Genomic DNA, 288358 nt, shown 5'->3' on the forward strand with positions numbered 1-288358 from the left:
TTCAAACCGGCACTAGGAAACACACTGAGAATCCAGAGAAAAAGTTTCTCCTGCAAACCATTCCCCTTCTGCTAGATGAACGAACGTCTCTCCACATGCTCAGTTCTGAGAGATAAGTGTGTGTGAAAGCCGTCCTTCACCTAGCTTTTTGGGAACACAAAGTTTCTTTTCAGTTGCAAACTACATTCCATACATATATATGGGGAGGCACAAGCTCGAACTCGGTTTTACAGTGTAAACTGCAGGAACTTCAAACCGGCACTAGGAAACACACTGAGAAACCAGAGAAAAAGTTTCTCCTGCAACCCATTCCCTTTGTGCTAGATGAACGAACGTCTCTCCACATGCTCAGTTCTGAGAGATAAGTGTGTGTGAAAGCCGTCCTTCACCTAGCTTGTTGGGAACACAAAGTTTCTTTTCAGTTGCAAACTACACTCCATACATATATATGGGGAGGCACAAGCTCCAACACGTTTTTACAGTGAAAACTGCAGGAAATTCAAACAGGCACTAGGAAACACACTGAGAAACCAGAGTAAATGTTTCCCCTGCAACCCGTTAACTTTGTGCTAGATGAACGAACGTCTCTCCACATGCTCGGTTCTGAGAGATAAGTGTGTGTGAAAGCCGTCCTTCACCTAGCTTGTTGGGAACACAAAGTTTCTTTTCAGTTGCAAACTACACTCCATACATATATATGTGGAGGCACAAGCTCGAACTCTGTTTTACAGTGAAAACTGAAGGGCCTTCAAACCGGCACTAGGAAACACACTGAGAAACCAGAGAAAAAGTTTCTCCTGCAACCCATTCCCTTTGTGCTAGATGAACGAACGTCTCTCCACATGCTCAGTTCTGAGAGATAAGTGTGTGTGAAACCCGTACTTCACCTAGCTTGTTGGGAACACAAAGTTTCTTTTCAGTTGCAAACTACACTCCATACATATATATGGGGAGGCACAAGCTCGAACTCGGTTTTACAGTGAAAACTGCAGGAACTTCAAACCGGCACTAGGAAACACACTGAGAAACCAGAGTAAATGTTTCTCCTGCAACCCATTCTCTTTGTGCTAGATGAACGGACGTCTCTCCACATGCTCAGTTCTGAGAGATAAGTGTGTGTGAAAGCCGTCCTTCACCTAGCTTGTTGGGAACACAAAATTTCTTTTCAGTTGCAAACTACACTCCATACATATATATGGGGAGGCACAAGCTCCAACTCGGGTTTACAGTGAAAACTGCAGGAACTTCAAACTGGTACTAGGAAACACACTGAGAAACCAGAGAAAAAGTTTTTCCTGCAACTCATTCCCTTTGTGCTAGATGAACGAACGTCTCTCCACATGCTCAGTTCTGAGAGATAAGTGTGTGTGAAAGCCGTCCTTCACCTAGCTTGTTGGGAACACAAAGTTTCTTTTCAGTTGCAAACTACACTCCATACATATATATGGGGAGGCACAAGCTCCAACTCGGTTTTACAGTGAAAACTGCAGGAAATTCAAACAGGCACTAGGAAACACACTGAGAAACCAGAGAAAAAGTTTCTCCTGCAACCCATTCCCTTTGTGCTAGATGAACGGACGTCTCTCCACATGCTCAGTTCTGAGAGATAAGTGTGTGTGAAAGCCGTCCTTCACCTAGCTTGTTGGGAACACAAAGTTTCTTTTCAGTTGCAAACTACACTCCATACATATATATGGGGAGGCACAATCTCCAACTCTGTTTTACAGTGAAAACTGCACGAACTTCAAACAGGCACTAGGAAACACACTGAGAAACCAGAGTAAATGTTTCTCCTGCAACCCGTTAACTTTGTGCTAGATGAACGAACGTCTCTCCACATGCTCAGTTCTGAGAGATAAGTGTGTGTGAAAGCCGTCCTTCACCTAGCTTGTTGGGAACACAAAGTTTCTTTTCAGTTGCAAACTACACTCCATACATATATATGGGGAGGCACATCTCGAACTCGGTTTTACAGTGAAAACTGCAGGAACTTCAAACCGGCACTAGGAAACACACTGAGAAACCAGAGAAAAAGTTTCTCCTGCAACCCATTCCCTTTGTGCTAGATGAACGAACGTCTCTCCACATGCTCAGTTCTGAGAGATAAGTGTGTGTGAAAGCCGTCCTTCACCTAGCTTGTTGGGAACACAAAGTTTCTTTTCAGTTGCAAACTACACTCCATACATATATATGGGGAGGCACAAGCTCCAACACGTTTTTACAGTGAAAACTGCAGGAAATTCAAACAGGCTCTAGGAAACACACTGAGAAACCAGAGTAAATGTTTCCCCTGCAACCCGTTAACTTTGTGCTAGATGAACGAACGTCTCTCCACATGCTCGGTTCTGAGAGATAAGTGTGTGTGAAAGCCGTCCTTCACCTAGCTTGTTGGGAACACAAAGTTTCTTTTCAGTTGCAAACTACACTCAATACATATATATGTGGAGGCACAAGCTCGAACTCTGTTTTACAGTGAAAACTGAAGGGCCTTCAAACCGGCACTAGGAAACACACTGAGAAACCAGAGAAAAAGTTTCTCCTGCAACCCATTCCCTTTGTGCTAGATGAACGAACGTCTCTCCACATGCTCAGTTCTGAGAGATAAGTGTGTGTGAAACCCGTCCTTCACCTAGCTTGTTGGGAACACAAAGTTTCTTTTCAGTTGCAAAATACACTCCATACATATATATGGGGAGGCACAAGCTCGAACTCGGTTTTACAGTGAAAACTGCAGGAACTTCAAACCGGCACTAGGAAACACACTGAGAAACCAGAGAAAATGTTTCTCCTGCAACCCATTCTCTTTGTGCTAGATGAACGGACGTCTCTCCACATGCTCAGTTCTGAGAGATAAGTGTGTGTGAAAGCCGTCCTTCACCTAGCTTGTTGGGAACACAAAATTTCTTTTCAGTTGCAAACTACACTCCATACATATATATGGGGAGGCACAAGCTCCAACTCGGGTTTACAGTGAAAACTGCAGGAACTTCAAACTGGTACTAGGAAACACACTGAGAAACCAGAGAAAAAGTTTTTCCTGCAACTCATTCCCTTTGTGCTAGATGAACGAACGTCTCTCCACATGCTCAGTTCTGAGAGATAAGTGTGTGTGAAAGCCGTCCTTCACCTAGCTTGTTGGGAACACAAAGTTTCTTTTCAGTTGCAAACTACACTCCATACATATATATGGGGAGGCACAAGCTCCAACTCGGTTTTACAGTGAAAACTGCAGGAAATTCAAACACGCACTAGGAAACACACTGAGAAACCAGAGTAAATGTTTCCCCTGCAACCCGTTAACTTTGTGCTAGATGAACGAACGTCTCTCCACATGCTCGGTTCTGAGAGATAAGTGTGTGTGAAAGCCGTCCTTCACCTAGCTTGTTGGGAACACAAAGTTTCTTTTCAGTTGCAAACTACACTCCATACATATAAATGTGGAGGCACAAGCTCGAACTCTGTTTTACAGTGAAAACTGAAGGGCCTTCAAACCGGCACTAGGAAACACACTGAGAAACCAGAGAAAAAGTTTCTCCTGCAACCCATTCCCTTTGTGCTAGATGAACGAACGTCTCTCCACATGCTCAGTTCTGAGAGATAAGTGTGTGTGAAAGCCGTCCTTCACCTAGCTTGTTGGGAACACAAAGTTTCTTTTCAGTTGCAAACTACACTCCATACATATATATGGGGAGGCACAAGCTCCAACTCGGTTTTACAGTGAAAACTGCAGGAACTTCAAACCGGCACTAGGAAACACACTGAGAAACCAGAGAAAAAGTTTCTCCTGCAACCCATTCCCTTTGTGCTAGATGAACGGACGTCTCTCCACATGCTCAGTTCTGAGAGATTAGTGTCTGTGAAAGCCGTCCTTCACCTAGCTTGTTGGGAAAACAAAGTTTCTTTTCAGTTGCAAACTACACTCCATACATATATATGTGGAGGCACAAGCTCGAACTCGGTTTTACAGTGAAAATTGCAGGAACTTCAAATCGGCACTAGGAAACACACTGAGAATCCAGAGAAAAAGTTTCTCCTGCAAACCATTCCCCTTCTGCTAGATGAACGAACGTCTCTCCACATGCTCAGTTCTGAGAGATAAGTGTGTGTGAAAGCCGTCCTTCACCTAGCTTGTTGGGAACACAAAGTTTCTTTTCAGTTGCAAGCTACATTCCATACATATATATGGGGAGGCACAAGCTCGAACTCGGTTTTACAGTGTAAACTGCAGGAACTTCAAACCGGCACTAGGAAACACACTGAGAAACCAGAGTAAATGTTTCTCCTGCAACCCGTTAACTTGGTGCTAGATGAACGAACGTCTCTCCACATGCTCGGTTCTGAGAGATAAGTGTGTGTGAAAGCCGCCTTCACCTAGCTTGTTGGGAACACAAAGTTTCTTTTCAGTTGCAAACTACACTCCATACATATATATGGGGAGGCACAAGCTCCAACTCGTTTTTACAGTGAAAACTGCAGGTAATTCATACAGGCACTAGGAAACACACTGAGAAACCAGAGTAAATGTTTCCCCTGCAACCCGTTAACTTTGTGCTAGATGAACGAACGTCTCTCCACATGCTCGGTTCAGAGATATAAGTGTGTGTGAAAGCCGTCCTTCACCTAGCTTGTTGGGAACACAAAGTTTCTTTTCAGTTGCAAACTACACTCCATACATATATATGGGGAGGCACAAGCTCGAACTCTGTTTTACAGTGAAAACTGCAGGAACTTCAAACCGGCACTAGGAAACACACTGAGAAACCAGAGAAAAAGTTTCTCCTGCAACCCATTCTCTTTGTGCTAGATGAATGGACGTCTCTCCACATGCTCAGTTCTGAGAGATAATTGTGTGTGAAAGCCGTCCTTCACCTAGCTTGTTGGGAACACAAAATTTCTTTTCAGTTGCAAACTACACTCCATACATATATATGGGGAGGCACAAGCTCCAACTCGGGTTTACAGTGAAAACTGCAGGAATTTCAAACTGGTACTAGGAAACACACTGAGAAACCAGAGAAAAAGTTTTTCCTGCAACTCATTCCCTTTGTGCTAGATGAACGAACGTCTCTCCACATGCTCAGTTCTGAGAGATAAGTGTGTGTGAAAGCCGTCCTTCACCTAGCTTGTTTTGAACACAGAGTTTCTTTTCAGTTGCAAACTACACTCCATACATATATATGGGGAGGCACAAGCTCGAACTCGGTTTTACAGTGAAAACTGCAGGAACTTCAAACCGGCACTAGGAAACACACTGAGAAACCAGAGTAAATGTTTCTCCTGCAACCCGTTATCTTTGTGCTAGATGAACGAACGTCTCTCCACATGCTCGGTTCTGAGAGATAAGTGTGTGTGAAAGCCGTCCTTCACCTAGCTTGTTGGGAACACAAAGTTTCTTTTCAGTTGCAAACTACACTCCATACATATATATATGTAGGCACAAGCTCGAACTCTGTTTTACAGTGAAAACTGAAGGGCCTTCAAACCGGCACTAGGAAACACACTGAGAAACCAGGGAAAAAGTTTCTCCTGCAACACATTCTCTTTGTGCTAGATGAACGGACGTCTCTCTACATGCTCAGTTCTGAGAGATAAGTGTGTGTGAAAGCCGTCCTTCACCTAGCTTGTTGGGAACACAAAATTTCTTTTCAGTTGCAAACTACACTCCATACATATATATGGGGAGGCACAAGCTCCAACTCGGGTTTACAGTGAAAACTGCAGGAACTTCAAACTGGTATTAGGAAACACACTGAGAAACCAGAGAAAAAGTTTTTCCTGCAACTCATTCCCTTTGTGCTAGATGAACGAACGTCTCTCCACATGCTCGGTTCTGAGAGATAAATGTGTGTGAAAGCCGTCCTTCACCTAGCTTGTTGGGAACACAAAGTTTCTTTTCAGTTGCAAACTACACTCCATACATATATATGGGGAGGCACAAGCTCCAACTCGGTTTTACAGTGAAAACTGCAGGAATTTCAAACAGGCACTAGGAAACACACTGAGAAACCAGAGTAAATGTTTCCCCTGCAACCCGTTAAATTTGTGCTAGATGAACGAACGTCTCTCCACATGCTCGGTTCTGAGAGATAAGTGTGTGTGAAAGCCGTCCTTCACCTAGCTTGTTGGGAACACAAAGTTTCTTTTCAGTTGCAAACTACACTCCATACATATATATGGGGAGGCACAAGCTCCAACTCGGTTTTACAGTGAAAACTGCAGGAACTTCAAACAGGCACTAGGAAACACACTGAGAAACAAGAGTAAATGTTTCTCCTGCAACCCGTTATCTTTGTGCTAGATGAACGAACGTCTCTCCACATGCTCAGTTCTGAGAGATAAGTGTGTGTGAAAGCCGTCCTTCACCTAGCTTGTTGGGAACACAAAGTTTCTTTTCAGTTGCAAACTACACTCCATACATATATATGGGGAGGCACAAGCTCCAACTCGGTTGTACAGTGAAAACTGCAGGAACTTCAAACAGGCACTAGGAAACACTCTGAGAAACCAGAGAAAAAGTTTCTCCTGCAACCCATTCCCTTTGTGCTAAATGAACGGACGTCTCACCACATGCTCAGTTCTGAGAGATTAGTGTGTGTGAAAGCCGTCCTTCACCTAGCTTGTTGGGAACACAAAGTTTCTTTTCAGTTGCAGACTACACTCCATACATATATATGTGGAGGCACAAGCTCGAACTCGGTTTTACAGTGAAAACTGCAGGACCTTCAAACCGGCACCAGGAAACACACTGAGAATCCAGAGAAAAAGTTTCTCCTGCAACCCATTCCCCTTGTGCTAGATGAACGAACGTCTCTCCACATGCTCAGTTCTGAGAGATAAGTGTGTGTGAAAGCCGTCCTTCACCTAGCTTGTTGGGAACACAAAGTTTCTTTTCAGTTGCAAACTACATTCCATACATATATATGGGGAGGCACAAGCTCGAACTCGATTTTACAGTGAAATCTGCAGGAACTTCAAACCGGCACTAGGAAACACACTGAGAAACCAGAGTAAAAGTATCTCCTGCAACCCATTCCCTTTGTGCTAGATGAACGAACGTCTCTCCACATGCTCAGTTCTGAGAGATAAGTGTGTGTGAAAGCCGTCCTTCACCTAGCTTGTTAGGAACACAAAGTTTCTTTTCAGGTGCAAACTACACTCCATACATATATATGGGGAGGCACAAGCTCCAACTCGGTTTTACAGTGAAAACTGCAGGAACTTCAAACCGGCACTAGGAAACACACTGAGAATCCATAGAAAAAGTTTCTCCTGCAACCCATACCCCTTGTGCTAGATGAACGAACGTCTCTCCACATGCTCAGTTCTGAGACATAAGTGTGTGTGAAAGCCGTCCTTCACCTAGCTTGTTGGGAACACAGAGTATCTTTTCAGTTGCAAACTACACTCCATACATATATATGGGGAGGCACAAGCTCGAACTCGGTTTTACAGTGAAAACTGCAGGAACTTCAAACCGGCACTAGGAAACACAGTGAGAAACCAGAGTAAATGTTTCTCCTGCAAACCGTTATCTTGGTGCTAGATGAACGAACGTCTCTCCACATGCTCGGTTCTGAGAGATAAGTGTGTGTGAAAGCCGCCTTCACCTAGCTTGTTGGGAACACAAAGTTTCTTTTCAGTTGCAAACTGCACTCCATACATATATATGGGGAGGCACAAGCTCCAACTCGGTTTTACAGTGAAAACGGCAGGAAATTCAAACAGGCACTAGGAAACACACTGAGAAACCAGAGTAAATGTTTCCCCTGCAACCCGTTAACTTTGTGCTAGATGAACGAACGTCTCTCCAAATGCTCGGTTCTGAGAGATAAGTGTGTGTGAAAGCCGTCCTTCACCTAGCTTGTTGGGAACACAAAGTTTCTTTTCAGTTGCAAACTACACTCCATACATATATATGTGGAGGCACAAGCTCGAACTCTGTTTTACACTGAAAACTGAAGGGTCTTCAAACCGGCACTAGGAAACACACTGAGAAACCAGAGAAAAAGTTTCTCCTGCAACCCATTCCCTTTGTGCTAGATGAACGAACGTCTCTCCACATGCTGAGTTCTGAGAGATAAGTGTGTGTGAAAGCCGTCCTTCACCTAGCTTGTTGGGAACACAAAGTTTCTTTTCAGTTGCAAACTACACTCCATACATATATATGGGGAGGCACAAGCTCGAACTCGGTTTTACAGTGAAAACTGCAGGAAATTCAAACAGGCACTAGGAAACACACTGAGAAACCAGAGTAAATGTTTCCCCTGCAACCCGTTAACTTTGTGCTAGATGAACGAACGTCTCTCCACATGCTCGGTTCTGAGAGATAAGTGTGTGTGAAAGCCGTCCTTCACCTAGATTGTTGGGAACTCAAAGTTTCTTTTCAGTTGCAAACTACACTCCATACATATATATGTGGAGGCACAAGCTCGAACTCTGTTTTACAGTGAAAACTGAAGGGCCTTCAAACCGGCACTAGGAAACACACTGAGAAACCAGAGAAAAAGTTTCTCCTGCAACCCATTCCCTTTGTGCTAGATGAACGAACGTCTCTCCACATGCTCAGTTCTGAGAGATAAGTGTGTGTGAAAGCCGTCCTTCACCTAGCTTGTTGGGAACACAAAATTTCTTTTCAGTTGCAAACTACACTCCATACATATATATGGGGAGGCACAAGCTCCAACTCGGGTTTACAGTGAAAACTGCAGGAACTTCAAACTGGTACTAGGAAACACACTGAGAAACCAGAGAAAAAGTTTTTCCTGCAACTCATTCCCTTTGTGCTAGATGAACGAACGTCTCTCCACATGCTCAGTTCTGAGAGATAAGTGTGTGTGAAAGCCGTCCTTCACCTAGCTTGTTGGAAACACAGAGTTTCTTTTCAGTGGCAAACTACACTCCATACATATATATGTGGAGGCACAAGCTCGAACTCGGTTTTACAGTGAAAACTGCAGGAACTTCAAACCGGCACTAGGAAACACACTGAGAAACCAGAGTAAATGTTTCTCCTGCAACCCGTTATCTTTGTACTAGATGAACGAACGTCTCTCCACATGCTCGGTTCTGAGAGATAAGTGTGTGTGAAAGCCGTCCTTCACCTAGCTTGTTGGGAACACAGAGTTTCTTTTCAGTTGCAAACTACACTCCATACATATATATGGGGAGGCAGAAGCTCGAACTCGGTTTTACAGTGAAAACTGCAGGAACTTCAAACCGGCACTAGGAAACACACTGAGAAACCAGAGTAAATGTTTCTCCTGCAACCCGTTATCTTTGTGCTAGATGAACGAACGTCTCTCCACATGCTCGGTTCTGAGAGATAAGTGTGTGTGAAAGCCGTCCTTCACCTAGCTTGTTGGGAACACAAAGTTTCTTTTCAGTTGCAAACTACACTCCATACATATATATGTGTAGGCACAAGCTCGAACTCTGTTTTACAGTGAAAACTGAAGGGCCTTCAAACCGGCACTAGGAAACACACTGAGAAACCAGGGAAAAAGTTTCTCCTGCAACACATTCTCTTTGTGCTAGATGAACGGACGTCTCTCTACATGCTCAGTTCTGAGAGATAAGTGTGTGTGAAAGCCGTCCTTCACCTAGCTTGTTGGGAACACAAAATTTCTTTTCAGTTGCAAACTACACTCCATACATATATATGGGGAGGCACAAGCTCCAACTCGGGTTTACAGTGAAAACTGCAGGAACTTCAAACTGGTATTAGGAAACACACTGAGAAACCAGAGAAAAAGTTTTTCCTGCAACTCATTCCCTTTGTGCTAGATGAACGAACGTCTCTCCACATGCTCAGTTCTGAGAGATAAGTGTGTGTGAAAGCCGTCCTTCACCTAGCTTGTTGGGAACACAGAGTTTCTTTTCAGTTGCAAACTACACTCCATACATATATATGGGGAGGCACAAGCTCGAACTCGGTTTTACAGTGAAAACTGCAGGAACTTCAAACCGGCACTAGGAAACACACTGAGAAACCAGAGTAAATGTTTCTCCTGCAACCCGTTATCTTTGTGCTAGATGAACGAACGTCTCTCCACATGCTCGGTTCTGAGAGATAAGTGTGTGTGAAAGCCGCCTTCACCTAGCTTGTTGGGAACACAAAGTTTCTTTTCAGTTGCAAACTACACTCCATACATATATATGGGGAGGCACAAGCTCGAACTCGATTTTACAGTGAAATCTGCAGGAACTTCAAACCGGCACTAGGAAACACACTGACAAACCAGAGTAAAAGTATCTCCTGCAACCCATTCCCTTTGTGCTAGATGAACGAACGTCTCTCCACATGCTCAGTTCTGAGAGATAAGTGTGTGTGAAAGCCGTCCTTCACCTAGCTTGTTAGGAACACAAAGTTTCTTTTCAGGTGCTAACTACACTCCATACATATATATGGGGAGGCACAAGCTCCAACTCGGTTTTACAGTGAAAACTGCAGGAACTTCAAACCGGCACTAGGAAACACACTGAGAATCCATAGAAAAAGTTTCTCCTGCAACCCATACCCCTTGTGCTAGATGAACGAACGTCTCTCCACATGCTCAGTTCTGAGACATAAGTGTGTGTGAAAGCCGTCCTTCACCTAGCTTGTTGGGAACACAGAGTATCTTTTCAGTTGCAAACTACACTCCATACATATATATGGGGAGGCACAAGCTCGAACTCGGTTTTACAGTGAAAACTGCAGGAACTTCAAACCGGCACTAGGAAACACAGTGAGAAACCAGAGTAAATGTTTCTCCTGCAACCCGTTATCTTGGTGCTAGATGAACGAACGTCTCTCCACATGCTCGGTTCTGAGAGATAAGTGTGTGTGAAAGCCGCCTTCACCTAGCTTGTTGGGAACACAAAGTTTCTTTTCAGTTGCAAACTGCACTCCATACATATATATGGGGAGGCAAAAGCTCCAACTCGGTTTTACAGTGAAAACTGCAGGAAATTCAAACAGGCACTAGGAAACACACTGAGAAACCAGAGTAAATGTTTCCCCTGCAACCCGTTAACTTTGTGCTAGATGAACGAACGTCTCTCCACATGCTCGGTTCTGAGAGATAAGTGTGTGTGAAAGCCGTCCTTCACCTAGCTTGTTGGGAACACAAAGTTTCTTTTCAGTTGCAAACTACACTCCATAAATATATATGTGGAGGCACAAGCTCGAACTCTGTTTTACACTGAAAACTGCAGGAACTTCAAACCGGCACTAGGAAACACACTGAGAAACAAGAGTAAATGTTTCTCCTGCAACCCGTTATCTTTGTGCTAGATGAACGAACGTCTCTCCACATGCTCAGTTCTGAGAGATAAGTGTGTGTGAAAGCCGTCCTTCACCTAGCTTGTTGGGAACACAAAGTTTCTTTTCAGTTGCAAACTACACTCCATACATATATATGGGGAGGCACAAGCTCCAACTCGGTTGTACAGTGAAAACTGCAGGAACTTCAAACAGGCACTAGGAAACACTCTGAGAAACCAGAGAAAAAGTTTCTCCTGCAACCCATTCCCTTTGTGCTAAATGAACGGACGTCTCACCACATGCTCAGTTCTGAGGGATTAGTGTGTGTGAAAGCCGTCCTTCACCTAGCTTGTTGGGAACACAAAGTTTCTTTTCAGTTGCAGACTACACTCCATACATATATATGTGGAGGCACAAGCTCGAACTCGGTTTTACAGTGAAAACTGCAGGACCTTCAAACCGGCACCAGGAAACACACTGAGAATCCAGAGAAAAAGTTTCTCCTGCAACCCATTCCCCTTGTGCTAGATGAACGAACGTCTCTCCACATGCTCAGTTCTGAGAGATAAGTGTGTGTGAAAGCCGTCCTTCACCTAGCTTGTTGGGAACACAAAGTTTCTTTTCAGTTGCAAACTACATTCCATACATATATATGGGGAGGCACAAGCTCGAACTCGATTTTACAGTGAAATCTGCAGGAACTTCAAACCGGCACTAGGAAACACACTGAGAAACCAGAGTAAAAGTATCTCCTGCAACCCATTCCCTTTGTGCTAGATGAACGAACGTCTCTCCACATGCTCAGTTCTGAGAGATAAGTGTGTGTGAAAGCCGTCCTTCACCTAGCTTGTTAGGAACACAAAGTTTCTTTTCAGGTGCAAACTACACTCCATACATATATATGGGGAGGCACAAGCTCCAACTCGGTTTTACAGTGAAAACTGCAGGAACTTCAAACCGGCACTAGGAAACACACTGAGAATCCATAGAAAAAGTTTCTCCTGCAACCCATACCCCTTGTGCTAGATGAACGAACGTCTCTCCACATGCTCAGTTCTGAGACATAAGTGTGTGTGAAAGCCGTCCTTCACCTAGCTTGTTGGGAACACAGAGTATCTTTTCAGTTGCAAACTACACTCCATACATATATATGGGGAGGCACAAGCTCGAACTCGGTTTTACAGTGAAAACTGCAGGAACTTCAAACCGGCACTAGGAAACACAGTGAGAAACCAGAGTAAATGTTTCTCCTGCAAACCGTTATCTTGGTGCTAGATGAACGAACGTCTCTCCACATGCTCGGTTCTGAGAGATAAGTGTGTGTGAAAGCCGCCTTCACCTAGCTTGTTGGGAACACAAAGTTTCTTTTCAGTTGCAAACTGCACTCCATACATATATATGGGGAGGCACAAGCTCCAACTCGGTTTTACAGTGAAAACGGCAGGAAATTCAAACAGGCACTAGGAAACACACTGAGAAACCAGAGTAAATGTTTCCCCTGCAACCCGTTAACTTTGTGCTAGATGAACGAACGTCTCTCCACATGCTCGGTTCTGAGAGATAAGTGTGTGTGAAAGCCGTCCTTCACCTAGCTTGTTGGGAACACAAAGTTTCTTTTCAGTTGCAAACTACACTCCATACATATATATGGGGAGGCACAAGCTCGAACTCTGTTTTACACTGAAAACTGAAGGGTCTTCAAACCGGCACTAGGAAACACACTGAGAAACCAGAGAAAAAGTTTCTCCTGCAACCCATTCCCTTTGTGCTAGATGAACGAACGTCTCTCCACATGCTGAGTTCTGAGAGATAAGTGTGTGTGAAAGCCGTCCTTCACCTAGCTTGTTGGGAACACAAAGTTTCTTTTCAGTTGCAAACTACACTCCATACATATATATGGGGAGGCACAAGCTCGAACTCGGTTTTACAGTGAAAACTGCAGGAAATTCAAACAGGCACTAGGAAACACACTGAGAAACCAGAGTAAATGTTTCCCCTGCAACCCGTTAACTTTGTGCTAGATGAACGAACGTCTCTCCACATGCTCGGTTCTGAGAGATAAGTGTGTGTGAAAGCCGTCCTTCACCTAGATTGTTGGGAACTCAAAGTTTCTTTTCAGTTGCAAACTACACTCCATACATATATATGTGGAGGCACAAGCTCGAACTCTGTTTTACAGTGAAAACTGAAGGGCCTTCAAACCGGCACTAGGAAACACACTGAGAAACCAGAGAAAAAGTTTCTCCTGCAACCCATTCCCTTTGTGCTAGATGAACGAACGTCTCTCCACATGCTCAGTTCTGAGAGATAAGTGTGTGTGAAAGCCGTCCTTCACCTAGCTTGTTGGGAACACAAAATTTCTTTTCAGTTGCAAACTACACTCCATACATATATATGGGGAGGCACAAGCTCCAACTCGGGTTTACAGTGAAAACTGCAGGAACTTCAAACTGGTACTAGGAAACACACTGAGAAACCAGAGAAAAAGTTTTTCCTGCAACTCATTCCCTTTGTGCTAGATGAACGAACGTCTCTCCACATGCTCAGTTCTGAGAGATAAGTGTGTGTGAAAGCCGTCCTTCACCTAGCTTGTTGGAAACACAGAGTTTCTTTTCAGTGGCAAACTACACTCCATACATATATATGTGGAGGCACAAGCTCGAACTCGGTTTTACAGTGAAAACTGCAGGAACTTCAAACCGGCACTAGGAAACACACTGAGAAACCAGAGTAAATGTTTCTCCTGCAACCCGTTATCTTTGTACTAGATGAACGAACGTCTCTCCACATGCTCGGTTCTGAGAGATAAGTGTGTGTGAAAGCCGTCCTTCACCTAGCTTGTTGGGAACACAGAGTTTCTTTTCAGTTGCAAACTACACTCCATACATATATATGGGGAGGCACAAGCTCGAACTCGGTTTTACAGTGAAAACTGCAGGAACTTCAAACCGGCACTAGGAAACACACTGAGAAACCAGAGTAAATGTTTCTCCTGCAACCCGTTATCTTTGTGCTAGATGAACGAACGTCTCTCCACATGCTCGGTTCTGAGAGATAAGTGTGTGTGAAAGCCGTCCTTCACCTAGCTTGTTGGGAACACAAAGTTTCTTTTCAGTTGCAAACTACACTCCATACATATATATGTGTAGGCACAAGCTCGAACTCTGTTTTACAGTGAAAACTGAAGGGCCTTCAAACCGGCACTAGGAAACACACTGAGAAACCAGGGAAAAAGTTTCTCCTGCAACACATTCTCTTTGTGCTAGATGAACGGACGTCTCTCTACATGCTCAGTTCTGAGAGATAAGTGTGTGTGAAAGCCGTCCTTCACCTAGCTTGTTGGGAACACAAAATTTCTTTTCAGTTGCAAACTACACTCCATACATATATATGGGGAGGCACAAGCTCCAACTCGGTTTTACAGTGAAAACGGCAGGAAATTCAAACAGGCACTAGGAAACACACTGAGAAACCAGAGTAAATGTTTCCCCTGCAACCCGTTAACTTTGTGCTAGATGAACGAACGTCTCTCCACATGCTCGGTTCTGAGAGATAAGTGTGTGTGAAAGCCGTCCTTCACCTAGCTTGTTGGGAACACAAAGTTTCTTTTCAGTTGCAAACTACACTCCATACATATATATGGGGAGGCACAAGCTCGAACTCTGTTTTACACTGAAAACTGAAGGGTCTTCAAACCGGCACTAGGAAACACACTGAGAAACCAGAGAAAAAGTTTCTCCTGCAACCCATTCCCTTTGTGCTAGATGAACGAACGTCTCTCCACATGCTGAGTTCTGAGAGATAAGTGTGTGTGAAAGCCGTCCTTCACCTAGCTTGTTGGGAACACAAAGTTTCTTTTCAGTTGCAAACTACACTCCATACATATATATGGGGAGGCACAAGCTCGAACTCGGTTTTACAGTGAAAACTGCAGGAAATTCAAACAGGCACTAGGAAACACACTGAGAAACCAGAGTAAATGTTTCCCCTGCAACCCGTTAACTTTGTGCTAGATGAACGAACGTCTCTCCACATGCTCGGTTCTGAGAGATAAGTGTGTGTGAAAGCCGTCCTTCACCTAGATTGTTGGGAACTCAAAGTTTCTTTTCAGTTGCAAACTACACTCCATACATATATATGTGGAGGCACAAGCTCGAACTCTGTTTTACAGTGAAAACTGAAGGGCCTTCAAACCGGCACTAGGAAACACACTGAGAAACCAGAGAAAAAGTTTCTCCTGCAACCCATTCCCTTTGTGCTAGATGAACGAACGTCTCTCCACATGCTCAGTTCTGAGAGATAAGTGTGTGTGAAAGCCGTCCTTCACCTAGCTTGTTGGGAACACAAAATTTCTTTTCAGTTGCAAACTACACTCCATACATATATATGGGGAGGCACAAGCTCCAACTCGGGTTTACAGTGAAAACTGCAGGAACTTCAAACTGGTACTAGGAAACACACTGAGAAACCAGAGAAAAAGTTTTTCCTGCAACTCATTCCCTTTGTGCTAGATGAACGAACGTCTCTCCACATGCTCAGTTCTGAGAGATAAGTGTGTGTGAAAGCCGTCCTTCACCTAGCTTGTTGGAAACACAGAGTTTCTTTTCAGTGGCAAACTACACTCCATACATATATATGTGGAGGCACAAGCTCGAACTCGGTTTTACAGTGAAAACTGCAGGAACTTCAAACCGGCACTAGGAAACACACTGAGAAACCAGAGTAAATGTTTCTCCTGCAACCCGTTATCTTTGTACTAGATGAACGAACGTCTCTCCACATGCTCGGTTCTGAGAGATAAGTGTGTGTGAAAGCCGTCCTTCACCTAGCTTGTTGGGAACACAGAGTTTCTTTTCAGTTGCAAACTACACTCCATACATATATATGGGGAGGCACAAGCTCGAACTCGGTTTTACAGTGAAAACTGCAGGAACTTCAAACCGGCACTAGGAAACACACTGAGAAACCAGAGTAAATGTTTCTCCTGCAACCCGTTATCTTTGTGCTAGATGAACGAACGTCTCTCCACATGCTCGGTTCTGAGAGATAAGTGTGTGTGAAAGCCGTCCTTCACCTAGCTTGTTGGGAACACAAAGTTTCTTTTCAGTTGCAAACTACACTCCATACATATATATGTGTAGGCACAAGCTCGAACTCTGTTTTACAGTGAAAACTGAAGGGCCTTCAAACCGGCACTAGGAAACACACTGAGAAACCAGGGAAAAAGTTTCTCCTGCAACACATTCTCTTTGTGCTAGATGAACGGACGTCTCTCTACATGCTCAGTTCTGAGAGATAAGTGTGTGTGAAAGCCGTCCTTCACCTAGCTTGTTGGGAACACAAAATTTCTTTTCAGTTGCAAACTACACTCCATACATATATATGGGGAGGCACAAGCTCCAACTCGGGTTTACAGTGAAAACTGCAGGAACTTCAAACTGGTATTAGGAAACACACTGAGAAACCAGAGAAAAAGTTTTTCCTGCAACTCATTCCCTTTGTGCTAGATGAACGAACGTCTCTCCACATGCTCAGTTCTGAGAGATAAGTGTGTGTGAAAGCCGTCCTTCACCTAGCTTGTTGGGAACACAGAGTTTCTTTTCAGTTGCAAACTACACTCCATACATATATATGGGGAGGCACAAGCTCGAACTCGGTTTTACAGTGAAAACTGCAGGAACTTCAAACCGGCACTAGGAAACACACTGAGAAACCAGAGTAAATGTTTCTCCTGCAACCCGTTATCTTTGTGCTAGATGAACGAACGTCTCTCCACATGCTCGGTTCTGAGAGATAAGTGTGTGTGAAAGCCGCCTTCACCTAGCTTGTTGGGAACACAAAGTTTCTTTTCAGTTGCAAACTACACTCCATACATATATATGGGGAGGCACAAGCTCGAACTCGATTTTACAGTGAAATCTGCAGGAACTTCAAACCGGCACTAGGAAACACACTGACAAACCAGAGTAAAAGTATCTCCTGCAACCCATTCCCTTTGTGCTAGATGAACGAACGTCTCTCCACATGCTCAGTTCTGAGAGATAAGTGTGTGTGAAAGCCGTCCTTCACCTAGCTTGTTAGGAACACAAAGTTTCTTTTCAGGTGCTAACTACACTCCATACATATATATGGGGAGGCACAAGCTCCAACTCGGTTTTACAGTGAAAACTGCAGGAACTTCAAACCGGCACTAGGAAACACACTGAGAATCCATAGAAAAAGTTTCTCCTGCAACCCATACCCCTTGTGCTAGATGAACGAACGTCTCTCCACATGCTCAGTTCTGAGACATAAGTGTGTGTGAAAGCCGTCCTTCACCTAGCTTGTTGGGAACACAGAGTATCTTTTCAGTTGCAAACTACACTCCATACATATATATGGGGAGGCACAAGCTCGAACTCGGTTTTACAGTGAAAACTGCAGGAACTTCAAACCGGCACTAGGAAACACAGTGAGAAACCAGAGTAAATGTTTCCCCTGCAACCCGTTAACTTTGTGCTAGATGAACGAACGTCTCTCCACATGCTCGGTTCTGAGAGATAAGTGTGTGTGAAAGCCGTCCTTCACCTAGCTTGTTGGGAACACAAAGTTTCTTTTCAGTTGCAAACTACACTCCATAAATATATATGTGGAGGCACAAGCTCGAACTCTGTTTTACACTGAAAACTGCAGGAACTTCAAACCGGCACTAGGAAACACACTGAGAAACCAGAGAAAAAGTTTCTCCTGCAACCCATTCCCTTTGTGCTAGATGAACGAACGTCTCTCCACATGCTGAGTTCTGAGAGATAAGTGTGTGTGAAAGCCGTCCTTCACCTAGCTTGTTGGGAACACAAAGTTTCTTTTCAGTTGCAAACTACACTCCATACATATATATGTGGAGGCACAAGCTCGAACTCTGTTTTACAGTGAAAACTGAAGGGCCTTCAAACCGGCACTAGGAAACACACTGAGAAACCAGAGAAAAAGTTTCTCCTGCAACCCATTCCCTTTGTGCTAGATGAACGAACGTCTCTCCACATGCTCAGTTCTGAGAGATAAGTGTGTGTGAAAGCCGTCCTTCACCTAGCTTGTTGGAAACACAGAGTTTCTTTTCAGTGGCAAACTACACTCCATACATATATATGTGGAGGCACAAGCTCGAACTCGGTTTTACAGTGAAAACTGCAGGAACTTCAAACCGGCACTAGGAAACACACTGAGAAACCAGAGTAAATGTTTCTCCTGCAACCCGTTATCTTTGTACTAGATGAACGAACGTCTCTCCACATGCTCGGTTCTGAGAGATAAGTGTGTGTGAAAGCCGTACTTCACCTAGCTTGTTGGGAACACAGAGTTTCTTTTCAGTTGCAAACTACACTCCATACATATATATGGGGAGGCACAAGCTCGAACTCGGTTTTACAGTGAAAACTGCAGGAACTTCAAACCGGCACTAGGAAACACACTGAGAAACCAGAGTAAATGTTTCTCCTGCAACCCGTTATCTTTGTGCTAGATGAACGAACGTCTCTCCACATGCTCGGTTCTGAGAGATAAGTGTGTGTGAAAGCCGTCCTTCACCTAGCTTGTTGGGAACACAAAGTTTCTTTTCAGTTGCAAACTACACTCCATACATATATATGTGTAGGCACAAGCTCGAACTCTGTTTTACAGTGAAAACTGAAGGGCCTTCAAACCGGCACTAGGAAACACACTGAGAAACCAGGGAAAAAGTTTCTCCTGCAACACATTCTCTTTGTGCTAGATGAACGGACGTCTCTCTACATGCTCAGTTCTGAGAGATAAGTGTGTGTGAAAGCCGTCCTTCACCTAGCTTGTTGGGAACACAAAATTTCTTTTCAGTTGCAAACTACACTCCATACATATATATGGGGAGGCACAAGCTCCAACTCGGGTTTACAGTGAAAACTGCAGGAACTTCAAACTGGTATTAGGAAACACACTGAGAAACCAGAGAAAAAGTTTTTCCTGCAACTCATTCCCTTTGTGCTAGATGAACGAACGTCTCTCCACATGCTCAGTTCTGAGAGATAAGTGTGTGTGAAAGCCGTCCTTCACCTAGCTTGTTGGGAACACAGAGTTTCTTTTCAGTTGCAAACTACACTCCATACATATATATGGGGAGGCACAAGCTCGAACTCGGTTTTACAGTGAAAACTGCAGGAACTTCAAACCGGCACTAGGAAACACACTGAGAAACCAGAGTAAATGTTTCTCCTGCAACCCGTTATCTTTGTGCTAGATGAACGAACGTCTCTCCACATGCTCGGTTCTGAGAGATAAGTGTGTGTGAAAGCCGCCTTCACCTAGCTTGTTGGGAACACAAAGTTTCTTTTCAGTTGCAAACTACACTCCATACATATATATGGGGAGGCACAAGCTCCAACTCGGTTTTACAGTGAAAACTGCTGGAAATTCAAACAGGCACTAGGAAACACACTGAGAAACCAGAGTAAATATTTCCCCTGCAACCCGTTAACTTTGTGCTAGATGAACGAACGTCTCTCCACATGCTCGGTTCTGAGAGATAAGTGTGTGTGAAAGCCGTCCTTCACCTAGCTTGTTGGGAACACAAAGTTTCTTTTCAGTTGCAAACTACACTCCATACATATATATGGGGAGGCACAAGCTCCAACTCGGTTTTACAGTGAAAACTGCAGGAACTTCAAACAGGCACTAGGAAACACTCTGAGAAACCAGAGAAAAAGTTTCTCCTGCAACCCATTCCCTTTGTGCTAAATGAACGGACGTCTCACCACATGCTCAGTTCTGAGAGATTAGTGTGTGTGAAAGCCGTCCTTCACCTAGCTTGTTGGGAACACAAAGTTTCTTTTCAGTTGCAAACTACACTCCATACATATATATGTGGAGGCACAAGCTCGAACTCGGTTTTACAGTGAAAACTGCAGGACCTTCAAACCGGCACCAGGAAACACACTGAGAATCCAGAGAAAAACTTTCTCCTGCAACCCATTCCCCTTGTGCTAGATGAACGAACGTCTCTCCACATGCTCAGTTCTGAGAGATAAGTGTGTGTGAAAGCCGTCCTTCACCTAGCTTGTTGGGAACACAAAGTTTCTTTTCAGTTGCAAACTACATTCCATACATATATATGGGGAGGCACAAGCTCGAACTCGATTTTACAGTGAAATCTGCAGGAACTTCAAACCGGCACTAGGAAACACACTGAGAAACCAGAGTAAAAGTATCTCCTGCAACCCATTCCCTTTGTGCTAGATGAACGAACGTCTCTCCACATGCTCAGTTCTGAGAGATAAGTGTGTGTGAAAGCCGTCCTTCACCTAGCTTGTTAGGAACACAAAGTTTCTTTTCAGGTGCTAACTACACTCCATACATATATATGGGGAGGCACAAGCTCCAACTCGGTTTTACAGTGAAAACTGCAGGAACTTCAAACCGGCACTAGGAAACACACTGAGAATCCATAGAAAAAGTTTCTCCTGCAACCCATACCCCTTGTGCTAGATGAACGAACGTCTCTCCACATGCTCAGTTCTGAGACATAAGTGTGTGTGAAAGCCGTCCTTCACCTAGCTTGTTGGGAACACAGAGTATCTTTTCAGTTGCAAACTACACTCCATACATATATATGGGGAGGCACAAGCTCGAACTCGGTTTTACAGTGAAAACTGCAGGAACTTCAAACCGGCACTAGGAAACACAGTGAGAAACCAGAGTAAATGTTTCTCCTGCAACCCGTTATCTTGGTGCTAGATGAACGAACGTCTCTCCACATGCTCGGTTCTGAGAGATAAGTGTGTGTGAAAGCCGCCTTCACCTAGCTTGTTGGGAACACAAAGTTTCTTTTCAGTTGCAAACTGCACTCCATACATATATATGGGGAGGCACAAGCTCCAACTCGGTTTTACAGTGAAAACTGCAGGAAATTCAAACAGGCACTAGGAAACACACTGAGAAACCAGAGTAAATGTTTCCCCTGCAACCCGTTAACTTTGTGCTAGATGAACGAACGTCTCTCCACATGCTCGGTTCTGAGAGATAAGTGTGTGTGAAAGCCGTCCTTCACCTAGCTTGTTGGGAACACAAAGTTTCTTTTCAGTTGCAAACTACACTCCATAAATATATATGTGGAGGCACAAGCTCGAACTCTGTTTTACACTGAAAACTGCAGGAACTTCAAACCGGCACTAGGAAACACACTGAGAAACCAGAGAAAAAGTTTCTCCTGCAACCCATTCCCTTTGTGCTAGATGAACGAACGTCTCTCCACATGCTGAGTTCTGAGAGATAAGTGTGTGTGAAAGCCGTCCTTCACCTAGCTTGTTGGGAACACAAAGTTTCTTTTCAGTTGCAAACTACACTCCATACATATATATGGGGAGGCACAAGCTCCAACTCGGTTTTACAGTGAAAACTGCAGGAAATTCAAACAGGCACTAGGAAACACACTGAGAAACCAGAGTAAATGTTTCCCCTGCAACCTGTTAACTTTGTGCTAGATGAACGAACGTCTCTCCACATGCTCGGTTCTGAGAGATAAGTGTGTGTGAAAGCCGTCCTTCACCTAGCTTGTTGGGAACTCAAAGTTTCTTTTCAGTTGCAAACTACACTCCATACATATATATGTGGAGGCACAAGCTCGAACTCTGTTTTACAGTGAAAACTGAAGGGCCTTCAAACCGGCACTAGGAAACACACTGAGAAACCAGAGAAAAAGTTTCTCCTGCAACCCATTCCCTTTGTGCTAGATGAACGAACGTCTCTCCACATGCTCAGTTCTGAGAGATAAGTGTGTGTGAAAGCCGTCCTTCACCTAGCTTGTTGGGAACACAAAATTTCTTTTCAGTTGCAAACTACACTCCATACATATATATGGGGAGGCACAAGCTCCAACTCGGGTTTACAGTGAAAACTGCAGGAACTTCAAACTGGTACTAGGAAACACACTGAGAAACCAGAGAAAAAGTTTTTCCTGCAACTCATTCCCTTTGTGCTAGATGAACGAACGTCTCTCCACATGCTCAGTTCTGAGAGATAAGTGTGTGTGAAAGCCGTCCTTCACCTAGCTTGTTGGAAACACAGAGTTTCTTTTCAGTGGCAAACTACACTCCATACATATATATGGGGAGGCACAAGCTCGAACTCGGTTTTACAGTGAAAACTGCAGGAACTTCAAACCGGCACTAGGAAACACACTGAGAAACCAGAGTAAATGTTTCTCCTGCAACCCGTTATCTTTGTGCTAGATGAACGAACGTCTCTCCACATGCTCGGTTCTGAGAGATAAGTGTGTGTGAAAGCCGCCTTCACCTAGCTTGTTGGGAACACAAAGTTTCTTTTCAGTTGCAAACTACACTCCATACATATATATGGGGAGGCACAAGCTCCAACTCGGTTTTACAGTGAAAACTGCTGGAAATTCAAACAGGCACTAGGAAACACACTGAGAAACCAGAGTAAATATTTCCCCTGCAACCCGTTAACTTTGTGCTAGATGAACGAACGTCTCTCCACATGCTCGGTTCTGAGAGATAAGTGTGTGTGAAAGCCGTCCTTCACCTAGCTTGTTGGGAACACAAAGTTTCTTTTCAGTTGCAAACTACACTCCATACATATATATGGGGAGGCACAAGCTCCAACTCGGTTTTACAGTGAAAACTGCAGGAACTTCAAACAGGCACTAGGAAACACACTGAGAAACAAGAGTAAATGTTTCTCCTGCAACCCGTTATCTTTGTGCTAGATGAACGAACGTCTCTCCACATGCTGAGTTCTGAGAGATACGTGTGTGTGAAAGCCGTCCTTCACCTAGCTTGTTGGGAACACAAAGTTTCTTTTCAGTTGCAAACTACACTCCATACATATATATGGGGAGGCACAAGCTCCAACTCGGTTTTACAGTGAAAACTGCAGGAACTTCAAACAGGCACTAGGAAACACTCTGAGAAACCAGAGAAAAAGTTTCTCCTGCAACCCATTCCCTTTGTGCTAAATGAACGGACGTCTCACCACATGCTCAGTTCTGAGAGATTTGTGTGTGTGAAAGCCGTCCTTCACCTAGCTTGTTGGGAACACAAAGTTTCTTTTCAGTTGCAAACTACATTCCATACATATATATGGGGAGGCACAAGCTCGAACTCGATTTTACAGTGAAATCTGCAGGAACTTCAAACCGGCACTAGGAAACACACTGAGAAACCAGAGTAAAAGTATCTCCTGCAACCCATTCCCTTTGTGCTAGATGAACGAACGTCTCTCCACATGCTCAGTTCTGAGAGATAAGTGTGTGTGAAAGCCGTCCTTCACCTAGCTTGTTAGGAACACAAAGTTTCTTTTCAGGTGCTAACTACACTCCATACATATATATGGGGAGGCACAAGCTCCAACTCGGTTTTACAGTGAAAACTGCAGGAACTTCAAACCGGCACTAGGAAACACACTGAGAATCCATAGAAAAAGTTTCTCCTGCAACCCATACCCCTTGTGCTAGATGAACGAACGTCTCTCCACATGCTCAGTTCTGAGACATAAGTGTGTGTGAAAGCCGTCCTTCACCTAGCTTGTTGGGAACACAGAGTATCTTTTCAGTTGCAAACTACACTCCATACATATATATGGGGAGGCACAAGCTCGAACTCGGTTTTACAGTGAAAACTGCAGGAACTTCAAACCGGCACTAGGAAACACAGTGAGAAACCAGAGTAAATGTTTCTCCTGCAACCCGTTATCTTGGTGCTAGATGAACGAACGTCTCTCCACATGCTCGGTTCTGAGAGATAAGTGTGTGTGAAAGCCGCCTTCACCTAGCTTGTTGGGAACACAAAGTTTCTTTTCAGTTGCAAACTGCACTCCATACATATATATGGGGAGGCACAAGCTCCAACTCGGTTTTACAGTGAAAACTGCAGGAAATTCAAACAGGCACTAGGAAACACACTGAGAAACCAGAGTAAATGTTTCCCCTGCAACCCGTTAACTTTGTGCTAGATGAACGAACGTCTCTCCACATGCTCGGTTCTGAGAGATAAGTGTGTGTGAAAGCCGTCCTTCACCTAGCTTGTTGGGAACACAAAGTTTCTTTTCAGTTGCAAACTACACTCCATACATATATATGTGGAGGCACAAGCTCGAACTCTGTTTTACAGTGAAAACTGAAGGGCCTTCAAACCGGCACTAGGAAACACACTGAGAAACCAGAGAAAAAGTTTCTCCTGCAACCCATTCCCTTTGTGCTAGATGAACGAACGTCTCTCCACATGCTCAGTTCTGAGAGATAAGTGTGTGTGAAAGCCGTCCTTCACCTAGCTTGTTGGAAACACAGAGTTTCTTTTCAGTGGCAAACTACACTCCATACATATATATGTGGAGGCACAAGCTCGAACTCGGTTTTACAGTGAAAACTGCAGGAACTTCAAACCGGCACTAGGAAACACACTGAGAAACCAGAGTAAATGTTTCTCCTACAACCCGTTATCTTTGTGCTAGATGAACGAACGTCTCTCCACATGCTCGGTTCTGAGAGATAAGTGTGTGTGAAAGCCGCCTTCACCTAGCTTGTTGGGAACACAAAGTTTCTTTTCAGTTGCAAACTACACTCCATATATATATATGGGGAGGCACAAGCTCCAACTCGGTTTTACTGTGAAAACTGCAGGAAATTCAAACAGGCACTAGGAAACACACTGAGAAACCAGAGTAAATGTTTCCCCTGCAACCCATTAACTTTGTGCTAGATGAACGAACGTCTCTCCACATGCTCAGTTCTGAGAGATAAGTGTGTGTGAAAGCCGTCCTTCACCTAGCTTGTTGGGAACACAAAGTTTCTTTTCAGTTGCAAACTACACTCCATACATATATATGGGGAGGCACAAGCTCCAACTCGGTTTTACAGTGAAAACTGCAGGAACTTCAAACAGGCACTAGGAAACACACTGAGAAACCAGAGAAAAAGTTTCTCCTGCAACCCATTCCTTTTGTGCTAGATGAACGGACGTCTCACCACATGCTCAGTTCTGAGAGATTAGTGTGTGTGAAAGCCGTCCTTCACCTAGCTTGTTGGGAACACAAAGTTTCTTTTCAGTTGCAAACTACACTCCATACATATATATGGGGAGGCACAAGCTCGAACTCGGTTTTACAGTGAAAACTGCAGGAACTTCAAACCGGCACTAGGAAACACAGTGAGAAACCAGAGTAAATGTTTCTCCTGCAACCCGTTATCTTGGTGCTAGATGAAGGAACGTCTCTCCACATGCTCGGTTCTGAGAGATAAGTGTGTGTGAAAGCCGCCTTCACCTAGCTTGTTGGGAACACAAAGTTTCTTTTCAGTTGCAAACTGCACTCCATACATATATATGGGGAGGCACAAGCTCCAACTCGGTTTTACAGTGAAAACTGCAGGAAATTCAAACAGGCACTAGGAAACACACTGAGAAACCAGAGTAAATGTTTCCCCTGCAACCCGTTAACTTTGTGCTAGATGAACGAACGTCTCTCCACATGCTCGGTTCTGAGAGATAAGTGTGTGTGAAAGCCGTCCTTCACCTAGCTTGTTGGGAACACAAAGTTTCTTTTCAGTTGCAAACTACACTCCATAAATATATATGTGGAGGCACAAGCTCGAACTCTGTTTTACACTGAAAACTGCAGGAACTTCAAACCGGCACTAGGAAACACACTGAGAAACCAGAGAAAAAGTTTCTCCTGCAACCCATTCCCTTTGTGCTAGATGAACGAACGTCTCTCCACATGCTGAGTTCTGAGAGATAAGTGTGTGTGAAAGCCGTCCTTCACCTAGCTTGTTGGGAACACAAAGTTTCTTTTCAGTTGCAAACTACACTCCATACATATATATGGGGAGGCACAAGCTCCAACTCGGTTTTACAGTGAAAACTGCAGGAAATTCAAACAGGCACTAGGAAACACACTGAGAAACCAGAGTAAATGTTTCCCCTGCAACCTGTTAACTTTGTGCTAGATGAACGAACGTCTCTCCACATGCTCGGTTCTGAGAGATAAGTGTGTGTGAAAGCCGTCCTTCACCTAGCTTGTTGGGAACTCAAAGTTTCTTTTCAGTTGCAAACTACACTCCATACATATATATGTGGAGGCACAAGCTCGAACTCTGTTTTACAGTGAAAACTGAAGGGCCTTCAAACCGGCACTAGGAAACACACTGAGAAACCAGAGAAAAAGTTTCTCCTGCAACCCATTCCCTTTGTGCTAGATGAACGAACGTCTCTCCACATGCTCAGTTCTGAGAGATAAGTGTGTGTGAAAGCCGTCCTTCACCTAGCTTGTTGGGAACACAAAATTTCTTTTCAGTTGCAAACTACACTCCATACATATATATGGGGAGGCACAAGCTCCAACTCGGGTTTACAGTGAAAACTGCAGGAACTTCAAACTGGTACTAGGAAACACACTGAGAAACCAGAGAAAAAGTTTTTCCTGCAACTCATTCCCTTTGTGCTAGATGAACGAACGTCTCTCCACATGCTCAGTTCTGAGAGATAAGTGTGTGTGAAAGCCGTCCTTCACCTAGCTTGTTGGAAACACAGAGTTTCTTTTCAGTGGCAAACTACACTCCATACATATATATGTGGAGGCACAAGCTCGAACTCGGTTTTACAGTGAAAACTGCAGGAACTTCAAACCGGCACTAGGAAACACACTGAGAAACCAGAGTAAATGTTTCTCCTGCAACCCGTTATCTTTGTGCTAGATGAACGAACGTCTCTCCACATGCTCGGTTCTGAGATATAAGTGTGTGTGAAAGCCGCCTTCACCTAGCTTGTTGGGAACACAAAGTTTCTTTTCAGTTGCAAACTACACTCCATATATATATATGGGGAGGCACAAGCTCCAACTAGGTTTTACTGTGAAAACTGCAGGAAATTCAAACAGGCACTAGGAAACACACTGAGAAACCAGAGTAAATGTTTCCCCTGCAACCCATTAACTTTGTGCTAGATGAACGAACGTCTCTCCACATGCTCAGTTCTGAGAGATAAGTGTGTGTGAAAGCCGTCCTTCACCTAGCTTGTTGGGAACACAAAGTTTCTTTTCAGTTGCAAACTACACTCCATACATATATATGGGGAGGCACAAGCTCCAACTCGGTTTTACAGTGAAAACTGCAGGAACTTCAAACAGGCACTAGGAAACACACTGAGAAACCAGAGAAAAAGTTTCTCCTGCAACCCATTCCTTTTGTGCTAGATGAACGGACGTCTCACCACATGCTCAGTTCTGAGAGATTAGTGTGTGTGAAAGCCGTCCTTCACCTAGCTTGTTGGGAACACAAAGTTTCTTTTCAGTTGCAAACTACACTCCATACATATATATGTGGAGGCACAAGCTCGAACTCGGTTTTACAGTGAAAACTGCAGGATCTTCAAACCGGCACTAGGAAACACACTGAGAATCCAGAGAAAAAGTTTCTCCTGCAACCCATTCCCCTTGTGCTAGATGAACGAACGTCTCTCCACATGCTCAGTTCTGAGAGATAAGTGTGTGTGAAAGCCGTCCTTCACCTAGCTTGTTGGGAACACAAAGTTTCTTTTCAGTTGCAAACTACATTCCATACATATATATGGGGAGGCACAAGCTCGAACTCGGTTTTACAGTGAAAACTGCAGGAACTTCAAACCGGCACTAGGAAACACACTGAGAAACCAGAGAAAAAGTTTCTCCTGCAACCCATTCCCTTTGTGCTAGATGAACGAAAGTCTCTCCACATGATCAGTTCTGAGAGATAAGTGTGTGTGAAAGCCGTCCTTCACCTAGCTTGTTGGGAACACAAAGTTTCTTTTCAGGTGCAAACTACACTCCATACATATATATGGGGAGGCACAAGCTCCAACTCGGGTTTACAGTGAAAACTGCAGGAACTTCAAACCGGCACTAGGAAACACACTGAGAATCCATAGAAAAAGTTTCTCCTGCAACCCATACCCCTTGTGCTAGATGAACGAACGTCTCTCCACATGCTCGGTTCTGAGAGATAAGTGTGTGTCAAAGCCGCCTTCAACTAGCTTGTTGGGAACACAAAGTTTCTTTTCAGTTGCAAACTACACTCCATACATATATATGTGGAGGCACAAGCTCGAACTCGGTTTTACAGTGAAAACTGCTGGAACTTCAAACCGGCACTAGGAAACACACTGAGAAACCAGAGTAAATGTTTCTCCTGCAACCCGTTATCTTTGTGCTAGATGAACGAACGTCTCTCCACATGCTCGGTTCTGAGAGATAAGTGTGTGTGAAAGCCGCCTTCACCTAGCTTGTTGGGAACACAAAGTTTCTTTTCAGTTGCAAACTACACTCCATATATATATATGGGGAGGCACAAGCTCCAACTCGGTTTTACTGTGAAAACTGCAGGAAATTCAAAGAGGCACTAGGAAACACACTGAGAAACCAGAGTAAATGTTTCCCCTGCAACCCATTAACTTTGTGCTAGATGAACGAACGTCTCTCCACATGCTCAGTTCTGAGAGATAAGTGTGTGTGAAAGCCGTCCTTCACCTAGCTTGTTGGGAACACAAAGTTTCTTTTCAGTTGCAAACTACACTCCATACATATATATGGGGAGGCACAAGCTCCAACTCGGTTTTACAGTGAAAACTGCAGGAACTTCAAACAGGCACTAGGAAACACACTGAGAAACCAGAGAAAAAGTTTCTCCTGCAACCCATTCCTTTTGTGCTAGATGAACGGACGTCTCACCACATGCTCAGTTCTGAGAGATTAGTGTGTGTGAAAGCCGTCCTTCACCTAGCTTGTTGGGAACACAAAGTTTCTTTTCAGTTGCAAACTACACTCCATACATATATATGTGGAGGCACAAGCTCGAACTCGGTTTTACAGTGAAAACTGCAGGTTCTTCAAACCGGCACTAGGAAACACACTGAGAATCCAGAGAAAAAGTTTCTCCTGCAACCCATTCCCCTTGTGCTAGATGAACGAACGTCTCTCCACATGCTCAGTTCTGAGAGATAAGTGTGTGTGAAAGCCGTCCTTCACCTAGCTTGTTGGGAACACAAAGTTTCTTTTCAGTTGCAAACTACATTCCATACATATATATGGGGAGGCACAAGCTCGAACTCGGTTTTACAGTGAAAACTGCAGGAACTTCAAACCGGCACTAGGAAACACACTGAGAAACGAGAGAAAAAGTTTCTCCTGCAACCCATTCCCTTTGTGCTAGATGAACGAAAGTCTCTCCACATGATCAGTTCTGAGAGATAAGTGTGTGTGAAAGCCGTCCTTCACCTAGCTTGTTGGGAACACAAAGTTTCTTTTCAGGTGCAAACTACACTCCATACATATATATGGGGAGGCACAAGCTCCAACTCGGGTTTACAGTGAAAACTGCAGGAACTTCAAACCGGCACTAGGAAACACACTGAGAATCCATAGAAAAAGTTTCTCCTGCAACCCATACCCCTTGTGCTAGATGAACGAACGTCTCTCCACATGCTCGGTTCTGAGAGATAAGTGTGTGTCAAAGCCGCCTTCACCTAGCTTGTTGGGAACACAAAGTTTCTTTTCAGTTGCAAACTACACTCCATACATATATATGGGGAGGCACAAGCTCCAACTCGGTTTTACAGTGACAACTGCAGGAACTTCAAACAGGCACTAGGAAACACACTGAGAAACAAGAGTAAATGTTTCTCCTGCAACCCGTTATCTTTGTGCTAGATGAACGAACGTCTCTCCACATGCTCAGTTCTGAGAGATAAGTGTGTGTGAAAGCCGTCCTTCACCTAGCTTGTTGGGAACACAAAGTTTCTTTTCAGTTGCAAACTACACTCCGTACATATATATGGGGAGGCACAAGCTAAACTCGGTTTTACAGTGAAAACTGCAGGAACTTCAAACAGGCACTAGGAAACACACTGAGAAACCAGAGAAAATGTTTCTCCTGCAACCCATTCCCTTTGTGCTAGATGAACGAACGTCTCTCCACATGCTCAGTTCTGAGAGATAAGTGTGTGTGAAAGCCGTCCTTCACCTATCTTGTTGGGAACACAAAGTTTCTTTTCAGGTGCAAACAACACTCCATACATATATATGGGGAGGCACAAGCTCCAACTCGGTTTTACAGTGAAAACTGCAGGAACTTCAAACCGGCACTAGGAAACACACTGAGAATCCATAGAAAAAGTTTCTCCTGCAACCCATACCCCTTGTGCTTGATGAACGAACGTCTCTCCACATGCTCAGTTCTGAGAGATAAGTGTGTGTGAAAGCCGTCCTTCACCTAGCTTGTTGGGAACACAGAGTTTCTTTTCAGTTGCAAACTACACTCCATACATATATATGGGGAGGCACAAGCTCGAACTCGGTTTTACAGTGAAAACTGCAGGAACTTCAAACCGGCACTAGGAAACACACTGAGAAACCAGAGTAAATGTTTCTCCTGCAACCCGTTATCTTTGTGCTAGATGAACGAACGTCTCTCCACATGCTCGGTTCTGAGAGATAAGTGTGTGTGAAAGCCGCCTTCACCTAGCTTGTTGGGAACACAAAGTTTCTTTTCAGTTGAAAACTACACTCCATACATATATATGGGGAGGCACAAGCTCCAACTCGGTTTTACAGTGAAAACTGCAGGAAATTCAAACAGGCACTAGGAAACACACTGAGAAACCAGAGTAAATGTTTCCCCTGCAACCCGTTAACTTTGTGCTAGATGAACGAACGTCTCTCCACATGCTCGGTTCTGAGAGATAAGTGTGTGTGAAAGCCGTCCTTCACCTAGCTTCTTGGGAACACAAAGTTTCTTTTCAGTTGCAAACTACACTCCATAAATATATATGTGGAGGCACAAGCTCGAACTCTGTTTTACACTGAAAACTGCAGGAACTTCAAACCGGCACTAGGAAACACACTGAGAAACCAGAGAAAAAGTTTCTCCTGCAACCCATTCCCTTTGTGCTAGATGAACGAACGTCTCTCCACATGCTGAGTTCTGAGAGATAAGTGTGTGTGAAAGCCGTCCTTCACCTAGCTTGTTGGGAACACAAAGTTTCTTTTCAGTTGCAAACTACACTCCATACATATATATGGGGAGGCACAAGCTCCAACTCGGTTTTACAGTGAAAACTGCAAGAAATTCAAACAGGCACTAGGAAACACACTGAGAAACCAGAGTAAATGTTTCCCCTGCAACCTGTTAACTTTGTGCTAGATGAACGAACGTCTCTCCACATGCTCGGTTCTGAGAGATAAGTGTGTGTGAAAGCCGTCCTTCACCTAGCTTGTTGGGAACTCAAAGTTTCTTTTCAGTTGCAAACTACACTCCATACATATATATGTGGAGGCACAAGCTCGAACTCTGTTTTACAGTGAAAACTGAAGGGCCTTCAAACCGGCACTAGGAAACACACTGAGAAACCAGAGAAAAAGTTTCTCCTGCAACCCATTCCCTTTGTGCTAGATGAACGAACGTCTCTCCACATGCTGAGTTCTGAGAGATAAGTGTGTGTGAAAGCCGTCCTTCACCTAGCTTGTTGGGAACACAAAGTTTCTTTTCAGGTGCAAACTACACTCCATACATATATATGGGGAGGCACAAGCTCCAACTCGGGTTTACAGTGAAAACTGCAGGAACTTCAAACCGGCACTAGGAAACACACTGAGAATCCATAGAAAAAGTTTCTCCTGCAACCCATACCCCTTGTGCTAGATGAACGAACGTCTCTCCACATGCTCGGTTCTGAGAGATAAGTGTGTGTCAAAGCCGCCTTCACCTAGCTTGTTGGGAACACAAAGTTTCTTTTCAGTTGCAAACTACACTCCATACATATATATGGGGAGGCACAAGCTCCAACTCGGTTTTACAGTGACAACTGCAGGAACTTCAAACAGGCACTAGGAAACACACTGAGAAACAAGAGTAAATGTTTCTCCTGCAACCCGTTATCTTTGTGCTAGATGAACGAACGTCTCTCCACATGCTCAGTTCTGAGAGATAAGTGTGTGTGAAAGCCGTCCTTCACCTAGCTTGTTGGGAACACAAAGTTTCTTTTCAGTTGCAAACTACACTCCATACATATATATGGGGAGGCACAAGCTAAACTCGGTTTTACAGTGAAAACTGCAGGAACTTCAAACAGGCACTAGGAAACACACTGAGAAACCAGAGAAAATGTTTCTCCTGCAACCCATTCCCTTTGTGCTAGATGAACGAACGTCTCTCCACATGCTCAGTTCTGAGAGATAAGTGTGTGTGAAAGCCGTCCTTCACCTATCTTGTTGGGAACACAAAGTTTCTTTTCAGGTGCAAACAACACTCCATACATATATATGGGGAGGCAAAAGCTCCAACTCGGTTTTACAGTGAAAACTGCAGGAACTTCAAACCGGCACTAGGAAACACACTGAGAATCCATAGAAAAAGTTTCTCCTGCAACCCATACCCCTTGTGCTTGATGAACGAACGTCTCTCCACATGCTCAGTTCTGAGAGATAAGTGTGTGTGAAAGCCGTCCTTCACCTAGCTTGTTGGGAACACAGAGTTTCTTTTCAGTTGCAAACTACACTCCATACATATATATGGGGAGGCACAAGCTCGAACTCGGTTTTACAGTGAAAAGTGCAGGAACTTCAAACCGGCACTAGGAAACACACTGAGAAACCAGAGTAAATGTTTCTCCTGCAACCCGTTATCTTTGTGCTAGATGAACGAACGTCTCTCCACATGCTCGGTTCTGAGAGATAAGTGTGTGTGAAAGCCGCCTTCACCTAGCTTGTTGGGAACACAAAGTTTCTTTTCAGTTGAAAACTACACTCCATACATATATATGGGGAGGCACAAGCTCCAACTCGGTTTTACAGTGAAAACTGCAGGAAATTCAAACAGGCACTAGGAAACACACTGAGAAACCAGAGTAAATGTTTCCCCTGCAACCCGTTAACTTTGTGCTAGATGAACGAACGTCTCTCCACATGCTCGGTTCTGAGAGATAAGTGTGTGTGAAAGCCGTCCTTCACCTAGCTTGTTGGGAACACAAAGTTTCTTTTCAGTTGCAAACTACACTCCATAAATATATATGTGGAGGCACAAGCTCGAACTCTGTTTTACACTGAAAACTGCAGGAACTTCAAACCGGCACTAGGAAACACACTGAGAAACCAGAGAAAAAGTTTCTCCTGCAACCCATTCCCTTTGTGCTAGATGAACGAACGTCTCTCCACATGCTGAGTTCTGAGAGATAAGTGTGTGTGAAAGCCGTCCTTCACCTAGCTTGTTGGGAACACAAAGTTTCTTTTCAGTTGCAAACTACACTCCATACATATATATGGGGAGGCACAAGCTCCAACTCGGTTTTACAGTGAAAACTGCAGGAAATTCAAACAGGCACTAGGAAACACACTGAGAAACCAGAGTAAATGTTTCCCCTGCAACCTGTTAACTTTGTGCTAGATGAACGAACGTCTCTCCACATGCTCGGTTCTGAGAGATAAGTGTGTGTGAAAGCCGTCCTTCACCTAGCTTGTTGGGAACTCAAAGTTTCTTTTCAGTTGCAAACTACACTCCATACATATATATGTGGAGGCACAAGCTCGAACTCTGTTTTACAGTGAAAACTGAAGGGCCTTCAAACCGGCACTAGGAAACACACTGAGAAACCAGAGAAAAAGTTTCTCCTGCAACCCATTCCCTTTGTGCTAGATGAACGAACGTCTCTCCACATGCTCAGTTCTGAGAGATAAGTGTGTGTGAAAGCCGTCCTTCACCTAGCTTGTTGGGAACACAAAATTTCTTTTCAGTTGCAAACTACACTCCATACATATATATGGGGAGGCACAAGCTCCAACTCGGGTTTACAGTGAAAACTGCAGGAACTTCAAACTGGTACTAGGAAACACACTGAGAAACCAGAGAAAAAGTTTTTCCTGCAACTCATTCCCTTTGTGCTAGATGAACGAACGTCTCTCCACATGCTCAGTTCTGAGAGATAAGTGTGTGTGAAAGCCGTCCTTCACCTAGCTTGTTGGAAACACAGAGTTTCTTTTCAGTGGCAAACTACACTCCATACATATATATGTGGAGGCACAAGCTCGAACTCGGTTTTACAGTGAAAACTGCAGGAACTTCAAACCGGCACTAGGAAACACACTGAGAAACCAGAGTAAATGTTTCTCCTGCAACCCGTTATCTTTGTGCCAGATGAACGAACGTCTCTCCACATGCTCGGTTCTGAGAGATAAGTGTGTGTGAAAGCCGCCTTCACCTAGCTTGTTGGGAACACAAAGTTTCTTTTCAGTTGCAAACTACACTCCATATATATATATGGGGAGGCACAAGCTCCAACTCGGTTTTACTGTGAAAACTGCAGGAAATTCAAACAGGCACTAGGAAACACACTGAGAAACCAGAGTAAATGTTTCCCCTGCAACCCATTAACTTTGTGCTAGATGAACGAACGTCTCTCCACATGCTCAGTTCTGAGAGATAAGTGTGTGTGAAAGCCGTCCTTCACCTAGCTTGTTGGGAACACAAAGTTTCTTTTCAGTTGCAAACTACACTCCATACATATATATGGGGAGGCACAAGCTCCAACTCGGTTTTACAGTGAAAACTGCAGGAACTTCAAACAGGCACTAGGAAACACACTGAGAAACCAGAGAAAAAGTTTCTCCTGCAACCCATTCCTTTTGTGCTAGATGAACGGACGTCTCACCACATGCTCAGTTCTGAGAGATTAGTGTGTGTGAAAGCCGTCCTTCACCTAGCTTGTTGGGAACACAAAGTTTCTTTTCAGTTGCAAACTACACTCCATACATATATATGTGGAGGCACAAGCTCGAACTCGGTTTTACAGTGAAAACTGCAGGATCTTCAAACCGGCACTAGGAAACACACTGAGAATCCATAGAAAAAGTTTCTCCTGCAACCCATTCCCCTTGTGCTAGATGAACGAACGTCTCTCCACATGCTCAGTTCTGAGAGATAAGTGTGTGTGAAAGCCGTCCTTCACCTAGCTTGTTGGGAACACAAAGTTTCTTTTCAGTTGCAAACTACATTCCATACATATATATGGGGAGGCACAAGCTCGAACTCGGTTTTACAGTGAAAACTGCAGGAACTTCAAACCGGCACTAGGAAACACACTGAGAAACCAGAGAAAAAGTTTCTCCTGCAACCCATTCCCTTTGTGCTAGATGAACGAAAGTCTCTCCACATGATCAGTTCTGAGAGATAAGTGTGTGTGAAAGCCGTCCTTCACCTAGCTTGTTGGGAACACAAAGTTTCTTTTCAGGTGCAAACTACACTCCATACATATATATGGGGAGGCACAAGCTCCAACTCGGGTTTACAGTGAAAACTGCAGGAACTTCAAACCGGCACTAGGAAACACACTGAGAATCCATAGAAAAAGTTTCTCCTGCAACCCGTAAACTTTGTGCTAGATGAACGAACGTCTCTCCACATGCTCGGTTCTGAGAGATAAGTGTGTGTCAAAGCCGCCTTCACCTAGCTTGTTGGGAACACAAAGTTTCTTTTCAGTTGCAAACTACACTCCATACATATATATGGGGAGGCACAAGCTCCAACTCGGTTTTACAGTGACAACTGCAGGAACTTCAAACAGGCACTAGGAAACACACTGAGAAACAAGAGTAAATGTTTCTCCTGCAACCCGTTATCTTTGTGCTAGATGAACGAACGTCTCTCCACATGCTCAGTTCTGAGAGATAAGTGTGTGTGAAAGCCGTCCTTCACCTAGCTTGTTGGGAACACAAAGTTTCTTTTCAGTTGCAAACTACACTCCATACATATATATGGGGAGGCACAAGCTAAACTCGGTTTTACAGTGAAAACTGCAGGAACTTCAAACAGGCACTAGGAAACACACTGAGAAACCAGAGAAAATGTTTCTCCTGCAACCCATTCCCTTTGTGCTAGATGAACGAACGTCTCTCCACATGCTCAGTTCTGAGAGATAAGTGTGTGTGAAAGCCGTCCTTCACCTAGCTTGTTGGGAACACAAAGTTTCTTTTCAGGTGCAAACAACACTCCATACATATATATGGGGAGGCACAAGCTCCAACTCGGTTTTACAGTGAAAACTGCAGGAACTTCAAACAGGCACTAGGAAACACACTGAGAAACCAGAGAAAATGTTTCTCCTGCAACCCATTCCCTTTGTGCTAGATGAACGAACGTCTCTCCACATGCTCAGTTCTGAGAGATAAGTGTGTGTGAAAGCCGTCCTTCACCTAGCTTGTTGGGAACACAAAGTTTCTTTTCAGGTGCAAACAACACTCCATACATATATATGGGGAGGCACAAGCTCCAACTCGGTTTTACAGTGAAAACTGCAGGAACTTCAAACCGGCACTAGGAAACACACTGAGAATCCATAGAAAAAGTTTCTCCTGCAACCCATACCCCTTGTGCTTGATGAACGAACGTCTCTCCACATGCTCGGTTCTGAGAGATAAGTGTGTGTGAAAGCCGCCTTCACCTAGCTTGTTGGGAACACAAAGTTTCTTTTCAGTTGAAAACTACACTCCATACATATATATGGGGAGGCACAAGCTCCAACTCGGTTTTACAGTGAAAACTGCAGGAAATTCAAACAGGCACTAGGAAACACACTGAGAAACCAGAGTAAATGTTTCTCCTGCAACCCATTCCCTTTGTGCTAGATGAACGGACGTCTCTCTACATGCTCAGTTCTGAGAGATAAGTGTGTGTGAAAGCCGTCCTTCACCTAGCTTGTTGGGAACACAAAATTTCTTTTCAGTTGCAAACTACACTCCATACATATATATGGGGAGGCACAAGCTCCAACTCGGGTTTACAGTGAAAACTGCAGGAACTTCAAACTGGTATTAGGAAACACACTGAGAAACGAGAGAAAAAGTTTTTCCTGCAACTCATTCCCTTTGTGCTAGATGAACGAACGTCTCTCCACATGCTCAGTTCTGACAGATAAGTGTGTGTTAAAGCCGTCCTTCACCTAGCTTGTTGGGAATACAGAGTTTCTTTTCAGTAGCAAACTACACTCCATACATATATATGTGGAGGCACAAGCTCGAACTCGGTTTTACAGTGAAAACTGCAGGAACTTCAAACAGGCACTAGGAAACACACTGAGAAACAAGAGTAAATGTTTCTCCTGCAACCCGTTATCTTTGTGCTAGATGAACGAACGTCTCTCCACATGCTCCGTTCTGAGAGATAAGTGTGTGTGAAAGCCGTCCTTCACCTAGCTTTTTGGGAACACAAAGTTTCTTTTCAGTTGCAAACTACACTCCATACATATATATGGGGAGGCCCAAGCTCCAACTCGGTTTTACAGTGAAAACTGCAGGAACTTCAAACAGGCACTAGGAAACACACTGAGAAACCAGAGAAAAAGTTTCTCCTGCAACCCATTCCCTTTGTGCTAGATGAACGGACGTCTCACCACATGCTCAGTTCTGAGAGATTAGTGTGTGTGAAAGCCGTCCTTCACCTAGCTTGTTGGGAACACAAAGTTTCTTTTCAGTTGCAAACTACACTCCATACATATATATGTGGAGGCACAAGCTCGAACTCGGTTTTACAGTGAAAACTGCAGGAACTTCAAACCGGCACTAGGAAACACACTGAGAATCCAGAGAAAAAGTTTCTCCTGCAACCCATTCCCCTTGTGCTAGATAAACGAACGTCTCTCCACATGCTCAGTTCTGAGAGATAAGTGTGTGTGAAAGCCGTCCTTCACCAAGCTTGTTGGGAACACAAAGTTTCTTTTCAGTTGCAAACTACATTCCATACATATATATGGGGAGGCACAAGCTCGAACTCGGTTTTACAGTGAAAACTGCAGGAACTTCAAACCGGCACTAGGAAACACACTGAGAAACCAGAGAAAAAGTTTCTCCTGCAACCCATACCCCTTGTGCTAGATGAACGAACGTCTCTCCACATGCTCAGTTCTGAGAGATAAGTGTGTGTGAAAGCCGTCCTTCACCTAGCTTGTTGGGAACACAAAGTTTCTTTTCAGTTGCAAACTACATTCCATACATATATATGGGGAGGCACAAGCTCGAACTCGGTTTTACAGTGAAAACTGCAGGAACTTCAAACCGGCACTAGGAAACACACTGAGAAACCAGAGAAAAAGTTTCTCCTGCAACCCATTCCCATTGTGCTAGATGGACGAACGTCTCTCCACATGCTCGGTTCTGAGAGATAAGTGTGTGTGAAAGCCGCCTTCACCTAGCTTGTTGGGAACACAAAGTTTCTTTTCAGTTGCAAACTACACTCCATACATATATATGGGGAGGCACAAGCTCCAACTCGGTTTTACAGTGAAAACTGCAGGAACTTCAATCAGGCACTAGGAAACACACTGAGAAACAAGAGTAAATGTTTCTCCTGCAACCCGTTATCTTTGTGCTAGATGAACGAACGTCTCTCCACATGCTCAGTTCTGAGAGATAAGTGTGTGTGAAAGCCGTCCTTCACCTAGCTTGTTGGGAACACAAAGTTTCTTTTCAGTTGCAAACTACACTCCATACATATATATGGGGAGGCCCAAGCTCCAACTCGGTTTTACAGTGAAAACTGCAGGAACTTAAAACCGGCACTAGGAAACATACTGAGAAACCAGAGAAAAAGTTTCTCCTGCAACCCATTCTCTTTGTGCTAGATGAACGGACGTCTCTCTACATGCTCAGTTCTGAGAGATAAGTGTGTGTGAAAGCCGTCCTTCACCTACCTTTTTGGGAACACAAAATTTCTTTTCAGTTGCAAACTACACTCCATACATATATATGTGGAGGCACAAGCTCGAACTCGGTTTTACAGTGAAAACTGCAGGAACTTCAAACAGGCACTAGGAAACACACTGAGAAACAAGAATAAATGTTTCTCCTGCAACCCGTTATCTTTGTGCTAGATGAACGAACGTCTCTCCACATGCTCAGTTCTGAGAGATAAGTGTGTGTGAAAGCCGTCCTTCACCTAGCTTGTTGGGAACACAAAGTTTCTTTTCAGTTGCAAACTACACTCCATACATATATATGGGGAGGCCCAAGCTCCAAATCGGTTTTACAGTGAAAACTGCAGGAACTTCAAACAGGCACTACGAAACACACTGAGAAACCAGAGAAAAAGTTTCTCCTGCAACCCATTCCCTTTGTGCTAGATGAACGGACGTCTCACCACATGCTCAGTTCTGAGAGATAAGTGTGTGTGAAAGCCGTCCTTCACCTAGCTTGTTGGGAACACAAAGTTTCTTTTCAGTTGCAAACTACACTCCATACATATATATGTGGAGGCACAAGCTCGAACTCGGTTTTACAGTGAAAACTGCAGGAACTTCAAACCGGCACTAGGAAACACACTGAGAATCCAGAGAAAAAGTTTCTCCTGCAACCCATTCCCCTTGTGCTAGATAAACGAACGTCTCTCCACATGCTCAGTTCTGAGAGATAAGTGTGTGTGAAAGCCGTCCTTCACCTAGCTTGTTGGGAACACAAAGTTTCTTTTCAGTTGCAAACTACATTCCATACATATATATGGGGAGGCACAAGCTCGAACTCGGTTTTACAGTGAAAACTGCAGGAACTTCAAACCGGCACTAGGAAACACACTGAGAAACCAGAGAAAAAGTTTCTCCTGCAACCCATACCCCTTGTGCTAGATGAACGAACGTCTCTCCACATGCTCAGTTCTGAGAGATAAGTGTGTGTGAAAGCCGTCCTTCACCTAGCTTGTTGGGAACACAAAGTTTCTTTTCAGTTGCAAACTACACTCCATACATATATATGGGGAGGCACAAGCTCCAACTCGGTTTTACAGTGAAAACTGCAGGAACTTCAAACCGGCACTAGGAAACACACTGAGAATCCATAGAAAAAGTTTCTCCTGCAACCCATACCCCTTGTGCTAGATGAACGAACGTCTCTCCACATGCTCAGTTCTGAGAGATAAGTGTGTGTGAAAGCCGTCCTTCACCTAACTTGTTGAGAACACAGAGTTTCTTTTCAGTTGCAAACTACACTCCATACATATATATGGGGAGGCACAAGCTCGAACTCGGTTTTGCAGTGAAAACTGCAGGAACTTCAAACCGGCACTAGGAAACACACTGAGAAACCAGAGTAAATGTTTCTCCTGCAACCCGTTATATTTGTGCTAGATGAACGAACGTCTCTCCACATGCTCGGTTCTGAGAGATAAGTGTGTGTGAAAGCCGCCTTCACCTAGCTTGTTGGGAACACAAAGTTTCTTTTCAGTTGCAAACTACACTCCATACATATATATGGGGAGGCACAAGCTCCAACTCGGTTTTACAGTGAAAACTGCAGGAACTTCAAACAGGCACTAGGAAACACACTGAGAAACAAGAGTAAATGTTTCTCCTGCAACCCGTTATCTTTGTGCTAGATGAACGAACGTCTCTCCACATGCTCAGTTCTGAGAGATAAGTGTGTGTGAAAGCCGTCCTTCACCTAGCTTGTTGGGAACACAAAGTTTCTTTTCAGTTGCAAACTACACTCCATACATATATATGGGGAGGCCCAAGCTCCAACTCGGTTTTACAGTGAAAACTGCAGGAACTTCAAACAGGCACTAGGAAACACACTGAGAAACCAGAGAAAAAGTTTCTCCTGCAACCCATTCCCTTTGTGCTAGATGAACGGACGTCTCACCACATGCTCAGTTCTGAGAGATTAGTGTGTGTGAAAGCCGTCCTTCACCTAGCTTGTTGGGAACACAAAGTTTCTTTTCAGTTGCAAACTACACTCCATACATATATATGTGGAGGCACAAGCTCGAACTCGGTTTTACAGTGAAAACTGCAGGAACTTCAAACCGGCACTAGGAAACACACTGAGAATCCAGAGAAAAAGTTTCTCCTGCAACCCATTCCCCTTGTGCTAGATAAACGAACGTCTCTCCACATGCTCAGTTCTGAGAGATAAGTGTGTGTGAAAGCCGTCCTTCACCAAGCTTGTTGGGAACACAAAGTTTCTTTTCAGTTGCAAACTACATTCCATACATATATATGGGGAGGCAACAGCTCCAACTCGGTTTTACAGTGAAAACTGCAGGAACTTCAAACCGGCACTAGGAAACACACTGAGAAACCAGAGAAAAAGTTTCTCCTGCAACCCATACCCCTTGTGCTAGATGAACGAACGTCTCTCCACATGCTCAGTTCTGAGAGATAAGTGTGTGTGAAAGCCGTGCTTCACCTAGCTTGTTGGGAACACAAAGTTTCTTTTCAGTTGCAAACTACATTCCATACATATATATGGGGAGGCACAAGCTCGAACTCGGTTTTACAGTGAAAACTGCAGGAACTTCAAACCGGCACTAGGAAACACACTGAGAAACCAGAGAAAAAGTTTCTCCTGCAACCCATTCCCATTGTGCTAGATGAACGAACGTCTCTCCACATGCTCGGTTCTGAGAGATAAGTGTGTGTGAAAGCCGCCTTCACCTAGCTTGTTGGGAACACAAAGTTTCTTTTCAGTTGCAAACTACACTCCATACATATATATGGGGAGGCACAAGCTCCAACTCGGTTTTACAGTGAAAACTGCAGGAACTTCAAACAGGCACTAGGAAACACACTGAGAAACAAGAGTAAATGTTTCTCCTGCAACCCGTTATCTTTGTGCTAGATGAACGAACGTCTCTCCACATGCTCAGTTCTGAGAGATAAGTGTGTGTGAAAGCCGTCCTTCACCTAGCTTGTTGGGAACACAAAGTTTCTTTTCACTTGCAAACTACACTCCATACATATATATGGGGAGGCCCAAGCTCCAACTCGGTTTTACAGTGAAAACTGCAGGAACTTCAAACCGGCACTAGGAAACATACTGAGAAACCAGAGAAAAAGTTTCTCCTGCAACCCATTCTCTTTGTGCTAGATGAACGGACGTCTCTCTACATGCTCAGTTCTGAGAGATAAGTGTGTGTGAAAGCCGTCCTTCACCTAGCTTGTTGGGAACACAAAATTTCTTTTCAGTTGCAAACTACACTCCATACATATATATGTGGAGGCACAAGCTCGAACTCGGTTTTACAGTGAAAACTGCAGGAACTTCAAACAGGCACTAGGAACCACACTGAGAAACAAGAGTAAATGTTTCTCCTGCAACCCGTTATCTTTGTGCTAGATGAACGAACGTCTCTCCACATGCTCAGTTCTGAGAGATAAGTGTGTGTGAAAGCCGTCCTTCACCTAGCTTGTTGGGAACACAAAGTTTCTTTTCAGTTGCAAACTACACTCCATACATATATATGGGGAGGCCCAAGCTCCAAATCGGTTTTACAGTGAAAACTGCAGGAACTTCAAACAGGCACTAGGAAACACACTGAGAAACCAGAGAAAAAGTTTCTCCTGCAACCCATTCCCTTTGTGCTAGATGAACGGACGTCTCACCACATGCTCAGTTCTGAGAGATAAGTGTGTGTGAAAGCCGTCCTTCACCTAGCTTGTTGGGAACACAAAGTTTCTTTTCAGTTGCAAACTACACTCCATACATATATATGGGGAGGCACAAGCTCGAACTCGGTTTTACAGTGAAAACTGCAGGAACTTCAAACCGGCACTAGGAAACACACTGAGAATCCAGAGAAAAAGTTTCTCCTGCAACCCATTCCCCTTGTGCTAGATAAACGAACGTCTCTCCACATGCTCAGTTCTGAGAGATAAGTGTGTGTGAAAGCCGTCCTTCACCTAGCTTGTTGGGAACACAAAGTTTCTTTTCAGTTGCAAACTACATTCCATACATATATATGGGGAGGCACAAGCTCGAACTCGGTTTTACAGTGAAAACTGCAGGAACTTCAAACCGGCACTAGGAAACACACTGAGAAACCAGAGAAAAAGTTTCTCCTGCAACCCATACCCCTTGTGCTAGATGAACGAACGTCTCTCCACATGCTCAGTTCTGAGAGATAAGTGTGTGTGAAAGCCGTCCTTCACCTAGCTTGTTGGGAACACAAAGTTTCTTTTCAGTTGCAAACTACACTCCATACATATATATGGGGAGGCACAAGCTCCAACTCGGTTTTACAGTGAAAACTGCAGGAACTTCAAACCGGCACTAGGAAACACACTGAGAATCCATAGAAAAAGTTTCTCCTGCAACCCATACCCCTTGTGCTAGATGAACGAACGTCTCTCCACATGCTCAGTTCTGAGAGATAAGTGTGTGTGAAAGCCGTCCTTCACCTAGCTTGTTGAGAACACAGAGTTTCTTTTCAGTTGCAAACTACACTCCATACATATATATGGGGAGGCACAAGCTCGAACTCGGTTTTGCAGTGAAAACTGCAGGAACTTCAAACCGGCACTAGGAAACACACTGAGAAACCAGAGTAAATGTTTCTCCTGCAACCCGTTATCTTTGTGCTAGATGAACGAACGTCTCTCCACATGCTCGGTTCTGAGAGATAAGTGTGTGTGAAAGCCGCCTTCACCTAGATTGTTGGGAACACAAAGTTTCTTTTCAGTTGCAAACTACACTCCATACATATATATGGGGAGGCACAAGCTCCAACTCGGTTTTACAGTGAAAACTGCAGGAACTTCAAACAGGCACTAGGAAACACACTGAGAAACAAGAGTAAATGTTTCTCCTGCAACCCGTTATCTTTGTGCTAGATGAACGAACGTCTCTCCACATGCTCAGTTCTGAGAGATAAGTGTGTGTGAAAGCCGTCCTTCACCTAGCTTGTTGGGAACACAAAGTTTCTTTTCAGTTGCAAACTACACTCCATACATATATATGGGGAGGCCCAAGCTCCAACTCGGTTTTACAGTGAAAACTGCAGGAACTTCAAACCGGCACTAGGAAACACACTGAGAAACCAGAGAAAAAGTTTCTCCTGCAACCCATTCTCTTTGTGCTAGATGAACGGACGTCTCTCTACATGCTCAGTTCTGAGAGATAAGTGTGTGTGAAAGCCGTCCTTCACCTAGCTTGTTGGGAACACAAAGTTTCTTTTCAGTTGCAAACTACACTCCATACATATATATGGGGAGGCACAAGCTCCAACTCGGGTTTACAGTGAAAACTGCAGGAACTTCAAACTGGTATTAGGAAACACACTGAGAAACCAGGGAAAAAGTTTTTCCTGCAACTCATTCCCTTTGTGCTAGATGAACGAACGTCTCTCCACATGCTCAGTTCTGACAGATAAGTGTGTGTGAAAGCCGTCCTTCACCTAGCTTGTTGGGAACACAGAGTTTCTTTTCAGTTGCAAACTACACTCCATACATATATATGTGGAGGCACAAGCTCGAACTCGGTTTTACAGTGAAAACTGCAGGAACTTCAAACCGGCACTAGGAAACACACTGAGAATCCAGAGAAAAAGTTTCTCCTGCAACCCATTCCCCTTGTGCTAGATAAACGAACGTCTCTCCACATGCTCAGTTCTGAGAGATAAGTGTGTGTGAAAGCCGTCCTTCACCTAGCTTGTTGGGAACACAAAGTTTCTTTTCAGTTGCAAACTACATTCCATACATATATATGGGGAGGCACAAGCTCGAACTCGGTTTTACAGTGAAAACTGCAGGAACTTCAAACCGGCACTAGGAAACACACTGAGAAACCAGAGAAAAAGTTTCTCCTGCAACCCATACCCCTTGTGCTAGATGAACGAACGTCTCTCCACATGCTCAGTTCTGAGAGATAAGTGTGTGTGAAAGCCGTCCTTCACCTAGCTTGTTGGGAACACAAAGTTTCTTTTCAGTTGCAAACTACACTCCATACATATATATGGGGAGGCACAAGCTCCAACTCGGTTTTACAGTGAAAACTGCAGGAACTTCAAACCGGCACTAGGAAACACACTGAGAATCCATAGAAAAAGTTTCTCCTGCAACCCATACCCCTTGTGCTAGATGAACGAACGTCTCTCCACATGCTCAGTTCTGAGAGATAAGTGTGTGTGAAAGCCGTCCTTCACCTAGCTTGTTGAGAACACAGAGTTTCTTTTCAGTTGCAAACTACACTCCATACATATATATGGGGAGGCACAAGCTCGAACTCGGTTTTGCAGTGAAAACTGCAGGAACTTCAAACCGGCACTAGGAAACACACTGAGAAACCAGAGTAAATGTTTCTCCTGCAACCCGTTATCTTTGTGCTAGATGAACGAACGTCTCTCCACATGCTCGGTTCTGAGAGATAAGTGTGTGTGAAAGCCGCCTTCACCTAGCTTGTTGGGAACACAAAGTTTCTTTTCAGTTGCAAACTACACTCCATACATATATATGGGGAGGCACAAGCTCCAACTCGGTTTTACAGTGAAAACTGCAGGAACTTCAAACAGGCACTAGGAAACACACTGAGAAACAAGAGTAAATGTTTCTCCTGCAACCCGTTATCTTTGTGCTAGATGAACGAACGTCTCTCCACATGCTCAGTTCTGAGAGATAAGTGTGTGTGAAAGCCGTCCTTCACCTAGCTTGTTGGGAACACAAAGTTTCTTTTCAGTTGCAAACTACACTCCATACATATATATGGGGAGGCCCAAGCTCCAACTCGGTTTTACAGTGAAAACTGCAGGAACTTCAAACCGGCACTAGGAAACACACTGAGAAACCAGAGAAAAAGTTTCTCCTGCAACCCATTCTCTTTGTGCTAGATGAACGGACGTCTCTCTACATGCTCAGTTCTGAGAGATAAGTGTGTGTGAAAGCCGTCCTTCACCTAGCTTGTTGGGAACACATAGTTTCTTTTCAGTTGCAAACTACACTCCATACATATATATGGGGAGGCACAAGCTCCAACTCGGGTTTACAGTGAAAACTGCAGGAACTTCAAACTGGTATTAGGAAACACACTGAGAAACCAGGGAAAAAGTTTTTCCTGCAACTCATTCCCTTTGTGCTAGATGAACGAACGTCTCTCCACATGCTCAGTTCTGACAGATAAGTGTGTGTGAAAGCCGTCCTTCACCTAGCTTGTTGGGAACACAGAGTTTCTTTTCAGTTGCAAACTACACTCCATACATATATATGTGGAGGCACAAGCTCGAACTCGGTTTTACAGTGAAAACTGCAGGAACTTCAAACAGGCACTAGGAAACACACTGAGAAACAAGAGTAAATGTTTCTCCTGCAACCCGTTATCTTTGTGCTAGATGAACGAACGTCTCTCCACATGCTCCGTTCTGAGAGATAAGTGTGTGTGAAAGCCGTCCTTCACCTAGCTTTTTGGGAACACCAAGTTTCTTTTCAGTTGCAAACTACACTCCATACATATATATGGGGAGGCCCAAGCTCCAACTCGGTTTTACAGTGAAAACTGCAGGAACTTCAAACAGGCACTAGGAAACACACTGAGAAACCAGAGAAAAAGTTTCTCCTGCAACCCATTCCCTTTGTGCTAGATGAACGGACGTCTCACCACATGCTCAGTTCTGAGAGATTAGTGTGTGTGAAAGCCGTCCTTCACCAAGCTTGTTGGGATCTCAAAGTTTCTTTTCAGTTGCAAACTACATTCCATAAATATATATGTGGAGGCACAAGCTCGAACTCGGTTTTACAGTGAAAACTGCAGGAACTTCAAACCGGCACTAGGAAACACACTGAGAAACCAGAGAAAAAGTTTCTCCTGCAACCCATACCCCTTGTGCTAGATGAACGAACGTCTCTCCACATGCTCAGTTCTGAGAGATAAGTGTGTGTGAAAGCCGTGCTTCACCTAGCTTGTTGGGAACACAGAGTTTCTTTTCAGTTGCAAACTACACTCCATACATATATATGTGGAGGCACAAGCTCGAACTCGGTTTTACAGTGAAAACTGCAGGAACTTCAAACAGGCACTAGGAAACACACTGAGAAACAAGAGTAAATGTTTCTCCTGCAACCCGTTATCTTTGTGCTAGATGAACGAACGTCTCTCCACATGCTCCGTTCTGAGAGATAAGTGTGTGTGAAAGCCGTCCTTCACCTAGCTTTTTGGGAACACCAAGTTTCTTTTCAGTTGCAAACTACACTCCATACATATATATGGGGAGGCCCAAGCTCCAACTCGGTTTTACAGTGAAAACTGCAGGAACTTCAAACAGGCACTAGGAAACACACTGAGAAACCAGAGAAAAAGTTTCTCCTGCAACCCATTCCCTTTGTGCTAGATGAACGGACGTCTCACCACATGCTCAGTTCTGAGAGATTAGTGTGTGTGAAAGCCGTCCTTCACCAAGCTTGTTGGGAACTCAAAGTTTCTTTTCAGTTGCAAACTACATTCCATACATATATATGGGGAGGCACAAGCTCGAACTCGGTTTTACAGTGAAAACTGCAGGAACTTCAAACCGGCACTAGGAAACACACTGAGAAACCAGAGAAAAAGTTTCTCCTGCAACCCATACCCCTTGTGCTAGATGAACGAACGTCTCTCCACATGCTCAGTTCTGAGAGATAAGTGTGTGTGAAAGCCGTGCTTCACCTAGCTTGTTGGGAACACAAAGTTTCTTTTCAGTTGCAAACTACATTCCATACATATATATGGGGAGGCACAAGCTCGAACTCGGTTTTACAGTGAAAACTGCAGGAACTTCAAACCGGCACTAGGAAACACACTGAGAAACCAGAGAAAAAGTTTCTCCTGCAACCCATTCCCATTGTGCTAGATGAACGAACGTCTCTCCACATGCTCGGTTCTGAGAGATATGTGTGTGTGAAAGCCGCCTTCACCTAGCTTGTTGGGAACACAAAGTTTCTTTTCAGTTGCAAACTACACTCCATACATATATATGGGGAGGCACAAGCTCCAACTCGGTTTTACAGTGAAAACTGCAGGAACTTCAAACAGGCACTAGGAAACACACTGAGAAACAAGAGTAAATGTTTCTCCTGCAACCCGTTATCTTTGTGCTAGATGAACGAACGTCTCTCCACATGCTCAGTTCTGAGAGATAAGTGTGTGTGAAAGCCGTCCTTCACCTAGCTTGTTGGGAACACAAAGTTTCTTTTCAGTTGCAAACTACACTCCATACATATATATGGGGAGGCCCAAGCTCCAAATCGGTTTTACAGTGAAAACTGCAGGAACTTCAAACAGGCACTAGGAAACACACTGAGAAACCAGAGAAAAAGTTTCTCCTGCAACCCATTCCCTTTGTGCTAGATGAACGGACGTCTCACCACATGCTCAGTTCTGAGAGATAAGTGTGTGTGAAAGCCGTCCTTCACCTAGCTTGTTGGGAACACAAAGTTTCTTTTCAGTTGCAAACTACACTCCATACATATATATGTGGAGGCACAAGCTCGAACTCGGTTTTACAGTGAAAACTGCAGGAACTTCAAACCGGCACTAGGAAACAAACTGAGAATCCAGAGAAAAAGTTTCTCCTGCAACCCATTCCCCTTGTGCTAGATAAACGAACGTCTCTCCACATGCTCAGTTCTGAGAGATAAGTGTGTGTGAAAGCCGTCCTTCACCTAGCTTGTTGGGAACACAAAGTTTCTTTTCAGTTGCAAACTACATTCCATACATATATATGGGGAGGCACAAGCTCGAACTCGGTTTTACAGTGAAAACTGCAGGAACTTCAAACCGGCACTAGGAAACACACTGAGAAACCAGAGAAAAAGTTTCTCCTGCAACCCATACCCCTTGTGCTAGATGAACGAACGTCTCTCCACATGCTCAGTTCTGAGAGATAAGTGTGTGTGAAAGCCGTCCTTCACCTAGCTTGTTGGGAACACAAAGTTTCTTTTCAGTTGCAAACTACACTCCATACATATATATGGGGAGGCACAAGCTCCAACTCGGTTTTACAGTGAAAACTGCAGGAACTTCAAACAGGCACTAGGAAACACACTGAGAAACCAGAGAAAAAGTTTCTCCTGCAACCCATTCCCTTTGTGCTAGATGAACGGACGTCTCACCACATGCTCAGTTCTGAGAGATTAGTGTGTGTGAAAGCCGTCCTTCACCTAGCTTGTTGGGAACACAAGGTTTCTTTTCAGTTGCAAACTACACTCCATACATATATATGTGGAGGCACAAGCTCGAACTCGGTTTTACAGTGAAAACTGCAGGAACTTCAAACCGGCACTAGGAAACACACTGAGAATCCAGAGAAAAAGTTTCTCCTGCAACCCATTCCCCTTGTGCTAGATAAACGAACGTCTCTCCACATGCTCAGTTCTGAGAGATAAGTGTGTGTGAAAGCCGTCCTTCACCTAGCTTGTTGGGAACACAAGGTTTCTTTTCAGTTGCAAACTACACTCCATACATATATATGGGGAGGCCCAAGCTCCAACTCGGTTTTACAGTGAAAACTGCAGGAACTTCAAACCGGCACTAGGAAACATACTGAGAAACCAGAGAAAAAGTTTCTCCTGCAACCCATTCTCTTTGTGCTAGATGAACGGACGTCTCTCTACATGCTCAGTTCTGAGAGATAAGTGTGTGTGAAAGCCGTCCTTCACCTAGCTTGTTGGGAACACAAAATTTCTTTTCAGTTGCAAACTACACTCCATACATATATATGTGGAGGCACAAGCTCGAACTCGGTTTTACAGTGAAAACTGCAGGAACTTCAAACCGGCACTAGGAAACACACTGAGAATCCAGAGAAAAAGTTTCTCCTGCAACCCATTCCCCTTGTGCTAGATAAACGAACGTCTCTCCACATGCTCAGTTCTGAGAGATAAGTGTGTGTGAAAGCCGTCCTTCACCTAGCTTTTTGGGAACACCAAGTTTCTTTTCAGTTGCAAACTACACTCCATACATATATATGGGGAGGCCCAAGCTCCAACTCGGTTTTACAGTGAAAACTGCAGGAACTTCAAACAGGCACTAGGAAACACACTGAGAAACCAGAGAAAAAGTTTCTCCTGCAACCCATTCCCTTTGTGCTAGATGAACGGACGTCTCACCACATGCTCAGTTCTGAGAGATTAGTGTGTGTGAAAGCCGTCCTTCACCAAGCTTGTTGGGAACTCAAAGTTTCTTTTCAGTTGCAAACTACATTCCATACATATATATAGGGAGGCACAAGCTCGAACTCGGTTTTACAGTGAAAACTGCAGGAACTTCAAACCGGCACTAGGAAACAAACTGAGAAACCAGAGAAAAAGTTTCTCCTGCAACCCATACCCCTTGTGCTAGATGAACGAACGTCTCTCCACATGCTCAGTTCTGAGAGATAAGTGTGTGTGAAAGCCGTGCTTCACCTAGCTTGTTGGGAACACAAAGTTTCTTTTCAGTTGCAAACTACATTCCATACATATATATGGGGAGGCACAAGCTCGAACTCGGTTTTACAGTGAAAACTGCAGGAACTTCAAACCGGCACTAGGAAACACACTGAGAAACCAGAGAAAAAGTTTCTCCTGCAACCCATTCCCATTGTGCTAGATGAACGAACGTCTCTCCACATGCTCGGTTCTGAGAGATATGTGTGTGTGAAAGCCGCCTTCACCTAGCTTGTTGGGAACACAAAGTTTCTTTTCAGTTGCAAACTACACTCCATACATATATATGGGGAGGCACAAGCTCCAACTCGGTTTTACAGTGAAAACTGCAGGAACTTCAAACAGGCACTAGGAAACACACTGAGAAACAAGAGTAAATGTTTCTCCTGCAACCCGTTATCTTTGTGCTAGATGAACGAACGTCTCTCCACATGCTCAGTTCTGAGAGATAAGTGTGTGTGAAAGCCGTCCTTCACCTAGCTTGTTGGGAACACAAAGTTTCTTTTCAGTTGCAAACTACACTCCATACATATATATGGGGAGGCCCAAGCTCCAAATCGGTTTTACAGTGAAAACTGCAGGAACTTCAAACAGGCACTAGGAAACACACTGAGAAACCAGAGAAAAAGTTTCTCCTGCAACCCATTCCCTTTGTGCTAGATGAACGGACGTCTCACCACATGCTCAGTTCTGAGAGATAAGTGTGTGTGAAAGCCGTCCTTCACCTAGCTTGTTGGGAACACAAAGTTTCTTTTCAGTTGCAAACTACACTCCATACATATATATGTGGAGGCACAAGCTCGAACTCGGTTTTACAGTGAAAACTGCAGGAACTTCAAACCGGCACTAGGAAACACACTGAGAATCCAGAGAAAAAGTTTCTCCTGCAACCCATTCCCCTTGTGCTAGATAAACGAACGTCTCTCCACATGCTCAGTTCTGAGAGATAAGTGTGTGTGAAAGCCGTCCTTCACCTAGCTTGTTGGGAACACAAAGTTTCTTTTCAGTTGCAAACTACACTCCATACATATATATGGGGAGGCCCAAGCTCCAACTCGGTTTTACAGTGAAAACTGCAGGAACTTCAAACCGGCACTAGGAAACATACTGAGAAACCAGAGAAAAAGTTTCTCCTGCAACCCATTCTCTTTGTGCTAGATGAACGGACGTCTCTCTACATGCTCAGTTCTGAGAGATAAGTGTGTGTGAAAGCCGTCCTTCACCTAGCTTGTTGGGAACACAAAATTTCTTTTCAGTTGCAAACTACACTCCATACATATATATGTGGAGGCACAAGCTCGAACTCGGTTTTACAGTGAAAACTGCAGGAACTTCAAACAGGCACTAGGAAACACACTGAGAAACAAGAGTAAATGTTTCTCCTGCAACCCGTTATCTTTGTGCTAGATGAACGAACGTCTCTCCACATGCTCAGTTCTGAGAGATAAGTGTGTGTGAAAGCCGTCCTTCACCTAGCTTGTTGGGAACACAAAGTTTCTTTTCAGTTGCAAACTACACTCCATACATATATATGGGGAGGCCCAAGCTCCAACTCGGTTTTACAGTGAAAACTGCAGGAACTTCAAACAGGCACTAGGAAACACACTGAGAAACCAGAGAAAAAGTTTCTCCTGCAACCCATTCCCTTTGTGCTAGATGAACGGACGTCTCACCACATGCTCAGTTCTGAGAGATAAGTGTGTGTGAAAGCCGTCCTTCACCTAGCTTGTTGGGAACACAAAGTTTCTTTTCAGTTGCAAACTACACTCCATACATATATATGTGGAGGCACAAGCTCGAACTCGGTTTTACAGTGAAAACTGCAGGAACTTCAAACCGGCACTAGGAAACACACTGAGAATCCAGAGAAAAAGTTTCTCCTGCAACCCATTCCCCTTGTGCTAGATAAACGAACGTCTCTCCACATGCTCAGTTCTGAGAGATAAGTGTGTGTGAAAGCCGTCCTTCACCTAGCTTGTTGGGAACACAAAGTTTCTTTTCAGTTGCAAACTACATTCCATACATATATATGGGGAGGCACAAGCTCGAACTCGGTTTTACAGTGAAAACTGCAGGAACTTCAAACCGGCACTAGGAAACACACTGAGAAACCAGAGAAAAAGTTTCTCCTGCAACCCATACCCCTTGTGCTAGATGAACGAACGTCTCTCCACATGCTCAGTTCTGAGAGATAAGTGTGTGTGAAAGCCGTCCTTCACCTAGCTTGTTGGGAACACAAAGTTTCTTTCCAGTTGCAAACTACACTCCATACATATATATGGGGAGGCACAAGCTCCAACTCGGTTTTACAGTGAAAACTGCAGGAACTTCAAACCGGCACTAGGAAACACACTGAGAATCCATAGAAAAAGTTTCTCCTGCAACCCATACCCCTTGTGCTAGATGAACGAACGTCTCTCCACATGCTCAGTTCTGAGAGATAAGTGTGTGTGAAAGCCGTCCTTCACCTAGCTTGTTGAGAACACAGAGTTTCTTTTCAGTTGCAAACTACACTCCATACATATATATGGGGAGGCACAAGCTCAAACTCGGTTTTGCAGTGAAAACTGCAGGAACTTCAAACCGGCACTAGGAAACACACTGAGAAACCAGAGTAAATGTTTCTCCTGCAACCCGTTATCTTTGTGCTAGATGAACGAACGTCTCTCCACATGCTCGGTTCTGAGAGATAAGTGTGTGTGAAAGCCGCCTTCACCTAGCTTGTTGGGAACACAAAGTTTCTTTTCAGTTGCAAACTACACTCCATACATATATATGGGGAGGCACAAGCTCCAACTCGGTTTTACAGTGAAAACTGCAGGAACTTCAAACAGGCACTAGGAAACACACTGAGAAACAAGAGTAAATGTTTCTCCTGCAACCCGTTATCTTTGTGCTAGATGAACGAACGTCTCTCCACATGCTCAGTTCTGAGAGATAAGTGTGTGTGAAAGCCGTCCTTCACCTAGCTTGTTGGGAACACAAAGTTTCTTTTCAGTTGCAAACTACACTCCATACATATATATGGGGAGGCCCAAGCTCCAACTCGGTTTTACAGTGAAAACTGCAGGAACTTCAAACCGGCACTAGGAAACACACTGAGAAACCAGAGAAAAAGTTTCTCCTGCAACCCATTCTCTTTGTGCTAGATGAACGGACGTCTCTCTACATGCTCAGTTCTGAGAGATAAGTGTGTGTGAAAGCCGTCCTTCACCTAGCTTGTTGGGAACACAAAGTTTCTTTTCAGTTGCAAACTACACTCCATACATATATATGGGGAGGCACAAGCTCCAACTCGGGTTTACAGTGAAAACTGCAGGAACTTCAAACTGGTATTAGGAAACACACTGAGAAACCAGGGAAAAAGTTTTTCCTGCAACTCATTCCCTTTGTGCTAGATGAACGAACGTCTCTCCACATGCTCAGTTCTGACAGATAAGTGTGTGTGAAAGCCGTCCTTCACCTAGCTTGTTGGGAACACAGAGTTTCTTTTCAGTTGCAAACTACACTCCATACATATATATGTGGAGGCACAAGCTCGAACTCGGTTTTACAGTGAAAACTGCAGGAACTTCAAACAGGCACTAGGAAACACATGAGAAACAAGAGTAAATGTTTCTCCTGCAACCCGTTATCTTTGTGCTAGATGAACGAACGTCTCTCCACATGCTCCGTTCTGAGAGATAAGTGTGTGTGAAAGCCGTCCTTCACCTAGCTTTTTGGGAACACCAAGTTTCTTTTCAGTTGCAAACTACACTCCATACTTATATATGGGGAGGCCCAAGCTCCAACTCGGTTTTACAGTGAAAACTGCAGGAACTTCAAACAGGCACTAGGAAACACACTGAGAAACCAGAGAAAAAGTTTCTCCTGCAACCCATTCCCTTTGTGCTAGATGAACGGACGTCTCACCACATGCTCAGTTCTGAGAGATTAGTGTGTGTGAAAGCCGTCCTTCACCAAGCTTGTTGTGAACTCAAAGTTTCTTTTCAGTTGCAAACTACATTCCATACATATATATGGGGAGGCACAAGCTCGAACTCGGTTTTACAGTGAAAACTGCAGGAACTTCAAACCGGCACTAGGAAACACACTGAGAAACCAGAGAAAAAGTTTCTCCTGCAACCCATACCCCTTGTGCTAGATGAACGAACGTCTCTCCACATGCTCAGTTCTGAGAGATAAGTGTGTGTGAAAGCCGTGCTTCACCTAGCTTGTTGGGAACACAAAGTTTCTTTTCAGTTGCAAACTACATTCCATACATATATATGGGGAGGCACAAGCTCGAACTCGGTTTTACAGTGAAAACTGCAGGAACTTCAAACCGGCACTAGGAAACACACTGAGAAACCAGAGAAAAAGTTTCTCCTGCAACCCATTCCCATTGTGCTAGATGAACGAACGTCTCTCCACATGCTCGGTTCTGAGAGATAAGTGTGTGTGAAAGCCGCCTTCACCTAGCTTGTTGGGAACACAAAGTTTCTTTTCAGTTGCAAACTACACTCCATACATATATATGGGGAGGCACAAGCTCCAACTCGGTTTTACAGTGAAAACTGCAGGAACTTCAAACAGGCACTAGGAAACACACTGAGAAACAAGAGAAAATGTTTCTCCTGCAACCCGTTATCTTTGTGCTAGATGAACGAACGTCTCTCCACATGCTCAGTTCTGAGAGATAAGTGTGTGTGAAAGCCGTCCTTCACCTAGCTTGTTGGGAACACAAAGTTTCTTTTCAGTTGCAAACTACACTCCATACATATATATGGGGAGGCCCAAGCTCCAAATCGGTTTTACAGTGAAAACTGCAGGAACTTCAAACAGGCACTAGGAAACACACTGAGAAACCAGAGAAAAAGTTTCTCCTGCAACCCATTCCCTTTGTGCTAGATGAACGGACGTCTCACCACATGCTCAGTTCTGAGAGATAAGTGTGTGTGAAAGCCGTCCTTCACCTAGCTTGTTGGGAACACAAAGTTTCTTTTCAGTTGCAAACTACACTCCATACATATATATGTGGAGGCACAAGCTCGAACTCGGTTTTACAGTGAAAACTGCAGGAACTTCAAACCGGCACTAGGAAACACACTGAGAATCCAGAGAAAAAGTTTCTCCTGCAACCCATTCCCCTTGTGCTAGATAAACGAACGTCTCTCCACATGCTCAGTTCTGAGAGATAAGTGTGTGTGAAAGCCGTCATTCACCTAGCTTGTTGGGAACACAAAGTTTCTTTTCAGTTGCAAACTACATTCCATACATATATATGGGGAGGCACAAGCTCGAACTCGGTTTTACAGTGAAAACTGCAGGAACTTCAAACCGGCACTAGGAAACACACTGAGAAACCAGAGAAAAAGTTTCTCCTGCAACCCATACCCCTTGTGCTAGATGAACGAACGTCTCTCCACATGCTCAGTTCTGAGAGATAAGTGTGTGTGAAAGCCGTCCTTCACCTAGCTTGTTGGGAACACAAAGTTTCTTTTCAGTTGCAAACTACACTCCATACATATATATGGGGAGGCACAAGCTCCAACTCGGTTTTACAGTGAAAACTGCAGGAACTTCAAACCGGCACTAGGAAACACACTGAGAATCCATAGAAAAAGTTTCTCCTGCAACCCATACCCCTTGTGCTAGATGAACGAACGTCTCTCCACATGCTCAGTTCTGAGAGATAAGTGTGTGTGAAAGCCGTCCTTTACCTAGCTTGTTGAGAACACAGAGTTTCTTTTCAGTTGCAAACTACACTCCATACATATATATGGGGAGGCACAAGCTCGAACTCGGTTTTGCAGTGAAAACTGCAGGAACTTCAAACCGGCACTAGGAAACACACTGAGAAACCAGAGTAAATGTTTCTCCTGCAACCCGTTATCTTTGTGCTAGATGAACGAACGTCTCTCCACATGCTCGGTTCTGAGAGATAAGTGTGTGTGAAAGCCGCCTTCACCTAGCTTGTTGGGAACACAAAGTTTCTTTTCAGTTGCAAACTACACTCCATACATATATATGGGGAGGCACAAGCTCCAACTCGGTTTTACAGTGAAAACTGCAGGAACTTCAAACAGGCACTAGGAAACACACTGAGAAACAAGAGTAAATGTTTCTCCTGCAACCCGTTATCTTTGTGCTAGATGAACGAACGTCTCTCCACATGCTCAGTTCTGAGAGATAAGTGTGTGTGAAAGCCGTCCTTCACCTAGCTTGTTGGGAACACAAAGTTTCTTTTCAGGTGCAAACTACACTCCATACATATATATGGGGAGGCCCAAGCTCCAACTCGGTTTTACAGTGAAAACTGCAGGAACTTCAAACCGGCACTAGGAAACACACTGAGAAACCAGAGAAAAAGTTTCTCCTGCAACCCATTCTCTTTGTGCTAGATGAACGGACGTCTCTCTACATGCTCAGTTCTGAGAGATAAGTGTGTGTGAAAGCCGTCCTTCACCTAGCTTGTTGGGAACACAAAGTTTCTTTTCAGTTGCAAACTACACTCCATACATATATATGGGGAGGCAGAAGCTCCAACTCGGGTTTACAGTGAAAACTGCAGGAACTTCAAACTGGTATTAGGAAACACACTGAGAAACCAGGGAAAAAGTTTTTCCTGCAACTCATTCCCTTTGTGCTAGATGAACGAACGTCTCTCCACATGCTCAGTTCTGACAGATAAGTGTGTGTGAAAGCCGTCCTTCACCTAGCTTGTTGGGAACACAGAGTTTCTTTTCAGTTGCAAACTACACTCCATACATATATATGTGGAGGCACAAGCTCGAACTCGGTTTTACAGTGAAAACTGCAGGAACTTCAAACAGGCACTAGGAAACACACTGAGAAACAAGAGTAAATGTTTCTCCTGCAACCCGTTATCTTTGTTCTAGATGAACGAACGTCTCTCCACATGCTCCGTTCTGAGAGATAAGTGTGTGTGAAAGCCGTCCTTCACCTAGCTTTTTGGGAACACCAAGTTTCTTTTCAGTTGCAAACTACACTCCATACATATATATGGGGAGGCCCAAGCTCCAACTCGGTTTTACAGTGAAAACTGCAGGAACTTCAAACAGGCACTAGGAAACACACTGAGAAACCAGAGAAAAAGTTTCTCCTGCAACCCATTCCCTTTGTGCTAGATGAACGGACGTCTCACCACATGCTCAGTTCTGAGAGATTAGTGTGTGTGAAAGCCGTCCTTCACCAAGCTTGTTGGGAACTCAAAGTTTCTTTTCAGTTGCAAACTACATTCCATACATATATATGGGGAGGCACAAGCTCGAACTCTGTTTTACAGTGAAAACTGCAGGAACTTCAAACCGGCACTAGGAAACACACTGAGAAACCAGAGAAAAAGTTTCTCCTGCAACCCATACCCCTTGTGCTAGATGAACGAACGTCTCTCCACATGCTCAGTTCTGAGAGATAAGTGTGTGTGAAAGCCGTGCTTCACCTAGCTTGTTGGGAACACAAAGTTTCTTTTCAGTTGCAAACTACATTCCATACATATATATGGGGAGGCACAAGCTCGAACTCGGTTTTACAGTGAAAACTGCAGGAACTTCAAACCGGCACTAGGAAACACACTGAGAAACCAGAGAAAAAATTTCTCCTGCAACCCATTCCCATTGTGCTAGATGAACGAACGTCTCTCCACATGCTCGGTTCTGAGAGATAAGTGTGTGTGAAAGCCGTCCTTCACCTAGCTTGTTGGGAACACAAAGTTTCTTTTCAGTTGCAAACTACACTCCATACATATATATGGGGAGGCACAAGCTCCAACTCGGTTTTACAGTGAAAACTGCAGGAACTTCAAACAGGCACTAGGAAACACACTGAGAAACAAGAGTAAATGTTTCTCCTGCAACCCGTTATCTTTGTGCTAGATGAACGAACGTCTCTCCACATGCTCAGTTCTGAGAGATAAGTGTGTGTGAAAGCCGTCCTTCACCTAGCTTGTTGGGAACACAAAGTTTCTTTTCAGGTGCAAACTACACTCCATACATATATATGGGGAGGCCCAAGCTCCAACTCGGTTTTACAGTGAAAACTGCAGGAACTTCAAACCGGCACTAGGAAACACACTGAGAAACCAGAGAAAAAGTTTCTCCTGCAACCCATTCTCTTTGTGCTAGATGAACGGACGTCTCTCTACATGCTCAGTTCTGAGAGATAAGTGTGTGTGAAAGCCGTCCTTCACCTAGCTTGTTGGGAACACAAAGTTTCTTTTCAGTTGCAAACTACACTCCATACATATATATGGGGAGGCAGAAGCTCCAACTCGGGTTTACAGTGAAAACTGCAGGAACTTCAAACTGGTATTAGGAAACACACTGAGAAACCAGGGAAAAAGTTTTTCCTGCAACTCATTCCCTTTGTGCTAGATGAACGAACGTCTCTCCACATGCTCAGTTCTGACAGATAAGTGTGTGTGAAAGCCGTCCTTCACCTAGCTTGTTGGGAACACAGAGTTTCTTTTCAGTTGCAAACTACACTCCATACATATATATGTGGAGGCACAAGCTCGAACTCGGTTTTACAGTGAAAACTGCAGGAACTTCAAACAGGCACTAGGAAACACAATGAGAAACAAGAGTAAATGTTTCTCCTGCAACCCGTTATCTTTGTTCTAGATGAACGAACGTCTCTCCACATGCTCCGTTCTGAGAGATAAGTGTGTGTGAAAGCCGTCCTTCACCTAGCTTTTTGGGAACACCAAGTTTCTTTTCAGTTGCAAACTACACTCCATACATATATATGGGGAGGCCCAAGCTCCAACTCGGTTTTACAGTGAAAACTGCAGGAACTTCAAACAGGCACTAGGAAACACACTGAGAAACCAGAGAAAAAGTTTCTCCTGCAACCCATTCCCTTTGTGCTAGATGAACGGACGTCTCACCACATGCTCAGTTCTGAGAGATTAGTGTGTGTGAAAGCCGTCCTTCACCAAGCTTGTTGGGAACTCAAAGTTTCTTTTCAGTTGCAAACTACATTCCATACATATATATGGGGAGGCACAAGCTCGAACTCTGTTTTACAGTGAAAACTGCAGGAACTTCAAACCGGCACTAGGAAACACACTGAGAAACCAGAGAAAAAGTTTCTCCTGCAACCCATACCCCTTGTGCTAGATGAACGAACGTCTCTCCACATGCTCAGTTCTGAGAGATAAGTGTGTGTGAAAGCCGTGCTTCACCTAGCTTGTTGGGAACACAAAGTTTCTTTTCAGTTGCAAACTACATTCCATACATATATATGGGGAGGCACAAGCTCGAACTCGGTTTTACAGTGAAAACTGCAGGAACTTCAAACCGGCACTAGGAAACACACTGAGAAACCAGAGAAAAAATTTCTCCTGCAACCCATTCCCATTGTGCTAGATGAACGAACGTCTCTCCACATGCTCGGTTCTGAGAGATAAGTGTGTGTGAAAGCCGTCCTTCACCTAGCTTGTTGGGAACACAAAGTTTCTTTTCAGTTGCAAACTACACTCCATACATATATATGGGGAGGCACAAGCTCCAACTCGGTTTTACAGTGAAAACTGCAGGAACTTCAAACAGGCACTAGGAAACACACTGAGAAACAAGAGTAAATGTTTCTCCTGCAACCCGTTATCTTTGTGCTAGATGAACGAACGTCTCTCCACATGCTCAGTTCTGAGAGATAAGTGTGTGTGAAAGCCGTCCTTCACCTAGCTTGTTGGGAACACAAAGTTTCTTTTCAGTTGCAAACTACACTCCATACATATATATGGGGAGGCCCAAGCTCCAACTCGGTTTTACAGTGAAAACTGCAGGAACTTCAAACCGGCACTAGGAAACATACTGAGAAACCAGAGAAAAAGTTTCTCCTGCAACCCATTCTCTTTGTGCTAGATGAACGGACGTCTCTCTACATGCTCAGTTCTGAGAGATAAGTGTGTGTGAAAGCCGTCATTCACCTAGCTTGTTGGGAACACAAAATTTCTTTTCAGTTGCAAACTACACTCCATACATATATATGTGGAGGCACAAGCTCGAACTCGGTTTTACAGTGAAAACTGCAGGAACTTCAAACAGGCACTAGGAAACACACTGAGAAACAAGAGTAAATGTTTCTCCTGCAACCCGTTATCTTTGTGCTAGATGAACGAACGTCTCTCCACATGCTCAGTTCTGAGAGATAAGTGTGTGTGAAAGCCGTCCTTCACCTAGCTTGTTGGGAACACAAAGTTTCTTTTCAGTTGCAAACTACACTCCATACATATATATGGGGAGGCCCAAGCTCCAAATCGGTTTTACAGTGAAAACTGCAGGAACTTCAAACAGGCACTAGGAAACACACTGAGAAAACAGAGAAAAAGTTTCTCCTGCAACCCATTCCCTTTGTGCTAGATGAACGGACGTCTCACCACATGCTCAGTTCTGAGAGATAAGTGTGTGTGAAAGCCGTCCTTCACCTAGCTTGTTGGGAACACAAAGTTTCTTTTCAGTTGCAAACTACACTCCATACATATATATGTGGAGGCACAAGCTCGAACTCGGTTTTACAGTGAAAACTGCAGGAACTTCAAACCGGCACTAGGAAACACACTGAGAATCCAGAGAAAAAGTTTCTCCTGCAACCCATTCCCCTTGTGCTAGATAAACGAACGTCTCTCCACATGCTCAGTTCTGAGAGATAAGTGTGTGTGAAAGCCGTCCTTCACCTAGCTTGTTGGGAACACAAAGTTTCTTTTCAGTTGCAAACTACATTCCATACATATATATGGGGAGGCACAAGCTCGAACTCGGTTTTACAGTGAAAACTGCAGGAACTTCAAACCGGCACTAGGAAACACACTGAGAAACCAGAGAAAAAGTTTCTCCTGCAACCCATACCCCTTGTGCTAGATGAACGAACGTCTCTCCACATGCTCAGTTCTGAGAGATAAGTGTGTGTGAAAGCCGTCCTTCACCTAGCTTGTTGGGAACACAAAGTTTCTTTTCAGTTGCAAACTACACTCCATACATATATATGGGGAGGCACAAGCTCCAACTCGGTTTTACAGTGAAAACTGCAGGAACTTCAAACCGGCACTAGGAAACACACTGAGAATCCATAGAAAAAGTTTCTCCTGCAACCCATACCCCTTGTGCTAGATGAACGAACGTCTCTCCACATGCTCAGTTCTGAGAGATAAGTGTGTGTGAAAGCCGTACTTCACCTAGCTTGTTGAGAACACAGAGTTTCTTTTCAGTTGCAAACTACACTCCATACATATATATGGGGAGGCACAAGCTCGAACTCGGTTTTGCAGTGAAAACTGCAGGAACTTCAAACCGGCACTAGGAAACACACTGAGAAACCAGAGTAAATGTTTCTCCTGCAACCCGTTATCTTTGTGCTAGATGAACGAACGTCTCTCCACATGCTCGGTTCTGAGAGATAAGTGTGTGTGAAAGCCGCCTTCACCTAGCTTGTTGGGAACACAAAGTTTCTTTTCAGTTGCAAACTACACTCCATACATATATATGGGGAGGCCCAAGCTCCAACTCGGTTTTACAGTGAAAACTGCAGGAACTTCAAACAGGCACTAGGAAACACACTGAGAAACAAGAGTAAATGTTTCTCCTGCAACCCGTTATCTTTGTGCTAGATGAACGAACGTCTCTCCACATGCTCAGTTCTGAGAGATAAGTGTGTGTGAAAGCCGTCCTTCACCTAGCTTGTTGGGAACACAAAGTTTCTTTTCAGTTGCAAACTACACTCCATACATATATATGGGGAGGCCCAAGCTCCAACTCGGTTTTACAGTGAAAACTGCAGGAACTTCAAAACGGCACTAGGAAACACACTGAGAAACCAGAGAAAAAGTTTCTCCTGCAACCCATTCTCTTTGTGCTAGATGAACGGACGTCTCTCTACATGCTCAGTTCTGAGAGATAAGTGTGTGTGAAAGCCGTCCTTCACCTAGCTTGTTGGGAACACAAAGTTTCTTTTCAGTTGCAAACTACACTCCATACATATATATGGGGAGGCACAAGCTCCAACTCGGGTTTACAGTGAAAACTGCAGGAACTTCAAACTGGTATTAGGAAACACACTGAGAAACCAGGGAAAAAGTTTTTCCTGCAACTCATTCCCTTTGTGCTAGATGAACGAACGTCTCTCCACATGCTCAGTTCTGAGAGATTAGTGTGTGTGAAAGCCGTCCTTCACCTAGCTTGTTGGGAACACAAAGTTTCTTTTCAGTTGTAAACTACACTCCATACATATATATGTGGAGGCACAAGCTCGAACTCGGTTTTACAGTGAAAACTGCAGGAACTTCAAACCGGCACTAGGAAACACACTGAGAATCCAGAGAAAAAGTTTCTCCTGCAACCCATTCCCCTTGTGCTAGATAAACGAACGTCTCTCCACATGCTCAGTTCTGAGAGATAAGTGTGTGTGAAAGCCGTCCTTCACCTAGCTTGTTGGGAACACAAAGTTTCTTTTCAGTTGCAAACTACATTCCATACATATATATGGGGAGGCACAAGCTCGAACTCGGTTTTACAGTGAAAACTGCAGGAACTTCAAACCGGCACTAGGAAACACACTGAGAAACCAGAGAAAAAGTTTCTCCTGCAACCCATTCCCTTTGTGCTAGATGAACGGACGTCTCACCACATACTCAGTTGTGAGAGATTAGTGTGTGTGAAAGCCGTCCTTCACCTAGCTTGTTGGGAACACAAAGTTTCTTTTCAGTTGCAAACTACACTCCATACATATATATGTGGAGGCACAAGCTCGAACTCGGTTTTACAGTGAAAACTGCAGGACCTTCAAACCGGCACTAGGAAACACACTGAGAATCCAGAGAAAAAGTTTCTCCTGCAACCCATTCCCCTTGTGCTAGATGAACGAACGTCTCTCCACATGCTCAGTTCTGAGAGATAAGTGTGTGTGAAACCCGTCCTTCACCTAGCTTGTTGGGAACACAAAGTTTCTTTTCAGGTGCAAACTACACTCCATACATATATATGGGGAGGCACAAGCTCCAACTCGGTTTTACAGTGAAAACTGCAGGAACTTCAAACCGGCACTAGGAAACACACTGAGAATCCATAGAAAAAGATTCTCCTGCAACCCATACCCCTTGTGCTAGATGAACGAACGTCTCTCCACATGCTCAGTTCTGAGAGATAAGTGTGTGTGAAAGCCGTCCTTCACCTAGCTTGTTGGGAACACAAAGTTTCTTTTCAGTTGCAAACTACATTCAATACATATATATGGGGAGGCACAAGCTCCAACTCGGTTTTACAGTGAAAACTGCAGGAACTTCAAACCGGCACTAGGAAACACACTGAGAAACCAGAGAAAAAGTTTCTCCTGCAACCCATTCCCTTTGTGCTAGATGAACGGACGTCTCACCACATACTCAGTTGTGAGAGATTAGTGTGTGTGAAAGCCGTCCTTCACCTAGCTTGTTGGGAACACAAAGTTTCTTTTCAGTTGCAAACTACACTCCATACATATATATGTGGAGGCACAAGCTCGAACTCGGTTTTACAGTGAAAACTGCAGGACATTCAAACCGGCACTAGGAAAAACACTGAGAATCCAGAGAAAAAGTTTCTCCTGCAACCCATTCCCCTTGTGCTAGATGAACGAACGTCTCTCACATGCTCAGTTCTGAGAGATAAGTGTGTGTGAAAGCCGTCCTTCACCTAGCTTGTTGGGAAGACAAAGTTTCTTTTCAGTTGCAAACTACATTCCATACATATATATGGGGAGGCACAAGCTCGAACTCGGTTTTACAGTGAAAACTGCAGGAACTTCAAACCGGCACTAGGAAACACACTGAGAAACCAGAGAAAAAGTTTCTCCTGCAACCCATTCCCTTTGTGCTAGATGAACGAACGTCTCTCCACATGCTCAGTTCTGAGAGATAAGTGTGTGTGAAAGCCGTCCTTCACCTAGCTTGTTGGGAACACAAAGTTTCTTTTCAGGTGCAAACTACACTCCATACATATATATGGGGAGGCACAAGCTCCAACTCGGTTTTACAGTGAAAACTGCAGGAACTTCAAACCGGCACTAGGAAACACACTGAGAATCCATAGAAAAAGTTTCTCCTGCAACCCATACCCCTTGTGCTAGATGAACGAACGTCTCTCCACATGCTCAGTTCTGAGAGATAAGTGTGTGTGAAAGCCGTCCTTCACCTAGCTTGTTGGGAACACAAAGTTTCTTTTCAGTTGCAAACTACATTCAATACATATATATGGGGAGGCACAAGCTCGAACTCGGTTTTACAGTGAAAACTGCAGGAACTTCAAACCGGCACTAGGAAACACACTGAGAAACCAGAGAAAAAGTTTCTCCTGCAACCCATTCCCTTTGTGCTAGATGAACGAACGTCTCTCCACATGCTCAGTTCTGAAAGATAAGTGTGTGTGAAAGCCGTCCTTCACCTAGCTTGTTGGGAACACAAAGTTTCTTTTCAGTTGCAAACTACACTCCATACATATATATGTGGAGGCACAAGCTCGAACTCGTTTTTACAGTGAAAACTGCAGGACCTTCAAACCGGCACTAGGAAACACACTGAGAAACCAGAGAAAAAGTTTCTCCTGCAACCCATTCCCTTTGTGCTAGATGAACGAACGTCTCTCCACATGCTCAGTTCTGAGAGATAAGTGTGTGTGAAAGCCGTCCTTCACCTAGCTTGTTGGGAACACAAAGTTTCTTTTCAGGTGCAAACTACACTCCATACATATATATGGGGAGGCACAAGCTCCAACTCGGTTTTACAGTGAAAACTGCAGGAACTTCAAACCGGCACTAGGAAACACACTGAGAATCCATAGAAAAAGTTTCTCCTGCAACCCATACCCCTTGTGCTAGATGAACGAACGTCTCTCCACATGCTCAGTTCTGAGAGATAAGTGTGTGTGAAAGCCGTCCTTCACCTAGCTTGTTGGGAACACAAAGTTTCTTTTCAGTTGCAAACTACATTCAATACATATATATGGGGAGGCACAAGCTCCAACTCGGTTTTACAGTGAAAACTGCAGGAACTTCAAACCGGCACTAGGAAACACACTGAGAAACCAGAGAAAAAGTTTCTCCTGCAACCCATTCCCTTTGTGCTAGATGAACGAACGTCTCTCCACATGCTCAGTTCTGAGAGATAAGTGTGTGTGAAAGCCGTCCTTCACCTAGCTTGTTGGGAACACAAAGTTTCTTTTCAGGTACAAACTACACTCCCTACATATATATGGGGAGGCACAAGCTCCAACTCGGTTTTACAGTGAAAACTGCAGGAACTTCAAACAGGCACTAGGAAACACACTGAGAACAAGAGTAAATGTTTCTCCTGCAACCCGTTATCTTTGTGCTAGATGAACGAACGTCTCTCCACATGCTCAGTTCTGAGAGATAAGTGTGTGTGAAAGCCGTCCTTCACCTAGCTTGTTGGGAACACAAAGTTTCTTTTCAGTTGCAAACTACACTCCATACATATATATGGGGAGGTCCATACTCCAACTCGGTTTTACAGTGAAAACTGCAGGAACTTCAAACCGGCACTAGGAAACACACTGAGAATCCATAGAAAAAGTTTCTCCTGCAACCCATACCCCTTGTGCTAGATGAACGAACGTCTCTCCACATGCTCAGTTCTGAGTGATAAGTGTGTGTGAAAGCCGTCCTTCACCTAGCTTGTTGGGAACACAAAGTTTCTTTTCAGTTGCAAACTACATTCAATACATATATATGGGGAGGCACAAGCTCCAACTCGGTTTTACAGTGAAAACTGCAGGAACTTCAAACCGGCACTAGGAAACACACTGAGAAACCAGAGAAAAAGTTTCTCCTGCAACCCATTCCCTTTGTGCTAGATGAACGAACGTCTCTCCACATGCTCAGTTCTGAGAGATAAGTGTGTGTGAAAGCCGTCCTTCACCTAGCTTGTTGGGAACACAAAGTTTCTTTTCAGGTGCAAACTACACTCCATACATATATATGGGGAGGCACAAGCTCCAACTCGGTTTTACAGTGAAAACTGCAGGAACTTCAAACCGGCACTAGGAAACACACTGAGAATCCATAGAAAAAGTTTCTCCTGCAACCCATACCCCTTGTGCTAGATGAACGAACGTCTCTCCACATGCTCAGTTCTGAGTGATAAGTGTGTGTGAAAGCCGTCCTTCACCTAGCTTGTTGGGAACACAAAGTTTCTTTTCAGTTGCAAACTACATTCAATACATATATATGGGGAGGCACAAGCTCCAACTCGGTTTTACAGTGAAAACTGCAGGAACTTCAAACCGGCACTAGGAAACACACTGAGAAACCAGAGAAAAAGTTTCTCCTGCAACCCATTCCCTTTGTGCTAGATGAACGAACGTCTCTCCACATGCTCAGTTCTGAGAGATAAGTGTGTGTGAAAGCCGTCCTTCACCTAGCTTGTTGGGAACACAAAGTTTCTTTTCAGGTACAAACTACACTCCCTACATATATATGGGGAGGCACAAGCTCCAACTCGGTTTTACAGTGAAAACTGCAGGAACTTCAAACAGGCACTAGGAAACACACTGAGAACAAGAGTAAATGTTTCTCCTGCAACCCGTTATCTTTGTGCTAGATGAACGAACGTCTCTCCACATGCTCAGTTCTGAGAGATAAGTGTGTGTGAAAGCCGTCCTTCACCTAGCTTGTTGGGAACACAAAGTTTCTTTTCAGTTGCAAACTACACTCCATACATATATATGGGGAGGTCCATACTCCAACTCGGTTTTACAGTGAAAACTGCAGGAACTTCAAACCGGCACTAGGAAACACACTGAGAATCCATAGAAAAAGTTTCTCCTGCAACCCATACCCCTTGTGCTAGATGAACGAACGTCTCTCCACATGCTCAGTTCTGAGTGATAAGTGTGTGTGAAAGCCGTCCTTCACCTAGCTTGTTGGGAACACAAAGTTTCTTTTCAGTTGCAAACTACATTCAATACATATATATGGGGAGGCACAAGCTCCAACTCGGTTTTACAGTGAAAACTGCAGGAACTTCAAACCGGCACTAGGAAACACACTGAGAAACCAGAGAAAAAGTTTCTCCTGCAACCCATTCCCTTTGTGCTAGATGAACGAACGTCTCTCCACATGCTCAGTTCTGAGAGATAAGTGTGTGTGAAAGCCGTCCTTCACCTAGCTTGTTGGGAACACAAAGTTTCTTTTCAGGTGCAAACTACACTCCATACATATATATGGGGAGGCACAAGCTCCAACTCGGTTTTACAGTGAAAACTGCAGGAACTTCAAACCGGCACTAGGAAACACACTGAGAATCCATAGAAAAAGTTTCTCCTGCAACCCATACCCCTTGTGCTAGATGAACGAACGTCTCTCCACATGCTCAGTTCTGAGTGATAAGTGTGTGTGAAAGCCGTCCTTCACCTAGCTTGTTGGGAACACAAAGTTTCTTTTCAGTTGCAAACTACATTCAATACATATATATGGGGAGGCACAAGCTCCAACTCGGTTTTACAGTGAAAACTGCAGGAACTTCAAACCGGCACTAGGAAACACACTGAGAAACCAGAGAAAAAGTTTCTCCTGCAACCCATTCCCTTTGTGCTAGATGAACGAACGTCTCTCCACATGCTCAGTTCTGAGAGATAAGTGTGTGTGAAAGCCGTCCTTCACCTAGCTTGTTGGGAACACAAAGTTTCTTTTCAGGTGCAAACTACACTCCATACATATATATGTGGAGGCACAAGCTCGAACTCGTTTTTACAGTGAAAACTGCAGGACCTTCAAACCGACACTTGGAAACACACTGAGAAACCAGAGAAAAAGTTTCTCCTGCAACCCATTCCCTTTGTGCTAGATGAACGAACGTCTCTCCACATGCTCAGTTCTGAGAGATAAGTGTGTGTGAAAGCCGTCCTTCACCTAGCTTGTTGGGAACACAAAGTTTCTTTTCAGGTGCAAACTACACTCCATACATATATATGGGGAGGCACAAGCTCCAACTCGGTTTTACAGTGAAAACTGCAGGAACTTCAAACCGGCACTAGGAAACACACTGAGAATCCATAGAAAAAGTTTCTCCTGCAACCCATACCCCTTGTGCTAGATGAACGAACGTCTCTCCACATGCTCAGTTCTGAGAGATAAGTGTGTGTGAAAGCCGTCCTTCACCTAGCTTGTTGGGAACACAAAGTTTCTTTTCAGTTGCAAACTACATTCAATACATATATATGGGGAGGCACAAGCTCCAACTCGGTTTTACAGTGAAAACTGCAGGAACTTCAAACCGGCACTAGGAAACACACTGAGAAACCAGAGAAAAAGTTTCTCCTGCAACCCATTCCCTTTGTGCTAGATGAACGAACGTCTCTCCACATGCTCAGTTCTGAGAGATAAGTGTGTGTGAAAGCCGTCCTTCACCTAGCTTGTTGGGAACACAAAGTTTCTTTTCAGGTGCAAACTACACTCCATACATATATATGGGGAGGCACAAGCTCCAACTCGGTTTTACAGTGAAAACTGCAGGAACTTCAAACCGGCACTAGGAAACACACTGAGAATCCATAGAAAAAGTTTCTCCTGCAACCCATACCCCTTGTGCTAGATGAACGAACGTCTCTCCACATGCTCAGTTCTGAGTGATAAGTGTGTGTGAAAGCCGTCCTTCACCTAGCTTGTTGGGAACACAAAGTTTCTTTTCAGTTGCAAACTACATTCAATACATATATATGGGGAGGCACAAGCTCCAACTCGGTTTTACAGTGAAAACTGCAGGAACTTCAAACCGGCACTAGGAAACACACTGAGAAACCAGAGAAAAAGTTTCTCCTGCAACCCATTCCCTTTGTGCTAGATGAACGAACGTCTCTCCACATGCTCAGTTCTGAGAGATAAGTGTGTGTGAAAGCCGTCCTTCACCTAGCTTGTTGGGAACACAAAGTTTCTTTTCAGTTGCAAACTACACTCCATACATATATATGTGGAGGCACAAGCTCGAACTCGTTTTTACAGTGAAAACTGCAGGACCTTCAAACCGGCACTAGGAAACACACTGAGAAACCAGAGAAAAAGTTTCTCCTGCAACCCATTCCCTTTGTGCTAGATGAACGAACGTCTCTCCACATGCTCAGTTCTGAGTGATAAGTGTGTGTGAAAGCCGTCCTTCACCTAGCTTGTTGGGAACACAAAGTTTCTTTTCAGTTGCAAACTACATTCAATACATATATATGGGGAGGCACAAGCTCCAACTCGGTTTTACAGTGAAAACTGCAGGAACTTCAAACCGGCACTAGGAAACACACTGAGAAACCAGAGAAAAAGTTTCTCCTGCAACCCATTCCCTTTGTGCTAGATGAACGAACGTCTCTCCACATGCTCAGTTCTGAGAGATAAGTGTGTGTGAAAGCCGTCCTTCACCTAGCTTGTTGGGAACACAAAGTTTCTTTTCAGTTGCAAACTACACTCCATACATATATATGTGGAGGCACAAGCTCGAACTCGTTTTTACAGTGAAAACTGCAGGACCTTCAAACCGGCACTAGGAAACACACTGAGAAACCAGAGAAAAAGTTTCTCCTGCAACCCATTCCCTTTGTGCTAGATGAACGAACGTCTCTCCACATGCTCAGTTCTGAGAGATAAGTGTGTGTGAAAGCCGTCCTTCACCTAGCTTGTTGGGAACACAAAGTTTCTTTTCAGGTGCAAACTACACTCCATACATATATATGGGGAGGCACAAGCTCCAACTCGGTTTTACAGTGAAAACTGCAGGAACTTCAAACCGGCACTAGGAAACACACTGAGAATCCATAGAAAAAGTTTCTCCTGCAACCCATACCCCTTGTGCTAGATGAACGAACGTCTCTCCACATGCTCAGTTCTGAGAGATAAGTGTGTGTGAAAGCCGTCCTTCACCTAGCTTGTTGGGAACACAAAGTTTCTTTTCTGTTGCAAACTACATTCAATACATATATATGGGGAGGCACAAGCTCCAACTCGGTTTTACAGTGAAAACTGCAGGAAGTTCAAACCGGCACTAGGAAACACACTGAGAAACCAGAGAAAAAGTTTCTCCTGCAACCCATTCCCTTTGTGCTAGATGAACGAACGTCTCTCCACATGCTCAGTTCTGAGAGATAAGTGTGTGTGAAAGCCGTCCTTCACCTAGCTTGTTGGGATCACAAAGTTTCTTTTCAGGTACAAACTACACTCCATACATATATATGGGGAGGCACAAGCTCCAACTCGGTTTTACAGTGAAAACTGCAGGAACTTCAAACAGGCACTAGGAAACACACTGAGAAACAAGAGTAAATGTTTCTCCTGCAACCCGTTATCTTTGTGCTAGATGAACGAATGTCTCTCCACATGCTCAGTTCTGAGAGATAAGTGTGTGTGAAAGCCGTCCTTCACCTAGCTTGTTGGGAACACAAAGTTTCTTTTCAGTTGCAAACTACACTCCATACATATATATGGGGAGGTCCATACTCCAACTCGGTTTTACAGTGAAAACTGCAGGAACTTCAAACAGGCACTAGGAAACACACTGAGAAAGCAGAGAAAAAGTTTCTCCTGCAACCCATTCCCTTTGTGCTAGATGAACGGACGTCTCACCACATGCTCAGTTCTGAGAGATTAGTGTGTGTGAAAGCCGTCCTTCACCTAGCTTGTTGGGAACACAAAGTTTCTTTTCAGTTGCAAACTACACTCCATACATATATATGTGGAGGCACAAGCTCGAACTCGTTTTTACAGTGAAAACTGCAGGACCTTCAAACCGGCACTAGGAAACACACTGAGAAACCAGAGAAAAAGTTTCTCCTGCAACCCATTCCCTTTGTGCTAGATGAACGAACGTCTCTCCACATGCTCAGTTCTGAGAGATAAGTGTGTGTGAAAGCCGTCCTTCACCTAGCTTGTTGGGAACACAAAGTTTCTTTTCAGTTGCAAACTACATTCAATACATATATATGGGGAGGCACAAGCTCCAACTCGGTTTTACAGTGAAAACTGCAGGAAGTTCAAACCGGCACTAGGAAACACACTGAGAAACCAGAGAAAAAGTTTCTCCTGCAACCCATTCCCTTTGTGCTAGATGAACGAACGTCTCTCCACATGCTCAGTTCTGAGAGATAAGTGTGTGTGAAAGCCGTCCTTCACCTAGCTTGTTGGGATCACAAAGTTTCTTTTCAGGTACAAACTACACTCCATACATATATATGGGGAGGCACAAGCTCCAACTCGGTTTTACAGTGAAAACTGCAGGAACTTCAAACAGGCACTAGGAAACACACTGAGAAACAAGAGTAAATGTTTCTCCTGCAACCCGTTATCTTTGTGCTAGATGAACGAACGTCTCTCCACATGCTCAGTTCTGAGAGATAAGTGTGTGTGAAAGCCGTCCTTCACCTAGCTTGTTGGGAACACAAAGTTTCTTTTCAGTTGCAAACTACACTCCATACATATATATGGGGAGGTCCATACTCCAACTCGGTTTTACAGTGAAAACTGCAGGAACTTCAAACAGGCACTAGGAAACACACTGAGAAAGCAGAGAAAAAGTTTCTCCTGCAACCCATTCCCTTTGTGCTAGATGAACGGACGTCTCACCACATGCTCAGTTCTGAGAGATTAGTGTGTGTGAAAGCCGTCCTTCACCTAGCTTGTTGGGAACACAAAGTTTCTTTTCAGTTGCAAACTACACTCCATACATATATATGTGGAGGCACAAGCTCGAACTCGTTTTTACAGTGAAAACTGCAGGACCTTCAAACCGGCACTAGGAAACACACTGAGAAACCAGAGAAAAAGTTTCTCCTGCAACCCATTCCCTTTGTGCTAGATGAACGGACGTCTCTCCACATGCTCAGTTCTGAGAGATAAGTGTGTGTGAAAGCCGTCCTTCACCTAGCTTGTTGGGAACACAAAGTTTCTTTTCAGGTGCAAACTACACTCCATACATATATATGGGGAGGCACAAGCTCCAACTCGGTTTTACAGTGAAAACTGCAGGAACTTCAAACCGGCACTAGGAAACACACTGAGAATCCATAGAAAAAGTTTCTCCTGCAACCCATACCCCTTGTGCTAGATGAACGAACGTCTCTCCACATGCTCAGTTCTGAGAGATAAGTGTGTGTGAAAGCCGTCCTTCACCTAGCTTGTTGGGAACACAAAGTTTCTTTTCAGTTGCAAACTACATTCAATACATATATATGGGGAGGCACAAGCTCCAACTCGGTTTTACAGTGAAAACTGCAGGAAGTTCAAACCGGCACTAGGAAACACACTGAGAAACCAGAGAAAAAGTTTCTCCTGCAACCCATTCCCTTTGTGCTAGATGAACGAACGTCTCTCCACATGCTCAGTTCTGAGAGATAAGTGTGTGTGAAAGCCGTCCTTCACCTAGCTTGTTGGGATCACAAAGTTTCTTTTCAGGTACAAACTACACTCCATACATATATATGGGGAGGCACAAGCTCCAACTCGGTTTTACAGTGAAAACTGCAGGAACTTCAAACAGGCACTAGGAAACACAATGAGAAACAAGAGTAAATGTTTCTCCTGCAACCCGTTATCTTTGTGCTAGATGAACGAACGTCTCTCCACATGCTTAGTTCTGAGAGATAAGTTTGTGTGAAAGCCGTCCTTCACCTAGCTTGTTGGGAACACAAAGTTTCTTTTCAGTTGCAAACTACACTCCATACATATATATGGGGAGGTCCATACTCCAACTCGGTTTTACAGTGAAAACTGCAGGAACTTCAAACAGGCACTAGGAAACACACTGAGAAACCAGAGTAAATGTTTCCCCTGCAACCCATTAACTTTGTGCTAGATGAACGAACGTCTCTCCACATGCTCAGTTCTGAGAGATAAGTGTGTGTGAAAGCCGTCCTTCACCTAGATTGTTGGGAACACAAAGTTTCTTTTCAGTTGCAAACTACACTCCATACATATATATGGGGAGGCACAAGCTCCAACTCGGTTTTACAGTGAAAACTGCAGGAACTTCAAACAGGCACTAGGAAACACACTGAGAAACCAGAGAAAAAGTTTCTCCTGCAACCCATTCCTTTTGTGCTAGATGAACGGACGTCTCACCACATGCTCAGTTCTGAGAGATTAGTGTGTGTGAAAGCCGTCCTTCACCTAGCTTGTTGGGAACACAAAGTTTCTTTTCAGTTGCAAACTACACTCCATACATATATATGTGGAGGCACAAGCTCGAACTCGGTTTTACAGTGAAAACTGCAGGACCTTCAAACCGGCACTAGGAAACACACTGAGAATCCAGAGAAAAAGTTTCTCCTGCAACCCATTCCCCTTGTGCTAAATGAACGAACGTCTCTCCACATGCTCAGTTCTGAGAGATAAGTGTGTGTGAAAGCCGTCCTTCACCTAGCTTGTTGGGAACACAAAGTTTCTTTTCAGTTGCAAACTACATTCCATACATATATATGGGGAGGCACAAGCTCCAACTCGGTTTTACAGTGAAAACTGCAGGACCTTCAAACCGGCACTAGGAAACACACTGAGAAACCAGAGAAAAAGTTTCTCCTGCAACCCATTCCCTTTGTGCTAGATGAACGGACGTCTCTCCACATGCTCAGTTCTGAGAGATAAGTGTGTGTGAAAGCCGTCCTTCACCTAGCTTGTTGGGAACACAAAGTTTCTTTTCAGGTGCAAACTACACTCCATACATATATATGGGGAGGCACAAGCTCCAACTCGGTTTTACAGTGAAAACTGCAGGAACTTCAAACCGGCACTAGGAAACACACTGAGAATCCATAGAAAAAGTTTCTCCTGCAACCCATACCCCTTGTGCTAGATGAACGAACGTCTCTCCACATGCTCAGTTCTGAGAGATAAGTGTGTGTGAAAGCCGTCCTTCACCTAGCTTGTTGGGAACACAAAGTTTCTTTTCAGTTGCAAACTACATTCAATACATATATATGGGGAGGCACAAGCTCCAACTCGGTTTTACAGTGAAAACTGCAGGAAGTTCAAACCGGCACTAGGAAACACACTGAGAAACCAGAGAAAAAGTTTCTCCTGCAACCCATTCCCTTTGTGCTAGATGAACGAACGTCTCTCCACATGCTCAGTTCTGAGAGATAAGTGTGTGTGAAAGCCGTCCTTCACCTAGCTTGTTGGGATCACAAAGTTTCTTTTCAGGTACAAACTACACTCCATACATATATATGGGGAGGCACAAGCTCCAACTCGGTTTTACAGTGAAAACTGCAGGAACTTCAAACAGGCACTAGGAAACACAATGAGAAACAAGAGTAAATGTTTCTCCTGCAACCCGTTATCTTTGTGCTAGATGAACGAACGTCTCTCCACATGCTTAGTTCTGAGAGATAAGTTTGTGTGAAAGCCGTCCTTCACCTAGCTTGTTGGGAACACAAAGTTTCTTTTCAGTTGCAAACTACACTCCATACATATATATGGGGAGGTCCATACTCCAACTCGGTTTTACAGTGAAAACTGCAGGAACTTCAAACAGGCACTAGGAAACACACTGAGAAACCAGAGTAAATGTTTCCCCTGCAACCCATTAACTTTGTGCTAGATGAACGAACGTCTCTCCACATGCTCAGTTCTGAGAGATAAGTGTGTGTGAAAGCCGTCCTTCACCTAGATTGTTGGGAACACAAAGTTTCTTTTCAGTTGCAAACTACACTCCATACATATATATGGGGAGGCACAAGCTCCAACTCGGTTTTACAGTGAAAACTGCAGGAACTTCAAACAGGCACTAGGAAACACACTGAGAAACCAGAGAAAAAGTTTCTCCTGCAACCCATTCCTTTTGTGCTAGATGAACGGACGTCTCACCACATGCTCAGTTCTGAGAGATTAGTGTGTGTGAAAGCCGTCCTTCACCTAGCTTGTTGGGAACACAAAGTTTCTTTTCAGTTGCAAACTACACTCCATACATATATATGTGGAGGCACAAGCTCGAACTCGGTTTTACAGTGAAAACTGCAGGACCTTCAAACCGGCACTAGGAAACACACTGAGAATCCAGAGAAAAAGTTTCTCCTGCAACCCATTCCCCTTGTGCTAAATGAACGAACGTCTCTCCACATGCTCAGTTCTGAGAGATAAGTGTGTGTGAAAGCCGTCCTTCACCTAGCTTGTTGGGAACACAAAGTTTCTTTTCAGTTGCAAACTACATTCCATACATATATATGGGGAGGCACAAGCTCCAACTCGGTTTTACAGTGAAAACTGCAGGAACTTCAAACCGGCACTAGGAAACACACTGAGAAACCAGAGAAAAAGTTTCTCCTGCAACCCATTCCCTTTGTGCTAGATGAACGAACGTCTCTCCACATGCTCAGTTCTGAGAGATAAGTGTGTGTGAAAGCCGTCCTTCACCTAGCTTGTTGGGATCACAAAGTTTCTTTTCAGGTACAAACTACACTCCATACATATATATGGGGAGGCACAAGCTCCAACTCGGTTTTACAGTGAAAACTGCAGGAACTTCAAACAGGCACTAGGAAACACACTGAGAAACAAGAGTAAATGTTTCTCCTGCAACCCGTTATCTTTGTGCTAGATGAACGAACGTCTCTCCACATGCTCAGTTCTGAGAGATAAGTGTGTGTGAAAGCCGTCCTTCACCTAGCTTGTTGGGAACACAAAGTTTCTTTTCAGTTGCAAACTACACTCCATACATATATATGGGGAGGTCCATACTCCAACTCGGTTTTACAGTGAAAACTGCAGGAACTTCAAACCGGCACTAGGAAACACACTGAGAAAGCAGAGAAAAAGTTTCTCCTGCAACCCATTCCCTTTGTGCTAGATGAACGGACGTCTCACCACATGCTCAGTTCTGAGAGATTAGTGTGTGTGAAAGCCGTCCTTCACCTAGCTTGTTGGGAACACAAAGTTTCTTTTCAGTTGCAAACTACACTCCATACATATATATGTGGAGGCACAAGCTCGAACTCGTTTTTACAGTGAAAACTGCAGGACCTTCAAACCGGCACTAGGAAACACACTGAGAAACCAGAGAAAAAGTTTCTCCTGCAACCCATTCCCTTTGTGCTAGATGAACGGACGTCTCTCCACATGCTCAGTTCTGAGAGATAAGTGTGTGTGAAAGCCGTCCTTCACCTAGCTTGTTGGGAACACAAAGTTTCTTTTCAGGTGCAAACTACACTCCATACATATATATGGGGAGGCACAAGCTCCAACTCGGTTTTACAGTGAAAACTGCAGGAACTTCAAACCGGCACTAGGAAACACACTGAGAATCCATAGAAAAAGTTTCTCCTGCAACCCATACCCCTTGTGCTAGATGAACGAACGTCTCTCCACATGCTCAGTTCTGAGAGATAAGTGTGTGTGAAAGCCGTCCTTCACCTAGCTTGTTGGGAACACAAAGTTTCTTTTCAGTTGCAAACTACATTCAATACATATATATGGGGAGGCACAAGCTCCAACTCGGTTTTACAGTGAAAACTGCAGGAAGTTCAAACCGGCACTAGGAAACACACTGAGAAACCAGAGAAAAAGTTTCTCCTGCAACCCATTCCCTTTGTGCTAGATGAACGGACGTCTCACCACATGCTCAGTTCTGAGAGATTAGTGTGTGTGAAAGCCGTCCTTCACCTAGCTTGTTGGGAACACAAAGTTTCTTTTCAGTTGCAAACTACACTCCATACATATATATGTGGAGGCACAAGCTCGAACTCGGTTTTACAGTGAAAACTGCAGGAACTTCAAACCGGCACTAGGAAACACACTGAGAATCCAGAGAAAAAGTTTCTCCTGCAACCCATTCCCCTTGTGCTAAATAAACGAACGTCTCTCCACATGCTCAGTTCTGAGAGATAAGTGTGTGTGAAAGCCGTCCTTCACCTAGCTTGTTGGGAACACAAAGTTTCTTTTCAGTTGCAAACTACATTCCATACATATATATGGGGAGGCACAAGCTCGAACTCGGTTTTACAGTGAAAACTGCAGGAACTTCAAACCGGCACTAGGAAACACACTGAGAAACCAGAGAAAAAGTTTCTCCTGCAACCCATACCCCTTGTGCTAGATGAACGAACGTCTCTCCACATGCTCAGTTCTGAGAGATAAGTGTGTGTGAAAGCCGTCCTTCACCTAGCTTGTTGGGAACACAAAGTTTCTTTTCAGTTGCAAACTACACTCCATACATATATATGGGGAGGCACAAGCTCCAACTCGGTTTTACAGTGAAAACTGCAGGAACTTCAAACCGGCACTAGGAAACACACTGAGAATCCATAGAAAAAGTTTCTCCTGCAACCCATACCCCTTGTGCTAGATGAACGAACGTCTCTCCACATGCTCAGTTCTGAGAGATAAGTGTGTGTGAAAGCCATCCTTCACCTAGCTTGTTGGGAACACAAAGTTTCTTTTCAGTCGCAAACTACACTCCATACATATATATGGGGAGGCCCAAGCTCCAACTCGGTTTTACAGTGAAAACTGCAGGAACTTCAAACAGGCACTAGGAAACACACTGAGAAACCAGAGAAAAAGTTTCTCCTGCAACCCATTCCCTTTGTGCTAGATGAACGGACGTCTCACCACATGCTCAGTTCTGAGAGATTAGTGTGTGTGAAAGCCGTCCTTCACCTAGCTTGTTGGGAACACAAAGTTTCTTTTCAGTTGCAAACTACACTCCATACATATATATGTGGAGGCACAAGCTCGAACTCGGTTTTACAGTGAAAACTGCAGGACCTTCAAACCGGCACTAGGAAACACACTGAGAATCCAGAGAAAAAGTTTCTCCTGCAACCCATTCCCTTTGTGCTAGATGAACGGACGTCTCACCACATACTCAGTTGTGAGAGATTAGTGTGTGTGAAAGCCGTCCTTCACCTAGCTTGTTGGGAACACAAAGTTTCTTTTCAGTTGCAAACTACACTCCATACATATATATGTGGAGGCACAAGCTCGAACTCGGTTTTACAGTGAAAACTGCAGGACCTTCAAACCGGCACTAGGAAACACACTGAGAATCCAGAGAAAAAGTTTCTCCTGCAACCCATTCCCCTTGTGCTAGATGAACGAACGTCTCTCCACATGCTCAGTTCTGAGAGATAAGTGTGTGTGAAAGCCGTCCTTCACCTAGCTTGTTGGGAACACAAAGTTTCTTTTCAGTTGCAAACTACATTCCATACATATATATGGGGAGGCACAAGCTCGAACTCGGTTTTACAGTGAAAACTGCAGGAACTTCAAACCGGCACTAGGAAACACACTGAGAAACCAGAGAAAAAGTTTCTCCTGCAACCCATTCCCTTTGTGCTAGATGAACGAACGTCTCTCCACATGCTCAGTTCTGAGAGATAAGTGTGTGTGAAAGCCGTCCTTCACCTAGCTTGTTGGGAACACAAAGTTTCTTTTCAGGTGCAAACTACACTCCATACATATATATGGGGAGGCACAAGCTCCAACTCGGTTTTACAGTGAAAACTGCAGGAACTTCAAACCGGCACTAGGAAACACACTGAGAATCCATAGAAAAAGTTTCTCCTGCAACCCATACCCCTTGTGCTAGATGAACGAACGTCTCTCCACATGCTCAGTTCTGAGAGATAAGTGTGTGTGAAAGCCGTCCTTCACCTAGCTTGTTGGGAACACAAAGTTTCTTTTCAGTTGCAAACTACATTCAATACATATATATGGGGAGGCACAAGCTCCAACTCGGTTTTACAGTGAAAACTGCAGGAACTTCAAACCGGCACTAGGAAACACACTGAGAAACCAGAGAAAAAGTTTCTCCTGCAACCCATTCCCTTTGTGCTAGATGAACGAACGTCTCTCCACATGCTCAGTTCTGAGAGATAAGTGTGTGTGAAAGCCGTCCTTCACCTAGCTTGTTGGGAACACAAAGTTTCTTTTCAGGTACAAACTACACTCCATACATATATATGGGGAGGCACAAGCTCCAACTCGGTTTTACAGTGAAAACTGCAGGAACTTCAAACAGGCACTAGGAAACACACTGAGAAACAAGAGTAAATGTTTCTCCTGCAACCCGTTATCTTTGTGCTAGATGAACGAACGTCTCTCCACATGCTCAGTTCTGAGAGATAAGTGTGTGTGAAAGCCGTCCTTCACCTAGCTTGTTGGGAACACAAAGTTTCTTTTCAGTTGCAAACTACACTCCATACATATATATGTTGAGGTCCATACTCCAACTCGGTTTTACAGTGAAAACTGCAGGAACTTCAAACAGGCACTAGGAAACACACTGAGAAAGCAGAGAAAAAGTTTCTCCTGCAACCCATTCCCTTTGTGCTAGATGAACGGACGTCTCACCACATGCTCAGTTCTGAGAGATTAGTGTGTGTGAAAGCCGTCCTTCACCTAGCTTGTTGGGAACACAAAGTTTCTTTTCAGTTGCAAACTACACTCCATACATATATATGTGAAGGCACAAGCTCGAAATCGTTTTTACAGTGAAAACTGCAGGACCTTCAAACCGGCACTAGGAAACACACTGAGAAACCAGAGAAAAAGTTTCTCCTGCAACCCATTCCCTTTGTGCTAGATGAACGGACGTCTCTCCACATGCTCAGTTCTGAGAGATAAGTGTGTGTGAAAGCCGTCCTTCACCTAGCTTGTTGGGAACACAAAGTTTCTTTTCAGGTGCAAACTACACTCCATACATATATATGGGGAGGCACAAGCTCCAACTCGGTTTTACAGTGAAAACTGCAGGAACTTCAAACCGGCACTAGGAAACACACTGAGAATCCATAGAAAAAGTTTCTCCTGCAACCCATACCCCTTGTGCTAGATGAACGAACGTCTCTCCACATGCTCAGTTCTGAGAGATAAGTGTGTGTGAAAGCCGTCCTTCACCTAGCTTGTTGGGAACACAAAGTTTCTTTTCAGTTGCAAACTACATTCAATACATATATATGGGGAGGCACAAGCTCCAACTCGGTTTTACAGTGAAAACTGCAGGAACTTCAAACCGGCACTAGGAAACACACTGAGAAACCAGAGAAAAAGTTTCTCCTGCAACCCATTCCCTTTGTGCTAGATGAACGAACGTCTCTCCACATGCTCAGTTCTGAGAGATAAGTGTGTGTGAAAGCCGTCCTTCACCTAGCTTGTTGGGAACACAAAGTTTCTTTTCAGGTACAAACTACACTCCATACATATATATGGGGAGGCACAAGCTCCAACTCGGTTTTACAGTGAAAACTGCAGGAACTTCAAACAGGCACTAGGAAACACACTGAGAAACAAGAGTAAATGTTTCTCCTGCAACCCGTTATCTTTGTGCTAGATGAACGAACGTCTCTCCACATGCTCAGTTCTGAGAGATAAGTGTGTGTGAAAGCCGTCCTTCACCTAGCTTGTTGGGAACACAAAGTTTCTTTTCAGTTGCAAACTACACTCCATACATATATATGGGGAGGTCCATACTCCAACTCGGTTTTACAGTGAAAACTGCAGGAACTTCAAACAGGCACTAGGAAACACACTGAGAAAGCAGAGAAAAAGTTTCTCCTGCAACCCATTCCCTTTGTGCTAGATGAACGGACGTCTCACCACATGCTCAGTTCTGAGAGATTAGTGTGTGTGAAAGCCGTCCTTCACCTAGCTTGTTGGGAACACAAAGTTTCTTTTCAGTTGCAAACTACACTCCATACATATATATGTGAAGGCACAAGCTCGAAATCGTTTTTACAGTGAAAACTGCAGGACCTTCAAACCGGCACTAGGAAACACACTGAGAAACCAGAGAAAAAGTTTCTCCTGCAACCCATTCCCTTTGTGCTAGATGAACGGACGTCTCTCCACATGCTCAGTTCTGAGAGATAAGTGTGTGTGAAAGCCGTCCTTCACCTAGCTTGTTGGGAACACAAAGTTTCTTTTCAGGTGCAAACTACACTCCATACATATATATGGGGAGGCACAAGCTCCAACTCGGTTTTACAGTGAAAACTGCAGGAACTTCAAACCGGCACTAGGAAACACACTGAGAATCCATAGAAAAAGTTTCTCCTGCAACCCATACCCCTTGTGCTAGATGAACGAACGTCTCTCCACATGCTCAGTTCTGAGAGATAAGTGTGTGTGAAAGCCGTCCTTCACCTAGCTTGTTGGGAACACAGAGTTTCTTTTCAGCTGCAAACTACACTCCATACATATATATGGGGAGGCACAAGCTCGAACTCGGTTTTACAGTGAAAACTGCAGGAACTTCAAACCGGCACTAGGAAACACACTGAGAAACCAGAGTAAATGTTTCTCCTGCAACCCGTTATCTTGGTGCTAGATGAACGAACGTCTCTCCACATGCTCGGTTCTGAGAGATAAGTGTGTGTGAAAGCCGCCTTCACCTAGCTTGTTGGGAACACAAGTTTCTTTTCAGTTGCAAACTACACTCCATACATATATATGGGGAGGAACAAGCTCCAACTCGGTTTTACAGTGAAAACTGCAGGAACTTCAAACAGGCACTAGGAAACACACTGAGAAACAAGAGTAAATGTTTCTCCTGCAACCCGTTATCTTTGTGCTAGATGAACGAACGTCTCTCCACATGCTCAGTTCTGAGAGATAAGTGTGTGTGAAAGCCGTCCTTCACCTAGCTTGTTGGGAACACAAAGTTTCTTTTCAGTTGCAAACTACACTCCATACATATATATGGGGAGGCCCAAGCTCCAACTCGGTTTTACAGTGAAAACTGCAGGAACTTCAAACAGGCACTAGGAAACACACTGAGAAACCAGAGAAAAAGTTTCTCCTGCAACCCATTCCCTTTGTGCTAGATGAACGGACGTCTCACCACATGCTCAGTTCTGAGAGATTAGTGTGTGTGAAAGCCGTCCTTAACCTAGCTTGTTGGGAACACAAAGTTTCTTTTCAGTTGCAAACTACACTCCATACATATATATGTGGAGGCACAAGCTCGAACTCGGTTTTACAGTGAAAACTGCAGGACCTTCAAACCGGCACTAGGAAACACACTGAGAATCCAGAGAAAAAGTTTCTCCTGCAACCCATTCCCCTTGTGCTAGATGAACGAACGTCTCTCCACATGCTCAGTTCTGAGAGATAAGTGTGTGGGAAAGCCGTCCTTCACCTAGCTTGTTGGGAACACAAAGTTTCTTTTCAGGTGCAAACTACACTCCATACATATATATGGGGAGGCACAAGCTCCAACTCGGTTTTACAGTGAAAACTGCAGGAACTTCAAACCGGCACTAGGAAACACACTGAGAAACCAGAGAAAAAGTTTCTCCTGCAACCCATTCCCTTTGTGCTAGATGAACGAAAGTCTCTCCACATGCTCAGTTCTGAGAGATAAGTGTGTGTGAAAGCCGTCCTTCACCTAGCTTGTTGGGAACACAAAGTTTCTTTTCAGGTGCAAACTACACTCCATACATATATATGGGGAGGCACAAGCTCCAACTCGGTTTTACAGTGAAAACTGCAGGAACTTCAAACCGGCACTAGGAAACACACTGAGAATCCATAGAAAAAGTTTCTCCTGCAACCCATACCCCTTGTGCTAGATGAACGAACGTCTCTCCACATGCTCGGTTCTGAGAGGTAAGTGTGTGTGAAAGCCGCCTTCACCTAGCTTGTTGGGAACACAAAGTTTCTTTTCAGTTGCAAACTACACTCCATACATATATATGGGGAGGCACAAGCTCCAACTCGGTTTTACAGTGAAAACTGCAGGAAATTCAAACAGGCACTAGGAAACACACTGAGAAACCAGAGTAAATGTTTCCCCTGCAACCCGTTAACTTTGTGCTAGATGAACGAACGTCTCTCCACATGCTCGGTTCTGAGAGATAAGTGTGTGTGAAAGCCGTCCTTCACCTAGCTTGTTGGGAACACAAAGTTTCTTTTCAGTTGCAAACTACACTCCATACATATATATGTGGAGGCACACGCTCGAATTCTGTTTTACAGTGAAAACTGAAGGGCCTTCAAACCGGCACTAGGAAACACACTGAGAAACCAGAGAAAAAGTTTCTCCTGCAACCCATTCCCTTTGTGCTAGATGAACGGACGTCTCTCCACATGCTCAGTTCTGAGAGATAAGTGTGTGTGAAAGCCGTCTTTCACCTAGCTTGTTGGGAACACAAAATTTCTTTTCAGTTGCAAACTACACTCCATTCATATATATGGGGAGGCACAAGCTCCAACTCGGGTTTACAGTGAAAACTGCAAGAACTTCAAACTGGTACTAGGAAACACACTGAGAAACCAGAGAAAAAGTTTTTCCTGCAACTCATTCCCTTTGTGCTAGATGAACGAACGTCTCTCCACATGCTCAGTTCTGAGAGATAAGTGTGTGTGAAAGCCGTCCTTCACCTAGCTTGTTGGGAACACAAAGTTTCTTTTCAGTTGCAAACTACATTCCATACATATATATGGGGAGGCACAAGCTCGAACTCGGTTTTACAGTGAAAACTGCAGGAACTTCAAACCGGCACTAGGAAACACACTGAGAAACCAGAGAAAAAGTTTCTCCTGCAACCCATTCCCTTTGTGCTAGATGAACGAACGTCTCTCCACATGCTCAGTTCTGAGAGATAAGTGTGTGTGAAAGCCGTCCTTCACCTAGCTTGTTGGGAACACAAAGTTTCTTTTCAGGTGCAAACTACACTCCATACATATATATGGGGAGGCACAAGCTCCAACTCGGTTTTACAGTGAAAACTGCAGGAACTTCAAACCGGCACTAGGAAACACACTGAGAATCCATAGAAAAAGTTTCTCCTGCAACCCATACCCCTTGTGCTAGATGAACGAACGTCTCTCCACATGCTCAGTTCTGAGAGATAAGTGTGTGTGAAAGCCGTCCTTCACCTAGCTTGTTGGGAACACAAAGTTTCTTTTCAGTTGCAAACTACATTCAATACATATATATGGGGAGGCACAAGCTCCAACTCGGTTTTACAGTGAAAACTGCAGGAACTTCAAACCGGCACTAGGAAACACACTGAGAAACCAGAGAAAAAGTTTCTCCTGCAACCCATTCCCTTTGTGCTAGATGAACGAACGTCTCTCCACATGCTCAGTTCTGAGAGATAAGTGTGTGTGAAAGCCGTCCTTCACCTAGCTTGTTGGGAACACAAAGTTTCTTTTCAGGTACAAACTACACTCCATACATATATATGGGGAGGCACAAGCTCCAACTCGGTTTTACAGTGAAAACTGCAGGAACTTCAAACAGGCACTAGGAAACACACTGAGAAACAAGAGTAAATGTTTCTCCTGCAACCCGTTATCTTTGTGCTAGATGAACGAACGTCTCTCCACATGCTCAGTTCTGAGAGATAAGTGTGTGTGAAAGCCGTCCTTCACCTAGCTTGTTGGGAACACAAAGTTTCTTTTCAGTTGCAAACTACACTCCATACATATATATGGGGAGGTCCATACTCCAACTCGGTTTTACAGTGAAAACTGCAGGAACTTCAAACAGGCACTAGGAAACACACTGAGAAAGCAGAGAAAAAGTTTCTCCTGCAACCCATTCCCTTTGTGCTAGATGAACGGACGTCTCACCACATGCTCAGTTCTGAGAGATTAGTGTGTGTGAAAGCCGTCCTTCACCTAGCTTGTTGGGAACACAAAGTTTCTTTTCAGTTGCAAACTACACTCCATACATATATATGTGAAGGCACAAGCTCGAATTCGTTTTTACAGTGAAAACTGCAGGACCTTCAAACCGGCACTAGGAAACACACTGAGAAACCAGAGAAAAAGTTTCTCCTGCAACCCATTCCCTTTGTGCTAGATGAACGGACGTCTCTCCACATGCTCAGTTCTGAGAGATAAGTGTGTGTGAAAGCCGTCCTTCACCTAGCTTGTTGGGAACACAAAGTTTCTTTTCAGGTGCAAACTACACTCCATACATATATATGGGGAGGCACAAGCTCCAACTCGGTTTTACAGTGAAAACTGCAGGAACTTCAAACCGGCACTAGGAAACACACTGAGAATCCATAGAAAAAGTTTCTCCTGCAACCCATACCCCTTGTGCTAGATGAACGAACGTCTCTCCACATGCTCAGTTCTGAGAGATAAGTGTGTGTGAAAGCCGTCCTTCACCTAGCTTGTTGGGAACACAGAGTTTCTTTTCAGCTGCAAACTACACTCCATACATATATATGGGGAGGCACAAGCTCGAACTCGGTTTTACAGTGAAAACTGCAGGAACTTCAAACCGGCACTAGGAAACACACTGAGAAACCAGAGTAAATGTTTCTCCTGCAACCCGTTATCTTGGTGCTAGATGAACGAACGTCTCTCCACATGCTCGGTTCCGAGAGATAAGTGTGTGTGAAAGCCGCCTTCACCTAGCTTGTTGGGAACACAAGTTTCTTTTCAGTTGCAAACTACACTCCATACATATATATGGGGAGGAACAAGCTCCAACTCGGTTTTACAGTGAAAACTGCAGGAACTTCAAACAGGCACTAGGAAACACACTGAGAAACAAGAGTAAATGTTTCTCCTGCAACCCGTTATCTTTGTGCTAGATGAACGAACGTCTCTCCACATGCTCAGTTCTGAGAGATAAGTGTGTGTGAAAGCCGTCCTTCACCTAGCTTGTTGGGAACACAAAGTTTCTTTTCAGTTGCAAACTACACTCCATACATATATATGGGGAGGCCCAAGCTCCAACTCCGTTTTACAGTGAAAACTGCAGGAACTTCAAACAGGCACTAGGAAACACACTGAGAAACCAGAGAAAAAGTTTCTCCTGCAACCCATTCCCTTTGTGCTAGATGAACGGACGTCTCACCACATGCTCAGTTCTGAGAGATTAGTGTGTGTGAAAGCCGTCCTTAACCTAGCTTGTTGGGAACACAAAGTTTCTTTTCAGTTGCAAACTACACTCCATACATATATATGTGGAGGCACAAGCTCGAACTCGGTTTTACAGTGAAAACTGCAGGACCTTCAAACCGGCACTAGGAAACACACTGAGAATCCAGAGAAAAAGTTTCTCCTGCAACCCATTCCCCTTGTGCTAGATGAACGAACGTCTCTCCACATGCTCAGTTCTGAGAGATAAGTGTGTGGGAAAGCCGTCCTTCACCTAGCTTGTTGGGAACACAAAGTTTCTTTTCAGGTGCAAACTACACTCCATACATATATATGGGGAGGCACAAGCTCGAACTCGGTTTTACAGTGAAAACTGCAGGAACTTCAAACCGGCACTAGGAAACACACTGAGAAACCAGAGAAAAAGTTTCTCCTGCAACCCATTCCCTTTGTGCTAGATGAACGAAAGTCTCTCCACATGCTCAGTTCTGAGAGATAAGTGTGTGTGAAAGCCGTCCTTCACCTAGCTTGTTGGGAACACAAAGTTTCTATTCAGGTGCAAACTACACTCCATACATATATATGGGGAGGCACAAGCTCCAACTCGGTTTTACAGTGAAAACTGCAGGAACTTCAAACCGGCACTAGGAAACACACTGAGAATCCATAGAAAAAGTTTCTCCTGCAACCCATACCCCTTGTGCTAGATGAACGAACGTCTCTCCACATGCTCGGTTCTGAGAGGTAAGTGTGTGTGAAAGCCGCCTTCACCTAGCTTGTTGGGAACACAAAGTTTCTTTTCAGTTGCAAACTACACTCCATACATATATATGGGGAGGCACAAGCTCCAACTCGGTTTTACAGTGAAAACTGCAGGAAATTCAAACAGGCACTAGGAAACACACTGAGAAACCAGAGTAAATGTTTCCCCTGCAACCCGTTAACTTTGTGCTAGATGAACGAACGTCTCTCCACATGCTCGGTTCTGAGAGATAAGTGTGTGTGAAAGCCGTCCTTCACCTAGCTTGTTGGGAACACAAAGTTTCTTTTCAGTTGCAAACTACACTCCATACATATATATGTGGAGGCACACGCTCGAATTCTGTTTTACAGTGAAAACTGAAGGGCCTTCAAACCGGCACTAGGAAACACACTGAGAAACCAGAGAAAAAGTTTCTCCTGCAACCCATTCCCTTTGTGCTAGATGAACGGACGTCTCTCCACATGCTCAGTTCTGAGAGATAAGTGTGTGTGAAAGCCGTCCTTCACCTAGCTTGTTGGGAACACAGAGTTTCTTTTCAGCTGCAAACTACACTCCATACATATATATGGGGAGGCACAAGCTCGAACTCGGTTTTACAGTGAAAACTGCAGGAACTTCAAACCGGCACTAGGAAACACACTGAGAAACCAGAGTAAATGTTTCTCCTGCAACCCGTTATCTTGGTGCTAGATGAACGAACGTCTCTCCACATGCTCGGTTCTGAGAGATAAGTGTGTGTGAAAGCCGCCTTCACCTAGCTTGTTGGGAACACAAGTTTCTTTTCAGTTGCAAACTACACTCCATACATATATATGGGGAGGAACAAGCTCCAACTCGGTTTTACAGTGAAAACTGCAGGAACTTCAAACAGGCACTAGGAAACACACTGAGAAACAAGAGTAAATGTTTCTCCTGCAACCCGTTATCTTTGTGCTAGATGAACGAACGTCTCTCCACATGCTCAGTTCTGAGAGATAAGTGTGTGTGAAAGCCGTCCTTCACCTAGCTTGTTGGGAACACAAAGTTTCTTTTCAGTTGCAAACTACACTCCATACATATATATGGGGAGGCCCAAGCTCCAACTCCGTTTTACAGTGAAAACTGCAGGAACTTCAAACAGGCACTAGGAAACACACTGAGAAACCAGAGAAAAAGTTTCTCCTGCAACCCATTCCCTTTGTGCTAGATGAACGGACGTCTCACCACATGCTCAGTTCTGAGAGATTAGTGTGTGTGAAAGCCGTCCTTAACCTAGCTTGTTGGGAACACAAAGTTTCTTTTCAGTTGCAAACTACACTCCATACATATATATGTGGAGGCACAAGCTCGAACTCGGTTTTACAGTGAAAACTGCAGGACCTTCAAACCGGCACTAGGAAACACACTGAGAATCCAGAGAAAAAGTTTCTCCTGCAACCCATTCCCCTTGTGCTAGATGAACGAACGTCTCTCCACATGCTCAGTTCTGAGAGATAAGTGTGTGGGAAAGCCGTCCTTCACCTAGCTTGTTGGGAACACAAAGTTTCTTTTCAGGTGCAAACTACACTCCATACATATATATGGGGAGGCACAAGCTCGAACTCGGTTTTACAGTGAAGACTGCAGGAACTTCAAACCGGCACTAGGAAACACACTGAGAAACCAGAGAAAAAGTTTCTCCTGCAACCCATTCCCTTTGTGCTAGATGAACGAAAGTCTCTCCACATGCTCAGTTCTGAGAGATAAGTGTGTGTGAAAGCCGTCCTTCACCTAGCTTGTTGGGAACACAAAGTTTCTTTTCAGGTGCAAACTACACTCCATACATATATATGGGGAGGCACAAGCTCCAACTCGGTTTTACAGTGAAAACTGCAGGAACTTCAAACCGGCACTAGGAAACACACTGAGAATCCATAGAAAAAGTTTCTCCTGCAACCCATACCCCTTGTGCTAGATGAACGAACGTCTCTCCACATGCTCGGTTCTGAGAGGTAAGTGTGTGTGAAAGCCGCCTTCACCTAGCTTGTTGGGAACACAAAGTTTCTTTTCAGTTGCAAACTACACTCCATACATATATATGGGGAGGCACAAGCTCCAACTCGGTTTTACAGTGAAAACTGCAGGAAATTCAAACAGGCACTAGGAAACACACTGAGAAACCAGAGTAAATGTTTCCCCTGCAACCCGTTAACTTTGTGCTAGATGAACGAACGTCTCTCCACATGCTCGGTTCTGAGAGATAAGTGTGTGTGAAAGCCGTCCTTCACCTAGCTTGTTGGGAACACAAAGTTTCTTTTCAGTTGCAAACTACACTCCATACATATATATGTGGAGGCACACGCTCGAATTCTGTTTTACAGTGAAAACTGAAGGGCCTTCAAACCGGCACTAGGAAACACACTGAGAAACCAGAGAAAAAGTTTCTCCTGCAACCCATTCCCTTTGTGCTAGATGAACGGACGTCTCTCCACATGCTCAGTTCTGAGAGATAAGTGTGTGTGAAAGCCGTCTTTCACCTAGCTTGTTGGGAACACAAAATTTCTTTTCAGTTGCAAACTACACTCCATTCATATATATGGGGAGGCACAAGCTCCAACTCGGGTTTACAGTGAAAACTGCAAGAACTTCAAACTGGTACTAGGAAACACACTGAGAAACCAGAGAAAAAGTTTTTCCTGCAACTCATTCCCTTTGTGCTAGATGAACGAACGTCTCTCCACATGCTCAGTTCTGAGAGATAAGTGTTTGTGAAAGCCGTCCTTCACCTAGCTTGTTGGGAACACAAAGTTTCTTTTCAGTTGCAAACTACACTCCATACATATATATGGGGAGGCACAAGCTCCAACTCGGTTTTACAGTGAAAACTGCAGGAACTTCAAACCGGCACTAGGAAACACACTGAGAAACCAGAGAAAAAGTTTCTCCTGCAACCCATTCCCTTTGTGCTAGATGAACGGACGTCTCTCCACATGCTCAGTTCTGAGAGATAAGTGTGTGTGAAAGCCGTCCTTCAACTAGCTTGTTGGGAACACAAAGTTTCTTTCCAGTTGCAAACTACACTCCATACATATTTATGGGGAGGCACAAGCTCCAACTCGGTTTTACAGTGAAAACTGCAGGAACTTCAAACAGGCACTAGGAAACACATTGAGAAACCAGAGTAAATGTTTCTCCTGCAACCCGTTAACTTTGTGCTAGATGAACGAACGTCTCTCCACATGCTCAGTTCTGAGAGATAAGTGTGTGTGAAAGCCGTCCTTCACCTAGCTTGTTGGGAACACAAAGTTTCTTTTCAGTTGCAAACTACACTCCATACATATATATGGGGAGGCACAAGCTCCAACTCGGTTTTACAGTGAAAACTGCAGGAACTTCAAACCGGCACTAGGAAACACACTGAGAAACCAGAGAAAAAGTTTCTCCTGCAACCCATTCCCTTTGTGCTAGATGAACGGACGTCTCTCCACATGCTCAGTTCTGAGAGATAAGTGTGTGTGAAAGCCGTCCTTCACCTAGCTTGTTGGGAACACAAAGTTTCTTTTCATTTGCAAACTACACTCCATACATATATATGGGGAGGCACAAGCTCGAACTCGGTTTTACAGTGAAAACTGCAGGAACTTCAAACCGGCACTAGGAAACACACTGAGAAACCAGAGAAAAAGTTTCTCCTGCAACCCATTCCCTTTGTGCTAGATGAACGTACGTCTCTCCACATACTCAGTTCTGAGAGATAAGTGTGTGTGAAAGCCGTCCTTCACCTAGCTTCTTGGGAACACAAAGTTTCTTTCCAGTTGCAAACTACACTCCATACATATATATGGGGAGGCACAAGCTCCAACTCGGTTTTACAGTGAAAACTGTAGGAAATTCAAACTGGCACTAGGAAACACACTGAGAAACCAGAGTAAATGTTTCTCCTGCAACCCGTAAACTTTGTGCTAGATGAACGAAAGTCTCTTCACATGCTCGGTTCTGAGAGATAAGTGTGTGTGAAAGCCGTCCTTCACCTAGCTTGTTGGGAACACAAAGTTTCTTTTCAGTTGCAAACTACACTCCATACATATATATGTGGAGGAACAAGCTCGAACTCGGTTTTTCAGTGAAAACTGCAGGAACTTCAAACCGGCACTAGGAAACACACTGAGAATCCATAGAAAAAGTTTCTCCTGCAACCCATCCCCCTTGTGCTAGATGAACGAACGTCTCTCCACATGCTCAGTTCTGAGAGATAAGTGTGTGTGAAAGCCGTCCTTCACCTAGCTTGTTGGGAACACAAAGTTTCTTTTCAGTTGCAAACTACACTCCATACATATATATGGGGAGGCCCAAGCTCCAACTCGGTTTTACAGTGAAAACTGCAGGAACTTCAAACAGGCACTAGGAAACACACTGAGAAACCAGAGAAAAAGTTTCTCCTGCAACCCATTCCCTTTGTGCTAGATGAACGGACGTCTCACCACATGCTCAGTTCTGTGAGATTAGTGTGTGTGAAAGCCGTCCTTCACCTAGCTTGTTGGGAACACAAAGTTTCTTTTCAGTTGCAAACTACACTCCATACATATATATGTGGAGGCACAAGCTCGAACTCGGTTTTACAGTGAAAACTGCAGGACCTTCAAACCGGCACTAGGAAACACACTGAGAATCCAGAGAAAAAGTTTCTCCTGCAACCCATTCCCCTTGTGCTAGATGAACGAACGTCTCTCCACATGCTCAGTTCTGAGAGATAAGTGTGTGTGAAAGCCGTCCTTCACCTAGCTTGTTGGGAACACAAAGTTTCTTTTCAGTTGCAAACTACACTCCATACATATATATGGGGAGGCACAAGCTCCAACTCGGTTTTACAGTGAAAACTGCAGGAACTTCAAACCGGCACTAGGAAACACACTGAGAAACCAGAGAAAAAGTTTCTCCTGCAACCCATTCCCTTTGTGCTAGATGAACGGACGTCTCTCCACATGCTCAGTTCTGAGAGATAAGTGTGTGTGAAAGCCGTCCTTCACCTAGCTTGTTGGGAACACAAAGTTTCTTTCCAGTTGCAAACTACACTCCATACATATTTATGGGGAGGCACAAGCTCCAACTCGGTTTTACAGTGAAAACTGCAGGAACTTCAAACAGGCACTAGGAAACACATTGAGAAACCAGAGTAAATGTTTCTCCTGCAACCCGTTAACTTTGTGCTAGATGAACGAACGTCTCTCCACATGCTCAGTTCTGAGAGATAAGTGTGTGTGAAAGCCGTCCTTCACCTAGCTTGTTGGGAACACAAAGTTTCTTTTCAGTTGCAAACTACACTCCATACATATATATGGGGAGGCACAAGCTCCAACTCGGTTTTACAGTGAAAACTGCAGGAACTTCAAACCGGCACTAGGAAACACACTGAGAAACCAGAGAAAAAGTTTCTCCTGCAACCCATTCCCTTTGTGCTAGATGAACGGACGTCTCTCCACATGCTCAGTTCTGAGAGATAAGTGTGTGTGAAAGCCGTCCTTCACCTAGCTTGTTGGGAACACAAAGTTTCTTTTCATTTGCAAACTACACTCCATACATATATATGGGGAGGCACAAGCTCGAACTCGGTTTTACAGTGAAAACTGCAGGAACTTCAAACCGGCACTAGGAAACACACTGAGAAACCAGAGAAAAAGTTTCTCCTGCAACCCATTCCCTTTGTGCTAGATGAACGTACGTCTCTCCACATACTCAGTTCTGAGAGATAAGTGTGTGTGAAAGCCGTCCTTCACCTAGCTTCTTGGGAACACAAAGTTTCTTTCCAGTTGCAAACTACACTCCATACATATATATGGGGAGGCACAAGCTCCAACTCGGTTTTACAGTGAAAACTGTAGGAAATTCAAACTGGCACTAGGAAACACACTGAGAAACCAGAGTAAATGTTTCTCCTGCAACCCGTAAACTTTGTGCTAGATGAACGAAAGTCTCTTCACATGCTCGGTTCTGAGAGATAAGTGTGTGTGAAAGCCGTCCTTCACCTAGCTTGTTGGGAACACAAAGTTTCTTTTCAGTTGCAAACTACACTCCATACATATATATGGGGAGGCCCAAGCTCCAACTCGGTTTTACAGTGAAAACTGCAGGAACTTCAAACAGGCACTAGGAAACACACTGAGAAACCAGAGAAAAAGTTTCTCCTGCAACCCATTCCCTTTGTGCTAGATGAACGGACGTCTCACCACATGCTCAGTTCTGTGAGATTAGTGTGTGTGAAAGCCGTCCTTCACCTAGCTTGTTGGGAACACAAAGTTTCTTTTCAGTTGCAAACTACACTCCATACATATATATGTGGAGGCACAAGCTCGAACTCGGTTTTACAGTGAAAACTGCAGGACCTTCAAACCGGCACTAGGAAACACACTGAGAATCCAGAGAAAAAGTTTCTCCTGTAACCCATTCCCCTTGTGCTAGATGAACGAACGTCTCTCCACATGCTCAGTTCTGAGAGATAAGTGTGTGTGAAAGCCGTCCTTCACCTAGCTTGTTGGGAACACAAAGTTTCTTTTCAGTTGCAAACTACACTCCATACATATATATGGGGAGGCACAAGCTCCAACTCGGTTTTACAGTGAAAACTGCAGGAACTTCAAACCGGCACTAGGAAACACACTGAGAAACCAGAGAAAAAGTTTCTCCTGCAACCCATTCCCTTTGTGCTAGATGAACGGACGTCTCTCCACATGCTCAGTTCTGAGAGATAAGTGTGTGTGAAAGCCGTCCTTCACCTAGCTTGTTGGGAACACAAAGTTTCTTTCCAGTTGCAAACTACACTCCATACATATTTATGGGGAGGCACAAGCTCCAACTCGGTTTTACAGTGAAAACTGCAGGAACTTCAAACAGGCACTAGGAAACACATTGAGAAACCAGAGTAAATGTTTCTCCTGCAACCCGTTAACTTTGTGCTAGATGAACGAACGTCTCTCCACATGCTCAGTTCTGAGAGATAAGTGTGTGTGAAAGCCGTCCTTCACCTAGCTTGTTGGGAACACAAAGTTTCTTTTCAGTTGCAAACTACACTCCATACATATATATGGGGAGGCACAAGCTCCAACTCGGTTTTACAGTGAAAACTGCAGGAACTTCAAACCGGCACTAGGAAACACACTGAGAAACCAGAGAAAAAGTTTCTCCTGCAACCCATTCCCTTTGTGCTAGATGAACGGACGTCTCTCCACATGCTCAGTTCTGAGAGATAAGTGTGTGTGAAAGCCGTCCTTCACCTAGCTTGTTGGGAACACAAAGTTTCTTTTCATTTGCAAACTACACTCCATACATATATATGGGGAGGCACAAGCTCGAACTCGGTTTTACAGTGAAAACTGCAGGAACTTCAAACCGGCACTAGGAAACACACTGAGAAACCAGAGAAAAAGTTTCTCCTGCAACCCATTCCCTTTGTGCTAGATGAACGTACGTCTCTCCACATACTCAGTTCTGAGAGATAAGTGTGTGTGAAAGCCGTCCTTCACCTAGCTTCTTGGGAACACAAAGTTTCTTTCCAGTTGCAAACTACACTCCATACATATATATGGGGAGGCACAAGCTCCAACTCGGTTTTACAGTGAAAACTGTAGGAAATTCAAACTGGCACTAGGAAACACACTGAGAAACCAGAGTAAATGTTTCTCCTGCAACCCGTAAACTTTGTGCTAGATGAACGAAAGTCTCTTCACATGCTCGGTTCTGAGAGATAAGTGTGTGTGAAAGCCGTCCTTCACCTAGCTTGTTGGGAACACAAAGTTTCTTTTCAGTTGCAAACTACACTCCATACATATATATGGGGAGGCCCAAGCTCCAACTCGGTTTTACAGTGAAAACTGCAGGAACTTCAAACAGGCACTAGGAAACACACTGAGAAACCAGAGAAAAAGTTTCTCCTGCAACCCATTCCCTTTGTGCTAGATGAACGGACGTCTCACCACATGCTCAGTTCTGTGAGATTAGTGTGTGTGAAAGCCGTCCTTCACCTAGCTTGTTGGGAACACAAAGTTTCTTTTCAGTTGCAAACTACACTCCATACATATATATGTGGAGGCACAAGCTCGAACTCGGTTTTACAGTGAAAACTGCAGGACCTTCAAACCGGCACTAGGAAACACACTGAGAATCCAGAGAAAAAGTTTCTCCTGCAACCCATTCCCCTTGTGCTAGATGAACGAACGTCTCTCCACATGCTCAGTTCTGAGAGATAAGTGTGTGTGAAAGCCGTCCTTCACCTAGCTTGTTGGGAACACAAAGTTTCTTTTCAGTTGCAAACTACACTCCATACATATATATGGGGAGGCACAAGCTCCAACTCGGTTTTACAGTGAAAACTGCAGGAACTTCAAACCGGCACTAGGAAACACACTGAGAAACCAGAGAAAAAGTTTCTCCTGCAACCCATTCCCTTTGTGCTAGATGAACGGACGTCTCTCCACATGCTCAGTTCTGAGAGATAAGTGTGTGTGAAAGCCGTCCTTCACCTAGCTTGTTGGGAACACAAAGTTTCTTTCCAGTTGCAAACTACACTCCATACATATTTATGGGGAGGCACAAGCTCCAACTCGGTTTTACAGTGAAAACTGCAGGAACTTCAAACAGGCACTAGGAAACACATTGAGAAACCAGAGTAAATGTTTCTCCTGCAACCCGTTAACTTTGTGCTAGATGAACGAACGTCTCTCCACATGCTCAGTTCTGAGAGATAAGTGTGTGTGAAAGCCGTCCTTCACCTAGCTTGTTGGGAACACAAAGTTTCTTTTCAGTTGCAAACTACACTCCATACATATATATGGGGAGGCACAAGCTCCAACTCGGTTTTACAGTGAAAACTGCAGGAACTTCAAACCGGCACTAGGAAACACACTGAGAAACCAGAGAAAAAGTTTCTCCTGCAACCCATTCCCTTTGTGCTAGATGAACGGACGTCTCTCCACATGCTCAGTTCTGAGAGATAAGTGTGTGTGAAAGCCGTCCTTCACCTAGCTTGTTGGGAACACAAAGTTTCTTTTCATTTGCAAACTACACTCCATACATATATATGGGGAGGCACAAGCTCGAACTCGGTTTTACAGTGAAAACTGCAGGAACTTCAAACCGGCACTAGGAAACACACTGAGAAACCAGAGAAAAAGTTTCTCCTGCAACCCATTCCCTTTGTGCTAGATGAACGTACGTCTCTCCACATACTCAGTTCTGAGAGATAAGTGTGTGTGAAAGCCGTCCTTCACCTAGCTTCTTGGGAACACAAAGTTTCTTTCCAGTTGCAAACTACACTCCATACATATATATGGGGAGGCACAAGCTCCAACTCGGTTTTACAGTGAAAACTGTAGGAAATTCAAACTGGCACTAGGAAACACACTGAGAAACCAGAGTAAATGTTTCTCCTGCAACCCGTAAACTTTGTGCTAGATGAACGAAAGTCTCTTCACATGCTCGGTTCTGAGAGATAAGTGTGTGTGAAAGCCGTCCTTCACCTAGCTTGTTGGGAACACAAAGTTTCTTTTCAGTTGCAAACTACACTCCATACATATATATGTGGAGGAACAAGCTCGAACTCGGTTTTTCAGTGAAAACTGCAGGAACTTCAAACCGGCACTAGGAAACACACTGAGAATCCATAGAAAAAGTTTCTCCTGCAACCCATCCCCCTTGTGCTAGATGAACGAACGTCTCTCCACATGCTCAGTTCTGAGAGATAAGTGTGTGTGAAAGCCGTCCTTCACCTAGCTTGTTGGGAACACAAAGTTTCTTTTCAGTTGCAAACTACACTCCATACATATATATGGGGAGGCCCAAGCTCCAACTCGGTTTTACAGTGAAAACTGCAGGAACTTCAAACAGGCACTAGGAAACACACTGAGAAACCAGAGAAAAAGTTTCTCCTGCAACCCATTCCCTTTGTGCTAGATGAACGGACGTCTCACCACATGCTCAGTTCTGTGAGATTAGTGTGTGTGAAAGCCGTCCTTCACCTAGCTTGTTGGGAACACAAAGTTTCTTTTCAGTTGCAAACTACACTCCATACATATATATGTGGAGGCACAAGCTCGAACTCGGTTTTACAGTGAAAACTGCAGGACCTTCAAACCGGCACTAGGAAACACACTGAGAATCCAGAGAAAAAGTTTCTCCTGCAACCCATTCCCCTTGTGCTAGATGAACGAACGTCTCTCCACATGCTCAGTTCTGAGAGATAAGTGTGTGTGAAAGCCGTCCTTCACCTAGCTTGTTGGGAACACAAAGTTTCTTTTCAGTTGCAAACTACATTCCATACATATATATGGGGAGGCACAAGCTCGAACTCGGTTTTACAGTGAAAACTGCAGGAACTTCAAACCGGCACTAGGAAACACACTGAGAAACCAGAGAAAAAGTTTCTCCTGCAACCCATTCCCTTTGTGCTAGATGAACGAACGTCTCTCCACATGCTCAGTTCTGAGAGATAAGTGTGTGTGAAAGCCGTCCTTCACCTAGCTTGTTGGGAACACAAAGTTTCTTTTCAGGTGCAAACTACACTCCATACATATATATGGGGAGGCACAAGCTCCAACTCGGTTTTACAGTGAAAACTGCAGGAACTTCAAACCGGCACTAGGAAACACACTGAGAAACCAGAGAAAAAGTTTCTTCTGCAACCCATTCCCTTTGTGCTAGATGAACGGACGTCTCACCACATACTCAGTTGTGAGAGATTAGTGTGTGTGAAAGCCGTCCTTCACCTAGCTTGTTGGGAACACAAAGTTTCTTTTCAGTTGCAAACTACACTCCATACATATATATGTGGAGGCACAAGCTCGAACTCGGTTTTACAGTGAAAACTGCAGGACCTTCAAACCGGCACTAGGAAACACACTGAGAATCCAGAGAAAAAGTTTCTCCTGCAACCCATTCCCCTTGTGCTAGATGAACGAACGTCTCTCCACATGCTCAGTTCTGAGAGATAAGTGTGTGTGAAAGCCGTCCTTCACCTAGCTTGTTGGGAACACAAAGTTTCTTTTCAGTTGCAAACTACATTCAATACATATATATGGGGAGGCACAAGCTCGAACTCGGTTTTACAGTGAAAACTGCAGGAACTTCAAACCGGCACTAGGAAACACACTGAGAAACCAGAGAAAAAGTTTCTCCTGCAACCCATTCCCTTTGTGCTAGATGAACGAACGTCGCTCCACATGCTCAGTTCTGAGAGATAAGTGTGTGTGAAAGCCGTCCTTCACCTAGCTTGTTGGGAACACAAAGTTTCTTTTCAGGTGCAAACTACACTCCATACATATATATGGGGAGGCACAAGCTCCAACTCGGTTTTACAGTGAAAACTGCAGGAACTTCAAACCGGCACTAGGAAACACACTGAGAATCCATAGAAAAAGTTTCTCCTGCAACCCATCCCCCTTGTGCTAGATGAACGAACGTCTCTCCACATGCTCAGTTCTGAGAGATAAGTGTGTGTGAAAGCCGTCCTTCACCTAGCTTGTTGGGAACACAAAGTTTCTTTTCAGTTGCAAACTACACTCCATACATATATATGGGGAGGCCCAAGCTCCAACTCGGTTTTACAGTGAAAACTGCAGGAACTTCAAACAGGCACTAGGAAACACACTGAGAAACCAGAGAAAAAGTTTCTCCTGCAACCCATTCCCTTTGTGCTAGATGAACGGACGTCTCACCACATGCTCAGTTCTGTGAGATTAGTGTGTGTGAAAGCCGTCCTTCACCTAGCTTGTTGGGAACACAAAGTTTCTTTTCAGTTGCAAACTACACTCCATACATATATATGTGGAGGCACAAGCTCGAACTCGGTTTTACAGTGAAAACTGCAGGACCTTCAAACCGGCACTAGGAAACACACTGAGAATCCAGAGAAAAAGTTTCTCCTGCAACCCATTCCCCTTGTGCTAGATGAACGAACGTCTCTCCACATGCTCAGTTCTGAGAGATAAGTGTGTGTGAAAGCCGTCCTTCACCTAGCTTGTTGGGAACACAAAGTTTCTTTTCAGTTGCAAACTACATTCCATACATATATATGGGGAGGCACAAGCTCGAACTCGGTTTTACAGTGAAAACTGCAGGAACTTCAAACCGGCACTAGGAAACACACTGAGAAACCAGAGAAAAAGTTTCTCCTGCAACCCATTCCCTTTGTGCTAGATGAACGAACGTCTCTCCACATGCTCAGTTCTGAGAGATAAGTGTGTGTGAAAGCCGTCCTTCACCTAGCTTGTTGGGAACACAAAGTTTCTTTTCAGGTGCAAACTACACTCCATACATATATATGGGGAGGCACAAGCTCCAACTCGGTTTTACAGTGAAAACTGCAGGAACTTCAAACCGGCACTAGGAAACACACTGAGAAACCAGAGAAAAAGTTTCTTCTGCAACCCATTCCCTTTGTGCTAGATGAACGGACGTCTCACCACATACTCAGTTGTGAGAGATTAGTGTGTGTGAAAGCCGTCCTTCACCTAGCTTGTTGGGAACACAAAGTTTCTTTTCAGTTGCAAACTACACTCCATACATATATATGTGGAGGCACAAGCTCGAACTCGGTTTTACAGTGAAAACTGCAGGACCTTCAAACCGGCACTAGGAAACACACTGAGAATCCAGAGAAAAAGTTTCTCCTGCAACCCATTCCCCTTGTGCTAGATGAACGAACGTCTCTCCACATGCTCAGTTCTGAGAGATAAGTGTGTGTGAAAGCCGTCCTTCACCTAGCTTGTTGGGAACACAAAGTTTCTTTTCAGTTGCAAACTACATTCAATACATATATATGGGGAGGCACAAGCTCGAACTCGGTTTTACAGTGAAAACTGCAGGAACTTCAAACCGGCACTAGGAAACACACTGAGAAACCAGAGAAAAAGTTTCTCCTGCAACCCATTCCCTTTGTGCTAGATGAACGAACGTCGCTCCACATGCTCAGTTCTGAGAGATAAGTGTGTGTGAAAGCCGTCCTTCACCTAGCTTGTTGGGAACACAAAGTTTCTTTTCAGGTGCAAACTACACTCCATACATATATATGGGGAGGCACAAGCTCCAACTCGGTTTTACAGTGAAAACTGCAGGAACTTCAAACCGGCACTAGGAAACACACTGAGAATCCATAGAAAAAGTTTCTCCTGCAACCCATACCCCTTGTGCTAGATGAACGAACGTCTCTCCACGTGCTCAGTTCTGAGAGATAAGTGTGTGTGAAAGCCGTCCTTCACCTAGCTTGTTGGGAACACAAAGTTTCTTTTCAGTTGCAAACTACATTCAATACATATATATGGGGAGGCACAAGCTCGAACTCGGTTTTACAGTGAAAACTGCAGGAACTTCAAACCGGCACTAGGAAACACACTGAGAAACCAGAGAAAAAGTTTCTCCTGCAACCCATTCCCTTTGTGCTAGATGAACGAACGTCTCTCCACATGCTCAGTTCTGAGAGATAAGTGTGTGTGAAAGCCGTCCTTCACCTAGCTTGTTGGGAACACAAAGTTTCTTTTCAGGTACAAACTACACTCCATACATATATATGGGGAGGCACAAGCTCCAACTCGGTTTTACAGTGAAAACTGCAGGAACTTCAAACAGGCACTAGGAAACACACTGAGAAACAAGAGTAAATGTTTCTCCTGCAACCCGTTATCTTTGTGCTAGATGAACGAACGTCTCTCCACATGCTCAGTTCTGAGAGATAAGTGTGTGTGAAAGCCGTCCTTCACCTAGCTTGTTGGGAACACAAAGTTTCTTTTCAGTTGCAAACTACACTCCATACATATATATGGGGAGGCCCAAGCTCCAACTCGGTTTTACAGTGAAAACTGCAGGAACTTCAAACAGGCACTAGGAAACACACTGAGAAACCAGAGAAAAAGTTTCTCCTGCAACCCATTCCCTTTGTGCTAGATGAACGGACGTCTCACCACATGCTCAGTTCTGAGAGATTAGTGTGTGTGAAAGCCGTCCTTCACCTAGCTTGTTGGGAACACAAAGTTTCTTTCCAGTTGCAAAATACACTCCATACATATATATGGGGAGGCACAAGCTCCAACTAGGTTTTACAGTAAAAACTGCAGGAACTTCAAACCGGCACTAGGAAACACACTGAGAAACCAGAGAAAAAGTATTCCCTGCAACCCATTCCCTTTGTGCTAGATGAACGAACGTCACTCCACATGCTCAGTTCTGAGAGATAAGTGTGTGTGAAAGCCGTCCTTCACCTAGCTTATTGGGAACACAGAGTTTCTTTTCAGTTGCAAACTACACTCCATACATATATATGGGGAGGCACAATCTCCAACTCGGTTTTACAGTGAAAACTGCAGGAACTTCAAACAGGCACTAGGAAACACACTGAGAAACCAGAGTAAATGTTTCTCCTGCAACCCGTTAACTTTGTGCTAGATGAACGAACGTCTCTCCACATGCTCAGTTCTGAGAGATAAGTGTGTGTGAAAGCCGTCCTTCACCTAGCTTGTTGGGAACACAAAGTTTCTTTTCAGTTGCAAACTACACTCCATACATATATATGGGGAGGCACAAGCTCGAACTCGGTTTTTCAGTGAAAACTGCAGGAACTTCAAACCGGCACTAGGAAACACACTGAGAAACCAGAGAAAAAGTTTCTCCTGCAACCCATTCCCTTTGTGCTAGATTAAGGAACGTCTCTCCACATGCTCAGTTCTGAGAGATAAGTGTGTGTGAAAGCCGTCCTTCACCTAGCTTGTTGGGAACACAAAGTTTCTTTTCAGTTGCAAACTACACTCCATACATATATATGGGGAGGCACAAGCTCCAACTCGGTTTTACAGTGAAAACTGCAGGAACTTCAAACCGGCACTAGGAAACACACTGAGAAACCAGAGAAAAAGTTTCTCCTGCAACCCATTCCCTTTGTGCTAGATGAACGGACGTCTCTCCACATGCTCAGTTCTGAGAGATAAGTGGGTGTGAAAGCCGTCCTTCACCTAGCTTGTTGGGAACACAAAGTTTCTTTCCAGTTGCAAACTACACTCCATACATATATATGGGGAGGCACAAGCTCCAACTCGGTTTTACAGTGAAAACTGCAGGAACTTCAAACAGGCACTAGGAAACACACTGAGAAACCAGAGTAAATGTTTCTCCTGCAACCCGTTAACTTTGTGCTAGATGAACGAACGTCTCTCCACATGCTCAGTTCTGAGAGATAAGTGTGTGTGAAAGCCGTCCTTCACCTAGCTTGTTGGGAACACAAAGTTTCTTTTCAGTTGCAAACTACATTCCATACATATATATGGGGAGGCACAAGCTCGAACTCGGTTTTACAGTGAAAACTGCAGGAACTTCAAACCGGCACTAGGAAACACACTGAGAAACCAGAGAAAAAGTTTCTCCTGCAACCCATTCCCTTTGTGCTAGATGAACGAACGTCTCTCCACATGCTCAGTTCTGAGAGATAAGTGTGTGTGAAAGCCGTCCTTCACCTAGCTTGTTGGGAACACAAAGTTTCTTTTCAGGTGCAAACTACACTCCATACATATATATGGGGAGGCACAAGCTCCAACTCGGTTTTACAGTGAAAACTGCAGGAACTTCAAACCGGCACTAGGAAACACACTGAGAAACCAGAGAAAAAGTTTCTTCTGCAACCCATTCCCTTTGTGCTAGATGAACGGACGTCTCACCACATACTCAGTTGTGAGAGATTAGTGTGTGTGAAAGCCGTCCTTCACCTAGCTTGTTGGGAACACAAAGTTTCTTTTCAGTTGCAAACTACACTCCATACATATATATGTGGAGGCACAAGCTCGAACTCGGTTTTACAGTGAAAACTGCAGGACCTTCAAACCGGCACTAGGAAACACACTGAGAATCCAGAGAAAAAGTTTCTCCTGCAACCCATTCCCCTTGTGCTAGATGAACGAACGTCTCTCCACATGCTCAGTTCTGAGAGATAAGTGTGTGTGAAAGCCGTCCTTCACCTAGCTTGTTGGGAACACAAAGTTTCTTTTCAGTTGCAAACTACATTCAATACATATATATGGGGAGGCACAAGCTCGAACTCGGTTTTACAGTGAAAACTGCAGGAACTTCAAACCGGCACTAGGAAACACACTGAGAAACCAGAGAAAAAGTTTCTCCTGCAACCCATTCCCTTTGTGCTAGATGAACGAACGTCGCTCCACATGCTCAGTTCTGAGAGATAAGTGTGTGTGAAAGCCGTCCTTCACCTAGCTTGTTGGGAACACAAAGTTTCTTTTCAGGTGCAAACTACACTCCATACATATATATGGGGAGGCACAAGCTCCAACTCGGTTTTACAGTGAAAACTGCAGGAACTTCAAACCGGCACTAGGAAACACACTGAGAATCCATAGAAAAAGTTTCTCCTGCAACCCATACCCCTTGTGCTAGATGAACGAACGTCTCTCCACGTGCTCAGTTCTGAGAGATAAGTGTGTGTGAAAGCCGTCCTTCACCTAGCTTGTTGGGAACACAAAGTTTCTTTTCAGTTGCAAACTACATTCAATACATATATATGGGGAGGCACAAGCTCGAACTCGGTTTTACAGTGAAAACTGCAGGAACTTCAAACCGGCACTAGGAAACACACTGAGAAACCAGAGAAAAAGTTTCTCCTGCAACCCATTCCCTTTGTGCTAGATGAACGAACGTCTCTCCACATGCTCAGTTCTGAGAGATAAGTGTGTGTGAAAGCCGTCCTTCACCTAGCTTGTTGGGAACACAAAGTTTCTTTTCAGGTACAAACTACACTCCATACATATATATGGGGAGGCACAAGCTCCAACTCGGTTTTACAGTGAAAACTGCAGGAACTTCAAACAGGCACTAGGAAACACACTGAGAAACAAGAGTAAATGTTTCTCCTGCAACCCGTTATCTTTGTGCTAGATGAACGAACGTCTCTCCACATGCTCAGTTCTGAGAGATAAGTGTGTGTGAAAGCCGTCCTTCACCTAGCTTGTTGGGAACACAAAGTTTCTTTTCAGTTGCAAACTACACTCCATACATATATATGGGGAGGCCCAAGCTCCAACTCGGTTTTACAGTGAAAACTGCAGGAACTTCAAACAGGCACTAGGAAACACACTGAGAAACCAGAGAAAAAGTTTCTCCTGCAACCCATTCCCTTTGTGCTAGATGAACGGACGTCTCACCACATGCTCAGTTCTGAGAGATTAGTGTGTGTGAAAGCCGTCCTTAACCTAGCTTGTTGGGAACACAAAGTTTCTTTCCAGTTGCAAAATACACTCCATACATATATATGGGGAGGCACAAGCTCCAACTAGGTTTTACAGTAAAAACTGCAGGAACTTCAAACCGGCACTAGGAAACACACTGAGAAACCAGAGAAAAAGTATTCCCTGCAACCCATTCCCTTTGTGCTAGATGAACGAACGTCACTCCACATGCTCAGTTCTGAGAGATAAGTGTGTGTGAAAGCCGTCCTTCACCTAGCTTATTGGGAACACAGAGTTTCTTTTCAGTTGCAAACTACACTCCATACATATATATGGGGAGGCACAATCTCCAACTCGGTTTTACAGTGAAAACTGCAGGAACTTCAAACAGGCACTAGGAAACACACTGAGAAACCAGAGTAAATGTTTCTCCTGCAACCCGTTAACTTTGTGCTAGATGAACGAACGTCTCTCCACATGCTCAGTTCTGAGAGATAAGTGTGTGTGAAAGCCGTCCTTCACCTAGCTTGTTGGGAACACAAAGTTTCTTTTCAGTTGCAAACTACACTCCATACATATATATGGGGAGGCACAAGCTCGAACTCGGTTTTTCAGTGAAAACTGCAGGAACTTCAAACCGGCACTAGGAAACACACTGAGAAACCAGAGAAAAAGTTTCTCCTGCAACCCATTCCCTTTGTGCTAGATTAAGGAACGTCTCTCCACATGCTCAGTTCTGAGAGATAAGTGTGTGTGAAAGCCGTCCTTCACCTAGCTTGTTGGGAACACAAAGTTTCTTTTCAGTTGCAAACTACACTCCATACATATATATGGGGAGGCACAAGCTCCAACTCGGTTTTACAGTGAAAACTGCAGGAACTTCAAACCGGCACTAGGAAACACACTGAGAAACCAGAGAAAAAGTTTCTCCTGCAACCCATTCCCTTTGTGCTAGATGAACGGACGTCTCTCCACATGCTCAGTTCTGAGAGATAAGTGGGTGTGAAAGCCGTCCTTCACCTAGCTTGTTGGGAACACAAAGTTTCTTTCCAGTTGCAAACTACACTCCATACATATATATGGGGAGGCACAAGCTCCAACTCGGTTTTACAGTGAAAACTGCAGGAACTTCAAACAGGCACTAGGAAACACACTGAGAAACCAGAGTAAATGTTTCTCCTGCAACCCGTTAACTTTGTGCTAGATGAACGAACGTCTCTCCACATGCTCAGTTCTGAGAGATAAGTGTGTGTGAAAGCCGTCCTTCACCTAGCTTGTTGGGAACACAAAGTTTCTTTTCAGTTGCAAACTACACTCCATACATATATATGGGGAGGCACAAGCTCGAACTCGGTTTTTCAGTGAAAACTGCAGGAACTTCAAACCGGCACTAGGAAACACACTGAGAAACCAGAGAAAAAGTTTCTCCTGCAACCCATTCCCTTTGTGCTAGATTAAGGAACGTCTCTCCACATGCTCAGTTCTGAGAGATAAGTGTGTGTGAAAGCCGTCCTTCACCTAGCTTGTTGGGAACACAAAGTTTCTTTTCAGTTGCAAACTACACTCCATACATATATATGGGGAGGCACAAGCTCCAACTCGGTTTTACAGTGAAAACTGCAGGAACTTCAAACCGGCACTAGGAAACACACTGAGAAACCAGAGAAAAAGTTTCTCCTGCAACCCATTCCCTTTGTGCTAGATGAACGGACGTCTCTCCACATGCTCAGTTCTGAGAGATAAGTGTGTGTGAAAGCCGTCCTTCACCTAGCTTGTTGGGAACACAGAGATTCTTTTCAGTTGCAAACTACACTCCATACATATATATGGGGAGGCACAATCTCCAACTCGGTTTTACAGTGAAAACTGCAGGAAATTCAAACAGGCACTAGGAAACACACTGAGAAACCAGAGTAAATGTTTCTCCTGCAACCCGTTAACTTTGTGCTAGATGAACGAACGTCTCTCCACATGCTCAGTTCTGAGAGATAAGTGTGTGTGAAAGCCGTCCTTCACCTAGCTTGTTGGGAACACAAAGTTTCTTTTCAGTTGCAAACTACACTCCATACATATATATGGGGAGGCACAAGCTCGAACTCGGTTGTACAGTGAAAACTGCAGGAAATTCAAACCGGCACTAGGAAACACACTGAGAAACCAGAGAAAAAGTATCTCCTGCAACCCATTCCCTTTGTGCTAGATGAACGAACGTCTCTCCACATGCTCAGTTCTGAGAGAAAAGTGTGTGTGAAAGCCGTCCTTCACCTAGCTTGTTGGGAACACAAAGTTTCTTTTCAGTTGCAAACTACACTCCATACATATATATGGGGAGGCACAAGCTCCAACTCGGTTTTACAGTGAAAACTGCAGGAACTTCAAACAGGCACTAGGAAACACACTGAGAAACCAGAGTAAATGTTTCTCCTGCAACCCGTTAACTTTGTGCTAGATGAACGAACGTCTCTCCACATGCTCAGTTCTGAGAGATAAGTGTGTGTGAAAGCCGTCCTTCACCTAGCTTGTTGGGAACACAAAGTTTCTTTTCAGTTGCAAACTACACTCCATACATATATATGGGGAGGCACAAGCTCCAACTCGGTTTTACAGTGAAAACTGCAGGAACTTCAAACCGGCACTAGGAAACACACTGAGAAACCAGAGAAAAAGTTTCTCCTGCAACCCATTCCCTTTGTGCTAGATGAACGAACGTCTCTCCACATGCTCAGTTCTGAGAGATAAGTGCCTGTGAAAGCCGTCCTTCACCTAGCTTGTTGGGAACACAGAGTTTCTTTTCAGTTGCAAACTACACTCCATACATATTTATGGGGAGGCACAAGCTCCAACTCGGTTTTACAGTGAAAACTGCAGGAACTTCAAACAGGCACTAGGAAACACACTGAGAAACCAGAGTAAATGCTTCTCCTGCAACCCGATAACTTTGTGCTAGATGAACGAACGTCTCTCCACATGCTCAGTTCTGAGAGATAAGTGTGTGTGAAAGCCGTCCTTCACCTAGCTTGTTGGGAACACAAAGTTTCTTTTCAGTTGCAAACTACACTCCATACATATATATGGGGAGGCACAAGCTCCAACTCGGTTTTACAGTGAAAACTGCAGGAACTTCAAACAGGCACTAGGAAACACACTGAGAAACCAGAGTAAATGTTTCTCCTGCAACCCGTTAACTTTGTGCTAGATGAACGAACTTCTCTCCACATGCTCAGTTCTGAGAGATAAGTGTGTGTGAAAGCCGTCCTTCAGCTAGCTTGTTGGGAACACAAAGTTTCTTTTCAGTTGCAAACTACAATCCATACATATATATGGGGAGGCACAAGCTCGAACTCGGTTTTACAGTGAAAACTGCAGGAACATCAAACCGGCACTAGGAAACACACTGAGAAACCAGAGAAAAAGTTTCTCCTGCAATCCATTCCCTTTGTGCTAGATGAACGAACATCTCTCCACATGCTCGGTTCAGAGAGATAAGTGGGTGTGAAAGCCGTCCTTCACCTAGCTTGTTGGGAACACAAAGTTTCTTTCCAGTTGCAAACTACACTCCATACATATATATGGGGAGGCACAAGCTCCAACTCGGTTTTACAGTAAAAACTGCAGGAACTTCAAACCGGCACTAGGAAACACACTGAGAAACCAGAGAAAAAGTTTTCCCTGCAACCCATTCCCTTTGTGCTAGATGAACGAACGTCTCTCCACATGCTCAGTTCTGAGAGATAAGTGTGTGTGAAAGCCGTCCTTCACCTAGCTTGTTGGGAACACAGAGATTCTTTTCAGTTGCAAACTACACTCCATACATATATATGGGGAGGCACAATCTCCAACTCGGTTTTACAGTGAAAACTGCAGGAAATTCAAACAGGCACTAGGAAACACACTGAGAAACCAGAGTAAATGTTTCTCCTGCAACCCGTTAACTTTGTGCTAGATGAACGAACGTCTCTCCACATGCTCAGTTCTGAGAGATAAGTGTGTGTGAAAGCCGTCCTTCACCTAGCTTGTTGGGAACACAAAGTTTCTTTTCAGTTGCAAACTACACTCCATACATATATATGGGGAGGCACAAGCTCGAACTCGGTTTTACAGTGAAAACTGCAGGAAATTCAAACAGGCACTAGGAAACACACTGAGAAACCAGAGAAAAAGTATCTCCTGCAACCCATTCCCTTTGTGCTAGATGAACGAACGTCTCTCCACATGCTCAGTTCTGAGAGAAAAGTGTGTGTGAAAGCCGTCCTTCACCTAGCTTGTTGGGAACACAAAGTTTCTTTTCAGTTGCAAACTACACTGCATACATATATATGGGGAGGCACAAGCTCCAACTCGGTTTTACAGTGAAAACTGCAGGAACTTCAAACAGGCACTAGGAAACACACTGAGAAACCAGAGTAAATGTTTCTCCTGCAACCCGTTAACTTTGTGCTAGATGAACGAACGTCTCTCCACATGCTCAGTTCTGAGAGATAAGTGTGTGTGAAAGCCGTCCTTCACCTAGCTTGTTGGGAACACAAAGTTTCTTTTCAGTTGCAAACTACACTCCATACATATATATGGGGAGGCACAAGCTCGAACTCGGTTTTACAGTGAAAACTGCAGGAAATTCAAACCGGCACTAGGAAACACACTGAGAAACCAGAGAAAAAGTATCTCCTGCAACCCATTCCCTTTGTGCTAGATGAACGAACGTCTCTCCACATGCTCAGTTCTGAGAGAAAAGTGTGTGTGAAAGCCGTCCTTCACCTAGCTTGTTGGGAACACAAAGTTTCTTTTCAGTTGCAAACTACACTGCATACATATATATGGGGAGGCACAAGCTCCAACTCGGTTTTACAGTGAAAACTGCAGGAACTTCAAACAGGCACTAGGAAACACACTGAGAAACCAGAGTAAATGTTTCTCCTGCAACCCGTTAACTTTGTGCTAGATGAACGAACGTCTCTCCACATGCTCAGTTCTGAGAGATAAGTGTGTGTGAAAGCCGTCCTTCACCTAGCTTGTTGGGAACACAAAGTTTCTTTTCAGTTGCAAACTACACTCCATACATATATATGGGGAGGCACAAGCTCCAACTCGGTTTTACAGTGAAAACTGCAGGAACTTCAAACCGGCACTAGGAAACACACTGAGAAACCAGAGAAAAAGTTTCTCCTGCAACCCATTCCCTTTGTGCTAGATGAACGGACGTCTCTCCACATGCTCAGTTCTGAGAGATAAGTGTGTGTGAAAGCCGTCCTTCACCTAGCTTGTTGGGAACACAAAGTTTCTTTCCAGTTGCAAACTACACTCCATACATATATATGGGGAGGCACAATCTCCAACTCGGTTTTACAGTGAAAACTGCAGGAACTTCAAACAGGCACTAGGAAACACACTGAGAAACCAGAGTAAATGTTTCTCCTGCAACCCGTTAACTTTGTGCTAGATGAACGGACGTCTCTCCACATGCTCAGTTCTGAGAGATAAGTGTGTGTGAAAGCCGTCCTTCACCTAGCTTGTTGGGAAACAAAGATTCTTTCCAGTTGCAAACTACACTCCATACATATATATGGGGAGGCACATGCTCCAACTCGGTTTTACAGTGAAAACTGCAGGAACTTCAAACAGGCACTAGGAAACACACTGAGAAACCAGAGTAAATGTTTCACCTGCAACCCGTTAACTTTGTGCTAGATGAACGAACGTCTCTCCACATGCTCAGTTCTGAGAGATAAGTGTGTGTGAAAGCCGTCCTTCACCTAGCTTCTTGGGAACACAAAGTTTCTTTCCAGTTACAAACTACACTCCATACATATATATGGGGAGGCACAAGCTCCAACTGTGTTTTACAGTGAAAACTGCAGGAACTTCGAACCGGCACTAGGAAACACACTGAGAAACCAGAGAAAAAGTTTTTCCTGCAACCCATTCCCTTTGTGCTAGATGAACGAACGTCTCTCCACATGCTCAGTTCTGAGAGATAAGTGTGTGTGAAAGCCGTCCTTCACCTAGCTTGTTGGGAACACAAAGTTTCTTTTCAGTTGCAAACTACACTCCATACATATATATGGGGAGGCACAATCTCCAACTCTGTTTTAGAGTGAAAACTGCAGGAACTTCAAAAAGGCACTAGGAAACACACTGAGAAACCAGAGTAAATGTTTCTCCTGCAACCCGTTAACTTTGTGCTAGATGAACGAACGTCTCTCCACATGCTCAGTTCTGAGAGATAAGTGTGTGTGAAAGCCGTCCTTCACCTAGCTTGTTGGGAACACAAAGTTTCTTTTAAGTTGCAAACAACACTCCATACATATACATGTGGAGGCACAAGCTCGAACTCGGTTTTACAGTGAAAACTGCAGGAACTTCAAACCGGCACTAGGAAACACACTGAGAAACCAGAGAAAAAGTTTCTCCTGCAACCCATTCCCTTTGTGCTAGATGAACGAACGTCTCTCCACATGCTCAGTTCTGAGAGATAAGTGTGTGTGAAAGCCGTCCTTCACCTAGCTTGTTGGGAACACAAAGTTTCTTTTCAGTTGCAAACTACACTCCATACATATATATGGGGAGGCACAAGCTCCAACTCGGTTTTACAGTGAAAACTGTAGGAAATTCAAACTGGCACTAGGAAACACACTGAGAAACCAGAGTAAATGTTTCTCCTGCAACCCGTAAACTTTGTGCTAGATGAACGAAAGTCTCTTCACATGCTCGGTTCTGAGAGATAAGTGTGTGTGAAAGCCGTCCTTCACCTAGCTTGTTGGGAACACAAAGTTTCTTTTCAGTTGCAAACTACACTCCATACATATATATGTGGAGGCACAAGCTCGAACTCGGTTTTTCAGTGAAAACTGCAGGAACTTCAAACCGGCACTAGGAAACACACTGAGAAACCAGAGTAAATGTTTCTCCTGCAACCCGTTAACTTTGTGCTAGATGAACGAACGTCTCTCCACATGCTCAGTTCTGAGAGATAAGTGTGTGTGAAAGCCGTCCTTCACCTAGCTTGTTGGGAACACAAAGTTTCTTTTCAGTTGCAAACTACATTCAATACATATATAAGGGAAGGCACAAGCTTCAACTCGGTTTTACAGTGAAAACTGCAGGAACTTCAAACCGGCACTAGGAAACACACTGAGAAACCAGAGAAAAAGTTTCTCCTGCAACCCATTCCCTTTGTGCTAGATGAACGAACGTCTCTCCACATGCTCAGTTCTGAGAGATAAGTGTGTGTGAAAGCCGTCCTTCACCTAGCTTGTTGGGAACACAAAGTTTCTTTTCAGGTACAAACTACACTCCATACATATATATGGGGAGGCACAAGCTCCAACTCGGTTTTACAGTGAAAACTGCAGGAACTTCAAACAGGCACTAGGAAACACACTGAGAAACAAGAGTAAATGTTTCTCCTGCAACCCGTTATCTTTGTGCTAGATGAACGAACGTCTCTCCACATGCTCAGTTCTGAGAGATAAGTGTCTGTGAAAGCCGTCCTTCACCTAGCTTGTTGGGAACACAAAGTTTCTTTTCAGTTGCAAACTACACTCCATACATATATATGGGGAGGCCCAAGCTCCAACTCGGTTTTACAGTGAAAACTGCAGGAACTTCAAACAGGCACTAGGAAACACACTGAGAAACCAGAGAAAAAGTTTCTCCTGCAACCCATTCCCTTTGTGCTAGATGAACGGACGTCTCACCACATGCTCAGTTCTGAGAGATTAGTGTGTGTGAAAGCCGTCCTTAACCTAGCTTGTTGGGAACACAAAGTTTCTTTTCAGTTGCAAACTACACTCCATACATATATATGTGGAGGCACAAGCTCGAACTCGGTTTTATAGTGAAAACTGCAGGACCTTCAAACCGGCACTAGGAAACACACTGAGAATCCAGAGAAAAAGTTTCTCCTGCAACCCATTCCCCTTGTGCTAGATGAACGAACGTCTCTCCACATGCTCAGTTCTGAGAGATAAGTGTGTGGGAAAGCCGTACTTCACCTAGCTTGTTGGGAACACAAAGTTTCTTTTCAGGTGCAAACTACACTCCATACATATATATGGGGAGGCACAAGCTCGAACTCGGTTTTACAGTGAAAACTGCAGGAACTTCAAACCGGCACTAGGAAACACACTGAGAAACCAGAGAAAAAGTTTCTCCTGCAACCCATTCCCTTTGTGCTAGATGAACGAAAGTCTCTCCACATGCTCAGTTCTGAGAGATAAGTGTGTGTGAAAGCCGTCCTTCACCTAGCTTGTTGGGAACACAAAGTTTCTTTTCAGTTGCAAACTACACTCCATACATATATATGGGGAGGCACAAGCTCCAACTCGGTTTTACAGTGAAAACTGCAGGAACTTCAAACCGGCACTAGGAAACACACTGAGAATCCATAGAAAAAGTTTCTCCTGCAACCCATACCCCTTGTGCTAGATGAACGAACGTCTTTCCACATGCTCGGTTCTGAGAGGTAAGTGTGTGTGAAAGCCGCCTTCACCTAGCTTGTTGGGAACACAAAGTTTCTTTTCAGTTGCAAACTACACTCCATACATATATATGGGGAGGCACAAGCTCCAACTCGGTTTTACAGTGAAAACTGCAGGAAATTCAAACAGGCACTAGGAAACACACTGAGAAACCAGAGTAAATGTTTCCCCTGCAACCCGTTAACTTTGTGCTAGATGAACGAACGTCTCTCCACATGCTCGGTTCTGAGAGATAAGTGTGTGTGAAAGCCGTCCTTCACCTAGCTTGTTGGGAACACAAAGTTTCTTTTCAGTTGCAAACTACACTCCATACATATATATGTGGAGGCACAAGCTCGAATTCTGTTTTACAGTGAAAACTGAAGGGCCTTCAAACCGGCACTAGGAAACACACTGAGAAACCAGAGAAAAAGTTTCTCCTGCAACCCATTCCCTTTGTGCTAGATGAACGGACGTCTCTCCACATGCTCAGTTCTGAGAGATAAGTGTGTGTGAAAGCCGTCTTTCACCTAGCTTGTTGGGAACACAAAATTTCTTTTCAGTTGCAAACTACACTCCATTCATATATATGGGGAGGCACAAGCTCCAACTCGGGTTTACAGTGAAAACTGCAAGAACTTCAAACTGGTACTAGGAAACACACTGAGAAACCAGAGAAAAAGTTTTTCCTGCAACTCATTCCCTTTGTGCTAGATGAACGAACGTCTCTCCACATGCTCAGTTCTGAGAGATAATTGTTTGTGAAAGCCGTCCTTCACCTAGCTTGTTGGGAACACAAAGTTTCTTTTCAGTTGCAAACTACACTCCATACATATACATGGGGAGGCACAAGCTCCAACTCGGTTTTACAGTGAAAACTGCAGGAACTTCAAACCGGCACTAGGAAACACACTGAGAAACCAGAGAAAAAGTTTCTCCTGCAACCCATTCCCTTTGTGCTAGATGAACGGACGTCTCTCCACATGCTCAGTTCTGAGAGATAAGTGTGTGTGAAAGCCGTCCTTCAACTAGCTTGTTGGGAACACAAAGTTTCTTTCCAGTTGCAAACTACACTCCATACATATTTATGGGGAGGCACAAGCTCCAACTCGGTTTTACAGTGAAAACTGCAGGAACTTCAAACAGGCACTAGGAAACACATTGAGAAACCAGAGTAAATGTTTCTCCTGCAACCCGTTAACTTTGTGCTAGATGAACGAACGTCTCTCCACATGCTCAGTTCTGAGAGATAAGTGTGTGTGAAAGCCGTCCTTCACCTAGCTTGTTGGGAACACACAGTTTCTTTTCAGTTGCAAACTACACTCCATACATATATATGGGGAGGCACAAGCTCCAACTCGGTTTTACAGTGAAAACTGCAGGAACTTCAAACCGGCACTAGGAAACACACTGAGAAACCAGAGAAAAAGTTTCTCCTGCAACCCATTCCCTTTGTGCTAGATGAACGGACGTCTCTCCACATGCTCAGTTCTGAGAGATAAGTGTGTGTGAAAGCCGTCCTTCACCTAGCTTGTTGGGAACACAAAGTTTCTTTTCATTTGCAAACTACACTCCATACATATATATGGGGAGGCACAAGCTCGAACTCGGTTTTACAGTGAAAACTGCAGGAACTTCAAACCGGCACTAGGAAACACACTGAGAAACCAGAGAAAAAGTTTCTCCTGCAACCCATTCCCTTTGTGCTAGATGAACGTACGTCTCTCCACATACTCAGTTCTGAGAGATAAGTGTGTGTGAAAGCCGTCCTTCACCTAGCTTCTTGGGAACACAAAGTTTCTTTCCAGTTGCAAACTACACTCCATACATATATATGGGGAGGCACAAGCTCCAACTCGGTTTTACAGTGAAAACTGTAGGAAATTCAAACTGGCACTAGGAAACACACTGAGAAACCAGAGTAAATGTTTCTCCTGCAACCCGTAAACTTTGTGCTAGATGAACGAAAGTCTCTTCACATGCTCGGTTCTGAGAGATAAGTGTGTGTGAAAGCCGTCCTTCACCTAGCTTGTTGGGAACACAAAGTTTCTTTTCAGTTGCAAACTACACTCCATACATATATATGTGGAGGAACAAGCTCGAACTCGGTTTTTCAGTGAAAACTGCAGGAACTTCAAACCGGCACTAGGAAACACACTGAGAAACCAGAGAAAAAGTTTCTCCTGCAACCCATTCTCTTTGTGCTAGATGAACGGACGTCTCTCCACATGCTCAGTTCTGAGAGATAAGTGTGTGTGAAAGCCGTCCTTCACCTAGCTTGTTGGGAACACAAAGTTTCTTTCCAGTTGCAAAATACACTCCATACATATATATGTGGAGGCACAAGCTCGAATTCTGTTTTACAGTGAAAACTGAAGGGCCTTCAAACCGGCACTAGGAAACACACTGAGAAACCAGAGAAAAAGTTTCTCCTGCAACCCATTCCCATTGTGCTAGATGAACGGACGTCTCTCCACATGCTCAGTTCTGAGAGATAAGTGTGTGTGAAAGCCGTCTTTCACCTAGCTTGTTGGGAACACAAAATTTCTTTTCAGTTGCAAACTACACTCCATTCATATATATGGGGAGGCACAAGCTCCAACTCGGGTTTACAGTGAAAACTGCAAGAACTTCAAACTGGTACTAGGAAACACACTGAGAAACCAGAGAAAAAGTTTTTCCTGCAACTCATTCCCTTTGTGCTAGATGAACGAACGTCTCTCCACATGCTCAGTTCTGAGAGATAATTGTTTGTGAAAGCCGTCCTTCACCTAGCTTGTTGGGAACACAAAGTTTCTTTTCAGTTGCAAACTACACTCCATACATATATATGGGGAGGCACAAGCTCCAACTCGGTTTTACAGTGAAAACTGCAGGAACTTCAAACCGGCACTAGGAAACACACTGAGAAACCAGAGAAAAAGTTTCTCCTGCAACCCATTCCCTTTGTGCTAGATGAACGGACGTCTCTCCACATGCTCAGTTCTGAGAGATAAGTGTGTGTGAAAGCCGTCCTTCAACTAGCTTGTTGGGAACACAAAGTTTCTTTCCAGTTGCAAACTACACTCCATACATATTTATGGGGAGGCACAAGCTCCAACTCGGTTTTACAGTGAAAACTGCAGGAACTTCAAACAGGCACTAGGAAACACATTGAGAAACCAGAGTAAATGTTTCTCCTGCAACCCGTTAACTTTGTGCTAGATGAACGAACGTCTCTCCACATGCTCAGTTCTGAGAGATAAGTGTGTGTGAAAGCCGTCCTTCACCTAGCTTGTTGGGAACACAAAGTTTCTTTTCAGTTGCAAACTACATTCAATACATATATAAGGGAAGGCACAAGCTTCAACTCGGTTTTACAGTGAAAACTGCAGGAACTTCAAACCGGCACTAGGAAACACACTGAGAAACCAGAGAAAAAGTTTCTCCTGCAACCCATTCCCTTTGTGCTAGATGAACGAACGTCTCTCCACATGCTCAGTTCTGAGAGATAAGTGTGTGTGAAAGCCGTCCTTCACCTAGCTTGTTGGGAACACAAAGTTTCTTTTCAGGTACAAACTACACTCCATACATATATATGGGGAGGCACAAGCTCCAACTCGGTTTTACAGTGAAAACTGCAGGAACTTCAAACAGGCACTAGGAAACACACTGAGAAACAAGAGTAAATGTTTCTCCTGCAACCCGTTATCTTTGTGCTAGATGAACGAACGTCTCTCCACATGCTCAGTTCTGAGAGATAAGTGTGTGTGAAAGCCGTCCTTCACCTAGCTTGTTGGGAACACAAAGTTTCTTTTCAGTTGCAAACTACACTCCATACATATATATGGGGAGGCCCAAGCTCCAACTCGGTTTTACAGTGAAAACTGCAGGAACTTCAAACAGGCACTAGGAAACACACTGAGAAACCAGAGAAAAAGTTTCTCCTGCAACCCATTCCCTTTGTGCTAGATGAACGGACGTCTCACCACATGCTCAGTTCTGAGAGATTAGTGTGTGTGAAAGCCGTCCTTAACCTAGCTTGTTGGGAACACAAAGTTTCTTTTCAGTTGCAAACTACACTCCATACATATATATGTGGAGGCACAAGCTCGAACTCGGTTTTATAGTGAAAACTGCAGGACCTTCAAACCGGCACTAGGAAACACACTGAGAATCCAGAGAAAAAGTTTCTCCTGCAACCCATTCCCCTTGTGCTAGATGAACGAACGTCTCTCCACATGCTCAGTTCTGAGAGATAAGTGTGTGGGAAAGCCGTACTTCACCTAGCTTGTTGGGAACACAAAGTTTCTTTTCAGGTGCAAACTACACTCCATACATATATATGGGGAGGCACAAGCTCGAACTCGGTTTTACAGTGAAAACTGCAGGAACTTCAAACCGGCACTAGGAAACACACTGAGAAACCAGAGAAAAAGTTTCTCCTGCAACCCATTCCCTTTGTGCTAGATGAACGAAAGTCTCTCCACATGCTCAGTTCTGAGAGATAAGTGTGTGTGAAAGCCGTCCTTCACCTAGCTTGTTGGGAACACAAAGTTTCTTTTCAGTTGCAAACTACACTCCATACATATATATGGGGAGGCACAAGCTCCAACTCGGTTTTACAGTGAAAACTGCAGGAACTTCAAACCGGCACTAGGAAACACACTGAGAATCCATAGAAAAAGTTTCTCCTGCAACCCATACCCCTTGTGCTAGATGAACGAACGTCTCTCCACATGCTCGGTTCTGAGAGGTAAGTGTGTGTGAAAGCCGCCTTCACCTAGCTTGTTGGGAACACAAAGTTTCTTTTCAGTTGCAAACTACACTCCATACATATATATGGGGAGGCACAAGCTCCAACTCGGTTTTACAGTGAAAACTGCAGGAAATTCAAACAGGCACTAGGAAACACACTGAGAAACCAGAGTAAATGTTTCCCCTGCAACCCGTTAACTTTGTGCTAGATGAACGAACGTCTCTCCACATGCTCGGTTCTGAGAGATAAGTGTGTGTGAAAGCCGTCCTTCACCTAGCTTGTTGGGAACACAAAGTTTCTTTTCAGTTGCAAACTACACTCCATACATATATATGTGGAGGCACAAGCTCGAATTCTGTTTTACAGTGAAAACTGAAGGGCCTTCAAACCGGCACTAGGAAACACACTGAGAAACCAGAGAAAAAGTTTCTCCTGCAACCCATTCCCTTTGTGCTAGATGAACGGACGTCTCTCCACATGCTCAGTTCTGAGAGATAAGTGTGTGTGAAAGCCGTCTTTCACCTAGCTTGTTGGGAACACAAAATTTCTTTTCAGTTGCAAACTACACTCCATTCATATATATGGGGAGGCACAAGCTCCAACTCGGGTTTACAGTGAAAACTGCAAGAACTTCAAACTGGTACTAGGAAACACACTGAGAAACCAGAGAAAAAGTTTTTCCTGCAACTCATTCCCTTTGTGCTAGATGAACGAACGTCTCTCCACATGCTCAGTTCTGAGAGATAATTGTTTGTGAAAGCCGTCCTTCACCTAGCTTGTTGGGAACACAAAGTTTCTTTTCAGTTGCAAACTACACTCCATACATATATATGGGGAGGCACAAGCTCCAACTCGGTTTTACAGTGAAAACTGCAGGAACTTCAAACCGGCACTAGGAAACACACTGAGAAACCAGAGAAAAAGTTTCTCCTGCAACCCATTCCCTTTGTGCTAGATGAACGGACGTCTCTCCACATGCTCAGTTCTGAGAGATAAGTGTGTGTGAAAGCCGTCCTTCAACTAGCTTGTTGGGAACACAAAGTTTCTTTCCAGTTGCAAACTACACTCCATACATATTTATGGGGAGGCACAAGCTCCAACTCGGTTTTACAGTGAAAACTGCAGGAACTTCAAACAGGCACTAGGAAACACATTGAGAAACCAGAGTAAATGTTTCTCCTGCAACCCGTTAACTTTGTGCTAGATGAACGAACGTCTCTCCACATGCTCAGTTCTGAGAGATAAGTGTGTGTGAAAGCCGTCCTTCACCTAGCTTGTTGGGAACACAAAGTTTCTTTTCAGTTGCAAACTACACTCCATACATATATATGGGGAGGCACAAGCTCCAACTCGGTTTTACAGTGAAAACTGCAGGAACTTCAAACCGGCACTAGGAAACACACTGAGAAACCAGAGAAAAAGTTTCTCCTGCAACCCATTCCCTTTGTGCTAGATGAACGGACGTCTCTCCACATGCTCAGTTCTGAGAGATAAGTGTGTGTGAAAGCCGTCCTTCACCTAGCTTGTTGGGAACACAAAGTTTCTTTTCATTTGCAAACTACACTCCATACATATATATGGGGAGGCACAAGCTCGAACTCGGTTTTACAGTGAAAACTGCAGGAACTTCAAACCGGCACTAGGAAACACACTGAGAAACCAGAGAAAAAGTTTCTCCTGCAACCCATTCCCTTTGTGCTAGATGAACGTACGTCTCTCCACATACTCAGTTCTGAGAGATAAGTGTGTGTGAAAGCCGTCCTTCACCTAGCTTCTTGGGAACACAAAGTTTCTTTCCAGTTGCAAACTACACTCCATACATATATATGGGGAGGCACAAGCTCCAACTCGGTTTTACAGTGAAAACTGTAGGAAATTCAAACTGGCACTAGGAAACACACTGAGAAACCAGAGTAAATGTTTCTCCTGCAACCCGTAAACTTTGTGCTAGATGAACGAAAGTCTCTTCACATGCTCGGTTCTGAGAGATAAGTGTGTGTGAAAGCCGTCCTTCACCTAGCTTGTTGGGAACACAAAGTTTCTTTTCAGTTGCAAACTACACTCCATACATATATATGTGGAGGAACAAGCTCGAACTCGGTTTTTCAGTGAAAACTGCAGGAACTTCAAACCGGCACTAGGAAACACACTGAGAAACCAGAGAAAAAGTTTCTCCTGCAACCCATTCTCTTTGTGCTAGATGAACGGACGTCTCTCCACATGCTCAGTTCTGAGAGATAAGTGTGTGTGAAAGCCGTCCTTCACCTAGCTTGTTGGGAACACAAAGTTTCTTTCCAGTTGCAAAATACACTCCATACATATATATGTGGAGGCACAAGCTCGAATTCTGTTTTACAGTGAAAACTGAAGGGCCTTCAAACCGGCACTAGGAAACACACTGAGAAACCAGAGAAAAAGTTTCTCCTGCAACCCATTCCCATTGTGCTAGATGAACGGACGTCTCTCCACATGCTCAGTTCTGAGAGATAAGTGTGTGTGAAAGCCGTCTTTCACCTAGCTTGTTGGGAACACAAAATTTCTTTTCAGTTGCAAACTACACTCCATTCATATATATGGGGAGGCACAAGCTCCAACTCGGGTTTACAGTGAAAACTGCAAGAACTTCAAACTGGTACTAGGAAACACACTGAGAAACCAGAGAAAAAGTTTTTCCTGCAACTCATTCCCTTTGTGCTAGATGAACGAACGTCTCTCCACATGCTCAGTTCTGAGAGATAATTGTTTGTGAAAGCCGTCCTTCACCTAGCTTGTTGGGAACACAAAGTTTCTTTTCAGTTGCAAACTACACTCCATACATATATATGGGGAGGCACAAGCTCCAACTCGGTTTTACAGTGAAAACTGCAGGAACTTCAAACCGGCACTAGGAAACACACTGAGAAACCAGAGAAAAAGTTTCTCCTGCAACCCATTCCCTTTGTGCTAGATGAACGGACGTCTCTCCACATGCTCAGTTCTGAGAGATAAGTGTGTGTGAAAGCCGTCCTTCAACTAGCTTGTTGGGAACACAAAGTTTCTTTCCAGTTGCAAACTACACTCCATACATATATATGGGGAGGCACAAGCTCCAACTCGGTTTTACAGTGAAAACTGTAGGAAATTCAAACTGGCACTAGGAAACACACTGAGAAACCAGAGTAAATGTTTCTCCTGCAACCCGTAAACTTTGTGCTAGATGAACGAAAGTCTCTTCACATGCTCGGTTCTGAGAGATAAGTGTGTGTGAAAGCCGTCCTTCACCTAGCTTGTTGGGAACACAAAGTTTCTTTTCAGTTGCAAACTACACTCCATACATATATATGTGGAGGAACAAGCTCGAACTCGGTTTTTCAGTGAAAACTGCAGGAACTTCAAACCGGCACTAGGAAACACACTGAGAAACCAGAGAAAAAGTTTCTCCTGCAACCCATTCTCTTTGTGCTAGATGAACGGACGTCTCTCCACATGCTCAGTTCTGAGAGATAAGTGTGTGTGAAAGCCGTCCTTCACCTAGCTTGTTGGGAACACAAAGTTTCTTTCCAGTTGCAAAATACACTCCATACATATATATGTGGAGGCACAAGCTCGAATTCTGTTTTACAGTGAAAACTGAAGGGCCTTCAAACCGGCACTAGGAAACACACTGAGAAACCAGAGAAAAAGTTTCTCCTGCAACCCATTCCCATTGTGCTAGATGAACGGACGTCTCTCCACATGCTCAGTTCTGAGAGATAAGTGTGTGTGAAAGCCGTCCTTCACCTAGCTTGTTGGGAACACAAAGTTTCTTTTCAGTTGCAAACTACACTCCATTCATATATATGGGGAGGCACAAGCTCCAACTCGGGTTTACAGTGAAAACTGCAAGAACTTCAAACTGGTACTAGGAAACACACTGAGAAACCAGAGAAAAAGTTTTTCCTGCAACTCATTCCCTTTGTGCTAGATGAACGAACGTCTCTCCACATGCTCAGTTCTGAGAGATAATTGTTTGTGAAAGCCGTCCTTCACCTAGCTTGTTGGGAACACAAAGTTTCTTTTCAGTTGCAAACTACACTCCATACATATATATGGGGAGGCACAAGCTCCAACTCGGTTTTACAGTGAAAACTGCAGGAACTTCAAACCAGCACTAGGAAACACACTGAGAAACCAGAGAAAAAGTTTCTCCTGCAACCCATTCCCTTTGTGCTAGATGAACGGACGTCTCTCCACATGCTCAGTTCTGAGAGATAAGTGTGTGTGAAAGCCGTCCTTCACCTAGCTTGTTGGGAACACAAAGTTTCTTTTCAGTTGCAAACTACACTCCATACATATATATGGGGAGGCACAAGCTCCAACTCGGTTTTACAGTGAAAACTGCAGGAACTTCAAACCGGCACTAGGAAACACACTGAGAAACCAGAGAAAAAGTTTCTCCTGCAACCCATTCCCTTTGTGCTAGATGAACGGACGTCTCTCCACATGCTCAGTTCTGAGAGATAAGTGTGTGTGAAAGCCGTCCTTCACCTAGCTTGTTGGGAACACAAAGTTTCTTTTCATTTGCAAACTACACTCCATACATATATATGGGGAGGCACAAGCTCGAACTCGGTTTTACAGTGAAAACTGCAGGAACTTCAAACCGGCACTAGGAAACACACTGAGAAACCAGAGAAAAAGTTTCTCCTGCAACCCATTCCCTTTGTGCTAGATGAACGTACGTCTCTCCACATACTCAGTTCTGAGAGATAAGTGTGTGTGAAAGCCGTCCTTCACCTAGCTTGTTGGGAACACAAAGTTTCTTTCCAGTTGCAAACTACACTCCATACATATATATGGGGAGGCACAAGCTCCAACTCGGTTTTACAGTGAAAACTGTAGGAAATTCAAACTGGCACTAGGAAACACACTGAGAAACCAGAGTAAATGTTTCTCCTGCAACCCGTAAACTTTGTGCTAGATGAACGAAAGTCTCTTCACATGCTCGGTTCTGAGAGATAAGTGTGTGTGAAAGCCGTCCTTCACCTAGCTTGTTGGGAACACAAAGTTTCTTTTCAGTTGCAAACTACACTCCATACATATATATGTGGAGGAACAAGCTCGAACTCGGTTTTTCAGTGAAAACTGCAGGAACTTCAAACCGGCACTAGGAAACACACTGAGAAACCAGAGAAAAAGTTTCTCCTGCAACCCATTCTCTTTGTGCTAGATGAACGGACGTCTCTCCACATGCTCAGTTCTGAGAGATAAGTGTGTGTGAAAGCCGTCCTTCAACTAGCTTGTTGGGAACACAAAGTTTCTTTCCAGTTGCAAAATACACTCCATACATATATATGGGGAGGCACAAGCTCCAACTAGGTTTTACAGTAAAAACTGCAGGAACTTCAAACCGGCACTAGGAAACACACTGAGAAACCAGAGAAAAAGTATTCCCTGCAACCCATTCCCTTTGTGCTAGATGAACGAACGTCACTCCACATGCTCAGTTCTGAGAGATAAGTGTGTGTGAAAGCCGTCCTTCACCTAGCTTATTGGGAACACAGAGTTTCTTTTCAGTTGCAAACTACACTCCATACATATATATGGGGAGGCACAATCTCCAACTCGGTTTTACAGTGAAAACTGCAGGAACTTCAAACAGGCACTAGGAAACACACTGAGAAACCAGAGTAAATGTTTCTCCTGCAACCCGTTAACTTTGTGCTAGATGAACGAACGTCTCTCCACATACTCAGTTCTGAGAGATAAGTGTGTGTGAAAGCCGTCCTTCACCTAGCTTGTTGGGAACACAAAGTTTCTTTTCAGTTGCAAACTACACTCCATACATATATATGGGGAGGCACAAGCTCGAACTCGGTTTTTCAGTGAAAACTGCAGGAACTTCAAACCGGCACTAGGAAACACACTGAGAAACCAGAGAAAAAGTTTCTCCTGCAACCCATTCCCTTTGTGCTAGATGAACGGACGTCTCTCCACATGCTCAGTTCTGAGAGATAAGTGTGTGTGAAAGCCGTCCTTCACCTAGCTTGTTGGGAACACAAAGTTTCTTTTCAGTTGCAAACTACACTCCATACATATATATGGGGAGGCACAATCTCCAACTCGGTTTTACAGTGAAAACTGCAGGAACTTCAAACAGGCACTAGGAAACACACTGAGAAACCAGAGTAAATATTTCTCCTGCAACCCGTTAACTTTGTGCTAGATGAACGAACGTCTCTCCACATGCTCAGTTCTGAGAGATAAGTGTGTGTGAAAGCCGTCCTTCACCTAGCTTGTTGGGAACACAAAGTTTCTTTTCAGTTGCAAACTACACTCCATACATATATATGGGGAGGCACAAGCTCGAACTCGGTTTTTCAGTGAAAACTGCAGGAACTTCAAACCGGCACTAGGAAACACACTGAGAAACCAGAGAAAAAGTTTCTCCTGCAACCCATTCCCTTTGTGCTAGATTAAGGAACGTCTCTCCACATGCTCAGTTCTGAGAGATAAGTGTGTGTGAAAGCCGTCCTTCACCTAGCTTGTTGGGAACACAAAGTTTCTTTTCAGTTGCAAACTACAATCCATACATATATATGGGGAGGCACAAGCTCCAACTCGGTTTTACAGTGAAAACTGCAGGAACTTCAAACCGGCACTAGGAAACACACTGAGAAACCAGAGAAAAAGTTTCTCCTGCAACCCATTCCCTTTGTGCTAGATGAACGGACGTCTCTCCACATGCTCAGTTCTGAGAGATAAGTGGGTGTGAAAGCCGTCCTTCACCTAGCTTGTTGGGAACACAAAGTTTCTTTCCAGTTGCAAACTACACTCCATACATATATATGGGGAGGCACAAGCTCCAACTCGGTTTTACAGTAAAAACTGCAGGAACTTCAAACCGGCACTAGGAAACACACTGAGAAACCAGAGAAATAGTTTTCCCTGCAACCCATTCCCTTTGTGCTAGATGAACGAACGTCTCTCCACATGCTCAGTTCTGAGAGATAAGTGTGTGTGAAAGCCGTCCTTCACCTAGCTTGTTGGGAACACAGAGATTCTGTTCAGTTGCAAACTACACTCCATACATATATATGGGGAGGCACAATCTCCAACTCGTTTTTACAGTGAAAACTGCAGGAAATTCAAACAGGCACTAGGAAACACACTGAGAAACCAGAGTAAATGTTTCTCCTGCAACCCGTTAACTTTGTGCTAGATGAACGAACGTCTCTCCACATGCTCAGTTCTGAGAGATAAGTGTGTGTGAAAGCCGTCCTTCACCTAGCTTGTTGGGAACACAAAGTTTCTTTTCAGTTGCAAACTACACTCCATACATATATATGGGGAGGCACAAGCTCGAACTCGGTTGTACAGTGAAAACTGCAGGAAATTCAAACCGGCACTAGGAAACACACTGAGAAACCAGAGAAAAAGTATCTCCTGCAACCCATTCCCTTTGTGCTAGATGAACGAACGTCTCTCCACATGCTCAGTTCTGAGAGAAAAGTGTGTGTGAAAGCCGTCCTTCACCTAGCTTGTTGGGAACACAAAGTTTCTTTTCAGTTGCAAACTACACTCCATACATATATATGGGGAGGCACAAGCTCCAACTCGGTTTTACAGTGAAAACTGCAGGAACTTCAAACAGGCACTAGGAAACACACTGAGAAACCAGAGTAAATGTTTCTCCTGCAACCCGTTAACTTTGTGCTAGATGAACGAACGTCTCTCCACATGCTCAGTTCTGAGAGATAAGTGTGTGTGAAAGCCGTCCTTCACCTAGCTTGTTGGGAACACAAAGTTTCTTTTCAGTTGCAAACTACACTCCATACATATATATGGGGAGGCACAAGCTCCAACTCGGTTTTACAGTGAAAACTGCAGGAACTTCAAACCGGCACTAGGAAACACACTGAGAAACCAGAGAAAAAGTTTCTCCTGCAACCCATTCCCTTTGTGCTAGATGAACGAACGTCTCTCCACATGCTCAGTTCTGAGAGATAAGTGCCTGTGAAAGCCGTCCTTCACCTAGCTTGTTGGGAACACAAAGTTTCTTTTCAGTTGCAAACTACACTCCATACATATATATGGGGAGGCACAAGCTCCAACTCGGTTTTACAGTGAAAACTGCAGGAACTTCAAACAGGCACTAGGAAACACACTGAGAAACCAGAGTAAATGTTTCTCCTGCAACCCGTTAACTTTGTGCTAGATGAACGAACGTCTCTCCACATGCTCAGTTCTGAGAGATAAGTGTGTGTGAAAGCCGTCCTTCACCTAGCTTGTTGGGAACACAAAGTTTCTTTTCAGTTGCAAACTACACTCCATACATATATATGGGGAGGCACAAGCTCCAACTCGGTTTTACAGTGAAAACTGCAGGAACTTCAAACCGGCACTAGGAAACACACTGAGAAACCAGAGAAAAAGTTTCTCCTGCAACCCATTCCCTTTGTGCTAGATGAACGAACGTCTCTCCACATGCTCAGTTCTGAGAGATAAGTGCCTGTGAAAGCCGTCCTTCACCTAGCTTGTTGGGAACACAGAGTTTCTTTTCAGTTGCAAACTACACTCCATACATATTTATGGGGAGGCACAAGCTCCAACTCGGTTTTACAGTGAAAACTGCAGGAACTTCAAACAGGCACTAGGAAACACACTGAGAAACCAGAGTAAATGCTTCTCCTGCAACCCGATAACTTTGTGCTAGATGAACGAACGTCTCTCCACATGCTCAGTTCTGAGAGATAAGTGTGTGTGAAAGCCGTCCTTCACCTAGCTTGTTGGGAACACAAAGTTTCTTTTCAGTTGCAAACTACACTCCATACATATATATGGGGAGGCACAAGCTCCAACTCGGTTTTACAGTGAAAACTGCAGGAACTTCAAACAGGCACTAGGAAACACACTGAGAAACCAGAGTAAATGTTTCTCCTGCAACCCGTTAACTTTGTGCTAGATGAACGAACTTCTCTCCACATGCTCAGTTCTGAGAGATAAGTGTGTGTGAAAGCCGTCCTTCAGCTAGCTTGTTGGGAACACAAAGTTTCTTTTCAGTTGCAAACTACAATCCATACATATATATGGGGAGGCACAAGCTCGAACTCGGTTTTACAGTGAAAACTGCAGGAACATCAAACCGGCACTAGGAAACACACTGAGAAACCAGAGAAAAAGTTTCTCCTGCAATCCATTCCCTTTGTGCTAGATGAACGAACATCTCTCCACATGCTCGGTTCAGAGAGATAAGTGTGTGTGAAAGCCGTCCTTCACCTAACTTGTTGGGAACACAAAGTTTTTTTTCAGTTGCAAACTACACTCCATACATATATATGGGGAGGCACAAGCTCCAACTCGGTTTTACAGTGAAAACTGCAGGAACTTCAAACCGGCACTAGGAAACACACTGAGAAACCAGAGAAAAAGTTTCTCCTGCAACCCATTCCCTTTGTGCTAGATGAACGTACGTCTCTCCACATACTCAGTTCTGAGAGATAAGTGTGTGTGAAAGCCGTCCTTCACCTAGCTTGTTGGGAACACAAAGTTTCTTTCCAGTTGCAAACTACACTCCATACATATTTATGGGGAGGCACAAGCTCCAACTCGGTTTTACAGTGAAAACTGTAGGAAATTCAAACTGGCACTAGGAAACACACTGAGAAACCAGAGTAAATGTTTCTCCTGCAACCCGTAAACTTTGTGCTAGATGAACGAAAGTCTCTTCACATGCTCGGTTCTGAGAGATAAGTGTGTGTGAAAGCCGTCCTTCACCTAGCTTGTTGGGAACACAAAGTTTCTTTTCAGTTGCAAACTACACTCCATACATATATATGTGGAGGAACAAGCTCGAACTCGGTTTTTCAGTGAAAACTGCAGGAACTTCAAACCGGCACTAGGAAACACACTGAGAAACCAGAGAAAAAGTTTCTCCTGCAACCCATTCTCTTTGTGCTAGATGAACGGACGTCTCTCCACATGCTCAGTTCTGAGAGATAAGTGTGTGTGAAAGCCGTCCTTCAACTAGCTTGTTGGGAACACAAAGTTTCTTTCCAGTTGCAAAATACACTCCATACATATATATGGGGAGGCACAAGCTCCAACTAGGTTTTACAGTAAAAACTGCAGGAACTTCAAACCGGCACTAGGAAACACACTGAGAAACCAGAGAAAAAGTATTCCCTGCAACCCATTCCCTTTGTGCTAGATGAACGAACGTCACTCCACATGCTCAGTTCTGAGAGATAAGTGTGTGTGAAAGCCGTCCTTCACCTAGCTTATTGGGAACACAGAGTTTCTTTTCAGTTGCAAACTACACTCCATACATATATATGGGGAGGCACAATCTCCAACTCGGTTTTACAGTGAAAACTGCAGGAACTTCAAACAGGCACTAGGAAACACACTGAGAAACCAGAGTAAATGTTTCTCCTGCAACCCGTTAACTTTGTGCTAGATGAACGAACGTCTCTCCACATGCTCAGTTCTGAGAGATAAGTGTGTGTGAAAGCCGTCCTTCACCTAGCTTGTTGGGAACACAAAGTTTCTTTTCAGTTGCAAACTACACTCCATACATATATATGGGGAGGCACAAGCTCGAACTCGGTTTTTCAGTGAAAACTGCAGGAACTTCAAACCGGCACTAGGAAACACACTGAGAAACCAGAGAAAAAGTTTCTCCTGCAACCCATTCCCTTTGTGCTAGATGAACGGACGTCTCTCCACATGCTCAGTTCTGAGAGATAAGTGTGTGTGAAAGCCGTCCTTCACCTAGCTTGTTGGGAACACAAAGTTTCTTTTCATTTGCAAACTACACTCCATACATATATATGGGGAGGCACAAGCTCGAACTCGGTTTTACAGTGAAAACTGCAGGAACTTCAAACCGGCACTAGGAAACACACTGAGAAACCAGAGAAAAAGTTTCTCCTGCAACCCATTCCCTTTGTGCTAGATGAACGTACGTCTCTCCACATACTCAGTTCTGAGAGATAAGTGTGTGTGAAAGCCGTCCTTCACCTACCTTCTTGGGAACACAAAGTTTCTTTCCAGTTGCAAACTACACTCCATACATATATATGGGGAGGCACAAGCTCCAACTCGGTTTTACAGTGAAAACTGTAGGAAATTCAAACTGGCACTAGGAAACACACTGAGAAACCAGAGTAAATGTTTCTCCTGCAACCCGTAAACTTTGTGCTAGATGAACGAAAGTCTCTTCACATGCTCGGTTCTGAGAGATAAGTGTGTGTGAAAGCCGTCCTTCACCTAGCTTGTTGGGAACACAAAGTTTCTTTTCAGTTGCAAACTACACTCCATACATATATATGTGGAGGAACAAGCTCGAACTCGGTTTTTCAGTGAAAACTGCAGGAACTTCAAACCGGCACTAGGAAACACACTGAGAAACCAGAGAAAAAGTTTCTCCTGCAACCCATTCTCTTTGTGCTAGATGAACGGACGTCTCTCCACATGCTCAGTTCTGAGAGATAAGTGTGTGTGAAAGCCGTCCTTCAACTAGCTTGTTGGGAACACAAAGTTTCTTTCCAGTTGCAAAATACACTCCATACATATATATGGGGAGGCACAAGCTCCAACTAGGTTTTACAGTAAAAACTGCAGGAACTTCAAACCGGCACTAGGAAACACACTGAGAAACCAGAGAAAAAGTATTCCCTGCAACCCATTCCCTTTGTGCTAGATGAACGAACGTCACTCCACATGCTCAGTTCTGAGAGATAAGTGTGTGTGAAAGCCGTCCTTCACCTAGCTTATTGGGAACACAGAGTTTCTTTTCAGTTGCAAACTACACTCCATACATATATATGGGGAGGCACAATCTCCAACTCGGTTTTACAGTGAAAACTGCAGGAACTTCAAACAGGCACTAGGAAACACACTGAGAAACCAGAGTAAATATTTCTCCTGCAACCCGTTAACTTTGTGCTAGATGAACGAACGTCTCTCCACATGCTCAGTTCTGAGAGATAAGTGTGTGTGAAAGCCGTCCTTCACCTAGCTTGTTGGGAACACAAAGTTTCTTTTCAGTTGCAAACTACACTCCATACATATATATGGGGAGGCACAAGCTCGAACTCGGTTTTTCAGTGAAAACTGCAGGAACTTCAAACCGGCACTAGGAAACACACTGAGAAACCAGAGAAAAAGTTTCTCCTGCAACCCATTCCCTTTGTGCTAGATTAAGGAACGTCTCTCCACATGCTCAGTTCTGAGAGATAAGTGTGTGTGAAAGCCGTCCTTCACCTAGCTTGTTGGGAACACAAAGTTTCTTTCCAGTTGCAAACTACAATCCATACATATATATGGGGAGGCACAAGCTCCAACTCGGTTTTACAGTGAAAACTGCAGGAACTTCAAACCGGCACTAGGAAACACACTGAGAAACCAGAGAAAAAGTTTCTCCTGCAACCCATTCCCTTTGTGCTAGATGAACGGACGTCTCTCCACATGCTCAGTTCTGAGAGATAAGTGGGTGTGAAAGCCGTCCTTCACCTAGCTTGTTGGGAACACAAAGTTTCTTTCCAGTTGCAAACTACACTCCATACATATATATGGGGAGGCACAAGCTCCAACTCGGTTTTACAGTAAAAACTGCAGGAACTTCAAACCGGCACTAGGAAACACACTGAGAAACCAGAGAAATAGTTTTCCCTGCAACCCATTCCCTTTGTGCTAGATGAACGAACGTCTCTCCACATGCTCAGTTCTGAGAGATAAGTGTGTGTGAAAGCCGTCCTTCACCTAGCTTGTTGGGAACACAGAGATTCTGTTCAGTTGCAAACTACACTCCATACATATATATGGGGAGGCACAATCTCCAACTCGTTTTTACAGTGAAAACTGCAGGAAATTCAAACAGGCACTAGGAAACACACTGAGAAACCAGAGTAAATGTTTCTCCTGCAACCCGTTAACTTTGTGCTAGATGAACGAACGTCTCTCCACATGCTCAGTTCTGAGAGATAAGTGTGTGTGAAAGCCGTCCTTCACCTAGCTTGTTGGGAACACAAAGTTTCTTTTCAGTTGCAAACTACACTCCATACATATATATGGGGAGGCACAAGCTCGAACTCGGTTGTACAGTGAAAACTGCAGGAAATTCAAACCGGCACTAGGAAACACACTGAGAAACCAGAGAAAAAGTATCTCCTGCAACCCATTCCCTTTGTGCTAGATGAACGAACGTCTCTCCACATGCTCAGTTCTGAGAGAAAAGTGTGTGTGAAAGCCGTCCTTCACCTAGCTTGTTGGGAACACAAAGTTTCTTTCCAGTTGCAAACTACACTCCATACATATATATGGGGAGGCACAAGCTCCAACTCGGTTTTACAGTGAAAACTGCAGGAACTTCAAACAGGCACTAGGAAACACACTGAGAAACCAGAGTAAATGTTTCTCCTGCAACCCGTTAACTTTGTGCTAGATGAACGAACGTCTCTCCACATGCTCAGTTCTGAGAGATAAGTGTGTGTGAAAGCCGTCCTTCACCTAGCTTGTTGGGAACACAAAGTTTCTTTTCAGTTGCAAACTACACTCCATACATATATATGGGGAGGCACAAGCTCCAACTCGGTTTTACAGTGAAAACTGCAGGAACTTCAAACCGGCACTAGGAAACACACTGAGAAACCAGAGAAAAAGTTTCTCCTGCAACCCATTCCCTTTGTGCTAGATGAACGAACGTCTCTCCACATGCTCAGTTCTGAGAGATAAGTGCCTGTGAAAGCCGTCCTTCACCTAGCTTGTTGGGAACACAAAGTTTCTTTTCAGTTGCAAACTACACTCCATACATATATATGGGGAGGCACAAGCTCCAACTCGGTTTTACAGTGAAAACTGCAGGAACTTCAAACAGGCACTAGGAAACACACTGAGAAACCAGAGTAAATGTTTCTCCTGCAACCCGTTAACTTTGTGCTAGATGAACGAACGTCTCTCCACATGCTCAGTTCTGAGAGATAAGTGTGTGTGAAAGCCGTCCTTCACCTAGCTTGTTGGGAACACAAAGTTTCTTTTCAGTTGCAAACTACACTCCATACATATATATGGGGAGGCACAAGCTCCAACTCGGTTTTACAGTGAAAACTGCAGGAACTTCAAACCGGCACTAGGAAACACACTGAGAAACCAGAGAAAAAGTTTCTCCTGCAACCCATTCCCTTTGTGCTAGATGAACGAACGTCTCTCCACATGCTCAGTTCTGAGAGATAAGTGCCTGTGAAAGCCGTCCTTCACCTAGCTTGTTGGGAACACAGAGTTTCTTTTCAGTTGCAAACTACACTCCATACATATTTATGGGGAGGCACAAGCTCCAACTCGGTTTTACAGTGAAAACTGCAGGAACTTCAAACAGGCACTAGGAAACACACTGAGAAACCAGAGTAAATGCTTCTCCTGCAACCCGATAACTTTGTGCTAGATGAACGAACGTCTCTCCACATGCTCAGTTCTGAGAGATAAGTGTGTGTGAAAGCCGTCCTTCACCTAGCTTGTTGGGAACACAAAGTTTCTTTTCAGTTGCAAACTACACTCCATACATATATATGGGGAGGCACAAGCTCCAACTCGGTTTTACAGTGAAAACTGCAGGAACTTCAAACAGGCACTAGGAAACACACTGAGAAACCAGAGTAAATGTTTCTCCTGCAACCCGTTAACTTTGTGCTAGATGAACGAACTTCTCTCCACATGCTCAGTTCTGAGAGATAAGTGTGTGTGAAAGCCGTCCTTCAGCTAGCTTGTTGGGAACACAAAGTTTCTTTTCAGTTGCAAACTACAATCCATACATATATATGGGGAGGCACAAGCTCGAACTCGGTTTTACAGTGAAAACTGCAGGAACATCAAACCGGCACTAGGAAACACACTGAGAAACCAGAGAAAAAGTTTCTCCTGCAATCCATTCCCTTTGTGCTAGATGAACGAACATCTCTCCACATGCTCGGTTCAGAGAGATAAGTGTGTGTGAAAGCCGTCCTTCACCTAACTTGTTGGGAACACAAAGTTTTTTTTCAGTTGCAAACTACACTCCATACATATATATGGGGAGGCACAAGCTCCAACTCGGTTTTACAGTGAAAACTGTAGGAAATTCAAACTGGCACTAGGACACACTGAGAAACCAGAGTAAATGTTTCTCCTGCAACCCGTAAACTTTGTGCTAGATGAACGAACGTCTCTCCACATGCTCGGTTCTGAGAGATAAGTGTGTGTGAAAGCCGTTCTTACCTAGCTTGTTGGGAACACAAAGTTTCTTTTCAGTTGCAAACTACACTCCATACATATATATGGGGAGGCACAAGCTCCAACTCGGTTTTACAGTGAAAACTGAAGGAACTTCAAACCGGCACTAGGAAACACACTGAGAAACCAGAGAAAAAGTTTCTCCTGCAACCCATTCCCTTTGTGCTAGATGAACGGACGTCTCTCCACATGCTCAGTTCTGAGAGATAAGTGTGTGTGAAAGTCGTCCTTCACCTAGCTTGTTGGGAACACAAAGTTTCTTTCCAGTTGCAAACTACACTCCATACATATATATGGGGAGGCACAATCTCCAACTCGGTTTTACAGTGAAAACTGCAGGAACTTCAAACAGGCACTAGGAAACACACTGAGAAACCAGAGTAAATGTTTCTCCTGCAACCCGTTAACTTTGTGCTAGATGAACGGACGTCTCTCCACATGCTCAGTTCTAAGAGATAAGTGTGTGTGAAAGCCGTCCTTCACCTAGCTTGTTGGGAATCAAAGATTCTTTCCAGTTACAAACTACACTCCATACATATATATGGGGAGGCACATGCTCCAACTCGGTTTTACAGTGAAAACTGCAGGAACTTCAAACCGGCACTAGGAAACACACTGAGAAACCAGAGTAAATGTTTCACCTGCAACCCGTTAACTTTGTGCTAGATGAACGAACGTCTCTCCACATGCTCAGTTCTGAGAGATAAGTGTGTGTGAAAGCCGTCCTTCACCTAGCTTCTTGGGAACACAAAGTTTCTTTCCAGTTGCAAACTACACTCCATACATATATATGGGGAGGCACAAGCTCCAACTCGGTTTTACAGTGAAAACTGCAGGAACTTCGAACCGGCACTAGGAAACACACTGAGAAACCAGAGAAAAAGTTTTTCCTGCAACCCATTCCCTTTGTGCTAGATGAACGAACGTCTCTCCACATGCTCAGTTCTGAGAGATAAGTGTGTGTGAAAGCCGTCCTTCACCTAGCTTGTTGGGAACACAAAGTTTCTTTTCAGTTGCAAACTACACTCCATACATATATATGGGGAGGCACAATCTCCAACTCTGTTTTAGAGTGAAAACTGCAGGAACTTCAAACAGGCACTAGGAAACACACTGAGAAACCAGAGTAAATGCTTCTCCTGCAACCCGATAACTTTGTGCTAGATGAACGAACGTCTCTCCACATGCTCAGTTCTGAGAGATAAGTGTGTGTGAAAGCCGTCCTTCACCTAGCTTGTTGGGAACACAAAGTTTCTTTTCAGTTGCAAACTACACTCCATACATATATATGGGGAGGCACAAGCTCCAACTCGGTTTTACAGTGAAAACTGCAGGAACTTCAAACAGGCACTAGGAAACACACTGAGAAACCAGAGTAAATGTTTCTCCTGCAACCCGTTAACTTTGTGCTAGATGAACGAACTTCTCTCCACATGCTCAGTTCTGAGAGATAAGTGTGTGTGAAAGCCGTCCTTCAGCTAGCTTGTTGGGAACACAAAGTTTCTTTTCTGTTGCAAACTACAATCCATACATATATATGGGGAGGCACAAGCTCGAACTCGGTTTTACAGTGAAAACTGCAGGAACATCAAACCGGCACTAGGAAACACACTGAGAAACCAGAGAAAAAGTTTCTCCTGCAATCCATTCCCTTTGTGCTAGATGAACGAACATCTCTCCACATGCTCGGTTCAGAGAGATAAGTGTGTGTGAAAGCCGTCCTTCACCTAACTTGTTGGGAACACAAAGTTTTTTTTCAGTTGCAAACTACACTCCATACATATATATGGGGAGGCACAAGCTCCAACTCGGTTTTACAGTGAAAACTGTAGGAAATTCAAACTGGCACTAGGACACACTGAGAAACCAGAGTAAATGTTTCTCCTGCAACCCGTAAACTTTGTGCTAGATGAACGAACGTCTCTCCACATGCTCGGTTCTGAGAGATAAGTGTGTGTGAAAGCCGTTCTTACCTAGCTTGTTGGGAACACAAAGTTTCTTTTCAGTTGCAAACTACACTCCATACATATATATGGGGAGGCACAAGCTCCAACTCGGTTTTACAGTGAAAACTGCAGGAACTTCAAACAGGCACTAGGAAACACACTGAGAAACCAGAGAAAAAGTTTCTCCTGCAACCCATTCCCTTTGTGCTAGATGAACGGACGTCTCACCACATGCTCAGTTCTGAGAGATTAGTGTGTGTGAAAGCCGTCCTTAACCTAGCTTGTTGGGAACACAAAGTTTCTTTTCAGTTGCAAACTACACTCCATACATATATATGTGGAGGCACAAGCTCGAACTCGGTTTTATAGTGAAAACTGCAGGACCTTCAAACCGGCACTAGGAAACACACTGAGAATCCAGAGAAAAAGTTTCTCCTGCAACCCATTCCCCTTGTGCTAGATGAACGAACGTCTCTCCACATGCTCAGTTCTGAGAGATAAGTGTGTGGGAAAGCCGTACTTCACCTAGCTTGTTGGGAACACAAAGTTTCTTTTCAGGTGCAAACTACACTCCATACATATATATGGGGAGGCACAAGCTCGAACTCGGTTTTACAGTGAAAACTGCAGGAACTTCAAACCGGCACTAGGAAACACACTGAGAAACCAGAGAAAAAGTTTCTCCTGCAACCCATTCCCTTTGTGCTAGATGAACGAAAGTCTCTCCACATGCTCAGTTCTGAGAGATAAGTGTGTGTGAAAGCCGTCCTTCACCTAGCTTGTTGGGAACACAAAGTTTCTTTTCAGTTGCAAACTACACTCCATACATATATATGGGGAGGCACAAGCTCCAACTCGGTTTTACAGTGAAAACTGCAGGAACTTCAAACCGGCACTAGGAAACACACTGAGAATCCATAGAAAAAGTTTCTCCTGCAACCCATACCCCTTGTGCTAGATGAACGAACGTCTTTCCACATGCTCGGTTCTGAGAGGTAAGTGTGTGTGAAAGCCGCCTTCACCTAGCTTGTTGGGAACACAAAGTTTCTTTTCAGTTGCAAACTACACTCCATACATATATATGGGGAGGCACAAGCTCCAACTCGGTTTTACAGTGAAAACTGCAGGAAATTCAAACAGGCACTAGGAAACACACTGAGAAACCAGAGTAAATGTTTCCCCTGCAACCCGTTAACTTTGTGCTAGATGAACGAACGTCTCTCCACATGCTCGGTTCTGAGAGATAAGTGTGTGTGAAAGCCGTCCTTCACCTAGCTTGTTGGGAACACAAAGTTTCTTTTCAGTTGCAAACTACACTCCATACATATATATGTGGAGGCACAAGCTCGAATTCTGTTTTACAGTGAAAACTGAAGGGCCTTCAAACCGGCACTAGGAAACACACTGAGAAACCAGAGAAAAAGTTTCTCCTGCAACCCATTCCCTTTGTGCTAGATGAAAGGACGTCTCTCCACATGCTCAGTTCTGAGAGATAAGTGTGTGTGAAAGCCGTCTTTCACCTAGCTTGTTGGGAACACAAAATTTCTTTTCAGTTGCAAACTACACTCCATTCATATATATGGGGAGGCACAAGCTCCAACTCGGGTTTACAGTGAAAACTGCAAGAACTTCAAACTGGTACTAGGAAACACACTGAGAAACCAGAGAAAAAGTTTTTCCTGCAACTCATTCCCTTTGTGCTAGATGAACGAACGTCTCTCCACATGCTCAGTTCTGAGAGATAATTGTTTGTGAAAGCCGTCCTTCACCTAGCTTGTTGGGAACACAAAGTTTCTTTTCAGTTGCAAACTACACTCCATACATATATATGGGGAGGCACAAGCTCCAACTCGGTTTTACAGTGAAAACTGCAGGAACTTCAAACCGGCACTAGGAAACACACTGAGAAACCAGAGAAAAAGTTTCTCCTGCAACCCATTCCCTTTGTGCTAGATGAACGGACGTCTCTCCACATGCTCAGTTCTGAGAGATAAGTGTGTGTGAAAGCCGTCCTTCAACTAGCTTGTTGGGAACACAAAGTTTCTTTCCAGTTGCAAACTACACTCCATACATATTTATGGGGAGGCACAAGCTCCAACTCGGTTTTACAGTGAAAACTGCAGGAACTTCAAACAGGCACTAGGAAACACATTGAGAAACCAGAGTAAATGTTTCTCCTGCAACCCGTTAACTTTGTGCTAGATGAACGAACGTCTCTCCACATGCTCAGTTCTGAGAGATAAGTGTGTGTGAAAGCCGTCCTTCACCTAGCTTGTTGGGAACACAAAGTTTCTTTTCAGTTGCAAACTACACTCCATACATATATATGGGGAGGCACAAGCTCCAACTCGGTTTTACAGTGAAAACTGCAGGAACTTCAAACCGGCACTAGGAAACACACTGAGAAACCAGAGAAAAAGTTTCTCCTGCAACCCATTCCCTTTGTGCTAGATGAACGGACGTCTCTCCACATGCTCAGTTCTGAGAGATAAGTGTGTGTGAAAGCCGTCCTTCACCTAGCTTGTTGGGAACACAAAGTTTCTTTTCATTTGCAAACTACACTCCATACATATATATGGGGAGGCACAAGCTCGAACTCGGTTTTACAGTGAAAACTGCAGGAACTTCAAACCGGCACTAGGAAACACACTGAGAAACCAGAGAAAAAGTTTCTCCTGCAACCCATTCCCTTTGTGCTAGATGAACGTACGTCTCTCCACATACTCAGTTCTGAGAGATAAGTGTGTGTGAAAGCCGTCCTTCACCTACCTTCTTGGGAACACAAAGTTTCTTTCCAGTTGCAAACTACACTCCATACATATATATGGGGAGGCACAAGCTCCAACTCGGTTTTACAGTGAAAACTGTAGGAAATTCAAACTGGCACTAGGAAACACACTGAGAAACCAGAGTAAATGTTTCTCCTGCAACCCGTAAACTTTGTGCTAGATGAACGAAAGTCTCTTCACATGCTCGGTTCTGAGAGATAAGTGTGTGTGAAAGCCGTCCTTCACCTAGCTTGTTGGGAACACAAAGTTTCTTTTCAGTTGCAAACTACACTCCATACATATATATGTGGAGGAACAAGCTCGAACTCGGTTTTTCAGTGAAAACTGCAGGAACTTCAAACCGGCACTAGGAAACACACTGAGAAACCAGAGAAAAAGTTTCTCCTGCAACCCATTCTCTTTGTGCTAGATGAACGGACGTCTCTCCACATGCTCAGTTCTGAGAGATAAGTGTGTGTGAAAGCCGTCCTTCACCTAGCTTGTTGGGAACACAAAGTTTCTTTCCAGTTGCAAAATACACTCCATACATATATATGTGGAGGCACAAGCTCGAATTCTGTTTTACAGTGAAAACTGAAGGGCCTTCAAACCGGCACTAGGAAACACACTGAGAAACCAGAGAAAAAGTTTCTCCTGCAACCCATTCCCATTGTGCTAGATGAACGGACGTCTCTCCACATGCTCAGTTCTGAGAGATAAGTGTGTGTGAAAGCCGTCTTTCACCTAGCTTGTTGGGAACACAAAATTTCTTTTCAGTTGCAAACTACACTCCATTCATATATATGGGGAGGCACAAGCTCCAACTCGGGTTTACAGTGAAAACTGCAAGAACTTCAAACTGGTACTAGGAAACACACTGAGAAACCAGAGAAAAAGTTTTTCCTGCAACTCATTCCCTTTGTGCTAGATGAACGAACGTCTCTCCACATGCTCAGTTCTGAGAGATAATTGTTTGTGAAAGCCGTCCTTCACCTAGCTTGTTGGGAACACAAAGTTTCTTTTCAGTTGCAAACTACACTCCATACATATATATGGGGAGGCACAAGCTCCAACTCGGTTTTACAGTGAAAACTGCAGGAACTTCAAACCGGCACTAGGAAACACACTGAGAAACCAGAGAAAAAGTTTCTCCTGCAACCCATTCCCTTTGTGCTAGATGAACGGACGTCTCTCCACATGCTCAGTTCTGAGAGATAAGTGTGTGTGAAAGCCGTCCTTCAACTAGCTTGTTGGGAACACAAAGTTTCTTTCCAGTTGCAAACTACACTCCATACATATTTATGGGGAGGCACAAGCTCCAACTCGGTTTTACAGTGAAAACTGCAGGAACTTCAAACAGGCACTAGGAAACACATTGAGAAACCAGAGTAAATGTTTCTCCTGCAACCCGTTAACTTTGTGCTAGATGAACGAACGTCTCTCCACATGCTCAGTTCTGAGAGATAAGTGTGTGTGAAAGCCGTCCTTCACCTAGCTTGTTGGGAACACAAAGTTTCTTTTCAGTTGCAAACTACACTCCATACATATATATGGGGAGGCACAAGCTCCAACTCGGTTTTACAGTGAAAACTGCAGGAACTTCAAACCGGCACTAGGAAACACACTGAGAAACCAGAGAAAAAGTTTCTCCTGCAACCCATTCCCTTTGTGCTAGATGAACGGACGTCTCTCCACATGCTCAGTTCTGAGAGATAAGTGTGTGTGAAAGCCGTCCTTCACCTAGCTTGTTGGGAACACAAAGTTTCTTTTCATTTGCAAACTACACTCCATACATATATATGGGGAGGCACAAGCTCGAACTCGGTTTTACAGTGAAAACTGCAGGAACTTCAAACCGGCACTAGGAAACACACTGAGAAACCAGAGAAAAAGTTTCTCCTGCAACCCATTCCCTTTGTGCTAGATGAACGTACGTCTCTCCACATACTCAGTTCTGAGAGATAAGTGTGTGTGAAAGCCGTCCTTCACCTAGCTTCTTGGGAACACAAAGTTTCTTTCCAGTTGCAAACTACACTCCATACATATATATGGGGAGGCACAAGCTCCAACTCGGTTTTACAGTGAAAACTGTAGGAAATTCAAACTGGCACTAGGAAACACACTGAGAAACCAGAGTAAATGTTTCTCCTGCAACCCGTAAACTTTGTGCTAGATGAACGAAAGTCTCTTCACATGCTCGGTTCTGAGAGATAAGTGTGTGTGAAAGCCGTCCTTCACCTAGCTTGTTGGGAACACAAAGTTTCTTTTCAGTTGCAAACTACACTCCATACATATATATGTGGAGGAACAAGCTCGAACTCGGTTTTTCAGTGAAAACTGCAGGAACTTCAAACCGGCACTAGGAAACACACTGAGAAACCAGAGAAAAAGTTTCTCCTGCAACCCATTCCCATTGTGCTAGATGAACGGACGTCTCTCCACATGCTCAGTTCTGAGAGATAAGTGTGTGTGAAAGCCGTCTTTCACCTAGCTTGTTGGGAACACAAAATTTCTTTTCAGTTGCAAACTACACTCCATTCATATATATGGGGAGGCACAAGCTCCAACTCGGGTTTACAGTGAAAACTGCAAGAACTTCAAACTGGTACTAGGAAACACACTGAGAAACCAGAGAAAAAGTTTTTCCTGCAACTCATTCCCTTTGTGCTAGATGAACGAACGTCTCTCCACATGCTCAGTTCTGAGAGATAATTGTTTGTGAAAGCCGTCCTTCACCTAGCTTGTTGGGAACACAAAGTTTCTTTTCAGTTGCAAACTACACTCCATACATATATATGGGGAGGCACAAGCTCCAACTCGGTTTTACAGTGAAAACTGCAGGAACTTCAAACCGGCACTAGGAAACACACTGAGAAACCAGAGAAAAAGTTTCTCCTGCAACCCATTCCCTTTGTGCTAGATGAACGGACGTCTCTCCACATGCTCAGTTCTGAGAGATAAGTGTGTGTGAAAGCCGTCCTTCAACTAGCTTGTTGGGAACACAAAGTTTCTTTCCAGTTGCAAACTACACTCCATACATATATATGGGGAGGCACAAGCTCCAACTCGGTTTTACAGTGAAAACTGTAGGAAATTCAAACTGGCACTAGGAAACACACTGAGAAACCAGAGTAAATGTTTCTCCTGCAACCCGTAAACTTTGTGCTAGATGAACGAAAGTCTCTTCACATGCTCGGTTCTGAGAGATAAGTGTGTGTGAAAGCCGTCCTTCACCTAGCTTGTTGGGAACACAAAGTTTCTTTTCAGTTGCAAACTACACTCCATTCATATATATGTGGAGGAACAAGCTCGAACTCGGTTTTTCAGTGAAAACTGCAGGAACTTCAAACCGGCACTAGGAAACACACTGAGAAACCAGAGAAAAAGTTTCTCCTGCAACCCATTCTCTTTGTGCTAGATGAACGGACGTCTCTCCACATGCTCAGTTCTGAGAGATAAGTGTGTGTGAAAGCCGTCCTTCACCTAGCTTGTTGGGAACACAAAGTTTCTTTCCAGTTGCAAAATACACTCCATACATATATATGTGGAGGCACAAGCTCGAATTCTGTTTTACAGTGAAAACTGAAGGGCCTTCAAACCGGCACTAGGAAACACACTGAGAAACCAGAGAAAAAGTTTCTCCTGCAACCCATTCCCATTGTGCTAGATGAACGGACGTCTCTCCACATGCTCAGTTCTGAGAGATAAGTGTGTGTGAAAGCCGTCTTTCACCTAGCTTGTTGGGAACACAAAATTTCTTTTCAGTTGCAAACTACACTCCATTCATATATATGGGGAGGCACAAGCTCCAACTCGGGTTTACAGTGAAAACTGCAAGAACTTCAAACTGGTACTAGGAAACACACTGAGAAACCAGAGAAAAAGTTTTTCCTGCAACTCATTCCCTTTGTGCTAGATGAACGAACGTCTCTCCACATGCTCAGTTCTGAGAGATAATTGTTTGTGAAAGCCGTCCTTCACCTAGCTTGTTGGGAACACAAAGTTTCTTTTCAGTTGCAAACTACACTCCATACATATATATGGGGAGGCACAAGCTCCAACTCGGTTTTACAGTGAAAACTGCAGGAACTTCAAACCGGCACTAGGAAACACACTGAGAAACCAGAGAAAAAGTTTCTCCTGCAACCCATTCCCTTTGTGCTAGATGAACGGACGTCTCTCCACATGCTCAGTTCTGAGAGATAAGTGTGTGTGAAAGCCGTCCTTCAACTAGCTTGTTGGGAACACAAAGTTTCTTTCCAGTTGCAAACTACACTCCATACATATTTATGGGGAGGCACAAGCTCCAACTCGGTTTTACAGTGAAAACTGCAGGAACTTCAAACAGGCACTAGGAAACACATTGAGAAACCAGAGTAAATGTTTCTCCTGCAACCCGTTAACTTTGTGCTAGATGAACGAACGTCTCTCCACATGCTCAGTTCTGAGAGATAAGTGTGTGTGAAAGCCGTCCTTCACCTAGCTTGTTGGGAACACAAAGTTTCTTTTCAGTTGCAAACTACACTCCATACATATATATGGGGAGGCACAAGCTCCAACTCGGTTTTACAGTGAAAACTGCAGGAACTTCAAACCGGCACTAGGAAACACACTGAGAAACCAGAGAAAAAGTTTCTCCTGCAACCCATTCCCTTTGTGCTAGATGAACGGACGTCTCTCCACATGCTCAGTTCTGAGAGATAAGTGTGTGTGAAAGCCGTCCTTCACCTAGCTTGTTGGGAACACAAAGTTTCTTTTCATTTGCAAACTACACTCCATACATATATATGGGGAGGCACAAGCTCGAACTCGGTTTTACAGTGAAAACTGCAGGAACTTCAAACCGGCACTAGGAAACACACTGAGAAACCAGAGAAAAAGTTTCTCCTGCAACCCATTCCCTTTGTGCTAGATGAACGTACGTCTCTCCACATACTCAGTTCTGAGAGATAAGTGTGTGTGAAAGCCGTCCTTCACCTACCTTCTTGGGAACACAAAGTTTCTTTCCAGTTGCAAACTACACTCCATACATATATATGGGGAGGCACAAGCTCCAACTCGGTTTTACAGTGAAAACTGTAGGAAATTCAAACTGGCACTAGGAAACACACTGAGAAACCAGAGTAAATGTTTCTCCTGCAACCCGTAAACTTTGTGCTAGATGAACGAAAGTCTCTTCACATGCTCGGTTCTGAGAGATAAGTGTGTGTGAAAGCCGTCCTTCACCTAGCTTGTTGGGAACACAAAGTTTCTTTTCAGTTGCAAACTACACTCCATACATATATATGTGGAGGAACAAGCTCGAACTCGGTTTTTCAGTGAAAACTGCAGGAACTTCAAACCGGCACTAGGAAACACACTGAGAAACCAGAGAAAAAGTTTCTCCTGCAACCCATTCTCTTTGTGCTAGATGAACGGACGTCTCTCCACATGCTCAGTTCTGAGAGATAAGTGTGTGTGAAAGCCGTCCTTCAACTAGCTTGTTGGGAACACAAAGTTTCTTTCCAGTTGCAAAATACACTCCATACATATATATGGGGAGGCACAAGCTCCAACTAGGTTTTACAGTAAAAACTGCAGGAACTTCAAACCGGCACTAGGAAACACACTGAGAAACCAGAGAAAAAGTATTCCCTGCAACCCATTCCCTTTGTGCTAGATGAACGAACGTCACTCCACATGCTCAGTTCTGAGAGATAAGTGTGTGTGAAAGCCGTCCTTCACCTAGCTTATTGGGAACACAGAGTTTCTTTTCAGTTGCAAACTACACTCCATACATATATATGGGGAGGCACAATCTCCAACTCGGTTTTACAATGAAAACTGCAGGAACTTCAAACAGGCACTAGGAAACACACTGAGAAACCAGAGTAAATGTTTCTCCTGCAACCCGTTAACTTTGTGCTAGATGAACGAACGTCTCTCCACATGCTCAGTTCTGAGAGATAAGTGTGTGTGAAAGCCGTCCTTCACCTAGCTTGTTGGGAACACAAAGTTTCTTTTCAGTTGCAAACTACACTCCATACATATATATGGGGAGGCACAAGCTCGAACTCGGTTTTTCAGTGAAAACTGCAGGAACTTCAAACCGGCACTAGGAAACACACTGAGAAACCAGAGAAAAAGTTTCTCCTGCAACCCATTCCCTTTGTGCTAGATTAAGGAACGTCTCTCCACATGCTCAGTTCTGAGAGATAAGTGTGTGTGAAAGCCGTCCTTCACCTAGCTTGTTGGGAACACAAAGTTTCTTTTCAGTTGCAAACTACAATCCATACATATATATGGGGAGGCACAAGCTCCAACTCGGTTTTACAGTGAAAACTGCAGGAACTTCAAACCGGCACTAGGAAACACACTGAGAAACCAGAGAAAAAGTTTCTCCTGCAACCCATTCCCTTTGTGCTAGATGAACGGACGTCTCTCCACATGCTCAGTTCTGAGAGATAAGTGGGTGTGAAAGCCGTCCTTCACCTAGCTTGTTGGGAACACAAAGTTTCTTTCCAGTTGCAAACTACACTCCATACATATATATGGGGAGGCACAAGCTCCAACTCGGTTTTACAGTAAAAACTGCAGGAACTTCAAACCGGCACTAGGAAACACACTGAGAAACCAGAGAAATAGTTTTCCCTGCAACCCATTCCCTTTGTGCTAGATGAACGAACGTCTCTCCACATGCTCAGTTCTGAGAGATAAGTGTGTGTGAAAGCCGTCCTTCACCTAGCTTGTTGGGAACACAGAGATTCTGTTCAGTTGCAAACTACACTCCATACATATATATGGGGAGGCACAATCTCCAACTCGTTTTTACAGTGAAAACTGCAGGAAATTCAAACAGGCACTAGGAAACACACTGAGAAACCAGAGTAAATGTTTCTCCTGCAACCCGTTAACTTTGTGCTAGATGAACGAACGTCTCTCCACATGCTCAGTTCTGAGAGATAAGTGTGTGTGAAAGCCGTCCTTCACCTAGCTTGTTGGGAACACAAAGTTTCTTTTCAGTTGCAAACTACACTCCATACATATATATGGGGAGGCACAAGCTCGAACTCGGTTGTACAGTGAAAACTGCAGGAAATTCAAACCGGCACTAGGAAACACACTGAGAAACCAGAGAAAAAGTATCTCCTGCAACCCATTCCCTTTGTGCTAGATGAACGAACGTCTCTCCACATGCTCAGTTCTGAGAGAAAAGTGTGTGTGAAAGCCGTCCTTCACCTAGCTTGTTGGGAACACAAAGTTTCTTTTCAGTTGCAAACTACACTCCATACATATATATGGGGAGGCACAAGCTCCAACTCGGTTTTACAGTGAAAACTGCAGGAACTTCAAACAGGCACTAGGAAACACACTGAGAAACCAGAGTAAATGTTTCTCCTGCAACCCGTTAACTTTGTGCTAGATGAACGAACGTCTCTCCACATGCTCAGTTCTGAGAGATAAGTGTGTGTGAAAGCCGTCCTTCACCTAGCTTGTTGGGAACACAAAGTTTCTTTTCAGTTGCAAACTACACTCCATACATATATATGGGGAGGCACAAGCTCCAACTCGGTTTTACAGTGAAAACTGCAGGAACTTCAAACCGGCACTAGGAAACACACTGAGAAACCAGAGAAAAAGTTTCTCCTGCAACCCATTCCCTTTGTGCTAGATGAACGAACGTCTCTCCACATGCTCAGTTCTGAGAGATAAGTGCCTGTGAAAGCCGTCCTTCACCTAGCTTGTTGGGAACACAAAGTTTCTTTTCAGTTGCAAACTACACTCCATACATATATATGGGGAGGCACAAGCTCCAACTCGGTTTTACAGTGAAAACTGCAGGAACTTCAAACAGGCACTAGGAAACACACTGAGAAACCAGAGTAAATGTTTCTCCTGCAACCCGTTAACTTTGTGCTAGATGAACGAACGTCTCTCCACATGCTCAGTTCTGAGAGATAAGTGTGTGTGAAAGCCGTCCTTCACCTAGCTTGTTGGGAACACAAAGTTTCTTTTCAGTTGCAAACTACACTCCATACATATATATGGGGAGGCACAAGCTCCAACTCGGTTTTACAGTGAAAACTGCAGGAACTTCAAACCGGCACTAGGAAACACACTGAGAAACCAGAGAAAAAGTTTCTCCTGCAACCCATTCCCTTTGTGCTAGATGAACGAACGTCTCTCCACATGCTCAGTTCTGAGAGATAAGTGCCTGTGAAAGCCGTCCTTCACCTAGCTTGTTGGGAACACAGAGTTTCTTTTCAGTTGCAAACTACACTCCATACATATTTATGGGGAGGCACAAGCTCCAACTCGGTTTTACAGTGAAAACTGCAGGAACTTCAAACAGGCACTAGGAAACACACTGAGAAACCAGAGTAAATGCTTCTCCTGCAACCCGATAACTTTGTGCTAGATGAACGAACGTCTCTCCACATGCTCAGTTCTGAGAGATAAGTGTGTGTGAAAGCCGTCCTTCACCTAGCTTGTTGGGAACACAAAGTTTCTTTTCAGTTGCAAACTACACTCCATACATATATATGGGGAGGCACAAGCTCCAACTCGGTTTTACAGTGAAAACTGCAGGAACTTCAAACAGGCACTAGGAAACACACTGAGAAACCAGAGTAAATGTTTCTCCTGCAACCCGTTAACTTTGTGCTAGATGAACGAACTTCTCTCCACATGCTCAGTTCTGAGAGATAAGTGTGTGTGAAAGCCGTCCTTCAGCTAGCTTGTTGGGAACACAAAGTTTCTTTTCAGTTGCAAACTACAATCCATACATATATATGGGGAGGCACAAGCTCGAACTCGGTTTTACAGTGAAAACTGCAGGAACATCAAACCGGCACTAGGAAACACACTGAGAAACCAGAGAAAAAGTTTCTCCTGCAATCCATTCCCTTTGTGCTAGATGAACGAACATCTCTCCACATGCTCGGTTCAGAGAGATAAGTGTGTGTGAAAGCCGTCCTTCACCTAACTTGTTGGGAACACAAAGTTTTTTTTCAGTTGCAAACTACACTCCATACATATATATGGGGAGGCACAAGCTCCAACTCGGTTTTACAGTGAAAACTGTAGGAAATTCAAACTGGCACTAGGACACACTGAGAAACCAGAGTAAATGTTTCTCCTGCAACCCGTAAACTTTGTGCTAGATGAACGAACGTCTCTCCACATGCTCGGTTCTGAGAGATAAGTGTGTGTGAAAGCCGTTCTTACCTAGCTTGTTGGGAACACAAAGTTTCTTTTCAGTTGCAAACTACACTCCATACATATATATGGGGAGGCACAAGCTCCAACTCGGTTTTACAGTGAAAACTGAAGGAACTTCAAACCGGCACTAGGAAACACACTGAGAAACCAGAGAAAAAGTTTCTCCTGCAACCCATTCCCTTTGTGCTAGATGAACGGACGTCTCTCCACATGCTCAGTTCTGAGAGATAAGTGTGTGTGAAAGTCGTCCTTCACCTAGCTTGTTGGGAACACAAAGTTTCTTTCCAGTTGCAAACTACACTCCATACATATATATGGGGAGGCACAATCTCCAACTCGGTTTTACAGTGAAAACTGCAGGAACTTCAAACAGGCACTAGGAAACACACTGAGAAACCAGAGTAAATGTTTCTCCTGCAACCCGTTAACTTTGTGCTAGATGAACGGACGTCTCTCCACATGCTCAGTTCTAAGAGATAAGTGTGTGTGAAAGCCGTCCTTCACCTAGCTTGTTGGGAAACAAAGATTCTTTCCAGTTACAAACTACACTCCATACATATATATGGGGAGGCACATGCTCCAACTCGGTTTTACAGTGAAAACTGCAGGAACTTCAAACCGGCACTAGGAAACACACTGAGAAACCAGAGTAAATGTTTCACCTGCAACCCGTTAACTTTGTGCTAGATGAACGAACGTCTCTCCACATGCTCAGTTCTGAGAGATAAGTGTGTGTGAAAGCCGTCCTTCACCTAGCTTCTTGGGAACACAAAGTTTCTTTCCAGTTGCAAACTACACTCCATACATATATATGGGGAGGCACAAGCTCCAACTCGGTTTTACAGTGAAAACTGCAGGAACTTCGAACCGGCACTAGGAAACAGACTGAGAAACCAGAGAAAAAGTTTTTCCTGCAACCCATTCCCTTTGTGCTAGATGAACGAACGTCTCTCCACATGCTCAGTTCTGAGAGATAAGTGTGTGTGAAAGCCGTCCTTCACCTAGCTTGTTGGGAACACAAAGTTTCTTTTCAGTTGCAAACTACACTCCATACATATATATGGGGAGGCACAATCTCCAACTCTGTTTTAGAGTGAAAACTGCAGGAACTTCAAACAGGCACTAGGAAACACACTGAGAAACCAGAGTAAATGCTTCTCCTGCAACCCGATAACTTTGTGCTAGATGAACGAACGTCTCTCCACATGCTCAGTTCTGAGAGATAAGTGTGTGTGAAAGCCGTCCTTCACCTAGCTTGTTGGGAACACAAAGTTTCTTTTCAGTTGCAAACTACACTCCATACATATATATGGGGAGGCACAAGCTCCAACTCGGTTTTACAGTGAAAACTGCAGGAACTTCAAACAGGCACTAGGAAACACACTGAGAAACCAGAGTAAATGTTTCTCCTGCAACCCGTTAACTTTGTGCTAGATGAACGAACTTCTCTCCACATGCTCAGTTCTGAGAGATAAGTGTGTGTGAAAGCCGTCCTTCAGCTAGCTTGTTGGGAACACAAAGTTTCTTTTCTGTTGCAAACTACAATCCATACATATATATGGGGAGGCACAAGCTCGAACTCGGTTTTACAGTGAAAACTGCAGGAACATCAAACCGGCACTAGGAAACACACTGAGAAACCAGAGAAAAAGTTTCTCCTGCAATCCATTCCCTTTGTGCTAGATGAACGAACATCTCTCCACATGCTCGGTTCAGAGAGATAAGTGTGTGTGAAAGCCGTCCTTCACCTAACTTGTTGGGAACACAAAGTTTTTTTTCAGTTGCAAACTACACTCCATACATATATATGGGGAGGCACAAGCTCCAACTCGGTTTTACAGTGAAAACTGTAGGAAATTCAAACTGGCACTAGGACACACTGAGAAACCAGAGTAAATGTTTCTCCTGCAACCCGTAAACTTTGTGCTAGATGAACGAACGTCTCTCCACATGCTCGGTTCTGAGAGATAAGTGTGTGTGAAAGCCGTTCTTACCTAGCTTGTTGGGAACACAAAGTTTCTTTTCAGTTGCAAACTACACTCCATACATATATATGGGGAGGCACAAGCTCCAACTCGGTTTTACAGTGAAAACTGCAGGAACTTCAAACAGGCACTAGGAAACACACTGAGAAACCAGAGAAAAAGTTTCTCCTGCAACCCATTCCCTTTGTGCTAGATGAACGGACGTCTCACCACATGCTCAGTTCTGAGAGATTAGTGTGTGTGAAAGCCGTCCTTAACCTAGCTTGTTGGGAACACAAAGTTTCTTTTCAGTTGCAAACTACACTCCATACATATATATGTGGAGGCACAAGCTCGAACTCGGTTTTATAGTGAAAACTGCAGGACCTTCAAACCGGCACTAGGAAACACACTGAGAATCCAGAGAAAAAGTTTCTCCTGCAACCCATTCCCCTTGTGCTAGATGAACGAACGTCTCTCCACATGCTCAGTTCTGAGAGATAAGTGTGTGGGAAAGCCGTACTTCACCTAGCTTGTTGGGAACACAAAGTTTCTTTTCAGGTGCAAACTACACTCCATACATATATATGGGGAGGCACAAGCTCGAACTCGGTTTTACAGTGAAAACTGCAGGAACTTCAAACCGGCACTAGGAAACACACTGAGAAACCAGAGAAAAAGTTTCTCCTGCAACCCATTCCCTTTGTGCTAGATGAACGAAAGTCTCTCCACATGCTCAGTTCTGAGAGATAAGTGTGTGTGAAAGCCGTCCTTCACCTAGCTTGTTGGGAACACAAAGTTTCTTTTCAGTTGCAAACTACACTCCATACATATATATGGGGAGGCACAAGCTCCAACTCGGTTTTACAGTGAAAACTGCAGGAACTTCAAACCGGCACTAGGAAACACACTGAGAATCCATAGAAAAAGTTTCTCCTGCAACCCATACCCCTTGTGCTAGATGAACGAACGTCTTTCCACATGCTCGGTTCTGAGAGGTAAGTGTGTGTGAAAGCCGCCTTCACCTAGCTTGTTGGGAACACAAAGTTTCTTTTCAGTTGCAAACTACACTCCATACATATATATGGGGAGGCACAAGCTCCAACTCGGTTTTACAGTGAAAACTGCAGGAAATTCAAACAGGCACTAGGAAACACACTGAGAAACCAGAGTAAATGTTTCCCCTGCAACCCGTTAACTTTGTGCTAGATGAACGAACGTCTCTCCACATGCTCGGTTCTGAGAGATAAGTGTGTGTGAAAGCCGTCCTTCACCTAGCTTGTTGGGAACACAAAGTTTCTTTTCAGTTGCAAACTACACTCCATACATATATATGTGGAGGCACAAGCTCGAATTCTGTTTTACAGTGAAAACTGAAGGGCCTTCAAACCGGCACTAGGAAACACACTGAGAAACCAGAGAAAAAGTTTCTCCTGCAACCCATTCCCTTTGTGCTAGATGAACGGACGTCTCTCCACATGCTCAGTTCTGAGAGATAAGTGTGTGTGAAAGCCGTCTTTCACCTAGCTTGTTGGGAACACAAAATTTCTTTTCAGTTGCAAACTACACTCCATTCATATATATGGGGAGGCACAAGCTCCAACTCGGGTTTACAGTGAAAACTGCAAGAACTTCAAACTGGTACTAGGAAACACACTGAGAAACCAGAGAAAAAGTTTTTCCTGCAACTCATTCCCTTTGTGCTAGATGAACGAACGTCTCTCCACATGCTCAGTTCTGAGAGATAATTGTTTGTGAAAGCCGTCCTTCACCTAGCTTGTTGGGAACACAAAGTTTCTTTTCAGTTGCAAACTACACTCCATACATATATATGGGGAGGCACAAGCTCCAACTCGGTTTTACAGTGAAAACTGCAGGAACTTCAAACCGGCACTAGGAAACACACTGAGAAACCAGAGAAAAAGTTTCTCCTGCAACCCATTCCCTTTGTGCTAGATGAACGGACGTCTCTCCACATGCTCAGTTCTGAGAGATAAGTGTGTGTGAAAGCCGTCCTTCAACTAGCTTGTTGGGAACACAAAGTTTCTTTCCAGTTGCAAACTACACTCCATACATATTTATGGGGAGGCACAAGCTCCAACTCGGTTTTACAGTGAAAACTGCAGGAACTTCAAACAGGCACTAGGAAACACATTGAGAAACCAGAGTAAATGTTTCTCCTGCAACCCGTTAACTTTGTGCTAGATGAACGAACGTCTCTCCACATGCTCAGTTCTGAGAGATAAGTGTGTGTGAAAGCCGTCCTTCACCTAGCTTGTTGGGAACACAAAGTTTCTTTTCAGTTGCAAACTACACTCCATACATATATATGGGGAGGCACAAGCTCCAACTCGGTTTTACAGTGAAAACTGCAGGAACTTCAAACCGGCACTAGGAAACACACTGAGAAACCAGAGAAAAAGTTTCTCCTGCAACCCATTCCCTTTGTGCTAGATGAACGGACGTCTCTCCACATGCTCAGTTCTGAGAGATAAGTGTGTGTGAAAGCCGTCCTTCACCTAGCTTGTTGGGAACACAAAGTTTCTTTTCATTTGCAAACTACACTCCATACATATATATGGGGAGGCACAAGCTCGAACTCGGTTTTACAGTGAAAACTGCAGGAACTTCAAACCGGCACTAGGAAACACACTGAGAAACCAGAGAAAAAGTTTCTCCTGCAACCCATTCCCTTTGTGCTAGATGAACGTACGTCTCTCCACATACTCAGTTCTGAGAGATAAGTGTGTGTGAAAGCCGTCCTTCACCTAGCTTCTTGGGAACACAAAGTTTCTTTCCAGTTGCAAACTACACTCCATACATATATATGGGGAGGCACAAGCTCCAACTCGGTTTTACAGTGAAAACTGTAGGAAATTCAAACTGGCACTAGGAAACACACTGAGAAACCAGAGTAAATGTTTCTCCTGCAACCCGTAAACTTTGTGCTAGATGAACGAAAGTCTCTTCACATGCTCGGTTCTGAGAGATAAGTGTGTGTGAAAGCCGTCCTTCACCTAGCTTGTTGGGAACACAAAGTTTCTTTTCAGTTGCAAACTACACTCCATACATATATATGTGGAGGAACAAGCTCGAACTCGGTTTTTCAGTGAAAACTGCAGGAACTTCAAACCGGCACTAGGAAACACACTGAGAAACCAGAGAAAAAGTTTCTCCTGCAACCCATTCTCTTTGTGCTAGATGAACGGACGTCTCTCCACATGCTCAGTTCTGAGAGATAAGTGTGTGTGAAAGCCGTCCTTCACCTAGCTTGTTGGGAACACAAAGTTTCTTTCCAGTTGCAAAATACACTCCATACATATATATGTGGAGGCACAAGCTCGAATTCTGTTTTACAGTGAAAACTGAAGGGCCTTCAAACCGGCACTAGGAAACACACTGAGAAACCAGAGAAAAAGTTTCTCCTGCAACCCATTCCCATTGTGCTAGATGAACGGACGTCTCTCCACATGCTCAGTTCTGAGAGATAAGTGTGTGTGAAAGCCGTCTTTCACCTAGCTTGTTGGGAACACAAAATTTCTTTTCAGTTGCAAACTACACTCCATTCATATATATGGGGAGGCACAAGCTCCAACTCGGGTTTACAGTGAAAACTGCAAGAACTTCAAACTGGTACTAGGAAACACACTGAGAAACCAGAGAAAAAGTTTTTCCTGCAACTCATTCCCTTTGTGCTAGATGAACGAACGTCTCTCCACATGCTCAGTTCTGAGAGATAATTGTTTGTGAAAGCCGTCCTTCACCTAGCTTGTTGGGAACACAAAGTTTCTTTTCAGTTGCAAACTACACTCCATACATATATATGGGGAGGCACAAGCTCCAACTCGGTTTTACAGTGAAAACTGCAGGAACTTCAAACCGGCACTAGGAAACACACTGAGAAACCAGAGAAAAAGTTTCTCCTGCAACCCATTCCCTTTGTGCTAGATGAACGGACGTCTCTCCACATGCTCAGTTCCGAGAGATAAGTGTGTGTGAAAGCCGTCCTTCAACTAGCTTGTTGGGAACACAAAGTTTCTTTCCAGTTGCAAACTACACTCCATACATATTTATGGGGAGGCACAAGCTCCAACTCGGTTTTACAGTGAAAACTGCAGGAACTTCAAACAGGCACTAGGAAACACATTGAGAAACAAGAGTAAATGTTTCTCCTGCAACCCGTTAACTTTGTGCTAGATGAACGAACGTCTCTCCACATGCTCAGTTCTGAGAGATAAGTGTGTGTGAAAGCCGTCCTTCACCTAGCTTGTTGGGAACACAAAGTTTCTTTTCAGTTGCAAACTACACTCCATACATATATATGGGGAGGCACAAGCTCCAACTCGGTTTTACAGTGAAAACTGCAGGAACTTCAAACCGGCACTAGGAAACACACTGAGAAACCAGAGAAAAAGTTTCTCCTGCAACCCATTCCCTTTGTGCTAGATGAACGGACGTCTCTCCACATGCTCAGTTCTGAGAGATAAGTGTGTGTGAAAGCCGTCCTTCACCTAGCTTGTTGGGAACACAAAGTTTCTTTTCATTTGCAAACTACACTCCATACATATATATGGGGAGGCACAAGCTCGAACTCGGTTTTACAGTGAAAACTGCAGGAACTTCAAACCGGCACTAGGAAACACACTGAGAAACCAGAGAAAAAGTTTCTCCTGCAACCCATTCCCTTTGTGCTAGATGAACGGACGTCTCTCCACATACTCAGTTCTGAGAGATAAGTGTGTGTGAAAGCCGTCCTTCACCTAGCTTCTTGGGAACACAAAGTTTCTTTCCAGTTGCAAACTACACTCCATACATATATATGGGGAGGCACAAGCTCCAACTCGGTTTTACAGTGAAAACTGTAGGAAATTCAAACTGGCACTAGGAAACACACTGAGAAACCAGAGTAAATGTTTCTCCTGCAACCCGTAAACTTTGTGCTAGATGAACGAAAGTCTCTTCACATGCTCGGTTCTGAGAGATAAGTGTGTGTGAAAGCCGTCCTTCACCTAGCTTGTTGGGAACACAAAGTTTCTTTTCAGTTGCAAACTACACTCCATACATATATATGTGGAGGCACAAGCTCGAACTCGGTTTTTCAGTGAAAACTGCAGGAACTTCAAACCGGCACTAGGAAACACACTGAGAAACCAGAGAAAAAGTTTCTCCTGCAACCCATTCTCTTTGTGCTAGATGAACGGTCGTCTCTCCACATGCTCAGTTCTGAGAGATAAGTGTGTGTGAAAGCCGTCCTTCAACTAGCTTGTTGGGAACACAAAGTTTCTTTCCAGTTGCAAAATACACTCCATACATATATATGGGGAGGCACAAGCTCCAACTAGGTTTTACAGTAAAAACTGCAGGAACTTCAAACCGGCACTAGGAAACACACTGAGAAACCAGAGAAAAAGTATTCCCTGCAACCCATTCCCTTTGTGCTAGATGAACGAACGTCACTCCACATGCTCAGTTCTGAGAGATAAGTGTGTGTGAAAGCCGTCCTTCACCTAGCTTATTGGGAACACAGAGTTTCTTTTCAGTTGCAAACTACACTCCATACATATATATGGGGAGGCACAAGCTCGAACTCGGTTTTTCAGTGAAAACTGCAGGAACTTCAAACCGGCACTAGGAAACACACTGAGAAACCAGAGAAAAAGTTTCTCCTGCAACCCATTCCCTTTGTGCTAGATTAAGGAACGTCTCTCCACATGCTCAGTTCTGAGAGATAAGTGTGTGTGAAAGCCGTCCTTCACCTAGCTTGTTGGGAACACAAAGTTTCTTTTCAGTTGCAAACTACAATCCATACATATATATGGGGAGGCACAAGCTCCAACTCGGTTTTACAGTGAAAACTGCAGGAACTTCAAACCGGCACTAGGAAACACACTGAGAAACCAGAGAAAAAGTTTCTCCTGCAACCCATTCCCTTTGTGCTAGATGAACGGACGTCTCTCCACATGCTCAGTTCTGAGAGATAAGTGGGTGTGAAAGCCGTCCTTCACCTAGCTTGTTGGGAACACAAAGTTTCTTTCCAGTTGCAAACTACACTCCATACATATATATGGGGAGGCACAAGCTCCAACTCGGTTTTACAGTAAAAACTGCAGGAACTTCAAACCGGCACTAGGAAACACACTGAGAAACCAGAGAAATAGTTTTCCCTGCAACCCATTCCCTTTGTGCTAGATGAACGAACGTCTCTCCACATGCTCAGTTCTGAGAGATAAGTGTGTGTGAAAGCCGTCCTTCACCTAGCTTGTTGGGAACACAGAGATTCTGTTCAGTTGCAAACTACACTCCATACATATATATGGGGAGGCACAATCTCCAACTCGGTTTTACAGTGAAAACTGCAGGAAATTCAAACAGGCACTAGGAAACACACTGAGAAACCAGAGTAAATGTTTCTCCTGCAACCCGTTAACTTTGTGCTAGATGAACGAACGTCTCTCCACATGCTCAGTTCTGAGAGATAAGTGTGTGTGAAAGCCGTCCTTCACCTAGCTTGTTGGGAACACAAAGTTTCTTTTCAGTTGCAAACTACACTCCATACATATATATGGGGAGGCACAAGCTCGAACTCGGTTGTACAGTGAAAACTGCAGGAAATTCAAACCGGCACTAGGAAACACACTGAGAAACCAGAGAAAAAGTATCTCCTGCAACCCATTCCCTTTGTGCTAGATGAACGAACGTCTCTCCACATGCTCAGTTCTGAGAGAAAAGTGTGTGTGAAAGCCGTCCTTCACCTAGCTTGTTGGGAACACAAAGTTTCTTTTCAGTTGCAAACTACACTCCATACATATATATGGGGAGGCACAAGCTCCAACTCGGTTTTACAGTGAAAACTGCAGGAACTTCAAACAGGCACTAGGAAACACACTGAGAAACCAGAGTAAATGTTTCTCCTGCAACCCGTTAACTTTGTGCTAGATGAACGAACGTCTCTCCACATGCTCAGTTCTGAGAGATAAGTGTGTGTGAAAGCCGTCCTTCACCTAGCTTGTTGGGAACACAAAGTTTCTTTTCAGTTGCAAACTACACTCCATACATATATATGGGGAGGCACAAGCTCCAACTCGGTTTTACAGTGAAAACTGCAGGAACTTCAAACCGGCACTAGGAAACACACTGAGAAACCAGAGAAAAAGTTTCTCCTGCAACCCATTCCCTTTGTGCTAGATGAACGAACGTCTCTCCACATGCTCAGTTCTGAGAGATAAGTGCCTGTGAAAGCCGTCCTTCACCTAGCTTGTTGGGAACACAAAGTTTCTTTTCAGTTGCAAACTACACTCCATACATATATATGGGGAGGCACAAGCTCCAACTCGGTTTTACAGTGAAAACTGCAGGAACTTCAAACAGGCACTAGGAAACACACTGAGAAACCAGAGTAAATGTTTCTCCTGCAACCCGTTAACTTTGTGCTAGATGAACGAACGTCTCTCCACATGCTCAGTTCTGAGAGATAAGTGTGTGTGAAAGCCGTCCTTCACCTAGCTTGTTGGGAACACAAAGTTTCTTTTCAGTTGCAAACTACACTCCATACATATATATGGGGAGGCACAAGCTCCAACTCGGTTTTACAGTGAAAACTGCAGGAACTTCAAACCGGCACTAGGAAACACACTGAGAAACCAGAGAAAAAGTTTCTCCTGCAACCCATTCCCTTTGTGCTAGATGAACGAACGTCTCTCCACATGCTCAGTTCTGAGAGATAAGTGCCTGTGAAAGCCGTCCTTCACCTAGCTTGTTGGGAACACAGAGTTTCTTTTCAGTTGCAAACTACACTCCATACATATTTATGGGGAGGCACAAGCTCCAACTCGGTTTTACAGTGAAAACTGCAGGAACTTCAAACAGGCACTAGGAAACACACTGAGAAACCAGAGTAAATGCTTCTCCTGCAACCCGATAACTTTGTGCTAGATGAACGAACGTCTCTCCACATGCTCAGTTCTGAGAGATAAGTGTGTGTGAAAGCCGTCCTTCACCTAGCTTGTTGGGAACACAAAGTTTCTTTTCAGTTGCAAACTACACTCCATACATATATATGGGGAGGCACAAGCTCCAACTCGGTTTTACAGTGAAAACTGCAGGAACTTCAAACAGGCACTAGGAAACACACTGAGAAACCAGAGTAAATGTTTCTCCTGCAACCCGTTAACTTTGTGCTAGATGAACGAACTTCTCTCCACATGCTCAGTTCTGAGAGATAAGTGTGTGTGAAAGCCGTCCTTCAGCTAGCTTGTTGGGAACACAAAGTTTCTTTTCAGTTGCAAACTACAATCCATACATATATATGGGGAGGCACAAGCTCGAACTCGGTTTTACAGTGAAAACTGCAGGAACATCAAACCGGCACTAGGAAACACACTGAGAAACCAGAGAAAAAGTTTCTCCTGCAATCCATTCCCTTTGTGCTAGATGAACGAACATCTCTCCACATGCTCGGTTCAGAGAGATAAGTGTGTGTGAAAGCCGTCCTTCACCTAACTTGTTGGGAACACAAAGTTTTTTTTCAGTTGCAAACTACACTCCATACATATATATGGGGAGGCACAAGCTCCAACTCGGTTTTACAGTGTAAACTGTAGGAAATTCAAACTGGCACTAGGACACACTGAGAAACCAGAGTAAATGTTTCTCCTGCAACCCGTAAACTTTGTGCTAGATGAACGAACGTCTCTCCACATGCTCGGTTCTGAGAGATAAGTGTGTGTGAAAGCCGTTCTTACCTAGCTTGTTGGGAACACAAAGTTTCTTTTCAGTTGCAAACTACACTCCATACATATATATGGGGAGGCACAAGCTCCAACTCGGTTTTACAGTGAAAACTGAAGGAACTTCAAACCGGCACTAGGAAACACACTGAGAAACCAGAGAAAAAGTTTCTCCTGCAACCCATTCCCTTTGTGCTAGATGAACGGACGTCTCTCCACATGCTCAGTTCTGAGAGATAAGTGTGTGTGAAAGCCGTCCTTCACCTAGCTTGTTGGGAACACAAAGTTTCTTTTCAGTTGCAAACTACAATCCATACATATATATGGGGAGGCACAAGCTCCAACTCGGTTTTACAGTGAAAACTGCAGGAACTTCAACCGGCACTAGGAAACACACTGAGAAACCAGAGAAAAAGTTTCTCCTGCAACCCATTCCCTTTGTGCTAGATGAACGAACGTCTCTCCACATGCTCAGTTCTGAGAGATAAGTGCCTGTGAAAGCCGTCCTTCACCTAGCTTGTTGGGAACACAGAGTTTCTTTTCAGTTGCAAACTACACTCCATACATATTTATGGGGAGGCACAAGCTCCAACTCGGTTTTACAGTGAAAACTGCAGGAACTTCAAACAGGCACTAGGAAACACACTGAGAAACCAGAGTAAATGCTTCTCCTGCAACCCGATAACTTTGTGCTAGATGAACGAACGTCTCTCCACATGCTCAGTTCTGAGAGATAAGTGTGTGTGAAAGCCGTCCTTCACCTAGCTTGTTGGGAACACAAAGTTTCTTTTCAGTTGCAAACTACACTCCATACATATATATGGGGAGGCACAAGCTCCAACTCGGTTTTACAGTGAAAACTGCAGGAACTTCAAACAGGCACTAGGAAACACACTGAGAAACCAGAGAAAAAGTTTCTCCTGCAACCCATTCCCTTTGTGCTAGATGAACGAACGTCTCTCCACATGCTCAGTTCTGAGAGAAAAGTGTGTGTGAAAGCCGTCCTTCACCTAGCTTGTTGGGAACACAAAGTTTCTTTTCAGTTGCAAACTACACTCCATACATATTTATGGGGAGGCACAAGCTCCAACTCGGTTTTACAGTGAAAACTGCAGGAACTTCAAACAGGCACTAGGAAACACACTGAGAAACCAGAGTAAATGTTTCTCCTGCAACCCGTTAACTTTGTGCTAGATGAACGAACGTCTCTCCACATGCTCAGTTCTGAGAGATAAGTGTGTGTGAAAGCCGTCCTTCACCTAGCTTGTTGGGAACACAAAGTTTCTTTTCAGTTGCAAACTACACTCCATACATATATATGGGGAGGCACAAGCTCCAACTCGGTTTTACAGTGAAAACTGCAGGAACTTCAAACCGGCACTAGGAAACACACTGAGAAACCAGAGAAAAAGTTTCTCCTGCAACCCATTCCCTTTGTGCTAGATGAACGAACGTCTCTCCACATGCTCAGTTCTGAGAGATAAGTGCCTGTGAAAGCCGTCCTTCACCTAGCTTGTTGGGAACACAGAGTTTCTTTTCAGTTGCAAACTACACTCCATACATATTTATGGGGAGGCACAAGCTCCAACTCGGTTTTACAGTGAAAACTGCAGGAACTTCAAACAGGCACTAGGAAACACACTGAGAAACCAGAGTAAATGCTTCTCCTGCAACCCGATAACTTTGTGCTAGATGAACGAACGTCTCTCCACATGCTCAGTTCTGAGAGATAAGTGTGTGTGAAAGCCGTCCTTCACCTAGCTTGTTGGGAACACAAAGTTTCTTTTCAGTTGCAAACTACACTCCATACATATATATGGGGAGGCACAAGCTCCAACTCGGTTTTACAGTGAAAACTGCAGGAACTTCAAACAGGCACTAGGAAACACACTGAGAAACCAGAGTAAATGTTTCTCCTGCAACCCGTTAACTTTGTGCTAGATGAACGAACTTCTCTCCACATGCTCAGTTCTGAGAGATAAGTGTGTGTGAAAGCCGTCCTTCAGCTAGCTTGTTGGGAACACAAAGTTTCTTTTCAGTTGCAAACTACAATCCATACATATATATGGGGAGGCACAAGCTCGAACTCGGTTTTACAGTGAAAACTGCAGGAACATCAAACCGGCACTAGGAAACACACTGAGAAACCAGAGAAAAAGTTTCTCCTGCAATCCATTCCCTTTGTGCTAGATGAACGAACATCTCTCCACATGCTCGGTTCAGAGAGATAAGTGTGTGTGAAAGCCGTCCTTCACCTAACTTGTTGGGAACACAAAGTTTTTTTTCAGTTGCAAACTACACTCCATACATATATATGGGGAGGCACAAGCTCCAACTCTGTTTTACAGTGAAAACTGTAGGAAATTCAAACTGGCACTAGGACACACTGAGAAACCAGAGTAAATGTTTCTCCTGCAACCCGTAAACTTTGTGCTAGATGAACGAACGTCTCTCCACATGCTCGGTTCTGAGAGATAAGTGTGTGTGAAAGCCGTTCTTACCTAGCTTGTTGGGAACACAAAGTTTCTTTTCAGTTGCAAACTACACTCCATACATATATATGGGGAGGCACAAGCTCCAACTCGGTTTTACAGTGAAAACTGCAGGAACTTCAAACCGGCACTAGGAAACACACTGAGAAACCACAGAAAAAGTTTCTCCTGCAACCCATTCCCTTTGTGCTAGATGAACGGACGTCTCTCCACATGCTCAGTTCTGAGAGATAAGTGTGTGTGAAAGTCGTCCTTCACCTAGCTTGTTGGGAACACAAAGTTTCTTTCCAGTTGCAAACTACACTCCATACATATATATGGGGAGACACAATCTCCAACTCGGTTTTACAGTGAAAACTGCAGGAACTTCAAACAGGCACTAGGAAACACACTGAGAAACCAGAGTAAATGTTTCTCCTGCAACCCGTTAACTTTGTGCTAGATGAACGGACGTCTCTCCACATGCTCAGTTCTAAGAGATAAGTGTGTGTGAAAGCCGTCCTTCACCTAGCTTGTTGGGAAACAAAGATTCTTTCCAGTTACAAACTACACTCCATACATATATATGGGGAGGCACATGCTCCAACTCGGTTTTACAGTGAAAACTGCAGGAACTTCAAACCGGCACTAGGAAACACACTGAGAAACCAGAGTAAATGTTTCACCTGCAACCCGTTAACTTTGTGCTAGATGAACGAACGTCTCTCCACATGCTCAGTTCTGAGAGATAAGTGTGTGTGAAAGCCGTCCTTCACCTAGCTTCTTGGGAACACAAAGTTTCTTTCCAGTTGCAAACTACACTCCATACATATATATGGGGAGGCACAAGCTCCAACTCGGTTTTACAGTGAAAACTGCAGGAACTTCGAACCGGCACTAGGAAACACACTGAGAAACCAGAGAAAAAGTTTTTCCTGCAACCCATTCCCTTTGTGCTAGATGAACGAACGTCTCTCCACATGCTCAGTTCTGAGAGATAAGTGTGTGTGAAAGCCGTCCTTCACCTAGCTTGTTGGGAACACAAAGTTTCTTTTCAGTTGCAAACTACACTCCATACATATATATGGGGAGGCACAATCTCCAACTCTGTTTTAGAGTGAAAACTGCAGGAACTTCAAAAAGGCACTAGGAAACACACTGAGAAACCAGAGTAAATGTTTCTCCTGCAACCCGTTAACTTTGTGCTAGATGAACGAACGTCTCTCCACATGCTCAGTTCTGAGAGATAAGTGTGTGTGAAAGCCGTCCTTCACCTAGCTTGTTGGGAACACAAAGTTTCTTTTAAGTTGCAAACAACACTCCATACATATACATGTGGAGGCACAAGCTCGAACTCGGTTTTACAGTGAAAACTGCAGGAACTTCAAACCGGCACTAGGAAACACACTGAGAAACCAGAGAAAAAGTTTCTCCTGCAACCCATTCCCTTTGTGCTAGATGAACGAACGTCTCTCCACATGCTCAGTTCTGAGAGATAAGTGTGTGTGAAAGCCGTCCTTCACCTAGCTTGTTGGGAACACAAAGTTTCTTTTCAGTTGCAAACTACACTCCATACATATATATGGGGAGGCACAAGCTCCAACTCGGTTTTACAGTGAAAACTGCAGGAACTTCAAACAGGCACTAGGAAACACACTGAGAAACCAGAGTAAATGTTTCTCCTGCAACCCGTAAACTTTGTGCTAGATGAACGAAAGTCTCTTCACATGCTCGGTTCTGAGAGATAAGTGTGTGTGAAAGCCGTCCTTCACCTAGCTTGTTGGGAACACAAAGTTTCTTTTCAGTTGCAAACTACACTCCATACATATATATGTGGAGGCACAAGCTCGAACTCGGTTTTTCAGTGAAAACTGCAGGAACTTCAAACCGGCACTAGGAAACACACTGAGAAACCAGAGAAAAAGTTTCTCCTGCAACCCATTCCCTTTGTGCTAGATGAACGAACGTCTCTCCACATGCTCAGTTCTGAGAGATAAGTGTGTGTGAAAGCCGTCCTTCACCTAGCTTGTTGGGAACACAAAGTTTCTTTTCAGTTGCAAACTACACTCCATACATATTTATGGGGAGGCACAAGCTCCAACTCGGTTTTACAGTGAAAACTGCAGGAACTTCAAACAGGCACTAGGAAACACACTGAGAAACCAGAGAAAAAGTTTCTCCTGCAACCCATTCCCTTTGTGCTAGATGAACGAACGTCTCTCCACATGCTCAGTTCTGAGAGAAAAGTGTGTGTGAAAGCCGTCCTTCACCTAGCTTGTTGGGAACACAAAGTTTCTTTTCAGTTGCAAACTACACTCCATACATATTTATGGGGAGGCACAAGCTCCAACTCGGTTTTACAGTGAAAACTGCAGGAACTTCAAACAGGCACTAGGAAACACACTGAGAAACCAGAGTAAATGTTTCTCCTGCAACCCGTTAACTTTGTGCTAGATGAACGAACGTCTCTCCACATGCTCAGTTCTGAGAGATAAGTGTGTGTGAAAGCCGTCCTTCACCTAGCTTGTTGGGAACACAAAGTTTCTTTTCAGTTGCAAACTACACTCCATACATATATATGGGGAGGCACAAGCTCCAACTCGGTTTTACAGTGAAAACTGCAGGAACTTCAAACCGGCACTAGGAAACACACTGAGAAACCAGAGAAAAAGTTTCTCCTGCAACCCATTCCCTTTGTGCTAGATGAACGAACGTCTCTCCACATGCTCAGTTCTGAGAGATAAGTGCCTGTGAAAGCCGTCCTTCACCTAGCTTGTTGGGAACACAGAGTTTCTTTTCAGTTGCAAACTACACTCCATACATATTTATGGGGAGGCACAAGCTCCAACTCGGTTTTACAGTGAAAACTGCAGGAACTTCAAACAGGCACTAGGAAACACACTGAGAAACCAGAGTAAATGCTTCTCCTGCAACCCGATAACTTTGTGCTAGATGAACGAACGTCTCTCCACATGCTCAGTTCTGAGAGATAAGTGTGTGTGAAAGCCGTCCTTCACCTAGCTTGTTGGGAACACAAAGTTTCTTTTCAGTTGCAAACTACACTCCATACATATATATGGGGAGGCACAAGCTCCAACTCGGTTTTACAGTGAAAACTGCAGGAACTTCAAACAGGCACTAGGAAACACACTGAGAAACCAGAGTAAATGTTTCTCCTGCAACCCGTTAACTTTGTGCTAGATGAACGAACTTCTCTCCACATGCTCAGTTCTGAGAGATAAGTGTGTGTGAAAGCCGTCCTTCAGCTAGCTTGTTGGGAACACAAAGTTTCTTTTCAGTTGCAAACTACAATCCATACATATATATGGGGAGGCACAAGCTCGAACTCGGTTTTACAGTGAAAACTGCAGGAACATCAAACCGGCACTAGGAAACACACTGAGAAACCAGAGAAAAAGTTTCTCCTGCAATCCATTCCCTTTGTGCTAGATGAACGAACATCTCTCCACATGCTCGGTTCAGAGAGATAAGTGTGTGTGAAAGCCGTCCTTCACCTAACTTGTTGGGAACACAAAGTTTTTTTTCAGTTGCAAACTACACTCCATACATATATATGGGGAGGCACAAGCTCCAACTCTGTTTTACAGTGAAAACTGTAGGAAATTCAAACTGGCACTAGGACACACTGAGAAACCAGAGTAAATGTTTCTCCTGCAACCCGTAAACTTTGTGCTAGATGAACGAACGTCTCTCCACATGCTCGGTTCTGAGAGATAAGTGTGTGTGAAAGCCGTTCTTACCTAGCTTGTTGGGAACACAAAGTTTCTTTTCAGTTGCAAACTACACTCCATACATATATATGGGGAGGCACAAGCTCCAACTCGGTTTTACAGTGAAAACTGCAGGAACTTCGAACCGGCACTAGGAAACACACTGAGAAACCACAGAAAAAGTTTCTCCTGCAACCCATTCCCTTTGTGCTAGATGAACGGACGTCTCTCCACATGCTCAGTTCTGAGAGATAAGTGTGTGTGAAAGTCGTCCTTCACCTAGCTTGTTGGGAACACAAAGTTTCTTTCCAGTTGCAAACTACACTCCATACATATATATGGGGAGACACAATCTCCAACTCGGTTTTACAGTGAAAACTGCAGGAACTTCAAACAGGCACTAGGAAACACACTGAGAAACCAGAGTAAATGTTTCTCCTGCAACCCGTTAACTTTGTGCTAGATGAACGGACGTCTCTCCACATGCTCAGTTCTAAGAGATAAGTGTGTGTGAAAGCCGTCCTTCACCTAGCTTGTTGGGAAACAAAGATTCTTTCCAGTTACAAACTACACTCCATACATATATATGGGGAGGCACATGCTCCAACTCGGTTTTACAGTGAAAACTGCAGGAACTTCAAACCGGCACTAGGAAACACACTGAGAAACCAGAGTAAATGTTTCACCTGCAACCCGTTAACTTTGTGCTAGATGAACGAACGTCTCTCCACATGCTCAGTTCTGAGAGATAAGTGTGTGTGAAAGCCGTCCTTCACCTAGCTTCTTGGGAACACAAAGTTTCTTTCCAGTTGCAAACTACACTCCATACATATATATGGGGAGGCACAAGCTCCAACTCGGTTTTACAGTGAAAACTGCAGGAACTTCGAACCGGCACTAGGAAACACACTGAGAAACCAGAGAAAAAGTTTTTCCTGCAACCCATTCCCTTTGTGCTAGATGAACGAACGTCTCTCCACATGCTCAGTTCTGAGAGATAAGTGTGTGTGAAAGCCGTCCTTCACCTAGCTTGTTGGGAACACAAAGTTTCTTTTCAGTTGCAAACTACACTCCATACATATATATGGGGAGGCACAATCTCCAACTCTGTTTTAGAGTGAAAACTGCAGGAACTTCAAAAAGGCACTAGGAAACACACTGAGAAACCAGAGTAAATGTTTCTCCTGCAACCCGTTAACTTTGTGCTAGATGAACGAACGTCTCTCCACATGCTCAGTTCTGAGAGATAAGTGTGTGTGAAAGCCGTCCTTCACCTAGCTTGTTGGGAACACAAAGTTTCTTTTAAGTTGCAAACAACACTCCATACATATACATGTGGAGGCACAAGCTCGAACTCGGTTTTACAGTGAAAACTGCAGGAACTTCAAACCGGCACTAGGAAACACACTGAGAAACCAGAGAAAAAGTTTCTCCTGCAACCCATTCCCTTTGTGCTAGATGAACGAACGTCTCTCCACATGCTCAGTTCTGAGAGATAAGTGTGTGTGAAAGCCGTCCTTCACCTAGCTTGTTGGGAACACAAAGTTTCTTTTCAGTTGCAAACTACACTCCATACATATATATGGGGAGGCACAAGCTCCAACTCGGTTTTACAGTGAAAACTGCAGGAACTTCAAACAGGCACTAGGAAACACACTGAGAAACCAGAGTAAATGTTTCTCCTGCAACCCGTAAACTTTGTGCTAGATGAACGAAAGTCTCTTCACATGCTCGGTTCTGAGAGATAAGTGTGTGTGAAAGCCGTCCTTCACCTAGCTTGTTGGGAACACAAAGTTTCTTTTCAGTTGCAAACTACACTCCATACATATATATGTGGAGGCACAAGCTCGAACTCGGTTTTTCAGTGAAAACTGCAGGAACTTCAAACCGGCACTAGGAAACACACTGAGAAACCAGAGAAAAAGTTTCTCCTGCAACCCATTCCATTTGTGCTAGATTAAGGAACGTCTCTCCACATGCTCAGTTCTGAGAGATAAGTGTGTGTGAAAGCCGTCCTTCACCTAGCTTGTTGGGAACACAAAGTTTCTTTTCAGTTGCAAACTACACTCCATACATATATATGGGGAGGCACAAGCTCCAACTCGGTTTTACAGTGAAAACTGCAGGAACTTCAAACCGGCACTAGGAAACACACTGAGAAACCAGAGAAAAAGTTTCTCCTGCTACCCATTCTCTTTGTGCTAGATGAACGGACGTCTCTCCACATGCTCAGTTCTGAGAGATAAGTGTGTGTGAAAGCCGTCCTTCACCTAGCTTGTTGGGAACACAAAGTTTCTTTCCTGTTGCAAAATACACTCCATACATATATATGGGGAGGCACAAGCTCCAACTAGGTTTTACAGTAAAAACTGCAGGAACTTCAAACCGGCACTAGGAAACACACTGAGAAACCAGAGAAAAAGTTTTCCCTGCAACCCATTCCCTTTGTGCTAGATGAACGAACGTCTCTCCACATGCTCAGTTCTGAGAGATAAGTGTGTGTGAAAGCCGTCCTTCACCTAGCTTGTTGGGAACACAGAGTTTCTTTTCAGTTGCAAACTACACTCCATACATATATATGGGGAGGCACAATCTCCAACTCGGTTTTACAGTGAAAACTGCAGGAACTTCAAACAGGCACTAGGAATCACACTGAGAAACCAGAGTAAATGTTTCTCCTGCAACCCGTTAACTTTGTGCTAGATGAACGAACGTCTCTCCACATGCTCAGTTCTGAGAGATAAGTGTGTGTGAAAGCCGTCCTTCACCTAGCTTGTTGGGAACACAGAGTTTCTTTTCAGTTGCAAACTACACTCCATACATATATATGGGGAGGCACAATCTCCAACTCGGTTTTACAGTGAAAACTGCAGGAACTTCAAACAGGCACTAGGAAACACACTGAGAAACCAGAGTAAATGTTTCTCCTGCAACCCGTTAACTTTGTGCTAGATGAACGAACGTCTCTCCACATGCTCAGTTCTGAGAGATAAGTGTGTGTGAAAGCCGTCCTTCACCTAGCTTGTTGGGAACACAAAGTTTCTTTTCAGTTGCAAACTACACTCCATACATATATATGGGGAGGCACAAGCTCCAACTCGATTTTACAGTGAAAACTGCAGGAACATCAAACCGGCACTAGGAAACACACTGAGAAACCAGAGAAAAAGTTTCTCCTGCAAACCATTCCCTTTGTGCTAGATGAACGGACGTCTCTCCCCATGCTCAGTTCTGAGAGATAAGTGTGTGTGAAAGCCGTCCTTCACCTAGCGTGTTGGGAACACAAAGTTTCTTTCCAGTTGCAAACTACACTCCATACATATATATGGGGAGGCACAAGCTCCAACTCGGTTTTACAGTGAAAACTGCAGGAACTTCAAACCGGCACTAGGAAACACACTGAGAAACCAGAGAAAAAGTTTTTCCTGCAACCCATTCCCTTTGTGCTAGATGAACGAACGTCTCTCCACATGCTCAGTTCTGAGAGATAAGTGCGTGTGAAAGCCGTCCTTCACCTAGCTTGTTGGGAACACAAAGTTTCTTTTCAGTTGCAAACTACACTCCATACATATATATGGGGAGGCACAAGCTCCAACTCGGTTTTACAGTGAAAACTGCAGGAACTTCAAACAGGCACTAGGAAACACACTGAGAAACCAGAGTAAATGTTTCTCCTGCAACCCGTTAACTTTGTGCTAGATGAACGAACGTCTCTCCACATGCTCAGTTCTGAGAGATAAGTGTGTGTGAAAGCCGTCCTTCACCTAGCTTGTTGGGAACACAAAGTTTCTTTTCAGTTGCAAACTACACTCCATACATATATATGGGGAGGCACAAGCTCGAACTCGGTTTTACAGTGAAAACTGCAGGAACTTCAAACCGGCACTAGGAAACACACTGAGAAACCAGAGAAAAAGTTTCTCCTGCAACCCATTCCCTTTGTGCTAGATGAACGAACATCTCTCCACATGCTCGGTTCAGAGAGATAAGTGTGTGTGAAAGCCGTCCTTCACCTAGCTTGTTGGGAACACAAAGTTTCTTTTCAGTTGCAAACTACACTCCATACATATATATGGGGAGGCACAAGCTCCAACTCGGTTTTACAGTGAAAACTGTAGGAAATTCAAACTGGCACTAGGAAACACACTGAGAAACCAGAGTAAATGTTTCTCCTGCAACCCGTAAACTTTGTGCTAGATGAACGAACGTCTCTCCACATGCTCGGTTCTGAGAGATAAGTGTGTGTGAAAGCCGTTCTTCACCTAGCTTGTTGGGAACACAAAGTTTCTTTTCAGTTGCAAACTACACTCCATACATATATATGTGGAGGCACAAGCTCGAACTCGGTTTTACAGTGAAAACTGCAGGAACTTCAAACCGGCACTAGGAAACACACTGAGAAACCAGAGAAAAAGTTTCTCCTGCAACCCATTCCATTTTTGCTAGATGAAGGAACGTCTCTCCACATGCTCAGTTCTGAGAGATAAGTGTGTGTGAAAGCCGTCCTTCACCTAGCTTGTTGGGAACACAAAGTTTCTTTTCAGTTGCAAAGTACACTCCATGCATATATATGGGGAGGCACAAGCTCCAACTCGGTTTTACAGTGAAAACTGTAGGAAATTCAAACTGGCACTAGGAAACACACTGAGAAACCAGAGTAAATGTTTCTCCTGCAACCCGTAAACTTTGTGCTAGATGAACGAACGTCTCTCCACATGCTCAGTTCTGAGAGATAAGTGTGTGTGAAAGCCGTCCTTCACCTAGCTTGTTGGGAACACAAAGTTTCTTTTCAGTTGCAAACTACACTCCATACATATATATGGGGAGGCACAAGCTCGAACTCGGTTTTACAGTGAAAACTGCAGGAAATTCAAACCGGCACTAGGAAACACACTGAGAAACCAGAGTAAATGTTTCTCCTGCAACCCGTTAACTTTGTGCTAGATGAACGAACGTCTCTCCATATGCTCAGTTCTGAGAGGTAAGTGTGTGTGAAAGCCGTCCTTCACCTAGCTTGTTGGGAAAACAAACTTTCTTTTCAGTTGCAAACTACACTCCATACATATATATGGGGAGGCACAAGCTCCAACTCGATTTTACAGTGAAAACTGCAGGAACATCAAACCGGCACTAGGAAACACACTGAGAAACCAGAGAAAAAGTTTCTCCTGCAAACCATTCCCTTTGTGCTAGATGAACGGACGTCTCTCCCCATGCTCAGTTCTGAGAGATAAGTGTGTGTGAAAGCCGTCCTTCACCTAGCGTGTTGGGAACACAAAGTTTCTTTTCAGTTGCAAACTACACTCCATACATATATATGGGGAGGCACAAGCTCCAACTCGGTTTTACAGTGAAAACTGCAGGAACTTCAAACCGGCACTAGGAAACACACTGAGAAACCAGAGAAAAAGTTTTTCCTGCAACCCATTCCCTTTGTGCTAGATGAACGAACGTCTCTCCACATGCTCAGTTCTGAGAGATAAGTGCGTGTGAAAGCCGTCCTTCACCTAGCTTGTTGGGAACACAGAGTTTCTTTTCAGTTGCAAACTACACTCCATACATATATATGGGAAGGCACAATCTCCAACTAGGTTTTACAGTGAAAACTGCAGGAACTTCAAACAGGCACCAGGAAACACACTGAGAAACCAGAGTAAATGCTTCTCCTGCAACCCGATAACTTTGTGCTAGATGAACGAACGTCTCTCCAAATGCTCAGTTCTGAGAGATAAGTGTGTGTGAAAGCCGTCCTTCACCTAGCTTGTTGGGAACACAAAGTTTCTTTTCAGTTGCAAACTACACTCCATACATATATATGGGGAGGCACAAGCTCCAACTCGGTTTTACAGTGAAAACTGCAGGAACTTCAAACAGGCACTAGGAAACACACTGAGAAACCAGAGTAAATGTTTCTCCTGCAACCCGTTAACTTTGTGCTAGATGAACGAACGTCTCTCCACATGCTCAGTTCTGAGAGATAAGTGTGTGTGAAAGCCGTCCTTCACCTAGCTTGTTGGGAACACAAAGTTTCTTTTCAGTTGCAAACTACAATCCATACATATATATGGGGAGGCACAAGCTCCAACTCGGTTTTACAGTGAAAACTGCAGGAACTTCAAACCGGCACTAGGAAACACACTGAGAAACCAGAGAAAAAGTTTCTCCTGCAACCCATTCCCTTTGTGCTAGATGAACGAACATCTCTCCACGTGCTCGGTTCAGAGAGATAAGTGTGTGTGAAAGCCGTCCTTCACCTAGCTTGTTGGGAACACAAAGTTTCTTTTCAGTTGCAAACTACACTCCATACATATATATGGGGAGGCACAAGCTCCAACTCGGTTTTACAGTGAAAACTGTAGGAAATTCAAACTGGCACTAGGAAACACACTGAGAAACCAGAGTAAATGTTTCTCCTGCAACCCGTAAACTTTGTGCTAGATGAACGAACGTCTCTCCACATGCTCGGTTCTGAGAGATAAGTGTGTGTGAAAGCCGTTCTTCACCTAGCTTGTTGGGAACACAAAGTTTCTTTTCAGTTGCAAACTACACTCCATACATATATATGTGGAGGCACAAGCTCGAACTCGGTTTTACAGTGAAAACTGCAGGAACTTCAAACCGGCACTAGGAAACACACTGAGAAACCAGAGAAAAAGTTTCTCCTGCAACCCATTCCATTTTTGCTAGATGAAGGAACGTCTCTCCACATGCTCAGTTCTGAGAGATAAGTGTGTGTGAAAGCCGTCCTTCACCTAGCTTGTTGGGAACACAAAGTTTCTTTTCAGTTGCAAACTACACTCCATATATATATTTGGGTAGGCACAATGTCCAACTCGGTTTTACAGTGAAAACTGCAGGAACTTCAAACAGGCACTAGGAAACACACTGAGAAACCAGAGTAAATGTTTCTCCTGCAACCCGTTAACTTTGTGCTAGATGAACGAACGTCTCTCCACATGCTCGGTTCTGAGAGATAAGTGTGTGTGAAAGCCGTTCTTCACCTAGCTTGTTGGGAACACAAAGTTTCTTTTCAGTTGCAAACTACACTCCATACATATATATGGGGAGGCACAAGCTCGAACTCGGTTTTACAGTGAAAACTGCAGGAAATTCAAACCGGCACTAGGAAACACACTGAGAAACCAGAGTAAATGTTTCTCCTGCAACCCGTTAACTTTGTGCTAGATGAACGAACGTCTCTCCACATGCTCAGTTCTGAGAGATAAGTGTGTGTGAAAGCCGTCCTTCAACTAGCTTGTTGGGAACACAAAGTTTCTTTTCAGTTGCAAACTACACTCCATACATATATATGGGGAGGCACAAGCTCCAACTCGATTTTACAGTGAAAACTGCAGGAACATCAAACCGGCACTAGGAAACACAGTGAGAAACCAGAGAAAAAGTTTCTCCTGCAAACCATTCCCTTTGTGCTAGATGAACGGACGTCTCTCCCCATGCTCAGTTCTGAGAGATAAGTGTGTGTGAAAGCCGTCCTTCACCTAGCGTGTTGGGAACACAAAGTTTCTTTCCAGTTGCAAACTACACTCCATACATATATATGGGGAGGCACAAGCTCCAACTCGGTTTTACAGTGAAAACTGCAGGAACTTCAAACCGGCACTAGGAAACACACTGAGAAACCAGAGAAAAATTTTTTCCTGCAACCCATTCCCTTTGTGCTAGATGAACGAACGTCTCTCCACATGCTCAGTTCTGAGAGATAAGTCCGTGTGAAAGCCGTCCTTCACCTAGCTTGTTGGGAACACAGAGTTTCTTTTCAGTTGCAAACTACACTCCATACATATATATGGGAAGGCACAATCTCCAACTCGGTTTTACAGTGAAAACTGCAGGAACTTCAAACAGGCACTAGGAAACACACTGAGAAACCAGAGTAAATGCTTCTCCTGCAACCCGATAACTTTGTGCTAGATGAACGAACGTCTCTCCACATGCTCAGTTCTAGGGGATTAGTGTGTGTGAAAGCCGTCCTTCACCTAGCTTGTTGGGAACACAAAGTTTCTTTTCAGTTGCAAACTACACTCCATACATATATATGGGGAGGCACAAGCTCCAACTCGGTTTTACAGTGAAAACTGCAGGAACTTCAAACAGGCACTAGGAAACACACTGAGAAACCAGAGTAAATGTTTCTCCTGCAACCCGTTAACTTTGTGCTAGATGAACGAACGTCTCTCCACATGCTCAGTTCTGAGAGATAAGTGTGTGTGAAAGCCGTCCTTCACCTAGCTTGTTGGGAACACAAAGTTTCTTTTCAGTTGCAAACTACAATCCATACATATATATGGGGAGGCACAAGCTCGAACTCGGTTTTACAGTGAAAACTGCAGGAACTTCAAACCGGCACTAGGAAACACACTGAGAAACCAGAGAAAAAGTTTCTCCTGCAACCCATTCCCTTTGTGCTAGATGAACGAACATCTCTCCACATGCTCGGTTCAGAGAGATAAGTGTGTGTGAAAGCCGTCCTTCACCTAGCTTGTTGGGAACACAAAGTTTCTTTTCAGTTGCAAACTACACTCCATACATATATATGGGGAGGCACAAGCTCCAACTCGGTTTTACAGTGAAAACTGTAGGAAATTCAAACTGGCACTAGGAAACACACTGAGAAACCAGAGTAAATGTTTCTCCTGCAACCCGTAAACTTTGTGCTAGATGAACGAACGTCTCTCCACATGCTCGGTTCTGAGAGATAAGTGTGTGTGAAAGCCGTTCTTCACCTAGCTTGTTGGGAACACAAAGTTTCTTTTCAGTTGCAAACTACACTCCATACATATATATGTGGAGGCACAAGCTCGAACTCGGTTTTACAGTGAAAACTGCAGGAACTTCAAACCGGCACTAGGAAACACACTGAGAAACCAGAGAAAAAGTTTCTCCTGCAACCCATTCCATTTTTGCTAGATGAAGGAACGTCTCTCCACATGCTCAGTTCTGAGAGATAAGTGTGTGTGAAAGCCGTCCTTCACCTAGCTTGTTGGGAACACAAAGTTTCTTTTCAGTTGCAAACTACACTCCATAAATATATTTGGGTAGGCACAATGTCCAACTCGGTTTTACAGTGAAAACTGCAGGAACTTCAAACAGGCACTAGGAAACACACTGAGAAACCAGAGTAAATGTTTCTCCTGCAACCCGTTAACTTTGTGCTAGATGAACGAACGTCTCTCCACATGCTCAGTTCTGAGAGATAAGTGTGTGTGAAAGCCGTCCTTCACCTAGCTTGTTGGGAACACAAAGTTTCTTTTCAGTTGCAAACTACACTCCATACATATATATGGGGAGGCACAAGCTCCAACTCAATTTTACAGTGAAAACTGCAGGAACATCAAACCGGCACTAGGAAACACACTGAGAAACCAGAGAAAAAGTTTCTCCTGCAAACCATTCCCTTTGTGCTAGATGAACGGACGTCTCTCCCCATGCTCAGTTCTGAGAGATAAGTGTGTGTGAAAGCCGTCCTTCACCTAGCGTGTTGGGAACACAAAGTTTCTTTTCAGTTGCAAACTACACTCCATACATATATATGGGGAGGCACAAGCTCCAACTCGGTTTTACAGTGAAAACTGCAGGAACTTCAAACCGGCACTAGGAAACACACTGAGAAACCAGAGAAAAATTTTTTCCTGCAACCCATTCCCTTTGTGCTAGATGAACGAACGTCTCTCCACATGCTCAGTTCTGAGAGATAAGTGCGTGTGAAAGCCGTCCTTCACCTAGCTTGTTGGGAACACAGAGTTTCTTTTCAGTTGCAAACTACACTCCATACATATATATGGGAAGGCACAATCTCCAACTCGGTTTTACAGTGAAAACTGCAGGAACTTCAAACAGGCACTAGGAAACACACTGAGAAACCAGAGTAAATGCTTCTCCTGCAACCCGATAACTTTGTGCTAGATGAACGAACGTCTCTCCACATGCTCAGTTCTAGGGGATTAGTGTGTGTGAAAGCCGTCCTTCACCTAGCTTGTTGGGAACACAAAGTTTCTTTTCAGTTGCAAACTACACTCCATACATATATATGGGGAGGCACAAGCTCCAACTCGGTTTTACAGTGAAAACTGCAGGAACTTCAAACAGGCACTAGGAAACACACTGAGAAACCAGAGTAAATGTTTCTCCTGCAACCCGTTAACTTGGTGCTAGATGAACGAACGTCTCTCCACATGCTCAGTTCTGAGAGATAAGTGTGTGTGAAAGCCGTCCTTCACCTAGCTTGTTGGGAACACAAAGTTTCTTTTCAGTTGCAAACTACAATCCATACATATATATGGGGAGGCACAAGCTCGAACTCGGTTTTACAGTGAAAACTGCAGGAACTTCAAACCGGCACTAGGAAACACACTGAGAAACCAGAGAAAAAGTTTCTCCTGCAACCCATTCCCTTTGTGCTAGATGAACGAACATCTCTCCACATGCTCGGTTCAGAGAGATAAGTGTGTGTGAAAGCCGTCCTTCACCTAGCTTGTTGGGAACACAAAGTTTCTTTTCAGTTGCAAACTACACTCCATACATATATATGGGGAGGCACAAGCTCCAACTCGGTTTTACAGTGAAAACTGTAGGAAATTCAAACTGGCACTAGGAAACACACTGAGAAACCAGAGTAAATGTTTCTCCTGCAACCCGTAAATTTTGTGCTAGATGAACGAACGTCTCTCCACATGCTCGGTTCTGAGAGATAAGTGTGTGTGAAAGCCGTTCTTCACCTAGCTTGTTGGGAACACAAAGTTTCTTTTCAGTTGCAAACTACACTCCATACATATATATGTGGAGGCACAAGCTCGAACTCGGTTTTACAGTGAAAACTGCAGGAACTTCAAACCGGCACTAGGAAACACACTGAGAAACCAGAGAAAAAGTTTCTCCTGCAACCCATTCCATTTTTGCTAGATGAAGGAACGTCTCTCCACATGCTCAGTTCTGAGAGATAAGTGTGTGTGAAAGCCGTCCTTCACCTAGCTTGTTGGGAACACAAAGTTTCTTTTCAGTTGCAAACTACACTCCATAAATATATTTGGGTAGGCACAATGTCCAACTCGGTTTTACAGTGAAAACTGCAGGAACTTCAAACAGGCACTAGGAAACACACTGAGAAACCAGAGTAAATGTTTCTCCTGCAACCCGTTAACTTTGTGCTAGATGAACGAACGTCTCTCCACATGCTCAGTTCTGAGAGATAATTGTGTGTGAAAGTCGTACTTCACCTAGCTTGTTGGGAACACAAAGTTTCTTTTCAGTTGCAAACTACACTCCATACATATAAATGGGGAGGCACAAGCTCCAACACGGTTTTACAGTGAAAACTGAAGGACCTTCAAACCGGCACTAGGAAACACACTGAGAAACCAGAGAAAAAGTTTCTCCTGCAACCCATTCCCTTTGTGCTAGATGAACGAACGTCTCTCCACATGCTCAGTTCTGAGAGATAAGTGTGTGTGAAAGCCATCCTTCACCTAGCTTGTTGGGAACACAAAGTTTCTTTTCAGTTGCAAACTACACTCCATACATATATATGTGGAGGCACAAGCTCGAACTCGGTTTTACAGTGAAAACTGCAGGAACTTCAAACCGGCACTAGGAAACACACTGAGAAACCAGAGAAAAAGTTTCCCCTGCAACCCATTCCCTTTGTGCTAGATGAAAGAAAGTCTCTCCACATGCTCAGTTCTGAGAGATAAGTGTGTGTGAAAGCCGTCCTTCACCTAGCTTGTTGGGAACACAAAGTTTCTTTTCAGTTGCAAACTACACTCCATACATATATATGGGGAGGCACAAGCTCCAACTCGGTATTACAGTGAAAACTGCAGGAACTTCAAACAGGCACTAGGAAACACACAGAGAAACCAGAGTAAATGTTTCTCCTGCAACCCGTTAAATTTGTGCTAGATGAACGAACGTCTCTCCACATGCTCAGTTCTGAGAGATAAGTGTTTGTGAAAGCCGTCCTTCACCTAGCTTTTTGGGAACACAAAGTTTCTTTTCAGTTGCAAACTACACTCCATACATATATATGGGGAGGCACAAGCTCCAACTCGGTTTTACAGTGAAAACTGCAGGAACTTCAAACCGGCACTAGGAAACACACTGAGAAACCAGAGAAATAGTTTCTCCTGCAACCCATTCCCTTTGTGCTAGATGAACAGACGTCTCTCCACATGCTCAGTTCTGAGAGATAAGTGTGTGTGAAAGCCGTCCTTCACCTAGCTTGTTGGGAACACAAAGTTTCTTTCCAGTTGCAAACTACACTCCATACATATATATGGGGAGGCACAAGCTCCAACTCGGTTTTACAGTGAAAACTGCAGGAACTTCAAACCGGCACTAGGAAACACACTGAGAATCCAGAGAAAAATTTTCTCCTGCAACCCATTCCCTTTGTGCTAGATGAACGAACGTCTCTCCACATGCTCAGTTCTGAGAGATAAGTGTGTGTGAAAGCCGTCCTTCACCTAGCTTGTTGGGAACACAAAGTTTCTTTTCAGTTGCAAACTACACTCCATATATATATTTGGGTAGGCACAATGTCCAACTCGGTTTTACAGTGAAAACTGCAGGAACTTCAAACAGGCACTAGGAAACACACTGAGAAACCAGAGTAAATGTTTCTCCTGCAACCCGTTAACTTTGTGCTAGATGAACGAACGTCTCTCCACATGCTCGGTTCTGAGAGATAAGTGTGTGTGAAAGCCGTTCTTCACCTAGCTTGTTGGGAACACAAAGTTTCTTTTCAGTTGCAAACTACACTCCATACATATATATGGGGAGGCACAAGCTCCAACTCGGTTTTACAGTGAAAACTGCAGGAACTTCAAACAGGCACTAGGAAACACACTGAGAAACCAGAGTAAATGTTTCTCCTGCAACCCGTTAACTTTGTGCTAGATGAACGAACGTCTCTCCACATGCTCAGTTCTGAGAGATAAGTGTGTGTGAAAGCCGTCCTTCACCTAGCTTGTTGGGAACACAAAGTTTCTTTTCAGTTGCAAACTACAATCCATACATATATATGGGGAGGCACAAGCTCGAACTCGGTTTTACAGTGAAAACTGCAGGAACTTCAAACCGGCACTAGGAAACACACTGAGAAACCAGAGAAAAAGTTTCTCCTGCAACCCATTCCCTTTGTGCTAGATGAACGAACATCTCTCCACATGCTCGGTTCAGAGAGATAAGTGTGTGTGAAAGCCGTCCTTCACCTAGCTTGTTGGGAACACAAAGTTTCTTTTCAGTTGCAAACTACACTCCATACATATATATGGGGAGGCACAAGCTCCAACTCGGTTTTACAGTGAAAACTGTAGGAAATTCAAACTGGCACTAGGAAACACACTGAGAAACCAGAGTAAATGTTTCTCCTGCAACCCGTAAACTTTGTGCTAGATGAACGAACGTCTCTCCACATGCTCGGTTCTGAGAGATAAGTGTGTGTGAAAGCCGTTCTTCACCTAGCTTGTTGGGAACACAAAGTTTCTTTTCAGTTGCAAACTACACTCCATACATATATATGTGGAGGCACAAGCTCGAACTCGGTTTTACAGTGAAAACTGCAGGAACTTCAAACCGGCACTAGGAAACACACTGAGAAACCAGAGAAAAAGTTTCTCCTGCAACCCATTCCATTTTTGCTAGATGAAGGAACGTCTCTCCACATGCTCAGTTCTGAGAGATAAGTGTGTGTGAAAGCCGTCCTTCACCTAGCTTGTTGGGAACACAAAGTTTCTTTTCAGTTGCAAACTACACTCCATAAATATATTTGGGTAGGCACAATGTCCAACTCGGTTTTACAGTGAAAACTGCAGGAACTTCAAACAGGCACTAGGAAACACACTGAGAAACCAGAGTAAATGTTTCTCCTGCAACCCGTTAACTTTGTGCTAGATGAACGAACGTCTCTCCACATGCTCAGTTCTGAGAGATAAGTGTGTGTGAAAGCCGTCCTTCACCTAGCTTGTTGGGAACACAAAGTTTCTTTTCAGTTGCAAACTACACTCCATACATATATATGGGGAGGCACAAGCTCCAACTCAATTTTACAGTGAAAACTGCAGGAACATCAAACCGGCACTAGGAAACACACTGAGAAACCAGAGAAAAAGTTTCTCCTGCAAACCATTCCCTTTGTGCTAGATGAACGGACGTCTCTCCCCATGCTCAGTTCTGAGAGATAAGTGTGTGTGAAAGCCGTCCTTCACCTAGCGTGTTGGGAACACAAAGTTTCTTTTCAGTTGCAAACTACACTCCATACATATATATGGGGAGGCACAAGCTCCAACTCGGTTTTACAGTGAAAACTGCAGGAACTTCAAACCGGCACTAGGAAACACACTGAGAAACCAGAGAAAAATTTTTTCCTGCAACCCATTCCCTTTGTGCTAGATGAACGAACGTCTCTCCACATGCTCAGTTCTGAGAGATAAGTGCGTGTGAAAGCCGTCCTTCACCTAGCTTGTTGGGAACACAGAGTTTCTTTTCAGTTGCAAACTACACTCCATACATATATATGGGAAGGCACAATCTCCAACTCGGTTTTACAGTGAAAACTGCAGGAACTTCAAACAGGCACTAGGAAACACACTGAGAAACCAGAGTAAATGCTTCTCCTGCAACCCGATAACTTTGTGCTAGATGAACGAACGTCTCTCCACATGCTCAGTTCTAGGGGATTAGTGTGTGTGAAAGCCGTCCTTCACCTAGCTTGTTGGGAACACAAAGTTTCTTTTCAGTTGCAAACTACACTCCATACATATATATGGGGAGGCACAAGCTCCAACTCGGTTTTACAGTGAAAACTGCAGGAACTTCAAACAGGCACTAGGAAACACACTGAGAAACCAGAGTAAATGTTTCTCCTGCAACCCGTTAACTTGGTGCTAGATGAACGAACGTCTCTCCACATGCTCAGTTCTGAGAGATAAGTGTGTGTGAAAGCCGTCCTTCACCTAGCTTGTTGGGAACACAAAGTTTCTTTTCAGTTGCAAACTACAATCCATACATATATATGGGGAGGCACAAGCTCGAACTCGGTTTTACAGTGAAAACTGCAGGAACTTCAAACCGGCACTAGGAAACACACTGAGAAACCAGAGAAAAAGTTTCTCCTGCAACCCATTCCCTTTGTGCTAGATGAACGAACATCTCTCCACATGCTCGGTTCAGAGAGATAAGTGTGTGTGAAAGCCGTCCTTCACCTAGCTTGTTGGGAACACAAAGTTTCTTTTCAGTTGCAAACTACACTCCATACATATATATGGGGAGGCACAAGCTCCAACTCGGTTTTACAGTGAAAACTGTAGGAAATTCAAACTGGCACTAGGAAACACACTGAGAAACCAGAGTAAATGTTTCTCCTGCAACCCGTAAATTTTGTGCTAGATGAACGAACGTCTCTCCACATGCTCGGTTCTGAGAGATAAGTGTGTGTGAAAGCCGTTCTTCACCTAGCTTGTTGGGAACACAAAGTTTCTTTTCAGTTGCAAACTACACTCCATACATATATATGTGGAGGCACAAGCTCGAACTCGGTTTTACAGTGAAAACTGCAGGAACTTCAAACCGGCACTAGGAAACACACTGAGAAACCAGAGAAAAAGTTTCTCCTGCAACCCATTCCATTTTTGCTAGATGAAGGAACGTCTCTCCACATGCTCAGTTCTGAGAGATAAGTGTGTGTGAAAGCCGTCCTTCACCTAGCTTGTTGGGAACACAAAGTTTCTTTTCAGTTGCAAACTACACTCCATAAATATATTTGGGTAGGCACAATGTCCAACTCGGTTTTACAGTGAAAACTGCAGGAACTTCAAACAGGCACTAGGAAACACACTGAGAAACCAGAGTAAATGTTTCTCCTGCAACCCGTTAACTTTGTGCTAGATGAACGAACGTCTCTCCACATGCTCAGTTCTGAGAGATAATTGTGTGTGAAAGTCGTACTTCACCTAGCTTGTTGGGAACACAAAGTTTCTTTTCAGTTGCAAACTACACTCCATACATATAAATGGGGAGGCACAAGCTCCAACACGGTTTTACAGTGAAAACTGAAGGACCTTCAAACCGGCACTAGGAAACACACTGAGAAACCAGAGAAAAAGTTTCTCCTGCAACCCATTCCCTTTGTGCTAGATGAACGAACGTCTCTCCACATGCTCAGTTCTGAGAGATAAGTGTGTGTGAAAGCCATCCTTCACCTAGCTTGTTGGGAACACAAAGTTTCTTTTCAGTTGCAAACTACACTCCATACATATATATGTGGAGGCACAAGCTCGAACTCGGTTTTACAGTGAAAACTGCAGGAACTTCAAACCGGCACTAGGAAACACACTGAGAAACCAGAGAAAAAGTTTCCCCTGCAACCCATTCCCTTTGTGCTAGATGAAAGAAAGTCTCTCCACATGCTCAGTTCTGAGAGATAAGTGTGTGTGAAAGCCGTCCTTCACCTAGCTTGTTGGGAACACAAAGTTTCTTTTCAGTTGCAAACTACACTCCATACATATATATGGGGAGGCACAAGCTCCAACTCGGTATTACAGTGAAAACTGCAGGAACTTCAAACAGGCACTAGGAAACACACAGAGAAACCAGAGTAAATGTTTCTCCTGCAACCCGTTAAATTTGTGCTAGATGAACGAACGTCTCTCCACATGCTCAGTTCTGAGAGATAAGTGTTTGTGAAAGCCGTCCTTCACCTAGCTTTTTGGGAACACAAAGTTTCTTTTCAGTTGCAAACTACACTCCATACATATATATGGGGAGGCACAAGCTCCAACTCGGTTTTACAGTGAAAACTGCAGGAACTTCAAACCGGCACTAGGAAACACACTGAGAAACCAGAGAAATAGTTTCTCCTGCAACCCATTCCCTTTGTGCTAGATGAACGGACGTCTCTCCACATGCTCAGTTCTGAGAGATAAGTGTGTGTGAAAGCCGTCCTTCACCTAGCTTGTTGGGAACACAAAGTTTCTTTCCAGTTGCAAACTACACTCCATACATATATATGGGGAGGCACAAGCTCCAACTCGGTTTTACAGTGAAAACTGCAGGAACTTCAAACCGGCACTAGGAAACACACTGAGAATCCAGAGAAAAATTTTCTCCTGCAACCCATTCCCTTTGTGCTAGATGAACGAACGTCTCTCCACATGCTCAGTTCTGAGAGATAAGTGTGTGTGAAAGCCGTCCTTCACCTAGCTTGTTGGGAACACAAAGTTTCTTTTCAGTTGCAAACTACACTCCATATATATATTTGGGTAGGCACAATGTCCAACTCGGTTTTACAGTGAAAACTGCAGGAACTTCAAACAGGCACTAGGAAACACACTGAGAAACCAGAGTAAATGTTTCTCCTGCAACCCGTTAACTTTGTGCTAGATGAACGAACGTCTCTCCACATGCTCGGTTCTGAGAGATAAGTGTGTGTGAAAGCCGTTCTTCACCTAGCTTGTTGGGAACACAAAGTTTCTTTTCAGTTGCAAACTACACTCCATACATATATATGGGGAGGCACAAGCTCGATCTCGGTTTTACAGTGCAAACTGCAGGAAATTCAAACCGGCACTAGGAAACACACTGAGAAACCAGAGTAAATGTTTCTCCTGCAACCCGTTAACTTTGTGCTAGATGAACGAACGTCTCTCCACATGCTCAGTTCTGAGAGATAAGTGTGTGTGAAAGCCGTTCTTCACTTAGCTTGTTGGGAACACAAAGTTTCTTTTCAGTTGCAAACTACACTCCATACATTTATATGGGGAGGCACAAGCTCCAACTCGATTTTACACTGAAAACTGCAGGAACATCAAACCGGCACTAGGAAACACACTGAGAAACCAGAGAAAAAGTTTCTCCTGCAAACCATTCCCTTTGTGCTAGATGAACGGACGTCTCTCCCCATGCTCAGTTCTGAGAGATAAGTGTGTGTGAAAGCCGTCCTTCACCTAGCGTGTTGGGAACACAAAGTTTCTTTCCAGTTGCAAACTACACTCCATACATATATATGGGGAGGCACAAGCTCCAACTCGGTTTTACAGTGAAAACTGCAGGAACTTCAAACCGGCATTAGGAAACACACTGAGAAACCAGAGAAAAAGTTTTTCCTGCAACCCATTCCCTTTGTGCTAGATGAACGAACGTCTCTCCACATGCTCAGTTCTGAGAGATAAGTGCGTGTGAAAGCCGTCCTTCACCTAGCTTGTTGGGAACACAGAGTTTCTTTTCAGTTGCAAACTACACTCCATACATATATATGGGAAGGCACAATCTCCAACTCGGTTTTACATTGAAAACTGCAGGAAATTCAAACAGGCACTAGGAAACACACTGAGAAACCAGAGTAAATGCTTCTCCTGCAACCCGATAACTTTGTGCTAGATGAACGAACGTCTCTCCACATGCTCAGTTCTGAGAGATAAGTGTGTGTGAAAGCCGTCCTTCACCTAGCTTGTTGGGAACACAAAGTTTCTTTTCAGTTGCAAACTACACTCCATACATATATATGGGGAGGCACAAGCTCCAACTCGGTTTTACAGTGAAAACTGCAGGAAATTCAAACTGGCACTAGGAAACACACTGAGAAACCAGAGTAAATGTTTCTCCTGCAACCCGTAAACTTTGTGCTAGATGAACGAACGTCTCTCCACATGCTCAGTTCTGAGAGATAAGTGTGTGTGAAAGCCGTTCTTCACCTAGCTTGTTGGGAACACAAAGTTTCTTTTCAGTTGCAAACTACACTCCATACATATATATGGGGAGGCACAAGCTCGAACTCGGTTTTACAGTGAAAACTGCAGGAACTTCAAACCGGCACTAGGAAACACACTGAGAAACCAGAGAAAAATTTTCTCCTGCAACCCATTCCATTTTTGCTAGATGAAGGAACGTCTCTCCACATGCTCAGTTCTGAGAGATAAGTGTGTGTGAAAGCCGTCCTTCACCTAGCTTGTTGGGAACACAAAGTTTCTTTTCAGTTGCAAACTACACTCCATATATATATTTGGGTAGGCACAATGTCCAACTCGGTTTTACAGTGAAAACTGCAGGAACGTCAAACAGGCACTAGGAAACACACTGAGAAACCAGAGTAAATGTTTCTCCTGCAACCCGTTAACTTTGTGCTAGATGAACGAACGTCTCTCCACATGCTCAGTTCTGAGAGATAAGTGTGTGTGAAAGCCGTCCTTCACCTAGCTTGTTGGGAACACAAAGTTTCTTTTCAGTTGCAAACTACACTCCATACATATATATGGGGAGGCACAAGCTCGAACTCGGTTTTACAGTGAAAACTGCAGGAAATTCAAACCGGCACTAGGAAACACACTGAGAAACCAGAGTAAATGTTTCTCCTGCAACCCGTTAACTTTGTGCTAGATGAACGAACGTCTCTCCACATGCTCAGTTCTGAGAGATAAGTGTGTGTGAAAGCCGTCCTTCACCTAGCTTGTTGGGAACACAAAGTTTCTTTTCAGTTGCAAACTACACTCCATACATATATATGGGGAGGCACAAGCTCCAACTCAATTTTACAGTGAAAACTGCAGGAACATCAAACCGGCACTAGGAAACACACTGAGAAACCAGAGAAAAAGTTTCTCCTGCAAACCATTCCCTTTGTGCTAGATGAACGGACGTCTCTCCCCATGCTCAGTTCTGAGAGATAAGTGTGTGTGAAAGCCGTCCTTCACCTAGCGTGTTGGGAACACAAAGTTTCTTTTCAGTTGCAAACTACACTCCATACATATATATGGGGAGGCACAAGCTCCAACTCGGTTTTACAGTGAAAACTGCAGGAACTTCAAACCGGCACTAGGAAACACACTGAGAAACCAGAGAAAAATTTTTTCCTGCAACCCATTCCCTTTGTGCTAGATGAACGAACGTCTCTCCACATGCTCAGTTCTGAGAGATAAGTGCGTGTGAAAGCCGTCCTTCACCTAGCTTGTTGGGAACACAGAGTTTCTTTTCAGTTGCAAACTACACTCCATACATATATATGGGAAGGCACAATCTCCAACTCGGTTTTACAGTGAAAACTGCAGGAACTTCAAACAGGCACTAGGAAACACACTGAGAAACCAGAGTAAATGCTTCTCCTGCAACCCGATAACTTTGTGCTAGATGAACGAACGTCTCTCCACATGCTCAGTTCTGAGAGATTAGTGTGTGTGAAAGCCGTCCTTCACCTAGCTTGTTGGGAACACAAAGTTTCTTTTCAGTTGCAAACTACACTCCATACATATATATGGGGAGGCACAAGCTCCAACTCGGTTTTACAGTGAAAACTGCAGGAACTTCAAACAGGCACTAGGAAACACACTGAGAAACCAGAGTAAATGTTTCTCCTGCAACCCGTTAACTTGGTGCTAGATGAACGAACGTCTCTCCACATGCTCAGTTCTGAGAGATAAGTGTGTGTGAAAGCCGTCCTTCACCTAGCTTGTTGGGAACACAAAGTTTCTTTTCAGTTGCAAACTACAATCCATACATATATATGGGGAGGCACAAGCTCGAACTCGGTTTTACAGTGAAAACTGCAGGAACTTCAAACCGGCACTAGGAAACACACTGAGAAACCAGAGAAAAAGTTTCTCCTGCAACCCATTCCCTTTGAGCTAGATGAACGAACATCTCTCCACATGCTCGGTTCAGAGAGATAAGTGTGTGTGAAAGCCGTCCTTCACCTAGCTTGTTGGGAACACAAAGTTTCTTTTCAGTTGCAAACTACACTCCATACATATATATGGGGAGGCACAAGCTCCAACTCGGTTTTACAGTGAAAACTGTAGGAAATTCAAACTGGCACTAGGAAACACACTGAGAAACCAGAGTAAATGTTTCTCCTGCAACCCGTAAATTTTGTGCTAGATGAACGAACGTCTCTCCACATGCTCGGTTCTGAGAGATAAGTGTGTGTGAAAGCCGTTCTTCACCTAGCTTGTTGGGAACACAAAGTTTCTTTTCAGTTGCAAACTACACTCCATACATATATATGTGGAGGCACAAGCTCGAACTCGGTTTTACAGTGAAAACTGCAGGAACTTCAAACCGGCACTAGGAAACACACTGAGAAACCAGAGAAAAAGTTTCTCCTGCAACCCATTCCATTTTTGCTAGATGAAGGAACGTCTCTCCACATGCTCAGTTCTGAGAGATAAGTGTGTGTGAAAGCCGTCCTTCACCTAGCTTGTTGGGAACACAAAGTTTCTTTTCAGTTGCAAACTACACTCCATAAATATATTTGGGTAGGCACAATGTCCAACTCGGTTTTACAGTGAAAACTGCAGGAACTTCAAACAGGCACTAGGAAACACACTGAGAAACCAGAGTAAATGTTTCTCCTGCAACCCGTTAACTTTGTGCTAGATGAACGAACGTCTCTCCACATGCTCAGTTCTGAGAGATAATTGTGTGTGAAAGTCGTACTTCACCTAGCTTGTTGGGAACACAAAGTTTCTTTTCAGTTGCAAACTACACTCCATACATATAAATGGGGAGGCACAAGCTCCAACACGGTTTTACAGTGAAAACTGAAGGACCTTCAAATCGGCACTAGGAAACACACTGAGAAACCAGAGAAAAAGTTTCTCCTGCAACCCATTCCCTTTGTGCTAGATGAACGAACGTCTCTCCACATGCTCAGTTCTGAGAGATAAGTGTGTGTGAAAGCCATCCTTCACCTAGCTTGTTGGGAACACAAAGTTTCTTTTCAGTTGCAAACTACACTCCATACATATATATGTGGAGGCACAAGCTCGAACTCGGTTTTACAGTGAAAACTGCAGGAACTTCAAACCGGCACTAGGAAACACACTGAGAAACCAGAGAAAAAGTTTCCCCTGCAACCCATTCCCTTTGTGCTAGATGAAAGAAAGTCTCTCCACATGCTCAGTTCTGAGAGATAAGTGTGTGTGAAAGCCGTCCTTCACCTAGCTTGTTGGGAACACAAAGTTTCTTTTCAGTTGCAAACTACACTCCATACATATATATGGGGAGGCACAAGCTCCAACTCGGTATTACAGTGAAAACTGCAGGAACTTCAAACAGGCACTAGGAAACACACAGAGAAACCAGAGTAAATGTTTCTCCTGCAACCCGTTAAATTTGTGCTAGATGAACGAACGTCTCTCCACATGCTCAGTTCTGAGAGATAAGTGTTTGTGAAAGCCGTCCTTCACCTAGCTTTTTGGGAACACAAAGTTTCTTTTCAGTTGCAAACTACACTCCATACATATATATGGGGAGGCACAAGCTCCAACTCGGTTTTACAGTGAAAACTGCAGGAACTTCAAACCGGCACTAGGAAACACACTGAGAAACCAGAGAAAAAGTTTCTCCTGCAACCCATTCCCTTTGTGCTAGATGAACGGACGTCTCTCCACATGCTCAGTTCTGAGAGATAAGTGTGTGTGAAAGCCGTCCTTCACCTAGCTTGTTGGGAACACAAAGTTTCTTTCCAGTTGCAAACTACACTCCATACATATATATGGGGAGGCACAAGCTCCAACTCGGTTTTACAGTGAAAACTGCAGGAACTTCAAACCGGCACTAGGAAACACACTGAGAATCCAGAGAAAAATTTTCTCCTGCAACCCATTCCCTTTGTGCTAGATGAACGAACGTCTCTCCACATGCTCAGTTCTGAGAGATAAGTGTGTGTGAAAGCCGTCCTTCACCTAGCTTGTTGGGAACACAAAGTTTCTTTTCAGTTGCAAACTACACTCCATATATATATTTGGGTAGGCACAATGTCCAACTCGGTTTTACAGTGAAAACTGCAGGAACTTCAAACAGGCACTAGGAAACACACTGAGAAACCAGAGTAAATGTTTCTCCTGCAACCCGTTAACTTTGTGCTAGATGAACGAACGTCTCTCCACATGCTCAGTTGTGAGAGATAAGTGTGTGTGAAAGCCGTCCTTCACTTAGCTTGTTGGGAACACAAAGTTTCTTTTCAGTTGCAAACTACACTCCATACATTTATATGGGGAGGCACAAGCTCCAACTCGATTTTACACTGAAAACTGCAGGAACATCAAACCGGCACTAGGAAACACACTGAGAAACCAGAGAAAAAGTTTCCCCTGCAACCCATTCCCTTTGTGCTAGATGAAAGAAAGTCTCTCCACATGCTCAGTTCTGAGAGATAAGTGTGTGTGAAAGCCGTCCTTCACCTAGCTTGTTGGGAACACAAAGTTTCTTTTCAGTTGCAAACTACACTCCATACATATATATGGGGAGGCACAAGCTCCAACTCGGTATTACAGTGAAAACTGCAGGAACTTCAAACAGGCACTAGGAAACACACAGAGAAACCAGAGTAAATGTTTCTCCTGCAACCCGTTAAATTTGTGCTAGATGAACGAACGTCTCTCCACATGCTCAGTTCTGAGAGATAAGTGTTTGTGAAAGCCGTCCTTCACCTAGCTTTTTGGGAACACAAAGTTTCTTTTCAGTTGCAAACTACACTCCATACATATATATGGGGAGGCACAAGCTCCAACTCGGTTTTACAGTGAAAACTGCAGGAACTTCAAACCGGCACTAGGAAACACACTGAGAAACCAGAGAAAAAGTTTCTCCTGCAACCCATTCCCTTTGTGCTAGATGAACGGACGTCTCTCCACATGCTCAGTTCTGAGAGATAAGTGTGTGTGAAAGCCGTCCTTCACCTAGCTTGTTGGGAACACAAAGTTTCTTTCCAGTTGCAAACTACACTCCATACATATATATGGGGAGGCACAAGCTCCAACTCGGTTTTACAGTGAAAACTGCAGGAACTTCAAACCGGCACTAGGAAACACACTGAGAATCCAGAGAAAAATTTTCTCCTGCAACCCATTCCCTTTGTGCTAGATGAACGAACGTCTCTCCACATGCTCAGTTCTGAGAGATAAGTGTGTGTGAAAGCCGTCCTTCACCTAGCTTGTTGGGAACACAAAGTTTCTTTTCAGTTGCAAACTACACTCCATATATATATTTGGGTAGGCACAATGTCCAACTCGGTTTTACAGTGAAAACTGCAGGAACTTCAAACAGGCACTAGGAAACACACTGAGAAACCAGAGTAAATGTTTCTCCTGCAACCCGTTAACTTTGTGCTAGATGAACGAACGTCTCTCCACATGCTCAGTTCTGAGAGATAAGTGTGTGTGAAAGCCGTCCTTCACTTAGCTTGTTGGGAACACAAAGTTTCTTTTCAGTTGCAAACTACACTCCATACATTTATATGGGGAGGCACAAGCTCCAACTCGATTTTACACTGAAAACTGCAGGAACATCAAACCGGCACTAGGAAACACACTGAGAAACCAGAGAAAAAGTTTCTCCTGCAAACCATTCCCTTTGTGCTAGATGAACGGACGTCTCTCCCCATGCTCAGTTCTGAGAGATAAGTGTGTGTGAAAGCCGTCCTTCACCTAGCGTGTTGGGAACACAAAGTTTCTTTCCAGTTGCAAACTACACTCCATACATATATATGGGGAGGCACAAGCTCCAACTCGGTTTTACAGTGAAAACTGCAGGAACTTCAAACCGGCATTAGGAAACACACTGAGAAACCAGAGAAAAAGTTTTTCCTGCAACCCATTCCATTTGTGCTAGATGAACGAACGTCTCTCCACATGCTCAGTTCTGAGAGATAAGTGCGTGTGAAAGCCGTCCTTCACCTAGCTTGTTGGGAACACAGAGTTTCTTTTCAGTTGCAAACTACACTCCATACATATATATGGGAAGGCACAATCTCCAACTCGGTTTTACATTGAAAACTGCAGGAAATTCAAACAGGCACTAGGAAACACACTGAGAAACCAGAGTAAATGCTTCTCCTGCAACCCGATAACTTTGTGCTAGATGAACGAACGTCTCTCCACATGCTCAGTTCTGAGAGATAAGTGTGTGTGAAAGCCGTCTTTCACCTAGCTTGTTGGGAACACAAAGTTTCTTTTCAGTTGCAAACTACACTCCATACATATATATGGGGAGGCACAAGCTCCAACTCGGTATTACAGTGAAAACTGCAGGAACTTCAAACAGGCACTAGGAAACACACAGAGAAACCAGAGTAAATGTTTCTCCTGCAACCCGTTAAATTTGTGCTAGATGAACGAACGTCTCTCCACATGCTCAGTTCTGAGAGATAAGTGTTTGTGAAAGCCGTCCTTCACCTAGCTTTTTGGGAACACAAAGTTTCTTTTCAGTTGCAAACTACACTCCATACATATATATGGGGAGGCACAAGCTCCAACTCGGTTTTACAGTGAAAACTGCAGGAACTTCAAACCGGCACTAGGAAACACACTGAGAAACCAGAGAAATAGTTTCTCCTGCAACCCATTCCCTTTGTGCTAGATGAACGGACGTCTCTCCACATGCTCAGTTCTGAGAGATAAGTGTGTGTGAAAGCCGTCCTTCACCTAGCTTGTTGGGAACACAAAGTTTCTTTCCAGTTGCAAACTACACTCCATACATATATATGGGGAGGCACAAGCTCCAACTCGGTTTTACAGTGAAAACTGCAGGAACTTCAAACCGGCACTAGGAAACACACTGAGAATCCAGAGAAAAATTTTCTCCTGCAACCCATTCCCTTTGTGCTAGATGAACGAACGTCTCTCCACATGCTCAGTTCTGAGAGATAAGTGTGTGTGAAAGCCGTCCTTCACCTAGCTTGTTGGGAACACAAAGTTTCTTTTCAGTTGCAAACTACACTCCATATATATATTTGGGTAGGCACAATGTCCAACTCGGTTTTACAGTGAAAACTGCAGGAACTTCAAACAGGCACTAGGAAACACACTGAGAAACCAGAGTAAATGTTTCTCCTGCAACCCGTTAACTTTGTGCTAGATGAACGAACGTCTCTCCACATGCTCAGTTCTGAGAGATAAGTGTGTGTGAAAGCCGTCCTTCACTTAGCTTGTTGGGAACACAAAGTTTCTTTTCAGTTGCAAACTACACTCCATACATTTATATGGGGAGGCACAAGCTCCAACTCGATTTTACACTGAAAACTGCAGGAACATCAAACCGGCACTAGGAAACACACTGAGAAACCAGAGAAAAAGTTTCTCCTGCAAACCATTCCCTTTGTGCTAGATGAACGGACGTCTCTCCCCATGCTCAGTTCTGAGAGATAAGTGTGTGTGAAAGCCGTCCTTCACCTAGCGTGTTGGGAACACAAAGTTTCTTTCCAGTTGCAAACTACACTCCATACATATATATGGGGAGGCACAAGCTCCAACTCGGTTTTACAGTGAAAACTGCAGGAACTTCAAACCGGCATTAGGAAACACACTGAGAAACCAGAGAAAAAGTTTTTCCTGCAACCCATTCCATTTGTGCTAGATGTACGAACGTCTCTCCACATGCTCAGTTCTGAGAGATAAGTGCGTGTGAAAGCCGTCCTTCACCTAGCTTGTTGGGAACACAGAGTTTCTTTTCAGTTGCAAACTACACTCCATACATATATATGGGAAGGCACAATCTCCAACTCGGTTTTACATTGAAAACTGCAGGAAATTCAAACAGGCACTAGGAAACACACTGAGAAACCAGAGTAAATGCTTCTCCTGCAACCCGATAACTTTGTGCTAGATGAACGAACGTCTCTCCACATGCTCAGTTCTGAGAGATAAGTGTGTGTGAAAGCCGTCCTTCACCTAGCTTGTTGGGAACACAAAGTTTCTTTTCAGTTGCAAACTACACTCCATACATATATATGGGGAGGCACAAGCTCCAACTCGGTTTTACAGTGAAAACTGCAGGAAATTCAAACTGGCACTAGGAAACACACTGAGAAACCAGAGTAAATGTTTCTCCTGCAACCCGTAAACTTTGTGCTAGATGAACGAACGTCTCTCCACATGCTCAGTTCTGAGAGATAAGTGTGTGTGAAAGCCGTTCTTCACCTAGCTTGTTGGGAACACAAAGTTTCTTTTCAGTTGCAAACTACACTCCATACATATATATGGGGAGGCACAAGCTCGAACTCGGTTTTACAGTGAAAACTGCAGGAACTTCAAACCGGCTCTAGGAAACACACTGAGAAACCAGAGAAAAAGTTTCTCCTGCAACCCATTCCATTTTTGCTAGATGAAGGAACGTCTCTCCACATGCTCAGTTCTGAGAGATAAGTGTGTGTGAAAGCCGTCCTTCACCTAGCTTGTTGGGAACACAAAGTTTCTTTTCAGTTGCAAACTACACTCCATATATATATTTGGGTAGGCACAATGTCCAACTCGGTTTTACAGTGAAAACTGCAGGAACGTCAAACAGGCACTAGGAAACACACTGAGAAACCAGAGTAAATGTTTCTCCTGCAACCCGTTAACTTTGTGCTAGATGAACGAACGTCTCTCCACATGCTCAGTTCTGAGAGATAAGTGTCTGTGAAAGCCGTCCTTCACCTAGCTTGTTGGGAACACAAAGTTTCTTTTCAGTTGCAAACTACACTCCATACATATATATGGGGAGGCACAAGCTCCAACTCGGTTTTACAGTGAAAACTGCAGGAACTTCAAACCGGCACTAGGAAACACACTGAGAAACCAGAGAAAAAGTTTCTCCTGCAACCCATTCCCTTTGTGCTAGATGAACGGACGTCTCTCCACATGCTCAGTTCTGAGAGATAAGTGTGTGTGAAAGCCGTCCTTCACCTAGCTTGTTGGGAACACAAAGTTTCTTTCCAGTTACAAACTACACTCCATACATATATATGGGGAGGCACAAGCTCCAACTCGGTTTTACAGTGAAAACTGCAGGAACTTCAAACAGGCACTAGGAAACACACTGAGAAACCAGAGTAAATGTTTCTCCTGCAACCCGTTAACTTTGTGCTAGATGAACGAACGTCTCTCCACATGCTCAGTTCTGAGAGATAAGTGTGTGTGAAAGCCGTCCTTCACCTAGCTTGTTGGGAACACAAAGTTTCTTTTCAGTTGCAAATTACAGTCCATACATATATATGGGGAGGCACAAGCTCCAACTCGGTTTTACAGTGAAAACTGTAGGAAATTCAAACTGGCACTAGGAAACACACTGAGAAACCAGAGTAAATGATTCTCCTGCAACCCGTAAACTTTGTGCTAGATGAACGAACGTCTCTCCACATGCTCGGTTCTGAGAGATAAGTGTGTGTGAAAGCCGTTCTTCACCTAGCTTGTTGGGAACACAAAGTTTCTTTTCAGTTGCAAACTACACTCCATACATATATATGTGGAGGCACAAGCTCGAACTCGGTTTTACAGTGAAAACTGCAGGAACTTCAAACCGGCACTAGGAAACACACTGAGAAACCAGAGAAAAAGTTTCTCCTGCAACCCATTCCATTTTTGCTAGATGAAGGAACGTCTCTCCACATGCTCAGTTCTGAGAGATAAGTGTGTGTGAAAGCCGTCCTTCACCTAGCTTGTTGGGAACACAAAGTTTCTTTTCAGTTGCAAACTACACTCCATATATATATTTGGGTAGGCACAATGTCCAACTCGGTTTTACAGTGAAAACTGCAGGAACGTCAAACAGGCACTAGGAAACACACTGAGAAACCAGAGTAAATGTTTCTCCTGCAACCCGTTAACTTTGTGCTAGATGAACGAACGTCTCTCCACATGCTCAGTTCTGAGAGATAAGTGTTTGTGAAAGCCGTCCTTCACCTAGCTTGTTGGGAACACAAAGTTTCTTTTCAGTTGCAAACTACACTCCATACATATATATGGGGAGGCACAAGCTCCAACTCGGTTTTACAGTGAAAACTGCAGGAACTTCAAACCGGCACTAGGAAACACACTGAGAAACCAGAGAAAAAGTTTCTCCTGCAACCCATTCCCTTTGTGCTAGATGAACGGACGTCTCTCCACATGCTCAGTTCTGAGAGATAAGTGTGTGTGAAAGCCGTCCTTCACCTAGCTTGTTGGGAACACAAAGTTTCTTTCCAGTTACAAACTACACTCCATACATATATATGGGGAGGCACAAGCTCCAACTCGGTTTTACAGTGAAAACTGCAGGAACTTCAAACAGGCACTAGGAAACACACTGAGAAACCAGAGTAAATGTTTCTCCTGCAACCCGTTAACTTTGTGCTAGATGAACGAACGTCTCTCCACATGCTCAGTTCTGAGAGATAAGTGTGTGTGAAAGCCGTCCTTCACCTAGCTTGTTGGGAACACAAAGTTTCTTTTCAGTTGCAAATTACAGTCCATACATATATATGGGGAGGCACAAGCTCCAACTCGGTTTTACAGTGAAAACTGTAGGAAATTCAAACTGGCACTAGGAAACACACTGAGAAACCAGAGTAAATGATTCTCCTGCAACCCGTAAACTTTGTGCTAGATGAACGAACGTCTCTCCACATGCTCGGTTCTGAGAGATAAGTGTGTGTGAAAGCCGTTCTTCACCTAGCTTGTTGGGAACACAAAGTTTCTTTTCAGTTGCAAACTACACTCCATACATATATATGTGGAGGCACAAGCTCGAACTCGGTTTTACAGTGAAAACTGCAGGAACTTCAAACCGGCACTAGGAAACACACTGAGAAACCAGAGAAAAAGTTTCTCCTGCAACCCATTCCATTTTTGCTAGATGAAGGAACGTCTCTCCACATGCTCAGTTCTGAGAGATAAGTGTGTGTGAAAGCCGTCCTTCACCTAGCTTGTTGGGAACACAAAGTTTCTTTTCAGTTGCAAACTACACTCCATATATATATTTGGGTAGGCACAATGTCCAACTCGGTTTTACAGTGAAAACTGCAGGAACTTCAAACAGGCACTAGGAAACACACTGAGAAACCAGAGTAAATGTTTCTCCTGCAACCCGTTAACTTTGTGCTAGATGAACGAACGTTTCTCCACATGCTCAGTTCTGAGAGATAAGTGTGTGTGAAAGCCGTCCTTCACCTAGCTTGTTGGGAACACAGAGTTTCTTTTCAGTTGCAAACTACACTCCATACATATATATGGGAAGGCACAATCTCCAACTCGGTTTTACAGTGAAAACTGCAGGAAATTCAAACAGGCACTAGGAAACACACTGAGAAACCAGAGTAAATGCTTCTCCTGCAACCCGATAACTTTGTGCTAGATGAACGAACGTCTCTCCACATGCTCAGTTCTGAGAGATAAGTGTGTGTGAAAGCCGTCCTTCACCTAGCTTGTTGGGAACACAAAGTTTCTTTTCAGTTGCAAACTACACTCCATACATATATAAGGGGAGGCACAAGCTCCAACTCGGTTTTACAGTGAAAACTGCAGGAAATTCAAACTGGCACTAGGAAACACACTGAGAAACCAGAGTAAATGTTTCTCCTGCAACCCGTAAACTTTGTGCTAGATGAACGAACGTCTCTCCACATGCTCAGTTCTGAGAGATAAGTGTGTGTGAAAGCCGTTCTTCACCTAGCTTGTTGGGAACACAAAGTTTCTTTTCAGTTGCAAACTACACTCCATACATATATATGGGGAGGCACAAGCTCGAACTCGGTTTTACAGTGAAAACTGCAGGAACTTCAAACCGGCACTAGGAAACACACTGAGAAACCAGAGAAAAAGTTTGTCCTGCAACCCATTCCATTTTTGCTAGATGAAGGAACGTCTCTCCACATGCTCAGTTCTGAGAGATAAGTGTGTGTGAAAGCCGTCCTTCACCTAGCTTGTTGGGAACACAAAGTTTCTTTTCAGTTGCAAACTACACTCCATATATATATTTGGGTAGGCACAATGTCCACCTCGGTTTTCCAGTGAAAACTGCAGGAACGTCAAACAGGCTCTAGGAAACACACTGAGAAACCAGAGTAAATGTTTCTCCTGCAACCCGTTAACTTTGTGCTAGATGAACGAACGTCTCTCCACATGCTCAGTTCTGAGAGATAAGTGTGTGTGAAAGCCGTCCTTCACCTAGCTTGTTGGGAACACAAAGTTTCTTTTCAGTTGCAAACTACATTCCATACATATAAATGGGGAGGCACAAGCTCCAACACGGTTTTACAGTGAAAACTGAAGGACCTTCAAAACGGCACTAGGAAACACACTGAGAAACCAGAGAAAAAGTTTCTCCTGCAACCCATTCCCTTTGTGCTAGATGAACGAACGTCTCTCCACATGCTCAGTTCTGAGAGATAAGTGTGTGTGAAAGCCATCCTTCACCTAGCTTGTTGGGAACACAAAGTTTCTTTTCAGTTGCAAACTACACTCCATACATATATATGTGGAGGCACAAGCTCGAACTCGGTTTTACAGTGAAAACTGCAGGAACTTCAAACCGGCACTAGGAAACACACTGTGAAACCAGAGAAAAAGTTTCCCCTGCAACCCATTCCCTTTGTGCTAGATGAAAGAAAGTCTCTCCACATGCTCAGTTCTGAGAGATAAGTGTGTGTGAAAGCCGTCCTTCACCTAGCTTGTTGGGAACACAAAGTTTCTTTTCAGTTGCAAACTACACTCCATACATATATATGGGGAGGCACAAGCTCCAACTCGGTATTACAGTGAAAACTGCAGGAACTTCAAACAGGCACTAGGAAACACACAGAGAAACCAGAGTAAATGTTTCTCCTGCAACCCGTTAAATTTGTGCTAGATGAACGAACGTCTCTCCACATGCTCAGTTCTGAGAGATAAGTGTTTGTGAAAGCTGTCCTTCACCTAGCTTGTTGGGAACACAAAGTTTCTTTTCAGTTGCAAACTACACTCCATACATATATATGGGGAGGCAAAAGCTCCAACTCGGTTTTACAGTGAAAACTGCAGGAACTTCAAACCGGCACTAGGAAACACACTGAGAAACCAGAGAAAAAGTTTCTCCTGCAACCCATTCCCTTTGTGCTAGATGAACGGACGTCTCTCCACATGCTCAGTTCTGAGAGATAAGTGTGTGTGAAAGCCGTCCTTCACCTAGCTTGTTGGGAACACAAAGTTTCTTTCCAGTTACAAACTACACTCCATACATATATATGGGGAGGCACAAGCTCCAACTCGGTTTTACAGTGAAAACTGTAGGAAATTCAAACTGGCACTAGGAAACACACTGAGAAACCAGAGTAAATGTTTCTCCTGCAACCCGTAAACTTTGTGCTAGATGAATGAACGTCTCTCCACATGCTCGGTTCTGAGAGATAAGTGTGTGTGAAAGCCGTTCTTCACCTAGCTTGTTGGGAACACAAAGTTTCTTTTCAGTTGCAAACTACACTCCATACATATATATGTGGAGGCACAAGCTCGAACTCGGTTTTACAGTGAAAACTGCAGGAACTTCAAACCGGCACTAGGAAACACACTGAGAAACCAGAGAAAAAGTTTCTCCTGCAACCCATTCCATTTTTGCTAGATGAAGGAACGTCTCTCCACATGCTCAGTTCTGAGAGATAAGTGTGTGTGAAAGCCGTCCTTCACCTAGCTTGTTGGGAACACAAAGTTTCTTTTCAGTTGCAAACTACACTCCATATATATATTTGGGTAGGCACAATGTCCAACTCGGTTTTACAGTGAAAACTGCAGGAACTTCAAACAGGCACTAGGAAACACACTGAGAAACCAGAGTAAATGTTTCTCCTGCAACCCGTTAACTTTGTGCTAGATGAACGAACGTTTCTCCACATGCTCAGTTCTGAGAGATAAGTGTGTGTGAAAGCCGTCCTTCACCTAGCTTGTAGGGAACACAAAGTTTCTTTTCAGTTGCAAACTACACTCCATACATATAAATGGGGAGGCACAAGCTCCAACACGATTTTACAGTGAAAACTGAAGGACCTTCAAACCGGCACTAGGAAACACACTGAGAAACCAGAGAAAAAGTTTCTCCTGTAACCCATTCCCTTTGTGCTAGATGAACGAACGTCTCTCCACATGCTCAGTTCTGAGAGATAAGTGTGTGTGAAAGCCATCCTTCACCTAGCTTGTTGGGAACACAAAGTTTCTTTTCAGTTGCAAACTACACTCCATACATATATATGTGGAGGCACAAGCTCGAACTCGGTTTTACAGTGAAAACTGCAGGAACTTCAAACCGGCACTAGGAAACACACTGAGAAACCAGAGAAAAAGTTTCCCCTGCAACCCATTCCCTTTGTGCTAGATGAAAGAAAGTCTCTCCACATGCTCAGTTCTGAGAGATAAGTGTGTGTGAAAGCCGTCCTTCACCTAGCTTGTTGGGAACAAAAAGTTTCTTTTCAGTTGCAAACTACACTCCATACATATATATGGGGAGGCACAAGCTCCAACTCGGTATTACAGTGAAAACTGCAGGAACTTCAAACAGGCACTAGGAAACACACAGAGAAACCAGAGTAAATGTTTCTCCTGCAACCCGTTAAATTTGTGCTAGATGAACGAACGTCTCTCCACATGCTAAGTTCTGAGAGATAAGTGTGTGTGAAAGCCGTCCTTCACCTAGCTTGTTGGGAACACAAAGTTTCTTTTATGTTGCAATCTACACTCCATACATATATATGGGGAGGCACAAGCTCCAACTCGGTTTTACAGTGAAAACTGCAGGAACTTCAAACCGGCACTAGGAAACACACTGAGAAACCAGAGAAAAAGTTTCTCCTGCAACCCATTCCCTTTGTGCTAGATGAACGGACGTCTCTCCACATGCTCAGTTCTGAGAGATAAGTGTGTGTGAAAGCCGTCCTTCACCTAGCTTGTTGGGAACACAAAGTTTCTTTTCAGTTGCAAACTACACTCCATACATATATATGGGGAGGCACAAGCTCCAACTCGGTTTTACAGTGAAAACTGCAGGAACATCAAACCGGCACTAGGAAACACACTAAGAAACCAGAGAAAAAGTTTCTCCTGCAACCCATTCCCTTTGTGCTAGATGAACGGACGTCTCTCCACATGCTCAGTTCTGAGATATAAGTGTGTGTGAAAGCCGTCCTTCACCTAGCTTGTTGGGAACACAAAGTTTCTTTTCAGTTGCAAATTACACTCCATACATATATATGGGGAGGCACAAGCTCCAACTCGGTTTTACAGTGAAAACTGCAGGAACTTCAAACCGGCACTAGGAAACACACTGAGAAACCAGAGAAAAAGTTTCTCCTGCAACCCATTCCCTTTGTGCTAGATGAACGGACGTCTCTCCACATGCTCAGTTCTGAGAGATAAGTGTGTGTGAAAGCCGTCCTTCACCTAGCTTGTTGGGAACACAAAGTTTCTTTCCAGTTGCAAACTACACTCCATACATATATATGGGGAGGCACAATCTCCAACTCGGTTTTACAGTGAAAACTGCAGGAACTTCAAACAGGCACTAGGAAACACACTGAGAAACCAGAGTAAATGTTTCTCCTGCAACCCGTTAACTTTGTGCTAGATGAACGGACGTCTCTCCACATGCTCATTTCTGAGAGATAAGTGTGTGTGAAAGCCGTCCTTCACCTAGCTTGTTGGGAACACAAAGTTTCTTTCCAGTTGCAAACTACACTCCATACATATATATGGGGAGGCACATGCTCCAACTCGGTTTTACAGTGAAAACTGCAGGAACTTCAAACAGGCACTAGGAAACACACTGAGAAACCAGACTAAATGTTTCTCCTGCAACCCGTTAACTTTGTGCTAGATGAACGAACGTCTCTCCACATGCTCAGTTCTGAGAGATAAGTGTGTGTGAAAGCCGTCCTTCACCTAGCTTCTTGGGAACACAAAGTTTCTTTCCAGTTGCAAACTACACTCCATACATATATATGGGGAGGCACAAGCTCCAACTCTGTTTTACAGTGAAAACTGCAGGAACTTCGAACCGGCACTAGGAAACACACTGAGAAACCAGAGAAAAAGTTTTTCCTGCAACTCATTCCCTTTGTGCTAGATGAACGAACGTCTCTCCACATGCTCAGTTCTGAGAGATAAGTGTGTGTGAAAGCCGTCCTTCACCTAGCTTGTTGGGAACACAGAGTTTCTTTTCAGTTGCAAACTACACTCCATACATATATATGGGGAGGCACAATCTCCAACTCTGTTTTACAGTGAAAACTGCAGGAACTTCAAAAAGGCACTAGGAAACACACTGAGAAACCAGAGTAAATGTTTCTCCTGCAACCCGTTAACTTTGTGCTAGATGAACGAACGTCTCTCCACATGCTCAGTTCTGAGAGATAAGTGTGTGTGAAAGCCGTCCTTCACCTAGCTTGTTGGGAACACAAAGTTTCTTTTAAGTTGCAAACAACACTCCATACATATATATGTGGAGGCACAAGCTCGAACTCGGTTTTACAGTGAAAACTGCAGGAACTTCAAACCGGCACTAGGAAACACACTGAGAAACCAGAGAAAAAGTTTCCCCTGCAACCCATTCCCTTTGTGCTAGATGAACGAACGTCTCTCCACATGCTATGTTCTGAGAGATATGTGTGTGTGAAAGCCGTCCTTCACCTAGCTTGTTGGGAACACAAAGTTTCTTTTCAGTTGCAAACTACACTCCATACATATATATGGGGAGGCACAAGCTCCAACTCGGTTTTACAGTGAAAACTGCAGGAACTTCAAACCGGCACTAGGAAACACACTGAGAAACCAGAGAAAAATTTTTTCCTGCAACCCATTCCCTTTGTGCTAGATGAACGAACGTCTCTCCACATGCTCAGTTCTGAGAGATAAGTCCGTGTGAAAGCCGTCCTTCACCTAGCTTGTTGGGAACACAGAGTTTCTTTTCAGTTGCAAACTACACTCCATACATATATATGGGAAGGCACAATCTCCAACTCGGTTTTACAGTGAAAACTGCAGGAACTTCAAACAGGCACTAGGAAACACACTGAGAAACCAGAGTAAATGCTTCTCCTGCAACCCGATAACTTTGTGCTAGATGAACGAACGTCTCTCCACATGCTCAGTTCTAGGGGATTAGTGTGTGTGAAAGCCGTCCTTCACCTAGCTTGTTGGGAACACAAAGTTTCTTTTCAGTTGCAAACTACACTCCATACATATATATGGGGAGGCACAAGCTCCAACTCGGTTTTACAGTGAAAACTGCAGGAACTTCAAACAGGCACTAGGAAACACACTGAGAAACCAGAGTAAATGTTTCTCCTGCAACCCGTTAACTTTGTGCTAGATGAACGAACGTCTCTCCACATGCTCAGTTCTGAGAGATAAGTGTGTGTGAAAGCCGTCCTTCACCTAGCTTGTTGGGAACACAAAGTTTCTTTTCAGTTGCAAACTACAATCCATACATATATATGGGGAGGCACAAGCTCGAACTCGGTTTTACAGTGAAAACTGCAGGAACTTCAAACCGGCACTAGGAAACACACTGAGAAACCAGAGAAAAAGTTTCTCCTGCAACCCATTCCCTTTGTGCTAGATGAACGAACATCTCTCCACATGCTCGGTTCAGAGAGATAAGTGTGTGTGAAAGCCGTCCTTCACCTAGCTTGTTGGGAACACAAAGTTTCTTTTCAGTTGCAAACTACACTCCATACATATATATGGGGAGGCACAAGCTCCAACTCGGTTTTACAGTGAAAACTGTAGGAAATTCAAACTGGCACTAGGAAACACACTGAGAAACCAGAGTAAATGTTTCTCCTGCAACCCGTAAACTTTGTGCTAGATGAACGAACGTCTCTCCACATGCTCGGTTCTGAGAGATAAGTGTGTGTGAAAGCCGTTCTTCACCTAGCTTGTTGGGAACACAAAGTTTCTTTTCAGTTGCAAACTACACTCCATACATATATATGTGGAGGCACAAGCTCGAACTCGGTTTTACAGTGAAAACTGCAGGAACTTCAAACCGGCACTAGGAAACACACTGAGAAACCAGAGAAAAAGTTTCTCCTGCAACCCATTCCATTTTTGCTAGATGAAGGAACGTCTCTCCACATGCTCAGTTCTGAGAGATAAGTGTGTGTGAAAGCCGTCCTTCACCTAGCTTGTTGGGAACACAAAGTTTCTTTTCAGTTGCAAACTACACTCCATAAATATATTTGGGTAGGCACAATGTCCAACTCGGTTTTACAGTGAAAACTGCAGGAACTTCAAACAGGCACTAGGAAACACACTGAGAAACCAGAGTAAATGTTTCTCCTGCAACCCGTTAACTTTGTGCTAGATGAACGAACGTCTCTCCACATGCTCAGTTCTGAGAGATAATTGTGTGTGAAAGCCGTACTTCACCTAGCTTGTTGGGAACACAAAGTTTCTTTTCAGTTGCAAACTACACTCCATACATATAAATGGGGAGGCACAAGCTCCAACACGGTTTTACAGTGAAAACTGAAGGACCTTCAAACCGGCACTAGGAAACACACTGAGAAACCAGAGAAAAAGTTTCTCCTGCAACCCATTCCCTTTGTGCTAGATGAACGAACGTCTCTCCACATGCTCAGTTCTGAGAGATAAGTGTGTGTGAAAGCCATCCTTCACCTAGCTTGTTGGGAACACAAAGTTTCTTTTCAGTTGCAAACTACACTCCATACATATATATGGGGAGGCACAAGCTCGAACTCGGTTTTACAGTGAAAACTGCAGGAACTTCAAACCGGCACTAGGAAACACACTGAGAAACCAGAGTAAATGTTTCTCCTGCAACCCGTAAACTTTGTGCTAGATGAACGAACGTCTCTCCACATGCTCGGTTCTGAGAGATAAGTGTGTGTGAAAGCCGTCCTTCACCTAGCTTGTTGGGAACACAAAGTTTCTTTTCAGTTGCAAACTACACTCCATACATATATATGTGGAGGCACAAGCTCGAACTCGGTTTTACAGTGAAAACTGCAGGAACTTCAAACCGGCACTAGGAAACACACTGAGAAACCAGAGAAAAAGTTTCTCCTGCAACCCATTCCATTTTTGCTAGATGAAGGAACGTCTCTCCACATGCTCAGTTCTGAGAGATAAGTGTGTGTGAAAGCCGTCCTTCACCTAGCTTGTTGGGAACACAAAGTTTCTTTTCAGTTGCAAACTACACTCCATATATATATTTGGGTAGGCACAATGTCCAACTCGGTTTTACAGTGAAAACTGCAGGAACTTCAAACAGGCACTAGGAAACACACTGAGAAACCAGAGTAAATGTTTCTCCTGCAACCCGTTAACTTTGTGCTAGATGAACGAACGTCTCTCCACATGCTCGGTTCTGAGAGATAAGTGTGTGTGAAAGCCGTCCTTCACCTAGCTTGTTGGGAACACAAAGTTTCTTTTCAGTTGCAAACTACACTCCATACATATATATGGGGAGGCACAAGCTCCAACTCGGTTTTACAGTGAAAACTGTAGGAAATTCAAACTGGCACTAGGAAACACACTGAGAAACCAGAGTAAATGTTTCTCCTGCAACCCGTAAACTTTGTGCTAGATGAACGAACGTCTCTCCACATGCTCGGTTCTGAGAGATAAGTGTGTGTGAAAGCCGTTCTTCACCTAGCTTGTTGGGAACACAAAGTTTCTTTTCAGTTGCAAACTACACTCCATACATATATATGTGGAGGCACAAGCTCGAACTCGGTTTTACAGTGAAAACTGCAGGAACTTCAAACCGGCACTAGGAAACACACTGAGAAACCAGAGAAAAAGTTTCTCCTGCAACCCATTCCATTTTTGCTAGATGAAGGAACGTCTCTCCACATGCTCAGTTCTGAGAGATAAGTGTGTGTGAAAGCCGTCCTTCACCTAGCTTGTTGGGAACACAAAGTTTCTTTTCAGTTGCAAACTACACTCCATAAATATATTTGGGTAGGCACAATGTCCAACTCGGTTTTACAGTGAAAACTGCAGGAACTTCAAACAGGCACTAGGAAACACACTGAGAAACCAGAGTAAATGTTTCTCCTGCAACCCGTTAACTTTGTGCTAGATGAACGAACGTCTCTCCACATGCTCAGTTCTGAGAGATAATTGTGTGTGAAAGCCGTACTTCACCTAGCTTGTTGGGAACACAAAGTTTCTTTTCAGTTGCAAACTACACTCCATACATATAAATGGGGAGGCACAAGCTCCAACACGGTTTTACAGTGAAAACTGAAGGACCTTCAAACCGGCACTAGGAAACACACTGAGAAACCAGAGAAAAAGTTTCTCCTGCAACCCATTCCCTTTGTGCTAGATGAACGAACGTCTCTCCACATGCTCAGTTCTGAGAGATAAGTGTGTGTGAAAGCCATCCTTCACCTAGCTTGTTGGGAACACAAAGTTTCTTTTCAGTTGCAAACTACACTCCATACATATATATGGGGAGGCACAAGCTCGAACTCGGTTTTACAGTGAAAACTGCAGGAACTTCAAACCGGCACTAGGAAACACACTGAGAAACCAGAGTAAATGTTTCTCCTGCAACCCGTAAACTTTGTGCTAGATGAACGAACGTCTCTCCACATGCTCGGTTCTGAGAGATAAGTGTGTGTGAAAGCCGTCCTTCACCTAGCTTGTTGGGAACACAAAGTTTCTTTTCAGTTGCAAACTACACTCCATACATATATATGTGGAGGCACAAGCTCGAACTCGGTTTTACAGTGAAAACTGCAGGAACTTCAAACCGGCACTAGGAAACACACTGAGAAACCAGAGAAAAAGTTTCTCCTGCAACCCATTCCATTTTTGCTAGATGAAGGAACGTCTCTCCACATGCTCAGTTCTGAGAGATAAGTGTGTGTGAAAGCCGTCCTTCACCTAGCTTGTTGGGAACACAAAGTTTCTTTTCAGTTGCAAACTACACTCCATATATATATTTGGGTAGGCACAATGTCCAACTCGGTTTTACAGTGAAAACTGCAGGAACTTCAAACAGGCACTAGGAAACACACTGAGAAACCAGAGTAAATGTTTCTCCTGCAACCCGTTAACTTTGTGCTAGATGAACGAACGTCTCTCCACATGCTCGGTTCTGAGAGATAAGTGTGTGTGAAAGCCGTTCTTCACCTAGCTTGTTGGGAACACAAAGTTTCTTTTCAGTTGCAAACTACACTCCATACATATATATGGGGAGGCACAAGCTCGAACTCGGTTTTACAGTGAAAACTGCAGGAAATTCAAACCGGCACTAGGAAACACACTGAGAAACCAGAGTAAATGTTTCTCCTGCAACCCGTTAACTTTGTGCTAGATGAACGAACGTCTCTCCACATGCTCAGTTCTGAGAGATAAGTGTGTGTGAAAGCCGTCCTTCACCTAGCTTGTTGGGAACACAAAGTTTCTTTTCAGTTGCAAACTACACTCCATACATATATATGGGGAGGCACAAGCTCCAACTCAATTTTACAGTGAAAACTGCAGGAACATCAAACCGGCACTAGGAAACACACTGAGAAACCAGAGAAAAAGTTTCTCCTGCAAACCATTCCCTTTGTGCTAGATGAACGGACGTCTCTCCCCATGCTCAGTTCTGAGAGATAAGTGTGTGTGAAAGCCGTCCTTCACCTAGCGTGTTGGGAACACAAAGTTTCTTTTCAGTTGCAAATTACACTCCATACATATATATGGGGAGGCACAAGCTCCAACTCGGTTTTACAGTGAAAACTGCAGGAACTTCAAACCGGCACTAGGAAACACACTGAGAAACCAGAGAAAAAGTTTCTCCTGCAACCCATTCCCTTTGTGCTAGATGAACGGACGTCTCTCCACATGCTCAGTTCTGAGAGATAAGTGTGTGTGAAAGCCGTCCTTCACCTAGCTTGTTGGGAACACAAAGTTTCTTTCCAGTTGCAAACTACACTCCATACATATATATGGGGAGGCACAATCTCCAACTCGGTTTTACAGTGAAAACTGCAGGAACTTCAAACAGGCACTAGGAAACACACTGAGAAACCAGAGTAAATGTTTCTCCTGCAACCCGTTAACTTTGTGCTAGATGAACGGACGTCTCTCCACATGCTCATTTCTGAGAGATAAGTGTGTGTGAAAGCCGTCCTTCACCTAGCTTGTTGGGAACACAAAGTTTCTTTCCAGTTGCAAACTACACTCCATACATATATATGGGGAGGCACATGCTCCAACTCGGTTTTACAGTGAAAACTGCAGGAACTTCAAACAGGCACTAGGAAACACACTGAGAAACCAGACTAAATGTTTCTCCTGCAACCCGTTAACTTTGTGCTAGATGAACGAACGTCTCTCCACATGCTCAGTTCTGAGAGATAAGTGTGTGTGAAAGCCGTCCTTCACCTAGCTTCTTGGGAACACAAAGTTTCTTTCCAGTTGCAAACTACACTCCATACATATATATGGGGAGGCACAAGCTCCAACTCTGTTTTACAGTGAAAACTGCAGGAACTTCGAACCGGCACTAGGAAACACACTGAGAAACCAGAGAAAAAGTTTTTCCTGCAACTCATTCCCTTTGTGCTAGATGAACGAACGTCTCTCCACATGCTCAGTTCTGAGAGATAAGTGTGTGTGAAAGCCGTCCTTCACCTAGCTTGTTGGGAACACAGAGTTTCTTTTCAGTTGCAAACTACACTCCATACATATATATGGGGAGGCACAATCTCCAACTCTGTTTTACAGTGAAAACTGCAGGAACTTCAAAAAGGCACTAGGAAACACACTGAGAAACCAGAGTAAATGTTTCTCCTGCAACCCGTTAACTTTGTGCTAGATGAACGAACGTCTCTCCACATGCTCAGTTCTGAGAGATAAGTGTGTGTGAAAGCCGTCCTTCACCTAGCTTGTTGGGAACACAAAGTTTCTTTTAAGTTGCAAACAACACTCCATACATATATATGTGGAGGCACAAGCTCGAACTCGGTTTTACAGTGAAAACTGCAGGAACTTCAAACCGGCACTAGGAAACACACTGAGAAACCAGAGAAAAAGTTTCCCCTGCAACCCATTCCCTTTGTGCTAGATGAACGAACGTCTCTCCACATGCTATGTTCTGAGAGATATGTGTGTGTGAAAGCCGTCCTTCACCTAGCTTGTTGGGAACACAAAGTTTCTTTTCAGTTGCAAACTACACTCCATACATATATATGGGGAGGCACAAGCTCCAACTCGGTTTTACAGTGAAAACTGCAGGAACTTCAAACCGGCACTAGGAAACACACTGAGAAACCAGAGAAAAATTTTTTCCTGCAACCCATTCCCTTTGTGCTAGATGAACGAACGTCTCTCCACATGCTCAGTTCTGAGAGATAAGTCCGTGTGAAAGCCGTCCTTCACCTAGCTTGTTGGGAACACAGAGTTTCTTTTCAGTTGCAAACTACACTCCATACATATATATGGGAAGGCACAATCTCCAACTCGGTTTTACAGTGAAAACTGCAGGAACTTCAAACAGGCACTAGGAAACACACTGAGAAACCAGAGTAAATGCTTCTCCTGCAACCCGATAACTTTGTGCTAGATGAACGAACGTCTCTCCACATGCTCAGTTCTAGGGGATTAGTGTGTGTGAAAGCCGTCCTTCACCTAGCTTGTTGGGAACACAAAGTTTCTTTTCAGTTGCAAACTACACTCCATACATATATATGGGGAGGCACAAGCTCCAACTCGGTTTTACAGTGAAAACTGCAGGAACTTCAAACAGGCACTAGGAAACACACTGAGAAACCAGAGTAAATGTTTCTCCTGCAACCCGTTAACTTTGTGCTAGATGAACGAACGTCTCTCCACATGCTCAGTTCTGAGAGATAAGTGTGTGTGAAAGCCGTCCTTCACCTAGCTTGTTGGGAACACAAAGTTTCTTTTCAGTTGCAAACTACAATCCATACATATATATGGGGAGGCACAAGCTCGAACTCGGTTTTACAGTGAAAACTGCAGGAACTTCAAACCGGCACTAGGAAACACACTGAGAAACCAGAGAAAAAGTTTCTCCTGCAACCCATTCCCTTTGTGCTAGATGAACGAACATCTCTCCACATGCTCGGTTCAGAGAGATAAGTGTGTGTGAAAGCCGTCCTTCACCTAGCTTGTTGGGAACACAAAGTTTCTTTTCAGTTGCAAACTACACTCCATACATATATATGGGGAGGCACAAGCTCCAACTCGGTTTTACAGTGAAAACTGTAGGAAATTCAAACTGGCACTAGGAAACACACTGAGAAACCAGAGTAAATGTTTCTCCTGCAACCCGTAAACTTTGTGCTAGATGAACGAACGTCTCTCCACATGCTCGGTTCTGAGAGATAAGTGTGTGTGAAAGCCGTTCTTCACCTAGCTTGTTGGGAACACAAAGTTTCTTTTCAGTTGCAAACTACACTCCATACATATATATGTGGAGGCACAAGCTCGAACTCGGTTTTACAGTGAAAACTGCAGGAACTTCAAACCGGCACTAGGAAACACACTGAGAAACCAGAGAAAAAGTTTCTCCTGCAACCCATTCCATTTTTGCTAGATGAAGGAACGTCTCTCCACATGCTCAGTTCTGAGAGATAAGTGTGTGTGAAAGCCGTCCTTCACCTAGCTTGTTGGGAACACAAAGTTTCTTTTCAGTTGCAAACTACACTCCATAAATATATTTGGGTAGGCACAATGTCCAACTCGGTTTTACAGTGAAAACTGCAGGAACTTCAAACAGGCACTAGGAAACACACTGAGAAACCAGAGTAAATGTTTCTCCTGCAACCCGTTAACTTTGTGCTAGATGAACGAACGTCTCTCCACATGCTCAGTTCTGAGAGATAATTGTGTGTGAAAGCCGTACTTCACCTAGCTTGTTGGGAACACAAAGTTTCTTTTCAGTTGCAAACTACACTCCATACATATAAATGGGGAGGCACAAGCTCCAACACGGTTTTACAGTGAAAACTGAAGGACCTTCAAACCGGCACTAGGAAACACACTGAGAAACCAGAGAAAAAGTTTCTCCTGCAACCCATTCCCTTTGTGCTAGATGAACGAACGTCTCTCCACATGCTCAGTTCTGAGAGATAAGTGTGTGTGAAAGCCATCCTTCACCTAGCTTGTTGGGAACACAAAGTTTCTTTTCAGTTGCAAACTACACTCCATACATATATATGGGGAGGCACAAGCTCGAACTCGGTTTTACAGTGAAAACTGCAGGAACTTCAAACCGGCACTAGGAAACACACTGAGAAACCAGAGTAAATGTTTCTCCTGCAACCCGTAAACTTTGTGCTAGATGAACGAACGTCTCTCCACATGCTCGGTTCTGAGAGATAAGTGTGTGTGAAAGCCGTCCTTCACCTAGCTTGTTGGGAACACAAAGTTTCTTTTCAGTTGCAAACTACACTCCATACATATATATGTGGAGGCACAAGCTCGAACTCGGTTTTACAGTGAAAACTGCAGGAACTTCAAACCGGCACTAGGAAACACACTGAGAAACCAGAGAAAAAGTTTCTCCTGCAACCCATTCCATTTTTGCTAGATGAAGGAACGTCTCTCCACATGCTCAGTTCTGAGAGATAAGTGTGTGTGAAAGCCGTCCTTCACCTAGCTTGTTGGGAACACAAAGTTTCTTTTCAGTTGCAAACTACACTCCATATATATATTTGGGTAGGCACAATGTCCAACTCGGTTTTACAGTGAAAACTGCAGGAACTTCAAACAGGCACTAGGAAACACACTGAGAAACCAGAGTAAATGTTTCTCCTGCAACCCGTTAACTTTGTGCTAGATGAACGAACGTCTCTCCACATGCTCGGTTCTGAGAGATAAGTGTGTGTGAAAGCCGTCCTTCACCTAGCTTGTTGGGAACACAAAGTTTCTTTTCAGTTGCAAACTACACTCCATACATATATATGGGGAGGCACAAGCTCCAACTCGGTTTTACAGTGAAAACTGTAGGAAATTCAAACTGGCACTAGGAAACACACTGAGAAACCAGAGTAAATGTTTCTCCTGCAACCCGTAAACTTTGTGCTAGATGAACGAACGTCTCTCCACATGCTCGGTTCTGAGAGATAAGTGTGTGTGAAAGCCGTTCTTCACCTAGCTTGTTGGGAACACAAAGTTTCTTTTCAGTTGCAAACTACACTCCATACATATATATGTGGAGGCACAAGCTCGAACTCGGTTTTACAGTGAAAACTGCAGGAACTTCAAACCGGCACTAGGAAACACACTGAGAAACCAGAGAAAAAGTTTCTCCTGCAACCCATTCCATTTTTGCTAGATGAAGGAACGTCTCTCCACATGCTCAGTTCTGAGAGATAAGTGTGTGTGAAAGCCGTCCTTCACCTAGCTTGTTGGGAACACAAAGTTTCTTTTCAGTTGCAAACTACACTCCATAAATATATTTGGGTAGGCACAATGTCCAACTCGGTTTTACAGTGAAAACTGCAGGAACTTCAAACAGGCACTAGGAAACACACTGAGAAACCAGAGTAAATGTTTCTCCTGCAACCCGTTAACTTTGTGCTAGATGAACGAACGTCTCTCCACATGCTCAGTTCTGAGAGATAATTGTGTGTGAAAGCCGTACTTCACCTAGCTTGTTGGGAACACAAAGTTTCTTTTCAGTTGCAAACTACACTCCATACATATAAATGGGGAGGCACAAGCTCCAACACGGTTTTACAGTGAAAACTGAAGGACCTTCAAACCGGCACTAGGAAACACACTGAGAAACCAGAGAAAAAGTTTCTCCTGCAACCCATTCCCTTTGTGCTAGATGAACGAACGTCTCTCCACATGCTCAGTTCTGAGAGATAAGTGTGTGTGAAAGCCATCCTTCACCTAGCTTGTTGGGAACACAAAGTTTCTTTTCAGTTGCAAACTACACTCCATACATATATATGGGGAGGCACAAGCTCGAACTCGGTTTTACAGTGAAAACTGCAGGAACTTCAAACCGGCACTAGGAAACACACTGAGAAACCAGAGTAAATGTTTCTCCTGCAACCCGTAAACTTTGTGCTAGATGAACGAACGTCTCTCCACATGCTCGGTTCTGAGAGATAAGTGTGTGTGAAAGCCGTCCTTCACCTAGCTTGTTGGGAACACAAAGTTTCTTTTCAGTTGCAAACTACACTCCATACATATATATGTGGAGGCACAAGCTCGAACTCGGTTTTACAGTGAAAACTGCAGGAACTTCAAACCGGCACTAGGAAACACACTGAGAAACCAGAGAAAAAGTTTCTCCTGCAACCCATTCCATTTTTGCTAGATGAAGGAACGTCTCTCCACATGCTCAGTTCTGAGAGATAAGTGTGTGTGAAAGCCGTCCTTCACCTAGCTTGTTGGGAACACAAAGTTTCTTTTCAGTTGCAAACTACACTCCATATATATATTTGGGTAGGCACAATGTCCAACTCGGTTTTACAGTGAAAACTGCAGGAACTTCAAACAGGCACTAGGAAACACACTGAGAAACCAGAGTAAATGTTTCTCCTGCAACCCGTTAACTTTGTGCTAGATGAACGAACGTCTCTCCACATGCTCGGTTCTGAGAGATAAGTGTGTGTGAAAGCCGTTCTTCACCTAGCTTGTTGGGAACACAAAGTTTCTTTTCAGTTGCAAACTACACTCCATACATATATATGGGGAGGCACAAGCTCGAACTCGGTTTTACAGTGAAAACTGCAGGAAATTCAAACCGGCACTAGGAAACACACTGAGAAACCAGAGTAAATGTTTCTCCTGCAACCCGTTAACTTTGTGCTAGATGAACGAACGTCTCTCCACATGCTCAGTTCTGAGAGATAAGTGTGTGTGAAAGCCGTCCTTCACCTAGCTTGTTGGGAACACAAAGTTTCTTTTCAGTTGCAAACTACACTCCATACATATATATGGGGAGGCACAAGCTCCAACTCAATTTTACAGTGAAAACTGCAGGAACATCAAACCGGCACTAGGAAACACACTGAGAAACCAGAGAAAAAGTTTCTCCTGCAAACCATTCCCTTTGTGCTAGATGAACGGACGTCTCTCCCCATGCTCAGTTCTGAGAGATAAGTGTGTGTGAAAGCCGTCCTTCACCTAGCGTGTTGGGAACACAAAGTTTCTTTTCAGTTGCAAACTACACTCCATACATATATATGGGGAGGCACAAGCTCCAACTCGGTTTTACAGTGAAAACTGCAGGAACTTCAAACCGGCACTAGGAAACACACTGAGAAACCAGAGAAAAATTTTTTCCTGCAACCCATTCCCTTTGTGCTAGATGAACGAACGTCTCTCCACATGCTCAGTTCTGAGAGATAAGTGCGTGTGAAAGCCGTCCTTCACCTAGCTTGTTGGGAACACAGAGTTTCTTTTCAGTTGCAAACTACACTCCATACATATATATGGGAAGGCACAATCTCCAACTCGGTTTTACAGTGAAAACTGCAGGAACTTCAAACAGGCACTAGGAAACACACTGAGAAACCAGAGTAAATGCTTCTCCTGCAACCCGATAACTTTGTGCTAGATGAACGAACGTCTCTCCACATGCTCAGTTCTGAGAGATTAGTGTGTGTGAAAGCCGTCCTTCACCTAGCTTGTTGGGAACACAAAGTTTCTTTTCAGTTGCAAACTACACTCCATACATATATATGGGGAGGCACAAGCTCCAACTCGGTTTTACAGTGAAAACTGCAGGAACTTCAAACAGGCACTAGGAAACACACTGAGAAACCAGAGTAAATGTTTCTCCTGCAACCCGTTAACTTGGTGCTAGATGAACGAACGTCTCTCCACATGCTCAGTTCTGAGAGATAAGTGTGTGTGAAAGCCGTCCTTCACCTAGCTTGTTGGGAACACAAAGTTTCTTTTCAGTTGCAAACTACAATCCATACATATATATGGGGAGGCACAAGCTCGAACTCGGTTTTACAGTGAAAACTGCAGGAACTTCAAACCGGCACTAGGAAACACACTGAGAAACCAGAGAAAAAGTTTCTCCTGCAACCCATTCCCTTTGTGCTAGATGAACGAACATCTCTCCACATGCTCGGTTCAGAGAGATAAGTGTGTGTGAAAGCCGTCCTTCACCTAGCTTGTTGGGAACACAAAGTTTCTTTTCAGTTGCAAACTACACTCCATACATATATATGGGGAGGCACAAGCTCCAACTCGGTTTTACAGTGAAAACTGTAGGAAATTCAAACTGGCACTAGGAAACACACTGAGAAACCAGAGTAAATGTTTCTCCTGCAACCCGTAAATTTTGTGCTAGATGAACGAACGTCTCTCCACATGCTCGGTTCTGAGAGATAAGTGTGTGTGAAAGCCGTTCTTCACCTAGCTTGTTGGGAACACAAAGTTTCTTTTCAGTTGCAAACTACACTCCATACATATATATGTGGAGGCACAAGCTCGAACTCGGTTTTACAGTGAAAACTGCAGGAACTTCAAACCGGCACTAGGAAACACACTGAGAAACCAGAGAAAAAGTTTCTCCTGCAACCCATTCCATTTTTGCTAGATGAAGGAACGTCTCTCCACATGCTCAGTTCTGAGAGATAAGTGTGTGTGAAAGCCGTCCTTCACCTAGCTTGTTGGGAACACAAAGTTTCTTTTCAGTTGCAAACTACACTCCATAAATATATTTGGGTAGGCACAATGTCCAACTCGGTTTTACAGTGAAAACTGCAGGAACTTCAAACAGGCACTAGGAAACACACTGAGAAACCAGAGTAAATGTTTCTCCTGCAACCCGTTAACTTTGTGCTAGATGAACGAACGTCTCTCCACATGCTCAGTTCTGAGAGATAATTGTGTGTGAAAGTCGTACTTCACCTAGCTTGTTGGGAACACAAAGTTTCTTTTCAGTTGCAAACTACACTCCATACATATAAATGGGGAGGCACAAGCTCCAACACGGTTTTACAGTGAAAACTGAAGGACCTTCAAACCGGCACTAGGAAACACACTGAGAAACCAGAGAAAAAGTTTCTCCTGCAACCCATTCCCTTTGTGCTAGATGAACGAACGTCTCTCCACATGCTCAGTTCTGAGAGATAAGTGTGTGTGAAAGCCATCCTTCACCTAGCTTGTTGGGAACACAAAGTTTCTTTTCAATTGCAAACTACACTCCATACATATATATGTGGAGGCACAAGCTCGAACTCGGTTTTACAGTGAAAACTGCAGGAACTTCAAACCGGCACTAGGAAACACACTGAGAAACCAGAGTAAATGTTTCTCCTGCAACCCGTTAACTTTGTGCTAGATGAACGAACGTCTCTCCACATGCTCAGTTCTGAGAGATAAGTGTGTGTGAAAGCCGTCCTTCACCTAGCTTGTTGGGAACACAAAGTTTCTTTTCAGTTGCAAACTACACTCCATACATATATATGGGGAGGCACAAGCTCCAACTCAATTTTACAGTGAAAACTGCAGGAACATCAAACCGGCACTAGGAAACACACTGAGAAACCAGAGAAAAAGTTTCTCCTGCAAACCATTCCCTTTGTGCTAGATGAACGGACGTCTCTCCCCATGCTCAGTTCTGAGAGATAAGTGTGTGTGAAAGCCGTCCTTCACCTAGCGTGTTGGGAACACAAAGTTTCTTTTCAGTTGCAAACTACACTCCATACATATATATGGGGAGGCACAAGCTCCAACTCGGTTTTACAGTGAAAACTGCAGGAACTTCAAACCGGCACTAGGAAACACACTGAGAAACCAGAGAAAAATTTTTTCCTGCAACCCATTCCCTTTGTGCTAGATGAACGAACGTCTCTCCACATGCTCAGTTCTGAGAGATAAGTGCGTGTGAAAGCCGTCCTTCACCTAGCTTGTTGGGAACACAGAGTTTCTTTTCAGTTGCAAACTACACTCCATACATATATATGGGAAGGCACAATCTCCAACTCGGTTTTACAGTGAAAACTGCAGGAACTTCAAACAGGCACTAGGAAACACACTGAGAAACCAGAGTAAATGCTTCTCCTGCAACCCGATAACTTTGTGCTAGATGAACGAACGTCTCTCCACATGCTCAGTTCTGAGAGATTAGTGTGTGTGAAAGCCGTCCTTCACCTAGCTTGTTGGGAACACAAAGTTTCTTTTCAGTTGCAAACTACACTCCATACATATATATGGGGAGGCACAAGCTCCAACTCGGTTTTACAGTGAAAACTGCAGGAACTTCAAACAGGCACTAGGAAACACACTGAGAAACCAGAGTAAATGTTTCTCCTGCAACCCGTTAACTTGGTGCTAGATGAACGAACGTCTCTCCACATGCTCAGTTCTGAGAGATAAGTGTGTGTGAAAGCCGTCCTTCACCTAGCTTGTTGGGAACACAAAGTTTCTTTTCAGTTGCAAACTACAATCCATACATATATATGGGGAGGCACAAGCTCGAACTCGGTTTTACAGTGAAAACTGCAGGAACTTCAAACCGGCACTAGGAAACACACTGAGAAACCAGAGAAAAAGTTTCTCCTGCAACCCATTCCCTTTGTGCTAGATGAACGAACATCTCTCCACATGCTCGGTTCAGAGAGATAAGTGTGTGTGAAAGCCGTCCTTCAACTAGCTTGTTGGGAACACAAAGTTTCTTTTCAGTTGCAAACTACACTCCATACATATATATGGGGAGGCACAAGCTCCAACTCGGTTTTACAGTGAAAACTGTAGGAAATTCAAACTGGCACTAGGAAACACACTGAGAAACCAGAGTAAATGTTTCTCCTGCAACCCGTAAATTTTGTGCTAGATGAACGAACGTCTCTCCACATGCTCGGTTCTGAGAGATAAGTGTGTGTGAAAGCCGTTCTTCACCTAGCTTGTTGGGAACACAAAGTTTCTTTTCAGTTGCAAACTACACTCCATACATATATATGGGGAGGCACAAGCTCGAACTCGGTTTTACAGTGAAAACTGCAGGAACTTCAAACCGGCACTAGGAAACACACTGAGAAACCAGAGAAAAAGTTTCTCCTGCAACCCATTCCATTTTTGCTAGATGAAGGAACGTCTCTCCACATGCTCAGTTCTGAGAGATAAGTGTGTGTGAAAGCCGTCCTTCACCTAGCTTGTTGGGAACACAAAGTTTCTTTTCAGTTGCAAACTACACTCCATAAATATATTTGGGTAGGCACAATGTCCAACTCGGTTTTACAGTGAAAACTGCAGGAACTTCAAACAGGCACTAGGAAACACACTGAGAAACCAGAGTAAATGTTTCTCCTGCAACCCGTTAACTTTGTGCTAGATGAACGAACGTCTCTCCACATGCTCAGTTCTGAGAGATAATTGTGTGTGAAAGTCGTACTTCACCTAGCTTGTTGGGAACACAAAGTTTCTTTTCAGTTGCAAACTACACTCCATACATATAAATGGGGAGGCACAAGCTCCAACACGGTTTTACAGTGAAAACTGAAGGACCTTCAAACCGGCACTAGGAAACACACTGAGAAACCAGAGAAAAAGTTTCTCCTGCAACCCATTCCCTTTGTGCTAGATGAACGAACATCTCTCCACATGCTCGGTTCAGAGAGATAAGTGTGTGTGAAAGCCGTCCTTCACCTAGCTTGTTGGGAACACAAAGTTTCTTTTCAGTTGCAAACTACACTCCATACATATATATGGGGAGGCACAAGCTCCAACTCGGTTTTACAGTGAAAACTGTAGGAAATTCAAACTGGCACTAGGAAACACACTGAGAAACCAGAGTAAATGTTTCTCCTGCAACCCGTAAATTTTGTGCTAGATGAACGAACGTCTCTCCACATGCTCGGTTCTGAGAGATAAGTGTGTGTGAAAGCCGTTCTTCACCTAGCTTGTTGGGAACACAAAGTTTCTTTTCAGTTGCAAACTACACTCCATACATATATATGTGGAGGCACAAGCTCGAACTCGGTTTTACAGTGAAAACTGCAGGAACTTCAAACCGGCACTAGGAAACACACTGAGAATCCAGAGAAAAAGTTTCTCCTGCAACCCATTCCATTTTTGCTAGATGAAGGAACGTCTCTCCACATGCTCAGTTCTGAGAGATAAGTGTGTGTGAAAGCCGTCCTTCACCTAGCTTGTTGGGAACACAAAGTTTCTTTTCAGTTGCAAACTACACTCCATAAATATATTTGGGTAGGCACAATGTCCAACTCGGTTTTACAGTGAAAACTGCAGGAACTTCAAACAGGCACTAGGAAACACACTGAGAAACCAGAGTAAATGTTTCTCCTGCAACCCGTTAACTTTGTGCTAGATGAACGAACGTCTCTCCACATGCTCAGTTCTGAGAGATAATTGTGTGTGAAAGTCGTACTTCACCTAGCTTGTTGGGAACACAAAGTTTCTTTTCAGTTGCAAACTACACTCCATACATATAAATGGGGAGGCACAAGCTCCAACACGGTTTTACAGTGAAAACTGAAGGACCTTCAAACCGGCACTAGGAAACACACTGAGAAACCAGAGAAAAAGTTTCTCCTGCAACCCATTCCCTTTGTGCTAGATGAACGAACATCTCTCCACATGCTCGGTTCAGAGAGATAAGTGTGTGTGAAAGCCGTCCTTCACCTAGCTTGTTGGGAACACAAAGTTTCTTTTCAGTTGCAAACTACACTCCATACATATATATGGGGAGGCACAAGCTCCAACTCGGTTTTACAGTGAAAACTGTAGGAAATTCAAACTGGCACTAGGAAACACACTGAGAAACCAGAGTAAATGTTTCTCCTGCAACCCGTAAATTTTGTGCTAGATGAACGAACGTCTCTCCACATGCTCGGTTCTGAGAGATAAGTGTGTGTGAAAGCCGTTCTTCACCTAGCTTGTTGGGAACACAAAGTTTCTTTTCAGTTGCAAACTACACTCCATACATATATATGTGGAGGCACAAGCTCGAACTCGGTTTTACAGTGAAAACTGCAGGAACTTCAAACCGGCACTAGGAAACACACTGAGAAACCAGAGAAAAAGTTTCTCTTGCAACCCATTCCATTTTTGCTAGATGAAGGAACGTCTCTCCACATGCTCAGTTCTGAGAGATAAGTGTGTGTGAAAGCCGTCCTTCACCTAGCTTGTTGGGAACACAAAGTTTCTTTTCAGTTGCAAACTACACTCCATAAATATATTTGGGTAGGCACAATGTCCAACTCGGTTTTACAGTGAAAACTGCAGGAACTTCAAACAGGCACTAGGAAACACACTGAGAAACCAGAGTAAATGTTTCTCCTGCAACCCGTTAACTTTGTGCTAGATGAACGAACGTCTCTCCACATGCTCAGTTCTGAGAGATAATTGTGTGTGAAAGTCGTACTTCACCTAGCTTGTTGGGAACACAAAGTTTCTTTTCAGTTGCAAACTACACTCCATACATATAAATGGGGAGGCACAAGCTCCAACACGGTTTTACAGTGAAAACTGAAGGACCTTCAAACCGGCACTAGGAAACACACTGAGAAACCAGAGAAAAAGTTTCTCCTGCAACCCATTCCCTTTGTGCTAGATGAACGAACGTCTCTCCACATGCTCAGTTCTGAGAGATAAGTGTGTGTGAAAGCCATCCTTCACCTAGCTTGTTGGGAACACAAAGTTTCTTTTCAGTTGCAAACTACACTCCATACATATATATGTGGAGGCACAAGCTCGAACTCGGTTTTACAGTGAAAACTGCAGGAACTTCAAACCGGCACTAGGAAACACACTGAGAAACCAGAGTAAATGTTTCTCCTGCAACCCGTTAACTTTGTGCTAGATGAACGAACGTCTCTCCACATGCTCAGTTCTGAGAGATAAGTGTGTGTGAAAGCCGTCCTTCACCTAGCTTGTTGGGAACACAGAGTTTCTTTTCAGTTGCAAACTACACTCCATACATATATATGGGGAGGCACAAGCTCCAACTCAATTTTACAGTGAAAACTGCAGGAACATCAAACCGGCACTAGGAAACACACTGAGAAACCAGAGAAAAAGTTTCTCCTGCAAACCATTCCCTTTGTGCTAGATGAACGGACGTCTCTCCCCATGCTCAGTTCTGAGAGATAAGTGTGTGTGAAAGCCGTCCTTCACCTAGCGTGTTGGGAACACAAAGTTTCTTTTCAGTTGCAAACTACACTCCATACATATATATGGGGAGGCACAAGCTCCAACTCGGTTTTACAGTGAAAACTGCAGGAACTTCAAACCGGCACTAGGAAACACACTGAGAAACCAGAGAAAAATTTTTTCCTGCAACCCATTCCCTTTGTGCTAGATGAACGAACGTCTCTCCACATGCTCAGTTCTGAGAGATAAGTGCGTGTGAAAGCCGTCCTTCACCTAGCTTGTTGGGAACACAGAGTTTCTTTTCAGTTGCAAACTACACTCCATACATATATATGGGAAGGCACAATCTCCAACTCGGTTTTACAGTGAAAACTGCAGGAACTTCAAACAGGCACTAGGAAACACACTGAGAAACCAGAGTAAATGCTTCTCCTGCAACCCGATAACTTTGTGCTAGATGAACGAACGTCTCTCCACATGCTCAGTTCTGAGAGATTAGTGTGTGTGAAAGCCGTCCTTCACCTAGCTTGTTGGGAACACAAAGTTTCTTTTCAGTTGCAAACTACACTCCATACATATATATGGGGAGGCACAAGCTCCAACTCGGTTTTACAGTGAAAACTGCAGGAACTTCAAACAGGCACTAGGAAACACACTGAGAAACCAGAGTAAATGTTTCTCCTGCAACCCGTTAACTTGGTGCTAGATGAACGAACGTCTCTCCACATGCTCAGTTCTGAGAGATAAGTGTGTGTGAAAGCCGTCCTTCACCTAGCTTGTTGGGAACACAAAGTTTCTTTTCAGTTGCAAACTACAATCCATACATATATATGGGGAGGCACAAGCTCGAACTCGGTTTTACAGTGAAAACTGCAGGAACTTCAAACCGGCACTAGGAAACACACTGAGAAACCAGAGAAAAAGTTTCTCCTGCAACCCATTCCCTTTGTGCTAGATGAACGAACATCTCTCCACATGCTCGGTTCAGAGAGATAAGTGTGTGTGAAAGCCGTCCTTCACCTAGCTTGTTGGGAACACAAAGTTTCTTTTCAGTTGCAAACTACACTCCATACATATATATGGGGAGGCACAAGCTCCAACTCGGTTTTACAGTGAAAACTGTAGGAAATTCAAACTGGCACTAGGAAACACACTGAGAAACCAGAGTAAATGTTTCTCCTGCAACCCGTAAATTTTGTGCTAGATGAACGAACGTCTCTCCACATGCTCGGTTCTGAGAGATAAGTGTGTGTGAAAGCCGTTCTTCACCTAGCTTGTTGGGAACACAAAGTTTCTTTTCAGTTGCAAACTACACTCCATACATATATATGTGGAGGCACAAGCTCGAACTCGGTTTTACAGTGAAAACTGCAGGAACTTCAAACCGGCACTAGGAAACACACTGAGAAACCAGAGAAAAAGTTTCTCCTGCAACCCATTCCATTTTTGCTAGATGAAGGAACGTCTCTCCACATGCTCAGTTCTGAGAGATAAGTGTGTGTGAAAGCCGTCCTTCACCTAGCTTGTTGGGAACACAAAGTTTCTTTTCAGTTGCAAACTACACTCCATAAATATATTTGGGTAGGCACAATGTCCAACTCGGTTTTACAGTGAAAACTGCAGGAACTTCAAACAGGCACTAGGAAACACACTGAGAAACCAGAGTAAATGTTTCTCCTGCAACCCGTTAACTTTGTGCTAGATGAACGAACGTCTCTCCACATGCTCAGTTCTGAGAGATAATTGTGTGTGAAAGTCGTACTTCACCTAGCTTGTTGGGAACACAAAGTTTCTTTTCAGTTGCAAACTACACTCCATACATATAAATGGGGAGGCACAAGCTCCAACACGGTTTTACAGTGAAAACTGAAGGACCTTCAAACCGGCACTAGGAAACACACTGAGAAACCAGAGAAAAAGTTTCTCCTGCAACCCATTCCCTTTGTGCTAGATGAACGAACGTCTCTCCACATGCTCAGTTCTGAGAGATAAGTGTGTGTGAAAGCCATCCTTCACCTAGCTTGTTGGGAACACAAAGTTTCTTTTCAGTTGCAAACTACACTCCATACATATATATGTGGAGGCACAAGCTCGAACTCGGTTTTACAGTGAAAACTGCAGGAACTTCAAACCGGCACTAGGAAACACACTGAGAAACCAGAGAAAAAGTTTCCCCTGCAACCCATTCCCTTTGTGCTAGATGAAAGAAAGTCTCTCCACATGCTCAGTTCTGATAGATAAGTGTGTGTGAAAGCCGTCCTTCACCTAGCTTGTTGGGAACACAAAGTTTCTTTTCAGTTGCAAACTACACTCCATACATATATATGGGGAGGCACAAGCTCCAACTCGGTATTACAGTGAAAACTGCAGGAACTTCAAACAGGCACTAGGAAACACACAGAGAAACCAGAGTAAATGTTTCTCCTGCAACCCGTTAAATTTGTGCTAGATGAACGAACGTCTCTCCACATGCTCAGTTCTGAGAGATAAGTGTTTGTGAAAGCCGTCCTTCACCTAGCTTTTTGGGAACACAAAGTTTCTTTTCAGTTGCAAACTACACTCCATACATATATATGGGGAGGCACAAGCTCCAACTCGGTTTTACAGTGAAAACTGCAGGAACTTCAAACCGGCACTAGGAAACACACTGAGAAACCAGAGAAAAAGTTTCTCCTGCAACCCATTCCCTTTGTGCTAGATGAACGGACGTCTCTCCACATGCTCAGTTCTGAGAGATAAGTGTGTGTGAAAGCCGTCCTTCACCTAGCTTGTTGGGAACACAAAGTTTCTTTCCAGTTGCAAACTACACTCCATACATATATATGGGGAGGCACAAGCTCCAACTCGGTTTTACAGTGAAAACTGCAGGAACTTCAAACCGGCACTAGGAAACACACTGAGAATCCAGAGAAAAATTTTCTCCTGCAACCCATTCCCTTTGTGCTAGATGAACGAACGTCTCTCCACATGCTCAGTTCTGAGAGATAAGTGTGTGTGAAAGCCGTCCTTCACCTAGCTTGTTGGGAACACAAAGTTTCTTTTCAGTTGCAAACTACACTCCATATATATATTTGGGTAGGCACAATGTCCAACTCGGTTTTACAGTGAAAACTGCAGGAACTTCAAACAGGCACTAGGAAACACACTGAGAAACCAGAGTAAATGTTTCTCCTGCAACCCGTTAACTTTGTGCTAGATGAACGAACGTCTCTCCACATGCTCGGTTCTGAGAGATAAGTGTGTGTGAAAGCCGTTCTTCACCTAGCTTGTTGGGAACACAAAGTTTCTTTTCAGTTGCAAACTACACTCCATACATATATATGGGGAGGCACAAGCTCGATCTCGGTTTTACAGTGAAAACTGCAGGAAATTCAAACCGGCACTAGGAAACACACTGAGAAACCAGAGTAAATGTTTCTCCTGCAACCCGTTAACTTTGTGCTAGATGAACGAACGTCTCTCCACATGCTCAGTTCTGAGAGATAAGTGTGTGTGAAAGCCGTCCTTCACTTAGCTTGTTGGGAACACAAAGTTTCTTCTCAGTTGCAAACTACACTCCATACATTTATATGGGGAGGCACAAGCTCCAACTCGATTTTACACTGAAAACTGCAGGAACATCAAACCGGCACTAGGAAACACACTGAGAAACCAGAGAAAAAGTTTCTCCTGCAAACCATTCCCTTTGTGCTAGATGAACGGACGTCTCTCCCCATGCTCTGTTCTGAGAGATAAGTGTGTGTGAAAGCCGTCCTTCACCTAGCGTGTTGGGAACACAAAGTTTCTTTCCAGTTGCAAACTACACTCCATACATATATATGGGGAGGCACAAGCTCCAACTCGGTTTTACAGTGAAAACTGCAGGAACTTCAAACCGGCATTAGGAAACACACTGAGAAACCAGAGAAAAAGTTTTTCCTGCAACCCATTCCCTTTGTGCTAGATGAACGAACGTCTCTCCACATGCTCAGTTCTGAGAGATAAGTGCGTGTGAAAGCCGTCCTTCACCTAGCTTGTTGGGAACACAGAGTTTCTTTTCAGTTGCAAACTACACTCCATACATATATATGGGAAGGCACAATCTCCAACTCGGTTTTACATTGAAAACTGCAGGAAATTCAAACAGGCACTAGGAAACACACTGAGAAACCAGAGTAAATGCTTCTCCTGCAACCCGATAACTTTGTGCTAGATGAACGAACGTCTCTCCACATGCTCAGTTCTGAGAGATAAGTGTGTGTGAAAGCCGTCCTTCACCTAGCTTGTTGGGAACACAAAGTTTCTTTTCAGTTGCAAACTACACTCCATACATATATATGGGGAGGCACAAGCTCCAACTCGGTTTTACAGTGAAAACTGCAGGAAATTCAAACTGGCACTAGGAAACACACTGAGAAACCAGAGTAAATGTTTCTCCTGCAACCCGTAAACTTTGTGCTAGATGAACGAACGTCTCTCCACATGCTCGGTTCTGAGAGATAAGTGTGTGTGAAAGCCGTTCTTCACCTAGCTTGTTGGGAACACAAAGTTTCTTTTCAGTTGCAAACTACACTCCATACATATATATGGGGAGGCACAAGCTCGAACTCGGTTTTACAGTGAAAACTGCAGGAACTTCAAACCGGCACTAGGAAACACACTGAGAAACCAGAGAAAAAGTTTCTCCTGCAACCCATTCCATTTTTGCTAGATGAAGGAACGTCTCTCCACATGCTCAGTTCTGAGAGATAAGTGTGTGTGAAAGCCGTCCTTCACCTAGCTTGTTGGGAACACAAAGTTTCTTTTCAGTTGCAAACTACACTCCATATATATATTTGGGTAGGCACAATGTCCAACTCGGTTTTACAGTGAAAACTGCAGGAACGTCAAACAGGCACTAGGAAACACACTGAGAAACCAGAGTAAATGTTTCTCCTGCAAACCGTTAACTTTGTGCTAGATGAACGAACGTCTCTCCACATGCTCAGTTCTGAGAGATAAGTGTGTGTGAAAGCCGTCCTTCACCTAGCTTGTTGGGAACACAAAGTTTCTTTTCAGTTGCAAACTACACTCCATACATATATATGGGGAGGCACAAGCTCGAACTCGGTTTTACAGTGAAAACTGCAGGAAATTCAAACCGGCACTAGGAAACACACTGAGAAACCAGAGTAAATGTTTCTCCTGCAACCCGTTAACTTTGTGCTAGATGAACGAACATCTCTCCACATGCTCAGTTCTGAGAGATAAGTGTGTGTGAAAGCCGTCCTTCACCTAGCTTGTTGGGAACACAAAGTTTCTTTTCAGTTGCAAACTACACTCCATACATATATATGGGGAGGCACAAGCTCCAACTCAATTTTACAGTGAAAACTGCAGGAACATCAAACCGGCACTAGGAAACACACTGAGAAACCAGAGAAAAAGTTTCTCCTGCAAACCATTCCCTTTGTGCTAGATGAACGGACGTCTCTCCCCATGCTCAGTTCTGAGAGATAAGTGTGTGTGAAAGCCGTCCTTCACCTAGCGTGTTGGGAACACAAAGTTTCTTTTCAGTTGCAAACTACACTCCATACATATATATGGGGAGGCACAAGCTCCAACTCGGTTTTACAGTGAAAACTGCAGGAACTTCAAACCGGCACTAGGAAACACACTGAGAAACCAGAGAAAAATTTTTTCCTGCAACCCATTCCCTTTGTGCTAGATGAACGAACGTCTCTCCACATGCTCAGTTCTGAGAGATAAGTGCGTGTGAAAGCCGTCCTTCACCTAGCTTGTTGGGAACACAGAGTTTCTTTTCAGTTGCAAACTACACTCCATACATATATATGGGAAGGCACAATCTCCAACTCGGTTTTACAGTGAAAACTGCAGGAACTTCAAACAGGCACTAGGAAACACACTGAGAAACCAGAGTAAATGCTTCTCCTGCAACCCGATAACTTTGTGCTAGATGAACGAACGTCTCTCCACATGCTCAGTTCTGAGAGATTAGTGTGTGTGAAAGCCGTCCTTCACCTAGCTTGTTGGGAACACAAAGTTTCTTTTCAGTTGCAAACTACACTCCATACATATATATGGGGAGGCACAAGCTCCAACTCGGTTTTACAGTGAAAACTGCAGGAACTTCAAACAGGCACTAGGAAACACACTGAGAAACCAGAGTAAATGTTTCTCCTGCAACCCGTTAACTTGGTGCTAGATGAACGAACGTCTCTCCACATGCTCAGTTCTGAGAGATAAGTGTGTGTGAAAGCCGTCCTTCACCTAGCTTGTTGGGAACACAAAGTTTCTTTTCAGTTGCAAACTACAATCCATACATATATATGGGGAGGCACAAGCTCGAACTCGGTTTTACAGTGAAAACTGCAGGAACTTCAAACCGGCACTAGGAAACACACTGAGAAACCAGAGAAAAAGTTTCTCCTGCAACCCATTCCCTTTGTGCTAGATGAACGAACATCTCTCCACATGCTCGGTTCAGAGAGATAAGTGTGTGTGAAAGCCGTCCTTCACCTAGCTTGTTGGGAACACAAAGTTTCTTTTCAGTTGCAAACTACACTCCATACATATATATGGGGAGGCACAAGCTCCAACTCGGTTTTACAGTGAAAACTGTAGGAAATTCAAACTGGCACTAGGAAACACACTGAGAAACCAGAGTAAATGTTTCTCCTGCAACCCGTAAATTTTGTGCTAGATGAACGAACGTCTCTCCACATGCTCGGTTCTGAGAGATAAGTGTGTGTGAAAGCCGTTCTTCACCTAGCTTGTTGGGAACACAAAGTTTCTTTTCAGTTGCAAACTACACTCCATACATATATATGTGGAGGCACAAGCTCGAACTCGGTTTTACAGTGAAAACTGCAGGAACTTCAAACCGGCACTAGGAAACACACTGAGAAACCAGAGAAAAAGTTTCTCCTGCAACCCATTCCATTTTTGCTAGATGAAGGAACGTCTCTCCACATGCTCAGTTCTGAGAGATAAGTGTGTGTGAAAGCCGTCCTTCACCTAGCTTGTTGGGAACACAAAGTTTCTTTTCAGTTGCAAACTACACTCCATAAATATATTTGGGTAGGCACAATGTCCAACTCGGTTTTACAGTGAAAACTGCAGGAACTTCAAACAGGCACTAGGAAACACACTGAGAAACCAGAGTAAATGTTTCTCCTGCAACCCGTTAACTTGGTGCTAGATGAACGAACGTCTCTCCACATGCTCAGTTCTGAGAGATAAGTGTGTGTGAAAGCCGTCCTTCACCTAGCTTGTTGGGAACACAAAGTTTCTTTTCAGTTGCAAACTACAATCCATACATATATATGGGGAGGCACAAGCTCGAACTCGGTTTTACAGTGAAAACTGCAGGAACTTCAAACCGGCACTAGGAAACACACTGAGAAACCAGAGAAAAAGTTTCTCCTGCAACCCATTCCCTTTGTGCTAGATGAACGAACATCTCTCCACATGCTCGGTTCAGAGAGATAAGTGTGTGTGAAAGCCGTCCTTCACCTAGCTTGTTGGGAACACAAAGTTTCTTTTCAGTTGCAAACTACACTCCATACATATATATGGGGAGGCACAAGCTCCAACTCGGTTTTACAGTGAAAACTGTAGGAAATTCAAACTGGCACTAGGAAACACACTGAGAAACCAGAGTAAATGTTTCTCCTGCAACCCGTAAATTTTGTGCTAGATGAACGAACGTCTCTCCACATGCTCGGTTCTGAGAGATAAGTGTGTGTGAAAGCCGTTCTTCACCTAGCTTGTTGGGAACACAAAGTTTCTTTTCAGTTGCAAACTACACTCCATACATATATATGTGGAGGCACAAGCTCGAACTCGGTTTTACAGTGAAAACTGCAGGAACTTCAAACCGGCACTAGGAAACACACTGAGAAACCAGAGAAAAAGTTTCTCCTGCAACCCATTCCATTTTTGCTAGATGAAGGAACGTCTCTCCACATGCTCAGTTCTGAGAGATAAGTGTGTGTGAAAGCCGTCCTTCACCTAGCTTGTTGGGAACACAAAGTTTCTTTTCAGTTGCAAACTACACTCCATAAATATATTTGGGTAGGCACAATGTCCAACTCGGTTTTACAGTGAAAACTGCAGGAACTTCAAACAGGCACTAGGAAACACACTGAGAAACCAGAGTAAATGTTTCTCCTGCAACCCGTTAACTTTGTGCTAGATGAACGAACGTCTCTCCACATGCTCAGTTCTGAGAGATAATTGTGTGTGAAAGTCGTACTTCACCTAGCTTGTTGGGAACACAAAGTTTCTTTTCAGTTGCAAACTACACTCCATACATATAAATGGGGAGGCACAAGCTCCAACACGGTTTTACAGTGAAAACTGAAGGACCTTCAAACCGGCACTAGGAAACACACTGAGAAACCAGAGAAAAAGTTTCTCCTGCAACCCATTCCCTTTGTGCTAGATGAACGAACGTCTCTCCACATGCTCAGTTCTGAGAGATAAGTGTGTGTGAAAGCCATCCTTCACCTAGCTTGTTGGGAACACAAAGTTTCTTTTCAGTTGCAAACTACACTCCATACATATATATGTGGAGGCACAAGCTCGAACTCGGTTTTACAGTGAAAACTGCAGGAACTTCAAACCGGCACTAGGAAACACACTAAGAAACCAGAGAAAAAGTTTCCCCTGCAACCCATTCCCTTTGTGCTAGATGAAAGAAAGTCTCTCCACATGCTCAGTTCTGAGAGATAAGTGTGTGTGAAAGCCGTCCTTCACCTAGCTTGTTGGGAACACAAAGTTTCTTTTCAGTTGCAAACTAAACTCCATACATATATATGGGGAGGCACAAGCTCCAACTCGGTATTACAGTGAAAACTGCAGGAACTTCAAACAGGCACTAGGAAACACACAGAGAAACCAGAGTAAATGTTTCTCCTGCAACCCGTTAAATTTGTGCTAGATGAACGAACGTCTCTCCACATGCTCAGTTCTGAGAGATAAGTGTTTGTGAAAGCCGTCCTTCACCTAGCTTTTTGGGAACACAAAGTTTCTTTTCAGTTGCAAACTACACTCCATACATATATATGGGGAGGCACAAGCTCCAACTCGGTTTTACAGTGAAAACTGCAGGAACTTCAAACCGGCACTAGGAAACACACTGAGAAACCAGAGAAAAAGTTTCTCCTGCAACCCATTCCCTTTGTGCTAGATGAACGGACGTCTCTCCACATGCTCAGTTCTGAGAGATAAGTGTGTGTGAAAGCCGTCCTTCACCTAGCTTGTTGGGAACACAAAGTTTCTTTTCAGTTGCAAACTACACTCCATATATATATTTGGGTAGGCACAATGTCCAACTCGGTTTTACAGTGAAAACTGCAGGAACTTCAAACAGGCACTAGGAAACACACTGAGAAACCAGAGTAAATGTTTCTCCTGCAACCCGTTAACTTTGTGCTAGATGAACGAACGTCTCTCCACATGCTCGGTTCTGAGAGATAAGTGTGTGTGAAAGCCGTTCTTCACCTAGCTTGTTGGGAACACAAAGTTTCTTTTCAGTTGCAAACTACACTCCATACATATATATGGGGAGGCACAAGCTCCAACTCGGTTTTACAGTGAAAACTGCAGGAACTTCAAACCGGCATTAGGAAACACACTGAGAAACCAGAGAAAAAGTTTTTCCTGCAACCCATTCCCTTTGTGCTAGATGAACGAACGTCTCTCCACATGCTCAGTTCTGAGAGATAAGTGCGTGTGAAAGCCGTCCTTCACCTAGCTTGTTGGGAACACAGAGTTTCTTTTCAGTTGCAAACTACACTCCATACATATATATGGGAAGGCACAATCTCCAACTCGGTTTTACATTGAAAACTGCAGGAAATTCAAACAGGCACTAGGAAACACACTGAGAAACCAGAGTAAATGCTTCTCCTGCAACCCGATAACTTTGTGCTAGATGAACGAACGTCTCTCCACATGCTCAGTTCTGAGAGATAAGTGTGTGTGAAAGCCGTCCTTCACCTAGCTTGTTGGGAACACAAAGTTTCTTTTCAGTTGCAAACTACACTCCATACATATATATGGGGAGGCACAAGCTCCAACTCGGTTTTACAGTGAAAACTGCAGGAAATTCAAACTGGCACTAGGAAACACACTGAGAAACCAGAGTAAATGTTTCTCCTGCAACCCGTAAACTTTGTGCTAGATGAACGAACGTCTCTCCACATGCTCAGTTCTGAGAGATAAGTGTGTGTGAAAGCCGTTCTTCACCTAGCTTGTTGGGAACACAAAGTTTCTTTTCAGTTGCAAACTACACTCCATACATATATATGGGGAGGCACAAGCTCGAACTCGGTTTTACAGTGAAAACTGCAGGAACTTCAAACCGGCACTAGGAAACACACTGAGAAACCAGAGAAAAAGTTTCTCCTGCAACCCATTCCATTTTTGCTAGATGAAGGAACGTCTCTCCACATGCTCAGTTCTGAGAGATAAGTGTGTGTGAAAGCCGTCCTTCACCTAGCTTGTTGGGAACACAAAGTTTCTTTTCAGTTGCAAACTACACTCCATATATATATTTGGGTAGGCACAATGTCCAACTCGGTTTTACAGTGAAAACTGCAGGAACGTCAAACAGGCACTAGGAAACACACTGAGAAACCAGAGTAAATGTTTCTCCTGCAACCCGTTAACTTTGTGCTAGATGAACGAACGTCTCTCCACATGCTCAGTTCTGAGAGATAAGTGTGTGTGAAAGCCGTCCTTCACCTAGCTTGTTGGGAACACAAAGTTTCTTTTCAGTTGCAAACTACATTCCATACATATAAATGGGGAGGCACAAGCTCCAACACGGTTTTACAGTGAAAACTGAAGGACCTTCAAAACGGCACTAGGAAACACACTGAGAAACCAGAGAAAAAGTTTCTCCTGCAACCCATTCCCTTTGTGCTAGATGAACGAACGTCTCTCCACATGCTCAGTTCTGAGAGATAAGTGTGTGTGAAAGCCATCCTTCACCTAGCTTGTTGGGAACACAAAGTTTCTTTTCAGTTGCAAACTACACTCCATACATATATATGTGGAGGCACAAGCTCGAACTCGGTTTTACAGTGAAAACTGCAGGAAATTCAAACCGGCACTAGGAAACACACTGTGAAACCAGAGAAAAAGTTTCCCCTGCAACCCATTCCCTTTGTGCTAGATGAAAGAAAGTCTCTCCACATGCTCAGTTCTGAGAGATAAGTGTGTGTGAAAGCCGTCCTTCACCTAGCTTGTTGGGAACACAAAGTTTCTTTTCAGTTGCAAACTACACTCCATACATATATATGGGGAGGCACAAGCTCCAACTCGGTATTACAGTGAAAACTGCAGGAACTTCAAACAGGCACTAGGAAACACACAGAGAAACCAGAGTAAATGTTTCTCCTGCAACCCGTTAAATTTGTGCTAGATGAACGAACGTCTCTCCACATGCTCAGTTCTGAGAGATAAGTGTTTGTGAAAGCCGTCCTTCACCTAGCTTGTTGGGAACACAAAGTTTCTTTTCAGTTGCAAACTACACTCCATACATATATATGGGGAGGCACAAGCTCCAACTCGGTTTTACAGTGAAAACTGCAGGAACTTCAAACCGGCACTAGGAAACACACTGAGAAACCAGAGAAAAAGTTTCTCCTGCAACCCATTCCCTTTGTGCTAGATGAACGGACGTCTCTCCACATGCTCAGTTCTGAGAGATAAGTGTGTGTGAAAGCCGTCCTTCACCTAGCTTGTTGGGAACACAAAGTTTCTTTCCAGTTACAAACTACACTCCATACATATATATGGGGAGGCACAAGCTCCAACTCGGTTTTACAGTGAAAACTGCAGGAACTTCAAACAGGCACTAGGAAACACACTGAGAAACCAGAGTAAATGTTTCTCCTGCAACCCGTTAACTTTGTGCTAGATGAACGAACGTCTCTCCACATGCTCAGTTCTGAGAGATAAGTGTGTGTGAAAGCCGTCCTTCACCTAGCTTGTTGGGAACACAAAGTTTCTTTTCAGTTGCAAATTACAGTCCATACATATATATGGGGAGGCACAAGCTCCAACTCGGTTTTACAGTGAAAACTGTAGGAAATTCAAACTGGCACTAGGAAACACACTGAGAAACCAGAGTAAATGTTTCTCCTGCAACCCGTAAACTTTGTGCTAGATGAACGAACGTCTCTCCACATGCTCGGTTCTGAGAGATAAGTGTGTGTGAAAGCCGTTCTTCACCTAGCTTGTTGGGAACACAAAGTTTCTTTTCAGTTGCAAACTACACTCCATACATATATATGTGGAGGCACAAGCTCGAACTCGGTTTTACAGTGAAAACTGCAGGAACTTCAAACCGGCACTAGGAAACACACTGAGAAACCAGAGAAAAAGTTTCTCCTGCAACCCATTCCATTTTTGCTAGATGAAGGAACGTCTCTCCACATGCTCAGTTCTGAGAGATAAGTGTGTGTGAAAGCCGTCCTTCACCTAGCTTGTTGGGAACACAAAGTTTCTTTTCAGTTGCAAACTACACTCCATATATATATTTGGGTAGGCACAATGTCCAACTCGGTTTTACAGTGAAAACTGCAGGAACTTCAAACAGGCACTAGGAAACACACTGAGAAACCAGAGTAAATGTTTCTCCTGCAACCCGTTAACTTTGTGCTAGATGAACGAACGTTTCTCCACATGCTCAGTTCTGAGAGATAAGTGTGTGTGAAAGCCGTCCTTCACCTAGCTTGTTGGGAACACAGAGTTTCTTTTCAGTTGCAAACTACACTCCATACATATATATGGGAAGGCACAATCTCCAACTCGGTTTTACAGTGAAAACTGCAGGAAATTCAAACAGGCACTAGGAAACACACTGAGAAACCAGAGTAAATGCTTCTCCTGCAACCCGATAACTTTGTGCTAGATGAACGAACGTCTCTCCACATGCTCAGTTCTGAGAGATAAGTGTGTGTGAAAGCCGTCCTTCACCTAGCTTGTTGGGAACACAAAGTTTCTTTTCAGTTGCAAACTACACTCCATACATATATATGGGGAGGCACAAGCTCCAACTCGGTTTTACAGTGAAAACTGCAGGAAATTCAAACTGGCACTAGGAAACACACTGAGAAACCAGAGTAAATGTTTCTCCTGCAACCCGTAAACTTTGTGCTAGATGAACGAACGTCTCTCCACATGCTCAGTTCTGAGAGATAAGTGTGTGTGAAAGCCGTTCTTCACCTAGCTTGTTGGGAACACAAAGTTTCTTTTCAGTTGCAAACTACACTCCATACATATATATGGGGAGGCACAAGCTCGAACTCGGTTTTACAGTGAAAACTGCAGGAACTTCAAACCGGCACTAGGAAACACACTGAGAAACCAGAGAAAAAGTTTGTCCTGCAACCCATTCCATTTTTGCTAGATGAAGGAACGTCTCTCCACATGCTCAGTTCTGAGAGATAAGTGTGTGTGAAAGCCGTCCTTCACCTAGCTTGTTGGGAACACAAAGTTTCTTTTCAGTTGCAAACTACACTCCATATATATATTTGGGTAGGCACAATGTCCAACTCGGTTTTCCAGTGAAAACTGCAGGAACGTCAAACAGGCACTAGGAAACACACTGAGAAACCAGAGTAAATGTTTCTCCTGCAACCCGTTAACTTTGTGCTAGATGAACGAACGTCTCTCCACATGCTCAGTTCTGAGAGATAAGTGTGTGTGAAAGCCGTCCTTCACCTAGCTTGTTGGGAACACAAAGTTTCTTTTCAGTTGCAAACTACATTCCATACATATAAATGGGGAGGCACAAGCTCCAACACGGTTTTACAGTGAAAACTGAAGGACCTTCAAAACGGCACTAGGAAACACACTGAGAAACCAGAGAAAAAGTTTCTCCTGCAACCCATTCCCTTTGTGCTAGATGAACGAACGTCTCTCCACATGCTCAGTTCTGAGAGATAAGTGTGTGTGAAAGCCGTCCTTCACCTAGCTTGTTGGGAACACAAAGTTTCTTTTCAGTTGCAAACTACACTCCATACATATATATGGGGAGGCACAAGCTCCAACTCGGTATTACAGTGAAAACTGCAGGAACTTCAAACAGGCACTAGGAAACACACAGAGAAACCAGAGTAAATGTTTCTCCTGCAACCCGTTAAATTTGTGCTAGATGAACGAACGTCTCTCCACATGCTCAGTTCTGAGAGATAAGTGTTTGTGAAAGCCGTCCTTCACCTAGCTTGTTGGGAACACAAAGTTTCTTTTCAGTTGCAAACTACACTCCATACATATATATGGGGAGGCAAAAGCTCCAACTCGGTTTTACAGTGAAAACTGCAGGAACTTCAAACCGGCACTAGGAAACACACTGAGAAACCAGAGAAAAAGTTTCTCCTGCAACCCATTCCCTTTGTGCTAGATGAACGGACGTCTCTCCACATGCTCAGTTCTGAGAGATAAGTGTGTGTGAAAGCCGTCCTTCACCTAGCTTGTTGGGAACACAAAGTTTCTTTCCAGTTACAAACTACACTCCATACATATATATGGGGAGGCACAAGCTACAACTCGGTTTTACAGTGAAAACTGTAGGAAATTCAAACTGGCACTAGGAAACACACTGAGAAACCAGAGTAAATGTTTCTCCTGCAACCCGTAAACTTTGTGCTAGATGAACGAACGTCTCTCCACATGCTCGGTTCTGAGAGATAAGTGTGTGTGAAAGCCGTTCTTCACCTAGCTTGTTGGGAACACAAAGTTTCTTTTCAGTTGCAAACTACACTCCATACATATATATGTGGAGGCACAAGCTCGAACTCGGTTTTACAGTGAAAACTGCAGGAACTTCAAACCGGCACTAGGAAACACACTGAGAAACCAGAGAAAAAGTTTCTCCTGCAACCCATTCCATTTTTGCTAGATGAAGGAACGTCTCTCCACATGCTCAGTTCTGAGAGATAAGTGTGTGTGAAAGCCGTCCTTCACCTAGCTTGTTGGGAACACAAAGTTTCTTTTCAGTTGCAAACTACACTCCATATATATATTTGGGTAGGCACAATGTCCAACTCGGTTTTACAGTGAAAACTGCAGGAACTTCAAACAGGCACTAGGAAACACACTGAGAAACCAGAGTAAATGTTTCTCCTGCAACCCGTTAACTTTGTGCTAGATGAACGAACGTTTCTCCACATGCTCAGTTCTGAGAGATAAGTGTGTGTGAAAGCCGTCCTTCACCTAGCTTGTTGGGAACACAAAGTTTCTTTTCAGTTGCAAACTACACTCCATACATATAAATGGGGAGGCACAAGCTCCAACACGGTTTTACAGTGAAAACTGAAGGACCTTCAAACCGGCACTAGGAAACACACTGAGAAACCAGAGAAAAAGTTTCTCCTGTAACCCATTCCCTTTGTGCTAGATGAACGAACGTCTCTCCACATGCTCAGTTCTGAGAGATAAGTGTGTGTGAAAGCCGTCCTTCACCTAGCTTGTTGGGAACACAAAGTTTCTTTTCAGTTGCAAATTACAGTCCATACATATATATGGGGAGGCACAAGCTCCAACTCGGTTTTACAGTGAAAACTGTAGGAAATTCAAACTGGCACTAGGAAACACACTGAGAAACCAGAGTAAATGTTTCTCCTGCAACCCGTAAACTTTGTGCTAGATGAACGAACGTCTCTCCACATGCTCGGTTCTGAGAGATAAGTGTGTGTGAAAGCCGTTCTTCACCTAGCTTGTTGGGAACACAAAGTTTCTTTTCAGTTGCAAACTACACTCCATACATATATATGTGGAGGCACAAGCTCGAACTCGGTTTTACAGTGAAAACTGCAGGAACTTCAAACCGGCACTAGGAAACACACTGAGAAACCAGAGAAAAAGTTTCTCCTGCAACCCATTCCATTTTTGCTAGATGAAGGAACGTCTCTCCACATGCTCAGTTCTGAGAGATAAGTGTGTGTGAAAGCCGTCCTTCACCTAGCTTGTTGGGAACACAAAGTTTCTTTTCAGTTGCAAACTACACTCCATATATATATTTGGGTAGGCACAATGTCCAACTCGGTTTTACAGTGAAAACTGCAGGAACTTCAAACAGGCACTAGGAAACACACTGAGAAACCAGAGTAAATGTTTCTCCTGCAACCCGTTAACTTTGTGCTAGATGAACGAACGTTTCTCCACATGCTCAGTTCTGAGAGATAAGTGTGTGTGAAAGCCGTCCTTCACCTAGCTTGTTGGGAACACAAAGTTTCTTTTCAGTTGCAAACTACACTCCATACATATAAATGGGGAGGCACAAGCTCCAACACGGTTTTACAGTGAAAACTGAAGGACCTTCAAACCGGCACTAGGAAACACACTGAGAAACCAGAGAAAAAGTTTCTCCTGTAACCCATTCCCTTTGTGCTAGATGAACGAACGTCTCTCCACATGCTCAGTTCTGAGAGATAAGTGTGTGTGAAAGCCGTCCTTCACCTAGCTTGTTGGGAACACAAAGTTTCTTTTCAGTTGCAAATTACAGTCCATACATATATATGGGGAGGCACAAGCTCCAACTCGGTTTTACAGTGAAAACTGTAGGAAATTCAAACTGGCACTAGGAAACACACTGAGAAACCAGAGTAAATGTTTCTCCTGCAACCCGTAAACTTTGTGCTAGATGAACGAACGTCTCTCCACATGCTCGGTTCTGAGAGATAAGTGTGTGTGAAAGCCGTTCTTCACCTAGCTTGTTGGGAACACAAAGTTTCTTTTCAGTTGCAAACTACACTCCATACATATATATGTGGAGGCACAAGCTCGAACTCGGTTTTACAGTGAAAACTGCAGGAACTTCAAACCGGCACTAGGAAACACACTGAGAAACCAGAGAAAAAGTTTCTCCTGCAACCCATTCCATTTTTGCTAGATGAAGGAACGTCTCTCCACATGCTCAGTTCTGAGAGATAAGTGTGTGTGAAAGCCGTCCTTCACCTAGCTTGTTGGGAACACAAAGTTTCTTTTCAGTTGCAAACTACACTCCATATATATATTTGGGTAGGCACAATGTCCAACTCGGTTTTACAGTGAAAACTGCAGGAACTTCAAACAGGCACTAGGAAACACACTGAGAAACCAGAGTAAATGTTTCTCCTGCAACCCGTTAACTTTGTGCTAGATGAACGAACGTTTCTCCACATGCTCAGTTCTGAGAGATAAGTGTGTGTGAAAGCCGTCCTTCACCTAGCTTGTTGGGAACACAGAGTTTCTTTTCAGTTGCAAACTACACTCCATACATATATATGGGAAGGCACAATCTCCAACTCGGTTTTACAGTGAAAACTGCAGGAAATTCAAACAGGCACTAGGAAACACACTGAGAAACCAGAGTAAATGCTTCTCCTGCAACCCGATAACTTTGTGCTAGATGAACGAACGTCTCTCCACATGCTCAGTTCTGAGAGATAAGTGTGTGTGAAAGCCGTCCTTCACCTAGCTTGTTGGGAACACAAAGTTTCTTTTCAGTTGCAAACTACACTCCATACATATATATGGGGAGGCACAAGCTCCAACTCGGTTTTACAGTGAAAACTGCAGGAAATTCAAACTGGCACTAGGAAACACACTGAGAAACCAGAGTAAATGTTTCTCCTGCAACCCGTAAACTTTGTGCTAGATGAACGAACGTCTCTCCACATGCTCAGTTCTGAGAGATAAGTGTGTGTGAAAGCCGTTCTTCACCTAGCTTGTTGGGAACACAAAGTTTCTTTTCAGTTGCAAACTACACTCCATACATATATATGGGGAGGCACAAGCTCGAACTCGGTTTTACAGTGAAAACTGCAGGAACTTCAAACCGGCACTAGGAAACACACTGAGAAACCAGAGAAAAAGTTTGTCCTGCAACCCATTCCATTTTTGCTAGATGAAGGAACGTCTCTCCACATGCTCAGTTCTGAGGGATAAGTGTGTGTGAAAGCCGTCCTTCACCTAGCTTGTTGGGAACACAAAGTTTCTTTTCAGTTGCAAACTACACTCCATATATATATTTGGGTAGGCACAATGTCCAACTCGGTTTTCCAGTGAAAACTGCAGGAACGTCAAACAGGCACTAGGAAACACACTGAGAAACCAGAGTAAATGTTTCTCCTGCAACCCGTTAACTTTGTGCTAGATGAACGAACGTCTCTCCACATGCTCAGTTCTGAGAGATAAGTGTGTGTGAAAGCCGTCCTTCACCTAGCTTGTTGGGAACACAAAGTTTCTTTTCAGTTGCAAACTACATTCCATACATATAAATGGGGAGGCACAAGCTCCAACACGGTTTTACAGTGAAAACTGAAGGACCTTCAAAACGGCACTAGGAAACACACTGAGAAACCAGAGAAAAAGTTTCTCCTGCAACCCATTCCCTTTGTGCTAGATGAACGAACGTCTCTCCACATGCTCAGTTCTGAGAGATAAGTGTGTGTGAAAGCCGTCCTTCACCTAGCTTGTTGGGAACACAAAGTTTCTTTTCAGTTGCAAACTACACTCCATACATATATATGGGGAGGCACAAGCTCCAACTCGGTATTACAGTGAAAACTGCAGGAACTTCAAACAGGCACTAGGAAACACACAGAGAAACCAGAGTAAATGTTTCTCCTGCAACCCGTTAAATTTGTGCTAGATGAACGAACGTCTCTCCACATGCTCAGTTCTGAGAGATAAGTGTTTGTGAAAGCCGTCCTTCACCTAGCTTGTTGGGAACACAAAGTTTCTTTTCAGTTGCAAACTACACTCCATACATATATATGGGGAGGCAAAAGCTCCAACTCGGTTTTACAGTGAAAACTGCAGGAACTTCAAACCGGCACTAGGAAACACACTGAGAAACCAGAGAAAAAGTTTCTCCTGCAACCCATTCCCTTTGTGCTAGATGAACGGACGTCTCTCCACATGCTCAGTTCTGAGAGATAAGTGTGTGTGAAAGCCGTCCTTCACCTAGCTTGTTGGGAACACAAAGTTTCTTTCCAGTTACAAACTACACTCCATACATATATATGGGGAGGCACAAGCTACAACTCGGTTTTACAGTGAAAACTGTAGGAAATTCAAACTGGCACTAGGAAACACACTGAGAAACCAGAGTAAATGTTTCTCCTGCAACCCGTAAACTTTGTGCTAGATGAACGAACGTCTCTCCACATGCTCGGTTCTGAGAGATAAGTGTGTGTGAAAGCCGTTCTTCACCTAGCTTGTTGGGAACACAAAGTTTCTTTTCAGTTGCAAACTACACTCCATACATATATATGTGGAGGCACAAGCTCGAACTCGGTTTTACAGTGAAAACTGCAGGAACTTCAAACCGGCACTAGGAAACACACTGAGAAACCAGAGAAAAAGTTTCTCCTGCAACCCATTCCATTTTTGCTAGATGAAGGAACGTCTCTCCACATGCTCAGTTCTGAGAGATAAGTGTGTGTGAAAGCCGTCCTTCACCTAGCTTGTTGGGAACACAAAGTTTCTTTTCAGTTGCAAACTACACTCCATATATATATTTGGGTAGGCACAATGTCCAACTCGGTTTTACAGTGAAAACTGCAGGAACTTCAAACAGGCACTAGGAAACACACTGAGAAACCAGAGTAAATGTTTCTCCTGCAACCCGTTAACTTTGTGCTAGATGAACGAACGTTTCTCCACATGCTCAGTTCTGAGAGATAAGTGTGTGTGAAAGCCGTCCTTCACCTAGCTTGTTGGGAACACAAAGTTTCTTTTCAGTTGCAAACTACACTCCATACATATAAATGGGGAGGCACAAGCTCCAACACGGTTTTACAGTGAAAACTGAAGGACCTTCAAACCGGCACTAGGAAACACACTGAGAAACCAGAGAAAAAGTTTCTCCTGTAACCCATTCCCTTTGTGCTAGATGAACGAACGTCTCTCCACATGCTCAGTTCTGAGAGATAAGTGTGTGTGAAAGCCGTCCTTCACCTAGCTTGTTGGGAACACAAAGTTTCTTTTCAGTTGCAAATTACAGTCCATACATATATATGGGGAGGCACAAGCTCCAACTCGGTTTTACAGTGAAAACTGTAGGAAATTCAAACTGGCACTAGGAAACACACTGAGAAACCAGAGTAAATGTTTCTCCTGCAACCCGTAAACTTTGTGCTAGATGAACGAACGTCTCTCCACATGCTCGGTTCTGAGAGATAAGTGTGTGTGAAAGCCGTTCTTCACCTAGCTTGTTGGGAACACAAAGTTTCTTTTCAGTTGCAAACTACACTCCATACATATATATGTGGAGGCACAAGCTCGAACTCGGTTTTACAGTGAAAACTGCAGGAACTTCAAACCGGCACTAGGAAACACACTGAGAAACCAGAGAAAAAGTTTCTCCTGCAACCCATTCCATTTTTGCTAGATGAAGGAACGTCTCTCCACATGCTCAGTTCTGAGAGATAAGTGTGTGTGAAAGCCGTCCTTCACCTAGCTTGTTGGGAACACAAAGTTTCTTTTCAGTTGCAAACTACACTCCATATATATATTTGGGTAGGCACAATGTCCAACTCGGTTTTACAGTGAAAACTGCAGGAACTTCAAACAGGCACTAGGAAACACACTGAGAAACCAGAGTAAATGTTTCTCCTGCAACCCGTTAACTTTGTGCTAGATGAACGAACGTTTCTCCACATGCTCAGTTCTGAGAGATAAGTGTGTGTGAAAGCCGTCCTTCACCTAGCTTGTTGGGAACACAGAGTTTCTTTTCAGTTGCAAACTACACTCCATACATATATATGGGAAGGCACAATCTCCAACTCGGTTTTACAGTGAAAACTGCAGGAAATTCAAACAGGCACTAGGAAACACACTGAGAAACCAGAGTAAATGCTTCTCCTGCAACCCGATAACTTTGTGCTAGATGAACGAACGTCTCTCCACATGCTCAGTTCTGAGAGATAAGTGTGTGTGAAAGCCGTCCTTCACCTAGCTTGTTGGGAACACAAAGTTTCTTTTCAGTTGCAAACTACACTCCATACATATATATGGGGAGGCACAAGCTCCAACTCGGTTTTACAGTGAAAACTGCAGGAAATTCAAACTGGCACTAGGAAACACACTGAGAAACCAGAGTAAATGTTTCTCCTGCAACCCGTAAACTTTGTGCTAGATGAACGAACGTCTCTCCACATGCTCAGTTCTGAGAGATAAGTGTGTGTGAAAGCCGTTCTTCACCTAGCTTGTTGGGAACACAAAGTTTCTTTTCAGTTGCAAACTACACTCCATACATATATATGGGGAGGCACAAGCTCGAACTCGGTTTTACAGTGAAAACTGCAGGAACTTCAAACCGGCACTAGGAAACACACTGAGAAACCAGAGAAAAAGTTTGTCCTGCAACCCATTCCATTTTTGCTAGATGAAGGAACGTCTCTCCACATGCTCAGTTCTGAGAGATAAGTGTGTGTGAAAGCCGTCCTTCACCTAGCTTGTTGGGAACACAAAGTTTCTTTTCAGTTGCAAACTACACTCCATATATATATTTGGGTAGGCACAATGTCCAACTCGGTTTTCCAGTGAAAACTGCAGGAACGTCAAACAGGCACTAGGAAACACACTGAGAAACCAGAGTAAATGTTTCTCCTGCAACCCGTTAAATTTGTGCTAGATGAACGAACGTCTCTCCACATGCTCAGTTCTGAGAGATAAGTGTGTGTGAAAGCCGTCCTTCACCTAGCTTGTTGGGAACACAAAGTTTCTTTTCAGTTGCAAACTACACTCCATACATATATATGGGGAGGCACAAGCTCCAACTCGGTATTACAGTGAAAACTGCAGGAAATTCAAACAGGCACTAGGAAACACACTGAGAAACCAGAGTAAATGCTTCTCCTGCAACCCGATAACTTTGTGCTAGATGAACGAACGTCTCTCCACATGCTCAGTTCTGAGAGATAAGTGTGTGTGAAAGCCGTCCTTCACCTAGCTTGTTGGGAACACAAAGTTTCTTTTCAGTTGCAAACTACACTCCATACATATATATGGGGAGGCAAAAGCTCCAACTCGGTTTTACAGTGAAAACTGCAGGAACTTCAAACCGGCACTAGGAAACACACTGAGAAACCAGAGAAAAAGTTTCTCCTGCAACCCATTCCCTTTGTGCTAGATGAACGGACGTCTCTCCACATGCTCAGTTCTGAGAGATAAGTGTGTGTGAAAGCCGTCCTTCACCTAGCTTGTTGGGAACACAGAGTTTCTTTTCAGTTGCAAACTACACTCCATACATATATATGGGAAGGCACAATCTCCAACTCGGTTTTACAGTGAAAACTGCAGGAAATTCAAACAGGCACTAGGAAACACACTGAGAAACCAGAGTAAATGCTTCTCCTGCAACCCGATAACTTTGTGCTAGATGAACGAACGTCTCTCCACATGCTCAGTTCTGAGAGATAAGTGTGTGTGAAAGCCGTCCTTCACCTAGCTTGTTGGGAACACAAAGTTTCTTTTCAGTTGCAAACTACACTCCATACATATATATGGGGAGGCACAAGCTCCAACTCGGTTTTACAGTGAAAACTGCAGGAAATTCAAACTGGCACTAGGAAACACACTGAGAAACCAGAGTAAATGTTTCTCCTGCAACCCGTAAACTTTGTGCTAGATGAACGAACGTCTCTCCACATGCTCAGTTCTGAGAGATAAGTGTGTGTGAAAGCCGTTCTTCACCTAGCTTGTTGGGAACACAAAGTTTCTTTTCAGTTGCAAACTACACTCCATACATATATATGGGGAGGCACAAGCTCGAACTCGGTTTTACAGTGAAAACTGCAGGAACTTCAAACCGGCACTAGGAAACACACTGAGAAACCAGAGAAAAAGTTTGTCCTGCAACCCATTCCATTTTTGCTAGATGAAGGAACGTCTCTCCACATGCTCAGTTCTGAGAGATAAGTGTGTGTGAAAGCCGTCCTTCACCTAGCTTGTTGGGAACACAAAGTTTCTTTTCAGTTGCAAACTACACTCCATATATATATTTGGGTAGGCACAATGTCCAACTCGGTTTTCCAGTGAAAACTGCAGGAACGTCAAACAGGCACTAGGAAACACACTGAGAAACCAGAGTAAATGTTTCTCCTGCAACCCGTTAAATTTGTGCTAGATGAACGAACGTCTCTCCACATGCTCAGTTCTGAGAGATAAGTGTGTGTGAAAGCCGTCCTTCACCTAGCTTGTTGGGAACACAAAGTTTCTTTTCAGTTGCAAACTACACTCCATACATATATATGGGGAGGCACAAGCTCCAACTCGGTATTACAGTGAAAACTGCAGGAACTTCAAACAGGCACTAGGAAACACACAGAGAAACCAGAGTAAATGTTTCTCCTGCAACCCGTTAAATTTGTGCTAGATGAACGAACGTCTCTCCACATGCTCAGTTCTGAGAGATAAGTGTTTGTGAAAGCCGTCCTTCACCTAGCTTGTTGGGAACACAAAGTTTCTTTTCAGTTGCAAACTACACTCCATACATATATATGGGGAGGCAAAAGCTCCAACTCGGTTTTACAGTGAAAACTGCAGGAACTTCAAACCGGCACTAGGAAACACACTGAGAAACCAGAGAAAAAGTTTCTCCTGCAACCCATTCCCTTTGTGCTAGATGAACGGACGTCTCTCCACATGCTCAGTTCTGAGAGATAAGTGTGTGTGAAAGCCGTCCTTCACCTAGCTTGTTGGGAACACAAAGTTTCTTTCCAGTTACAAACTACACTCCATACATATATATGGGGAGGCACAAGCTACAACTCGGTTTTACAGTGAAAACTGTAGGAAATTCAAACTGGCACTAGGAAACACACTGAGAAACCAGAGTAAATGTTTCTCCTGCAACCCGTAAACTTTGTGCTAGATGAACGAACGTCTCTCCACATGCTCGGTTCTGAGAGATAAGTGTGTGTGAAAGCCGTTCTTCACCTAGCTTGTTGGGAACACAAAGTTTCTTTTCAGTTGCAAACTACACTCCATACATATATATGTGGAGGCACAAGCTCGAACTCGGTTTTACAGTGAAAACTGCAGGAACTTCAAACCGGCACTAGGAAACACACTGATAAACCAGAGAAAAAGTTTCTCCTGCAACCCATTCCATTTTTGCTAGATGAAGGAACGTCTCTCCACATGCTCAGTTCTGAGAGATAAGTGTGTGTGAAAGCCGTCCTTCACCTAGCTTGTTGGGAACACAAAGTTTCTTTTCAGTTGCAAACTACACTCCATATATATATTTGGGTAGGCACAATGTCCAACTCGGTTTTACAGTGAAAACAGCAGGAACTTCAAACAGGCACTAGGAAACACACTGAGAAACCAGAGTAAATGTTTCTCCTGCAACCCGTTAACTTTGTGCTAGATGAACGAACGTTTCTCCACATGCTCAGTTCTGAAAGATAAGTGTGTGTGAAAGCCGTCCTTCACCTAGCTTGTTGGGAACACAAAGTTTCTTTTCAGTTGCAAACTACACTCCATACATATAAATGGGGAGGCACAAGCTCCAACACGGTTTTACAGTGAAAACTGAAGGACCTTCAAACCGGCACTAGGAAACACACTGAGAAACCAGAGAAAAAGTTTCTCCTGTAACCCATTCCCTTTGTGCTAGATGAACGAACGTCTCTCCACATGCTCAGTTCTGAGAGATAAGTGTGTGTGAAAGCCGTCCTTCACCTAGCTTGTTGGGAACACAAAGTTTCTTTTCAGTTGCAAACTACACTCCATACATATATATGTGGAGGCACAAGCTCGAACTCGGTTTTACAGTGAAAACTGCAGGAACTTCAAACCGGCACTAGGAAACACACTGAGAAACCAGAGAAAAAGTTTCCCCTGCAACCCATTCCCTTTGTGCTAGATGAAAGAAAGTCTCTCCACATGCTCAGTTCTGAGAGATAAGTGTGTGTGAAAGCCGTCCTTCACCTAGCTTGTTGGGAACACAAAGTTTCTTTTCAGTTGCAAACTACACTCCATACATATATATGGGGAGGCACAAGCTCCAACTCGGTATTACAGTGAAAACTGCAGGAACTTCAAACAGGCACTAGGAAACACACAGAGAAACCAGAGTAAATGTTTCTCCTGCAACCCGTTAAATTTGTGCTAGATGAACGAACGTCTCTCCACATGCTCAGTTCTGAGAGATAAGTGTGTGTGAAAGCCGTCCTTCACCTAGCTTGTTGGGAACACAAAGTTTCTTTTATGTTGCAAACTACACTCCATACATATATATGGGGAGGCACAAGCTCCAACTCGATTTTACAGTGAAAACTGCAGGAACTTCAAACCGGCACTAGGAAACACACTGAGAAACCAGAGAAAAAGTTTCTCCTGCAACCCATTCCCTTTGTGCTAGATGAACGGACGTCTCTCCACATGCTCAGTTCTGAGAGATATGTGTTTGTGAAAGCCGTCCTTCACCTAGCTTGTTGGGAACACAAAGTTTCTTTTCAGTTGCAAACTACACTCCATACATATATATGGGGAGGCACAAGCTCCAACTCGGTTTTACAGTGAAAACTGCAGGAACTTCAAACCGGCACTAGGAAACACACTAAGAAACCAGAGAAAAAGTTTCTCCTGCAACCCATTCCCTTTGTGCTAGATGAACGGACGTCTCTCCACATGCTCAGTTCTGAGATATAAGTGTGTGTGAAAGCCGTCCTTCACCTAGCTTGTTGGGAACACAAAGTTTCTTTTCAGTTGCAAATTACACTCCATACATATATATGGGGAGGCACAAGCTCCAACTCGGTTTTACAGTGAAAACTGCAGGAACTTCAAACCGGCACTAGGAAACACACTGAGAAACCAGAGAAAAAGTTTCTCCTGCAACCCATTCCCTTTGTGCTAGATGAACGGACGTCTCTCCACATGCTCAGTTCTGAGAGATAAGTGTGTGTGAAAGCCGTCCTTCACCTAGCTTGTTGGGAACACAAAGTTTCTTTTCAGTTGCAAACTACACTCCATACATATATATGGGGAGGCACAATCTCCAACTCGGTTTTACAGTGAAAACTGCAGGAACTTCAAACAGGCACTAGGAAACACACTGAGAAACCAGAGTAAATGTTTCTCCTGCAACCCGTTAACTTTGTGCTAGATGAACGGACGTCTCTCCACATGCTCATTTCTGAGAGATAAGTGTGTGTGAAAGCCGTCCTTCACCTAGCTTGTTGGGAACACAAAGTTTCTTTCCAGTTGCAAACTACACTCCATACATATATATGGGGAGGCACAAGCTCCAACTCGGTTTTACAGTGAAAGGTGTAGGAAATTCAAACTGGCACTAGGAAACACACTGAGAAACCAGAGTAAATGTTTCTCCTGCAACCCGTAAATTTTGTGCTAGATGAACGAACGTCTCTCCACATACTCGGTTCTGAGAGATAAGTGTGTGTGAAAGCCGTCCTTCACCTAGCTTGTTGGGAACACAAAGTTTCTTTTCAGTTGCAAACTACACTCCATACATATATATGTGGAGGCACAAGCTCGAACTCGGTTTTTCAGTGAAAACTGCAGGAACTTCAAACCGGCACTAGGAAACACACTGAGAAACCAGAGAAAAAGTTTCTCCTGCAACCCATTCCATTTGTGCTAGATTAAGGAACGTCTCTCCACATGCTCAGTTCTGAGAGATAAGTGTGTGTGAAAGCCGTCCTTCACCTAGCTTGTTGGGAACACAAAGTTTCTTTTCAGTTGCAAATTACACTCCATACATATATATGGGGAGGCACAAGCTCCAACTCGGTTTTACAGTGAAAACTGTAGGAAATTCAAACTGGCACTAGGAAACATACTGAGAAACCAGAGTAAATGTTTCTCCTGCAACCCGTAAACTTTGTGCTAGATGAACGAACGTCTCTCCACATGCTCGGTTCTGAGAGATAAGTGTGTGTGAAAGCCGTTCTTCACCTAGCTTGTTGGGAACACAAAGTTTCTTTTCAGTTGCAAACTACACTCCATACATATATATGGGGAGGCACAAGCTCGAACTCGGTTTTACAGTGAAAACTGCAGGAAATTCAAACCGGCACTAGGAAACACACTGAGAAACCAGAGAAAAAGTATCTCCTGCAACCCATTCCCTTTGTGCTAGATGAACGAACGTCTCTCCACATGCTCAGTTCTGAGAGAAAAGTGTGTGTGAAAGCCCTCCTTCACCTAGCTTGTTGGGAACACAAAGTTTCTTTTCAGTTGCAAACTACACTCCATACATATATATGGGGAGGCACAAGCTCCAACTCTGTTTTACAGTGAAAACTGCAGGAACTTCAAACAGGCACTAGGAAACACACTGAGAAACCAGAGTAAATGTTTCTCCTGCAACCCGTTAACTTTGTGCTAGATGAACGAACGTCTCTCCACATGCTCAGTTCTGAGAGATAAGTGTGTGTGAAAGCCGTCCTTCACCTAGCTTGTTGGGAACACAAAGTTTCTTTTCAGTTGCAAACTACACTCCATACATATATATGGGGAGGCACAAGCTCCAACTCGATTTTACAGTGAAAACTGCAGGAACATCAAACCGGCACTAGGAAACACACTGAGAAACCAGAGAAAAAGTTTCTCCTGCAAACCATTCCCTTTGTGCTAGATGAACGGACGTCTCTCCCCATGCTCAGTTCTGAGAGATAAGTGTGTGTGAAAGCCGTCCTTCACCTAGCGTGTTGGGAACACAAAGTTTCTTTCAAGTTGCAAACTACACTCCATACATATATATGGGGAGGCACAAGCTCCAACTCGGTTTTACAGTGAAAACTGCAGGAACATCAAACCGGCACTAGGAAACACACTGAGAAACCAGAGAAAAAGTTTTTCCTGCAACCCATTCCCTTTGTGCTAGATGAACGAACGTCTCTCCACATGCTCAGTTCTGAGAGATAAGTGCGTGTGAAAGCCGTCCTTCACCTAGCTTGTTGGGAACACAAAGTTTCTTTCCAGTTGCAAACTACACTCCATACATATATATGGGGAGGCACAATCTCCAACTCGGTTTTACAGTGAAAACTGCAGGAACTTCAAACAGGCACTAGGAAACACACTGAGAAACCAGAGTAAATGCTTCTCCTGCAACCCGATAACTTTGTGCTAGATGAACGAACGTCTCTCCACATGCTCAGTTCTGACAGATAAGTGTGTGTGAAAGCCGTCCTTCACCTAGCTTGTTGGGAACACAAAGTTTCTTTTCAGTTGCAAACTACACTCCATACATATATATGGGGAGGCACAAGCTCCAACTCGGTTTTACAGTGAAAACTGCAGGAACTTCAAACAGGCACTAGGAAACACACTGAGAAACCAGAGTAAATGTTTCTCCTGCAACCCGTTAACTTTGTGCTAGATGAACGAACGTCTCTCCACATGCTCAGTTCTGAGAGATAAGTGTGTGTGAAAGCCGTCCTTCACCTAGCTTGTTGGGAACACAAAGTTTCTTTTCAGTTGCAAACTACAATCCATACATATATATGGGGAGGCACAAGCTCGAACTCGGTTTTACAGTGAAAACTGCAGGAACTTCAAACCGGCACTAGAAACACACTGAGAAACCAGAGTAAATGTTTCTCCTGCAACCCATTCCCTTTGTGCTATATGAACGGACGTCTCTCCACATGCTCAGTTCTGAGATATAAGTGTGTGTGAAAGCCGTCCTTCACCTAGCTTGTTGGGAACACAAAGTTTCTTTTCAGTTGCAAATTACACTCCATACATATATATGGGGAGGCACAAGCTCCAACTCGGTTTTACAGTGAAAACTGCAGGAACTTCAAACCGGCACAAGGAAACACACTGAGAAACCAGAGAAAAAGTTTCTCCTGCAACCCATTCCCTTTGTGCTAGATGAACGGACGTCTCTCCACATGCTCAGTTCTGAGAGATAAGTGTGTGTGAAAGCCGTCCTTCACCTAGCTTGTTGGGAACACAAAGTTTCTTTTCAGTTGCAAACTACACTCCATACATATATATGGGGAGGCACAAGCTCCAACTCGGTTTTACAGTGAAAACTGCAGGAACTTCAAACCGGCACTAGGAAACACACTGAGAAACCAGAGAAAAAGTTTCTCCTGCAACCCATTCCCTTTGTGCTAGATGAACGGACGTCTCTCCACATGCTCAGTTCTGAGAGATAAGTGTGTGTGAAAGCCGTCCTTCACCTAGCTTGTTGGGAACACAAAGTTTCTTTCCAGTTGCAAACTACACTCCATACATATATATGGGGAGGCACAATCTCCAACTCGGTTTTACAGTGAAAACTGCAGGAACTTCAAACAGGCACTAGGAAACACACTGAGAAACCAGAGTAAATGTTTCTCCTGCAACCCGTTAACTTTGTGCTAGATGAACGGACGTCTCTCCACATGCTCATTTCTGAGAGATAAGTGTGTGTGAAAGCCGTCCTTCACCTAGCTTCTTGGGAACACAAAGTTTCTTTCCAGTTGCAAACTACACTCCATACATATATATGGGGAGGCACATGCTCCAACTCGGTTTTACAGTGAAAACTGCAGGAACTTCAAACAGGCACTAGGAAACACACTGAGAAACCAGACTAAATGTTTCTCCTGCAACCCGTTAACTTGGTGCTAGATGAACGAACGTCTCTCCACATGCTCAGTTCTGAGAGATAAGTGTGTGTGAAAGCCGTCCTTCACCTAGCTTCTTGGGAACACAAAGTTTCTTTCCAGTTGCAAACTACACTCCATACATATATATGGGGAGGCACAAGCTCCAACTCTGTTTTACAGTGAAAACTGCAGGAACTTCGAACCGGCACTAGGAAACACACTGAGAAACCAGAGAAAAAGTTTTTCCTGCAACTCATTCCCTTTGTGCTAGATGAACGAACGTCTCTCCACATGCTCGGTTCTGAGAGTTAAGTGTGTGTGAAAGCCGTCCTTCACCTAGCTTGTTGGGAACACAAAGTTTCTTTTCAGTTGCAAACTACACTCCATATATATATTTGGGTAGGCACAATGTCCAACTCGGTTTTACAGTGAAAACTGCAGGAACTTCAAACAGGCACTAGGAAACACACTGAGAAACCAGAGTAAATGTTTCTCCTGCAACCCGTTAACTTTGTGCTAGATGAACGAACGTCTCTCCACATGCTCAGTTCTGACAGATAAGTGTGTGTGAAAGCCGTCCTTCACCTAGCTTGTTGGGAACACAAAGTTTCTTTTCAGTTGCAAACTACACTCCATACATATAAATGGGGAGGCACAAGCTCGAACTCGGTTTTACAGTGAAAACTGCAGGAACTTCAAACCGGCACTAGAAACACACTGAGAAACCAGAGTAAATGTTTCTCCTGCAACCCATTCCCTTTGTGCTAGATGAACGGACGTCTCTCCACATGCTCAGTTCTGAGATATAAGTGTGTGTGAAAGCCGTCCTTCACCTAGCTTGTTGGGAACACAAAGTTTCTTTTCAGTTGCAAATTACACTCCATACATATATATGGGGAGGCACAAGCTCCAACTCGGTTTTACAGTGAAAACTGCAGGAACTTCAAACCGGCACTAGGAAACACACTGAGAAACCAGAGAAAAAGTTTCTCCTGCAACCCATTCCCTTTGTGCTAGATGAACGGACGTCTCTCCACATGCTCGGTTCAGAGAGATAAGTGTGTGTGAAAGCCGTCCTTCACCTAGCTTGTTGGGAACACAAAGTTTCTTTCCAGTTGCAAACTACACTCCATACATATATATGGGGAGGCACAATCTCCAACTCGGTTTTACAGTGAAAACTGCAGGAACTTCAAACAGGCACTAGGAAACACACTGAGAAACCAGAAAAAAGTTTTTCCTGCAACTCATTCCCTTTGTGCTAGATGAACGAACGTCTCTCCACATGCTCAGTTCTGAGAGATAAGTGTGTGTGAAAGCCGTCCTTCACCTAGCTTGTTGGGAACACAGAGTTTCTTTTCAGTTGCAAACTACACTCCATACATATATATGGGGAGGCACAATCTCCAACTCTGTTTTACAGTGAAAACTGCAGGAACTTCAAAAAGGCACTAGGAAACACACTGAGAAACCAGAGTAAATGTTTCTCCTGCAACCCGTTAACTTTCTGCTAGATGAACGAACGTCTCTCCACATGCTCAGTTCTGAGAGATAAGTGTGTGTGAAAGCCGTCCTTCACCTAGCTTGTTGGGAACACAAAGTTTCTTTTAAGTTGCAAACAACACTCCATACATATATATGTGGAGGCACAAGCTCGAACTCGGTTTTACAGTGAAAACTGCAGGAACTTCAAACCGGCACTAGGAAACACACTGAGAAACCAGAGAAAAAGTTTCTCCTGCAACCCATTCCCTTTGTGCTAGATGAACGAACGTCTCTCCACATGCTATGTTCTGAGAGATATGTGTGTGTGAAAGCCGTCCTTCACCTAGCTTGTTGGGAACACAAAGTTTCTTTTCAGTTGCAAACTACACTCCATACATATATATGGGGAGGCACAAGCTCCAACTCGGTTTTACAGTGAAAGGTGTAGGAAATTCAAACTGGCACTAGGAAACACACTGAGAAACCAGAGTAAATGTTTCTCCTGCAACCCGTAAATTTTGTGCTAGATGAACGAACGTCTCTCCACATGCTCGGTTCTGAGAGATAAGTGTGTGTGAAAGCCGTCCTTCACCTAGCTTGTTGGGAACACAAAGTTTCTTTTCAGTTGCAAACTACACTCCATACATATATATGGGGAGGCACAAGCTCGAACTCGGTTTTTCAGTGAAAACTGCAGGAACTTCAAACCGGCACTAGGAAACACACTGAGAAACCAGAGAAAAAGTTTCTCCTGCAACCCATTCCATTTGTGCTAGATTAAGGAACGTCTCTCCACATGCTCAGTTCTGAGAGATAAGTGTGTGTAAAAGCCGTCCTTCACCTAGCTTGTTGGGAACACAAAGTTTCTTTTCAGTTGCAAACTACACTCCATACATATATATGTGGAGGCACAAGCTCGAACTCGGTTTTACAGTGAAAACTGCAGGAACTTCAAACCGGCACTAGGAAACACACTGAGAAACCAGAGAAAAAGTTTCTCCTGCAACCCATTCCATTTTTGCTAGATGAAGGAACGTCTCTCCACATGCTCAGTTCTGAGAGATAAGTGTGTGTGAAAGCCGTCCTTCACCTAGCTTGTTGGGAACACAAAGTTTCTTTTCAGTTGCAAACTACACTCCATACATATATATGGGGAGGAACAAGCTCCAACTCGGTTTTACAGTGAAAACTGTAGGAAATTCAAACTGGCACTAGGAAACACACTGAGAAACCAGAGTAAATGTTTCTCCTGCAACCCGTTAACTTTGTGCTAGATGAACGGACGTCTCTCCACATGCTCAGTTCTGAGAGATAAGTGTGTGTGAAAGCCGTCCTTCACCTAGCTTGTTGGGAACACAAAGTTTCTTTTCAGTTGCAAACTACACTCCATACATATATATGGGGAGGCACATGCTCCAACTCGGTTTTACAGTGAAAACTGCAGGAACTTCAAACAGGCACTAGGAAACACACTGAGAAACCAGACTAAATGTTTCTCCTGCAACCCGTTAACTTTGTGCTAGATGAACGAACGTCTCTCCACATGCTCAGTTCTGAGAGATAAGTGTGTGTGAAAGCCGTCCTTCACCTAGCTTGTTGGGAACACAAAGTTTCTTTTAAGTTGCAAACAACACTCCATACATATATATGTGGAGGCACAAGCTCGAACTCGGTTTTACAGTGAAAACTGCAGGAACTTCAAACCGGCACTAGGAAACACACTGAGAAACCAGAGAAAAAGTTTCTCCTGCAACCCATTCCCTTTGTGCTAGATGAACGAACGTCTCTCCACATGCTATGTTCTGAGAGATATGTGTGTGTGAAAGCCGTCCTTCACCTAGCTTGTTGGGAACACAAAGTTTCTTTTCAGTTGCAAACTACACTCCATACATATATATGGGGAGGCACAAGCTCCAACTCGGTTTTACAGTGAAAGGTGTAGGAAATTCAAACTGGCACTAGGAAACACACTGAGAAACCAGAGTAAATGTTTCTCCTGCAACCCGTAAATTTTGTGCTAGATGAACGAACGTCTCTCCACATGCTCGGTTCTGAGAGATAAGTGTGTGTAAAAGCCGTCCTTCACCTAGCTTGTTGGGAACACAAAGTTTCTTTTTAGTTGCAAACTACACTCCATACATATATATGTGGAGGCACAAGCTCGAACTCGGTTTTACAGTGAAAACTGCAGGAACTTCAAACCGGCACTAGGAAACACACTGAGAAACCAGAGAAAAAGTTTCTCCTGCAACCCATTCCATTTGTGCTAGATTAAGGAACGTCTCTCCACATGCTCAGTTCTGAGAGATAAGTGTGTGTAAAAGCCGTCCTTCACCTAGCTTGTTGGGAACACAAAGTTTCTTTTCAGTTGCAAACTACACTCCATACATATATATGTGGAGGCACAAGCTCGAACTCGGTTTTACAGTGAAAACTGCAGGAACTTCAAACCGGCACTAGGAAACACACTGAGAAACCAGAGAAAAAGTTTCTCCTGCAACCCATTCCATTTTTGCTAGATGAAGGAACGTCTCTCCACATGCTCAGTTCTGAGAGATAAGTGTGTGTGAAAGCCGTCCTTCACCTAGCTTGTTGGGAACACAAAGTTTCTTTTCAGTTGCAAACTACACTCCATACATATATATGGGGAGGCACAAGCTCCAACTCGGTTTTACAGTGAAAACTGTAGGAAATTCAAACTGGCACTAGGAAACACACTGAGAAACCAGAGTAAATGTTTCTCCTGCAACCCGTTAACTTTGTGCTAGATGAACGGACGTCTCTCCACATGCTCAGTTCTGAGAGATAAGTGTGTGTGAAAGCCGTCCTTCACCTAGCTTGTTGGGAACACAAAGTTTCTTTCCAGTTGCAAACTACACTCCATACATATATATGGGGAGGCACATGCTCCAACTCGGTTTTACAGTGAAAACTGCAGGAACTTCAAACAGGCACTAGGAAACACACTGAGAAACCAGACTAAATGTTTCTCCTGCAACCCGTTAACTTTGTGCTAGATGAACGAACGTCTCTCCACATGCTCAGTTCTGAGAGATAAGTGTGTGTGAAAGCCGTCCTTCACCTAGCTTGTTGGGAACACAAAGTTTCTTTTAAGTTGCAAACAACACTCCATACATATATATGTGGAGGCACAAGCTCGAACTCGGTTTTACAGTGAAAACTGCAGGAACTTCAAACCGGCACTAGGAAACACACTGAGAAACCAGAGAAAAAGTTTCTCCTGCAACCCATTCCCTTTGTGCTAGATGAACGAACGTCTCTCCACATGCTATGTTCTGAGAGATATGTGTGTGTGAAAGCCGTCCTTCACCTAGCTTGTTGGGAACACAAAGTTACTTTTCAGTTGCAAACTACACTCCATACATATATATGGGGAGGCACAAGCTCCAACTCGGTTTTACAGTGAAAGGTGTAGGAAATTCAAACTGGCACTAGGAAACACACTGAGAAACCAGAGTAAATGTTTCTCCTGCAACCCGTAAATTTTGTGCTAGATGAACGAACGTCTCTCCACATGCTCGGTTCTGAGAGATAAGTGTGTGTGAAAGCCGTCCTTCACCTAGCTTGTTGGGAACACAAAGTTTCTTTTCAGTTGCAAACTACACTCCATACATATATATGTGGAGGCACAAGCTCGAACTCGGTTTTTCAGTGAAAACTGCAGGAACTTCAAACCGGCACTAGGAAACACACTGAGAAACCAGAGAAAAAGTTTCTCCTGCAACCCATTCCATTTGTGCTAGATTAAGGAACGTCTCTCCACATGCTCAGTTCTGAGAGATAAGTGTGTGTAAAAGCCGTCCTTCACCTAGCTTGTTGGGAACACAAAGTTTCTTTTCAGTTGCAAACTACACTCCATACATATATATGTGGAGGCACAAGCTCGAACTCGGTTTTACAGTGAAAACTGCAGGAACTTCAAACCGGCACTAGGAAACACACTGAGAAACCAGAGAAAAAGTTTCTCCTGCAACCCATTCCATTTTTGCTAGATGAAGGAACGTCTCTCCACATGCTAAGTTCTGAGAGATAAGTGTGTGTGAAAGCCGTCCTTCACCTAGCTTGTTGGGAACACAAAGTTTCTTTTCAGTTGCAAACTACACTCCATACATATATATGGGGAGGCACAAGCTCCAACTCGGTTTTACAGTGAAAACTGTAGGAAATTCAAACTGGCACTAGGAAACACACTGAGAAACCAGAGTAAATGTTTCTCCTGCAACCCGTATACTTTGTGCTAGATGAACGAACGTCTCTCCACATGCTCGGTTCTGAGAGATAAGTGTGTGTGAAAGCCGTTCTTCACCTAGCTTGTTGGGAACACAAAGTTTCTTTTCAGTTGCAAACTACACTCCATACATATATATGGGGAGGCACAAGCTCGAACTCGGTTTTACAGTGAAAACTGCAGGAAATTCAAACCGGCACTAGGAAACACACTGAGAAACCAGAGAAAAAGTATCTCCTGCAACCCATTCCCTTTGTGCTAGATGAACGAACGTCTCTCCACATGCTCAGTTCTGAGAGAAAAGTGTGTGTGAAAGCCCTCCTTCACCTAGCTTGTTGGGAACACAAAGTTTCTTTTCAGTTGCAAACTACACTCCATACATATATATGGGGAGGCACAAGCTCCAACTCGGTTTTACAGTGAAAACTGCAGGAACTTCAAACAGGCACTAGGAAACACACTGAGAAACCAGAGTAAATGTTTCTCCTGCAACCCGTTAACTTTGTGCTAGATGAACGAACGTCTCTCCACATGCTCAGTTCTGAGAGATAAGTGTGTGTGAAAGCCGTCCTTCACCTAGCTTGTTGGGAACACAAAGTTTCTTTTCAGTTGCAAACTACACTCCATACATATATATGGGGAGGCACAAGCTCCAACTCGATTTTACAGTGAAAACTGCAGGAACATCAAACCGGCACTAGGAAACACACTGAGAAACCAGAGAAAAAGTTTCTCCTGCAAACCATTCCCTTTGTGCTAGATGAACGGACGTCTCTCCCCATGCTCAGTTCTGAGAGATAAGTGTGTGTGAAAGCCGTCCTTCACCTAGCGTGTTGGGAACACAAAGTTTCTTTCAAGTTGCAAACTACACTCCATACATATATATGGGGAGGCACAAGCTCCAACTCGGTTTTACAGTGAAAACTGCAGGAACATCAAACCGGCACTAGGAAACACACTGAGAAACCAGAGAAAAAGTTTTTCCTGCAACCCATTCCCTTTGTGCTAGATGAACGAACGTCTCTCCACATGCTCAGTTCTGAGAGATAAGTGCGTGTGAAAGCCGTCCTTCACCTAGCTTGTTGGGAACACAGAGTTTCTTTTCAGTTGCAAACTACACTCCATACATATATATGGGGAGGCACAATCTCCAACTCGGTTTTACAGTGAAAACTGCAGGAACTTCAAACAGGCACTAGGAAACACACTGAGAAACCAGAGTAAATGCTTCTCCTGCAACCCGATAACTTTGTGCTAGATGAACGAACGTCTCTCCACATGCTCAGTTCTGAGAGATAAGTGTGTGTGAAAGCCGTCCTTCACCTAGCTTGTTGGGAACACAAAGTTTCTTTTCAGTTGCAAACTACACTCCATACATATATATGGGGAGGCACAAGCTCCAACTCGGTTTTACAGTGAAAACTGCAGGAACTTCAAACAGGCACTAGGAAACACACTGAGAAACCAGAGTAAATGTTTCTCCTGCAACCCGTTAACTTTGTGCTAGATGAACGAACGTCTCTCCACATGCTCAGTTCTGAGAGATAAGTGTGTGTGAAAGCCGTACTTCACCTAGCTTGTTGGGAACACAAAGTTTCTTTTCAGTTGCAAACTACAATCCATACATATATATGGGGAGGCACAAGCTCGAACTCGGTTTTACAGTGAAAACTGCAGGAACTTCAAACAGGCACTAGGAAACACACTGAGAAACCAGAGTAAATGTTTCTCCTGCAACCCGTTAACTTTGTGCTAGATGAACGAACGTCTCTCCACATGCTCGGTTCTGAGAGATAAATGCCTGTGAAAGCCGTCCTTCACCTAGCTTGTTGGGAACACAGAGTTTCTTTTCAGTTGCAAACTACACTCCATACATATTTATGGGGAGGCACAAGCTCCAACTCGGTTTTACAGTGAAAACTGCAGGAACTTCAAACAGGCACTAGGAAACACACTGAGAAACCAGAGTAAATGCTTCTCCTGCAACCCGATAACTTTGTGCTAGATGAACGAACGTCTCTCCACATGCTCAGTTCTGAGAGATAAGTGTGTGTGAAAGCCGTCCTTCACCTAGCTTGTTGGGAACACAAAGTTTCTTTTCAGTTGCAAACTACACTCCATACATATATATGGGGAGGCACAAGCTCCAACTCGGTTTTACAGTGAAAACTGCAGGAACTTCAAACAGGCACTAGGAAACACACTGAGAAACCAGAGAAAAAGTTTCTCCTGCAACCCATTCCCTTTGTGCTAGATGAACGAACGTCTCTCCACATGCTCAGTTCTGAGAGAAAAGTGTGTGTGAAAGCCGTCCTTCACCTAGCTTGTTGGGAACACAAAGTTTCTTTTCAGTTGCAAACTACACTCCATACATATATATGGGGAGGCACAAGCTCCAACTCGGTTTTACAGTGAAAACTGCAGGAACTTCAATCAGGCACTAGGAAACACACTGAGAAACCAGAGTAAATGTTTCTCCTGCAACCCGTTAACTTTGTGCTAGATGAACGAACGTCTCTCCACATGCTCAGTTCTGAGAGATAAGTGTGTGTGAAAGCCGTCCTTCACCTAGCTTGTTGGGAACACAAAGTTTCTTTTCAGTTGCAAACTACACTCCATACATATATATGGGGAGGCACAAGCTCCAACTCGGTTTTACAGTGAAAACTGCAGGAACTTCAAACCGGCACTAGGAAACACACTGAGAAACCAGAGTAAATGTTTCTCCTGCAACCCGTTAACTTGGTGCTAGATGAACGAACGTCTCTCCACATGCTCAGTTCTGAGAGATAAGTGTGTGTGAAAGCCGTCCTTCACCTAGCTTGTTGGGAACACAAAGTTTCTTTTCAGTTGCAAACTACAATCCATACATATATATGGGGAGGCACAAGCTCGAACTCGGTTTTACAGTGAAAACTGCAGGAACTTCAAACCGGCACTAGGAAACACACTGAGAAACCAGAGAAAAAGTTTCTCCTGCAACCCATTCCCTTTGTGCTAGATGAACGAACATCTCTCCACATGCTCGGTTCAGAGAGATAAGTGTGTGTGAAAGCCGTCCTTCACCTAGCTTGTTGGGAACACAAAGTTTCTTTTCAGTTGCAAACTACACTCCATACATATATATGGGGAGGCACAAGCTCCAACTCGGTTTTACAGTGAAAACTGTAGGAAATTCAAACTGGCACTAGGAAACACACTGAGAAACCAGAGTAAATGTTTCTCCTGCAACCCGTAAATTTTGTGCTAGATGAACGAACGTCTCTCCACATGCTCGGTTCTGAGAGATAAGTGTGTGTGAAAGCCGTTCTTCACCTAGCTTGTTGGGAACACAAAGTTTCTTTTCAGTTGCAAACTACACTCCATACATATATATGTGGAGGCACAAGCTCGAACACGGTTTTACAGTGAAAACTGCAGGAACTTCAAACCGGCACTAGGAAACACACTGAGAAACCAGAGAAAAAGTTTCTCCTGCAACCCATTCCATTTTTGCTAGATGAAGGAACGTCTCTCCACATGCTCAGTTCTGAGATATAAGTGTGTGTGAAAGCCGTCCTTCACCTAGCTTGTTGGGAACACAAAGTTTCTTTTCAGTTGCAAACTACACTCCATAAATATATTTGGGTAGGCACAATGTCCAACTCGGTTTTACAGTGAAAACTGCAGGAACTTCAAACAGGCACTAGGAAACACACAGAGAAACCAGAGTAAATGTTTCTCCTGCAACCCGTTAACTTTGTGCTAGATGAACGAACGTCTCTCCACATGCTCAGTTCTGAGAGATAATTGTGTGTGAAAGTCGTACTTCACCTAGCTTGTTGGGAACACAAAGTTTCTTTTCAGTTGCAAACTACACTTCATACATATAAATGGGGAGGCACAAGCTCCAACACGGTTTTACAGTGAAAACTGAAGGACCTTCAAACCGGCACTAGGAAACACACTGAGAAACCAGAGAAAAAGTTTCTCCTGCAACCCATTCCCTTTGTGCTAGATGAACGAACGTCTCTCCACATGCTCAGTTCTGAGAGATAAGTGTGTGTGAAAGCCATCCTTCACCTAGCTTGTTGGGAACACAAAGTTTCTTTTCAGTTGCAAACTACACTCCATACATATATATGTGGAGGCACAAGCTCGAACTCGGTTTTACAGTGAAAACTGCAGGAACTTCAAACCGGCACTAGGAAACACACTGAGAAACCAGAGAAAAAGTTTCCCCTGCAACCCATTCCCTTTGTGCTAGATGAAAGAAAGTCTCTCCACATGCTCAGTTCTGAGAGATAAGTGTGTGTGAAAGCCGTCCTTCACCTAGCTTGTTGGGAACACAAAGTTTCTTTTCAGTTGCAAACTACACTCCATACATATATATGGGGAGGCACAAGCTCCAACTCGGTATTACAGTGAAAACTGCAGGAACTTCAAACAGGCACTAGGAAACACACAGAGAAACCAGAGTAAATGTTTCTCCTGCAACCCGTTAAATTTGTGCTAGATGAACGAACGTCTCTCCACATGCTCAGTTCTGAGAGATAAGTGTTTGTGAAAGCCGTCCTTCACCTAGCTTTTTGGGAACACAAAGTTTCTTTTCAGTTGCAAACTACACTCCATACATATATATGGGGAGGCACAAGCTCCAACTCGGTTTTACAGTGAAAACTGCAGGAACTTCAAACCGGCACTAGGAAACACACTGAGAAACCAGAGAAAAAGTTTCTCCTGCAACCCATTCCCTTTGTGCTAGATGAACGGACGTCTCTCCACATGCTCAGTTCTGAGAGATAAGTGTGTGTGAAAGCCGTCCTTCACCTAGCTTGTTGGGAACACAAAGTTTCTTTCCAGTTGCAAACTACACTCCATACATATATATGGGGAGGCACAAGCTCCAACTCGGTTTTACAGTGAAAACTGCAGGAACTTCAAACCGGCACTAGGAAACACACTGAGAATCCAGAGAAAAATTTGCTCCTGCAACCCATTCCCTTTGTGCTAGATGAACGAACGTCTCTCCACATGCTCAGTTCTGAGAGATAAGTGTGTGTGAAAGCCGTCCTTCACCTAGCTTGTTGGGAACACAAAGTTTCTTTTCAGTTGCAAACTACACTCCATATATATATTTGGGTAGGCACAATGTCCAACTCGGTTTTACAGTGAAAACTGCAGGAACTTCAAACAGGCACTAGGAAACACACTGAGAAACCAGAGTAAATGTTTCTCCTGCAACCCGTTAACTTTGTGCTAGATGAACGAACGTCTCTCCACATGCTCGGTTCTGAGAGATAAGTGTGTGTGAAAGCCGTTCTTCACCTAGCTTGTTGGGAACACAAAGTTTCTTTTCAGTTGCAAACTACACTCCATACATATATATGGGGAGGCACAAGCTCGATCTCGGTTTTACAGTGAAAACTGCAGGAAATTCAAACCGGCACTAGGAAACACACTGAGAAACCAGAGTAAATGTTTCTCCTGCAACCCGTTAATTTTGTGCTAGATGAACGAACGTCTCTCCACATGCTCAGTTCTGAGAGATAAGTGTGTGTGAAAGCCGTCCTTCACTTAGCTTGTTGGGAACACAAAGTTTCTTTTCAGTTGCAAACTACACTCCATACATTTATATGGGGAGGCACAAGCTCCAACTCGATTTTACACTGAAAACTGCAGGAACATCAAACCGGCACTAGGAAACACACTGAGAAACCAGAGAAAAAGTTTCTCCTGCAAACCATTCCCTTTGTGCTAGATGAACGGACGTCTCTCCCCATGCTCAGTTCTGAGAGATAAGTGTGTGTGAAAGCCGTCCTTCACCTAGCGTGTTGGGAACACAAAGTTTCTTTCCAGTTGCAAACTACACTCCATACATATATATGGGGAGGCACAAGCTCCAACTCGGTTTTACAGTGAAAACTGCAGGAACTTCAAACCGGCATTAGGAAACACACTGAGAAACCAGAGAAAAAGTTTTTCCTGCAACCCATTCCCTTTGTGCTAGATGAACGAACGTCTCTCCACATGCTCAGTTCTGAGAGATAAGTGCGTGTGAAAGCCGTCCTTCACCTAGCTTGTTGGGAACACAGAGTTTCTTTTCAGTTGCAAACTACACTCCATACATATATATGGGAAGGCACAATCTCCAACTCGGTTTTACATTGAAAACTGCAGGAAATTCAAACAGGCACTAGGAAACACACTGAGAAACCAGAGTAAATGCTTCTCCTGCAACCCGATAACTTTGTGCTAGATGAACGAACGTCTCTCCACATGCTCAGTTCTGAGAGATAAGTGTGTGTGAAAGCCGTCCTTCACCTAGCTTGTTGGGAACACAAAGTTTCTTTTCAGTTGCAAACTACACTCCATACATATATATGGGGAGGCACAAGCTCCAACTCGGTTTTACAGTGAAAACTGCAGGAAATTCAAACTGGCACTAGGAAACACACTGAGAAACCAGAGTAAATGTTTCTCCTGCAACCCGTAAACTTTGTGCTAGATGAACGAACGTCTCTCCACATGCTCAGTTCTGAGAGATAAGTGTGCGTGAAAGCCGTTCTTCACCTAGCTTGTTGGGAACACAAAGTTTCTTTTCAGTTGCAAACTACACTCCATACATATATATGTGGAGGCACAAGCTCGAACTCGGTTTTACAGTGAAAACTGCAGGAACTTCAAACCGGCACTAGGAAACACACTGAGAAACCAGGGAAAAAGTTTCTCCTGCAACCCATTCCATTTTTGCTAGATGAAGGAACGTCTCTCCACATGCTCAGTTCTGAGAGATAAGTGTGTGTGAAAGCCGTCTTTCACCTAGCTTGTTGGGAAAACAAAGTTTCTTTTCAGTTGCAAACTACACTCCATAAATATATTTGGGTAGGCACAATGTCCAACTCGGTTTTACAGTGAAAACTGCAGGAACTTCAAACAGGCACTAGGAAACACACTGAGAAACCAGAGTAAATGTTTCTCCTGCAACCCGTTAACTTTGTGCTAGATGAACGAACGTCTCTCCACATGCTCAGTTCTGAGAGATAAGTGTGTGTGAAAGCCGTCCTTCACCTAGCTTGTTGGGAACACAAAGTTTCTTTTCAGTTGCAAACTACACTCCATACATATATATGGGGAGGCACAAGCTCCAACTCAATTTTACAGTGAAAACTGCAGGAACATCAAACCGGCACTAGGAAACACACTGAGAAACCAGAGAAAAAGTTTCTCCTGCAAACCATTCCCTTTGTGCTAGATGAACGGACGTCTCTCCCCATGCTCAGTTCTGAGAGATAAGTGTGTGTGAAAGCCGTCCTTCACCTAGCGTGTTGGGAACACAAAGTTTCTTTTCAGTTGCAAACTACACTCCATACATATATATGGGGAGGCACAAGCTCCAACTCGGTTTTACAGTGAAAACTGCAGGAACTTCAAACCGGCACTAGGAAACACACTGAGAAACCAGAGAAAAATTTTTTCCTGCAACCCATTCCCTTTGTGCTAGATGAACGAACGTCTCTCCACATGCTCAGTTCTGAGAGATAAGTGCGTGTGAAAGCCGTCCTTCACCTAGCTTGTTGGGAACACAGAGTTTCTTTTCAGTTGCAAACTACACTCCATACATATATATGGGAAGGCACAATCTCCAACTCGGTTTTACAGTGAAAACTGCAGGAACTTCAAACAGGCACTAGGAAACACACTGAGAAACCAGAGTAAATGCTTCTCCTGCAACCCGATAACTTTGTGCTAGATGAACGAACGTCTCTCCACATGCTCAGTTCTGAGAGATTAGTGTGTGTGAAAGCCGTCCTTCACCTAGCTTGTTGGGAACACAAAGTTTCTTTTCAGTTGCAAACTACACTCCATACATATATATGGGGAGGCACAAGCTCCAACTCGGTTTTACAGTGAAAACTGCAGGAACTTCAAACAGGCACTAGGAAACACACTGAGAAAGCAGAGTAAATGTTTCTCCTGCAACCCGTTAACTTGGTGCTAGATGAACGAACGTCTCTCCACATGCTCAGTTCTGAGAGATAAGTGTGTGTGAAAGCCGTCCTTCACCTAGCTTGTTGGGAACACAAAGTTTCTTTTCAGTTGCAAACTACAATCCATACATATATATGGGGAGGCACAAGCTCGAACTCGGTTTTACAGTGAAAACTGCAGGAACTTCAAACCGGCACTAGGAAACACACTGAGAAACCAGAGAAAAAGTTTCTCCTGCAACCCATTCCCTTTGTGCTAGATGAACGAACATCTCTCCACATGCTCGGTTCAGAGAGATAAGTGTGTGTGAAAGCCGTCCTTCACCTAGCTTGTTGGGAACACAAAGTTTCTTTTCAGTTGCAAACTACACTCCATACATATATATGGGGAGGCACAAGCTCCAACTCGGTTTTACAGTGAAAACTGTAGGAAATTCAAACTGGCACTAGGAAACACACTGAGAAACCAGAGTAAATGTTTCTCCTGCAACCCGTAAATTTTGTGCTAGATGAACGAACGTCTCTCCACATGCTCGGTTCTGAGAGATAAGTGTGTGTGAAAGCCGTTCTTCACCTAGCTTGTTGGGAACACAAAGTTTCTTTTCAGTTGCAAACTACACTCCATACATATATATGTGGAGGCACAAGCTCGAACTCGGTTTTACAGTGAAAACTGCAGGAACTTCAAACCGGCACTAGGAAACACACTGAGAAACCAGAGAAAAAGTTTCTCCTGCAACCCATTCCATTTTTGCTAGATGAAGGAACGTCTCTCCACATGCTCAGTTCTGAGAGATAAGTGTGTGTGAAAGCCGTCCTTCACCTAGCTTGTTGGGAACACAAAGTTTCTTTTCAGTTGCAAACTACACTCCATAAATATATTTGGGTAGGCACAATGTCCAACTCGGTTTTACAGTGAAAACTGCAGGAACTTCAAACAGGCACTAGGAAACACACTGAGAAACCAGAGTAAATGTTTCTCCTGCAACCCGTTAACTTTGTGCTAGATGAACGAACGTCTCTCCACATGCTCAGTTCTGAGAGATAATTGTGTGTGAAAGTCGTACTTCACCTAGCTTGTTGGGAACACAAAGTTTCTTTTCAGTTGCAAACTACACTTCATACATATAAATGGGGAGGCACAAGCTCCAACACGGTTTTACAGTGAAAACTGAAGGACCTTCAAACCGGCACTAGGAAACACACTGAGAAACCAGAGAAAAAGTTTCTCCTGCAACCCATTCCCTTTGTGCTAGATGAACGAACGTCTCTCCACATGCTCAGTTCTGAGAGATAAGTGTGTGTGAAAGCCATCCTTCACCTAGCTTGTTGGGAACACAAAGTTTCTTTTCAGTTGCAAACTACACTCCATACATATATATGTGGAGGCACAAGCTCGAACTCGGTTTTACAGTGAAAACTGCAGGAACTTCAAACCGGCACTAGGAAACACACTGAGAAACCAGAGAAAAAGTTTCCCCTGCAACCCATTCCCTTTGTGCTAGATGAAAGAAAGTCTCTCCACATGCTCAGTTCTGAGAGATAAGTGTGTGTGAAAGCCGTCCTTCACCTAGCTTGTTGGGAACACAAAGTTTCTTTTCAGTTGCAAACTACACTCCATACATATATATGGGGAGGCACAAGCTCCAACTCGGTATTACAGTGAAAACTGCAGGAACTTCAAACAGGCACTAGGAAACACACAGAGAAACCAGAGTAAATGTTTCTCCTGCAACCCGTTAAATTTGTGCTAGATGAACGAACGTCTCTCCACATGCTCAGTTCTGAGAGATAAGTGTTTGTGAAAGCCGTCCTTCACCTAGCTTTTTGGGAACACAAAGTTTCTTTTCAGTTGCAAACTACACTCCATACATATATATGGGGAGGCACAAGCTCCAACTCGGTTTTACAGTGAAAACTGCAGGAACTTCAAACCGGCACTAGGAAACACACTGAGAAACCAGAGAAAAAGTTTCTCCTGCAACCCATTCCCTTTGTGCTAGATGAACGGACGTCTCTCCACATGCTCAGTTCTGAGAGATAAGTGTGTGTGAAAGCCGTCCTTCACCTAGCTTGTTGGGAACACAAAGTTTCTTTCCAGTTGCAAACTACACTCCATACATATATATGGGGAGGCACAAGCTCCAACTCGGTTTTACAGTGAAAACTGCAGGAACTTCAAACCTGCACTAGGAAACACACTGAGAATCCAGAGAAAAATTTTCTCCTGCAACCAATTCCCTTTGTGCTAGATGAACGAACGTCTCTCCACATGCTCAGTTCTGAGAGATAAGTGTGTGTGAAAGCCGTCCTTCACCTAGCTTGTTGGGAACACAAAGTTTCTTTTCAGTTGCAAACTACACTCCATATATATATTTGGGTAGGCACAATGTCCAACTCGGTTTTACAGTGAAAACTGCAGGAACTTCAAACAGGCACTAGGAAACACACTGAGAAACCAGAGTAAATGTTTCTCCTGCAACCCGTTAACTTTGTGCTAGATGAACGAACGTCTCTCCACATGCTCGGTTCTGAGAGATAAGTGTGTGTGAAAGCCGTTCTTCACCTAGCTTGTTGGGAACACAAAGTTTCTTTTCAGTTGCAAACTACACTCCATACATATATATGGGGAGGCACAAGCTCGATCTCGGTTTTACAGTGAAAACTGCAGGAAATTCAAACCGGCACTAGGAAACACACTGAGAAACCAGAGTAAATGTTTCTCCTGCAACCCGTTAATTTTGTGCTAGATGAACGAACGTCTCTCCACATGCTCAGTTCTGAGAGATAAGTGTGTGTGAAAGCCGTCCTTCACTTAGCTTGTTGGGAACACAAAGTTTCTTTTCAGTTGCAAACTACACTCCATACATTTATATGGGGAGGCACAAGCTCCAACTCGATTTTACACTGAAAACTGCAGGAACATCAAACCGGCACTAGGAAACACACTGAGAAACCAGAGAAAAAGTTTCTCCTGCAAACCATTCCCTTTGTGCTAGATGAACGGACGTCTCTCCCCATGCTCAGTTCTGAGAGATAAGTGTGTGTGAAAGCCGTCCTTCACCTAGCGTGTTGGGAACACAAAGTTTCTTTCCAGTTGCAAACTACACTCCATACATATATATGGGGAGGCACAAGCTCCAACTCGGTTTTACAGTGAAAACTGCAGGAACTTCAAACCGGCATTAGGAAACACACTGAGAAACCAGAGAAAAAGTTTTTCCTGCAACCCATTCCCTTTGTGCTAGATGAACGAACGTCTCTCCACATGCTCAGTTCTGAGAGATAAGTGCGTGTGAAAGCCGTCCTTCACCTAGCTTGTTGGGAACACAGAGTTTCTTTTCAGTTGCAAACTACACTCCATACATATATATGGGAAGGCACAATCTCCAACTCGGTTTTACATTGAAAACTGCAGGAAATTCAAACAGGCACTAGGAAACACACTGAGAAACCAGAGTAAATGCTTCTCCTGCAACCCGATAACTTTGTGCTAGATGAACGAACGTCTCTCCACATGCTCAGTTCTGAGAGATAAGTGTGTGTGAAAGCCGTCCTTCACCTAGCTTGTTGGGAACACAAAGTTTCTTTTCAGTTGCAAACTACACTCCATACATATATATGGGGAGGCACAAGCTCCAACTCGGTTTTACAGTGAAAACTGCAGGAAATTCAAACTGGCACTAGGAAACACACTGAGAAACCAGAGTAAATGTTTCTCCTGCAACCCGTAAACTTTGTGCTAGATGAACGAACGTCTCTCCACATGCTCAGTTCTGAGAGATAAGTGTGCGTGAAAGCCGTTCTTCACCTAGCTTGTTGGGAACACAAAGTTTCTTTTCAGTTGCAAACTACACTCCATACATATATATGGGGAGGCACAAGCTCGAACTCGGTTTTACAGTGAAAACTGCAGGAACTTCAAACCGGCACTAGGAAACACACTGAGAAACCAGAGAAAAAGTTTCTCCTGCAACCCATTCCATTTTTGCTAGATGAAGGAACGTCTCTCCACATGCTCAGTTCTGAGAGATAAGTGTGTGTGAAAGCCGTCCTTCACCTAGCTTGTTGGGAACACAAAGTTTCTTTTCAGTTGCAAACTACACTCTATATATATATTTGGGTAGGCACAATGTCCAACTCGGTTTTACAGTGAAAACTGCAGGAACGTCAAACAGGCACTAGGAAACACACTGAGAAACCAGAGTAAATGTTTCTCCTGCAACCCGTTAACTTTGTGCTAGATGAACGAACGTCTCTCCACATGCTCTGTTCTGAGAGATAAGTGTGTGTGAAAGCCGTCCTTCACCTAGCTTGTTGGGAACACAAAGTTTCTTTTCAGTTGCAAACTACACTCCATACATATATATGGGGAGGCACAAGCTCGAACTCGGTTTTACAGTGAAAACTGCAGGAAATTCAAACCGGCACTAGGAAACACACTGAGAAACCAGAGTAAATGTTTCTCCTGCAACCCGTTAACTTTGTGCTAGATGAACGAACGTCTCTCCACATGCTCAGTTCTGAGAGATAAGTGTGTGTGAAAGCCGTCCTTCACCTAGCTTGTTGGGAACACAAAGTTTCTTTTCAGTTGCAAACTACACTCCATACATATATATGGGGAGGCACAAGCTCCAACTCAATTTTACAGTGAAAACTGCAGGAACATCAAACCGGCACTAGGAAACACACTGAGAAACCAGAGAAAAAGTTTCTCCTGCAAACCATTCCCTTTGTGCTAGATGAACGGACGTCTCTCCCCATGCTCAGTTCTGAGAGATAAGTGTGTGTGAAAGCCGTCCTTCACCTAGCGTGTTGGGAACACAAAGTTTCTTTTCAGTTGCAAACTACACTCCATACATATATATGGGGAGGCACAAGCTCCAACTCGGTTTTACAGTGAAAACTGCAGGAACTTCAAACCGGCACTAGGAAACACACTGAGAAACCAGAGAAAAATTTTTTCCTGCAACCCATTCCCTTTGTGCTAGATGAACGAAAGTCTCTCCACATGCTCAGTTCTGAGAGATAAGTGCGTGTGAAAGCCGTCCTTCACCTAGCTTGTTGGGAACACAGAGTTTCTTTTCAGTTGCAAACTACACTCCATACATATATATGGGAAGGCACAATCTCCAACTCGGTTTTACAGTGAAAACTGCAGGAACTTCAAACAGGCACTAGGAAACACACTGAGAAACCAGAGTAAATGCTTCTCCTGCAACCCGATAACTTTGTGCTAGATGAACGAACGTCTCTCCACATGCTCAGTTCTGAGAGATAAGTGTGTGTGAAAGCCGTTCTTCACCTAGCTTGTTGGGAACACAAAGTTTCTTTTCAGTTGCAAACTACACTCCATACATATATATGGGGAGGCACAAGCTCGAACTCGGTTTTACAGTGAAAACTGCAGGAACTTCAAACCGGCACTAGGAAACACACTGAGAAACCAGAGAAAAAGTTTCTCCTGCAACCCATTCCATTTTTGCTAGATGAAGGAACGTCTCTCCACATGCTCAGTTCTGAGAGATAAGTGTGTGTGAAAGCCGTCCTTCACCTAGCTTGTTGGGAACACAAAGTTTCTTTTCAGTTGCAAACTACACTCCATATATATATTTGGGTAGGCACAATGTCCAACTCGGTTTTACAGTGAAAACTGCAGGAACGTCAAACAGGCACTAGGAAACACACTGAGAAACCAGAGTAAATGTTTCTCCTGCAACCCGTTAACTTTGTGCTAGATGAACGAACGTCTCTCCACATGCTCAGTTCTGAGAGATAAGTGTGTGTGAAAGCCGTCCTTCACCTAGCTTGTTGGGAACACAAAGTTTCTTTTCAGTTGCAAACTACACTCCATACATATATATGGGGAGGCACAAGCTCGAACTCGGTTTTACAGTGAAAACTGCAGGAAATTCAAACCGGCACTAGGAAACACACTGAGAAACCAGAGTAAATGTTTCTCCTGCAACCCGTTAACTTTGTGCTAGATGAACGAACGTCTCTCCACATGCTCAGTTCTGAGAGATAAGTGTGTGTGAAAGCCGTCCTTCACCTAGCTTGTTGGGAACACAAAGTTTCTTTTCAGTTGCAAACTACACTCCATATATATATTTGGGTAGGCACAATGTCCAACTCGGTTTTACAGTGAAAACTGCAGGAACGTCAAACAGGCACTAGGAAACACACTGAGAAACCAGAGTAAATGTTTCTCCTGCAACCCGTTAACTTTGTGCTAGATGAACGAACGTCTCTCCACATGCTCAGTTCTGAGAGATAAGTGTGTGTGAAAGCCGTCCTTCACCTAGCTTGTTGGGAACACAAAGTTTCTTTTCAGTTGCAAACTACACTCCATACATATATATGGGGAGGCACAAGCTCGAACTCGGTTTTACAGTGAAAACTGCAGGAAATTCAAACCGGCCCTAGGAAACACACTGAGAAACCAGAGTAAATGTTTCTCCTGCAACCCGTTAACTTTGTGCTAAATGAACGAACGTCTCTCCACATGCTCAGTTCTGAGAGATAAGTGTGTGTGAAAGCCGTCCTTCACCTAGCTTGTTGGGAACACAAAGTTTCTTTTCAGTTGCAAACTACACTCCATACATATATATGGGGAGGCACAAGCTCCAACTCAATTTTACAGTGAAAACTGCAGGAACATCAAACCGGCACTAGGAAACACACTGAGAAACCAGAGAAAAAGTTTCTCCTGCAAACCATTCCCTTTGTGCTAGATGAACGGACGTCTCTCCCCATGCTCAGTTCTGAGAGATAAGTGTGTGTGAAAGCCGTCCTTCACCTAGCGTGTTGGGAACACAAAGTTTCTTTTCAGTTGCAAACTACACTCCATACATATATATGGGGAGGCACAAGCTCCAACTCGGTTTTACAGTGAAAACTGCAGGAACTTCAAACCGGCACTAGGAAACACACTGAGAAACCAGAGAAAAATTTTTTCCTGCAACCCATTCCCTTTGTGCTAGATGAACGAACGTCTCTCCACATGCTCAGTTCTGAGAGATAAGTGCGTGTGAAAGCCGTCCTTCACCTAGCTTGTTGGGAACACAGAGTTTCTTTTCAGTTGCAAACTACACTCCATACATATATATGGGAAGGCACAATCTCCAACTCTGTTTTACAGTGAAAACTGCAGGAACTTCAAACAGGCACTAGGAAACACACTGAGAAACCAGAGTAAATGCTTCTCCTGCAACCCGATAACTTTGTGCTAGATGAACGAACGTCTCTCCACATGCTCAGTTCTGAGAGATTAGTGTGTGTGAAAGCCGTCCTTCACCTAGCTTGTTGGGAACACAAAGTTTCTTTTCAGTTGCAAACTACACTCCATACATATATATGGGGAGGCACAAGCTCCAACTCGGTTTTACAGTGAAAACTGCAGGAACTTCAAACAGGCACTAGGAAACACACTGAGAAACAAGAGTAAATGTTTCTCCTGCAACCCGTTAACTTGGTGCTAGATGAACGAACGTCTCTCCACATGCTCAGTTCTGAGAGATAAGTGTGTGTGAAAGCCGTCCTTCACCTAGCTTGTTGGGAACACAAAGTTTCTTTTCAGTTGCAAACTACAATCCATACATATATATGGGGAGGCACAAGCTCGAACTCGGTTTTACAGTGAAAACTGCAGGAACTTCAAACCGGCACTAGGAAACACACTGAGAAACCAGAGAAAAAGTTTCTCCTGCAACCCATTCCCTTTGTGCTAGATGAACGAACATCTCTCCACATGCTCGGTTCAGAGAGATAAGTGTGTGTGAAAGCCGTCCTTCACCTAGCTTGTTGGGAACACAAAGTTTCTTTTCAGTTGCAAACTACACTCCATACATATATATGGGGAGGCACAAGCTCCAACTCGGTTTTACAGTGAAAACTGTAGGAAATTCAAACTGGCACTAGGAAACACACTGAGAAACCAGAGTAAATGTTTCTCCTGCAACCCGTAAATTTTGTGCTAGATGAACGAACGTCTCTCCACATGCTCGGTTCTGAGAGATAAGTGTGTGTTAAAGCCGTTCTTCACCTAGCTTGTTGGGAACACAAAGTTTCTTTTCAGTTGCAAACTACACTCCATACATATATATGTGGAGGCACAAGCTCGAACTCGGTTTTACAGTGAAAACTGCAGGAACTTCAAACCGGCACTAGGAAACACACTGAGAAACCAGAGAAAAAGTTTCTCCTGCAACCCATTCCATTTTTGCTAGATGAAGGAACGTCTCTCCACATGCTCAGTTCTGAGAGATAAGTGTGTGTGAAAGCCGTCCTTCACCTAGCTTGTTGGGAACACAAAGTTTCTTTTCAGTTGCAAACTACACTCCATAAATATATTTGGGTAGGCACAATGTCCAACTCGGTTTTACAGTGAAAACTGCAGGAACTTGAAACAGGCACTAGGAAACACACTGAGAAACCAGAGTAAATGTTTCTCCTGCAACCCGTTAACTTTGTGCTAGATGAACGAACGTCTCTCCACATGCTCAGTTCTGAGAGATAATTGTGTGTGAAAGTCGTACTTCACCTAGCTTGTTGGGAACACAAAGTTTCTTTTCAGTTGCAAACTACACTCCATACATATAAATGGGGAGGCACAAGCTCCAACACGGTTTTACAGTGAAAACTGAAGGACCTTCAAACCGGCACTAGGAAACACACTGAGAAACCAGAGAAAAAGTTTCTCCTGCAACCCATTCCCTTTGTGCTAGATGAACGAACGTCTCTCCACATGCTCAGTTCTGAGAGATAAGTGTGTGTGAAAGCCATCCTTCACCTAGCTTGTTGGGAACACAAAGTTTCTTTTCAGTTGCAAACTACACTCCATACATATATATGTGGAGGCACAAGCTCGAACTCGGTTTTACAGTGAAAACTGCAGGAACTTCAAACCGGCACTAGGAAACACACTGAGAAACCAGAGAAAAAGTTTCCCCTGCAACCCATTCCCTTTGTGCTAGATGAAAGAAAGTCTCTCCACATGCTCAGTTCTGAGAGATAAGTGTGTGTGAAAGCCGTCCTTCACCTAGCTTGTTGGGAACACAAAGTTTCTTTTCAGTTGCAAACTACACTCCATACATATATATGGGGAGGCACAAGCTCCAACTCGGTATTACAGTGAAAACTGCAGGAACTTCAAACAGGCACTAGGAAACACACAGAGAAACCAGAGTAAATGTTTCTCCTGCAACCCGTTAAATTTGTGCTAGATGAACGAACGTCTCTCCACATGCTCAGTTCTGAGAGATAAGTGTTTGTGAAAGCCGTCCTTCACCTAGCTTTTTGGGAACACAAAGTTTCTTTTCAGTTGCAAACTACACTCCATACATATATATGGGGAGGCACAAGCTCCAACTCGGTTTTACAGTGAAAACTGCAGGAACTTCAAACCGGCACTAGGAAACACACTGAGAAACCAGAGAAAAAGTTTCTCCTGCAACCCATTCCCTTTGTGCTAGATGAACGGACGTCTCTCCACATGCTCAGTTCTGAGAGATAAGTGTGTGTGAAAGCCGTCCTTCACCTAGCTTGTTGGGAACACAAAGTTTCTTTCCAGTTGCAAACTACACTCCATACATATATATGGGGAGGCACAAGCTCCAACTCGGTTTTACAGTGAAAACTGCAGGAACTTCAAACCGGCACTAGGAAACACACTGAGAATCCAGAGAAAAATTTTCTCCTGCAACCCATTCCCTTTGTGCTAGATGAACGAACGTCTCTCCACATGCTCAGTTCTGAGAGATAAGTGTGTGTGAAAGCCGTCCTTCACCTAGCTTGTTGGGAACACAAAGTTTCTTTTCAGTTGCAAACTACACTCCATACATATATATGGGGAGGCACAAGCTCGATCTCGGTTTTACAGTGAAAACTGCAGGAAATTCAAACCGGCACTAGGAAACACACTGAGAAACCAGAGTAAATGTTTCTCCTGCAACCCGTTAACTTTGTGCTAGATGAACGAACGTCTCTCCACATGCTCAGTTCTGAGAGATAAGTGTGTGTGAAAGCCGTCCTTCACTTAGCTTGTTGGGAACACAAAGTTTCTTTTCAGTTGCAAACTACACTCCATACATTTATATGGGGAGGCACAAGCTCCAACTCGATTTTACACTGAAAACTGCAGGAACATCAAACCGGCACTAGGAAACACACTGAGAAACCAGAGAAAAAGTTTCTCCTGCAAACCATTCCCTTTGTGCTAGATGAACGGACGTCTCTCCCCATGCTCAGTTCTGAGAGATAAGTGTGTGTGAAAGCCGTCCTTCACCTAGCGTGTTGGGAACACAAAGTTTCTTTCCAGTTGCAAACTACACTCCATACATATATATGGGGAGGCACAAGCTCCAACTCGGTTTTACAGTGAAAACTGCAGGAACTTCAAACCGGCATTAGGAAACACATTGAGAAACCAGAGAAAAAGTTTTTCCTGCAACCCATTCCCTTTGTGCTAGATGAACGAACGTCTCTCCACATGCTCAGTTCTGAGAGATAAGTGCGTGTGAAAGCCGTCCTTCACCTAGCTTGTTGGGAACACAGAGTTTCTTTTCAGTTGCAAACTACACTCCATACATATATATGGGAAGGCACAATCTCCAACTCGGTGTTACATTGAAAACTGCAGGAAATTCAAACAGGCACTAGGAAACACACTGAGAAACCAGAGTAAATGCTTCTCCTGCAACCCGATAACTTTGTGCTAGATGAACGAACGTCTCTCCACATGCTCAGTTCTGAGAGATAAGTGTGTGTGAAAGCCGTCCTTCACCTAGCTTGTTGGGAACACAAAGTTTCTTTTCAGTTGCAAACTACACTCCATACATATATATGGGGAGGCACAAGCTCCAACTCGGTTTTACAGTGAAAACTGCAGGAAATTCAAACTGGCACTAGGAAACACACTGAGAAACCAGAGTAAATGTTTCTCCTGCAACCCGTAAACTTTGTGCTAGATGAACGAACGTCTCTCCACATGCTCAGTTCTGAGAGATAAGTGTGTGTGAAAGCCGTTCTTCACCTAGCTTGTTGGGAACACAAAGTTTCTTTTCAGTTGCAAACTACACTCCATACATATATATGGGGAGGCACAAGCTCGAACTCGGTTTTACAGTGAAAACTGCAGGAACTTCAAACCGGCACTAGGAAACACACTGAGAAACCAGAGAAAAAGTTTCTCCTGCAACCCATTCCATTTTTGCTAGATGAAGGAACGTCTCTCCACATGCTCAGTTCTGAGAGATAAGTGTGTGTGAAAGCCGTCCTTCACCTAGCTTGTTGGGAACACAAAGTTTCTTTTCAGTTGCAAACTACACTCCATATATATATTTGGGTAGGCACAATGTCCAACTCGGTTTTACAGTGAAAACTGCAGGAACGTCAAACAGGCACTAGGAAACACACTGAGAAACCAGAGTAAATGTTTCTCCTGCAACCCGTTAACTTTGTGCTAGATGAACGAACGTCTCTCCACATGCTCTGTTCTGAGAGATAAGTGTGTGTGAAAGCCGTCCTTCACCTAGCTTGTTGGGAACACAAAGTTTCTTTTCAGTTGCAAACTACATTCCATACATATAAATGGGGAGGCACAAGCTCCAACACGGTTTTACAGTGAAAACTGAAGGACCTTCAAAACGGCACTAGGAAACACACTGAGAAACCAGAGAAAAAGTTTCTCCTGCAACCCATTCCCTTTGTGCTAGATGAACGAACGTCTCTCCACATGCTCAGTTCTGAGAGATAAGTGTGTGTGAAAGCCATCCTTCACCTAGCTTGTTGGGAACACAAAGTTTCTTTTCAGTTGCAAACTACACTCCATACATATATATGTGGAGGCACAAGCTCGAACTCGGTTTTACAGTGAAAACTGCAGGAACTTCAAACCGGCACTAGGAAACACACTGAGAAACCAGAGAAAAAGTTTCCCCTGCAACCCATTCCCTTTGTGCTAGATGAAAGAAAGTCTCTCCACATGCTCAGTTCTGAGAGATAAGTGTGTGTGAAAGCCGTCCTTCACCTAGCTTGTTGGGAACACAAAGTTTCTTTTCAGTTGCAAACTACACTCCATACATATATATGGGGAGGCACAAGCTCCAACTCGGTATTACAGTGAAAACTGCAGGAACTTCAAACAGGCACTAGGAAACACACAGAGAAACCAGAGTAAATGTTTCTCCTGCAACCCGTTAAATTTGTGCTAGATGAACGAACGTCTCTCCACATGCTCAGTTCTGAGAGATAAGTGTTTGTGAAAGCCGTCCTTCACCTAGCTTTTTGGGAACACAAAGTTTCTTTTCAGTTGCAAACTACACTCCATACATATATATGGGGAGGCACAAGCTCCAACTCGGTTTTACAGTGAAAACTGCAGGAACTTCAAACCGGCACTAGGAAACACACTGAGAAACCAGAGAAAAAGTTTCTCCTGCAACCCATTCCCTTTGTGCTAGATGAACGGACGTCTCTCCACATGCTCAGTTCTGAGAGATAAGTGTGTGTGAAAGCCGTCCTTCACCTAGCTTGTTGGGAACACAAAGTTTCTTTCCAGTTGCAAACTACACTCCATACATATATATGGGGAGGCACAAGCTCCAACTCGGTTTTACAGTGAAAACTGCAGGAACTTCAAACCGGCACTAGGAAACACACTGAGAATCCAGAGAAAAATTTTCTCCTGCAACCCATTCCCTTTGTGCTAGATGAACGAACGTCTCTCCACATGCTCAGTTCTGAGAGATAAGTGTGTGTGAAAGCCGTCCTTCACCTAGCTTGTTGGGAACACAAAGTTTCTTTTCAGTTGCAAACTACACTCCATACATATATATGGGGAGGCACAAGCTCGATCTCGGTTTTACAGTGAAAACTGCAGGAAATTCAAACCGGCACTAGGAAACACACTGAGAAACCAGAGTAAATGTTTCTCCTGCAACCCGTTAACTTTGTGCTAGATGAACGAACGTCTCTCCACATGCTCAGTTCTGAGAGATAAGTGTGTGTGAAAGCCGTCCTTCACTTAGCTTGTTGGGAACACAAAGTTTCTTTTCAGTTGCAAACTACACTCCATACATTTATATGGGGAGGCACAAGCTCCAACTCGATTTTACACTGAAAACTGCAGGAACATCAAACCGGCACTAGGAAACACACTGAGAAACCAGAGAAAAAGTTTCTCCTGCAAACCATTCCCTTTGTGCTAGATGAACGGACGTCTCTCCCCATGCTCAGTTCTGAGAGATAAGTGTGTGTGAAAGCCGTCCTTCACCTAGCGTGTTGGGAACACAAAGTTTCTTTCCAGTTGCAAACTACACTCCATACATATATATGGGGAGGCACAAGCTCCAACTCGGTTTTACAGTGAAAACTGCAGGAACTTCAAACCGGCATTAGGAAACACACTGAGAAACCAGAGAAAAAGTTTTTCCTGCAACCCATTCCCTTTGTGCTAGAAGAACGAACGTCTCTCCACATGCTCAGTTCTGAGAGATAAGTGCGTGTGAAAGCCGTCCTTCACCTAGCTTGTTGGGAACACAGAGTTTCTTTTCAGTTGCAAACTACACTCCATACATATATATGGGAAGGCACAATCTCCAACTCGGTGTTACATTGAAAACTGCAGGAAATTCAAACAGGCACTAGGAAACACACTGAGAAACCAGAGTAAATGCTTCTCCTGCAACCCGATAACTTTGTGCTAGATGAACGAACGTCTCTCCACATGCTCAGTTCTGAGAGATAAGTGTGTGTGAAAGCCGTCCTTCACCTAGCTTGTTGGGAACACAAAGTTTCTTTTCAGTTGCAAACTACACTCCATACATATATATGGGGAGGCACAAGCTCCAACTCGGTTTTACAGTGAAAACTGCAGGAAATTCAAACTGGCACTAGGAAACACACTGAGAAACCAGAGTAAATGTTTCTCCTGCAACCCGTAAACTTTGTGCTAGATGAACGAACGTCTCTCCACATGCTCAGTTCTGAGAGATAAGTGTGTGTGAAAGCCGTTCTTCACCTAGCTTGTTGGGAACACAAAGTTTCTTTTCAGTTGCAAACTACATTCCATACATATAAATGGGGAGGCACAAGCTCCAACACGGTTTTACAGTGAAAACTGAAGGACCTTCAAAACGGCACTAGGAAACACACTGAGAAACCAGAGAAAAAGTTTCTCCTGCAACCCATTCCCTTTGTGCTAGATGAACGAACGTCTCTCCACATGCTCAGTTCTGAGAGATAAGTGTGTGTGAAAGCCATCCTTCACCTAGCTTGTTGGGAACACAAAGTTTCTTTTCAGTTGCAAACTACACTCCATACATATATATGTGGAGGCACAAGCTCGAACTCGGTTTTACAGTGAAAACTGCAGGAAATTCAAACCGGTACTAGGAAACACACTGTGAAACCAGAGAAAAAGTTTCCCCTGCAACCCATTCCCTTTGTGCTAGATGAAAGAAAGTCTCTCCACATGCTCAGTTCTGAGAGATAAGTGTGTGTGAAAGCCGTCCTTCACCTAGCTTGTTGGGAACACAAAGTTTCTTTTCAGTTGCAAACTACACTCCATACATATATATGGGGAGGCACAAGCTCCAACTCGGTATTACAGTGAAAACTGCAGGAACTTCAAACAGGCACTAGGAAACACACAGAGAAACCAGAGTAAATGTTTCTCCTGCAACCCGTTAAATTTGTGCTAGATGAACGAACGTCTCTCCACATGCTCAGTTCTGAGAGATAAGTGTTTGTGAAAGCCGTCCTTCACCTAGCTTGTTGGGAACACAAAGTTTCTTTTCAGTTGCAAACTACACTCCATACATATATATGGGGAGGCACAAGCTCCAACTCGGTTTTACAGTGAAAACTGCAGGAACTTCAAACCGGCACTAGGAAACACACTGAGAAACCAGAGAAAAAGTTTCTCCTGCAACCCATTCCCTTTGTGCTAGATGAACGGACGTCTCTCCACATGCTCAGTTCTGAGAGATAAGTGTGTGTGAAAGCCGTCCTTCACCTAGCTTGTTGGGAACACAAAGTTTCTTTCCAGTTACAAACTACACTCCATACATATATATGGGGAGGCACAAGCTCCAACTCGGTTTTACAGTGAAAACTGCAGGAACTTCAAACAGGCACTAGGAAACACACTGAGAAACCAGAGTAAATGTTTCTCATGCAACCCGTTAACTTTGTGCTAGATGAACGAACGTCTCTCCACATGCTCAGTTCTGAGAGATAAGTGTGTGTGAAAGCCGTCCTTCACCTAGCTTGTTGGGAACACAAAGTTTCTTTTCAGTTGCAAATTACAGTCCATACATATATATGGGGAGGCACAAGCTCCAACTCGGTTTTACAGTGAAAACTGTAGGAATTTCAAACTGGCACTAGGAAACACACTGAGAAACCAGAGTAAATGTTTCTCCTGCAACCCGTAAACTTTGTGCTAGATGAACGAACGTCTCTCCACATGCTCGGTTCTGAGAGATAAGTGTGTGTGAAAGCCGTTCTTCACCTAGCTTGTTGGGAACACAAAGTTTCTTTTCAGTTGCAAACTACACTCCATACATATATATGTGGAGGCACAAGCTCGAACTCGGTTTTACAGTGAAAACTGCAGGAACTTCAAACCGGCACTAGGAAACACACTGAGAAACCAGAGAAAAAGTTTCTCCTGCAACCCATTCCATTTTTGCTAGATGAAGGAACGTCTCTCCACATGCTCAGTTCTGAGAGATAAGTGTGTGTGAAAGCCGTCCTTCACCTAGCTTGTTGGGAACACAAAGTTTCTTTTCAGTTGCAAACTACACTCCATATATATATTTGGGTAGGCACAATGTCCAACTCGGTTTTACAGTGAAAACTGCAGGAACTTCAAACAGGCACTAGGAAACACACTGAGAAACCAGAGTAAATGTTTCTCCTGCAACCCGTTAACTTTGTGCTAGATGAACGAACGTTTCTCCACATGCTCAGTTCTGAGAGATAAGTGTGTGTGAAAGCCGTCCTTCACCTAGCTTGTTGGGAACACAGAGTTTCTTTTCAGTTGCAAACTACACTCCATACATATATATGGGAAGGCACAATCTCCAACTCGGTTTTACAGTGAAAACTGCAGGAAATTCAAACAGGCACTAGGAAACACACTGAGAAACCAGAGTAAATGCTTCTCCTGCAACCCGATAACTTTGTGCTAGATGAACGAACGTCTCTCCACATGCTCAGTTCTGAGAGATAAGTGTGTGTGAAAGCCGTCCTTCACCTAGCTTGTTGGGAACACAAAGTTTCTTTTCAGTTGCAAACTACACTCCATACATATATATGGGGAGGCACAAGCTCCAACTCGGTTTTACAGTGAAAACTGCAGGAAATTCAAACTGGCACTAGGAAACACACTGAGAAACCAGAGTAAATGTTTCTCCTGCAACCCGTAAACTTTGTGCTAGATGAACGAACGTCTCTCCACATGCTCAGTTCTGAGAGATAAGTGTGTGTGAAAGCCGTTCTTCACCAGGCTTGTTGGGAACACAAAGTTTCTTTTCAGTTGCAAACTACACTCCATACATATATATGGGGAGGCACAAGCTCGAACTCGGTTTTACAGTGAAAACTGCAGGAACTTCAAACCAGCACTAGGAAACACACTGAGAAACCAGAGAAAAAGTTTGTCCTGCAACCCATTCCATTTTTGCTAGATGAAGGAACGTCTCTCCACATGCTCAGTTCTGAGAGATAAGTGTGTGTGAAAGCCGTCCTTCACCTAGCTTGTTGGGAACACAAAGTTTCTTTTCAGTTGCAAACTACACTCCATATATATATTTGGGTAGGCACAATGTCCACCTCGGTTTTCCAGTGAAAACTGCAGGAACGTCAAACAGGCACTAGGAAACACACTGAGAAACCAGAGTAAATGTTTCTCCTGCAACCCGTTAACTTTGTGCTAGATGAACGAACGTCTCTCCACATGCTCTGTTCTGAGAGATAAGTGTGTGTGAAAGCCGTCCTTCACCTAGCTTGTTGGGAACACAAAGTTTCTTTTCAGTTGCAAACTACATTCCATACATATAAATGGGGAGGCACAAGCTCCAACACGGTTTTACAGTGAAAACTGAAGGACCTTCAAAACGGCACTAGGAAACACACTGAGAAACCAGAGAAAAAGTTTCTCCTGCAACCCATTCCCTTTGTGCTAGATGAACGAACGTCTCTCCACATGCTCAGTTCTGAGAGATAAGTGTGTGTGAAAGCCATCCTTCACCTAGCTTGTTGGGAACACAAAGTTTCTTTTCAGTTGCAAACTACACTCCATACATATATATGTGGAGGCACAAGCTCGAACTCGGTTTTACAGTGAAAACTGCAGGAACTTCAAACCGGCACTAGGAAACACACTGAGAAACCAGAGAAAAAGTTTCCCCTGCAACCCATTCCCTTTGTGCTAGATGAAAGAAAGTCTCTCCACATGCTCAGTTCTGAGAGATAAGTGTGTGTGAAAGCCGTCCTTCACCTAGCTTGTTGGGAACACAAAGTTTCTTTTCAGTTGCAAACTACACTCCATACATATATATGGGGAGGCACAAGCTCCAACTCGGTATTACAGTGAAAACTGCAGGAACTTCAAACAGGCACTAGGAAACACACAGAGAAACCAGAGTAAATGTTTCTCCTGCAACCCGTTAAATTTGTGCTAGATGAACGAACGTCTCTCCACATGCTCAGTTCTGAGAGATAAGTGTTTGTGAAAGCCGTCCTTCACCTAGCTTTTTGGGAACACAAAGTTTCTTTTCAGTTGCAAACTACACTCCATACATATATATGGGGAGGCACAAGCTCCAACTCGGTTTTACAGTGAAAACTGCAGGAACTTCAAACCGGCACTAGGAAACACACTGAGAAACCAGAGAAAAAGTTTCTCCTGCAACCCATTCCCTTTGTGCTAGATGAACGGACGTCTCTCCACATGCTCAGTTCTGAGAGATAAGTGTGTGTGAAAGCCGTCCTTCACCTAGCTTGTTGGGAACACAAAGTTTCTTTCCAGTTGCAAACTACACTCCATACATATATATGGGGAGGCACAAGCTCCAACTCGGTTTTACAGTGAAAACTGCAGGAACTTCAAACCGGCACTAGGAAACACACTGAGAATCCAGAGAAAAATTTTCTCCTGCAACCCATTCCCTTTGTGCTAGATGAACGAACGTCTCTCCACATGCTCAGTTCTGAGAGATAAGTGTGTGTGAAAGCCGTCCTTCACCTAGCTTGTTGGGAACACAAAGTTTCTTTTCAGTTGCAAACTACACTCCATACATATATATGGGGAGGCACAAGCTCGATCTCGGTTTTACAGTGAAAACTGCAGGAAATTCAAACCGGCACTAGGAAACACACTGAGAAACCAGAGTAAATGTTTCTCCTGCAACCCGTTAACTTTGTGCTAGATGAACGAACGTCTCTCCACATGCTCAGTTCTGAGAGATAAGTGTGTGTGAAAGCCGTCCTTCACTTAGCTTGTTGGGAACACAAAGTTTCTTTTCAGTTGCAAACTACACTCCATACATTTATATGGGGAGGCACAAGCTCCAACTCGATTTTACACTGAAAACTGCAGGAACATCAAACCGGCACTAGGAAACACACTGAGAAACCAGAGAAAAAGTTTCTCCTGCAAACCATTCCCTTTGTGCTAGATGAACGGACGTCTCTCCCCATGCTCAGTTCTGAGAGATAAGTGTGTGTGAAAGCCGTCCTTCACCTAGCGTGTTGGGAACACAAAGTTTCTTTCCAGTTGCAAACTACACTCCATACATATATATGGGGAGGCACAAGCTCCAACTCGGTTTTACAGTGAAAACTGCAGGAACTTCAAACCGGCATTAGGAAACACACTGAGAAACCAGAGAAAAAGTTTTTCCTGCAACCCATTCCCTTTGTGCTAGAAGAACGAACGTCTCTCCACATGCTCAGTTCTGAGAGATAAGTGCGTGTGAAAGCCGTCCTTCACCTAGCTTGTTGGGAACACAGAGTTTCTTTTCAGTTGCAAACTACACTCCATACATATATATGGGAAGGCACAATCTCCAACTCGGTGTTACATTGAAAACTGCAGGAAATTCAAACAGGCACTAGGAAACACACTGAGAAACCAGAGTAAATGCTTCTCCTGCAACCCGATAACTTTGTGCTAGATGAACGAACGTCTCTCCACATGCTCAGTTCTGAGAGATAAGTGTGTGTGAAAGCCGTCCTTCACCTAGCTTGTTGGGAACACAAAGTTTCTTTTCAGTTGCAAACTACACTCCATACATATATATGGGGAGGCACAAGCTCCAACTCGGTTTTACAGTGAAAACTGCAGGAAATTCAAACTGGCACTAGGAAACACACTGAGAAACCAGAGTAAATGTTTCTCCTGCAACCCGTAAACTTTGTGCTAGATGAACGAACGTCTCTCCACATGCTCAGTTCTGAGAGATAAGTGTGTGTGAAAGCCGTTCTTCACCTAGCTTGTTGGGAACACAAAGTTTCTTTTCAGTTGCAAACTACATTCCATACATATAAATGGGGAGGCACAAGCTCCAACACGGTTTTACAGTGAAAACTGAAGGACCTTCAAAACGGCACTAGGAAACACACTGAGAAACCAGAGAAAAAGTTTCTCCTGCAACCCATTCCCTTTGTGCTAGATGAACGAACGTCTCTCCACATGCTCAGTTCTGAGAGATAAGTGTGTGTGAAAGCCATCCTTCACCTAGCTTGTTGGGAACACAAAGTTTCTTTTCAGTTGCAAACTACACTCCATACATATATATGTGGAGGCACAAGCTCGAACTCGGTTTTACAGTGAAAACTGCAGGAAATTCAAACCGGTACTAGGAAACACACTGTGAAACCAGAGAAAAAGTTTCCCCTGCAACCCATTCCCTTTGTGCTAGATGAAAGAAAGTCTCTCCACATGCTCAGTTCTGAGAGATAAGTGTGTGTGAAAGCCGTCCTTCACCTAGCTTGTTGGGAACACAAAGTTTCTTTTCAGTTGCAAACTACACTCCATACATATATATGGGGAGGCACAAGCTCCAACTCGGTATTACAGTGAAAACTGCAGGAACTTCAAACAGGCACTAGGAAACACACAGAGAAACCAGAGTAAATGTTTCTCCTGCAACCCGTTAAATTTGTGCTAGATGAACGAACGTCTCTCCACATGCTCAGTTCTGAGAGATAAGTGTTTGTGAAAGCCGTCCTTCACCTAGCTTGTTGGGAACACAAAGTTTCTTTTCAGTTGCAAACTACACTCCATACATATATATGGGGAGGCACAAGCTCCAACTCGGTTTTACAGTGAAAACTGCAGGAACTTCAAACCGGCACTAGGAAACACACTGAGAAACCAGAGAAAAAGTTTCTCCTGCAACCCATTCCCTTTGTGCTAGATGAACGGACGTCTCTCCACATGCTCAGTTCTGAGAGATAAGTGTGTGTGAAAGCCGTCCTTCACCTAGCTTGTTGGGAACACAAAGTTTCTTTCCAGTTACAAACTACACTCCATACATATATATGGGGAGGCACAAGCTCCAACTCGGTTTTACAGTGAAAACTGCAGGAACTTCAAACAGGCACTAGGAAACACACTGAGAAACCAGAGTAAATGTTTCTCATGCAACCCGTTAACTTTGTGCTAGATGAACGAACGTCTCTCCACATGCTCAGTTCTGAGAGATAAGTGTGTGTGAAAGCCGTCCTTCACCTAGCTTGTTGGGAACACAAAGTTTCTTTTCAGTTGCAAATTACAGTCCATACATATATATGGGGAGGCACAAGCTCCAACTCGGTTTTACAGTGAAAACTGTAGGAATTTCAAACTGGCACTAGGAAACACACTGAGAAACCAGAGTAAATGTTTCTCCTGCAACCCGTAAACTTTGTGCTAGATGAACGAACGTCTCTCCACATGCTCGGTTCTGAGAGATAAGTGTGTGTGAAAGCCGTTCTTCACCTAGCTTGTTGGGAACACAAAGTTTCTTTTCAGTTGCAAACTACACTCCATACATATATATGTGGAGGCACAAGCTCGAACTCGGTTTTACAGTGAAAACTGCAGGAACTTCAAACCGGCACTAGGAAACACACTGAGAAACCAGAGAAAAAGTTTCTCCTGCAACCCATTCCATTTTTGCTAGATGAAGGAACGTCTCTCCACATGCTCAGTTCTGAGAGATAAGTGTGTGTGAAAGCCGTCCTTCACCTAGCTTGTTGGGAACACAAAGTTTCTTTTCAGTTGCAAACTACACTCCATATATATATTTGGGTAGGCACAATGTCCAACTCGGTTTTACAGTGAAAACTGCAGGAACTTCAAACAGGCACTAGGAAACACACTGAGAAACCAGAGTAAATGTTTCTCCTGCAACCCGTTAACTTTGTGCTAGATGAACGAACGTTTCTCCACATGCTCAGTTCTGAGAGATAAGTGTGTGTGAAAGCCGTCCTTCACCTAGCTTGTTGGGAACACAGAGTTTCTTTTCAGTTGCAAACTACACTCCATACATATATATGGGAAGGCACAATCTCCAACTCGGTTTTACAGTGAAAACTGCAGGAAATTCAAACAGGCACTAGGAAACACACTGAGAAACCAGAGTAAATGCTTCTCCTGCAACCCGATAACTTTGTGCTAGATGAACGAACGTCTCTCCACATGCTCAGTTCTGAGAGATAAGTGTGTGTGAAAGCCGTCCTTCACCTAGCTTGTTGGGAACACAAAGTTTCTTTTCAGTTGCAAACTACACTCCATACATATATATGGGGAGGCACAAGCTCCAACTCGGTTTTACAGTGAAAACTGCAGGAAATTCAAACTGGCACTAGGAAACACACTGAGAAACCAGAGTAAATGTTTCTCCTGCAACCCGTAAACTTTGTGCTAGATGAACGAACGTCTCTCCACATGCTCAGTTCTGAGAGATAAGTGTGTGTGAAAGCCGTTCTTCACCAGGCTTGTTGGGAACACAAAGTTTCTTTTCAGTTGCAAACTACACTCCATACATATATATGGGGAGGCACAAGCTCGAACTCGGTTTTACAGTGAAAACTGCAGGAACTTCAAACCAGCACTAGGAAACACACTGAGAAACCAGAGAAAAAGTTTGTCCTGCAACCCATTCCATTTTTGCTAGATGAAGGAACGTCTCTCCACATGCTCAGTTCTGAGAGATAAGTGTGTGTGAAAGCCGTCCTTCACCTAGCTTGTTGGGAACACAAAGTTTCTTTTCAGTTGCAAACTACACTCCATATATATATTTGGGTAGGCACAATGTCCACCTCGGTTTTCCAGTGAAAACTGCAGGAACGTCAAACAGGCACTAGGAAACACACTGAGAAACCAGAGTAAATGTTTCTCCTGCAACCCGTTAACTTTGTGCTAGATGAACGAACGTCTCTCCACATGCTCAGTTCTGAGAGATAAGTGTGTGTGAAAGCCGTCCTTCACCTAGCTTGTTGGGAACACAAAGTTTCTTTTCAGTTGCAAACTACATTCCATACATATAAATGGGGAGGCACAAGCTCCAACACGGTTTTACAGTGAAAACTGAAGGACCTTCAAAACGGCACTAGGAAACACACTGAGAAACCAGAGAAAAAGTTTCTCCTGCAACCCATTCCCTTTGTGCTAGATGAACGAACGTCTCTCCACATGCTCAGTTCTGAGAGATAAGTGTGTGTGAAAGCCATCCTTCACCTAGCTTGTTGGGAACACAAAGTTTCTTTTCAGTTGCAAACTACACTCCATACATATATATGTGGAGGCACAAGCTCGAACTCGGTTTTACAGTGAAAACTGCAGGAACTTCAAACCGGCACTAGGAAACACACTGTGAAACCAGAGAAAAAGTTTCCCCTGCAACCCATTCCCTTTGTGCTAGATGAAAGAAAGTCTCTCCACATGCTCAGTTCTGAGAGATAAGTGTGTGTGAAAGCCGTCCTTCACCTAGCTTGTTGGGAACACAAAGTTTCTTTTCAGTTGCAAACTACACTCCATACATATATATGGGGAGGCAAAAGCTCCAACTCGGTTTTACAGTGAAAACTGCAGGAACTTCAAACCGGCACTAGGAAACACACTGAGAAACCAGAGAAAAAGTTTCTCCTGCAACCCTATCCCTTTGTGCTAGATGAACGGACGTCTCTCCACATGCTCAGTTCTGAGAGATAAGTGTGTGTGAAAGCCGTCCTTCACCTAGCTTGGTGGGAACACAAAGTTTCTTTCCAGTTACAAACTACACTCCATACATATATATGGGGAGGCACAAGCTCCAACTCGGTTTTACAGTGAAAACTGTAGGAAATTCAAACTGGCACTAGGAAACACACTGAGAAACCAGAGTAAATGTTTCTCCTGCAACCCGTAAACTTTGTGCTAGATGAACGAACGTCTCTCCACATGCTCGGTTCTGAGAGATAAGTGTGTGTGAAAGCCGTTCTTCACCTAGCTTGTTGGGAACACAAAGTTTCTTTTCAGTTGCAAACTACACTCCATACATATATATGTGGAGGCACAAGCTCGAACTCGGTTTTACAGTGAAAACTGCAGGAACTTCAAACCGGCACTAGGAAACACACTGAGAAACCAGAGAAAAAGTTTCTCCTGCAACCCATTCCATTTTTGCTAGATGAAGGAACGTCTCTCTACATGCTCAGTTCTGAGAGATAAGTGTGTGTGAAAGCCGTCCTTCACCTAGCTTGTTGGGAACACAAAGTTTCTTTTCAGTTGCAAACTACACTCCATATATATATTTGGGTAGGCACAATGTCCAACTCGGTTTTACAGTGAAAACTGCAGGAACTTCAAACAGGCACTAGGAAACACACTGAGAAACCAGAGTAAATGTTTCTCCTGCAACCCGTTAACTTTGTGCTAGATGAACGAACGTTTCTCCACATGCTCAGTTCTGAGAGATAAGTGTGTGTGAAAGCCGTCCTTCACCTAGCTTGTTGGGAACACAAAGTTTCTTTTCAGTTGCAAACTACACTCCATACATATAAATGGGGAGGCACAAGCTCCAACACGGTTTTACAGTGAAAACTGAAGGACCTTCAAACCGGCACTAGGAAACACACTGAGAAACCAGAGAAAAAGTTTCTCCTGTAACCCATTCCCTTTGTGCTAGATGAACGAACGTCTCTCCACATGCTCAGTTCTGAGAGATAAGTGTGTGTGAAAGCCATCCTTCACCTAGCTTGTTGGGAACACAAAGTTTCTTTTCAGTTGCAAACTACACTCCATACATATATATGTGGAGGCACAAGCTCGAACTCGGTTTTACAGTGAAAACTGCAGGAACTTCAAACCGGCACTAGGAAACACACTGAGAAACCAGAGAAAAAGTTTCCCCTGCAACCCATTCCCTTTGTGCTAGATGAAAGAAAGTCTCTCCACATGCTCAGTTCTGAGAGATAAGTGTGTGTGAAAGCCGTCCTTCACCTAGCTTGTTGGGAACACAAAGTTTCTTTTATGTTGCAAACTACACTCCTTACATATATATGGGGAGGCACAAGCTCCAACTCTGTTTTACAGTGAAAACTGCAGGAACTTCAAACCGGCACTAGGAAACACACTGAGAAACCAGAGAAAAAGTTTCTCCTGCAACCCATTCCCTTTGTGCTAGATGAACGGACGTCTCTCCACATGCTCAGTTCTGAGAGATATGTGTTTGTGAAAGCCGTCCTTCACCTAGCTTGTTGGGAACACAAAGTTTCTTTTCAGTTGCAAACTACACTCCATACATATATATGGGGAGGCACAAGCTCCAACTCGGTTTTACAGTGAAAACTGCAGGAACTTCAAACCGGCACTAGGAAACACACTAAGAAACCAGAGAAAAAGTTTCTCCTGCAACCCATTCCCTTTGTGCTAGATGAACGGACGTCTCTCCACATGCTCAGTTCTGAGATATAAGTGTGTGTGAAAGCCGTCCTTCACCTAGCTTGTTGGGAACACAAAGTTTCTTTTCAGTTGCAAATTACACTCCATACATATATATGGGGAGGCACAAGCTCCAACTCGGTTTTACAGTGAAAACTGCAGGAACTTCAAACCGGCACTAGGAAACACACTGAGAAACCAGAGAAAAAGTTTCTCCTGCAACCCATTCCCTTTGTGCTAGATGAACGGACGTCTCTCCACATGCTCAGTTCTGAGAGATAAGTGTGTGTGAAAGCCGTCCTTCACCTAGCTTGTTGGGAACACAAAGTTTCTTTCCAGTTGCAAACTACACTCCATACATATATATGGGGAGGCACAATCTCCAACTCGGTTTTACAGTGAAAACTGCAGGAACTTCAAACAGGCACTAGGAAACACACTGAGAAACCAGAGTAAATGTTTCTCCTGCAACCCGTTAACTTTGTGCTAGATGAACGGACGTCTCTCCACATGCTCATTTCTGAGAGATAAGTGTGTGTGAAAGCCGTCCTTCACCTAGCTTGTTGGGAACACAAAGTTTCTTTCCAGTTGCAAACTACACTCCATACATATATATGGGGAGGCACATGCTCCAACTCGGTTTTACAGTGAAAACTGCAGGAACTTCAAACAGGCACTAGGAAACACACTGAGAAACCAGACTAAATGTTTCTCCTGCAACCCGTTAACTTTGTGCTAGATGAACGAACGTCTCTCCACATGCTCAGTTCTGAGAGATAAGTGTGTGTGAAAGCCGTCCTTCACCTAGCTTCTTGGGAACACAAAGTTTCTTTCCAGTTGCAAACTACACTCCATACATATATATGGGGAGGCACAAGCTCCAACTCTGTTTTACAGTGAAAACTGCAGGAACTTCGAACCGGCACTAGGAAACACACTGAGAAACCAGAGAAAAAGTTTTTCCTGCAACTCATTCCCTTTGTGCTAGATGAACGAACGTCTCTCCACATGCTCAGTTCTGAGAGATAAGTGTGTGTGAAAGCCGTCCTTCACCTAGCTTGTTGGGAACACAGAGTTTCTTTTCAGTTGCAAACTACACTCCATACATATATATGGGGAGGCACAATCTCCAACTCTGTTTTACAGTGAAAACTGCAGGAACTTCAAAAAGGCACTAGGAAACACACTGAGAAACCAGAGTAAATGTTTCTCCTGCAACCCGTTAACTTTGTGCTAGATGAACGAACGTCTCTCCACATGCTCAGTTCTGAGAGATAAGTGTGTGTGAAAGCCGTCCTTCACCTAGCTTGTTGGGAACACAAAGTTTCTTTTAAGTTGCAAACAACACTCCATACATATATATGTGGAGGCACAAGCTCGAACTCGGTTTTACAGTTAAAACTGCAGGAACTTCAAACCGGCACTAGGAAACACACTGAGAAACCAGAGAAAAAGTTTCCCCTGCAACCCATTCCCTTTGTGCTAGATGAACGAACGTCTCTCCACATGCTATGTTCTGAGAGATATGTGTGTGTGAAAGCCGTCCTTCACCTAGCTTGTTGGGAACACAAAGTTTCTTTTCAGTTGCAAACTACACTCCATACATATATATGGGGAGGCACAAGCTCCAACTCGGTTTTACAGTGAAAACTGCAGGAACTTCAAACCGGCACTAGGAAACACACTGAGAAACCAGAGAAAAATTTTTTCCTGCAACCCATTCCCTTTGTGCTAGATGAACGAACGTCTCTCCACATGCTCAGTTCTGAGAGATAAGTCCGTGTGAAAGCCGTCCTTCACCTAGCTTGTTGGGAACACAGAGTTTCTTTTCAGTTGCAAACTACACTCCATACATATATATGGGAAGGCACAATCTCCAACACGGTTTTACAGTGAAAACTGCAGGAACTTCAAACAGGCACTAGGAAACACACTGAGAAACCAGAGTAAATGCTTCTCCTGCAACCCGATAACTTTGTGCTAGATGAACGAACGTCTCTCCACATGCTCAGTTCTAGGGGATTAGTGTGTGTGAAAGCCGTCCTTCACCTAGCTTGTTGGGAACACAAAGTTTCTTTTCAGTTGCAAACTACACTCCATACATATATATGGGGAGGCACAAGCTCCAACTCGGTTTTACAGTGAAAACTGCAGGAACTTCAAACAGGCACTAGGAAACACACTGAGAAACCAGAGTAAATGTTTCTCCTGCAACCCGTTAACTTTGTGCTAGATGAACGAACGTCTCTCCACATGCTCAGTTCTGAGAGATAAGTGTGTGTGAAAGCCGTCCTTCACCTAGCTTGTTGGGAACACAAAGTTTCTTTTCAGTTGCAAACTACAATCCATACATATATATGGGGAGGCACAAGCTCGAACTCGGTTTTACAGTGAAAACTGCAGGAACTTCAAACCGGCACTAGGAAACACACTGAGAAACCAGAGAAAAAGTTTCTCCTGCAACCCATTCCCTTTGTGCTAGATGAACGAACATCTCTCCACATGCTCGGTTCAGAGAGATAAGTGTGTGTGAAAGCCGTCCTTCACCTAGCTTGTTGGGAACACAAAGTTTCTTTTCAGTTGCAAACTACACTCCATAAATATATTTGGGTAGGCACAATGTCCAACTCGGTTTTACAGTGAAAACTGCAGGAACTTCAAACAGGCACTAGGAAACACACTGAGAAACCAGAGTAAATGTTTCTCCTGCAACCCGTTAACTTTGTGCTAGATGAACGAACGTCTCTCCACATGCTCAGTTCTGAGAGATAATTGTGTGTGAAAGCCGTACTTCACCTAGCTTGTTGGGAACACAAAGTTTCTTTTCAGTTGCAAACTACACTCCATACATATAAATGGGGAGGCACAAGCTCCAACACGGTTTTACAGTGAAAACTGAAGGACCTTCAAACCGGCACTAGGAAACACACTGAGAAACCAGAGAAAAAGTTTCTCCTGCAACCCATTCCCTTTGTGCTAGATGAACGAACGTCTCTCCACATGCT

This window comes from Camelus dromedarius, chromosome 13, assembly GCF_036321535.1.
Source record: "Camelus dromedarius isolate mCamDro1 chromosome 13, mCamDro1.pat, whole genome shotgun sequence".
NCBI lineage: Eukaryota > Metazoa > Chordata > Mammalia > Artiodactyla > Camelidae > Camelus > Camelus dromedarius.